Raw genomic sequence first — 288358 nt, forward strand, 5'->3', positions numbered from 1 at the left:
CCTGCGCGAACCTGGCCCGCTCCGCCTGCGTGAACCTGGCCCGCTCCGCCTGCGCGTAACTGGCCCGCTCCGCCTGCGCCAACATGGCCTGCTCTGCCTGTGCATCATCACGCCATGGCGCAGGTTAGCTGGAGGCAGTGGCATAACTAGAAATTTTGCTCCCACACACACACAAAAATTGCGCATCCCTATGGTGTGCCCATTCCAAAAAAGGGTGTGACCTCACTGCAAGGCATTCAGCTACTGTAAGGCCTTTTATACATTATGCCCCACATTGACATGTCCATTACACTTTATACCACACACTGTAATGTCCATTACACGTTATACCACACACTGTAATGTCCATTACACTTTATGCCACACACTGTAATGTCCATTACACATTATACCACACACCATAATGTCCATTACACATTATACCACACACCATAATGTCCATTACACATTATACCACACACCGTAATGTCCATTACACATTATACCACACACCGTAATGTCCATTACACATTATACCACACACCGTAATGTCCATTACACATTATACCACACACCGTAAACCGAGCATCAGGGGCATATAAAATGGGTCCTCAATACACACAGTTTAAAAAGCATTGAGGACCCATTTTTTATGCCCCTAATGCTTGGACCCATCCGACCTGCGGGGATCAGTACAACTGTCCCCTCTGACCAAATATGATCAAGGCCCCTTTCCCTTTGTCTTCTCTACATAATGATGCTAACTGCTCACTGTCATTATGTAGCTATACTATACTTAGAGGGGGTAGGGCCAGTACAGAGCAGGGAGTAAAATAGGACAGAGAATCAAACATAAAAGATTAACCCACACTTAACTGGATCACGCTGTCTCTCTTCCGTCTCGTTCTCCCTTCACCACCTCATGGAATTCACCCCTTCTCTTTTTTCACCTTCACCCTCCTCCAACCAAATATAACCCTCTCTAATGAGACTTAAAAATATACACTTGTATAGATGTAAAATTACATCACTTATGGCATATTCATATTTTTCACCAATCAGATCCTTATTTTACCCCTGATGAAGTCCTAAAGGGACGAAACGCGTAGGGATCTCGCATCATAAGAAGTTACACACATCATGAAGTGGGATCTGATGCTACTTATTTGAACAAAACTGTGATCTGAATTTGAAAAGTGAACCAAACTTTGTATAAGCCTTTTTACTGACACTCTATTATTGTGATGAAATTTATAATAAAAAACTTCTTTTATGTACCAATGCATGACTGCTAATGTACTAAAGTGGTGAAACACAGAGCGCACATCTATCTCTTCTTCTTCTATCTACCCCACCTGGTACCTACATTTAACAGCTAGGTACGGTAGAAGTGCTGCTCACTAACCAGCGCAGAAAAAGGACCACACACCCCCCCATTTTCTATAAAAGATTTTATATTCAGCAAATTCAACAATATATCCATTAATCAATGAAACTATAAACCAGGTCAGTCAAAGTCTCATAACACTTAGGGGCCCATTTACCAGAATCGCATTGTACAATACGATCACACCTATAGAAACCTATGGGGGAGGCTGTCGGCGGTGGTGCAGGGGGGATCGCAGCAGGGATCAGAGATTCCTGCTGCGGTCCCCCTTTGATACATTTGGGGGATACTTAATATTTGCTGCTAAATTCCCGAAAACACCCGTTTTCGGGGATTTAGCCGCAAATATTGTTTGATAAATGGGCCCCTAAAGCACCAGGAGCAAGAGTGTTACCTGACTGTTCACCATGGGTTAAAGGTAGCCCATCTGTTGTATTTCATGGGAGAGATGGTGAGAGGCTGCGGGGAGTGTCACAGAGGCAATGAGGCTGGAGAAACATGAAGGGGGTAAGGCAGGAGAGACTGGGGGGTAATAGACCCACGCCTGCAAGTCAGTGACCAATGCGCAGTTTCACCATGCCAGCACTGTTAAATACCCCCAGCGCACGCTCGCCCAACATTGTAAACAGGGCTATTTTTCAGCAGCCTCCAGCAGGAACTGTGGCCCTTATTCTAGTTCACTCTTTCTGACAAAATATTTCTTAGATGGACAAAACCATGTGCACTGCAGGTGGGGCAGGTGTTACTTGTGCAGAGATAATTCGATTTGGGTGGGGTTTTACACCTCCCTCACCTGCAGTGCACATGGTTTTGTCCATCTAAGAAATATTTTGTCAGAAAGAGTGAACTAGAATAAGGGCCTCAGTTCCTGCTGGAGCCTGCTGAAAAATAGCCATGATTGTAAAACTAATCCCCTCTCACCTCTAATTGCCAGGATCATCATCTTGAGGTGATCAGTCCGAGAGCACCCAAAGTCTGGTTACTGGGAGGGGATCTGGGAGCTCCCGCCATGTGGTGTTGAATCGCAAGCCGATCGGAGCTTGCAGTCTGGCAGCCAATCAGGAGCCCCCGCTGCCTGATTGGCTGACGGACTTCAAGTTCTAATTAGTTTGCAGCCAGCGCCGCAGTTGAAAATACCCGGGGACATGCACAGTGGGAGAGCAGGCAGGGAGCGAGGTCAGGGAGAGGGAGCTGAGCGGGTGTCCGTGTGATAGAGACTCCGCAGCCAGCAGCTGCTGCCATCTCTCTCCCCACACTGAATCCACATTGTTCACACAGTGATGTCACTCGCCTAGCTTCTCCCCGTTCTGTGTCTATCCCTGACCATAGCTCCCGCAGACCCCCGGCGCCCAAATTTACGAAACACCTCCAAGCCACCGCGGGGTCTGCTGAGCTATTGTTATGCCACTGGCTGGAGGGAAGAGAAAAGGGTCTGTGTAACTCTGAGGAAGCTTTCCCATCATGCACTGGGTCTACATCAACTTCTATTGGGAATAGCCTCCCACTTGGGTGGCCAATCACCGGGATTTGGTCCCAAAATTGCCAGGATTTAAATCCTGGGATTAGAGTTACCAATCCTGGGAATTTGGGATTAGATAAGACTGTGTATGTGCAGTCCAATGCCGGGCAGCGTCTGATTACTCACTCACTGCTGCCCGGCTGTTTACGACCCTTCGTGCGGCTCTGCGCAGTGTGACATGATGTCAGAGGTCACGCTGCGCGGCACCTCCACACCACGTGGGCCGCTCATCTGCTGAACTGACCATGGATTGAGCATTTTTCAATCCTGAGTAGTGGGATTGAAGAAATGCCCCGGGATTGGCATCTCTACCAACAGCTGTACTGATTTAGCTGGTACAGTTCTGTTTTTTAACGATCTGCGCTGGCTAAAAACCCCTGTACCGATTGTAATCTTTTCTACCATCTTGAGGAAATCTCTGGTTTCCTAGGAGACCAAAAGCTTGATGTCACTTCCAGAAAACCGTGCCTGTAAAGCCTCATCGCCTGACCCCGTCTGCACCCTGTGCTCGCTTGCCAAACCTTGGAAAGGGAGTGGGGCCGACATTAGGACGCTGTTACTCTGCCGCTGCCACTATGATTCCACTCACCCCTCTTACATGAGCAGGCTCGGCTGCCTGGACACCTGCTCGGTATTCGGGTGACTGGTTTGTAGTCAGCCATTATGTGAATGCTTGTGTCGACCTTAGCCATGTCAACCTATTTCAGGTGTCGACCTTCAGTGGTTGACCCAGTGACAGTATGCCAGCACAGAGATACATAAAGATACTGGGGAATGTGTCTTTACAATGTCCAGAAATAGACCACTACTAGCACTTCCTATTCCCAGGCACTGTATAGTCTGGGACCGCATTGGTAAACGCTCCTGATAGGCTGCCAGACCATGAGCTCCTATTGGCTCACGGTCCAGCGGGACAATTGAAAATAGCGACGGTCACAGACAGCTCCCCCTGCCATTTCTTTAAATTGTGTGCATCCGGCGGCTCCCCCTTGACAATAAACAATCCCCCCCCCTTGCAAAGCGCAATCCCCCCCCCCCCCCCCTTGGTGATGAGCAATTTTACTCCCCCTCTGCAATGAGCACATAACCCTCCCTTGGCAATAAGCAATTCACTCCCCCTTCATTCCCCATTGGCAACAAGCATGTATTCCCCCTTGGCAACAAACATGAAGCCCCTGACATCGAGCATTGTAAAGTCCCTGGCATCAGGCTATGAGCATGTAGATAAGCTGCACTTATGTGTCAAATATGTAATGGGTGTCATGGTGTGTGGAACAATGTGTAATGGGCATTATGGTGTGTGGCCTTATGTGTAATGGGCATTACAGTGTGTGGTATTTGTGATGCCACGCCTTCTTCCCATGAGGTCACGCCCCCTTACTGAATGTTTACCGATTTCTGCCCTTCAGATGTTGGAGCCGGGGTATGATATTATGGGGACATATGAGTGTGATATTATGCAGGACTCCTCTGGGCGCATTGGGAGCATCAGCAGTAAGGGGGAGATGTATCATGCGGATTGCGGAATGATTTAATAACATGGGCCTAACTAAAAAAAACTAGAGATTGGGCATGGTAAAGACCAACGTCCGCCCTCACCTGATGTCACATCCGGGTCCTCTCAATGAAGCGCATAGATTCAAACATTCTTTTACTAGACGCACCAGTAACGGCGGCGGCCATTTTGTTTGGTACATTTGCTATGTTCTGTACTAAGTCACGGTCTTTAGAAAGATGGCCGCCGCCGCATATGTCCCCTTACAGGGCGCTTAGACTCTAGGGTATCTAGTGTTCATTGTACAATATTCTTGTCTCCCGGGTTGCGGCAGGGTGAGGTATGAGCTGCTGTTATTGTTATTATGTAGGGAGCACACAGGGCTGGGCCTCATCCCCTCATCCTGTGCAGGTGCCGGCATTATACCCACTCAGCCTGTGCAGGTACAGGCATTATACCCCTCATCCTGTGCAGGTGCAGGCATTATACCCTTCAGCCTGTGTAGGTGCCGGCATTATACCCCTCATCCTGGGCAGGTGCAGGGCTATACCCCTCATCCTGTGCAGGTACAGGCATTATACCCCTCATCCTGTGCAGGTGCAGGCATTATACCCCTCATCCTGTGCAGGTACAGGCATTATACCCCTCATCCTGTGCAGGTGCCGGCATTATACCCCTCATCCTGTGCAGGTGCCGGCATTATACCCCTCAGCCTGTGTAGGTGCAGGCATTATACCCCTCATCCAGGGCAGGTGCAGGCATTCTACCCCTCATCCTGTGTCACGTGCTGACATTATACCTCCTCATCCTGTGCAGGTGCAGGCATTATACCCCTCATCTTGTGTCACGTGCTGACATTATACCACTCAGCCTGTGCAGGTGCAGGCATTATACCCCTCGTCCTGTGTAGGTTCGGGCATTATACCTCCTCATCCAGTGCACGTGCTGACATTATACCTCCTCATCCAGGGCAGGTGCAGGCATTATACCTCCTCATCCTGTGCACGTGCTGACATTCTACCTCCTCATCCTGTGCACGTGCTGACATTATACCTCCTCATCCTGTGCACGTGCTGACATTATACCTCCTCATCCTGTGCACTTGCTGACATTATACCTCCTCATCCTGTGCACGTGCTGACATTATACCTCCTCATCCTGTGCACGTGCTGACATTATACCTCCTCATCCTGTGCACGTGCTGACATTATACATCCTCACCCTGTGCACGTGCTGACATTATACCTCCTCATCCTGTGCAGGTGCAGGCATTATACCCCTCATTCCATTCAGGTGCAGGCATTATACGCTGCTGGGGGTTATATATAGTGCCAGTGTGGCATGTTATCTATTGGTGTCATTACTGAGTAGGTTATTTAGGGTTACCACCTTTCCCCTTTAATTCCGGACACATATTAATTACACAGGTTCAGTGTAATGGAGTCTTGAAGTCTGCCAGCCACAGAACCTGTGTAATTAATATGTGTCCGGAATTAAAGGGGAAAAGGTGGTAACCCTAAGGTTATTATCTGTAAGCGTTATTACAGTGTGGTGTATTACTAGTTGATGGTATTACAGTGTGGCATGTTCTCTATAGGGGGCATTACGGTGTGGCATGTTATCTATAGGGGGCATTACAATGTGGCATATTATCTATAGGGGGCATAACAGTGTGTCATATTATCTATAAGGGGCATTACAGTGTGGCATGTTATCTATAGGGGGCATTACAGTGTGACATGTTATCTATAGGGGGCACTACAGTGTGCCGTATTATCTATAGGGGGCACTACAGTGTGCCGTATTATCTATAGGGAGGCATTACAGTGTGGCATGTTATCTATAGGGGGCATTACAATGTGGCATATTATCTATAGGAGCATTACAATGTGGTATATTATCTATAGGGGGCATAACAGTGTGGCATATTATCTATAGAGGGCATAACAGTGTGGCATGTTAGTGTTCATTCTAGCACCCGCCATATTTGAAAACTCATGCAGTTCCTCTTGCCTGCCTGGGGTGTCGCTGTCTGCTGTAGTGCTTCTAACACAGTGTGGTCTTTATATCAGCACTGATATGCAAACCAGACCTGTGCTAGAAAAACCACAGCAGACAGCGACACCCCAGGCAGGGAAGAGGAACTGCATTGGTTTTCAAATATGGTGGGTGCTAGAATGAACACTAGCATGTTATCTATAGGGGGCATTAGAGTGTGGCATGTTATCTATAGGGGGCATTAGAGTGTGGCATTTTATTATTGGGGGCATAACAGTGTGGCATGTTATCTATAGGGGGCATTACAGTGTGGCATGTTATCTATAGGGGGCACTACAGTGTGCCATGTTATCTATAGGGGACATAACAGTGTGGCCTATTATCTATAGAGGGATTTACAGTTTGGCATGTTACCTATAGGGGGCATTACAGATGGGTATATTATATTTAGGGGGCATTATGGTGGAATATTATATATAGGGGCATTACAGTGGAATATTATATATAGGGGGCATTACAGTGTGGCATATTATCGATAGGGTGCATTTCGGTGGAATATTATCTATAGGGGGCATTACAGTTGGCATATTCTCTATAGGGCTGCTGGGAAATCCCGTAATTCCCACATCACAGATGGCGTATAGTGCAGTAACTGACTGACACTGATGTCTTCTGTCCCCAGAGTAGATGAGCGATGCGACTTCCTCTATGTGGCAGAGACTATGGCAGCAAATGACCTATATGGAGCTGACATTGTATTCCCTTCCCTCAGGAGACGTCACCTGAAGACCAACCATGGAGGTCCTGGTCCTGGAACATATCCGGCACTCGCTACTGACTGACAGGAACAAAGACCTGATCATAGACAAGCTGCTGAGCCTCACCATGGAGATTATCTGTCTGCTGACCAGAGAGGTGAGAGGCGCTGAGCAGTGGCCGCCAGGAATTGTGGGTATGAGCAGGCAGATGCCCTCTGTGTGTGTCTCCTGCCTCTTTTGGTTACAGCCATATATACAGCACAGCCTTTGTTACACAGAGATGGTGCAGAGCTGCTATCCCGCCTATATACAGCTGGGATTACTGTGTGTGAGGAGATTACTGTATTATATACATAGGGCGGTGTCTTACATATTGGTGCTCTCTTAGGATTTCATTGTTGTGAGAAGGTCAGGAGACCAGGTGACCAACGTCAGCACCCCCGCTATGCCAGACAGAAGCAGCCGCACCCAGAGCCCAAACACAGAGGCTCCGCCTCATGCACCAAAAGAGAAGTGGAACCGTGATGGGAGTGTCCTGACACCTGCTGAGGTATTTCACAGTGAGACAGAAGAACGCTGCTTTTTTGTTGTTAGATAATAAATCTACTGTATAAGGGATTTGTTTGGTCACTGATTTATGTTGAACTATAGTGTAACAATACTGATATCACTGGACCCCTGGTGATTGGTCAGGGCGAACTCTATAATCCCTGACCCATCGTCTCCCATAGTGCCCTGCAGGGGAATGTATTACACAATAATCCTAGGTGTGGGGGTAAGTCATGTAACCAGCTCTCCTATGCTGCAGGTGCCTGGGAAGTGTAAGGATATGGAGGTCTCGTTCTCTGTGACAGAGTGGGACTATTCAGGCGGACACAAGGACGATGTAATGGACCCTCCGCAGCTGCCTGACTCAGTGGGTAAGAGGATGTCTGTCAGGGGGTGTGTCTCCTGCACCATCCAGTCACTTCTCTCCGCCCCTCTCCCGGGTGATTGGCTGTTACTGAATGCGGCAGATTGGCCCTAATTGGCCTCCATCACTTTGCATATGGCTCCAAAGCGACTGCCAATTCCAGCTGACATCTGACCACCGTCTATCGGATGTTGGGGCTGGTGGAAGGTTGGATGACACCTTCTTCCCCCAGTGTCACTGGTCATGATGACCCTCGGGAGGTGACATCCCACCCAGATACACGTAACGGTGCAGGGCTGTTACTCCCGACACCTAGTGACAGGTCCTGTGCAGTGATATGTGCTGCTGTTATTACTAAGCATTGCTATATGGCTGTCATTGTCTGTTCTCCCCGCAGGTGAGTGTAGCTCTGGAAGCCCCCCAGGACGATGTGAGACCCCTCTGTATTCCCGGCATCATATAAAGGAAGAGGACTGTATTCTCATAGAGGATGATCAGGTAGCGGGACTGGCTACATTATCTCTTCTGTATTATGTTACTGTCATATCCTTATCCTGTGTATCCTTCTGGTATAGACGCTCGGTGTAATAATATCTCTGTCCTTGTATGACAGGATGAGCCGGGACACAGGATGTATCACCCGCAGTGTAAGGAAGAGCAGCCGATCCCTGATCCCAGCAGCTCAGGTGAGACAGCAGCGCGATTGGGTCACATGACTGATACATTGCATTACACATTGGATAAGTAAAGGAAAATTGCATGTACAGCTATAGCAGCATTGCGTTATTATGTTACTGATTATGATACTGTGGGGTAGATGTATGAAGCAGTGATACTAGAGGAGAAGTGATAAAGTGCCTGGTACTTTATCACCGGCCAATCAGCTCCTGACTGTTAAGTTACAGGCTGGGTTTAAAAAGGATCAGTCAGGCCGGTTATAAAGTACCAGGCACTTGATCACTTCTCCTCCCTTATCACTGCTTCATACATCTACCCCTGTGTATCATTAACTGCTGCCAGTGTTACAGGTGGTGACTGTGTGCTGGGAAGGGGAAATAGGTGCTGGGCATCACCTCATACTGCCATACACATTCCTCATGCAGTCAGGCCTCCGTTTGGATGACCCGGGCACTGCCATAATGGTGGGCAGCCTTTTGCATGAGATAGCACTCCGCAGCTATGGTGGTTACCTGTCACAGGGCTGGAACACATAAGAGCACAGCCTGCTAAGGTGGCAGGTGATGGGTGACCTCAGTCAGCTTCCTCACTCAGCTCTGACAGGAGACATTGTACCGCTGCAGCCTAATTCCTGTCAGTGTATGTAGTGTAGTCAGTGCTGGGCCTGAGGAGGGGAGGAGCCTAATTCCTGTCAGTGTATGTAGTGTAGTCAGTGCTGGGGAGGGGAGGAGCCTAATTCCTGTCATTGTATGTAGTGTAGTCAGTGCTGGGGAGGGGAGGAGCCTAATTCCTGTCAGTGTATGTAGTGTAGTCAGTGCTGGGGAGGGGAGGAGCCTAATTCCTGTTAGTGTATGTAGTGTAGTTAGTGCTGGGCCTGAGGAGGGGAGGGGCCTAATTCCTGTCACTGTATGTAGTGTAGTCAGTGCTGGGCCTGAGGAGGGGAGGAGCCTAATTCCTGTCAGTGTATGTAGTGTAGTCAGTGCTGGGGAGGGGAGGAGCCTAATTCCTGTCATTGTATGTAGTGTAGTCAGTGCTGGGGAGGGGAGGAGCCTAATTCCTGTCAGTGTATGTAGTGTAGTCAGTGCTGGGGAGGGGAGGAGCCTAATTCCTGTTAGTGTATGTAGTGTAGTTAGTGCTGGGCCTGAGGAGGGGAGGGGCCTAATTCCTGTCACTGTATGTAGTGTAGTCAGTGCTGGGTCTGAGGAGGGGAGGAGCCTAATTCCTGTGAGTGTATGTAGTGTAGTCAGTGCTGGGGAGGGGAGGAGCCTAATTCCTGTCAGTGTATGTAGAGTATTCAGTGCTGGGGAGGGGAGGAGCCTAATTCCTGCCAGTGTATGTAGTGTAGTCAGTGCTGGGCCTGAGGAGGGGAGGAGCCTAATTCCTGTGAGTGTATGTAGTGTAGTCAGTGCTGGGGAAGGGAGGAGCCTAATTCCTGTGAGTGTATGTAGTGTAGTCAGTGCTGGGGAAGGGAGGAGCCTAATTCCTGTGAGTGTATGTAGTTTAGTCAGTGCTGGGCCTGAGGAGGGGAGGAGCCTAATTCCTGTGAGTGTATGTAGTGTAGTCAGTGCTGGGGAAGGGAGGAGCCTAATTCCTGTGAGTGTATGTAGTGTAGTCAGTGCTGGGGAAGGGAGGAGCCTAATTCCTGTGAGTGTATGTAGTGTAGTCAGTGCTGGGGAGGGGAGGAGCCTAATTCCTGTCAGTGTATGTAGTGTAGTCAGTGCTGGGGCGGGGAGGAGCCTAATTCCTGTCAGTGTATGCAGTGTAGTCAGTGCTGGGGAGGGGAGGAGCCTTATTCCTGTCAGTGTATGTAGTGTCAGTGCTGGGCCTGAGGAGGGGAGGAGCCTAATTCCTGTCAGGGTATGTAGTGTCATCAGTGCCGGGGAAGGGAGGATCCTAATTCCTGTCAGTGTATGTAGTGTAGTCAGTGCTAGGGAGGGGAGGAGCCTAATTCCTGCCTGTGTATGTATTGTAGTCAGTGCTGGGGAGGGGAGGAGCCTAATTCCTGTCTGTGTATGTATTGTAGTCAGTGCTGGGGAGGAGCCTAATTCCTGTCAGTGTATGTAGTGTAGTCAGTGCTGGGGAGGGGAGGAGCCTAATTTCTGTCAGTGTATGTAGTGTAGTCAGTGCTGGGGAGGGGAGGAGCCTAATTCCTGTTAGTGTATGTAGTGTAGTTAGTGCTGGGCCTGAGGAGGGGAGGGGCCTAATTCCTGTCACTGTATGTAGTGTAGTCAGTGCTGGGCCTGAGGAGGGGAGGAGCCTAATTCCTGTGAGTGTATGTAGTGTAGTCAGTGCTGGGGAGGGGAGGAGCCTAATTCCTGTCAGTGTATGTAGAGTATTCAGTGCTGGGGAGGGGAGGAGCCTAATTCCTGCCAGTGTATGTAGTGTAGTCAGTGCTGGGCCTGAGGAGGGGAGGAGCCTAATTCCTGTGAGTGTATGTAGTGTAGTCAGTGCTGGGGAAGGGAGGAGCCTAATTCCTGTGAGTGTATGTAGTGTAGTCAGTGCTGGGGAAGGGAGGAGCCTAATTCCTGTGAGTGTATGTAGTTTAGTCAGTGCTGGGCCTGAGGAGGGGAGGAGCCTAATTCCTGTGAGTGTATGTAGTGTAGTCAGTGCTGGGGAAGGGAGGAGCCTATTTCCTGTGAGTGTATGTAGTGTAGTCAGTGCTGGGGAAGGGAGGAGCCTAATTCCTGTGAGTGTATGTAGTGTAGTCAGTGCTGGGGAGGGGAGGAGCCTAATTCCTGTCAGTGTATGTAGTGTAGTCAGTGCTGGGGAGGGGAGGAGCCTAATTCCTGTCAGTGTATGTAGTGTAGTCAGTGCTGGGCCTGAGGAGGGGAGGAGCCTAATTCCTGTCAGTGTATGTAGTGTAGTCAGTGCTGGGGCGGGGAGGAGCCTAATTCCTGTCAGTGAATGCAGTGTAGTCAGTGCTGGGGAGGGGAGGAGCCTTATTCCTGTCAGTGTATGTAGTGTCAGTGCTGGGCCTGAGGAGGGGAGGAGCCTAATTCCTGTCAGTGTATGTAGTGTAGTCAGTGCTAGGGAGGGGAGGAGCCTAATTCCTGCCTGTGTATGTATTGTAGTCAGTGCTGGGGAGGGGAGGAGCCTAATTCCTGTCTGTGTATGTATTGTAGTCAGTGCTGGGGAGGAGCCTAATTCCTGTCAGTGTATGTAGTGTAGTCAGTGCTGGGGAGGGGAGGAGCCTAATTCCTGCCAGTGTATGTAGTGTAGTCAGTGCTGGGTAGGGGAGGAGCTGAATTCCTGTCAGTGTATGTAGTATCGTCAGTGCTGGACCTGAGAAGGGGAGGAGCCTAATTCCTGTCAGTGTATGTAGTATAGTCAGTGCTGGGCCTGAGGAGGGGGAGGAGCCTAATTCCTGTCAGTGTATGTATTGTAGTCAGTGCTGGGCCTGAGAAGGGGAGGAGCCTAATTCTTGTCAGTGTATGTATTGTAGTCAGTGCTGGGCCTGAGAAGGGGAGGAGCCTAATTCCTGTCAGTGTATGTAGTATAGTCAGTGCTGGGCCTGAGGAGGGGGAGGAGCCTAATTCCTGTCAGTGTATGTATTGTAGTAAGTGCTGGGCCTGGGAAGGGGAGGAGCCTAATTCCTGTCAGTGTATGTAGTATAGTCAGTGCTGGGCCTGAGAAGGGGAGGAGCCTAATTCCTGTCAGTGAATGTGGTGCAGTTAGTGCTGGGCCTGATGGTAAGGGGATATATAACCCTGTATAGTTTGGGTTAGGGGCCATGTCCTTATAGCACGTGATTGTTGCATGATACATGTACATGTTTGGGGCTATCTTGCATGGCAGCACCAGCTATAGAATAACTATACCTACTGTAATGTAATGCTCTGTACCCATTCCCCGCAGGTGGGCGCAGCGCTAGAAATCCCGCAGACCCCTGTGAGACCCCTCTGTACTCTCCGGGCTGTATATAGAATAACTATACCTACTGTAATGTAATGCTCTGTACCCATTCCCCGCAGGTGGGCGCAGCGCTAGAAATCCCGCAGACCCCTGTGAGACCCCTCTGTACTCTCCGGGCTGTACATAGAATAACTATACCTACTGTAATGTAATGCTCTGTACCCATTCCCTGCAGGTGGGCGCAGTGCTAGAAATCCCGCAGACCCCTGTGAGACCCCTCTGTACTCTCCGGGCTGTATATAGAATAACTATACCTACTGTAATGTAATGCTCTGTACCCATTCCCCGCAGGTGGGCGCAGCGCTAGAAATCCCGCAGACCCCTGTGAGACCCCTCTGTTTTCTCCGAGCTGTATATAGAATAATTATACCTGCTGTAATGTAATGCTCTGTACCCATTCCCCGCAGGTGGGCGCAGTGCTAGAAATCCCGCAGACCCCTGTGAGACCCCTCTGTACTTTCCTGGCTGTACATAGAATAACTATACCTACTGTAATGTAATGCTCTGTACCCATTCCCTGCAGGTGGGCGCAGCGCTAGAAATCCTGCAGACCCCTGTGAGACCCCTCTGTACTCTCCGGGCTGTACATAGAATAACTATACCTACTGTAATGTAATGCTCTGTACCCATTCCCCGCAGGTGGGCGCAGCGCTAGAAATCCCGCAGACCCCTGTGAGACCCCTCTGTACTCTCCGGGCTGTATATAGAATAACTATACCTACTGTAATGTAATGCTCTGTACCCATTCCTCGCAGGTGGGCGCAGCGCTAGAAATCCCGCAGACCCCTGTGAGACCCCTCTGTACTCTCCGGACTGTATATAGAATAACTATACCTACTGTAATGTAATGCTCTGTACCCATTCCCCGCAGGTGGGTGCAGCACTAGAAATCCCGCAGACCCCTGTGAGACCCCTCTGTACTCTCTGGGCTATACATAGAATAACTATACCTACTGTAATGTAATGCTCTGTACCCATTCCCTGCAGGTGGGCGCAGCGCTAGAAATCCCGCAGACCCCTGTGAGACCCCTCTGTACTCTCCGGGCTGTATATAGAATAACTATACCTACTGTAATGTAATGCTCTGTACCCATTCCCTGCAGGTGGGCGCAGCGCTAGAAATCCCGCAGACCCCTGTGAGACCCCTCTGTACTCTCCGGGCTGTATATAGAATAACTATACCTACTGTAATGTAATGCTCTGTACCCATTCCCTGCAGGTGGGTGCAGCGCTAGAAATCCCGCAGACCCCTGTGAGACCCCTCTGTACTCTCCGGGCTGTATATAGAATAACTATACCTACTGTAATGTAATGCTCTGTACCCATTCCCTGCAGGTGGGCGCAGCGCTAGAAATCCCGCAGACCCCTGTGAGACCCCTCTGTACTCTCCGGGCTGTATATAGAATAACTATACCTACTGTAATGTAATGCTCTGTACCCATTCCCCGCAGGTGGACGCAGCAATAGAAATCCCGCAGACCCCTGTGAGACCCCTCTGTACTCTCCGGGCTGTATATAGAATAACTATACCTACTGTAATGTAATGCTCTGTACCCATTCCCCGCAGGTGGGCGCAGCGTTAGAAATCCCGCAGACCCCTGTGAGACCCCTCTGTACTCTCCGGGCTGTATAGAGGAAGAGAACAGGACAGTGACACAGGAATATCAGGTAGAGGAACCTGCTCTGACCTCTCCTCCTTGTACATCGGCTTCTCACAGTGCAGGATATTGTGTTATTCCCATGTCCCCGCCCTGTGTGTGAGTCCTATAGTGATGTCCCGTGTAACGTGTGGGTGGGACACATATGTGACACATGTCCTTGTATGACAGGCTGAGCTGGGACCCGTGATCTATCACCAGCAGTGTAAGGAAGAGGCCGTTCCTGCTGAGATCAGCCCAGGTGAGAGACGCAGACGCTCTGGGGGTACAATATTGCTGTATGGGGGGATATGTATATTACTGGGAATGTGGGGTATATGTTACATTACGTATATGTCATCCCTGACCGTTCCCTGGTCCCATCACAGTAAGTATAACAGTCTGTGTTTCCCGGTCGGTGGTGACTGCGGCGCTGCAGGAGAACGGACCATTAGCCGGGAGTCGGGATACGGTGGTTTTTATTTGCATGACTTTGGTTCTATGTTACTCCGCCATATCCGTCACTATAATGTGTTTGTGTCGGCTGAGTTCTTTTACATTACCATTTATACAGATACATGTGTGTGCCCCTTCCCCACAGGTGGGTGTAATCCTACACATCCCGCAGACCCATATGAGACCCCTCTCTATACTCCGGGGTGTATGGGAGAAGAAAACAGGATGATCAGCCAGGATTATCAGGTAGAGGAACCCGGTCTGACCTCTCCCAGCTCTGCTTCCTCACATGTCTCACAGTGCAGGATATTGTGTTATTCCTGTGTCCCCGCCCTGTGTGTGCCCTATAGACATATCCTAGGTAACGTGTGGATGGTACACGTATGTGACACATGTTCTTGTATGACAGGCTGTACCAGGAGATGGGATATGTTACAAGCAATGTAAAGAAGAGGACGTCCCTGCTGAGATCAGATCAGGTGAGAGAGTCTGACTTACAGACAGTAGTGTCATACAGGTGATACACACAGAGGTCTATGCTGCTGGGATCAGATCAGGTGAGAGAGGCTGACATACAGACAGTAGTGTCATACAGGTGATACGCACAGAGGACTATGTGCTGGGATCAGATCAGGTGAGAGAGGCTGACGTACAGACAGTAGTGTCATACAGGTGATACACACAGAGGTCTATGCTGCTGAGATCAGATCAGGTGAGAGAGGCTGGTGTACAGACGGTAGTGTCATACAGGTGATACGCACAGAGGTCTATGCTGCTGAGATCAGATCAGGTGAGAGAGGCTAACACACAGACGGTAGTGTCATACAGGTGATACGCACAGAGGTCTATGCTGCTGAGATCAGATCAGGTGAGAGAGGCTGACATACAGACGGTAGTGTCATACAGGTGATACGCACAGAGGTCTATGCTGCTGAGATCAGATCAGGTGAGAGAGGCTGACATACAGACAGTAGTGTCATACAGGTGATACGCACAGAGGTCTATGCTGCTGGGATCAGATCAGGTGAGAGAGGCTGACATACAGACAGTAGTATCATACAGGTGATACGCACAGAGGTCTATGCTGCTGGGATCAGGTGAGAGAGGCTGACATACAGACGGTAGTGTCATACAGGTGATACGCACAGAGGTCTATGCTGCTGGGATCAGGTGAGAGAGGCTGACATACAGACGGTAGTGTCATACAGGTGATACGCACAGAGGTCTATGCTGCTGGGATCAGATCAGGTGAGAGAGGCTGACGTACAGACAGTAGTGTCATACAGGTGATACGCACAGAGGTCTATGCTGCTGGGATCAGGTGAGAGAGGCTGACATACAGACGGTAGTGTCATACAGGTGATACGCACAGAGGTTTATGCTGCTGAGATCAGATCAGGTGAGAGAGGCTGACATACAGACGGTAGTGTCATACAGGTGATACGCACAGACATCTATGCTGCTGAGATCAGATCAGGTGAGAGAGGCTGACACACAGACGGTAGTGTCATACAGGTGATACGCACTGAGGTCTATGCTGCTGAGATCAGATCAGGTGAGAGAGGCTGACATACAGACGGTAGTGTCATACAGGTGATACGCACTGAGGTCTATGCTGCTGAGATCAGATCAGGTGAGAGAGGCTGACGTACAGACGGTAGTGTCACACAGGTGATACGCACTGAGGTCTATGCTGCTGGTATCAGATCAGGTGAGAGAGGCTGACATACAGACGGTAGTGTCATACAGGTGATACGCACAGAGGTCTATGCTGCTGACATCAGATCAGGTGAGAGAGGCTGACATACAGACGGTAGTGTCATACAGGTGATACGCACAGAGGTCTATGCTGCAGGGATCAGATCAGGTGAGAGGCTGACGTACAGACGGTAGTGTCACACAGGTGATACGCACAGAGGTCTATGCTGCTGAGATCAGATCAGGTGAGAGAGGCTGACATACAGACAGTAGTGTCATACAGGTGATACGCACAGAGGTTCTGCTACTGGGATTTCCGGCAATGATTACAATATAGACGGCTGTAGCAATATCCCCAATCCACAGGATAAACCCCCCCACTGTGACCCAGCAGGCGCAGGATGTAATATATGGGGATGATTATGTTGCAGTACAGTATATGCCGGGTCTGAGAGACGCTGGGTACCAGAAATGGGCCGCACATAAGTGTGACTGTCGGGGGTCTGATCATATTATGGGATAGTAACTATATAAGGAGTTACCTGAGGGGGGGGGGGGGGGGGGGTGCCGGACAGGGTACCAACAGTAATTTACCCGATGTCTGGATCCCGACTGTCAAAACCCTGACACACGGGGCCCCGACGGCCACCAGCTATTCGACCCCCATAGAGGGAGAATAGAATAGGTGGCAAGCGTAGCCCGCAAGGGGCTTTGTTGCGCTCACTGGGTCTGGCCAGTCAGGATAATGACTGTCGGGATCCCGACTGTCGGAACTCTATACCACACCCCTCCCAGCAAAGGTCACTATTTCCTTCGGGAGAAATCAGGGGCCACAGTTTTACAGTGAGTAGTGAGAGTGGGAGAGAGCACCAGCACCCTAGAGGTTAAACTTGATCTGCCTTCCAGGCAGCCGGGCTCCTCCCCTCCTCCCTAAGCTCAGTTTTTTTTCGGGTGCTGGCAGGAGCCAGATGCACCTACCAGAGGGGCTGCTATTTTTGCAGCCTTACTTCATTTTTATATTACATTTTTTACTTTTCTTTTACACTGACTGCTGTCAGTGACAGAGCAGCAGCGCCGGGCATCTGAGCAGACCCCTGTGCTGCTGGCTCCATCATCCGGGTCCGGAGCTGCATTGCCACTCGTGGGTGGGGACCTGCAGCGCCCCCCGGGCACTGGGGAGCCACAGCCGCCACCGGATGCCGGGGACCTGACAAGGTAACGCGCTCCCCGATGGGAGCGTGCACCATCGCACTTGCGGGGGCATTGCGGCTGCAGAAGTTCGGCGGGGGGGGGGGGGGCGCCGACTAGGCTGACACCCGCTTCCACTGGACCACCAGGGAAACGGTTTGTGGGTAGCGGCGCCAGGTAAGCGGGGCCGCCCAGTGCGCACCGGATCCCCGCCATTTTACCCCATGTGGACACCTCCCTGGGGGCCAATTGTCAGCGGGGGTGAAGGCTCCCCCCACATCATCCTCTCCACCCGGGGACAGTAGGCAGAGTTCCCGCCACTGATATCCCTTCCTGCCTGCCTGCTACATGTGAGAAGGGACACGGGGGAGCTCACAGCCACCCGGAGTTCCACTCCTCCACGGCCAGGTCACTTAGGCAAGTCCCCCCCGTACCCCTCCTGCGGGACACTGTACAGTACCGGGCTCCAGCCAGCCTTTGTTGCTGCAAGAGCCATTGTGCCATTATTGCATTGCATTCTGCTAGCATGCGTCAGCATGTGTGGAGGGACACAGAGCGCTTACTAGCCAGTCTGGTGTTCCACTCTTTCAGTGCCGGACACCTGGTACAGGGGGTACCACTCCTCAAAAACAGGAGTCAGCTACAGACAGAGTTCAAGCCCCAGTCAGCTATTGCTGCTGCTAGCTCAGTGCAAGGTTGCAACTGCCATACATATTCAATGCTCCTATGTCGCCGTAAATAACGGTGAGTGTGCATGTTTTTTGGAGAGTGGTGAACTTTTCTCTCCTATTTTGTGCTTCCCTGTATTCAGCTCTGTTGCTTCTCCAAAAATATTTTGCGAAGCTAACTCAGTTCACCCTGCACTTCTCCCCGGTGTTCGCAATGTCTGTTCAATGGGGATTTTAGTGTCTCTCTCCAAAAGTGTATTCAATGCACAAATTGCGAGTCCTGCTGATTTCTTTTTTTAGAGATGTTCTCCATTTTTCCCTCGGCATCTTTTTTAGGTGAACTGTAGGGCTATCTTTGTTAAAGTTGTTATTTTTTTTGTTTTTTATGGCTTATAAATTAAAATAAATGTACTCTAATGTATTTATTGCAAGTGCCATAATGCTGTACTTCTATATTAATTTATTTGGAATTTAATAAGTTATTTTAATGGTAACCAATAAGAAATCATTTTGGAATGCTCCTAGTAATTTCCCATGCTTCCTCTCTTCTTCCTCACCTAACCCCCAAACAGGCTTTTAAACACGCTAACAATTATAAAATAAATTAAATAAAAACACAGGGCAAAGAAAAAATGCTAAAAGCACAACACAAGGATAAAGGCCAAATACACCCGTCTGCACAAACCCAATTAAAATAGTCACACAGCCATTTGTTGTAAAATAAATACTGAACAAAACATTTACCTTTCTAAACCTTTGTAAAAAAAAATACAAGTCCACAAATGTGAGGAACACGCTGCTGAGAATATCCCAGTCTGACCAGCTCACGTGGAGAGCAGGAGATAACAGATGTCTCCAGTTACAGCTCTCCCATTTCAACTCGCATAATTATGCTAAGTTCGCAAAAGGGGCCGGCGAGCTGGCCACACGTTGAATACTGAGGAAGTCAGAAATGAGGAGATAAGAAAAAGTGGAGAGCACTTTAGCGAGATCACAGGGACACAGAACAGTGAGCGGTGAGCCAGACTCTCAAAAAACATTGAATACTGTTGGAAGTATACTGTGTTAAGGCCCATAGACACTTGACGATTTTCAGCTGAAAATCGGTCAAAACAGAAGTTTTGAGCGATTTTCGGGTGAAAATCACCCAGTGTGTATGCCCCATAGATTGCCGACTAGCGATGATGCGCGCTCCTGCATCATCGCTAGGAAAGTGCTTCATCTGCTGGTTTTACGATGGATGTTTTTTCATCCATCATCGCTATGTGTGTACACTCCAAGGCTGAAAGATTAACCACTTTCAGCCCGGCAGACCGCCCCGCTGCCTCCCCCCCGCTCCCTCCCCCCCGCTCCCTCGCCTGTCATATACTCACCCTGCAGGATTGGTCCGCGCCGCCCCGCTCAGACTGCTGCTGCTGCGGCTGGATGATGCAGTGCAGAGCCCTGCTCCCCCGCCGTCTGCTGCACTTGTCATCCTGGGTCCCAGGCAGCTCTGCCGCCCGGCCACACTGACAGGCTGACGCCCCGCCCCCCCCCCCATGTGCCAGCAATGTATATATATTAATGACACCACTGGGCACCAATGAGATTCTTAAGCCAGTAATATATACAATGCTGGCATGTGCCAGCAATGTATATATTAATGGCACCAATGTTTTCCTTTTTAAGCCAGTAATATATACATTGCTGGCCTGTGCCAGCAATGTATATATTACTGGCACCACTGGGCACCAATGATATTCATAAGCTAGTAATATATACATTGCTGGCACGTGCCAGCAATGTATATATCACTGGCACCACTGCCCACCAATGATTATTTACTGAATTTGTTAGCCAGTAATATATACCCGGCTGTCTCAGAGCAGGTCCATCCGTCTGTGGCACGGCTATTTCAAAAGATGCGCTTGCTCGCGACTCCTGAGCCAATCGGAGTTAGCGGCCCGGCAACCAATCAGGCGCTGCCAGGCCGCGAGCTTCTATTGGCTTGCGAGTCACGAGCTGACACATCATTTCAAATAGCCGCGACACGGACGGAAAGACCTGTTCTCAGACATCTGGGTTTCCCACCGCTATTCCCTGGCTGTCTCCTTTACCACGGAGTGCAGGGCACAGAGTAACTTCCCCTGGCAAAGAGCATGAAGCCCCTGGCAAAGATCAAGAAAACCCTAGCTGGCAGCGTAGGGTGGGTTTTACCTGATCGCTGGGCTTCGAATATACGCAGCCCAGCGTTTAGTTCTGAATCAGGCCCCAAGAACAGAAATGCACTAAATACAATGGCCTCTGCTCCCGCCCTTGGAATTCAAACCCCGCCCATTATGTAAATAGCCTTTTAATGAAAGATTTTCAGCAAAGTATTTCGCCTCCTCAAAATCTTTTGCTCTTTGGGGAAAATAGCTCAGTGTGTATGCACTACTTTGGTGACGGGTATCAAAGATTTTGCCAAAGTCTTTTGAAATGAAAATCTTCTAGTGCAGGGGTTCTCAAACTATTTGCTCTGGGACCCCGTCAGACAAATATTATTACAGGACCCCAGCAAGATACCACAGAATGTGTGGTCAGTGAAGTGAAGTGGCCGCTATTGTGACAGGGAGGCAGTGGGTAAGGAGGGGATGAAAAAGGGGGAGGAGGGAATAGAAGAGGGAAGCAGTGGGTGTTTACTTAATGAGTTATCCCGTCCCCCCTCAACAAACACATTAGTCTGATGGCCAGCAACATGGAGTTGTGACCCCATGCTGAGGTGGTCGGGACCCACAGTTTGAGAACCTCTGTTCTAGTGTGTATGGGCCTTTTGCTGTACCATATAGGCTACCTGTCTATTTCACTGCAATGTATGTCTAATACAAGCTTCCTGTGTACTGTATATAGCTTTAACACTATCACTGCCTGTCAGACGTATACTGTGTTGGCTATAACATATAGGCCGCTGGTCTATATCACTGCATTGTATGACTCTGCTTGTCAGACGTACGCTGTGTTAGCTGTACCATATAGGCTGCCTGCCTATATTGCAATATTTACATAGTACAAGATTACTGTGTGCTGCGTATAGCTTTCACACTATCTCTCCTTGTCTGTATTACCAGTACCATATAGGCTAAATATCTACGTCACTAGTACAAGCAATATTTGCCTAGTACACAGAGGTATGCTGTTATCTGCACCATATACACTGCCTGCCTATGTCATTGCAATATGGGCTTAATACAAGCTTACTGGGTACTGTGCATAGCTTTTACCCATGTTAGCTGCACCATATAGGCGTCCCGCCGAGACAGAAATGAGGACACCTAGGATTAGGATTGTCTAGAGGGGGCCGTCGACGACGGTATTGTTGATTGGGGACCTGTGATAAGGTGAAGCCAGCTCCTCTTCTTGAGGTGCCGGCCTTGGTCTCAGCTGTCTAAGAGGTCCCTTGTGCAAAATTACCCTGCTGAGCTGCCTACACCTTTGGGAAATTCCCTAGGTGTACTCTCGGTTTATTCCGTAAATCAGTAAACTTCACAGGTCACCCGTTGGGAGATGCCTAACTGGAAGTTTAGCTTGCCATAAGCGGTTTCCCTTCCTTTTTACCTCCATCCACAGGAGGACAGAGTCCCCGTGGAGACTGTCCCTAAGGTTGACGCACTCCTGCCCCAGGCATTTGCTTGGGTGGCTACGGCCTTAGTTGCATGAGCAATTCCTCTCACCACTGCATAAGGGGTGTCTGAGGAAACCCTGCTGCCTTGTATTGAGCATCAGGGGACACTTTACCATGGGAGTGGCAGTTCTGGAAATTATGCCACTCAGCTCCAGAGTGTCACCATCGGCATGGCTGCACACGCATACGGGTGTCTGCACTCTTGGAAGGCCCGAACTCAAAAACCCTTTGAGGGTTCCTTCTTATTCGGGCCAGAGCCATTAGATACTGTTTGGCAGCTGGGGGATTGCCATCTGCTCTACAGTCCAGGATCAGTCATCTCTTCTCCCCCTGGCGGGTGTGTCTGCATGCCTGCATGGGGTACCCTGCGGTTTGTGTTGTCGGCCCTTGCATTGGTAGAATAGGCTCAGTTCCATTCCTGCTCTCTACAGGGGAGGATTCTCTACAGGGGGTTGGGACCCTACCACAATATCCGGCCCCAGAAGTTCACCTGCTTTCCAACAGCACCTATATCCCTTTCCGCGTGGCCTCGGGACGGACCTCACTACTGGGATGGCCTTTCGGGATCCACATGTGGACACTCCTTGCCACGGAGGCTAGCCTCACTTGTCAGAAGTCATTCCAGGGTATCTGGACCACTCTGGAGGACCAGCTCTCCGCCTGGTGGAACCCTGACATAGGGGTCGCCCGGTGCAGTTTCAGTCGGACATTGCGACAAGGGTGGCTTAAGTTAACCACCAGGGTGGCACTCGCTGTCAGCCCGCTATGGCGGAAGCATCCCACATCTTTCAGGGATGATCCCTGCTCTTTCAGCGATCTTTATCCTGGGAGTCCTGAATTGGGTGGAGGTCTTCCACGGCTGTCAGACCCTGGATGCCGACGACTTGACCCTCCATCGGGAGGTGTTTCAGATGTGGGTACAAAGGTGGGGCCTAACGGAGGTGGCCTTGATGACCTCTCGCCATACCCACAAACCGCCACTGTGCGGGCCCAGGTCTTGCGACCCAGAGGGGGGCTTGCCTGGTAGATGCCCTGTCCACTCCGTGGCCGTCCACACTGATGGCGCCTTTCCGCAACTTTTATTCCTCTTGCGAATGACTCGCAAGCTGAAGCCGGAGGGCGGCACCTTGATTCTGATTGCTCCACCTTGGCCCAGATGAATCTGGTTTTCGGATCTACAGTCCCTGTCAGAAGCCCCTCCTATTCGGGGGTGGCTGTTGAGTCCTCCCGGTTAAGACCCAGTGGGTTTCACTCAAGAGTGACCTCCACCATGCTCAGGGCGAGGAAACCTTCCTAGACGGGGGTGTACCATCACTTATGGAGGGCTTACTTTTCCTGGTGCGTACTCTGGGCTTTAGATTCCGGGACTTACTGCCTGGCTAGGGTTCTGACCTTCTTGCATAAGGGCCTGGAGGCTGGGATGCTTTAATCATCTTTAAAGGTTCAGATTTTGGCCTTGTACATCTTGTCCTGTCGACGGGTGGCTTTGTCGACGAATGTCTGCACATTCCTGCAGGGTGTATTGCATATCCAGCCTTCCTTTGTTACCACGGTTGCCTCGTGGGATCTCTCTAATCCTGTCGGCTTTGGGGCCCACCTTTTTGTGCCCTTGCGGTCGGTGGACCTGTGTTGACTCGCCTGGAAGATCGTTTTCTTGTTGGCGATAGCTTTGGCCAGGGGAGTCTCTGACACGTCAGCTCTGTCCTGTAAGTCCTTTTTTCTTGGTCTTTCGTTCTAACCGGGTGGTTCTTCGTACCGTCCCTTCTCAACCAGGACGTTATTGTTCCGGCATTTAGACAGTCTGTTGTTACTACGGCTTGGTTCTCTTTGGACGTTGTCCGGCCGTGGTGCATCTATGTGCGCCGTTCTAGGCTGTGGCTCTGGTCAGACTCTCTCTCTCTCTTTGTACTATATGGGTTTCGGATGAGAGGGTGACCTGCCTCTACGCAAACTACTGCTCGCTGGATTCGCTCTGGCAGACATATTTGGGTGCCTTCCTCTCGGTTCCGGTGGGGATTCGGGCACATTCCGTTAGGTCTGTGGGGGTGTCCTGGGCTGTTAGAGGCGGTGCTACAGTTGAGCAAATTTGCAGGACGACGACTTGGTCGTCCGCCAATACTGTCTTGCGTTGTTGCGCTTTTGACACGTTTGCTTCCTAGGACTCGGCCTCCGTCCCCACCCATAGGTGGCTGCTTTAGGACATCCCACTGTGAGATTTATGTCTTACCTGGTAAATCTCTTTCTTTGAGGACATCAGGGGCCACAGGGATCCCCCGCCGCGCCTGCTTTACTTCCGTTACGGTTAAGATACGATTAGGTTATATTGTTCCTCGGTTGAGGGTACTAACATGTGTTCAGAATGTGTTCTGTGCGGTGCTTCTCTTCCTTCTCTCTTGTCTCCTGCCTTGGCTTGTTAAAAAACTGAGCTTCCTGGCCTGGAGGCGGGGTAAAGGAGGGGAGGAGCCTGGCTGCCTGGGAGGCAGTTCAAGTTTAACCTCTAGGGTGCTGGTGCTCTTTCCCACTCTCACTACCCACTCACTGTAACGCTGAGGCCCCTGATGTCTTCGAAGAACGAGATTTACCAGGTAAGACATAAATCTAATTTTTGCACTGTTTTTATGACATCAGACTGAATGGGGTAACATCCTTTTTTGACATGGACTTACACACAGATCAGTCACTGGTGGGGGATGGGGATCGAGAATTAGAGCTGGGAGCAGAAAACAAGGGATGAGGACCCTGCCCGTCACTGCTCACCTAGATTACCATTGTCCTTCTGTCTCTGCACACGTGTGTCTGTGTGTAACACTGGCTGCTTATTGTCATACACAGGAGCTGAGGCCGGTGTAGAGCTGGATGCTGGTGACCATCGGGAGCTGCAGGAATTCCTCCCAGAATCCAGTGCAGGTCAGTGCTGCTCTCTCTCCTATAATGTGACTTATACCAGACTGCCCTATATCGGTATAAAGTCATTAAATCAACACTATTAAAGTGTGGGTTGACCTCTGAATGTCGACTCATGAAAAAAGTCGACAGGTCGATGGGGTCAAAAGGTCGACACACGCATCAGGTTGACAGTCAAAAGTTGACATAGGTGTTTTGCGTGTGTTTTTTTTAGCCGACGTGCTGATATTTCATGCCCAGCGTAGTGAGGCGCTATGCCCGAAGCATGGCAAGGAGACGCGGTGCAATTTCTCGGTGTCCAAAAACCTTGAAAAACACGTCAACCTTTTTTCAGGTATCGACTTAAGGCCAGTCAACCTTCAGTGGTCGACCCATTGTATGTCGACCTTAATAGTGTCGACCCAGCGACCAATACCCCTATATCACATTGCCGCACAGCAATGGTCATGTGACAGTAGTGGTGTTCTATGGCCCTGTGGTCAGCATGAGAGTAGCAGTTATTAGCAGTGAGAGCATGAGCGGGTGTAATGGAGAGGAAGTGTGGGGCTTTCCTATGGTGGAGTGTACCTAAGGGCTGCTGGGTGTCGCCGTTCTCCCTCTCGCCTGGCTGCGCTGTATGATACTGATTCCAGACCTAACCTGGCTTACTCCCAGCGTAGTGTTCATTCTAGCACCTGCCATCTCTGAGTACCCCTGTAGTTCCTGTTTGCTGCCTGGGGAAGCACTACAGCAGACAGCGACACCCCAGGCAGGGAACAGGAACTGCATGGGTTTTCAAAGATGGCGGGTGCTAGAATGAACACTACAGCATGCACTTCCCCCCATCTGCCTGTCCATCATCTGCCTGTATTTGTACCTGTGCTGCTGTTCCACAACAGCTGGAGGGCCCCGAGTTTGACAGCAGTGGTTTAGAGGTTAGTTTGAGGCACCTACCTCAGGCGGTCAGCGTTCCGTGCATCCAAACCGCTTCAAAAAGCTGTAGAACGAAACGCGACGGAGAACTTAGACACGGACACCCACCATTTGGATTACAAATCTGCGGCCACTGCTGCGACCGGACCAGCGTTCCTCTCTCCCTTCAGGCATACTGACACCAGGATATAAACTTCTAACAACAGGACTTCCCTATTCAGGCGTCCCTGTGGCTGGAGAGCGCAGTCTCTCCCCAAAATATCCTCCGATTGGCTCCCAACTATTGGGAATTACAAAGGAAAGCAGCCTAGGAACGGACATTGGGCACCAATTCCATCTGGACCCTTGGGTGACTATAGTCGTGTACTTATTTATGGTACTAAAACACCTTACGGCAATCACACGTATATATTTTTTTAAATCTATATATTTTTTAATTATGTCTTAATAAATTTTCCCAATGTTATTGTTCCACCTGTTGCATGTGTTTAGATACAGCGCGGTTATCTCCTTTTCTTGTATTTATTTTCCTGTTTGGGTCTGACCCCCCAAATTATCTAACCGCAACTACGCACCTCAGCTCCCCCCTAGGCGCCTTCCTAGGACACTTAGTGCCCTATCTCTTCTCAATTGTGAGTACCCCCCACCCCCCTGCTAGAGGGGGTCAGGTCACATTAAAAACCGGCGGTCCTTGGCACTCTTTTTTTTTTTTTAAAGCTTCAGCTGAGTCAGATAGTGGGGTATAGAGGGTGTGGGAACAGTATAGGCTGTATGTAAAATTTTCGTCATAGCACCCTGTGTACAGTATATACAGCATATAGCGCTGTTGTCAACCTGTGGCAGCTCCTTTTCTATACTGTCTCCTAACCAGTGATTCTGTCTCTGGCTATCTACACATACGTGTGTGTGTGTGTGTGTGTGTGTGTGTGTGTGTGTGTGTGTGTGTGTGTGTGTAGTGTATAAGTATTAATAATGGCAGGTGGAAGTTTAAAAGCTCTGCAAAAAGTGGTTTGCACAAAATGTAATACTAAGTTAGCTCCCTCTGCTGAGGGATCTCTGCTCTGTGACAAATGTGCAGCTGATGCTCCAAAGGGATTCCCCTGCCTGCGCCTCGCAGCTCACAGAGGTCATGTCTAAGTTGTCTGCTGAGTTATCTCAAAAGGACAGAGATGCCTCTAGGACACCGCAAGCTAGTTTAGCTTCGGCGGTCGAGGGCCTCACAAGAGGCCTAGCCCCTGAACCTACAGCCCAGGCGCCCCTTCCTCTTTTACAAAAACAGAGGTTGTTTTCTCAGAGAGTAGAATCGGATGACTCCGATGGGGATATGCCTGCCTTAGAGGAAGGCAAGTGTGATGAGACTGAGGTGGAGGTTGTACAAGAGGAACCAGAACCGTTTTCTCAGGGTTTGGAAGATCTCATTGACATGGTCAAGCAGGCCTCGAATGTTGAGGATGGAGAGCAGGCACCTCCTCGTTTTTCGTTATTAGGTAAACGCCAGAAGCAGTCATCCTCTTTTTTCCTCTGTCTGAGGAATTAGACGATCATTTGTGAAAAGCCTGGCTCCACCCAGATAAAAAATATCAAGTTTTTTATCTACCTGCGGAGGGTAGGAAATGTTGTGAGACTCCACCCATGGTGGACCTATCCGCCTTGTGTCTTTCTAAAAAGACAGTGCTTCCTGTCCCTGGGGCATCTTCTCTAAGAGACCCCTCTGACAGAAACGACCCATAAGTCCATCTATACGGCTGTTGGTGTATTGCAGCATCCTGTCAAGGAGGATGTTGGGTAAAAAAAGTAAAGAGAGTTTGGTCTGCCTGTATCACTACCGACACTACACTAACCCTGATGCAGATAGCCTAACAATATTGGTGGAACATATCCGCAAAGCCTCGGCTTCCTCTGAGGTCTGCATCTTGGCGGCCCAAATTTCGGTTCTCTCTGTGTTGGCCCACAGGGCCTTATGGCTCCGGCAATGGCATGCGGACACAGATTCCAAAGGGGCGTGGAAGCACTCCCCTTTAATGGAGTAGTCTTGTTCGGGCCCAAACTTGACAAATGGATCTCCCAAGCTATGGGGGTAAAATCACATTTTCTACCAATGACAGCTCGTTCTCCTCCTCCTCCTCCTCCCCCCTCGTCAGACCTTTCAGGCACCCTCCTTTCAGTCCTTTCCCCCGACCAGTAGGTTCCGTGGTCACTCCAAAAGTGGTTCTGCCTCACATCGGGGTTCCCGGGGATGTTGGAGAGGTGCTTCCTCTTCCCACCATGGGGCAAAGCCTCCACCAAGCCCTCTGCATGACAGACTTCTATCCCATCTGGGGGATTCCAGGACGGATGCATGTCTTCGGGTCTTCAAAGACGTGTGGTGGCGGTCTTGTCACGATGCTTGGGTCAGGGATTTGATAGCATTCGGCTACAAAATCTTTTTGTAATACCTCCACCTCAGAGGTTTACACTGCATCACACAGCCCACCACAATCCAGCGCTGTATCACACAGCCCACCACTATCCAGCGCTGTATCACACAGCCCACCACAATCCAGCGCTGTATCACATAGCCCACCACAAGCCAGCGCTGCATCACACAGCCCACCACAATCCAGCGCTGCATCACACAGCACACCATAATCCAGCACTGTATCACACAGCCCATCACAATCCAGCCCTGCATCATACTGCCCCCACAATCCAACACTGCATCACACAGCCCACCACAATCCAGCACTGCATCACACAGCCCCCCACAATCCAGCACTGCATCACACAGCCCCCACAATCCAACACTGCATCACACAGCCCACCATAATCCAGCACTGCATTACACAGCCCCCCACAATCCAGCACTGCATCACACAGCCCCCCACAATCCAGCGCTGCATCACACAGCCCACCACAATTCAGCGCTGCATCACACAGCCCACCACAATCCAGCTCTGCATCACACAGCGCACCACAATCCAGCACTGCATCACACAGCCCACCATAATCCAACGCTGCTTCACACAGCCCAACACAGTCCAGCGCTGCGTCACATAGCCCACCACTATCCAGCACTGCATTACACAGCCCAGCATAATCCAACTGTGCATCACACAGCCTACCACAATCCAGCACTGCATCACACAGCCCACAATAATCCAGCACTGCATCGCACAGCACACCACAATCCAGCACTGCATCGCACAGCCCACCATAATCCAGCGCTGCATCACACAGCCCACCACAGTCCAGCACTGTATCACACAGCCCACCATAATCCAGCACTGCATCACACAGCCCACCACAATCCAGCACTGTATCACATAGCCCACCATAATCCAGCGCTGCATCACACAGCCCACCACAGTCCAGCACTGTATCACACAGCCCACCATAATCCAGCACTGCATCACACAGCCCACCACAATCCAGCACTGTATCACATAGCCCACCATAATCCAGCGCTGTATCACACAGCCCACCACAGTCCAGCACTGTATCACACAGCCCACCACAATCCAACACTGTATCACACAGCCCACCACAATCCAACACTGTATCACATAGCCCACCATAATCCAGCACTGCATTACACAGCCCCCCACAATCCAGCACTGCATCACACAGCCCCCCACAATCCAGCACTGCATCACACAGCCCCCCACAATCCAACACTGCATCACACAGCCCACCACAATCCAACACTGTATCACATAGCCCACCATAATCTAGCACTGCGTCACACAGCCTCCATCACTCTGATTCACAGCCCAAATGCTATAATGGTGCTGGGACTGGCAGTCCTTAATAAAGGGGAGGAGGAGGAGGAGGAACAGTTTCCTGGTGCAGACCAGTCCCCAGACAGGAGGTGATGTAATATAGAGCAGGAAGTGATGTCAGAGGGGTTCCCCTGGATGGGTTACTCGTAAACTAATTATAAAAATCCGTCTATATGTCCCGCTTTTTAATACACCCTAAAATAGACGCCAGTTTCACATGGGAATGACAGGGTTAATATAAACTATTTTCACATGTGATATTGTATAAACCCAATGGCGAGGTGTATATACTCTATGTATACGTATGCATAGTGTATCACACGTGATGACGCGACCCATCCGCTGATGTACAGAGGGTTTATCTCAGTACTTTTGTCCCCAACAGGTCCGCACGCCTCCTCACACTATCCTGAGATGACGCATCAGTGCTCGGAGTGTCAGCAATGTTTCCCTAATCATTCAGCCCTCGTCACCCATCAGCAAACACATAGCGCCAGTAATCTGTATATATGCTCAGACTGCGGAGTGAGTTTCAGCTCGATGTTGGCTCTTACCACCCACCAGCGATGTCACACCGAGGACGACCCCTTTCACTGCAATTACTGTGGGAAATCCTTTCATCAAAGGTCACATCTCCTGACACACAAGTGGACTCACACCGGGGAGAAGCCATTTTCGTGCCAGGAGTGCGGGAAATGTTTTACCAGAAAGTCTGCCCTCACCTCGCACCAGCGGATACATTCTGTGGATAGGCCAATCCAGTGCACAGAATGCAGCAAAACTTTTTTCAGCATAGACGTCTTTATGCAGCATCAGCGCACTCACACCAGGGAGAAGACGTTCCCGTGCCCGGAATGCGGGAAATGTTTTAGAGCCAGAAGAAATCTCGTCCAGCATCAGCGGGTTCACACTGGCGAGAAGCCGTTTAAGTGCTTGGAATGCGGCAAATGTTTTCTCAATGGATCCAACCTTGTGACGCATCGGCGCACTCACACCGGGGAGAAGCCGTATGTGTGTTCTCAGTGCGGCCGCGCCTTTTCTGACAGCTCACATCTTCGTCGACATAGGAAGATTCACGCCAATACAGTGTAGAGACAATAGAAACATCACTCGAATGTCCCACCTACTACCTTGAGGATCTGAAATTGGTTATGGGAACTGCCTCTGTTCTATGTGTTACTGTTACGTGTTTATATGAATTACATTCAGGATTGCAATTTTTGCGAGGACGGGTTTCCAAAAAAACAAAGGATCCTGGACTGAAAGGTGCCGGCTGCCGCAGTTGATCCTGACTGCGAACTGATTACGTGAAGGTGGATCTCTAATAGTTCTTTCACATCGCAAATGCCGGGTCGTATCTGGGGTTTGGAAAAGGGTCCTTCCCGGGAGCGACCGGGCATTTGTGAGGTTTTGCTCTCTGACATCAGGTGGGGCGGACCTGCGGCGTGTCATTGGGGTCCGGGTGTGAGGCAGTGTTTGGAGCTGATGTTGTCTCCAAGCGATACCTCCTCCATAGTGTGAACGGGACCTAAATTACACTGCACAGCAACAACCCGGGTTATTTTTAACGACCTACAAATTACAAGGCTGGATTGAAAAGTAATACCTTCATGGCTATAAGTTTTTTATTTTTTGTACATGATAACTCAGTTTATCCTTATGTAATGCACTATTCACTTGTCAACCTAGTACCCATCCCTTTCCACGCATGTGCGCCAACGCTTGACGAGTCGGGCAAACCCATCCGAGAAGAAAGCTGGTGGTTGTTGTTGACAGCAGGACCGAGCGGCAGCTTTCACCTCGTCGTCAGAGTTGAAATGTTGACCCTTAAGGTGCTCTTTCATCTTTTGGAAGAGGGATGCAGCACCTGCAGTTCAGGGAGGTTCTGACACACCCATCGTACAGCCCCGACTTTGCTCCCTGCGACTTTCACCTCTTCCCAAAGATGAAAGAGCACCGTAAGGGTCAACACTTCAGCTCCGACGACGAGGTGAAAGCTGTCATTGGGTCCTGTGTAGACAACAGCCACCAGCTTTCTTCTCCGACGGGTTTGCCCGACTCGTCAAGCGTTGGCGCACATGCGTGGAAAGGGATGGGGACTACTTTGGAAAGGGATTAGTGCATTACATAGAGGATCAACTGAGTTATCTTGTACAAAACAAAGTGTTCAATTGTGTTCACAAATAACAAACTTTTTGCCATGGAGGCGTTATTTGCAGTCCAGCCTCGTACACAGAAAGAGAAAGTAACAGTAAAAACATTTTGATATACTGTATTGCTCCCCTACGTTAGGAATTTACCAACATTGTTGTTATGTGTAATAGATTATTTAGGCAATAGTGTAGGCTGTCTATCAGAACTATAATAGTCTTAATGAATAATTGTCACTTACAGAGTATCTTGATATTCACCATTATACCTTCATTCATGTCAACGTTACGTCTTTGAAAATAAATGATACTAATAAAGTTTAGTATTTCAAGTAAAATCATTTTTTTTCTTTTATATAATATCTGTTTCCAGACATAAATGGGGGAAGTTAAGCAATACAGAAAAAAAAGGGTTGGGGGGGGGGGGACATAGTGGTACACAAAAATGATAAACAAAAAAAAAAAAGTCACGACGAAGTAATATAACAATAGTTATATAACAATATTATCCATCAACAAACATCTTACATTGAATAAGACACTAAACTTTGCGGTCAGACATCATGAGGTCTAAATGGTACTTGTGTATTTTGGCGGCGCCCATCGCATCGCATACCATAAGGCATACGATGGTATGCGATGCGACGCGATATCGCGCGATACTGTACAATGCCATACAATGCGATGCGATTAAACATTGTATAAGCACCCTAATGGGTGCTTACAATGTGAAATGCACCCCCCCGCCACCCCCACTATAAACGTGAACCCGAATCGCAGCGAGCCCTGCGAGGGGACGCGGATACCTGTGAAGCCCACGAGGGGACGCGGATACCTGTGAAGCCCACGAGGGGACTCCGATACCTGTGAAGGTATCCGCTTCCCCTCGCGGGGCTCGCCACGCTTCGGGCTCGGTGGCTCGCTGCGCTCGCCACACTTTCTATTCTCAACTCCACGCCGACGTGGATAGTGGGGGTATGAAAAGGTCGAAGGACGCATACCGCCGCCCCACGCGGGCTCGCTACGCTTCGGGTTCACACTTATAGTGGGGGGGTGGCGTGGGGGTGCATTTCACATTGTAAGCACCCATTAGGGTGCTTGAAAGCACCCTTTATGGTGCTTATACGATCTTTCATCGCATAGGGGGCAAAAATCGCGTCGCGATGCATGCCATGCGATGCGACGAAAACATTGCACAATGCACATCGGGGGCGCCGCTACAATACACAAGTACCGTCTAAATTGCTATAAATTTGTTGCTGTGTGTCAATCGGCTTGGAAAGAATTGGAGGGTCTTATTTCCTAAAGGTAGACCTTGGCAAGAGAAAATTCGTGAGCGCATTGTATCTCTCATCGTACATATATTTCCATAATAGATCCTCCAAATTGAGTATGGAGGGCGCAAGTTTCATGATCCATGAATTTAACATAACCTTTTTTGCTGAGGTAATTGGGTATTTTTCCATCCTGAAAGAACAATAGAATTAATGTCGGATTTGCTTACTTCTGACTTTATGTTTTAATAAATTTAAAATAATTAGTCCACTGTGAAAATGTCAAGGTGGTGGCTATTATTAAGCCTGTTCTATATACATATATGTATGTATGTATGTGTATATATATATATATATATATATATATATATATATATATATATATATACATTCATTTATTCCTCCACTAACAGGGAGGTATCATAGAGTGCAGCTGTCACATATAGCACAAACAAATGTCTGTTCTATTTCATATATTTAGTTTTGGTTTAAATTTCCCAAGTAAACATTTAATCACCATAGAGTAAAGGAAGGACCAGGCGATAATGTGTGGTATCTACTGGCGAAAGGGAGTTAACAAAATGAGTCAGTTGGGCAATCGAGAAAAGGGTACTGCCCGGGAGACCAAACACGTCTGTAAGAACCTGGGAAGACAGAATTCGGCCTCCAGGATCAAAAACTTGCAAGATCAATTTTAAAACGTTTGACTGTATGCGTTTAGAAATTGGATTCACAATACCTGGGGGGGGGGGGGGGGGGGAGTAGTATAGGAATCCACTCCGGTCCGAGGGAATCAATATCAAATTTTGCATTCACAAATCTCCAAGCAACGTAGGTATCCTTAAAAAAGAGGTTGATATATATGTGTTTGGGAATCCTATTTTTTGGGGTGTGGAGGAGTGGGCCGGGATGATATGGGAAGAACATTGCATAGTCTAAATCATGGAGTGAGTGTCATCTTCCAATAACAACCCAATGCATATCTATATAACAGTGCCAATCAGTCAAGGATTTAACTTTTTAACTTATAACTGGGGAAAAATTGAGTTTATAAAGGTTATCTATGGGTGTAGGAATTTGTATCCTGAGATATTTAATTTTATTTTTGATTTTAATAGTATTAATAGTAGGGATTCCAATTACGAGCAGTTTAGTACTTGGCTGAGCATGAGATGGGAAGACAGAGTTTGTTGGTTTCCTTAGGAGTGCGATCTAGAGGGGGCATAGAAGGTTCGCTGGTGTTTGAGGTGGTTTAGGGAGAACAGCAACTTGTAATATAACTGAGCGTACCATGTCCCAGTAAGGCTGAAGCATTGGGCAAGACCACCATATCTGGTTAAAAAGTACCTTGTTATAATGCCCCAGTGCAGGGCATCACTTTGGAGGAATATACCTCACAGCAAAATCCGGTTACATCCTGGTAATCCTGATCAGCCTTGAGAGGACTCACAAAGATTATCATGTGATGAACATTTGAATTTTTATACACGGTACGCACAATAATGGCTGACAGCATTGTACAGGCATCTTGGCAAAACGAGTCTGACTTTAAAAGCAGTTGGGTCCATTCTTGGGAGAACGGCCGTGGATTGTTGAGCTTTCTCACAGTCGCACCCTTTTTTGGTGTCAAGCGGCCCGGGAACGGGACAGGGTCACTGCTGTCGAGGCATCCCAACAGTCGTGACCCAGTAGGAATATCCCCCTAATACCCCTTTCACATCACATAAATAACCTGGGTCAGACCCAGTTTATTGCTGATTTGACCCGGGGAAGCACCTCAGTCAACCACAGAATAACCCGGTATTTCAACCCGGAAAAAAAGAAGGGTTATACATGGGTCAGACCCAGGTTATTGTGCATTTAAAACTGCAGACCTGGGTTATTTCCTTGCTCTGAGTAAAGAGTGCTGATTGATTTCAGTTTCAGTGGCCTGCAGAGCACACAATAGTTTTGTGCACTGCACAGTGAGGACAAGCATAACAGCTAAAATGTGGCAGCAAGAAGTGTACTGTACTGTACTTTATACAACTATACTGCACTGCACATTCTACCTACTATACTTCACTGTACATTCTACCTACTGTACTGCACTGTACATTCTACCTACTATACTGCACTGTACATTCTACCTACTATACTACACTGTATATTCTACCTACTATACTACACTGTATATTCTACCTACTATACTGTACTGTACATTCTACCTACTATACTGCACTGTATATTCTACCTACTGTACTGCACTGTACTTTCTACCTACTATACTGCACTGTACTGCAATTTCAGTGGCCTGCAGAACACACAATAGTTTTGTGCGCTGCACAGTGAGGACAAGCATAACAGCTAAAATGTGGCAGCAAGAAGTGTACTGTACTGCACTGTACTTTGTACCTACTATACTGCACTGCACATTCTACCTACTATACAGTACTTTATATCTACTATACTGCACTGTACATTCTACCTACTATACTGCACTGTATAGTCTACCTACTATACTGTACTTTATACCTACTATACTGCACTGTACATTCTACCTACTATCCTGCACTGTATATTCTACCTACTATACTGTACTTTCTATCTACTTACTGTACATTTTACCTACTATACTGCACTGAATATTCTACCTACTATACTGTACTGTATATTCTACCTACTATACTGCACTGTACATTCTACCTACTATACTGCACTGTACATTCTACCTACTATACTACACTGTATATTCTACCTACTATACTGTACTGTACATTCTAACTACTATACTGCACTGTACATTCTACCTACTATACTGCACTGTACATTCTACCTACTATACTGCACTGTATATTCTACCTACTATACTGTACTTTATACCTACTATACTGCACTGTACATTCTACCTACTATCCTGCACTGTATATTCTACCTACTATACTGTACTTTCTACCTACTTACTGTACATTTTACCTACTATACTGCACTGTATATTCTACCTACTATACTGCACTGTACATTCTACCTACTGTACTGCACTGTACATTCTACCTACTATACTACACTGTATATTCTACCTACTATACTACACTGTATATTCTAACTACTATACTGCACTGTACATTCTACCTACTATACTGCACTGTACATTCTACCTACTATACTGCACTGTATATTCTACCTACTATACTGTACTTTATACCTACTATCCTGCACTGTATATTCTACCTACTATACAGTACTTTATACCTACTTACTGTACATTAAAACTGCAGACCTGGGTTATTTCCTTGCTCTGAGTAAAGAGTGCTGATTGATTTCAGTTTCAGTGGCCTGCAGAGCACACAATAGTTTTGTGCACTGCACAGTGAGGACAAGCATAACAGCTAAAATGTGGCAGCAAGAAGTGTACTGTACTGTACTTTATACAACTATACTGCACTGCACATTCTACCTACTATACTTCACTGTACATTCTACCTACTGTACTGCACTGTACATTCTACCTACTATACTGCACTGTACATTCTACCTACTATACTACACTGTATATTCTACCTACTATACTACACTGTATATTCTACCTACTATACTGTACTGTACATTCTACCTACTATACTGCACTGTATATTCTACCTACTGTACTGCACTGTACTTTCTACCTACTATACTGCACTGTACTGCAATTTCAGTGGCCTGCAGAACACACAATAGTTTTGTGCGCTGCACAGTGAGGACAAGCATAACAGCTAAAATGTGGCAGCAAGAAGTGTACTGTACTGCACTGTACTTTGTACCTACTATACTGCACTGCACATTCTACCTACTATACTGTACTTTATATCTACTATACTGCACTGTACATTCTACCTACTATACTGCACTGTATATTCTACCTACTATACTGTACTTTATACCTACTATACTGCACTGTACATTCTACCTACTATCCTGCACTGTATATTCTACCTACTATACTGTACTTTCTATCTACTTACTGTACATTTTACCTACTATACTGCACTGAATATTCTACCTACTATACTGTACTGTATATTCTACCTACTATACTGCACTGTACATTCTACCTACTATACTGCACTGTACATTCTACCTACTATACTACACTGTATATTCTACCTACTATACTGTACTGTACATTCTAACTACTATACTGCACTGTACATTCTACCTACTATACTGCACTGTACATTCTACCTACTATACTGCACTATATATTCTACCTACTATACTGTACTTTATACCTACTATACTGCACTGTACATTCTACCTACTATCCTGCACTGTATATTCTACCTACTATACTGTACTTTCTACCTACTTACTGTACATTTTACCTACTATACTGCACTGTATATTCTACCTACTATACTGCACTGTACATTCTACCTACTGTACTGCACTGTACATTCTACCTACTATACTGCACTGTACATTCTACCTACTATACTACACTGTATATTCTACCTACTATACTACACTGTATATTCTACCTACTATACTGTACTGTACATTCTAACTACTATACTGCACTGTATATTCTAACTACTATACTGCACTGTACATTCTACCTACTATACTGCACTGTACATTCTACCTACTATACTGCACTGTATATTCTACCTACTATACTGTACTTTATACCTACTATCCTGCACTGTATATTCTACCTACTATACTGTACTTTATACCTACTTACTGTACATTTTACCTACTATACTGCACTGTATATTCTACCTACTATACTGCACTGTACATTCTACCTACTGTACTGCACTGTACATTCTACCTACTATACTGCACTGTACATTCTACCTACTATACTACACTGTATATTCTACCTACTATACTACACTGTATATTCTACCTACTATACTGTACTGTACATTCTAACTACTATACTGCACTGTATATTCTACCTACTATACTGCACTGTATATTCTACCTACTATACTGCACTGTACATTCTACCTACTATACTGCACTGTACATTCTACCTACTATACTGCACTGTACATTCTACCTACTATACTGCACTGTATATTCTACCTACTATACTGTACTTTATACCTACTATACTGCACTGTACATTCTACCTACTATCCTGCACTGTATATTCTACCTACTATACTGTACTTTATACCTACCTACTGTACATTTTACCTACTATACTGCACTGTATATTCTACCTACTATACTGCACTGTACATTCTACCTACTGTACTGCACTGTACATTCTACCTACTATACTGCACTGTACATTCTACCTACTATACTACACTGTATATTCTACCTACTATACTACACTGTATATTCTACCTACTATACTGTACTGTACATTCTAACTACTATACTGCACTGTATATTCTACCTACTATACTGCACTGTACATTCTACCTACTATACTGCACTGTACATTCTACCTACTATACTGCACTGTATATTCTACCTACTATCCTGCACTGTATATTCTACCTACTATACTGTACTTTATACCTACTATACTGCACTGTACATTCTACCTACTATCCTGCACTGTATATTCTACCTACTATACTGTACTTTATACCTACTTACTGTACATTTTACCTACTATACTGCACTGTATATTCTACCTACTATACTGCACTGTACATTCTACCTACTGTACTGCACTGTACATTCTACCTACTATACTGCACTGTACATTCTACCTACTATACTACACTGTATATTCTACCTACTATACTACACTGTATATTCTACCTACTATACTGTACTGTACATTCTAACTACTATACTGCACTGTATATTCTACCTACTATACTGCACTGTACATTCTACCTACTATACTGCACTCTATAGTCTACCTACTATACTGCACTGTACTTCTACCTACTATACTGCACTGCATTGTACCTGACCCCGGTTGGGATTCCTTCCTTTGGGATGCCAGTGTTGGTATTCTGATCACCAGCATCCTGACTGCCGGTCATCGGTATGTATCCCATCGCTGCTTTCCTCTTTATTGTTAGATCTAACACAAACCGGCAGATAGGGCAGTATCATTTTTAAACTATATAGCGTTACTTAAAATGTACCCTTATTGTCATATAGAGGGGAGGAGACAGATTCAGTAACATTCTAGTAGTGTAAAAAGCCAAAGATAACTACTTTTATGATGATGGAGTGAATATATAATGTCAGTACAACACTGTATATATGTTTTCTGTACACGCGTGAGGGCTGATGTACATAGTGTTTATCTCAGTACTTTTGTCCCCAACAGGTCCGCACGCCTCCTCACACTATCCTGAGATGACGCATCAGTGCTCGGAGTGTCAGCAATGTTTCCCTAATCATTCAGCCCTCGTCACCCACCAGCAAACGCATAGCGCCAGTAATCTATATATATGCTCCGTCTGCGGAGTGAGTGTCAGCTCCAAACTGGCTCTCACAGCCCACCAGCGATGTCACGCCGAGGACAAACTGTTTCACTGCTCTTACTGTGGGAAATCCTTTCATCAGAAGTCACGTCTCTTATACCATAAGAGGACTCACACCGGGGAGCGGCCATATTCATGCCAGGAGTGCGGGAGATCCTTTTCCAGAATTTCTATTCTTATTACGCACCAGCGGATCCACTCGGGGGAGAAACCCTTTAGTTGCGCAGAATGCGGGAAGTGTTTTGCGCAGAGATCCAACCTGGTGACCCATCGGCGCCTCCACACAGGGGAGAGGCCGTATGTGTGTTCCCAGTGCGGCCGCTGCTTTTCTGACGGCTCCAATCTTCGGCAGCATAAGAAGGCTCACACCGATGCAGGGGAATAATCCGCCCCTCAGATACATAATAAAATGTATGACTCGTTTCTCCGCCAAATGCCGGACTTGGAATTGCGCATGTTACGGGACAGACTCATCTTTTATATAAAGGTTACACTGCGATGGTGATGAACATTACTTAGATTACAGTGTCCATGATGCACATTATGCCGTCTTTATTGGTTCATGTCCATCTAGAAAGCTCTTGGCTCACTGGAACCAGTGACCTCACAATGACATAGTTTCAGCCCAGAGACGGCAGCTGTAGTGATTGGTTAGTTTTCTCTATAACCTGAAGCTCCTTTTCCTATTGGTTAGAAAACTCCATGGGGGAAATTGACTAAGATTTTAGTTCTAAGGGCCAGATGTATCAAGCTTCAAAAAGTGATAAAATGGAGAGTGATAAACAGCCAGCCAATCAGCTCCTACCGGTCATGTTACAGGCTGGGTTTGAAAAATAACAGATATGAGCTGATTGGCTGGTTGTTTATCACTCTCTGTTTTATCACTTTTGAAGCTTGATACATCTGGCCCTAAATCAGATGGGATGTTGCTATGGGCAACCAATCAGATTCTATTATCTTCTAGAAGGTGCTAAATAAATAAGTAGATTCTGATTGGTTGCTCTTCGCAACATCCCATGTGAAATAGAAACTCCCATCTTAGTATATTTCCCCCCATGAGTCATCAGAATCCTTCCATGTATCGTCCATGACTGAATATACAGCATAGACCGCGGAGGTCCCTTGTGCTGGACATGGCGGTCTTGGGTCATCTCTAGATCCTCTGCCATTCTATCATATGTGGGTGTTTGCTTTGGGGAATCCTCTAGGAATACAGTAAGATCATTAACCCTTTGAGTGCCAAGTGAATTTGTCAAAATAGGTGTGAAAATTTGCCAAGGAAACATTTTTATTCATCGCAACGACCTGTAACGTTCACCTTCTATAGGAAATATAGGGGGAGATGTAACATAAAGGGTATGGACCATACGATAGACAAGTGTTAGGTCGACATGACTGAAGATCGACATGAATGAAGGTCGAAATGACTGAAGAGCGACATGGGTTACGTCGGCAGTGTCACTTGGTCGACAAGCATTCGGTCCACATGGGGTTTTCACCTTTTTTTTTACCCGAATGTCGACACAGTCGACATGGACTCTAAAATAGTGCACCGCGTCCCCTGGCATGGCTCGCTGCGCTCACCATGCTTCAGGAACACTATGTTATTCTCCCACCGCGCCCTAGTGGATGGTAGGGCATGAAATACCGCCTGTCGGCACACGTCATCTTAAAAAAGTGAAAAACCCCATGTCGACTTAATGTCCCTATTGACATCCAGTCATGTCGACCTTCATGCATGTTGACCTTCAGTGGTCCATCTAATGCTTGTTGACCTTCCCCCTGTGGACCTTGTGACCATATCCTGATGTAATAGGGTGCGATTGTTTTAGACAGATCACATATCGCACATGTCACATTGATGTTACTATAAAATGGTCAGAAATCACTTGCGATTTCTGACCATTTTATAGTAACATCAATGTGCGGGTTGTATAAAAAGTGTCCCCTGGCTGTGGCATGACACCGCTGCCTGTTGGGGCCCAGTGCTGATTAAAAATTACAGAGGAGCCCCAGTCTTTTTGTCCCCCCATATTTTTGGAACCAGGACCGGTCCAGGAGCCCGGGGCTGGTTTAATACAGGGAACCCCCCCCCCCCACACACACTATTTTTGTCTCCAGGATTTGGAGAACCATGGCCCTTATTCGGGTTCACTCGCAAAGGCAAATTCCTTCTCAAATGGACAAAACCATGTGCACTGCAGGTGGGGCAGATGTATCATGTGCAGAGAGTTAGATTTGGGTGGGGTTTTACTTCAAAGTGAGATCTATATTGCAGTGTAGGAATAAAACAGTCAGTATTTACCCTGCACAGAAACAAAATAACTCACCCAAATCTAACTCTCTCTGCACATGTTACATCTGCCCCCCTGCAGTGCACGTGGTTTTGTCCATTTGAGAACGAATTTGCCTTTGCGAGTGAACCAGAAAAAGGGCCAATGTCGTTGAGCTCGACACTCATTTGGTTGATACTTGAAAAAAGGTCAACATGCTTTGTTGTCAGGGTCAAAAGGTCGAAACAAGCAACATGAGATTTAAAAATGTTTGGGGTGTCTATGTCAACATAGGTTGGACACCATATAAGTGTACCGCTTTAATGGCACGGCTCGCTGCGCTGGGTACACTGTTATATTCTCCCTCTATGCCCACTGGGATGGTAAAGTATGAACCAGTCAGTTTTTAGAAAAAAAAATCATGAAAAACTCATGTCGACCATATTGCTTGTTGACATTTTGACCCTGTCCACCTAAAGCATCTCTGCCTTTCTCATGTGTCAACCTTCTGCCTGTCGACCATTAGTGGTCCACTGAATGCTTGAGGACCTGGACATTGTCCATTACACAATATACCACACACCGTAATGCCCATTACATATTATGCCCCACACCATAATTCCTATTACATATTATGCCACATAAGTGCCACTTATCTACATGCTCATTGCTAGGGTTTTGTTGCTCGGTGCCAGGGGTTACAGTCTCTGCGTGACAGAGGTAACATGCACAGTGCCAGGAGTTACAGTCTCCGTGACAGGGGTAACATGCACAGTGCCAGGGGTTACAGTCTCCGTGCCAGAGGTAACATGCACAGTGCCAGGGGTTACAGTCTCCGAGCCAGAGGTAACATGCACAGTGCCAGGAGTTACAGTCTCCGTGACAGGGGTAACATGCACAGTGCCAGGAGTTACAGTCTCCGTGCCAGAGGTAACATGCACAGTGCCAGGAGTTACTGTCTCCGTGCTAGAGGTAACATGCACAGTGCCAGGGGTTACAGTCTCCGTGACAGGGGTAACATGCACAGTGTCAGGAGTTACTGTCTCCGTGCCAGAGGTAACATGCACAGTGCCAGGAGTTACAGTCTCTGTGCCCGAGGTAACATGCACAGTGCCAGGAGTTACAGTCTATGTGCCAGAGGTAACATGCACAGTGCCAGGAGTTACAGTCTATGTGCCAGAGGTAACATGCACAGTGTCAGGAGTTACTGTCTCCGTGCCAGAGGTAACATGCACAGTGCCAGGAGTTACTGTCTCCGTGCTAGAGGTAACATGCACAGTGCCAGGAGTTACAGTCTCTGTGCCAGAGGTAACATACACAGTGCCAGGAGTTACAGTATCTCCGTGCCAGAGGTTACAGGCTCCGTGACAGGGGTAACATGCACAGTGCCAGGAGTTACAGTCTCCGTGACAGGGGTAACATGCACAGTGCCAGGGGTTACAGTCTCCGTGCCAGAGGTAACATGCACAGTGCCAGGGGTTACAGTCTCCGTGCCAGAGGTAACATGCACAGTGCCAGGGGTTACAGTCTCCGTGACAGGGGTAACATGCACAGTGCAAGTTGGAAGTTGCTGTGCGGTAAAGGAGACTGCCGTGCAGAGCGGTGGGAAAACCGCCTGTCTCAGAGCAGGTCCATCCGTCTGTGGCATAGCTATTACAGAGATGTGCCGGCTTGCGACTCGGAACACAGTTCCACCCCATTCCGGCTGACTTTAACCCATAGGCAGTGGTACAATAATATATATACGTTGCTGGCCTGTGCCAGCAATGTATACATTACTGGCTAATAAATTGTCGGGTTGGAGTAATTGGGTCTACAGCAAGTTGGTCGACAAGCGTTAGGTCAACACCGTTAGGTCGTCATGGGTCAAGGTCGACGGGTCAATAGTCGACACAAGCAATTGGTTGACAGTCAAAATGTTGACATGGGGTTTTCCACTGGTTTTTGACCCGCATGTCAACACTGTCAACATCAACACAGTTACCAGTGCTTCGCTTGCGATGCGTCAGGCACGGTGCCTCGCTACGCTCGGCACACTATTTTATTGTCCCACCACGCCCTAGTGGATGGTAGGGCATGAAATACCGCCTGCCAGCACATGTCGGCTCAAAAAACTGTGAAAAACCCCACTTCAAACTTTTGACTGTCGACCTAGACCTTGTCGACATAATGCTTGTGTCGAACTAATGACCTGTTGACCTTGACCCGTGTCTACCTGGGTCTACGCTTGCTGACCAACTTGCTGTAGACCCAATGACCGTATCACAAATTATTATTGGTGCCCAATGGTGTCAATAATATATACATTTCCGGCCTGTTCCAGCAATGCATATATTACTGGCTAATAAATTATCATTTATCAGTGGCTTAAAAATTAAACATTGGTGGCCAGTGTATCTATTCTCCGTGTTGAGCAGGCCGGGAGTGGGGCGAGCAGGCCGGGAGGGGCGGAGCGAACAGCCTGTGTGGAGCCAGGCCGAGCGGTGACAGCGGGGTAGTGCGGTGAGCAGTGTGTAGGCCATGCGTCTGGAGCAGGGGGAAGGGGCCGGGCTTAAAGTCTCTCATTGCGTACCTGGACTGCTCTGCCTGCACGTAACTGCCCTGCTCTGCCTGTACATATCTGGCCTGCGCGTACCTGGCCTGCTCTTCCTGGGCGTACCTGGCCTGCTCCGCCTGCGCGTACCTGGCCTGCTCCGCCTGCGCGTAGGCATGGGAGGGAGGCGGAGCTGCTGCAAAGCCTCTCTCTCCCTGGTCCTACTGGTCCGTGGGGCAAAACACAGGGCGGGTAAATCTTGCTTGTACGGTCATTGCAGATCGACGATCAGTCTTCAGCCTTGTCTCTCCAGCCTCCTTCCCCTTTTCACTACAACCTCCTATACTCCAGCTCCTGCCATCACTCCAGCATTCTGCCCTTTGTCTCTCTTGACTCTTGGACCCTGTATTTCCAACCTCCTGATTCCTCTGCCCTGTCCCCATGTCTTCCCAACCTACTGCCCCATGTAATTATAGCCTGCTGTGCCCCAAGCCTTCTGCCACATTACTCCAGCCTCCTGTCCCTGTAACTTCAATCTTCTGCCCCATGTCTCTCTAGCCGCTTGTTTTTCCAGCCAGAAGGGTAGGAATTATTTAAATTATTGATGGTTTATGGCCGATGTTGAATAATTTTGCCATCGATGGTGAAGAACCAGATGGTTTCCCTACATCGATGGCACAGCAAAGCCGATGTTTTGCTTTTGGACACGGAGAATGCTCCGCCCCCGACACCCGTGTTGCCCCGCTCCCACATTCTGATTGGCCCACAGGCCAGTCAGTCAAAGAAAATGGATGACCATCGATAGGTAAAACTGCCAATGGTCATCCATCACATAGTTTATTAGTATCGATGGCTGCATGGTTCTGGACAGGAAGAAATGTCACTGTGTGGTACACCTATAGAAGATTTATTAAAATGTAACCTTTATTTATATTTGGTTAAAAGTATAGCGAAATAAAATGACACAAAACATAGAAGACATACATATTCTTGTTAAAAAAGGATATAAGTTATCCTTACAACGTGGGGCCCCACACTCCTTATTAACAGTTTCCACTTGGATTTGAGTACATACACTGTCTAGAGGGTATATCTCTTATATATTTGGCTACATCTGTCACTCAAAGTGTGTCTGGAGATATAACGCTGGGTGGAGCCTCTGACTCACATGACTGACTCACATGACAGAGAACCAGCCCAGTGAGCCCACAGACAGTGCCAGACACCCTCTGCCTCTCCATGTTACACAGCAAAGACACAGCTACTCACCAGACACACCAGGTGAGCGCCCCACACCTCCATACCTCCCAACATGACCCTCTCCAGGAGGGACAGAATGCTCTGTTTGTGGACTTCCATCTTAATTTATGATTGTCATCACCTGTCATTTTAAACAGGGTAACTGATAAGAAAGGTGTTTAAGCACAGGTGATGGTAATCCATAAATTAAGAAGAAAGTCCAGAAACAGAGCAATGTGTCCCTCCTTGAGAGGGTCATGTTGGGTATGCACCTCCCCCCCCCCCATTCACGGCATCCCCACGATTAAATGGCACATGCAAAACACTGACATGGCTATGGTCGACAATGAAAAAGGTTGACAAGATTTATTTTTCACTTTTTCAATATTTTCATATTCATTGTCATGTGTCGACATGGACACCAATGAAGTGCCACACTTATGTCAACATTTACATGTGTTGACCTTTCTGTGTTGATTTTTTCTTGTGGCGATTCGCGGCACCCCCCGCGACCCCCCTCCCGCGATTTGCAGCACACCCCCCGCAATTCGCGGCACCCCCGGTGACTCCCGTGATTCGCAGCCCCACCCCGTGACACCCCCCCTCCTGCAATTCGCGGCACCCCGCGACCCCCCCTCCCACGATTTGCGCCAACCCCCCGGGCCCCCCCTCCCGCGGTTCACGGTGCCCCCCACGACCCACCCTCCCGCGATTCACCCCAACCCCCCGTGCCCCCCCCATCCCACGATTCGCGGCACCCACACCCCCCCCGCGACCCCCCCTCCCGCAATTCACGACATCCACCCACGACCCCTCCTCCCGTGATTCGCGGACACCCCTCACCTCCTCCCTCCCCCCCCACCCCCGCACGTGATTCACGGCAACCCAAGGATTAAATGGCACATGCAAAACACTGGCTTGGCTATGGTCGACAATGAATAAGGTTGACATGAGTTTTTAAAGATTTATTTTTCTTTTTTTGAATGTTTTCATATTCATTCTCATGTGTCGACATGTACACCGATGAAGTGCCACACTTATGTCAACATTTACATGTGTTGAACTTTCTGTGTTGATTTTTTCTTGTAGCAATTTTTTTCCAGTGACAACTATGAACTATGTGCACGTCAACCTACACATCATCAACCAATTCTTTGTATAATATATAACACCTGTTCTGTTTTACTGTAGGTGTTTTAAGTCAGACCTTTTACTGCTACTATTACTGTTTATGTAAATGCATTCTGAATTGGGGGCGTGGCCTAGCGGGGCATGGAGTAAGCTGTGATCTTGCCGAGCTCCTGACCCACATCATCCGTTTAGCATCCTGATCGTGAGTGGGGACCCTAAAAGTTGACCCTGTGGAGAGCGGAACGTGCCCTGCACCTGTACCAGCTGCCTTAAAAACCTGAGCTGCTCGGAGGGTGAGCGACAGTACCATCTTCGCTCCCCTCGTGTGTCCTGTGCTGGCCGGCGCCATCTTGGAGGCGCAACCTGATCCGGGCTGCGGACGCTGCTGGAGACAGGCGGCGAGGGAACCCGCTGCCTGTGGAGGGGCTGTGCCTGCGGCGGGCTACGAGGGTGGAGGCGGCTGCTCCCGGTCTGCGGTGGACCCCCGGGAGCGGGACCCGAAGCATCGCGGCTGCGGACTAACCGGCGCCATATTGGAGGAGGCAGCGGCTGCGAACCCCCGGCGCTGGTGAGAACTGGGCGGCAGAGGCTGGGAATCCCTGAGACAGCACGGGGGACAGCCTTGGGGGCAATCTGTGACGGAAGTGTGCAGGGACAGAGACGCCACCTAGGGAGACTGACGCCTGAACTGCCTGCACCTGCACGGATGGGGGACTGAGGCCTCCTGGGGCTGCAGTGCTTGAGGGGCGCGGAGATCTTCTGTGTGAGGGGCCTGGGCAGCGCGGCTGGAGCTTGGGTGGCTGCTTCCTGTGCCCCTCTCATTACTATCCAGTTTCTCCTGCCAATCCCCCCCCCCCCCCCCTGATTTCTCTGGCCTTTGCTAAGCATATTCTGGAAGGACTGTCCTCTATCAGGAGTGCCCTCAGTTACAAAGATCTGGACACTGAGCTCTGTGGTCTGCTGATTTGTGAGTACTCCCCCTCTGTATGTGTGCCTGAGATATATTGCACGGACTGTGGTTGCTCTTTATACGAATCTTGATACCTGCCTTATGGGCCGTAGGTCTGGGCCTGCTGCTGCGGCAAAGTTGGCCAGGTTTGCTAGGACTGAGCGTGATCCTGCGCCGCCTTCCCCCACTCCTGCCTCCCTTCCGGTGCCTGATCGACAGCAGCCCCCCTCCCCAGTCTCTGAGATGGCGGAATCTCCTGAGGTTACACTTGCACAACTTCTGCAAGCCATCACGGATTCTGAAAAACGTCTGGCTGACAGAGTGGGGGAGGTGAAGATTGATATATCCTTTATCCGGCAGGATATGCAGAAGCTGCGGGACCGGGTTGGGGAGGTCGAGCACCGGGTCTCAACGTTGGAGGATACGTGCGCCCCCATACCCGACCGTGTTTCTGCCTTGGAATCACGTATGACAACATGCCAGCAGAAACTGACGGACATGGAGGGGAGACTCAGGAGAAATAATGTCCGTTTTGTGGGACTCCCTGAGAAGGCTGAGGGTACTGATCCGGAAGGGTTCTTAGAGAGATGGCTGATCTCTCTATTTGGAAGAGAGGAATTTACCCCACAATTTGCAGTTGAAAGGGCGCATAGGATCCCCACCCGCCCTCTTCCCCCGGGGGCGCCCCCTCGCACCTTTATTGCAAAATTCCTTCACTATAAGGATCGAGATGCAGTCTTGAGACTGGCCAGGCTTAGGGGCCCGCTGGAGTGTGAGGGGAATAGAGTGGCCGCCTTTCAGGACTTTTCACTGGAAGTTCAGAAAGCCAGATCCCAATATGCCAATGTGAAGCAAAGGCTGAGATCTCTTCAGATAAAATATTCCATGATGTATCCGGCACGGTTGCGGGTGGTTGATGGTAACCGAACCCATTTCTTTGATAGCCCGCAGGCTGCCTCGAAATGGGCGGACCTGCAGCCGGCTCCGAGGGACCTACCTCCCTGAGACTGTGCAGGACTCTAACAACTTCTTTCCCCTCCGTTTTTGCAGGGTACAAGATGCTTTGCGTTAAATGGTATTGAATTTCACTCTAACTTGCTAAATGCTACTTGGACCCTCTCTGTGATACTAATGTATGGGTCAGGAGCTACATGTTCTTTAGGCTATAGTAAGGGTTGCCCCTTAAGGGCTATCAGTTCAGAGTGTTGACTCCTTAGAGGAGGTATAACTGGTTTGCGGTTAGGGACTAAGTGTACCTATGTTGGGGTGGGTATGCCGGGTGGGGGGGGGGGGGGTTATTGCTTTTGTTTGTTTCATGATATTGTGTTCTCTTTTGCTTTACTTTATTTTAAGGTTTTTCAAGTGTGTGGGATTTTACTATTTGTGATCCGGGGACAATATGCGGACAGATGTTTTACAGTGGGGGCTATGATGACTAGAATATCTGCTTACAGTGTTCTCACTAATGCTTTATGGTGAAGATTATTAGCTGGAATGTAAGGGGACTCAATGACAGGGTAAAACGCACATTAGTGCTGAACCAGGTTAAATCGTATTCACCCGATATTGCATGTTTATTTGAGACCCACCTGACAGGTAGCCGGGTACTTGCCCTTAAGAGGCCTTGGGTGGGATGGGTATTTCACTCGTGCTTTCATCCGAACTCTAGAGGGGTTTCAGTCCTTATTCATAAAAATGCGGGCTTTAAATGCCATAAGGTACAGGCAGACCCAATGGGATGTTATGTTTTTCTGGCGGGTACCCTGCACGAGCAGCCCTTCGTTTTACTGGGCATTTATATACCCCCCCCTTATCAGCCCTCTATACTGCACAAGGCCTGTATTTTTGCCCAGGACTTCCCTCTCTCCCCAATTATTTGTGTGGGTGACTTCAATGCAGTGATGGATGAATCCCTGGACAGATGGCGCCCGGCTGGAGATGTGGGGAGGAGCGGGCCCACTGCGTTTGCCCGCTTGGTGTCTGAGCTGGGCCTGGTGGATGTCTGGAGGCTCAGGTTCCCATCCGCTAGGTCCTTCTCCTGCTTTTCGGGCTCCCATGGAGTCTTCTCGCGCATTGATATGGCCTTGACTTCCAGGCGCCTGATACCATCTGTGACGGCTGTTGACTATCTACCACGAGGGGTCTCGGATCACTCGCCGGTGTACATGGGGGTGGAGCTGGACTCCCCCCAGGGAGCTAGATTCTGGAGACTTAATCCATTCTGGCTGTCGCAGATGGGGGCCGCCTGTGAGTTGTTAGCGCTATGGGAGGAGTTCTTTGCAAACAACCCTATAGAGGATAACAGCCCCTTGGTCTGGGATACGTTTAAGGCAGTGCTACGGGGCTCTATGATCTCTCGAGTGGCGCAGCTTAAAATTTTTACACGTAAAAACAGAGGCTGAGTTGGAGAGGCGGTGTGTTGAGCTTGAGCAGAGATACCTGAATTCGGGTGGGGAGACGGACCGGGTGGAGTGGCAGATTGTACACAAAAAATGGACTGAGGCTCTGCTTGAAAAGACTAAGAGACGGCTTCTATTCCGATCACATGACTTTTATACACACGGGGACCGTGCGGGTAAATTCTTGGCCTATTTGGCTAGAGAGGACCTTCCCCCCACAGTTATACATAGCATAAGACATAGTGACGGTACTCTGTATGAGGGCACTCTTCCGATTGCCGCAGTCTTTCATGATCATTACCGTTCGGTGTACCGGACTGGGGCTGATTACACGGCGGAGGAGCTGGGTGACTTTCTGGGTCGGATGGTTGTCCCTAGGCTGGGTGAGGACTCAAGGAGTCTATTGGAGGCCCCCATTACCTTGGAGGAGGTGGAAATCGCAATCAAATCATTCCCTAACTCCAAAGCTCCCGGGGTAGATGGACTTCCGATCGAACTATATAAGACTCACATAGGTTATTTTGCCCCGAAGTTACTTCTGCTTTTTAACTGTCTGCTGCGGCAGGGCTCCCTCCCCCCGTCTATGTCGGAGGCTCTGATAGTTTTAATTCCTAAACCCGGGAAGGACCCGATGTATCCGGACTCTTACCGGCCTATCTCGCTATTGTCCACAGATATCAAGGTGTTGGCTAAGCTCTTAGCCACACGGCTAAATGCGGTGGTGTTGGAGCTTGTACATGCTGACCAAACCGGCTTCATGCCGGGGAGGTCGACGGCTCTTAGCCTGCGCCGCTTATTCACCTATCTGCAGTGGGCCGGTGAGGGAATGGAGGATGCGGTGATTGTCTCCCTGGATGCAGCTCGCGCCTTTAATTCGGTGGAATGGGGTTATCTATGGGCGGTGTTGATTAAGTTTGGGATTGGGACGAATTTTCTAGCCTGAGTTAAACTGTTATATTCCCACCCGGCAGCCAGACTTAGGATCAATGGTTATACAACAGATTCATTTGCCCTGGGCAGGGGTACTAGGCAAGGGTGTCCCCTATCCCCTCTGCTGTTTGCCCTTGCGGTGGAACCACTGGCATGTCACATTAGAGCTTCCCCCCAGGTGGGTGGCCTCTTGATTGAGGGTAGAGAGGAAAAGATTGGGTTATATGCCGATGATATGATACTTTACTTGGCCAACATGACGTCTACACTCCCCTATCTCCTTACTCTAATGTCAGAATTTGCCCGCTTCTCTGGGGTGGGCATTAACTGGGATAAATCTGTGGTGTTTCCCTTGTTGCCCAATGTTCCGAAGCCCTCCACTTATGACTACCCGCTTCGCTGGTGCACTCAATTTAAGTACTTGGGCATCCAGGTCTCCCACTCCCCAACGGAGTTTATGACCCTAAACCTGATGCCGCAGATAGATGCACTGAGACAGCGGACTCGGATCTGGCAGTCGCTCCCCCTATCGGTTACTGGTAGGGTGAATCTAATAAAAATGATCATTCAACCCAAATTCCTGTATATTCTACAGAATTCCCCGATATATATTCCTGCCTCTAGATTTCACCTTATTATGAGCTGTATTGCTACCTTTGTCTGGGGTGGGAGAAGAGCCCGTATTGCAGTCAAAACTCTGTGTAGGTCCCGGTGGGATGGGGGGCTGGCGCTGCCTGATCTGAGACTATATTATCTGGCCACTCAGCTCGCTCAGTTGGTGGAGTGGGTGGAGCCGGCTAACTATGGCTATTTACCTATTGCACTGCTGGCCAAAGCGGGAATGACTTTCTCACCCCTGCACTTCTTATTGGCCAAAACGCCTTTGGCGGCCCTCCCCCCCCTCCTGCAGCAGGCTCGCAGGGTCTGGTTGGCGGCGGGGGTGGTGAGAGGCGGCCAGGTCACGGACTCCAGATCGCCCATATGGCGTAACAGAGATTTCCCTGAACTCTGCAAGTTGGGAACGGGTAGGGAATGGGTGGAATATGGGGTCACTGAAATTGGACACATTTATCGAGAGGGTGTGCTATGCTCTTTTGAACAGATGCAAAACACGCACGGTATCCCAAGACATTTTTTCTATAAATATCTACAGTTAAGGCATGCGGTAAACACGCAGTGGAGGGACACTGCTCCTGACCTAGCTGACAGCCCGGTTCGCACATTGGTCCGTGAACTCCCAGACCGGAAAAGGGTCTCTGCTCTATACTCCGTTCTCCTCACCTTTGCCGGGACTGGGCAGCTGGATGCATTGCGGGGTAGATGGGAGGTAGACCTGGGACCCTTGGATGACGAGGACTGGTCCTATATGTGCGGGTCACCTAGGCGAGCCACGGCGTATGCCAGATTCCAGCAGATCCAAATGTATATTTTGCATCGGGTCTACTGGACTCCACATAGGCTGCTTCAACTTGGGGGTACTGCAAGTGGCGAGTGTCCCAAATGCGGGGAGGAAGGGGCGAATTTTTGGCACCTTCTTTGGAGTTGTCCACAATTACAGATTTACTGGAGTCAGGTACTTGATAAGATCAGAGGTACAGAGGTGCAAATACCTACCCTAGACCCATGTCTGTGTATCTTTGAATTAGGAATGGAGGAGACTTTCTCCAAATTTCAGAGGATTTATCTGAATAATCTCTTCATGCTCGCCCGGGTGTGTATTGCAAGGGCATGGATGAGTCCTAATGCACCCTCTATACATATGTGGATAGCGCTTGCTAACACTACTATTTCACATGAAAAATTCATGTACAAGAAGCGTAAATGTTCAGCTAAATTTGAAAAGGTCTGGCACCCCTGGACGTCTTCTCCGTTATATATTCAAGAATCTAGCACATAGCCTGTCATACTTTATACAGCAGGGTTTATTTACTGTAATAAGGGCTTATTCCAATGCTTGTCTTATTAATGCCTGACATGATGATATTCCCACGGATCATACTATTTATGTTTGTCACTGCTATTATCCACTAATATATATGACATGATGTACTGACATGACTGTAAAGATTCCACACACACTTGAAATTTATTTGTTTTCTTTACTTTATTGTATTGTATTTTTTCTTGTTTTATCTATTATTGTTTAATGAAAAATTCAATAAAAACTCACAATTTAAAAAAAAAAAAATGCATTCTGAATGACAGCAACATCCTACCATCCTTCTACAAGAATATATAACCAACTAGGTGATTCATCGCGCCCCGTGCCCCCCCCTCCTCCCGCAATTCACGGACCCCCGCGCACCCCCCCTTCCGCGATTCGGACCCCCCTCGCGCAATTCACGCCCCCTCCCACGCTTTGTGGACCCCCGCCCTCTCCCACGATTCGCCGACACCTGCGCCCCCTCCCTCCCATGATTCACAGCACCCCCCGCGCCCCTCCCGCAATTCACGGCACCCCTAAGCCCCTCATTAGTCCCCCGTATACTCACACACCCCTATCACTACCCAGCTTCCTGCTCTCCTGAACCGTAACTTCCACCACTGGGGAGTCGCTGACGCTGTTTTGCCCACATGCCCCTATCATGCCTCATAGCCCAGCCTCCTGTTCTCATGCACCCGAACTCCCACCCAGTAGGAGGAGACACTGACTCAGGGCCACCGTCCTGTACTCCTGTACTGCCACGCTGGACCCTCACCCACTGGCAGAAGCTGCACAGTAACTCCCACCCTCCTCTTTAGCCCCCCTTATGCCCACACACCCCTATCACTACCCAGCCTGTGTTTCCTGTGTCGTGACCTCCGCCAGTGGCATACCTCCCAACTTTGGATGTTGAGTAGGCGAGATGCTGCGCGCCGGAGGCGTGTCGAAATTTTCGGGGGCGTGGCCTACACTCGCGGCTCTCCCGCGAGGCCACGCCCCCATTTTGCCGCTATGGGGGCATGACCCAGAGGCTCTGTGAGCCTCTAGCCATGCCCCCAGCCCCCTGGCTGCGGGAATAGACGCTGTGCGCATGCGCACAGCGTTTATTCCCCGCTGCTTAGCAGCTGACAGGGGGGACTCCCAACAGCCCCCCCCCCCACACCGCGGGACACTGCCGCCCGCGGGTAGGACAGCGGGACAGGCCCTGACAATCGGGACTGTCCCGATAAAAGGACTGTTGGGAGGTATGCAGTGGGGAGCCGCTGACTCAGAAACACCCTACTATACTATTGCACACACACACACACCTCAACAACACGCACACCCCCCCACACACACAAATGTCACTGTACCATCCACACCATCAATGTACATCTTTCTCTGTAACCGCTTTTTAATTAAACAAAACAATACACACCCCCTTCCAAATCATATGCTCTCTATTTAACACATTTCACCTATAACTGAAGTTGCAATACAGGCCATCTTTCATACAATTCTAACCATCTTTCTCATATACAAATGTTCACAAATTAAGGGGGCGCAGCCCCTTACGACGGTGTGAAGAGCGCCTGTAGGGCGCGATGAATCACCTAGTTAAATATTCTTTATAAGTATGTGGCGGATAGTGAACTTATAGGTCTCAGCTGAGTTCAAACCGAGTCACCCCAATCATTGGGGAAAGGACGGTGCAACTCCAAACAGTCTGTCAAGGTAGGTGTAACACCCTTCAGTTAGGGTATATAGCGTATTTGGCAGCGTAAAAATATAATTCAAATAACCAGTGCTTGTGTTTGGGGGCACCGGTAGCCGTTCAGTATGCGGTGTTAACACGCTGACTGTGTTTATCAATAATAGCGCTGATCCCACAATCTCTGATATATAACGTATTGGCAGCGTGAAAGTACAATTGAAATAGCCGGTGCTTGTGTATGAAAGCACCGGCAGCTGCTCAATAAGCGGTGCTTACACGCTGACTGTGCGTATCAGTAGCAGCGCTGATCCCACAGTCCTTGGAGTGCGGCGTGCTCTAGTATGACACACCGTCTCACAATCAGCAGGACTGGGTGACAGTTCTGATATGTTAAAGTAGGTAGGAGTGTGCCCTCAGCCAACGGGCTGTATGTTCACACGACCGCTCAATACCACAATTTTAAACTAGACAGATCAAAATTTTTGTACATTTCAATGGGGGTGGGGGTAGCTGACGAAGCTCATTAGCGAAGCGTACGCCGACCGTACACTTCGTGGGTTACCCCCACTCCCCCACCCCCATTGAAATGTACAAAAATTTTGATCTGTCTAGTTTAAAATTGTGGTATTGAGCGGTCGTGTGAACATACAGCCCGTTGGCTGAGGGCGCACTCCTACCTACTTTAACATATCAGAACTGTCACCCAGTCCTGCTGATTGTGAGACGGCGTGTCATACTAGAGCACGCCGCACTCCAGGGACTGTGGGATCAGCGCTGCTACTGATACGCACAGTCAGCGTGTAAGCACCGCTTATTGAGCAGCTGCCGGTGCTTTCATACACAAGCACCGGCTATTTCAATTGTATTTTCACGCTGCCAATACGTTATATATCAGAGATTGTGGGATCAGCGCTATTATTGATAAACACAGTCAGCGTGTTAACACCGCATACTGAACGGCTACCGGTGCCCCCAAATACAAGCACTGGTTATTTGAATTATATTTTTACGCTGCCAAATACGCTATATACCCTAACTGAAGGGTGTTACACCTACCTTGACAGACTGTTTGGAGTTGCACCGTCCTTTCCCCAATGATTGGGGTGACTCGGTTTGAACTCAGCTGAGACCTATAAGTTCACTATCCGCCACATATTTATAAAGAATATTTAATATACCCTCTAGACCAGGGGTGTCAAACTCAAATTCATCGGGGGCCGCATCAGCAGTTTGGTCACCCTCAAAGGGCCGCTGTATAATAATAATGCAATTACACCACAGGCTGCTCCCGCTGTATAATAATAATGCAATGACATCACAGGCTGCTCCCGCTGTATAATAATAATGCAATGACAGCACAGGCTGCTCCCGCTGTATAATATAACAATAGTAATGCCATGACACAAATTATTATACAGGGGGAGCAGCCTGTGGTGTCATTGCATTATTATTATACAGAGGGAGCAGCCTGTGGTGTCATGGCATTACTTTTATATTATACAGGGGGAGCAGCCTGTGGTGTCATCGCATAATGCCATGACACCACAGGCTGCTCCCCCTGTACAATAATAATGACACCAAAGGCTGATCCCCCTGTATAATATAAAAGTAATGCCATGACACCACCACCAGATATATTGTTTTTTTTATGTAACTTACTGTATTTTATCCCTCAGGCTCCTTTACTGCTGCTGCTGCTGCTGCGGCTACAGTAATTTCAATTCCACTCTCTGCGCCGCGGCCTGTCCTGCTGCGGCCCCCCGACTCGGCCTGCCTTCCTTCCTCTCTGCAGGTGCGTGGATGGGAGGCGTCATCGTCATGACGTCCCCACCCAGCGTCTGCCACTGCCTCGATAAGAGGGAACAGGCTGCCGGGCCCTCCTCCACGTAGCCGTGGAGGCCGGCAGCCATGTTCCTGTGGCCGCAGACATCTTAAAAGACCACAGGAACATGGCCGCCGGCAGTGCAAAAAAACCCCTCTCAAAATAGATCTAAAAAAAGAGAATAAAAGGTGAAGGCTGGCGGCGGCGGCTGCGCGGGCCACATGACGAGGTCTGTCGGGCCGGATTTGGCCCGCGGGCCTTGTGTTTGACACCCGTGCTCTAGACAGTGTATGTACTCAAATCCAAGTGGAAACTGTTAATAAGGAGTGTGGGGCCCCACGTTGTAAGGATAACTTATATCCTTTTTTAACAAGAATATGTATGTCTTCTATGTTTTGTGTCATTTTATTTCGCTATACTTTTAACCAAATATAAATAAAGGTTACATTTTAATAAATCTTTTATAGGTGCAGTGGCGTAGCTATCGTGTGGCAGCCCCCGCAGCCACTTGGGGGAGCGGGTCTGTGGTGGGCGCCCAGCACAGGATAGCTATCGCCACTATGTCAGAGTCATGTGTCAGCGGCACCCGTCACTGACATTAGGCTGCCGCAGCCCGCAGGACTCCCCCCTCACTTCTGTGCAGCAGCTAGGATGCGGACAGCTTGTAGCATTGTAGCGCTATGTGCCGTCGGGGCAGGAAGCGCTGCTGATATGAAAAGGCCGGCTGGACACTGACTAGCTTAGAGAATTCAACCAGTCAGTGTCCGCCCGGTCTTTTCATATCAGCAGCGCTTCCTGCCCCGACGGCACATAGCGCTACAATGCTACAAGCTGTCAGCCGCTGACGCTGTCTGCTGTAGTGGCGTGTTTATTTGTGTGAGTGCTGCCGCTGCTACCAAGTACCCAGCAGTCAGCATTTCACAAGCCTGCGCCATTTCACAAGCCTGCGCCGCGGCTGTGGCTCCCCAGGACCAATTTTCCAGCTCCTCCCTCCGGTGAGTGAGGACTTGTTGCAGCTTAATTGCCTGCCAGCTGCTGGATATAAGGTAACTCCACGGCACTGGGAGCAACTGGGGGGGTGCCTAAAAATAGTTTGGCTTGGGGGAGCAAAATTTATAGTTACGCCACTGTATAGGTGCACCACACAGTGACATTTCTTCCTGTCCAGAACCATGTATATAATCAATTGATGTCCCGTGGTAGCACACCCTCATCCGTTACATAAATTTATACCACCAGACATTTATTGAGGGGCCACCTTTTGATTTACTTTACTCTTCCTGTGCGACTACCATTTCTTTCTCTTAAGTATCGATGGCTGGTTGAAGCATCACCATCGATGACAACCATTAATGGTGAGTGAGTGCACCCAATGGCCATCCCTAATTCACGGACTATATGGGGCTGTATCTAGGGTTGCCACCTCTCCCGGATTCCTGGGAATCTCCCGTTTCTGGTGGCAACCCTCCCAGAGGCTTCTCCAGTCTCCCGGATTCCAGGTGTCTTAAAAAGCCTCCGGTCCTACCCCCAGTCCAACCCGTTCGCCACCGCTGCGGAGATGCCCCGGTGCGCTCGCGAGATGATGTCATAATCTCGCGAATGTCAGCTCTGCACTCACTCAGCAGGCCCGCGCCGGCCCGCCGCTGATGTCTCCTGGTGTCGCTGTCGGACCGCGCGCCCAGCAGTGACAGCTAGGTAGCATGCCCAGCCCAGCCCAGCCCAGCCAGCCAGCCTGGAGACTGCCCCAGGTATATTTTCTAAACAGCAAGCCCAACACATATATATGTATACATCTATATATATGTATGTATACATCTATATATAATATATATATATAGCAGGGCCCAGGGAAAGAACCGGCACTACTGAAGGCTGCAAATGTAGACAATTACCGGGGTGCTGTGCATAAAAACAATGTAGACTGGGGTACAGCACTGCACTCACTTGGGTTTCCACAAATGAAGACGCCACACAAATGACCTGACGCTAATTTGTGTGGTGTCTTCATTTGTGGAAACCCGAGTGAGTGCAGTGCTGTACCCCAGTATATAAATATATATATCTATATATATATAGATATATATATCTATATATATATCAGGGGCAAACGCAGGAATTTCAGAAGGGGGTTTCCAGAGGGGCGGAGCAAAGCACGGAGATGGACAGTTAAAGTGTTATAGATAGACCAAATGTATATAACTAATAATAATAATAATAATAAAAAAATAATAATAAAACATACATACATACATACACACACACACACACACACACACACACACACACGGGCGTCAACAGCAGTGTATACCCCTGGGCATAGCAATGTATTGGGGCCCCTACCGATCCTCCAGCGGTAGGGGTGGGAGAAGCTTTGATGTCCCCCGGGTGGTAGGGGGTATTATATCAACCGCTCAGCATGTAGGGCCTGGATCAGTAATTTCCACTAATTACCCCTTTACTGCACAGATGGTGGGAGATGAGGTGGGAGAAGGGGGCATTGGGCTGAATGAAGGGGTCCTGATACATAACTTCCAGGGTGGAAGAGAATGTTTAATATGCAGAAGAGGGGTGTATAGTGGAGTGGGCTTATTATTCATAATTTTCTGGTGGGAGAACAGCTTGCTTGACTGCAGATATCTCCAGTTCCCGGAAATAGATTTCTTAGATTTTAATGGAATTAAAAACTAGAGAATCCCATCTATCAAATGGTACTGGGGACTAGGGGATCAGAGTTCAGGAGGCAGAGCAATCTGCCAACAAGTATATACAACTACATACCAGGTGTGTGGAGCTGGAGCAGTAACCAGCTGCTGGAAGGCTGATATCTCTGGTTGTGAGAACAGTAGAGACAAGCTACTACTGTCCATCAATGGGGGAGAGTCCCAGCTTTTTGAATGTACCCTCAGAAAAACTCTAAGTCAGACAGAACCTGAAATATCTGACTGGGAAGGGCAATTAACAGGCTTGGATGAGGACCACTGCTTTGAAGTCAGATATCTCCGGTTCCCAAGGGCCGATTTTTTAAATTCTTGTACCCATGGAAAGAGGGGACCCTCAGCTTCCAGTCTAGGGCCCTTAGACTCATGGAGGGGGTTTCTGGGTACTCAGAAACCCCCCCTGCGTGCGCTACTGTATATATATATATATCTATAGATATATATATATCTATAGATATATATATATCTATAGATATATAGATATATATATATCTATATATCTATAGATATATATATCTATATATATATATAGATATATATATTTATATATAGATATATAGATATATATTTCTATCTCTCTCTCTCTCTCCATTCGATTTCAGGCATTAGAGACCACGCCCATTCTTGAATTGGCCATGCCCATTTATGTAACCACGCCCACTTTTCCCGGGGCGCACGCATTATGATTGCGGAGGGGGAACTCTCCAGGAATCAATAATGAATAGGGTGGGGACCCTAGCTGCATCTCTGGGATTTTATAGTTCTACAGCTGCCACCATAACATGGTGACATATGAGTAATGCAGGACTCCTCTGGGCGCACTGGGACCATCAGTAGTAAGGAGGAGATGTAATATGCCGATTCAACTTCAGACCATGGGCGTAAATAAAAGAAAACAACCTAGATCGGGCATCAAAAAACTTCCGCCCTCACTTGATGTCACTTTCGGGTCCTCCCAATAAAGTGCACAGCTACAATCCTGCTTTTATTGGACTCACCGTTGTGTCCTAGTAATGGGTTGGGATCATTGATGGCGGCGGCCATTTTGTTTGGTACATTTACTATTTGCTGTACAGAGTCATGGTCTTTATAAAGATGGCCGTCGCTCCATGTGTCTCCATACAGGGAGCTTAGTCTCTAGGGTAGCCAGTGTTCATTGTACACTTCCTGTCTCACGGGCTGCTGCAGGGTGAGGTAACTATGAGCTGCTGTTATTGTTATGTTAATAAATAGGGAGCACACAGCAGGGCTGGGCCTCACCCCCTCATCCTGTGCAGGTGCCGGCATTATACTCCTCATCCTGTGCAGGTGCTGGCATTATACCCCTCAGCCTGTGCAGGTGCCGGCATTATACTCCTCGCTGGTGCAGGCATTATACTCCTCATCCTGTGCAGGTGCCGGCATTATACTCCTCATCCTGTGCAGGTGCCGGCATTATACCCCTCAGCCTGTGCAGTGGCAGGAATTATACCCCTCAGCCTGTGCAGGTGCAGGCATTATACCCCTCATCCTGTGCAGGTGCAGGCATTATACCCCTCGCCCTGTGCAGGTGCAGGCATTATACCCCTCGCCCTGTGCAGGTGCAGGCATTATACCCCTCATCCTGGGCAGGTGCAGGCATTATACCCCTCAGCCTGTGCAGGTGCCAGCATTATACCCCTCAGCCTGTGCAGGTGCCGGCATTATACCCCTCATCCTGTGCAGGTGCAGGCATTATACCCCTCGCCCTGTGCAGGTGCAGGCATTCATTATACACTGCTGGGGGTTGTATACTGTATAGTGCTAGTTTGGCATAGTATCTGTTGGTGACATTACAAAGTAGGTTATTATCTGTAACAGGTATTACAGTGTGGGGTATTAACGTTTATGGTGATAAGGTGCATCATAATTTCTATAGGGTGCATTAAAGTGTGGCATATTATCTATAGGGTGCATTACAGTGTGGCATATTATTTATAGGGTGCATTACAGTGTGGCATATGATATATAGGGTGCATTACAGTGTGGCATATTATCTATAGGGTGTATTACAGTGTGGCATATTATTTATAGGGGACATTACAGTGTGGCATATTATCTATAGGGTGCATTACAGTGTGGCATATGATATATAGGGTGCATTACAGTGTGGCATATGATATATAGGGTGCATTACAGTGTGGCATATGATATATAGGGTGCATTACAGTGTGGCATATGATATATAGGGTGCATTACAGTGTGGCATATTATTTATAGGGTGCATTACAGTGTGGCATATGATATATAGGGTGCATTACAGTGTGGCATATTATCTATAGGGTGCATTACAGTGTGGCATATTATTTATAGGGTGCATTACAGTGTGGCATATGATATATAGGGTGCATTACAGTGTGGCATATTATCTATAGGGTGCATTACAGTGTGGCATATGATATATAGGGTGCATTACAGTGTGGCATATGATATATAGGGTGCATTACAGTGTGGCATATTATTTATAGGATGCATTACAGTGTGGCATATGATATATAGGGTGCATTACAGTGTGGCATATTATCTATAGGGTGCATTACAGTGTGGCATATTATCTATAGGGTGCATTACAGTGTGGCATATTATCTATAGGGTGCATTACAGTGTGGTATATAATCTAATAGCTGAAGTACCCAGCGGTGCTCGGGTTGGTGGTGCAATTAGCTTTTTTTGAACTTCTCTTGTTTTAACCCATTGAGTAACAAAGGAATTTGTCAAATTAGGTTTGAAAATTGCCAAGCAAACAGGGTTTATTTTAACCCTTTTGAGTGCCACCGTTGCTGTGAAAGATCCTGAAAATATCCATTAAAAATGACAGCTACTGTTCTTGTTTTGGGTGCAATATTTAAGTGAACTTCAATTAATTGACTGGGCCTTATTTGTATTTATTTATACTAAAAGGACAGTCGCTGGCATTTTTAGCAGATATTTTGAAGATTGCTCAAAGGGTAAAGCTTGACAGCTCCGCCAACAGACCCAGCAGGCGGCTGCCTGGTGTCATCTGTAGTTCTCATCCAAATCCGTCCGGCGTGAGGCCCTGAACATGCTCCCCATGCCCATGGTATGCCTCTATGGTCGGCTCCTGGATCTGACAACCTTTTTTTTTTTTTTATTATTAAGCCTCATGTCCTCTACCCCCATCTGTGATATGCAACTTTGCCGTACCTTGCTTCCCTGACCCACTTTGTGTTGTGGCCAAACCCTGTTTTGGACCCCTGGGGACGGGATTGGGGGTATTAGTGGCTGTGAACCTAATCTGGACCCAATCAAGCCACCTTGCATTGGTTTCATCCAATTCAGTCCAACAATGTCCAAATGCATACGGGACACCCAACCAAACAAATAGCAGACGACAAATATATAAGAGATCAGGGCATAACAGTCTGGCATATTATCTATAGGGGGCATTACAGTGTGGCATATAATCTATAGGGGGCATTACAGTGTGGCATATAATCTATAGGGGGAATTACAGTGTGGCATATTATCTATAGTGAACATTACAGTGTGGCATATTATCTATAGGGTGCATTACAGTGTGGCATGTTATCTATAGGGGGCATTACATTGTGGCATATTATCTATAGGGGGCATTATGTTGTGGCATATTATCTATAGGGGCATTACAGTGTGGCATATTATCTGTATGGGGCATTACAGTTGGCATATTCTCTATAGGAGCTGCTGGGAAATCCCATAATCCCCACATTACAGATGGCGTATAGTGCAGTAAGTGACTGACACTGATGTCTTCTGTCCCTGGAGTAGATGAGCGATGCGACTTCCTCTATGTGGCAGAGACTATGGCAGCAAATGACCTATATGGAGCTGACATTGTATTCCCTTCCCTCAGGAGACGTCACCTGAAGACCAACCATGGAGGTCCTGGTCCTGGAACATATCCGGCACTCGCTACTGACTGACAGGAACAAAGACCTGATCATAGACAAGCTGCTGAGCCTCACCATGGAGATTATCTGTCTGCTGACCAGAGAGGTGAGAGGCGCTGAGCAGTGGCCGCCAGGAATTGTGGGTAGGAGCAGGCAGATGCTCTCTCTGTGTCTCCTGCCTCTTATGGTTACAGCCATATATACAGCACAGCCTTGTTACACAGAGATGGTGCAGAGCTGCTATCCCGCCTATATACAGCTGGGATTACTGTGTGTGAGGAGATTACTGTATTATATACATAGGGCGGCGTCTTACATATTGGTGCTCTCATAGGATTTCATTGTTGTGAGAAAGTCGGGAGACCAGGTGACAGACATCAGTGGCCGTCCTGTGCCAGACAGAAGCAGCGGCACCCAGAGCCCAAACACAGAGGCTCCACCTCATGCACCAAGAGAGGAGAGGAACCGTATTTGGGCACCTACTGAGGTACATCACAGAGAGACAGAAGAGGTGAGCGCTCTTACTGTACATATAGCTGTATATTTCCAGGGAGAACGCTGAGTTTAATGTTGTTGTATAATAAATACTATAAGGCAGCGGTTCTCAAACTGTGGGTCCTGACCCCAAAGTGGGTCCAAACCTTCTCAGCATGGGGTCGCGACTCCATGTTGCTGACCATCAGGCTGATGAGTTTTCTAATCTCACAGTCAGTGATTCAAGGAGTCTGAATAATCAGTTGAATGGTCTGTTATTCTAGACTCCTCCCATCACTCTGTGCCTCCACAATGCTGCCATGTATGTGCTGCCTGCTGACTACACATGTGATGTAATGGCCTTCTACAGTAACCTGATGGGGTCCTGTCATTAAATTTATTGTCTGATGGGGCCCCAGAGCAAATAGTTTGAGGACCTCTGCTATAAGGGATTTGATCGGTCACTGGTTTATGTGGTGCTAACCAATCTCACTGGACCCCTGGTGATTGGTCAGGGCACACTCGGTAATTGATTCCTGACCCATTGTCTCCCATAGTGCCCTGCAGGGGAATGTATTACACAGTACTCCTAGGTGTGGGTTTATGTCATGTAACCAGTTCTCCTATGCTGCAGGTGCCTGGGAAGTGTAAGGATATGGAGGTCTCGTTCTCCGTGACAGAGTGGGACTATTCAGGCGGACACAAGGACGATGTAATGGACCCTCCGCAGCTGCCTGACTCAGTGGGTAAGAGGACCTCTCTCAGGGGGTGTGGTTGTTTTTTATCTTGTGTGAGACCTGTCCAGCCCCGTTCAGGCTCCTCCCTCCATTCAAAGAGAAAAGAGATATTCGCTGGGAATATTCAGGCGCTTAGACAATGAGCTGTTTCTACAATGTAAGCTGCTGCCTGGGTGTGAGGGTAGTCACTCCTCACTGGTACAAAAAGAAGGAAGTACTCGCACAGGGCGAGTTTAGGCAGCGCTTAGGTCAATGAATGGAAATAAAATTTGTTTATAAAGGTACAAATATATTTTACTGGTTTAAAATTGCATATATACACAATATATATTGATACAGTAATGAACAAAAAACATAATATAACTAATTAAAATCGAGAAGGTGGGGAATAAAAAGTAAACTGGAATTAACGGAAATAAAGTTAATAAAGGAATATCCCGCCTCAAAGGACATGTATTGGTGAGCAAACGGTGTGATCACTTGATTTGTGGAAAAAACAGGTAAGTGCACTTTACCAATTAGGAGTTCTGGATCTTTGTGGAACAAAAGATGGTACGGGGCTGGTTATATCCTCACGATGGATGCGGCTATTTTTGTCGTGCCGCTGGAGGGGTCAGAGATCGCTAGATGGAATCAGTCCTCTGTGATAAGGTGTGAGACAGATGGAATATGTCTCCAACACCAGAGGAATGTTGTTGTGGCGATATGACCAATGCAATGTCCAGGAGTATGGGAGTAGGCTTCCGTGACCCAGGGATGATCTCACCGGTGTAGATGTTGATGACCAGTGGTGTCTGGGAACACGGTGTCCGCCTTGTAGTATAGTCTCCAATCAGCAGCAAAAGATAAGTGTCCACAATGAAGTAGGTCTCACAATGGGTCCTGAGGCTGGGAAGGGAGTACAGGTTCACCTAACGCGTTTCACTGCGTCCTGCAGCTTTATCAAAGGTGACATGAAATACATGTCCTTTATTAACTTTATTTCCGTTAATTCCAGTTTACTTTTTATTCCCCACCTTCTCGATTTTAATTAGTTATATTATGTTTTTTGTTCATTACTGTATCAATATATATTGTGTATATATGCAATTTTAAACCAGTAAAATATATTTGTACCTTTATAAACAAATTTTATTTCCATTCATTGACCTAAGCGCTGCCTAAACTCGCCCTGTGCGAGTACTTCCTTCTTTTCCTCCCTCCATTCCTCTACTGGCTACTTCTGCAAAGGCAAAATAACCAATCAGATTCCAGCGACCATTTCCTAGACCACGCTAGATACAGTGCAGTGCTATTACTTGCCCTCTCTATCCCTTGTTCGTTTGGGAAACTACTACAGAAGTTTCCAAAGATGGCTGCGGGGGGGGGGGTCTGAAGACTTTTGGCGAATAGGCAAATGTATATATCCCATAAATAAATAAAATATTCAACTTTATTATATTATACTGACAGCACTTAAGCGCCTTACACTTTGTTGCTGTCTGGTGAGAAGCCTGGAGACCCCCCTGGACCTCCGGAATGGAGAGCCGACGTGCCGACAGGCGGTATTTCATCCCCTACCACCCATAAAATAGTATGCGGAGCGCAGCGAGCCGTGCCAGGGGACGAGGTACACTTTGACAGTGTCGGTGCCGACTTTGTCGACATTGGGGACACCAAAAATGTAAAAAAACTCATTTCGACCTTTTGGCTGTTGACCTTTCAACTGTCGACCTAGTGCTTGTGTCAACCGTTCAACCCTGTTGACCATTTCGACTTATTTGAGGTTTTGACTAAGCCCTATTGACCTTCAGTGGTCAACCCAATACATGTTGACCTAAATAGGGGGGACGGAATGACCTGTACCCCCGACCATCTGCACCGCTCTCACAGTCTGATCTCCCCGCAGGCGAATGTAGCTCTAGAAACCCCCCCGGACGATGTGAGACCCCTCGGTATTCTCTGGATCGCCTAAAGGAAGAGAACAAGATCATCGCACCAGAGTATCAGGTAAGCTGCTCATTCTCCTCTCTCATTGGCTGCCGGTGTCATGTGATACATAGTTTCACCATCTTTCATTAGACCCTCAGCATACCATCGTTTCCCCGTTACAGATTTGATATGTAGATCGGGAACCTCTGAGCAATAAATGTCATATAAGAATTCAGGGTCATTTATTGTGGCTTATGTTTATGTGTTTAAATGTGTACGACTACGCGTCCGGTCCCTCCTCCTGCTCCCAATATGGGACTACATCTCGCCTGGTGCCTCCTCGTTACTGGTCCGGTGCCCAGGCCGTGGGGAGAATGCCGAGGGCTAGGGCAGTCCCAGAAAAGGCTGCATAAAGGGAGGGTTAAGGTTAGGGGGAAGGTAAGTATACTTACCTGCCCGTCACCTGTATGTATCTCGCTGTGATTTCTGGTTTCTTCCAGACAAGGCTAGGTCTCTTACCGGAGTCCTTTATGCAGGGCGTGACCTGTGCAGTCCGCCTGTAGTCCCTTGGAGCTTGCATCCGTTGGACCATTGTTAGTACAATACTGTAGTCATAGAGGAGGGAGGGCCGCCAAAAGGATTCATTCATCTAAAGTCCTGCTCGAGGCTATATATCCCTATGGTTCTGTGTGTCCCCTGATAGACTCAGAGAAGAGGATGTAACAAGTATGTAATTAATGTTATTCCTATGTCCTGTATCCTGTGTATCCTTCTGGTATAGACGCTCGGTGTAATAATATCTCTGTCCTTGTATGACAGGATGAGCCGGGGCACAGGATGTATCACCCGCAGTGTAAGGAAGAGGAGCCGATCCCTGATCCCAGCCGCTCAGGTGAGACCGCACATGACGGACAAACAGAAAATGTAACATATCAGTGTGTAATGCGCGAGAGCCAATTAGCTAAATGTATACAATCCTGTCGTGTACCAAACATTACAATGTGATCATTCAGAGAAGCTATAGAGTAACTGCATGTACCTACAGCATGTAATGGCCACATTGCAGCAATAAATGACTGTACAGCGCTAAAGATTATTTATCAACGTTTGGAGAGAGAGATAAACTACTAACCAATCAGCTCCTGTCATTTCGTAAACGCGGCCTGTAACATGGCAAGTAGAAGCTGATTGGTTAGTACTTTCTATCCACTTTATCACTGTCCACTCTTTGATAACTATCCCCAATATTGTTTATAGATGTAAAAAAGTCTCATTTACAGAAATTAGGTTCTTATTAATACACAGGAGACCAGTAATATCCTGCAGATGATTTATTTTATTACCTTTAATTCTAATTCCCTCTTCTCCACCTGAGGATCACATGTTTGAAAAAAGGACGACTGAACCGAGATTCCCACCCTGCCGCTATTTCAGTGCATTGACCCTTTTTGATGATGTGAATGTGCCCACTGTAATTGTGGGGTTTATGTTATGATTGTATAGGGCTGACAGTTACCTTATTGGGGACATGACTTCACTGAACAAAATCTAGTTTTGCACATTCAAACATTTGATTAAACACAGTATGTATGTAACTACCTACCATTCCACACAGGTGAAATCCCGCAGACCCCTGTGAGACCCCTCTGTACTCTCCAGGCTGTATATATAATAACTATACTTACTGTAATGTAATGCTCTGTACCCATTCCCCGCAGGTGGGCGCAGCGCTAGAGATCCCGCAGACCCCTGTGAGACCCCTCTGTACTCTCCGTGCTGTATATAGAATAACTATACCTACTGTAATGTAATGCCCTGTACCCATTCCCCGCAGGTGGGCGCAGCGCTAGAAATCCCGCAGACCCCTGTGAGACCCCTCTGTACTCTCCGGGCTGTATATAGAATAACTATACTTACTGTAATGTAATGCTCTGTACCCATTCCCCGCAGGTGGGCGCAGCGCTAGAGATCCCACAGACCCCTCTGTACTCTCCGGGCTGTATATAGAATAACTATACTTACTGTAATGTAATGCTCTGTACCCATTCCCCGCAGGTGGGCGCAGCGCTAGAGATCCCACAGACCCCTGTGAGACCCCTCTGTACTCTCCGGGCTGTATATAGAATAACTATACCTACTGTAATGTAATGCTCTGTACCCATTCCCCGCAGGTGGGCGCAGCGCTAGAAATCCTGCAGACCCCTGTGAGACCCCTCTGTACTCTCCGGGCTGTATATAGAATAACTATACCTACTGTAATGTAATACTCTGTACCCATTCCCTGCAGGTGGGCGCAGCGCTAGAAATCCCGCAGACCCCTGTGAGACCCCTCTGTACTCTCTGGGCTGTATATAGAATAACTATACCTACTGTAATGTAATGCCCTGTACCCATTCCCCGCAGGTGGGCGCAGTGCTAGAAATCCTGCAGACCCCTGTGAGACCCCTCTGTACTCTCCGGGCTGTATATAGAATAACTATACCTACTGTAATGTAATGCTCTGTACCCATTCCCAGCAGGTGGGTGCAGCGCTAGAAATCCCGCAGACCCCTGTGAGACCCCTCTGTACTCTCCAGGCTGTATATATAATAACTATACTTACTGTAATGTAATGCTCTGTACCCATTCCCCGCAGGTGGGCGCAGCGCTAGAGATCCTGCAGACCCCTGTGAGACCCCTCTGTACTCTCCGTGCTGTATATAGAATAACTATACCTACTGTAATGTAATGCTCTGTACCCATTCCCCGCAGGTGGGCGCAGCGCTAGAGATCCCGCAGACCCCTGTGAGACCCCTCTGTACTCTCCGTGCTGTATATAGAATAACTATACCTACTGTAATGTAATGCCCTGTACCCATTCCCCGCAGGTGGGCGCAGCGCTAGAAATCCCACAGACCCCTGTGAGACCCCTCTGTACTCTCCGGGCTGTATATAGAATAACTATACTTACTGTAATGTAATGCTCTGTACCCATTCCCCGCAGGTGGGCGCAGCGCTAGAGATCCCACAGACCCCTGTGAGACCCCTCTGTACTCTCCGGGCTGTATATAGAATAACTATACCTACTGTAATGTAATGCTCTGTACCCATTCCCCGCAGGTGGGCGCAGCGCTAGAAATCCTGCAGACCCCTGTGAGACCCCTCTGTACTCTCCGGGCTGTATATAGAATAACTATACCTACTGTAATGTAATACTCTGTACCCATTCCCTGCAGGTGGGCGCAGCGCTAGAAATCCCGCAGACCCCTGTGAGACCCCTCTGTACTCTCCGGGCTGTATATAGAATAACTATACCTACTGTAATGTAATGCTCTGTACCCATTCCCCGCAGGTGGGCGTAGCGCTAGAAATCCCGCAGACCCCTGTGAGACCCCTCTGTACTCTCCGGGCTGTATATAGAATAACTATACCTACTGTAATGTAATGCTCTGTACCCATTCCTCGCAGGTGGGCGCAGCGCTAGAAATCCCGCAGACCCCTGTGAGACCCCTCTGTACTCTCTGGGCTGTTCATAGAATAACTATACCTACTGTAATGTAATGCTCTGTACCCATTCCCCGCAGGTGGGCGCAGTGCTAGAAATCCCCTCAGACCCCTGTGAGACCCCTCTGTACTCTCCGGGCTGTACATAGAATAACTATACCTACTGTAATGTAATGCTCTGTACCCATTCCCCGCAGGTGGGCGCAGCGCTAGAAATCCTGCAGACCCCTGTGAGACCCCTCTGTACTCTCCGGGCTGTATATAGAATAACTATACCTACTGTAATGTAATGCTCTGTACCCATTCCCAGCAGGTGGGTGCAGCGCTAGAAATCCCGCAGACCCCTGTGAGACCCCTCTGTACTCTCCGGGCTGTATATAGAATAACTATACCTACTGTAATGTAATGCTCTGTACCCATTCCCCGCAGGTGGGCGCAGCGCTAGAAATCCCGCAGACCCCTGTGAGACCCCTCTGTACTCTCCGGGCTGTATATAGAATAACTATACCTACTGTAATGTAATGCTCTGTACCCATTCCCCGCAGGTGGGCGCAGTGCTAGAAATCCCGCAGACCCCTGTGAGACCCCTCTGTACTCTCCGGGCTGTACATAGAATAACTATACCTACTGTAATGTAATGCTCTGTACCCATTCCCCGCATGTGGGCGCAGCGCTAGAAATCCCGCAGACCCCTGTGAGACCCCTCTGTACTCTCCGGGCTGTATATAGAATAACTATACCTACTGTAATGTAATGCTCTGTACCCATTCCCCACAGGTGGGCGCAGCGCTAGAAATGCCGCAGACCCCTGTGAGAACCCTCTGTACTCTCCGGGCTGTACATAGAATAACTATACCTACTGTAATGTAATGCTCTGTACCCATTCCCTGCAGGTGGGCGCAGCGCTAGAAATCCCGCAGACCCCTCTGTACTCTCCGGGCTGTACATATAATAACTATACAAAACAAAAATACTTGAAATTCTGTTGCGCAATCAAAAGTGCTGCTGGTCTCCTCAACCAGTGTTATCAAACTGGTTAAAAACTACCATATATTACAGACAAAATTTTGGGAGTACAGCGCTCTACTGTAATGTAATGCTCTGTACCCATTCCCCGCAGGTGGGCGCAGCGCTAGAAATCCCGCAGACCCCTGTGAGACCCCGCTGTACTCTCCGGGCTGTATATAGAATAACTATATCTACTATAATGTAATGCTCTGTACCCATTCCCCGCAGGTGGGCGCAGCGCTAGAAATCCCGCAGACCCCTGTGAGACCCCTCTGTACTCTCCGGGCTGTATATAGAATAACTATACCTACTGTAATGTAATGCTCTGTACCCATTCCCCGCAGGTGGGCGCAGCGCTAGAAATCCCGCAGACCCCTGTGAGGCCCCTCTGTACTCTCCGGGCTGTACATAGAATAACTATACCTACTGTAATGTAATGCTCTGTACCCATTCCCCGCAGGTGGGCGCAGCGCTAGAAATCCCGCAGACCCCTGTGAGACCCCTCTGTACTCTCCGGGCTGTACATAGAATAACTATACCTACTGTAATGTAATGCTCTGTACCCATTCCTCGCAGGTGGGCGCAGCGCTAGAAATCCCGCAGACCCCTGTGAGACCCCTCTGTACTCTCCGGGCTGTACATAGAATAACTATACCTACTGTAATGTAATGCTCTGTACCCATTCCCTGCAGGTGGGCGCAGTGCTAGAAATCCCGCAGACCCCTGTGAGACCCCTCTGTACTCTCCGGGCTGTACATAGAATAACTATACCTACTGTAATATAATGCTCTGTACCCATTCCCCGCAGGTAGGTGCAGTGCTAGAAATCCCGCAGACCCCTGTGAGACCCCTCTGTACTCTCCGGGCTGTACATAGAATAACTATACCTACTGTAATGTAATGCTCTGTACCCATTCCCTGCAGGTGGGCGCAGTGCTAGAAATCCCGCAGACCCCTGTGAGACCCCTCTGTACTCTCCGGGCTGTACATAGAATAACTATACCTACTGTAATATAATGCTCTGTACCCATTCCCCGCAGGTAGGTGCAGTGCTAGAAATCCCGCAGACCCCTGTGAGACCCCTCTGTACTCTCCGGGCTGTATATAGAATAACTATACCTACTGTAATGTAATGCTCTGTACCCATTCCCTGCAGGTGGGCGCAGCGCTAGAAATCCCGCAGACCCCTGTGAGACCCCTCTGTACTCTCCGGGCTGTATATAGAATAACTATACCTACTGTAATGTAATGCTCTGTACCCATTCCCCGCAGGTGGGCGCAGCGCTAGAAATCCTGCAGACCCCTGTGAGACCCCTCTGTACTCTCCGGGCTGTATATAGAATAACTATACCTACTGTAATGTAATGTTCTGTACCCATTCCCTTCAGGTGGGCGCAGCGCTAGAAATCCCGCAGACCCCTGTGAGACTCCTCTGTACTCTCTGGGCTGTATATAGAATAACTATACCTACTGTAATGTAATGCTCTGTACCCATTCCCCGCAGGTGGGCGCAGCGCTAGAAATCCCGCAGACCCCTGTGAGACCCCTCTGTACTCTCCGGGCTGTATATAGAATAGCTATACCTACTGTAATATAATGCTCTGTACCCATTCCCCGCAGGTGGGCGCAGCGCTAGAAATCCCGCAGACCCCTGTGAGACCCCTCTGTACTCTCCGGGCTGTATATAGAATAACTATACCTACTGTAATGTAATGCTCTGTACCCATTCCCCGCAGGTGGGCGCAGCGCTAGAAATCCTGCAGACCCCTGTGAGACCCCTCTGTACTCTCCGGGCTGTAGACAGAATAACTATACCTACTGTAATGTAATGCTCTGTACCCATTCCCCGCAGGTGGGTTCAGCGCTAGAAATCCCGCAGACCCCTGTGAGACCCCTCTGTACTCTCCGGGCTGTATATAGAATAACTATAGCTACTGTAATGTAATGCTCTGTACCTATTCCCCGCAGGTGGGCGCAGCGCTAGAAATCCCGCAGACCCCTGTGAGACCCCTCTGTACTCTCCGGGCTGTATATAGAATAACTATACTTACTGTAATGTAATGCTCTGTACCCATTCCCTGCAGGTGGGCGCAGCGCTAGTAATCCCGCAGACCCCTGTGAGACCCCTCTGTACTCTCCGGGCTGTACATAGAATAACTATACCTACTGTAATGTAATGCTCTGTACCCATTCCCCGCAGGTGGGCGCAGCGCTAGAAATCCCGCAGACCCCTGTGAGACCCCTCTGTACTCTCCGGGCTGTATATAGAATAACTATACCTACTGTAATGTAATGCTCTGTACCCATTCCCCGCAGGTGGGCGCAGCGCTAGAAATCCCGCAGACCCCTGTGAGACCCCTCTGTACTCTCCGGGCTGTATATAGAATAACTATACCTACTGTAATGTAATGCTCTGTACCCATTCCCCGCAGGTGGGCGCAGCGCTAGAAATCCCGCAGACCCCTGTGAGACCCCTCTGTACTCTCCTGGCTGTATAGAGGAAGAGAACAGGACAGTGACACAGGAATATCAGGTAGAGGAACCTGCTCTGACCTCTCCTCCTTGTACATCCGCTTCTCACAGTGCAGGATATTGTGTTACTCCCATGTCCCCGCCCTGTGTGTGAGTCCTATAGGGACGTCCCGTGTAATGTGTGGGTGGGACACGTATCTGACACATGTCCTTGTATGACAGGCTGAGCCGGGACCCGTTATCTATCACCAGCAGTGTAAGGAAGAGGCCGTTCCTGCTGAGATCAGCCCAGGTGAGAGAGTGTAAACAGGAGACCGTATATTAATTCACAGGAGATCCACATACATGCAAGTTGCTCCCCGCACAGGTTTATGCTGTCACGACGTCGCCTTCACACATTCTTGAGAATAGCAGAGTTCGCTGCCACAATGAGAATATGTAAAAGTTCAGAAAAATAACGTAAACCTTTTGCAAGATGAATCCTCACAACACTGTGCAGACCAGTGGCGTGTAGTATGTAATATACGTGTATGACTGCTGGGTCTCCCAGCCTCTGGGTGACTGTGCTGTGTCTGCACACGTGTGTCTATGGGGGTTATTCTAGTTCACTCTTTCTGACAAAATCCTTCTTAGATGGACAAAACCATGTGCACTGCAGGTGGGGCAGATGTAACATGTGTAGATAGAATTAGATTTGGGTGGGGTTTTACTTCAAAGTGAGATCTATATTGCAGTGTAAAAATAAAGCATCCAGTATTTACCCTGCACAGAAACAAAATAACTCACCCAAATCTAATTCTCTCTGTACATGTTACATCTGCCCCCCTGCAGTGCACATGGTTTTTTCCGTCTAAGAAGGATTTTGTCAGAAAGAATGAACTAGAAGAAGGCCCTATGTGTAACACTGGCTGCGGACAACACGTACAGTATGTCCGTATATTCCTCCTGTCACATATGAGAGTAATTACTACTACACACAGACACCGTCCCTTCTGTCTCTGCACACGTGTGTCTGTGTAACACTGGCTGCGGGTAACACGTATGTCCGGGTATCCCTCCTGTCACATATGATAGTAATTACTACTACACACAGACACCGGCCCCTTCTATCTCTGCACACGTGTGTCTATGTGTAACACTGGCTGCGGGTAACACGTATGTCCAGACATTCCTCCTGTCACATATGATAGTAAATACTACTACAGACAGACACCGTCCCCTTCTGTCTCTGCACACGTGTGTCTATGTGTAACACTGGCTGCGGGTAACACGTATGTCCAGACATTCCTCCTGTCACATATGATAGTAAATACTACTACAGACAGACACCGTCCCCTTCTGTCTCTGCACACGTGTGTCTATGTGTAACACTGGCTGCGGGTAACACGTATGTCCGGATATTCCTCCTGTCACATATGATAGTAATTACTACTACACACAGACACCGGCCCCTTCTGTCTCTGCACACGTGTGTCTATGTGTAACACTGGCTGCGGGTAACACGTATGTCCGGATATTCCTCCTGTCACATATGATAGTAATTACTACTACACACAGACACCGGCCCCTTCTGTCTCTGCACACGTGTGTCTATGTGTAACACTGGCTGCGGGTAACACGTATGTCCGGATATTCCTCCTGTCACATATGATAGTAAATACTACTACACACAGACACCGGCCCCTTCTGTCTCTGCACACGTGTGTCTATGTGTAACACTGGCTGCGGGTAACACGTATGTCCGGATATTCCTCCTGTCACATATGATAGTAAATACTACTACACACAGACACCGGCCCCTTCTGTCTCTGCACACGTGTGTCTATGTGCAGTATTCAATGTGAATACTGGCGACGTGCAGCGAATCCTGTTTAGGATTCGCTGCACATTCGCCACTGCTCGCTGTGTTCCGGAGGCTCGCCGCAGGGAGCCTGAGGACGGTGGCAGGCAGGGAGATGGAAGTCTCCCTGCCTGCCCCAGAATGTTTGTGGGGGGGAGGTGGGCTCCCCGGGAGCCAGGCAGCACAGGCTGCCCCCCGGGGGTGCCAGCAAGGGACCGGGTATATTCACTACACCCGATCATGCAAATGTAATGATCGGGTGAAGTGAATATATGAATATCTAATGAGCGGCTCGGCTCCGGGCCCCCTGCTGGCTGGTCTGTGTAAAAAAAAAAAAAAAATATTTAAATTAAATATATATTCATGTGCTTACAGCACATGAATAAAAATAGCATGCCCCTCCTCAGAATAAAATTCCAGATTTTTTTACACCAATTGTAAAAAACAAAACACTTTATTTTAAAAGTTTACATTCCACTTCACCATAAAAAGATAGCGATTGCTACTCGGTGAATCATGGCAAAAAAAACCTTGAAATGTATTCGCCATCTGGTCATTGAATAGGGTGATTCACCGTTTTAGTCAGAAATTCGCCTTACAGCACAAAATCGCCATAAAAACCTGGCGAATCAGCCTCATTGAATACCGCCCTATGTGTAACACTGGCTGCTTATTGTCATACACAGGAGCTGAGGCCGGTGTAGAGCTGGATGCTGGTGACCATCGGGAGCTGCAGGACTTCCTCCCAGAATCCAGTGCAGGTCAGTGCTGCTCGCTCTCCTATCATGTGACTTATACCAGACTGCCCTATATCAAACTGCCCTATATCTTCTATCACGTTCTGCTGGTTGGAAAAGGAGTAAAGAATTCTGAGTGGTTGTATCAGGGTTTAAGCCCCTTTTATTACAAGCGAACATGATAGCATTCGGTGACTTTCACACCCCCTACTGTGCCCCTTCTCCATCTATTACACCCGTTACTGTTACCTACTTTATGGTGTATGAGTCTCTCTGTTGCCAGTGAAGCCCCGGGTAAGCAGCTGTGTATATTACGCCTCTCGCATTAATCGGTGCTGAGTTCTGCTGCTGCCGCGATCACTGTGATTCTGAACAATATTGGTAGTGTCTCCTTATTGTTAGTCCCCTATCTATGCCGACTTGGAAGACAGATTCAGTAACATTCTGGTTGTGCATAAAGAGAGCTGGCTGCTTCCAGTTTGCAGTTGTAGATAGAACCACAATGTCATTGCACCATCCCCTTATGTTAGTAATACCACCTGAGCTAGGGAATGATCCCCGCAGAATTATCACCTATAATAATCCCTCACGTGAATGTCTCTCTTGTGTCGCCAACAGGTCCGCACGCCTCCTCGCGCTATCCTGAGGGAACGCACCAATGCCCGGAGTGCCAGAGAATGTATGCCAGTCATTCCGACCTCGTCGCCCATCAGAGCACCCACAGCGCCAGTCACCTGTTCTCCTGTTCCTTGTGCGGACTATATTTTGATTCTGAACTGGTTTTTATTGCGCACCAACAATTGCACACGGAGGGGAAATTCTTCTGCTGCTCTCACTGCGGTAAATCATTCAACCGGAAATCGCGCCTACTGTCCCATAAGAGAACTCACACCCGGGAGAAACCCTACCGTTGCCAGGAATGCGGGAGGTGTTTCGCGGAACGATCTGCCCTGATTCCACATAAGCGGATACACTCCGGCGAGAAGCCTTATAGCTGCGCAGAGTGTGGCAAGAGTTTCGTCCAGGGATCCAGCCTTATGAAGCACCAGCGCATTCACACCGGGGAGAAGCCGTTTGTGTGTTTCCAGTGCGGCCGCTGCTTTTCCGACAGCTCCAACCTCTTCCGACATCAGAGGATTCACTCCCGGGAAAAAACATTTGTAATCTAGATGCAGAAACGTTCCGATACACTGCGGTGTAACATCACATACTGAGGAAACGTTCCGATACAGTGCGGTGTAAAATTGCATACTGAGGAATCGTTCTGATACAGTGTGGTGTAATAATACATACTGGAGAAACGTTCCGATACAGTGCGGTGGAACATCACATACTGGGAAAACGTTCCTTTACAGTGCGGTGGAACATTGCATACTTGGGAAACCTTCCGATACAATGTGGTGCAACATCACATACTGAGGAAACGTTCCGATACAGTACGGTGTAATATTACATACTGAGGAAACGTTCCAATACAGTGCGGTGGAACATCACATACTGGAGAAACGTTCGGATACAGTGCGGTGTAACATCACATACTGAGGAAACGTTCCGATACAATGCGGTGTAATATTGCATACTGAGGAAACGTTCCAATACAGTGTGGTGGAACATCACATACTGGAGAAACGTTCGGATACAGTGAGGTGTAATATTACATACTGAGTAAACATTCCGATACAGTGCAGTGGAACATCACATACTGACGAAATGTTCCGATACAGTGCGGTGTAATATTATATACTGAGGAAACGTTCGGATACAGTGCGGTGGAACATTACATACTGAGGAAACGTTCCGATACAGTGCGGTGTAACATCACATACTGAGGAAACGTTCCGATACAGTGCGGTGGAACATCACATGCCGGAGAAACGTTCCGATACAGTGCGGTGGAACATCACATACTGAGGAAACGTTCCGATACAGTGCGGTGGAACATCACATACTGAGGAAACGTTCCGATAGTGTGCGGTGGAACACCACATACTGGAGAAACGTTCCGATACAGTGTGGTGGAACATCACATACTGAGGAAACGTTCCGAAACAGTGCGGTGGAACATCAAATACTGAGGAAACAAATATTAAATAAATAAGTTCATTTATTTTGGTTTTAACCAAATCTTATTGTATTATTTTCCAACACTTTATTTAATTACCTGAGGGTTTGTAGTTGTTTTTTGCCCTTTTCGAGGCCAGACCAATTACACCGATCAAAACTTTGGGGTAAGGTTGTGGTACTGATTTCAATATGATAAGAGTTTTCCTAGATTAGCGCTAATGTTTCAGATACACAGATGAGAAACAGGAAAGACACATACCAGCGCCAACCTTTCTTCCTGTAGCAGACCCCCACCCCCTCCCCCTCAGAAGTGACTTCAAACTCATCTCCACCCTCTCTAAGGCTGTGTACACACGGGGGCGATTTTGTCTAATATCGCGGGATATATGGTCGCTGATATATCACCGGGTGCGCGCTCCTGTTTTCTCCCCCGTAGTGATCGCTGGTCGCAGGAACATGCTCCTGCGACCAGCTGATTTCCACTGTCGGGCTTCCCCGGCGGTTTCTTTTGCATCAGTGACCATCTCTGGTCGCTGATGCAAACGGGACACTGAGCGATATATCGCTCAGCGATGTATCCCCCCGTGTGTACGGGGCTTAAAGCTATCAGCAACACTACCCTCCTGGGAAGCTGAGAATGGGAAGGTGGGTACTGATTTACCCACACCCTGTCGGGGGGAACGCACCAGCTACCAAGGGTTACAATTGTCCACGCCACCAGCTCACTGGTCGAGCACATTGTATTTTCCATTTGTTATCTACCACAGAGGAGGCGTGACCACGCATCCAGAATTTCCATAGCCCCTTCTGTACCTGGGCCCCACAGATATCCTCTGAAAACTACAACCATGTCCCCCGTCCCCATTTCCTCATAGATCTGCTGCTGACCCGTGCATATACTCTTCTTACATAATCGCATCTCGCTCCGATCGCCAAGATTTCTTAACCTGAAGTCTCTTTACCATATCCTGCTAAACTCTGACACCACTCACACTGGGACGCCGATCTGAGGATGGAGCTAGATTGTCGGTACGCATGCTGAACGTTTTGCCATCGCCGCCTGGACTTCCCTGGTAATGTAGGATTGCCATCACCTGTGGTGACCCCTTTCTTATCAGTTACCTAGTTCCCCACAGGTGCTGGCAATCAAACAATATCCATACCTCCCAGCATGCCCCTCTCCAGGAGGACACAGTGCTCTGTTCCTGGGCTTCCCTGGTAATGTATGATTGCCAGCACCTGTGGTGACACCTTTCTTATCAGTTACTTAGCTCCCCGCAGGTGCTGGTAATCATACATTATCCATACCTCCCAGCATGCCACTCTCCAGGAGGACACCATGCTCTGCTCCTGGACTTCCCTGGTAATGTAGGATTGCCAGCACCTGTGGTGACACCTTTCTTATCAGTTACCTAGCTCCCCACAGGTGCTGGCAATCATACATTATCCATACCTCCCAGCATGCCCCTCTCCAGGAGGACACAATGCTCTATTCCTGGACTTCCCTGGTAATGTATGATTGGCAGCACCTGTGGTGATACCTTTCTTATCAGTTACCTAGCTCCCCACAGGTGCTGGCAATCATACATTATCCATACCTCCCAGCATGCCCCTCTCCAGGAGGACACCATGCTCTGCTCCTGGACTTCCCTGGTAATGTAGGATTGCCAGCACCTGTGGTGACACCTTTCTTATCAGTTACCTAGCTCCCCACAGGTGCTGGCAATCATTCATTATCCATACCTCCCAGCATGCCCCTCTCCAGGAGGACACAGTGCTCTGTTCCTGGGCTTCCCTGGTAATGTATTATTGCCAGCACCTGTGGTGACACCTTTCTTATCAGTTACCTACCTCCCCACAGGTGCTGGCAATCATACATTAGCCATACCTCCCAGCATGCCCCTCTCCAGGAGGACACAATGCTCTGTTCCTGGGCTCCCTGGTAATGTATGATTGCTAGCACCTGTGGTGACCCCTTTCTTATCAGTTACCCAGCTCCCCACAGGTGCTGGCAATCATACATTATCCATACCTCCGAGCATGCCCCTCTCCAGGATGGACACAATGCTCTGTTCCTGGGCTTCCCTGGTAATGTATGATTGCCAGCACCTGTGGTGACACCTTTCTTATCAGTTACCTAGCTCCCCACAGGTGCTGGCAATCCTACATTATCCATACCTCCCAGCATGCCCCTCTCCAGGAGGACACAATGCTCTGCTCCTGGGCTTCCCTGGTAATGTATGATTGCCAGCACCTGTGGTGACACCTTTCTTATCAGTTACCTAGCTCCCCACAGGTGCTGGCAATCATACATTATCCATACCTCCCAGCATGCCCCTCTCCAGGATGGACACAATGCTCTGCTCCTGGGCTTCCCTGGTAATGTATGATTGCAAGCACCTGTGGTGAAACCATTCTTATCAGTTACCTAGCTCCCCACAGGTGCTGGCAATCATACATTATCCATACCTCCCAGCATGCCCCTCTCCAGGAGGACACAATGCTCTGCTCCTGGGCTTCCCTGGTAATGTATGATTGCCAGCACCTGTGGTGACACCTTTCTTATCAGTTACCTAGCTCCCCACAGGTGCTGGCAATCATACATTATCCATACCTCCCAGCATGCCCCTCTCCAGGATGGACACAATGCTCTGCTCCTGGGCTTCCCTGGTAATGTATGATTGCCAGCACCTGTGGTGACACCTTTCTTATCAGTTACCCAGCTCCCCACAGGTGCTGGCAATCATACATTATCCATACCTCCCAGCATGCCCCTCTCCAGGAGGACACAATGCTCTGTTCCTGGGCTTCCCTGGTAATGTAGGATTGCCAGCATCTGCGGTGACACCTTTCTTATCAGTTACCTAGCTCCCCACAGGTGCTGGCAATCCTACATTATCCATACCTCCCAGCATGCCCCTCTCCAGGATGGACACAATGCTCTGTTCCTGGGCTTCCCTGGTAATGTAGGATTGCCAGCACCTGTGGTGACCCCTTTCTTGTCAGTTACCTGGCTCCCCACAGGTGATGGCAATCATACATTATCCATACCTCCCAGCATGCCCCTCTCCAGGAGGACACAATGCTCTGTTCCTGGGCTTCCCTGGTAATGTATGATTGCCAGCACCTGTGGTGACACCTTTCTTATCAGTTACCTAGCTCCCCACAGGTGCTGGCAATCATACATTATCCATACCTCCCAGCATGCCCCTCTCCAGGAGGACACAATGCTCTGCTCCCGGGCTTCCCTGGTAATGTAGGATTGCCAGCACCTGTGGTGACACCTTTCTTATCTATTACCTAGCTCCCCACAGGTGCTGGCAATCATACATTATCCATACCTCCCAGCATGCCCCTCTCCAGGAGGACACAATGCTCTGCTCCCGGGCTTCCCTGGTAATGTAGGATTGCCAGCACCTGTGGTGACACCTTTCTTATCAGTTACCTAGCTCCCCACGGGTGCTGGCAATCCTACATTATCCATACCTCCCAGCATGCCCCTCTCCAGGAGGACACAATGCTCTGTTCCTGGGCTTCCCTGGTAATGTATGATTGCCAGCACCTGTGGTGACACCTTTCTTATCAGTTACCTAGCTCCCCACAGGTGCTGGCAATCATACATTATCCATACCTCCCAGCATGCCCCTCTCCAGGAGGACACAATGCTCTGCTCCTGGGCTTCCCTGGTAATGTAGGATTGCCAGCACCTGTGGTGACACCTTTCTTATCAGTTACCTAGCTCCCCACAGGTGCTGGCAAGCATACATTACCAGGGAAGTCCAGGTACAGAGCATTTTCTCCCTGAAGGAGAGGGTCAGGTGGGCAAGTATGGGTAAGGGTGCGGGCTCATGTCCTGAACCCTTGGTTTAGTCGCTGCAGGGGCCCGGAGATGTTGGGTTGCGCCTCGTGAGCAGTCAGTCTGCAGTAGCAGCACCCAATTCTGTGTGCATTGTCGCACACACAGCTCGGCTCCTGTCACTACAGAGGAGCCTGCACTTTTATGTCGCCCCTCGCCAGGTTACACCCCGGCGTGGCTTGCACCTCTCTTAGTGGCGCTACCGGAATGGGGTGGTCAATGGCATAGCATTTAAATTGCATTATGTGTCAGGACAGGGACTGTAATAAGGGTACAATGAGCCCAGCAGCAGTGTCCCTGCAAATGGGGTATACAAAGTGTTTCCAAACAGTTTATAGTCTGGTAACACGCAGCAGTCCCAGCAGGTATGGATCATTGGGTAGACAGCATGATGGTCGACATGGGTTAGGTCAGTGATGGCTAACCTTGACACTCCAGCTGTTGGACTACACATCCCAGCATGCCCTGCTACAGTTTTATTATTTGGCCATGCTAAAACTGAGGCAGGGCATGTTGGGATGTGTAGTTCAACAACAGCTGGAGTGTCAAGGTTAACCATCACTGGGTTAGGTCGACAGGGTCATTAGGTCGACATGGGGAAGATTGACAGTCAAAAGGTTGAAATGGGGTTTTTACAAAAATAACATTCTGTCCCAAATTTCGACACAGTCGACATGGACACTGAAATGTAGCACCGCATGCGCTAGCCATGCTTTGGGCTAAAGAAATGTGAAAACCCCAAGTTGACCTTTTGACTGTTGACCTTCATGCATGTCGACCCAATGCTTGTAGACCTAGTGACCGTATCCCGTCCCAGAATGGTACCCTCCACACACAAGTGCAAAACCACAAATCCCGGCATGCCCTGATAGCCATAGGCTTGACTGTATGGTATCACGTGGTAGAATAGCGTTGCACTTATGTATTGCTGCCGCCACCTTGTGGCAATAATGGGAACAGCAGCTCAGACACCGTACCGGCGCAGAGCACGTCGGGATTGGTAGTTCCACCCGCTGCGGTCTCCATGGCGACGGGTTGTTGTCGCTCCCATAGTGCTCGGCGTCCCTAGCAACGCCACAGTGCGACCCTAGCAACGCAGCGGCGCGGCCCGGAGACCGGCATGGGGCAGGATTACTACTCGGTGCTGGAGATCACCCCCAGCGCCGGCCAGGCCGACATAAAGCGGGCGTAAGTATCCCCATTACCGGCCACAGAGGGGGAGGTCACCGGCGCTGTGTCACTGCAGAGACCGGGCATGCTAAGGCTTGTAGTCCAACAGCAGTAGCTGGCAGGGCATGCTGAGTCTTGTAGTCCAACAGCAGTAGCTGTCAGGGCATGCTGAGTCTTGTAGTCCAACAGCAGTAGCTGGCAGGGCATGCTGAGACTTGTAGTCCAACAGCAGTAGCTGGCTGGGCATGCTGAGTCTTATCCCACAGCAAAGGCTGACTGGGCATGCTGAGGTTTGTAGTCCCATATGGGAATTCTGTGTATCTGTATTTTCCCGTTTATGTTCTGGTTGTTTTCCCAGCAATTGTCATTATTTTACTCTGATTTAGATACCGGAAGTTGGCGCTGAAATATCATCCTTTGAAAAACAAAGAGCCCTCTGCCCCCCACCGCTTCAGGCAGATTGCGGAGGCGTACGACGTCCTGAGTGACCGTAAGTCCCACCGGTGCCACTTTCCTTATGTGTTCTGCTGTAATGCCCAGTTATTCCAAGATATGTCCCTCTTCCTGCTGTACTTCTCAGATATACCCCCTGTTATACCCCTCTTCCTGCTGTACTGCCAGATATACCCCCTGTTATACCCCTCTTCCTGCTGTACTGCCAGATATACCCCCTGTTATACCCCTCTTCCTGCTGTACTGCCAGATATACCCCCTGTTATACCCCTCTTCCTGCTGTACTCCCAGATATACCCCCTGTTATACCCATCTTCCTGCTGTACTTCTCAGATATACCCCTCTTCCTGCTGTACTGCCAGATATACCCCCTGTTATACCCATCTTCCTGCTGTACTTCTCAGATATACCCCCTGTTATACCCCTCTTCCTGCTGTACTGCCAGATATACCCCCTGTTATACCCATCTTCCTGCTGTACTTCTCAGATATACCCCCTGTTATACCCCTCTTCCTGCTGTACTGCCAGATATACCCCCTGTTATACCCATCTTCCTGCTGTACTTCTCAGATATACCCCTCTTCCTGCTGTACTGCCAGATATACCCCCTGTTATACCCATCTTCCTGCTGTACTTCTCAGATATACCCCCTGTTATACCCCTCTTCCTGCTGTACTGCCAGATATACCCCCTGTTATACCCATCTTCCTGCTGTACTTCTCAGATATACCCCCTGTTATACCCATCTTCCTGCTGTACTGCCAGATATACCCCCTGTTATACCCATCTTCCTGCTGTACTTCTCAGATATACCCCCTGTTATACCCATCTTCCTGCTGTACTGCCAGATATACCCCGTGTTATACCCCTTTTCCTGCTGTACTGCCAGATATACCCCCTGTGTTATACCCATCTTCCTGCTGTACTGCCAGATATACCCCCTGTTATACCCATCTTCCTGCTGTACTTCTCAGATTTCTCCCTGTTATACCCATCTTCTTGCTGTACTGCCAGATATACCCCGTGTTATACCCATCTTCCTGCTGTACTGCCAGATATACCCCGTGTTATACCCATCTTCCTGCTGTACTGCCAGATATACCCCCTGTTATACCCATCTTCCTGCTGTACTTCTCAGATAGACCCCCTGTTATACCCATCTTCCTGCTGTACTGCCAGATATACCCCCTGTTATACCCCTCTTCCTGCTGTACTGCCAGATATACCCCCTATTATACCCATCTTCCTGCTGTACTGCCAGATATACCCCCTGTTATACCCATCTTCCTGCTGTACTTCTCAGATATACCCCTCTTCCTGCTGTACTGCCAGATATACCCCCTGTTATACTCATCTTCCTGCTGTACTTCTCAGATATACCCCCTGTTATACCCCTCTTCCTGCTGTACTGCCAGATATACCCCCTGTTATACCCATCTTCCTGCTGTACTTCTCAGATATACCCCCTGTTATACCCCTCTTCCTGCTGTACTGCCAGATATACCCCCTGTTATACCCATCTTCCTGCTGTACTTCTCAGATATACCCCTCTTCCTGCTGTACTGCCAGATATACCCCCTGTTATACCCATCTTCCTGCTGTACTTCTCAGATATACCCCCTGTTATACCCCTCTTCCTGCTGTACTGCCAGATATACCCCCTGTTATACCCATCTTCCTGCTGTACTTCTCAGATATACCCCCTGTTATACCCCTCTTCCTGCTGTACTGCCAGATATACCCCCTGTTATACCCATCTTCCTGCTGTACTTCTCAGATATACCCCCTGTTATACCCATCTTCCTGCTGTACTGCCAGATATACCCCCTGTTATACCCATCTTCCTGCTGTACTTCTCAGATATACCCCCTGTTATACCCATCTTCCTGCTGTACTGCCAGATATACCCCCTGTTATACCCATTTTCCTGCTGTACTGCCAGATATACCCCCTGTTATACCCATCTTCCTGCTGTACTGCCAGATATACCCCCTGTTATACCCATCTTCCTGCTGTACTTCTCAGATATACCCCCTGTTATACCCATCTTCTTGCTGTACTGCCAGATATACCCCCTGTTATACCCATCTTCCTGCTGTACTGCCAGATATACCCCCTGTTATACCCATCTTCCTGCTGTACTGCCAGATATACCCCCTGTTATACCCATCTTCCTGCTGTACTTCTCAGATAGACCCCCTGTTATACCCATCTTCCTGCTGTACTGCCAGATATACCCCCTGTTATACCCCTCTTCCTGCTGTACTGCCAGATATACCCCCTGTTATACCCATCTTCCTGCTGTACTGCCAGATATACCCCCTGTTATACCCATCTTCCTGCTGTACTTCTCAGATATACCCCCTGTTATACCCCTCTTCCTGCTGTACTGCCAGATATACCCCCTGTTATACCCCTCTTCCTGCTGTACTGCCAGATATACCCCCTGTTATACCCATCTTCCTGCTGTACTTCTCAGATATACCCCCTGTTATACCCATCTTCCTGCTGTACTGCCAGATATAACCCCTGTTATACCCATCTTCCTGCTGTACTGCCAGATATACCCCCTGTTATACCCCTCTTCCTGCTGTACTGCCAGATATACCCCCTGTTATACACATCTTCCTGCTGTACTGCCAGATATACCCCCTGTTATACCCATCTTCCTGCTGTACTTCTCAGATATACCCCCTGTTATACCCATCTTCCTGCTGTACTGCCAGATATACCCCCTGTTATACCCATCTTCCTGCTGTACTGCCAGATATACCCCCTGTTATACCCATCTTCCTGCTGTACTGCCAGATATACCCCCTGTTATACCCCTCTTCCTGCTGTACTGCCAGATATACCCCCTGTTATACCCATCTTCCTGCTGTACTTCTCAGATATACCCCCTGTTATACCCATCTTCCTGCTGTACTGCCAGATATACCCCCTGTTATACCCATCTTCCTGCTGTACTGCCAGATATACCCCCTGTTATACCCCTCTTCCTGCTGTACTGCCAGATATACCCCCTGTTATACACATCTTCTTGCTGTACTGCCAGATATACCCCCTGTTATACACATCTTCTTGCTGTACTGCCAGATATACCCTTTGTTATACCCATCTTCCTGCTGTACTGCCAGATATACCCCCTGTTATACCCATCTTCCTGCTGTACTGCCAGATATACTCCCTGTTATACCCATCTTCCTGCTGTACTGCCAGATATACCCCCTGTTATACCCATTTTCCTGCTGTACTGCCAGATATACCCCCTGTTATACCCATCTTCCTGCTGTACTTCTCAGATATACCCCCTGTTATACCCCTCTTCCTGCTGTACTGCCAGATATACCCCCTGTTATACCCCTCTTCCTGCTGTACTGCCAGATATACCCCCTGTTATACCCATCTTCCTGCTGTACTTCTCAGATATACCCCCTGTTATACCCATCTTCCTGCTGTACTGCCAGATATAACCCCTGTTATACCCATCTTCCTGCTGTACTGCCAGATATACCCCCTGTTATACCCCTCTTCCTGCTGTACTGCCAGATATACCCCCTGTTATACACATCTTCCTGCTGTACTGCCAGATATACCCCCTGTTATACCCATCTTCCTGCTGTACTTCTCAGATATACCCCCTGTTATACCCATCTTCCTGCTGTACTGCCAGATATACCCCCTGTTATACCCATCTTCCTGCTGTTCTGCCAGATATACCCCCTGTTATACCCATCTTCCTGCTGTACTGCCAGATATACCCCCTGTTATACCCCTCTTCCTGCTATACTGCCAGATATACCCCCTGTTATACCCATCTTCCTGCTGTACTTCTCAGATATACCCCCTGTTATACCCATCTTCCTGCTGTACTGCCAGATATACCCCCTGTTATACCCATCTTCCTGCTGAACTGCCAGATATACCCCCTGTTATACCCCTCTTCCTGCTGTACTGCCAGATATACCCCCTGTTATACACATCTTCCTGCTGTACTGCCAGATATACCCCCTGTTATACCCATCTTCCTGCTGTACTTCTCAGATATACCCCCTGTTATACCCATCTTCCTGCTGTACTGCCAGATATACCCCCTGTTATACCCATCTTCCTGCTGTACTGCCAGATATACCCCCTGTTATACCCATCTTCCTGCTGTACTGCCAGATATACCCCCTGTTATACCCCTCTTCCTGCTGTACTGCCAGATATACCCCCTGTTATACCCATCTTCCTGCTGTACTGCCAGATATACACCCTGTTATACCCATCTTCCTGCTGTACTTCTCAGATATACCCCTGTTATACCCCTCTTCCTGCTGTACTGCCAGATATACCCCCTGTTATACCCCTCTTCCTGCTGTACTGCCAGATATACCCCCTGTTATACCCATCTTCCTGCTGTACTTCTCAGATATACCCCCTGTTATACCCATCTTCCTGCTGTACTGCCAGATATACCCCCTGTTATACCCATCTTCCTGCTGTACTGCCAGATATACCCCCTGTTATACCCCTCTTCCTGCTGTACTGCCAGATATACCCCCTGTTATACCCATCTTCCTGCTGTACTGCCAGATATACCCCCTGTTATACCCATCTTCCTGCTGTACTTCTCAGATATACCCCCTGTTATACCCATCTTCCTGCTGTACTGCCAGATATACCCCCTGTTATACCCATCTTCCTGCTGTACTGCCAGATATACCCCCTGTTATACCCATCTTCCTGCTGTACTGCCAGATATACCCCCCTGTTATACCCATCTTCCTGCTGTACTTCTCAGATATACCCCCTGTTATACCCATCTTTCTGCTGTACTGCCAGATATACCCCCTGCTATACCCATCTTCCTGCTGTACTGCCCAGTTATACCCCCCTTACTGCTGTACTGCCCAGTTATACCCCCTGCTATACCCATCTTCCTGCTGTACTGCCCATATATACCCCCTGCTATACCCATCTTCCTGCTGTACTGCCCACATATACCCCCTGTTATACCTCTCTTCCTGCTGTACTGCCTATATATACCCCCTGTTATACCCATCTTCCTGCTGTACTGCCCCGATATACCCCCTGTTATACCCATCTTCCTGCTGTGCTGCCCAGTTATACCCCTCTTCCTGCTGTACTGCCAGTTGTACCCCTGTTATACCCCTCTTCCTGCTGTACTGCCCAGTTAAACTCCCCTGTTTTACCCCTCTTCCTGCTGTACTGCCAGTTATACCCCATTATACCCCTCTTCCTGCTGTACTGCCAGTTATACCCCTCTTCCTGCTGTACTGCCAGTTATACCCCTGTTATACCCCTCTTCCTGCTGTACTGCCAGTTATACCCCCCTGTTTTACCCCTCTTCCTGCTGTACTGCCAGTTATACCCCGTTATACCCCTCTTCCTGCTGTTCTGCCAGTTATACCCCCTGTTATTCCCCTCTTCCTCCTTTACTGCCAGTTATACCCATGTTATACCCCTCTTCCTGCTGTACTGCCAGTTATACCCCCTGTTATACCCCTCTTCTTGCTGTACTGCCAGTTATACCCCTCTTCCTGCTGTACTGCCCAGTTATACCCCTGTTATACCCCTCTTCCTGCTGTACTGCCAGCTGTACTGCCAGTTATACCCATGTTATACCCCTCTTCCTGCTGTACTGCCAGTTGTACCTGTTATACCCCTCTTCCTGCTGTACTGCCAGTTATACCCCGTTATACCCCTCTTCCTGCTGTACTGCCAGTTATACCCTGTTATACCCCGTTATACCCCTCTTCCTGCTGTACTGCCCAGTTATACCCCTCTTCCTGCTGTACTGCCAGTTATACCCCGTTATACCCCTCTTCTTGCTGTATTGCCAGTTATACCCCGTTATACCCCTCTTCCTGCTGTACTGCCAGTTATACCCCGTTATACCCCTCTTCCTGCTGTACTGCCAGTTTTACCCCGTTATACCCCTCTTCCTGCTTTACTGCCAGTTATACCCCGTTATACCCCTCTTCCTGCTGTACTGCCCAGTTATACCCCGGTATACCCCTCTTCCTGCTGTACTGCCAGTTATACCCTGTTATACCCCGTTATACCCCTCTTCCTGCTGTACTGCCCAGTTATACCCCTCTTCCTGCTGTACTGCCAGTTATACCCCGTTATACCCCTCTTCCTGCTGTATTGGCAGTTATACCCCGTTATACCCCTCTTCCTGCTGTACTGCCAGTTATACCCCGTTATACCCCTCTTCCTGCTGTACTGCCAGTTATACCCCGTTATACCCCTCTTCCTGCTGTACTGCCCAGTTATACCCCGTTATACCCCTCTTCCTGCTGTACTGCCAGTTATACCCCTCTTCCTGCTGTACTGCCCAGTTATACCCCTCTTCCTGCTGTACTGCCAGTTATACCCCGTTATACCCCTCTTCCTGCTGTACTGCCCAGTTATACCCCGTTATACCCCTCTTCCTGCTGTACTGCCCAGTTATACCCCTCTTCCTGCTGTACTGCCCAGTTATACCCCGTTATACCCCTCTTCCTGCTGTACTGCCAGTTATACCCCTCTTTCTGCTGCAAGTCTAATGATTTTATTTCCGTTACCAAATTTCCAAGCAGTTTTTATTGTCTAGCAATGTTCTCTCCCAGTCCCTGTACTCCGCATGTAACCGTGGATAAGGATACACTTACAGGAACAGGACAGGGAGTAATAGGGAACAATGGGTCCGTCCCAGATGCTGTCACCACATATGATAAACTGAAAGAAACAAGCACAGAATGTACATAACTAAGGAGTAACATAATGCTACGTTCCCAACAGATAGGAACAGTAATTATATAACACTGATTGTTACATAACAGTCAGATCATACATTTATCTCACATCGGAGGCCATACCCTTATGGAGAATTACCCTTCGCATGGGGCTGTGTAAGGTTTCCATGGTGCGACCGATGGTTGTGTAAGACTAAAAAACAGCAGTTCAGCTTGTAAAGAGTCACACAATGCTGTGGTTACATATGTGATCCCGGCAGAATAGCACCCACTGAGGCTGCAGCGTCCCCCTCAGGCCCTTTATGTGTATGTGATACACGGCTGCTGTTTCTGGTAACCCTGCACCTTACTAACCATCTAGGCGGTACGCCCGGAATATTCCTGGCTGAGCTGCGTGCCAGGAGCGGCCTCTTCCGGGCATACCACCGATGAGCAAGTGTGCGCCAGAGGTCCCTCCAGTGATGCACCACTGGCACACCACCATTTGGCAGCACCAGCCGCCCCCCCAACTCACACACTTGTCACTGCACCTTTCACACCAGCCAGTAACCCTGGAAGGACCCGGGAGAAACCCTGCTACCTAGCAGGGTTGAATTGCCGGCAATTTTATCCGGGAATTTGACCCTAGAACCTTTCACACCAGCTTTAGTCCCGGGTTGTTCCCGGACCCAACCGGGGAATTTAGGCTGGTGTGAAAGGGGTATCAGTCTACAAGTATTAGGTCGACATGACTGATGTGAGTGTTCACGTACTCTCTGTAAAGCGCTGCAGAATATGTATGCGCTATATAAGAAATAAATAATGACGGTCGACATGCAGGAAGGTCGACATGGGTTAGGTCGACAGTCAAATGGTCGACATGGGGTTTTTCGCATTTTTTGGGAACCGACAGGCGGTATATCATGCCCTACCGTCCACTACGGCATTGTGGGAGAATAAAATAGAGTAGCGAGCCATGCGAGGGGACACGGGGCTACGTTTCAGTGTCCATGTCGACATTCGGGATAAAAAAAAATTGAAAAACCCCATGTCGACATTTTGACTGTCAACCTTCGCCAGTGTCGACCTAATGACCCTGTCGGCCTTCCTGCATGTTGACCTTCAATCATGTCGACCTTCATGCATGTCGACCTAGTGTTGTTGACCTAATGATTGTTGACCTAGTTGCTGTCTATCCTATGATCCATACCCCCAATGGTCCACACAGCCGATCCTCCCCGTCGCCACTTGTGGAAGCTCGGGGCCGCTCAGGGGTGCTCGGTCGTTCGTATGTTCATGTATTCGGATGCCCAAGCACCCAATCAACCGAGCGCTCTCCAGCACCTCCGTGCAGCCCTGAACTTCCCTGAGCTGCCGCAAACAGCCGAAGCCAGAAGCAGCAGCGCCAGGGAAGCAGGGGATGCTGCAGGAGACAGCGGCTGCCACTTCTGTGGTGACTATTTCTGGGGCCACAAAGCACAGCACTACTTTTGTAAACTAGTTACAGAGAGATTGTAGTCTGCATTAGAATGCGGTGCAGGAAGTGTGGTGCACCATAGAGGGGGCGTGTCATGCACCACCCAAAGGGAGTGTCTAGTACCAAATACGGACTGATCTACGCTTAAATGTTTGCTGCAAGATATTTCTATATAAAATCAGTAGCAATATATTTTGGGAAGTTTTGCAAACATGGATACCAACGTTTCTGCCTGCAATACTGGATTTCTCGTTTGCATCTATTGACTGCTAGATTTATTTTCTTCTCACTCAGCAAAGTAAACGTAATAAATGTGAGCAGTAAATGTCAACTGCAATTTGACCTTTTGTGAATTTTTACTTGAATAATCATCTCTTAGGGTAAAACAATGGTTTTAAAAACTTTTTTTGTATTGTTCCTTGTGTGTGTTTCACTAAAGATTACTAAACATTCCACAGTTATATATGGGGTTTGATGTAATAAGCAGGCATGATGTACTTTCTCTGTTGGGAACATGGCATTATTTCAGTTGTTACATCTTTCGGTCCCCCCCGCACTGATCACTGTGTGCCCCCTACAGTCAGGAAGAAGGCCACCTATGACAAATTTGGAGAAGAGGGTCTGAAAGGTGGAATCCCTGCTGAGTTTGGTGGCGAGGACGCCTGGACATCTGCCTACGTGTACCATGGGAATCCCGACAAGACCTTTAAAGAGTTTTTCGGTGGGGATAACCCATTTGCAGGTAAGAGATCGAAGCCAAACACGTTTTATAAGACCGTTGCGGTGACACGGAATAGAGGTGAGGATGACGCGCATTGATGGGGTCACATATAGGTCTAGAAACATACTTTCACCATACAGAAGATTTCTAACAAAAACAGCGATAATGAGTTCATCCACATACTTCCTGCTGGTTATAGTGCGGAACCTTCTACCGCTGAGTCGGCACCAGCTCAAATGCTGATATTTGTTTTAAATTGTTGATTATTCATAGGGACGTCTCTATCATAGTCTCACTGTTACTCCACCATGCTGACTTATAGCTCTTGTATTGTCCTTTCTGTCTCCTGCCCGTATCACGTCTCTTCATTCAGGTTATTGCATCTTTATTCAAACAATTCTATTGACACAGTGACGCAACGGGGGCGGTAAATGCAGGGACACAACGGGGACGGTAAATGCAGGGACACAACGGGGACGGTAAATGCAGGGACACAACGGGGGCGGTAAATGCAGGGACACAACGGGGGCGGTAAATGCAGTGACACAACGGGGACGGTAAATGCAGGGACGCAACGGGGACGGTAAATGCAGGGACACATCGAGGACGGTAAATGCAGGGACACAACGGGGGCGGTAAATGCAGGGACACAACAGGGACGGTAAATGCAGGGACACAACGGGGACGGTAAATGCAGTGACACAACGGGGACGGTAAATGCAGGGACGCAACGGGGACGGTAAATGCAGGGACACATCGAGGACGGTAAATGCAGGGACCCAACGGGGGGCGGTAAATGCAGGGACACAACGGGGGGCGGTAAATGCAGGGACACAACGGGGGCGGTAAATGCAGGGACACAACGGGGGCGGTAAATGCAGGGACACAACGGGGGGCGGTAAATGCAGGGACACAACGGGGGCGGTAAATGCAGGGACACAACGGGGGCGGTAAATGCAGGGACACAACGGGGGGCGGTAAATGCAGGGACACAACGGGGACGGTAAATGCAGGGACACAACGGGGCCGGTAAATGCAGGGACACAACGGGGGACGGTAAATGCAGGGACACAACGGGGGCGGTAAATGCAGTGACACAACGGGGGCGGTAAATGCAGTGACACAACGGGGGCGGTAAATGCAGGGACGCAACGGGGACGGTAAATGCAGGGACGCAACGGGGACGGTAAATGCAGGGACGCAACGGGGACGGTAAATGCAGTGACGCAACGGGGGCGGTAAATGCAGTGACGCAACGGGGGCGGTAAATGCAGGGACACAACGGGGACGGTAAATGCAGGGACACAACGGGGACGGTAAATGCAGGGACACAACGGGGACGGTAAATGCAGGGACACAACGGGGGCGGTAAATGCAGGGACACAACGGGGGCGGTAAATGCAGGGACACAACGGGGACGGTAAATGCAGGGACACAACGGGGGCGGTAAATGCAGGGACACAACGGGGACGGTAAATGCAGGGACACAACGAGGACGGTAAATGCAGGGACACAACGGGGGCGGTAAATGCAGGGACACAACGGGGACGGTAAATGCAGGGACACAACGAGGACGGTAAATGCAGGGACACAACGGGGGGCGGTAAATGCAGGGACACAACGGGGGGCGGTAAATGCAGGGACACAACGGGGGGCGGTAAATGCAGGGACACAACGGGGGCGGTAAATGCAGGGACACAACGGGGGCGGTAAATGCAGGGACACAACGGGGGGCGGTAAATGCAGGGACACAACGGGGGCGGTAAATGCAGGGACACAACGGGGGGCGGTAAATGCAGGGACACAACGGGGGGCGGTAATTTCAGGGACACAACGGGGGCGGTAAATGCAGGGACACAACGGGGGCGGTAAATGGAGGGACACAACGGGGGCGGTAAATGGAGGGACACAACGGGGACGGTAAATGCAGGGACACAACGGGGGCGGTAAATGCAGGGACGCAACGGGGACGGTAAATGCAGGGACACAACGGGGGCGGTAAATGCAGGGACGCAACGGGGGCGGTAAATGCAGGGACACAACGGGGACGGTAAATGCAGGGACACAACGGGGACGGTAAATGCAGGGACGCAACGGGGACGGTAAATACAGTGACACAACGGGGACGGTAAATGCAGGGACACAACGGGGACGGTAAATGCAGGGATACAACGGGGGCGGTATATGCAGGGACACATCGAGGACGGTAAATGCAGGGACCCAACGGGGGGCGGTAAATGCAGGGACACAACGGGGGGCGGTAAATGCAGGGACACAACGGGGACGGTAAATGCAGGGACACAACGGGGGCGGTAAATGCAGGGACACATCGAGGACGGTAAATGCAGGGACCCAACGGGGGGTGGTAAATGCAGGGACACAACGGGGGGCGGTAAATGCAGGGACACAACGGGGGCGGTAAATGCAGGGACACAACGGGGGCGGTAAATGCAGGAACACAACGGGGACGGTAAATGCAGGAACACAACGGGGGCGGTAAATGCAGGGACACAACGGGGGACGGTAAATGCAGGGACACAACGGGGGCGGTAAATGCAGGGACACAACGGGGGACGGTAAATGCAGGGACACAACGGGGACGGTAAATGCAGGGTCACAACGGGGGCGGTAAATGCAGGGACACAACGGGGGACGGTAAATGCAGGGACACAACGGGGGGCGGTAAATGCAGGGACACAACGGGGGGCGGTAAATGCAGGGACACAACGGGGACGGTAAATGCAGTGACACAACGGGGACGGTAAATGCAGTGACACAACGGGGGGCGGTAAATGCAGTGACCCAACGGGGACGGTAAATGCAGGGACACAACGGGGGGCGGTAAATGCAGTGACACAACGGGGACGGTAAATGCAGGGACACAACGGGGGCGGTAAATGCAGGGACACAACGGGGGACGGTAAATGCAGGGACACAACGGGGGCGGTAAATGCAGGGACACAACGGGGACGGTAAATGCAGGGACACAACGGGGGCGGTAAATGCAGGGACACAACGGGGGACGGTAAATGCAGGGACGCAACGGGGGCGGTAAATGCAGGGACACAACGGGGACGGTAAATGCAGGGACACAACGGGGACGGTAAATGCAGGGACACAACGGGGGCGGTAAATGCAGGGACAATGAGGACGGGATATGATTGGTGCAGGGACACTGAGGACGGGATATGATTGGTGCAGGGACACTGAGGACGGGATATGATTGGTGCAGGGACACAACGAGGACGGGATATGATTGGTGCAGGGACACATGGAGGACGGGATATGATTGGTGCAGGGACACTGAGGACGGGATATGATTGGTGCAGGGACACTGAGGACGGGATATGATTGGTGCAGGGACACTGAGGACGGGATATGATTGGTGCAGGGACACAACGAGGACGGGATATGATTGGTGCAGGGACACATGGAGGACGGGATATGATTGGTGCAGGGACACTGAGGACGGGATATGATTGGTGCAGGGACACTGAGGACGGGATATGATTGGTGCAGGGACACATGGAGGACGGGATATGATTGGTGCAGGGACACATGGAGGACGGGATATGATTGGTGCAGGCAGCTGGTAACACCCGGGGGCTGACGGACAGATCTGATATATTTGTGGACATGGGACATTTATACCGAATGTTGCCAACAGGATTTTCTGTCTTATTCTATCCCTAAACCGAACCCTGAAATTAGTTGTTGACATTCTGGCAATGTCAACACCATGTCGATGTTCTGAATGTCAGCAATGTGACTGCATACCACCAGTGCAAAGGGCCTGATTCAGACCTGTTTGCTAAGCTGCGTATACCTGCGACCTAGCGAACAGGTCAGTGCTGCCCCCCACCGCCATCGATAGCATGTGGGGGATGTGTTCCCTAACATCGGTCGCACACCATCGAATGATTTCTCTCCCCTTCGGTAATAAAAGTCCATCTAAATTAACTTTTATTCCAGCGGCAGATCGCAGAAAAGGGGGCGGGCACTGGCGCCATGTGATGTCAGCATCCCGCCCACCCCATATAACGCTGGGTGTTACCCTGCAGCCACCCCCTGCCTGTCCTCGGACCTCCCGATCGGGGTTTGCACATGTACAAACCCCCCACCATTGGACAAGGGGATGAATTCGGCCCTGAATCGGCCCCAGTGAGGATAGTCCAGTACTGCACAGTGCAGTACTGCTTAGCGGGTTGTCACCAGTGGGAATTGTGCAGCAGTTACTGAACTGTAACCTCTTTATATTTATTATTATTTTTCCCCACTTAAGACTTTTTCACGCCGGATGGCTCTGAGGTGAACACAGGGTTTGGAGGTCTGCGGGGGAGAGGGGAGAAGAAACAGGACCCACCAATTGCCAGAGATCTCTACCTCTCATTGGAGGACTTATATTTTGGTTGCACAAAGAAGATCAAGATTTCACGCAGGGTAAGAGAGAATCTATAGGTGACTTAGTGACACCCAGGGCGAATGTTGGGCTGAGGTGCTGTAATTAGAGCTCAGAGCTGCACGATCTGTGGCCACGCCTCCTATGTAAGCCCCACCCTGTTCCTACAGTACCCAGGTACCTCTAAATACACACATACAGACATCATGTAATTATGCCGTAGAACATGGGCGGTCCCACAAGTCCAATCCCCATATATATATAGATCACATATTATGGGGGGGGGGGGCTGAATCCAGGCTACTAATCCAGGCTACTAATCTCTGTGACCCTTCAGGTGATGAACGAGGACGGACACACATCCAGCATACGAGATAAGATCCTGTCTATAGATGTAAGCGCTGGCTGGAAGCCGGGGACCAGAATCACCTTCCCTAATGAGGGCGACCAGGTGAGAACAATATAAGGACATTGAGCATTTCATCTGCCAGGTGCAAGTTGTAGCTTCCCTCCGTATATCCACATTGTTGTGGGGAGTCCCGGGGGCCCCTTTCTTACTCACTAGTCTCCCCCCCGTCATTGTCTCTCTGACCTCTTCCTTCCCCCAGGCCCTGGTCTCACCCATCATCACATGACCCAGACTCTCCGCCCTGTCTCTCTCCTCCGCCACTATGCCTACAAGCATATAAAAGGATTGCCTGTCTCCACCACACGTCCTTCCTTTCTACCCGCTAACATTTACTCTCATCTCTCCCCCAATTCCACTTCCTCTGTGTCATCCTCCACTCCGCTCTCCCCTCACTCCCCACATTCAGGCCATCTCTCAATTCTGCTGCTTCCACCCCAGAGAACATCACTAGATTCTGTACAGTACACAACCAACTCCTCAGCCTCATGCAGCCCGTGTGTAGGGGACCGTTCACGTCATTATGTTATGTTCCATGCTCCTGACCTTATGTACGGACACTGAGGTGTCCTTGTGTGTGTCTTGCACCAGTCTTGCTTCTATGACTTTATGTAAGTTCCGTATCTGCAGACGCTTATATACCGTTTGGTATCCTTACACATACCATCGAATCTTCAACCAGTATGGCCTCCAGTTTGCAACCGCCCGCAACGCATCCAAAACACAAACCATCTCTGTGCGGACTCTTGGATCCCTATCTGTCTCTGGCCCAGGGCCAGCAAGAGAAATCCTGGGCCCCGGTACAACAACTTCCTGGGGCCCCCACGAACGGCGCTCCCCTCTGCGGACCCTTGTTACGCCACTGCTTCCAAGATGGATACAGGGACAAAAATGTACACCGTAATGCCTATTACACATGTCACACACCCATTACATATTATACCACATGCCATAATGCTCACTACACGTTATGCCACACACCAGAGTGGGAAGTACACATTATGCCATACACAATAATATCTATTACATATTATACTACATGCCATAATGCCCATTACACATTATTCCACACACCGTAATGCTCATTGCATATTAGGCGGTCAACATGCTCGTTGCCATGGGATTACCCTGCTCTGCCAGGGGTTACATGCTCTGCCAGGGGATAACATGCTCTGCCAGGGGTTAACATGCTCATTGCCATGGGATTAACCTGCTCTGCCAGGGGTTACATGCTCTGCCAGGGGATAACATGCTCTGCCAGGGGTTAACATGCTCATTGCCATGGAGTAACATTCTCTGCCTGGGGTTACTTGCTCTGCCAGGGATTAACATGCTTGTTGCCATGGGGTTACATGCTCTGACATGGGTTACATGCTCTGCCAGGGGTTACATACTCTGCCATAGGTTACATGCTTTGCCAGGTGTTAACATGCTTGTTGCCATGGAGTTACAGTACATGCTCTGCCAGGGGTTACATGCTGACTTCCAGAGTTGTATCTCAGCCACAGCAGCATGTAGGGAGGCAGCAGACACAGAGTAACGAGCCACCCACCTCCACCTTGGAACACAGTGACCTGGGCATGGCTGGGGAACCAGGTCTGGGACTGCTGGGCTGGAGACATGGCACTGGCACCTGCTGTAGCTGGTGGCGGCTGGGATGGGAATGTGGGCAGCGGGGTGGGCTGGATTCTGCAGAGTGGGTGGTACTCCCACTGGAGGTGGCCTCTCTCTGACCCAGTTCCTCCCGGCACCCAGGGACTACCTACCCTAAGTATCCTCCTGTCGCCGAGCCACGGTAAACTCCCAAGTCACATGGCTGGCTCTCAGCAGGCCCTGGAGTCAGAGAGAGTGGAACGACACAAAAGGACCTCTGTGATGCTGCTGCCCCCACACTGGCCACATCCGCACTCCCTATGCTGCCGCTGAACATCTGACTCCGGCGCACTCAGACGCGCCACCAAACAAAAAAAAAACCTGTGTGTCCAAACCAGGGCCCCCCTGACAGGCTCGGGCCCGGGTAAACTGTACCTGTTCCCCCCCCCCCCCCCCTCCCTCTCAGCACCCCTGCTCTGGCCCAAGACATCTCCAAGGCTGTGCGTCTAAATCGCAGCTGCGACTCTGTGTTCACCGGATCTGGGCCCCATGTACAATAGAATAAAAACTGTGCACGACTCGAGCGCGTAGCATAACCGCATTTTACTTACGAACCCTTAATGAATACAGCGATATACAGTATGGAAGTGATATGTGTTATTGTAATCATGAACCAGTTCTTTTTGTAGGGTCCGAACATCATCCCAGCAGACATAGTATTCATAGTGAAGGAGAAACCCCACCCGCGCTTTGTACGACAAGGGGACGACCTGATCTTCACGGCCAACATCGAGCTCGGGAAGGTAAAAGTGTTATATAGGGGTGTAATCCAGACTTGTGGTGGACTGATCCAGCATTGATAAGACCGCAGCCCTTCTTTACTTGGAACCAATCACTCCTACATCTCGTGATGTCACTAGTTCCTGGTGAATTGATTGGCTGCCTGGAGATATGAGTGGAAGCATAAATGAGCCTACAGTCATCAGGCTGGAAGTGATTGACAGCTCCTGTAGAAATCTTCACCTGTCAGATAGGAGCTTAACCGTAATGATCTGTTTGTATGCTGCGACTGTTTACTTTCCAATGTAATTTCACAAAGCAGCCAATAGGAGGCAACAGCTGACAGATGAGCTTCCTACTGAGGTGTCTCCAATGTTTTTCAGGCTCTGATTGGCTGCACTGTGGAAGTTGAAACCTTAGACGACAGAATATTGACTATCCCAATTAATGACATTGTACAGTAAGTATTTACTGTCAGTCTGTACTAGGGGAAGGACCTTCTATTTAAAGAACTAAAGTCAACAGTTTAAAAACACATTTCTCTGCTCTTAGACAATGACCGGAGCATACTGGCAAAAAGCTCAAATAGCAAAGCATAGCATGCCAGTTACAACATTTGCACGTATTAAGACATTACTATCATAGTGTAGTCCGTTATGAAGGAAATAAGCAGAATGTTATTTATAGTCCCGATATATTGGCGGCCAGGATTGATGCAAGGTAGAGAAGCGATGCGTTACCGGCGCAGGTTATTAGCTCCTCCCTCTAGGATCTGTTGTGCAGCCATTTCTCAAACATATTTGTGGTCCGCGAGGTGAAGGACCAGTCAGATGCAGCAATCACAGGCACCCCACCTTTTGATTGGACCCGATCAAAAGGCAATTAGGGCCATCACCCAGGCAGCCCGATTGGAGGACACTACAGTATGTGTAATATTTGGGGTTCTGATAGTATTTATACGTTTTAATAACCTCACCAGCATACGGTATTAACCGCTTATTGGGGTACCCCACAAGTTAGGTCAGCTTCATCCAGCCCTGATTGGACTGCCGGTATACAGCTTTCTACCAGTGCCAGTTTAACCAGTTTAAAGTTCCTATAAAATTGATGACCTGCTATGGAAACGCAGCTTTAGTGATAGAAACAACCCCCCCCCCCCTCCTTCCTCGTCACCTAATACAGTGGTGGTTCTGAAACTCCATCCTCAAGGACCCCCGACAGTTCGTGTTTTCTGGGTCAAATTAGGAACAATATATGAAAACACCCTGGGCGCATATAACGGACTAAAACAGGTCCGAATCTATATCATACACAATTTACTGCATTTAAAAAATTTTAAGTAACTATGTTTGCCGTGTATTGATGGGCGGTTTCCACCTGCTCTCACCTAGGGCGGGATGTACTAACATCCGCAACCCTTCTTTGTCCCACATAGCCGGCTACCACAGGACAGCTCTTCCGATAACAGTTGTCCTTTGCGATGCAGCGATGTCCCTGGACTTCTGGGGTCTGAGACCCTGGATTCCCTCTGCACATGTGCACAGGTGTACTCATTACGCATGGACACATTTATCTGGTCACCAGCAGGAGCGCAGATGTACTCACTACTCACTGACACATTTCTAGGTCACCCAGCAGGTGCACAGGTGTACTCATCACTCACTGACACATTTACCAGATCGCCCGGCAGGTGCACAGGTGTACTCATTACTCACTAACACATTTACCAGGTCACCCGGCAGGTGCACAGGTGCACTCATTACTCACTAACACATTTCCCAGGTCACCCAGCAGGTGCACAGGAGTAATCATTACTCACTGACACATTACCCAGGTCACCCAGCAGGAGCACAGGTGCACTCATTACTCACTGACATTTCCCAGGTCACTCGGCAGGCGCACAGGTGTACTCATTACTCACTAACACATTTCCCAGGTCACCCAGCAGGTGCACAGGAGTAATCATTACTCACTGACACATTACCCAGGTCACCCAGCAGGTGCACAGGTGTACTCATTACTCACTGACACATTACCCAGGTCACCCGGCAGGTGCACAGGTGTACTCATTACTCACTCACGCATTTCCCAGGCCACCCAGCAGGAGCACAGATGTACTCATTACTCGCTGACACATTTCCCAGGTCACCTGGCAGGTGCACAGGTGTACTCATTACTCACTGACACATTTTCCAGGTCACCTGGCAGGTGCACAGGTGTACTCATTACTCACTGACACATTTTCCAGGTCACCTGGCAGGTGCACAGGTGTACTCATTACTCACTGACACATTTTCCAGGTCACCTGGCAGGTGCACAGGTGTACTCATTACTCACTGACACATTTACCAGGTCACACAGCAGGTGCACAGGTGTACTTATTACACACTGACATTTCCCAGGTCACAGGTGCACTCATTACACCCCTGAAAGCCTGCAAAGGCCCACCCTCCTTCTCTCCCTTTACCCCTCTCCCTAAATACCTCATCTTCGTGGGCTTTAAAAAGGCCATTTTCAATGATATTCTCATAGAAATGCAGGGTCATCCCGGGTTCAGTGTGAAAGGGTCCCAAGCATGTGTGAATGGGTCCCAACCCGGGAATGTCCCTGGAATTTTATTCCCGGTTGGTCTCTGCATAGTATGAGCACACAGGGCTCTATCTATGCCAGTGATGGCTAACCTTGACACTGCAGCTGTTGTTGAACTACACATCCCAGCATGCCCTGCATCAGTTTTAGCATGGCCAAATAGCGAAACTGTAGCAGGGCATGCTGGGATGTGTAGTTCAACAACATCTGGAGTGTCAAGGTTAGCCGTCGCTGATCTACGCCAAAGCTAGGTTGCATTTTGCAAGCTCGGTTGGACATTGCCCCTGTCCCTGTTTATACCAGCTATAAAACACTCTGATATAATCTTACAGCCACAATAAATATTATTCCAGATGTAATCTCCAGTACAGACGGAGCTCATTGATTTGTTTCTGCCAACAGCCCCAAGTACAGTAAAGTGGTCCCTGGGGAGGGCATGCGGCTGTCCAAAGACCCCAATCGGAAGGGGGACCTCATCATCCAGTTCGACATTCAGTTCCCGGAGCACCTGACGCCCCAGAAGAAGCAGCTGCTGCAGAAAGCGCTCCTGTCCTAACAACGCGACACCGATCCTTATCAGGACACTACCGATATATCATTACACTACAGGAGACTTATCAGTAAAGTGGTGTTTACTGACGGGTACCAGATGTCTGTCAACCGAACTCCAACCAACCGCCGGTCATATTCTAGGGAGTTTATACCAAGTATCCTGCTTGCAGTCAGGTTAGACCTGGGGTAGCCAACCCTAGTCCTCGAGAGCTACCAACAGTACATGTTTTGCAGGTCTCCTCACAGAATCACGTGAGCTAATTAGCTCCATCTGTGGATCTTTTAAAATGTGTCAGTGATTAATGAGTGCAGCTGTGCAGCAGCTAGGTTGTCTGGAAAATGTGACCTGTTGGTAGCTCTCGAGGGCTAGGGTTGGCTACCACTGGGTTAGACCCTACTTGTATATTTTCATAATCTAGTTCAATAAACAAGTGTATTACAATCATCCCGCACTTCTACTTATAATTACAGGGGTCCTGTAATAACCATTCCCAACCTCGGTCCTCAGGGCACACTTATGCTGGGTACACACTGGCAGATATATTGGCCGATCAATTGACTGGCTGATATACACTGCTCAAAAAAATAAAGGGAACACTAACATAACACATCCTAGATCTGAATGAATGAAATATTCTTAATAAATACTTTGTTCTTTACATAGTTGAATTTGAGGACATCAAAATCACATAAAAACGATCAATGGAAATCAAATTTATTAACCCATGGAGGTCTGGATTTGGAGTCACCCTCAAAATTAAAGTGGATAAACACACTACAGGCTGATCCAACTTTGATGTAATGTCCTTAAAACAAGTCAGAATGAGGCTCAGTAGTGTGTGTGGCCTCCACGTGCCTCCCTACAATGCCTGAGCATGCTCCTGATGAGGTGACGGATGGTCTCCTGAAGGATCTCCTCCCAGACCAAAGCATCCGCCAACTCCTGGACAGTCTGTGGTGCAACGTGGCGTTAGTGGATGGAGCGAGATATGATGTCCCAGATGTGCTCAATTGGATTCAGGGCTGGGGAACGGGCGGGCCAGTCCATAGCATCAATGCCTTCGTCTTGCAGGAACTGCTGACACACTCCAGCCACATGAGGTCTAGCATTGTCTTACTTTAGGAGGAACCCAGGGCCAACCGCACCAGCATATGGTCTCACACGGGGTCTGAGGATCTCATCTCGGTACCTAATGGCAGTCAGGCTACCTCTGGCGAGCACATGGAGGGCTGTGCGCCCACCCCAAAGAAATGCCATCCCACACCATTACTGACCCACTGCCAAACCAGTCATGCTGGAGGATGTTGCAGGGAGCAGAACTTTCGGTACCTATGTATTATCTGGACTCCCATGTTAAATGCACCCCATTTTTTCATACCCCTACTATCCAACTACGCATGGAGTTGACTTTATATAGTGTGGCGAGCGCAGCGAGCCACCGTGCCCGAACCGTGGCGAGGGGACGCGGTCTCATAAGAAAAACGGGAGCCCAGATATTACATAAGTACCAAACTTTCTCCTTGGTGTCTCCAGACTCTGTCACGTGCTCAGTGTGAACCTGCTTTCATCTGTGACGAGCACAGGGCACCAGTGGCGAATTTGACAATCTTGGTGTTGTCTGGCAAATGCCAAACGTCCTGCATGGAGTTGGGCTGTAAGCACAACCCCCACCTGTGGACGTCGGGCCCTCATACCACCCTCATGGAGTCTGTTTCTGACCGTTTGAGTAGACACATGCACATTTGTGACCTGCTGGAGGTCATTTTGCAGGGCTCTGGCAGTGCTCCTCCTGTTCCTCCTTGCACAAAGGCGGAGGTAGCGGTCCTGCTGCTGGGTTGTTGCCCTACTACGGCCTCCTCCACGTCTCCTGAAGTACTGACCGGTCTCCTGGTAGTGCCTCCATGCTCTGGACACTACACTGACAGACACAGCAAACCTTCTTGCCACAGCTCGCATTGATGTGCCATCCTGGATGAGCTGCACTACCTGAGCCACTTGTGTGGGTTGTAGACTCCGTCTCATGCTACCACTACAGTGACAGCACCGCCAGCTTTCAAAAGTGACCAAAACCATAGCTCCCAACATGAGCCCCTCCAGGAGGGACACAATGCTCTTCTCCTGGACTTTCCTCTTAATGTATGATTACAATCACTTGTGTTTAGCAGGGTAATTGATAAGAAAGGTGCTTCAACACAGGTGATGGTAATCATACATTAAGAGGAAGTGCAGGAGCAGAGCGATGTGTCCCTCCTGGAGAGGGTCATGCTGGGAGGTATGCCGAAACATCAGCCAGAAAGCATAGGAGCGGAGAAGTGGTCTGTGGTCACCACCTTTATTGGGGGGTCTTGCGAATTGCCTATAATAGCCACCTGTTGTCTATTCCATTTGCACAACAGCATGTGAAATTGATTGTCAGTGTTGCTTCCTAAGTGGACAGTTGGATTACACAGAAGTGTGATTGACTTACATTGTGTTGCTGAAGTGTTCCCTTTATTTTTTTGAGCAGTGTATGGGCTATTTCACACGCTCCGGCTCCTCCCGGGTGGCGGAAAGCCGTGCCGCACACCGTAGTTAATGGACACAATTGTGTCCATTCACACGGGACGGGCCCGGCCGCCCGTTTGCAGCCGGATCCCACCACTGGAAGGAAGGGCTGTGGCCATCCCCACCATTCTTGGCCGTGCGGGGTGCCCGGCAGGAGCGAGAGTGTGAAATAGCCCTATATTGTTTAGGGATCGGCGTTGTCTGAACAACACTGTCCACAGACGTATCGCTCTGAGTGTGCAACACAGCCGATGGGCAATATATCTTAAAGATCCCGTGACTTCCTGTTCCAGGAGCAGTCATGATTGGCTGAGTTGCGCAGCTGACACAGTGGTCGACAGGTGTCTAGGTTGACACTGTTTTTTTCACCCATACATCACATTAAGTGCACTGCGTACCCTCGCATAGCTCGCTGCACTCAGCACACTTTTATTCTCCCCCCACACCCTAGTGGATGGTAGTGCAGCTCAAAAAAAAAAATTGAAAAACCCCAAGTTGCCCTTGGTTCAAGGTCGACCGGTGTCTAGGTTGACATGACACATGTCAACCTTGTAGTATGTTAACCTAATTACTGTCTACCATCATTAGGTTGACCAACCAATCATATCCCCTCTGACCCTACTGCTCCCAGCGCAGAAGAGGGGCCTGGCTACAGAGTCTGTATACAGGAATCAGTCTCTAACCGCCCCTGGCCTTCCTACTTCACACCAACAATCGCTCTTCAGTTTCAGACCGCTGCTGCCCCCTCACCATCGTGTACAAGAACTCATGAGACCATCATTGTATGTGATCCGTGCACTATAAAAAGGTAGTGACAGGGCTTTGATGAACCTGAGGCAGGAACATCTAATAAACCATTAGGCCGCTGATAAGTGGCGAGAACCGGGGACTTTGACACATTCAGGCTGTAAACGGATTAACACTTCTGGGAAGTACAATAAAGGCAGACGGATGTTCGCCTGGGTACAAAGTGTGTTCTTGTTGTGGCAAAGCGCAGTCCCAGCCGTCGCATAATACCCCTCACGCCAGGTTCTGATTAAGAATGTGCAATTAGTGTTTAACATGTACTATGGACCCAATATGCTGCAGTTTTTTATATTCAGGTCTAAATTACACCCCCCCCCCCCCCAAAGGCGAAATCCTACAGTAGCCAATAATCTGCACGAAGCCCGGCAGCAATTAATTCCCGCTACTTTTGTATGCACGCAAGCAAAAGGAAAAAAAAAAAAAAAAAAAAGCTTGTGACTGGTTTTGTACATAGTCACACAGCTGCGAATAGCTTTGCAGCCTTACACAGCTTCAGCTATTACTGGACTACACATCCCAGCATGCCCTGCTACAGTATGCCATTTGGCCATAATTAAACTGTTGCAAAGCATGCTGGGATGTATAGTTCAACAGCTGGAGGGCTGAAGGTTTCCCATCCCTGGTATAGCGTGTACAAGGCACATTACACAAGTTGTTCTACTGTTGCAATTTTATGGTTACATTTAAAAGTAACATTTTTACCAAACATTGAGATTTAATAATGGGCTATTTGTGGCTTCTTAATCTGGTTTAATTGTTAAAGTTTCAACAAAAACTGCACCTTTTGAATGGTAAGAGGGTGTTTGTATCTGAGAACTTGGACTTTTCCCAAGTTAAAGTCATTTTACCTGTACATATGCTCCCTGGGTTAGCAACACTAATTGTTATCTACAAAAGGTGCGTAATACATGAAGTCTCAGAGAAGATCATCCCATTTTACCGTTCCCACCAGCCCACAGCAGGGTCTGACCACCGACGGAAACAAGCCACAGAGATGTATTTTGATGTATTGACTTTATTTGAATTTCTGCAGAGTCATCCACACAGAAGACAAACAAGATAAAATAACCAGTAAACAACTGCTCGCTTGGTCATATTACAGGAAAGAAGGGAGTGGTACTGGGTGAGCAGAGTGATGCCCGGGGGAGACGAGTTACCGGTCTCCCTCTGTACACCTACAGGGCAGGAAGCTGAGCAATGATCACGTCAGGGCAAGGTATGAGTCACTGCACATGGAACGGTGAAAAAGCAGAAGCTGCCGATTGCTGACACCATGCAGAGATCCAAGCCGGGAGCACAGAGGAGACAAGAGGATGGGGGTTTACAGAACACAAGTTTTAAATAACAGATGTGAAACAAATAGTAATCATTTGTTAAACTTAACCAGCTGTGTGCTTTCCTCAGTCTGCTGGATAGGGTTATTGACAAATAAGGAATGCTGAATCATGGTAGTCTAATACATTAAATTAGTTTAATACCCAGCAGTCAGTTCACTAGGAACCGGTAATGTTACCAAGGCACTGCCATGGGTCAAGTTCCCAGTGAGACAAGCTGGTCACGTCTGAGATCAGACTTCTTAGGATACGGGGGCTATTAAAAAACAAAATAGGAGGGTTGCTTTAAAATAAGGCAGAAAGACTGCGCTTAAAGCCAGTGCAATAGTTTAATATATAAAATCTAGGGAAACCCTTTTGTCAGCTTCATTTTAGTAGAAAAACATTTTAAAAACTGAAGTTGGTGATGTCATCACCACAGCGGTTAAAATATCCTGATGCAGATGCCACCCAATAGCCCTGCCGGATTGTTACCTCTGGGGTGGTCCAGCGGCACAATCCGCACTTATCACCGAGCGGGGAAGGGAGTTCAGAATAACAGACAGATCGGTACTTTGGTTTACAGGACTACACGGGGAGGTAAAACCTGGTGCAAGCAATACAAGAGGTAGAGACACAGCTAATCCTAAACACACAAAGCCCACTGGACGGGCACTTCATCAGGGTCAGACAGGAGCCTCCCAGGAGGTACGGGCCGACATCATGCCTCTCTTCAGCTGTTCATAGGTCACAAACATGACCACGTTCCAGGATCCCAGCCTCAAGAAAGAGGGCATGAATCTGTATATAGAGAAGAGAGCAGTCAGGGCAGAGAATTACCCACAATTCCCATTCTTCCTCCCCCAGCAGGAAGAGACTACGTTACGCGGTGCCTGCCGACAGTTCTATAGAGCAGCAGACTCGCCCCCATTTGACCCATGTAGTCCCTTCTATGCGCCACTTACCCTTTGTAGAAAGCCTTGGGCCCCTCCTTCCGGAACATGGAGACGGCACACTTCAGGGCACTTGGGTACTGGCCCTTGGCAGAGTTCATGTATCTTGTCTTCACTACATCGACGGGGGACGCGATCACAGTGGTGCAGAAACCAGCTCCGAACGCTGAGGTGAAGTGACAGGGGAGGGTGTCTGCAAGACAAGTCATCAATTACGGCCATGCGGTTTCTGCATTATGCGCGGCGACCTGGTAATACCAGACCGGGGGACAGATGTATGATAGGAAAGAGGAGACTCACCACTCATAAGGTTGGATTTCAGGAGAGTGTCCTTGATGAGGTCATAGGTCACCAGCTCTGTGCAGTTGACGATGGCGTTACGGGTGATGTTGGGGGCAGTACCTGGGTACATAGAGATGGGGGATTAAACATTTTACCACAAGTAACCCTATAGCGCTGCCTCATACCTTTGGGAAAGTTCTATCCTACAAGGAACTGGACCCAGCAGCCATATATAGGCCGGAGCATTCTAAAAAGGCCAGATTCTAGCTAACTTTACAATATGTACAACGACTAACTATTTCTCCACAGGACTAAATAGCTTCCCTCATCTCCTTCCCTGAGCTCCTGTGGGGACAGATTTATCTGTAGCACATGCGATGACCCCACTTTCCGTCAACAAACCTTTCCAGAGGCCACGCATGCCTTCCTCTCTGGCGATCGTTTTGTAGGCGTCCATGGTCCCCTTGTACCTTCGGGAGCTGGAGACGTTGGCCTGAGCCTGGAAACGCACCTTCACCACGTCTGTAGGCTGGGCTATCGCCACAGCCATGGCTCCCGTGGTACAGCCAGCAAGAAGCCTGCTGCCAATTCCCACATCTGTGAGGAACAACAAATAAGAGTCATTGTAAGCAGCCAGATGAACCCTACATAGACCTGCTCTACCACACATCATCCCATTACCGGGAATAATACAGACACCAGTTTGTCATGATGTTCTACCAGCCACGGAGCCCGTGGTCAGCCATTGCTGGCAACAATGCAAACACTTCCTGTTTAGGTCACGGTAACCATGGCACCCTGCAGACCAGGGTCACACATGGGAGAGAACGAGTCGATCCTTCCAGACAGGACATTATCTCATCTGTTAGATCATTCCCAGAAACAGTTGTGTAAACCTGTCCCTGAAAAACTGGTTCCTAATTAGACTGACTTAGGAAGTGGTTACATCCACCTAAAAAGATTAGTTCCCCCCCCCCCCCACTGGCAACACCCTAAGGGGGGTATTTCCTTACGCTCAGATCCTTTGGTGTAGAATTGCTTGACAGAGTCATACAGTCCGATGCGGACGGACGCAAAGCTCATCTGTCTCTGGAGACCGGCCGCCAGCCCGTTGTAGAGGCTTCTTGGCCCTTCGGTTTTGACCATGGTGGAGATGGTCCCGAATACGCCTCTGTACTGGGCGGCCTGCTTGCTGACAGGCATCTTGGTCTCTCCTTGGATCTGCAGGGAGCAGGTCAAGAAGAGTCATAAATAATAGTATACAAAGAAAATAAGAGTTCTAGATAAAGAACCAATTCTAGAAACGGCCCTCAGATAACAAAAGGGCCAGTTTGAGGTCCCAGCGATAGTGCTGCTTGTATGCTGGACCCATTCCATGTATGTGCATTAATCAAGCCCTATATTCACAGTTTAAAGTTCTAATGTATTCCATCTCACTACTGTTAAAGAACAGTCACCGGATCTACAAAAAGGGCGTTTTGAACCCACCTGAAGCCTGACTTTGGCGGTGTCCAGAGGGAAGGTGAACAGGTCCGCTATACAAGCGGCTGTACCGGCGCCAATGAACTTCACTGTAGCAGTAGGGGGCACATCTGTGGGTTTGAATCCAACCATCTTGAGGCTTTGAGTGGTGTAAAGACCACAAGATAAGAACTTGAGTGTCCGGGGAAGTGTTGTAGTGATAAGACAAGGCAAATAAACTCTGCCGGCGTCTAAACAGCAAAAACACACACATTAGAGTACCCATCTATAACCAACACTGCTAGAACGACACAGGGGGGAGGTGGTGCCCGCTGAGCACACTGCTAGAACTACGCAGGGGGGAGGTGGTGCCTGCTGAGCACACTGCTAGAACTACGCAGGGGGGAGGTGGTGCCCGCTGAGCACACTGCTAGAACTACGCAGGGGGGAGGTGGTGCCCGCTGAGCACACTGCTAGAACTACGCAGGGGGGAGGTGGTGCCCGCTGAGCACACGGCTAGAACTACGCAGGGGGGAGGTGGTGCCCGCTGAGCACACGGCTAGAACTACGCAGGGGGGAGGTGGTGCCCGCTGAGCACACGGCTAGAACTACGCAGGGGGGAGGTGGTGCCCGCTGAGCACACGGCTAGAACTACGCAGGGGGGAGGTGGTGCCCGCTGAGCACACGGCTAGAACTACGCAGGGGGGAGGTGGTGCCCGCTGAGCACACGGCTAGAACCACGCAGGGGGGAGGTGGTGCCCGCTGAGCACACGGCTAGAACCACGCAGGGGGGAGGTGGTGCCCGCTGAGCACACGGCTAGAACCACGCAGGGGGAAGGTGGTGCCCGCTGAGCACACTGCGGACATAGCACCAAGATGGACTGAATTAGGGATCCGATGGGGTCTAACAGACTAAGATATTAGGGGGCAGACGAGAGCGCAGTCCGTTCTATAGAATCCGGTGCAACCAATGTTATAGCACCATGACTGTACTATAATATAGTCTGTGGGTACATTCCTCTCCCAGAAATCCAGTGGAAGCTTCCCATAGGGCACTCAGGCTGTAGACCTGTACAAACACTAGGCCGGATGTGATTGGCATAGCAACAGAAAGTGACAATATGGGTACTGGTGAGTGTCATTGTGCAAATAAGATTGACACCAACATTCCTATACAGTGACATTCTGCTACTCCCCAGCGGCAGCAGACAGGAGACTATGGGGAATCCTGCACTGAGTGATTTATGGCCAGGCTCCCTCAGATATACCACCCCCTCCCTCCTCCGGGACCTTTCCCCTACATAGTGAATGAGCGCAGGGAAAACAAGGGGTGTACTTCAGACAGGCAAGGATCAGGTTACAATGTCATGGCCATTGTATCGTCTTTTATACCAGTATCTGCTGCTCAGTATTATCCATACACTGGACTCACCTTATTCAAGTAATCCAGCGGGCGCAGTGGTGATCAGGATTCCCTGAAAGCGTCCCGACCATCACATTTACCACTGCCCATGGACATACGGTGCCCTTTACTTTCCATAGAAAATTGTTGGTAATGAAGATGCTGTATAATCATAATACTTATCCTGTAAGGAGGAGAGACATCATCAGTAACATGACCATAGCAACACGCAAGCTGCAGGAGAACTACAACTCCCAGCAGCTCAGACATTCACACAGGGATTTGTCAGTTATAGGACAGAACTGCGATGTCCCGGCACAGCCTACATATAGGACACAGCCTGGGAACGCAGCCCCTGGGTGACTGATAATATACAGTAGCTGGTATAATAAGCCATCCCATTATCTTACACACTGGGGTTAGGGTATTAGGAGAACGTACAACACAGGGGGTGCCGCCAGCTGACACTTCATAGGAACAATCCATTATTAACGTTTGCAGGTCCTGAAGCACTACAACACCCAGCATTCACCAAGTTAAACGTTTTACATGTATATTCTCTAATAAAGCAGAAGATAAGTTGGACATTTGGCAGGGGGGAGGGAGACTCATACTCCTGAATTTCCTGGGACATTCCCCAACAGCAGAGGGTCCCGGCAGATGTGCAATCACCATAAACATAAAGGACTCAGCTCCTTCCCCCTCCCCCAATACAGGGCTCTATAGCTGCATAAACATCACAGCAGGGTCCTGACTGACAAAGGACACTACAAATGGTATATACACACACACTCACACACACACACACACACACACACACACACACCAGAAGCCAGACAGGCAGGTTGTGGGGTATCCATGCACCCCCACTTGTACCAAGGGTCCCTAATGCAGCCACCCAGCAGGGACAGGAGACAAAGGAGATGAATGGGAGAGATCAGATGTCAGTAACACAATAGTCACCCTGCACAGCAGCCACCTGTTACTGAGAAAGCAGAATGACCCCACATCCCTACTGCAACCCCCCATTACACACTGCACCCCATCCCTACTGTTCACACACACACACACCACCTCCATACACTGCACCCCATCCCTACATCACACACACACTGCATCCCATCCCTACTGCAACCCCCTATTACACCCCATCCCTACCACACACACGCACTACAACCCCCCCCCTCCCCATTACACACTGCACTCCATCCCTAATGCTCACACTGCAACCCCCCCATTACACCCCATCCCTAACACACACACACTACAACCCCCCCCCCCTCCCCATTACACACTGCACCCCATCCCTAATGCTCACACTGCAACCCCCCATTACACCCCATTCCTACACCACACACACTACAACCCCCCCATTACACACTGCACCCCATCCCTACTGCTCACACACACACACTGCACCCAGCCGATCACTGGCCATCCCGGGACACGGGAACAGGAGCCAGCAGCAGCAGTAACCGGGCAGCGGATGCCGGAACCACCGGACCGGTAGCGCACAGGCACCGGGTACACGTGCGGCACTTACCGGTGGGGGGAGAAGACGAATCAGTCCGGCAGGAAGGGGTGAGAAGCTGTGAGGGGTCAGCAGTGCGGGGACCGGGAGGAGGCGGGGCCGGCGATGGGCTGCAGGATGCGGGTGAAGCGGGCGAGCAGGAGACAAGGAACCGGCTCAGACGCTATATATACACTGCGCGCCGGCGTGGGGGCGGGGTCAGGTGACCGACCCTCCCACAGGCCACGCCCAGACCCCCATCCAGTACAGTGCAAGGATGAGCCGAGCCGAGCCGAGCCCAGCCAGTGCCGGCAGCGATATACATCGCGGTGATGGGGCTGCTGCCAAACGTTATCTCCTGCTTGGTAAATAGGGCCTTATTCTAGTTCACTCTTTCTGACAAAATCTTTCTTAGATGGACAAAACCATGTGCACTGCAGGGGGGCAGATGTAACATGTGCAGAGAGAATTAGATTTGGGTGAGTTATTTTGTTTCTGTGCAGAGAAAATACTGACTGCTTTATTTTTACACTGCAATATAGATCTCACTTTGAAGTAAAACCCCACCCAAATCCAGGGGCGTAGGGAGGGAGGAGCCGGTGGTGAACCTGCTCCAGGTGCTGAGAGGTCAAATGGCGCCAGAGCTGAGCAGCAGCAGCTGGCCACTGGCAGAGCGAATATTAGCTTCCCGCCCCAACCCCCCCCCCCCGCCTGCGACACCGTCGGCGTGGAGCGGGACTCACTTGGAGATTTTGCGCCTTTTGCTACAGGTGCTGCTCATCGTGGTCGTCCGGACTGCTGGACCACAGTCATCTACCTGGGCCTCCCGACAGCTATACCCAGCTCGCATCTGGTACTGGCTGTGTGTGTGATCCCCGCTGGCTGTGTATGTGATCCCCGCTGGCTGTGTGTGTGATCCCCGCTGGCTGTGTGTGTGATCCCCGCTGGCTGTGTGTGTGATCCCCGCTGGCTGTGTGTGTGGTTATGGATCACACTTATATTATGGTTCACACTCACACTTATATTATGGATCACACATATTATGGTTCACACTCACACTTATATTATGGATCACAATTATATTATGGACCACACTTATGATTCACACTTATATTATGATCACAGTCATCTACCTGGGCCTCCCGACACCTATACCCAGCTCGCATCTGGTACTGGCTGTGTGTGTGATCCCCGCTGGCTGTGTATGTGATCCCCGCTGGCTGTGTATGTGATCCCCGCTGGCTGTGTGTGTGATTATGGATCACACTTATATTATGGTTCACACTCACACTTATATTATGGACCACACTTATGATTCACACTTATATTATGATCACACTCATAATTATATTAACTATCACACTTATGGATCACACTCACATATTATGATCACTTTCAAACTTAATAAGTTTGTCATAGTCGTCTGTAGGCAACATTAATGTTGGTGCCCCACACTATATAGATGTCTCCCTCCAAGTGCGGCACATGATCAGGCCTGTAGAGGGGATGCAGGATCCCTGGTTGTACCTGTTCAGGGAGAGCACTGACACAGAATCAGGCCTGTAGAGGGGACGCAGGATCTAAGGTCGCACCTGCTCAGGGAGAGCGCTGACACAGAATCAGGCCTGTAGTGGGGATGCAGGATCTAAGGTTGCACCTGCTCAGGGAGAGCGCTGGCACATAATCAGGCCTATAGTGTGGACGTGGGATCTAAGGTCGCACCTGCTCAGGGAGAGCGCCGTCACAGAACCAGGCCTGTAGTGGGGACGTGGGAAGTAAGGTCACACCTGCTTAGGGAAAGCGCTGGCATAGAATAAGGTCTGTAGTGGGGACGCGGGATCTAAGGTCGCACCTGCTCAGGGAGAGCGCCGGCACAGAACCAGGCCTGTAGTGGGGACGTGGGAAGTAAGGTCACACCTGCTTAGGGAAAGCGCTGGCATAGAATAAGGTCTGTAGTGGGGACGCGGGATCTAAGGTCGCACCTGCTCAGGGAGAGCGCCGGCACAGAATCAGGCCTATAGTGGGCACGCAGGATCTAAGGTCGCACCTGCTCAGGGAGAGCACCGGCACAGAATCAGGCCTGTAGTGGGGACGCAGGATCTAAGGTCGCACCTGCTCAGGGAGAGTGCCGGCACAGAATCAGGCCTGTAGTGGGGACACGGGATTTAAGGTCGCACCTGCTCAGGGAGAGCGCTGGCACAGAATCAGGCCTATAGTGGGCAAGCAGGATCTAAGGTCGCACCTGCTCAGGGAGAGCATCGGCACAGAATCAGGCCTGTAGAGGGGACGCAGGATCTAAGGTCGCACCTGCTCAGGGAGAGCGCCGGCACAGAATCAGGACTGTAGTGGGGACGCAGGATCTAAGGTCGCACCTGCGCAGGGAGAGAGACGGCACAGAATCAGGCCTGTAGTGGGGACACGGGATCTAAGGTCGCACCTCCTCAGGGAGAGCGCCGGCACAGAATCAGGCCTATAGTGGGCACGCAGGATCTAAGGTCGCATCTACTCAGGGAGAGCACCGGCACAGAATCAGGCCTGTAGTGGGGACACAGGAGCTAAGGTCTCACCTGCTCAGGGAGAGCGCCGGCACAGAATCAGGCCTGTAGTGGGAAGGCGGGATCTAAGGTCACACCTGCTCAGGGAGAGAGCTGGCACAAAACCAGGCCTGTAGTGGGAACGTGGGAAGTAAGGTCACACCTGCTTAGGGAAAGCGCTGGCATAGAATCAGGTCTGTAGTCGGGACGCGGGATCTAAGGTCGTACCTGCTCAGGGAGAGCCCCGGCACAGAATCAGGACTGTAGTGGGGACGCAGGATCTAAGGTCGCACCTGCGCAGGGAGAGAGACGGCACAGAATCAGGCCTGTAGTGGGGACACGGGATCTAAGGTCGCACCTCCTGAGGGAGAGCGCTGGCACAGAATCAGGTCTATAGTGGGCATGCAGGATCTAAGGTCGCATCTGCTCAGGGAGAGCCCCGGCACAGAATCAGGCCTGTAGAGGGGACGCAGGATCTAAGGTCACACCTGCGCAGGGAGAGAGCCGGCACAGAATCAGGCCTGTAGTGGGGACACGGGATCTAAGGTCGCACCTCCTCAGGGAGAGTGCCGGCACAGAATCAGGCCTGTAATGGGCACGCAGGATCTAAGGTCGCACCTGCACAGGGAGAGAGCCGTCACAAAATCAGGCCTGTAGTGGGGATGCAGGATCTAAGGTCGCACCTGCTCAGGGAGAGCGCCGGCACAGAATCATGCCTGTAGTGTGGGATCTAAGGTTGCACCTGCTCAGGGAGAGCGCCGGCACAGAATCATGCCTGTAGTGTGGGATCTAAGGTTGCACCTGCTCAGGGAGAGCGCCGGCACAGAATCAGGACTGTAGTGGGGATGTGGGAATTAAGGTCACACCTGCTCAGGGAGAGCACTGGCACAGAATCAGGCCTGTAGTGGGGACACAGTATCTAAGGTTGCACCTGCTCAGGGAAAGCACCGGCATAGGATCAGGCCTGTAGTGGGGACGCGGGATCTAAGGTCGCACCTGCTCAGGGAGAGTGCCGGCACAGAATCAGGCCTGTAGTGGGGATGTGGGATCTAAAGTCGCACCTGTGCAGGGAGAGCGCCGTCACAGAATCAGGACTGTAGTGGGGACGCGGGATCTAAGTTCGCACCTGCTCAGGGAGAGCGCCGGTACAGAATCAGGACTGTAGTGGGGATGCGGGATCTAAGGTCGCACGTGCACAGGGAGAGAGCCGGCACAAAATCAGGCCTGTAGTGGGGATGCAGGATCTAAGGTCGCACCTGCTCAGGGAGAGCGCCAGCACAGAATCAGGACTGTAGTGGGGACGTGGGAATTAAGGTCACACCTGCTCTGGGAGAGAGCCGACACAGAATCAGGCCTGTAGTGGGGACACAGTATCTAAGGTTGCACCTGCTCAGGGAGAGAGCCGGCACAGAATCAGGCCTGTAGTGGGGACGCGGGATCTAAGGTCACACCTACTTAGGGAAAGTGCTGGCATAGAATCAGGCCTGTAGTGGGGACGCGGGATCTAAGGTCGCACCTTCTCAGGGAGAGCACCGGCACAGAATCAGGCCTGTAGTGGAGACGTGGGATCTAAAGTCGCACCTGAGCAGGGAGAGTGCCGGCATAGAATCAGGACTGTAGTGGGGACGCGGGATCTAAGTTCGCACCGGCTCAGGGAGAGAGCCGGCACAAAATCAGGACTGTAGTGGGGACGCGTGATCTAAAGTCGCACCTGCGCAGGGAGAGCGCCGGCACAGAATCAGTACTGTAGTGGGGATGCAGGATCTAAGGTCGCACCTGCTCAGGGAGAGCGCCGGAACAGAATCAGGCCTGTAGTGTGGACATGGGATCTAAGGTTGCACCTGCTCAGGGAGAGCGCCAGCACAGAATCAGGATTGTAGTGGGGACGTGGGATATAAAGTCGCACCTGCGCAGGGAGAGCACCGGCACAGAATCAGGATGGTAGTGGGGACGCGGGATCTAAGTTCGCACCTGCTCAGGGAGAGCGCTGGCACAGAATCAGGACTGTAGTGGGGATGCGGGATCTAAGGTCGCACCTGCACAGGGAGAGAGCCGGCACAAAATCAGGCTTGTAGTGCGGATGCAGGATCTAAGGTCGCACCTGCTCATGGAGAGCGCCGGCACAGAATAAGGCCTAAAGTGTGGACGTGGGATCTAAGGTTGCACCTGCTCAGTGAGAGCGCCAACACAGAATCAGGACTGTAGTGGGGACGTGGGAATTAAGGTCACACCTGCTCAGGGAGAGAGCCGGCACAGAATCAGGCCTGTAGGGGGGACACAGTATCTAAAGTTGCACCTGCTCAGGGAGAGAGCCGGCACAGAATCAGGCCTGTAGTGGGGACGCGGGATCTAAGGTCACACCTGCTCAGGGAGAGAGCCGGCACAGAATCAGGCCTGTAGTGGGGACACAGTATCTAAGGTTGCACCTGCTCAGGGAGAGAGCCGGCACAGAATCAGGCCTGTAGTGTGGTACGCGGGATCTAAGGTCACACCTGCTTAGGGAAAGCGCCGGCATAGAATCAGGCCTGTAGTGGGGACGTGGGATCTAAAGTCGCACCTGCGCAGGGAGAGCGCCGGCACAGAATCAGGACTGTAGTGGGGACGTTTGATCTAAGTTTGCACCTGCTCAGGGAGAGCGCCGGCACAGAATCAGGCCTGTAGTGGGGACGCGGAATCTAAGGTCGCACCTGCTCAGGGAGAGTGCCGGCACAGAATCAGGCCTGTAGTGGGGACGCGGAATATAAGGTCGCACCTGCTCAGGGAGAGTGCCGGCACAGAATCAGGCCTGTAGTGGGGACGTGGGATCTAAAGTCGCACCTGCGCAGGGAGAGTGCCGGCACAGAATCAGGACTGTAGTGGGGACGTTTGATCTAAGTTTGCACCTGCTCAGGGAGAGCGCCGGCACAGAATCAGGCCTGTAGTGGGGACGCGGAATCTAAGGTCGCACCTGCTCAGGGAGAGTGCCGGCACAGAATCAGGCCTGTAGTGGGGACGCGGAATATAAGGTCGCACCTGCTCAGGGAGAGTGCCGGCACAGAATCAGGCCTGTAGTGGGGACGTGGGATCTAAAGTCGCACCTGCGCAGGGAGAGTGCCGGCACAGAATCAGGCCTGTAGTGGGGACGCGGAATCTAAGGTCGCACCTGCGCAGGGAGAGCGCCGGCACAGAATCAGGCCTGTAGTGGGGACGTGGGATCTAAAGTCGCACCTGCTCAGGGAGAGTGCCGGCACAGAATCAGGCCTGTAGTGGGGACGTGGGATCTAAAGTCGCACCTGCTCAGGGAGAGTGCCGGCACAGAATCAGGCCTGTAGTGGGGACGTGGTATCTAAAGTCTCACCTGCGCAGGGAGAGCACTGGCACAGAATCAGGACTGTAGTGGGGACGCAGGACCTAAGGTCACACCTGCGCAGGGAGAGAGACGGCACAGAATCAGGCCTGTAGTGGGGACGCGGGATATAAGGTCACACCTGCTCAGGGAGAGCGCCGGCACAGAATCAGGACTGTAGTGGGGACGCGGGATATAAGGTCACACCTGCTCAGGGAGAGCGCCGGCACAGAATCAGGACTGTAGTGGGGACGTTTGATCTAAGTTTGCACCTGCTCAGGGAGAGCGCCGGCACAGAATCAGGACTGTAGTGGGGACGCAGGATCTAAGGTCACACCTGCTCAGGGAGAGCCGGCACAGAATCAGGACTGTAGTTGGGACGTTTGATCTAAGTTTGCACCTGCTCAGGGAGAGAGACGGCACAGAATCAGGACTGTAGTGGGGACGCAGGATCTAAGGTCACACCTGCTCAGGGAGAGTGCCGGCACAGAATCAGGCCTGTAGTGGGGACGCGGAATCTAAGGTCGCACCTGCGCAGGGAGAGCGCTGGCACAGAATCAGGCCTGTAGTGGGGACGTGGGATCTAAAGTCGCACCTGCTCAGGGAGAGTGCCGGCACAGAATCAGGACTGTAGTGGGGACGCGGGATCTAAGTTCTCACCTGCTCAGGGAGAGCGCCGGCACAGAATCAGGCCTGTAGTGGGGACGTGGGATCTAAAGTCGCACCTGCTCAGGGAGAGTGCCGGCACAGAATCAGGCCTGTAGTGGGGACGTGGGATCTAAAGTCTCACCTGCTCAGGGAGAGCGCCGGCACAGAATCAGGCCTGTAGTGGGGACGCGGGATCTAAGGTCACACCTGCGCAGGGAGAGTTCCGGCACAGAATCAGGCCTGTAGTGGGGACGCGGAATCTAAGGTCGCACCTGCGCAGGGAGAGCGCTGGCACAGAATCAGGCCTGTAGTGGGGACGCGGGATCTAAGGTCACACCTGCTCAGGGAGAGCGCTGGCACAGAATCAGGCCTGTAGTGGGGACGTGGGATCTAAAGTCGCACCTGCTCAGGGAGAGTGCCGGCACAGAATCAGGACTGTAGTGGGGACGCGGGATCTAAGTTCTCACCTGCTCAGGGAGAGCGCCGGCAATGAATCAGGCCTGTAGTGGGGACGTGGGATCTAAAGTCGCACCTGCTCAGGGAGAGTGCCGGCACAGAATCAGGCCTGTAGTGGAGACGCGGGATCTAAGGTCACACCTGCTCAGGGAGAGCGCTGGCACAGAATCAGGCCTGTAGTGGGGACGTGGGATCTAAAGTCGCACCTGCTCAGGGAGATAGCCGGCACAGAATCAGGCCTGTAGTGGGGACGCGGGATCTAAGGTCACACCTGCTCAGGGAGAGCGCTGGCACAGAATCAGGCCTGTAGTGGGCACGTGGGATCTAAAGTCGCACCTGCTCAGGGAGAGTGCCGGCACAGAATCAGGCCTGTAGTGGGGACGCGGGATCTAAGTTCTCACCTGCTCAGGGAGAGAGCCGGCACAGAATCAGGCCTGTAGTGGGGATGTGGGATCTAAGGTCGCACCTGTGCAGGGAGAGCGCCGGCACAGAATCAGGACTGTAGTGGGGACGTGGGATCTAAGTTTGCACCTGCGCAGGGAGAGCGCCGGCACAGAATCAGGACTGTAGTGGGGACGTGGGATCTAAGGTCGCGCAGTTACAGTAAATCACTGTTCTTGCAAAGAAACTCCTTAGTGGCACCCCTGGCAGAATCTGAATAATCCAGAAGATAAGGACAGGAGCCTCCAGCAGGAACCTCCGTTCTCTCTTTTAATACTGTGTTAAATCTGGGCCTTACTCAGAAACGACTGGTTATATTCTAAGATACAGAATCTACACCCAGTGTGAGAATTACTATGGGATCAGTCGTGTTGGTGAAAGCTGTGAATAGATGTACACGTCCATTCTAACAGCGAGCGCATTCATTCACAAGGCGGGAGTTCGAGGCCGTGCAATCAGGTCTGAATCGGGTCCTTTGTTTGCAAACCATGCTGCACTGCAGGTGGGGCAGATGTTACGTGCAGAGAGTTAGGGAGTTGTGCTGTTTCTGTGCAGGGTAAATACTGGCTTCTTTACTGCAATTTAGATTTCAGTTCAACACACTCTACATAAATCCCTTCCCCTTTTTTATCTGCCCCACCTGCAGTGCAGCATGGTTTTGTCCATTTGCAAACAAAATGTGCCCTGCGATCAGGTCTGAATTAGTCCCTTTTGTGTATGAGCATCTCTTGAGATGACAAACAGGCCCCAGTGGCAAGTGTAGGGTTGGGATTGGCATAACTATACATCCAATATATCGGTATTTAGGTTCTGATCCTTATTCAATACCTAATCAATGCAGTATTCACAGACTCTATGGACAAAAGTACTTGGACTAGGGATGATAATCCCGGGGCATTTATTCAATCCTAGGATTTGGGATTGAAAAATGCTCAATCCCGGGATTGGCGGGTTCCCGGGATTGTCATCCCTGGTGGGGAGAGGTGAACAGACATTAGGGAGGTGGGGGTGGAAAAGGGGGATAGGCTCGCAAAGCTGAGGTGGGATAATGAACAGGTGGAGGGAGAACAACCCTGCCGTCCATGCAAGCCGACCACCGTGCAGAATTACCAGCGGCTGGGGAGCGGGCAGTCGATGTAGGCAGGGAGCGGGCAGTCGATGTAGGCAGGGAGCGGTGCAGTTGATGTAGCCGTGGGGGCTTTACAGAGGTGCCACACTGAGCGCAAGGCAGGCAGTAGCGGAGCGGGCAAGGTGGGCGGTGCGGGGTTGCGGCCTGCGCAGTGTGACCACTGACATCACGTCATGCTTTGAGCCGGTGCTGGTTCCAGAAATACATAGCAACAAAAACTGGGGTCCCCCTGTATTTCTATAACCAGCACCGGGCTGCCAGCGGTGTCATGTCAGATGGCGGGAGACTTTTAAAACAAGTTCCCCCGGCCAAAACATGGCCGGCGTGGTCTTATTCTTTTTTGGCCCCCGTATTTTTGGAACCAGGACCGGTCCAAAAGCCTGGTGCTGGTTATAGAATTAAGAGGGGGACCCCAGGTTTTTGTTTCCCTGTATTTCTGGACAACACTGGCTCACAGACCCCGGGGCTGGTTATACTTGTGGGGGGGGGGGGGGGGGGGGACAACACCCCACGCCGCTTTTTAAATTATTTCTTTTTTCTGTTTTCTATACAGAGAATCAGTCAGATCCGTGCGATGCTTCAGCCAAATTCGCATGACATCAACGAATCCTGAGAACTCGAAGCTTAGTAAATGAGCCGAGTTCTCAGTCCACATTTCCCAGCCGATCCGGTTCGCTCACGGGATTGGTCACGATCGCTGGTCCCCTCTATTGAGCTATAACAGGTTCCACTCTTCGTGAAATCTTTCCACGAGATGCTGTGGTGTCTGTAGGAGTTTGGGCCCATTCATTCTGTAGAGTGTACGTATATGGGGGTCAGGCCCCGTCGAGAAGGGGCTCACAATGTCCATTCCAGTTCATCCCAAAGGTATTAGATGAGGCTGAGGTCAGGGCTCTGTGTGGGCCAGTTACGTTCTTCCACATCGGACTCATTCCACCATGATGTTATATCCGTCCGTCCGAATCATTCCCAGAGGAGCATTGTGTAACTGTCATGTCACGCTATGACATCACATGGCCCCGCCCACACTCCCAGTCCATTTAATGTTCTCCGATAGGATAATAAAATGTCTGGACACACAGAATGGTCTCATCCCGGGTATGTGGGCAGTCAGGTTAGTATATATATATATATATATATATATATATATATATATATACATACATACATACACACACACATCCTGGTCACTTTCCTAGTAGTCTCTGGCAGTTACAGGGTTAATGTCACAGCGTGATGCAATGATGTTGGACTATTACTGTGCATCCAGTAAACATGACTCTGCTCCCTGTCCTACTGCTGGATCAGCAGGACGTCTCCCATTGCAGGAGAGGGACAGCGCCCCCGCCCAGACAGCCAATAGCAGAGCAGGAGACGTCACCTGTCCCCACAAGGAGGGGTGGGTGTTATACTGTAATATTTGCATCACTTCTCCTGCGGTCGGTCCATAGGTGATATGTATACAGTGTCATCACCTCACATCTGCGCTGGGTGCATAAGTACAGAGTGCACTGCTCCACAGACAGACAGATAGATAGACAGACAGACAGACAGACAGACAGACAGACAGACAGACAGACAGATAGATAGATAGATAGATAGATAGATAGGTAAGAGTGATGATGATAGATAGATAGATAGATAGATAGATAGATAGATAGATAGATAGATAGATAGATAGGTAAGAGTGATGATGATAGATAGATAGATAGATAGATAGATAGATATATAGATAGATAGATAGATAGGTAAGAGTGATGATGATAGATAGATAGATAGATAGATAGATAGATAGGTAAGAGTGATGATGATAGATAGATAGATAGATAGACAGACAGATAGATAGATAGATAGATAGATAGATAGGTAAGAGTGATGATGATAGATAGATAGATAGATAGATAGGTAAGAGTGATGATAGATAGATAGATAGATAGATAGATAGATATCCCTGTAGAATTGCAGACTATAGTCCCCTCATTGTACGACCGCACACTTCATTCTGGTTGACTCACAAAGCACCAGATATAAGCGGTCAGATATAAATATCATTATTATTATTATCACACCCTGTGTGACTATAATAACTGTATATATGGCAGTACTGTATATATGTATGTATATCAGTACACACTATACCCCTGGAATGATATACATGACACCTGTAGGCTATTTCTGTGTCTCTTGCGTACAACATAAGACTTGTTATTGTCTCTTCCTCCCAACATTACCATCTCCGCAGGGTATCTCTGTCCTGCATCCACTACACTGGGGGCTGATGCAATCAGATAAAGACCCATCAGCACCTGTGATAGAGCACAGCAGGACTAGTGTCAGGATTCTCACCTGTAACAGGATTATTAGCACAACAATGTCTGTGCTGTTATACACAACTCACACCAACCATAACAAATGCCTTTACCTTTAGATTGCCATTAACACATCTGGCTTGTGTACTCTCGCCTTCTCCTGTGTGTTAATTCCAGGACACTGCCCGGAATGATTACTGTACTTGTCATTTGTTATTCTGGTACATGTGTATTAGCAGGGCTATGTGCTTAGTGGGCTATTCTGCGTAGTGAAATTGCATCGCATGCAATTTTTCTGTGCAATGCGATGCGATGTGATTCGATGCGATTTTTCATTGTATAAGCACCCATACCATGAGATGTGATGGTACTTCATTTTAAATGCACCCATGCACTCTGTTACGCGTCCTCCCGTCCTTTTCATACCCCCACTATCCTCGCCGGCGTGGAGCTGATTTTATAAAGTGTGGCGAGCGCAGTGAGCCACCGAGCCCGAAGCGAGGCGAGCGGACGCGTAATACATGTAAAGTAATCCGTGTCCCCTCACTTTGGGCTCGGTGCGCTCGCCATGCTTCAGGGTGACGTGGGTAGTGAGGGTGTGCATGGGTGCTTTTAAAATGAAGTACCATCACATCTCATCGCATGGGTGCTTATACAATGAAACATTGCATCGCTTCGCATTGCACAGAAAAATTGCATGCGATGCGATACGATTTTCGCATGGATGTAAATTGGGCGCCCTGCAAATGCACAGACCCGTACTGCGCATGTGCAGGTCCTGCGTTGTCGGACGTAGTATGGCTGCAGATATCAGACAATTTGCTGACGTTTGGTGGTGGCGATGGCCAGGGTCCCCTTGTTCACAGCCAGCCGATGGTGTTGCAGAGTGATGCGAGGCTGTGTACTCACGGCCTGATTCAGACCTGGTAGCAAGGCTGCAATGTTTGCAGATGGACAAAACTATGCTGCGCTGCAGGTAGGGCAGATGTAACGTGCAGAGAGAGTTATGGGGCAATATCAGGGCATTTTCTAAGCGATGTAACTAGAAAATGCCTCTATATCACTCTGTGTGTAGGTGCCATAGTCATACTCCCAACTGTCCCGCTAAACGCGGGAACGTCCCGGTTTTTGGGGACGTTAAACGTCCCTCCCGTGGCCGGCAGTGTCCCTCTGCGAGAGGGAGGGGGGGGCGTTGGGAGTCCCCCCAATCTGACAGAATAGACGCATGCGCACATCGTCTATTCAGAGGCATAGTGGACGAATAATAATCCATGAATAGAATATGCAAGTAGGATGCAGCATTAATATCCCAGTGAGCGGATAGGCCTTGTGGATCTTGGCCAACAAAATGGCCGCCTCCACAGCGTACGTGAGCTCTGAGAACACAAGTATGTACCGTGTAGCACAGCGTCACTAGTTCCTGGGAAGGCCGCTATATTTAGCTGTGCGACTAACGAAGCTCTAATAACTAGACTTAGCCATGGGCCGCCTCAGGAGTGCCGTGTCAGAGGCCCCATCCAGTTATGTTCTCAGTAACTCTATCATTACACCGGCTGTAAGTGCCGGGCGTCACAGGGACCTGACAGACATTTGGGCCTGATTCAGGGCCCGGGGCTGCTGTGGCAGTAGGCACACAAGTACCGATGTTCGGACCGCACTGTTACCTCCCCCCAAGTGGTCTCGTCCTGTCAATCATTCTGCAAACAGAGCCTAAAGGGCAACTTTACACAATCGCTCAGTTGTGAAAATATTGTACAAGTCTAAGATGACGGGGGAAGGAAGAGAGCCACAGAGACAATGGGCCCGATTCAGACCTCATCGCTGCTGCACGAATCAGTGACTGATTATCAATACACTGCGCGTGCAAGGCGTCTATCAGATCACTGGCAGCAGCAGAGTCATAGTAATAATGATGTATTGTAAAGATGGCGGTATACAGCCTGGTGAAGAGATAAAGTGGAGATAATATAGAAGGTGATAAGGCACCAGCCAATCTGCTATGTTTGAAAAATGGCAGTTAGGAGTGATTGGCTGTTGGGTTATCACCTTCCATTTTATCTCTTCGCCAGGCTTAATGCATCTGCCCCACAGTGTCTAGTTAGACCAGTGGTGGTCAACTCATGGCCCTCCAGCTGTTGTGGAACTACACGTCCCAGCATGCCCTGTCACGGTTTTAGAAATCCATTATATAAAATCTGTGGCAGGGCATGCTGGGACGTGTAGTTCCACAACAGCTGGAGGGCCTTGAGTTTGACACCACTGAGTTAGACAGTCAATAGTTCAACAACAAAAGGTTGACGTGTAATAGGTCGACACATGAAACAGAACGACACAGACAAAAGGTCAAAATGCAATAAGTCGACATTGTCAAAATGTCGACACAAGCAAAAATTTGACATATGGGGCCAGATGCACCAAGCTTGAACAGTGATAACATGGAGAGTGATAAACCACTAGGCAATCAGCTCACAACTGTCACATCACAGACTGGGTTTGGGAAATGACAGTTGGGAGCTGATTGTATGGTCGTTTGTCACTCTCACTTGTATCACTTTTCAAGGCTTAGTACATCTTGCCCATGAAAGGCTGACATGAGTTTTTCACTTTTGCCAACGTCGACATGAACCCCCAGTTAGTGCCAGGCATACCCTCGCATGACTCGCTGCGCTCCGCACAATTTACCGTTACCAACTGTTGTCCACGTGGGTAGTAAAGTATGACATTTTTTGTTCAATTGTGAAAACGTCGACCTTTTCATGTCAATATTTTGCTTTTGTCAGCCGTTTGACCACGTCGACCTTTTGTCAATGTCGATCTATTGACGGTCTACCTAGTCACTGCAGACCTATAGTATGGCAGCATTGTTTACACACTCGCAGGGCCTGATAGTATTGTCTGTACAGCACAGCAATATGGGCTCTGTACAGGGGAGCTGTATAAGGGAGCTGTATAAGGGAGCTGTATACGGGAGCTGTATAGGGGAGCTATATAAGGGAGCTGTATAGGGGAGCTGTATAGGGCAGCTGTATAAGGGAGCTGTATCGGGGAGCTGTATAGGGGAGCTGTATAAGGGAGCTGTATAGGGGAGCTGTATAGGGGAGCTATATAGGGGAGCTGTATAAGGGAGCTGTATAGGGGATCTGTATAAGGGAGCTGTATAGGGGAGCTGTATAGGGGAGCTGTATAAGGGAGCTATATAGGGGAGCTGTATAAGGGAGCTGTATAAGGGAGCTGTATAAGGGAGCTGTATAAGGGAGCTGTATAGGGGAGCTGTATAAGGGAGCTGTATAGGGGAGCTGTATAGGGGAGCTGTATAAGAGAGCTGTATAGGGGAGCTGTATAAGGGAGCTGTTTAGGGGAGCTGTATAAGGGAGCTGTATAATGGAGCTGTATAGGGGAGCCGTATAAGAGAGCTGTATAGGGGAGCTGTAAAGGGGAGCTGTATAGGGGACCTGTATGGGTGTACATGTGGTAGGGAATATAGATTCTAAGCTCCATTGGCGCAGCACGCTGATAAGGATGGCGAACATTCTCTGTACTGTGCAGCGGAATATGTGTGCGCTATAAAAAGAACTGGTAATGTATAAATAGTGCATATAGTGGGTGATACACAGACAATGATACCGGCCATAACTGCAGGAGATATATCTTTATTGGTTTATTTGTGAACGATCAGCTTCAATAAATAAACAAGTGAAGACATTTTAAGTGAAAGCACAGAATGGTCCCTGAGTACCAGCCCTCAAACCAATAGTAACTATTCCTGGGTGCTGGTCATTGCTGTGACACCAATCCTCCATCAGATGATACACTGCTGAGTCTCTGGGCCTGCACTCACTGTCACTCTGACGAGCAGTGCAACCCTCCCAACGGTGCAACCCTCCCAGTGTGTGTGCTGACATCCAATGGCCAGATTCAAGCATTCATCCAGAGTCACGCCACTGAGCCGTCTTCTCCCTGACATATATTAGGCCAATTTGACAAAATTTATTACAGCAAAAAGTTCAAAGCTGAATTTATTAACTTTCCCTGCATTTATAATCCGCAGTTCGGTATAACTCTGTAACTCTTTATGATGTTCAGTTCACAAGTTCAGCGATAACGGTATATCAAATACATTGCAGTTGTGTATTCTGTTATCCCTGTCTGGAGCTGATAAGGCTGCCCCTATCCTGCAATGATTTACAAAAAGTCCTTATTACCAAAAGTCAGAGTCCAGCAGCTACTCTCTGTATCACATCCATGATTCTCTATTACCCCTTGCTATTGGTTGTCTTCCTGCCTCGTACACACGTCAAGTTTAGCACCTGAAAAAGCATAGGCATATCTATCGTAACTTTGGCAGGAGAAGTAGTGCCCGCAGACTGAGCACCGCCAGGAGAAGTAGTGCCCTTTGGCTGAGCAATGGAAGGTGGTGGTGGTTCCTGATGAGGTGGTGCCTTGGTTGAGCACTGGTTGGAGAAGGAGGTAGAGCTCTAGGGCTGAGCCTCGGCAGCCAGATGTAGTGCCTATGGGCTAAGCACTGGTTGGAGGAGGTAGTGCCCTTGGGCTGAGTACTGGTTTGAAGGTGGTAGAGCTCTTGGGATGAGTCTTGGCAGGTAGATGTAGTGCCCTTGGGCTAAGCACTGGTTGGAGGAGGTAGAGCTCTTGGGATGAGCCTTGGCAGGAGGAGGTAGTGCCCTTGGGTTTAGTACTGGCAGGAGAAAGTAGTGCCCTTGGGCTGACCATTGGTTGGAGGAGGCAGTGCCCTTGGGATAAGCACTGGTTAGAGGAGGCAGAGCTCTTGGGATGAGCCTAGGCAGGTGTATGTAATGTCCTTGGGTTTCATACTGGCAGGAGAAGGTAGCGCCCTTGGGCTGAGCACTGGTTGGAGGAGGCAGTGTAGGATGTAGAGTCGGAGACTTTGCAGTGTAAACAAAAGTCATTGTCACCATGCTCTCTATTGGTCCTCAAGGTACGAAGAACAACCAATATCCACCTATTGTGTCTTGAGGACTTGTCCATAGGCATCTCTTTGTGTCCATCATGAAATAAGATGTTGGATAGAGACAGCCATTGGTCCTGAGGCTTCTCCCCCTGGAAGCAGGGGTGTCTCGCCATAGGTCAGCATCTTATGATGCCTGTGTCAGCAAAACTTTGGAGCTTGAGGTCCTCTCTAGCGGGGGCTCCCTCAGGATCCATGAGCCATCATCATCGCCCTCTTCAGCTGCTCGTAGCTGACAAACATAACAATGTTCCAGGAGCCCAGCCTGAGGAACGCCGGCACGAACCTATGGGGAAGAGTCAATGAATTATCACTCCGGGCACAGGGGTAGATGATGCACCTGGGTCACCTACTCAATAAGGCCAGTATAGAAGACCAACAGTCCTGGGAGAGGAGGGTGTAAGTCCAGGTCGTCCAGGACATGAAGGTCATCCCATACAATTATTTTTTTTATGTCCCATTCAACATTTCTATTGTACTACAAGGAATAATGTAAGTGGTTCTGTCAAATAAAACAGATCAGAGCAATCGCAAACACGTTTTGTGGCCTGTATGAAAGTATGAGGTCTAGGACCGATGTCTTTATATTTCCATGGAACCACCCCATAACATTTAGGGGGAAATTTACTAAGGGAAATTTGTAAAAAAAAAATAGGTGTATTTGTATCCAGAAATACACTTATTTTTGACATTTACTATCCCGAAAATACGGCAATTCGTAGTCGTATTGATGTGCTATCAGTACGAATACGAATTGCCGTATTTTTGGGATAGTAAATGTCAAAAATAAGGGTATTTCTGGATACAAATACACCTATTTATTACAAATTTCCTTTAGTAAATTTCCCCCTTATTGTCTTTATGTTTTAGAGTTGGCTGTGCATTACTGTCATGATAATACACTGTTCCCCTGTATTCTGTAGTTCTAAACACTATGGTCCTCATCCTGCATCTAGGTGGCCGCATCTAGGGGGTTCTTTCAGTCGATCACTGATGTGCGAATTCGCAATCCTATCAGTTATCCAATGTTCCCACGGCTATTCCTCCCACCGGCCAGGGAACACCAGTGTTTTCCGGGACACTCACAGAAAATGCCGGCGTTACACCCCCAAACGCCCAGCGCCTGTCCGTCACCTTGCGAGAAGGTTAGCCTATGCATGGTCCACTTGCGAGGGGACCCCGTACCATGTGCATGTGTGAATTAGCAGTCCTGCGTATGTGTCTGAATCAGGCTCATTGGCAAAATCACGTGCATTACTGAATGAGGCTCTACTGTATGTGATAAGATTATGTTTCCGTTTGGGATTGAAGACGTACCCTTTGTAGAACGCTGTGCTGCCTTCCTTGATCACCATGGTCAATGCGCAGTTCAATGCGTTCTTGTACTGGCCAGCTGTAGAGTTCATGTACCGGGTCTTCACCACGTCCACCGGAGATGCCACCACTGTGGTACAGAATCCAGCACCAAAGGCAGCCACGAAATGACACGGCAGATTATCTGGAACAGCAATGTAATTGGAATTATCCTACCTGTGTCCGTACTTTGGGTGCCACATTGCAAATCAGGGTCTATGAAATGATAAACGTTATACCGTTTACCATGGGAAATCTACCAGGTGTACCTCCTTAACTGATTTTTTTTTTTTTATTTAAGGGGGTCCGGAACATCCCAATTGTGGAAGAGTCCTCCAAAATGAAGACCACTCCAACAAAAGCAGAAATCCTGGGGGGAATGTGTCTAGTGTATTCACGCTGTTATCTCAAAGGTTTCTCCTAGAAACATCATTGAGATGTCATCAAGAGTTCCCATCATGTGCCTATAATGTTTTGGCCGTCAGACCCAGAGGACTTGGAACGTTCTCCTGCCTGCACAGCGATGGTTACCTGTCATTAGATGATGGTTGATTATGGCTTCCTTGATGAGGTCATAGGTGACCAGTTCTGCGCAGTTTACGATGGCATTGCGAGTGATGTTGGGCAGGGTACCTACGGAGGAGAGAAGGAATGGGTTATTCACTAATTAGTTACCATGTCAAGACCAATAAAACACTGCGGGTCAGCGCTCAAATGAATATGAAATAGGTGATAACTGGCCCTACTCATTATTCAAGACCATTTAGGAGATAATGGCAATTTATTGGCAATAAAAAATACTGTATCGATAAAGCAATTTGTAAAATAATTTTTGTTCAGTTATCGCCATCCTGAGATAAAGGAACAGGTACAATCGCAATGCTCAAATAAATAGGCTTCCGCGGGTGATTGTGTGCCGTAGCCACAATAAAGTGTAGGTCGGAATGAAAGCCATCGCTATCACCGGCCAATATTCCCATTATCGCCAGCAGTAGGGATTCTCAGCCTTGGATAAAATGCCCGTTCATTTACTATCCTTCATTCCACCACAGTACATGTCCTATATTCTGTGTGACCATACATGGAATTATTATGTGTTTCTCTACCTTTCCACAGTCCTCGGACTCCCTCCTCCTTGGCAATGGTCTTGTAGGCGTCTACCGTCCCGTTATACCTCTGGTGACCATCGATGAATTTCACATGAGCCTGGAATCTAACTTTCACCACGTCCGTTGGCTGAGCAAAGACCACGGCCAAGGCCCCTGTGGTGGAACCGGCCAGCAGCCGGCAGGTGACTCCAGAATCTACGAGACCAGAAAGGGGGATTCTGTTCATAGAGTGTTCCACCCAAATCTATTTAACACAGATTACTAGAATTGGCCTTAAAAGCCCTTTAATCCAATAAGAAAGGGTATTTTGTGACATTTACTCACTTTCTGACTGGCGGCAGTAGAACTGTTTGACCGAGTCGTACAGGCCAATGCGTATGGACGCAAAAGTCATCTGTCGCTGCAGACCGGCCACCAGCCCGTTGTATAGACTGGCTGCTCCCTCCATCTTCACCATGGTGGAAATGGTCCCCATCACTCCCTTGTAGTGGACAATTCTGATGTTGGGCTCCGCCAAACACTCCCCTTGGATCTACAGAAGGGACGAGGCCCAAAGATAAATACAAGACTTGGACTTCTTTCCTACTTCTTAGACAGATCCTTTATATCAGTGGTTCCCAACCTCAGTCATCAAGCACCTCCAACAATGCACGTCGCCCAGGTCTCCACGCAGAACGACAAGTGAAATAATTAACTCGGCCTGTGGATCTTCTAAAATGTGTCAGTGAATGAGTGCACCTGTGCACCTGCAGGGTGACCTGGAAAACCTGAACTGTTGGGGGTACTTGAGGACCAAGGTTGGGAACTTGTGTAGTTTCACGGCGCCACTGCGCGCACAGTCTCTCATGAAACTTGGCAGCTTGCCAGACTCTGTGTTTACTGAGCGTGTGCCGCTCTAGATGTAATGTACATTATCAGCATAGCGCTGGCAGCAGCAGCACACGTCCGACCGAACTTTTCATACCCCCACTATGCACGTCGGCGTGGAGTTGATTTTATAAAGTGTGGCGAGCGGATACGTATACCTGTGAAGTTATGCGCGTCCGCTCGCCACGCTTCGGGCTCAACTCCACGCCGACGTGGATAGTGGAGGTATGAAAAGGTCGGTTGGACGCGTACCGCCGCCGCTCGCCACGCTTCGGGGTGGCGTGGATAGTGGAATTAACAAGGTCGACAGCTGTTACATCGACTAGTGTCATTGTGAACAGGTTTAAGAGTGTTTTGCACAGTGCACCCCTTTGTACCCCTACACCCTACTAAATCTAGACGCTTCAGCGTCTAAATTTTAGCGTCTGCATTTGGGACACCCTGTTCATTAGCGGTGTGCCGGGGTGTCCACTGTGGAACTACAAGTACCACAATGACCTGTCAGCGCTGGGCAGCGCACGCTGCTGCCAGCGCTATGCTGATAACATACATTACATCTAGAGCGGCACGTGCTCAGTAAACACAGAGTCTGGCAAGCTGCCAAGTTTCATGAGAGATTGTGCGCACAGTGGCGCCGTGAAACTACATAAGTACCAACCTCTGATATATATCCTTTGTGTCTATTAACTAAGTATTGGAGAGAGATAAAGTGGAGATAATTTACACACCGACCAGCTCACACACAGCCTGTAACCTTGCATCTCGGAGCTGATTGGTATCTCTCTCTGAAGGCTTAGTAAATAGCCCCCTTTATCTGGTATTTAGATATCACCGGTAAATGTACCTGCAGTCGGACTTTGGCCGTGTCCAGCGGGAAGGTGACTAGGTCCGCTATACAGGCTGCTGCCCCAGCTCCCACAAATTTCACCATGAATGTGGGAGGAACGTCTAAGGGCTTCAGTCCAACCATCTTCGGTCAATGCCAGACAGGGTCGCGGGTCAGTGACGAGTTACCAGTTACCTAGAAGAGAGCACACGACATCATGGCGGTCATACTAGGGTACACAGCAGCTGCAAAATTCATCTTCCCCAAACTTGTCTGCCCTTATTATAGGGGTCTATGACAGAGATAAAGTACAAGCCAATCAGCTCCTAACTGGCTGTGTTTGAAAAAGACAGTTAAGAGCTGATTGGCTGGTACATTATCTCCGTCCACTTTATCTCTCTCCAAGTCTTAGTACATGGACCTGTAAGTTCTTTCACCTCCAAGTATGTTCGCTTACTCCAACACCACAAACGATTGAGCATAACACCCCAAAATAATCCAACCAAAATCAGAGGGCTCATTACCAAGATACTTGCCTAACGTTACACCTCATTTCTGGGTGAGGTGGTGCTTATGTGTAAAATGAAGAGGTGGGTGTGATTTTGTGAGGCAATGGCCAACACCCAGTGGGCGGGGCAATTATATGATGTCACTCATTGTGTCATTACGCCCCTAACCTCTACAGTGGGCAGGATGTGGTGAGACCAGCTGCACCATTGCTGAGTGCCTCTCTGATAACCCTAACGGAGATAAGCTCTGTCCTAGGAGAACTGCTGTCTGTCCCAGGAGTCCAGGGGACCTCCCCGTAATCCGGGAGAGTACGAACCTTTAACTATTATCAGCGTTATTGGTAAATGTGGGTGAAAGATCGACAGCCATGAGCCTGATTCCTAACTCAGTCACCCAGCTGGACACCCATGGGTGCTACCAACACAATCCTGTTGCCCTGGTGGGATCGGACACCCAACGTCAGCGTAAGACGCCCATTGACCTCTGGAACCTTTATAATTTACACTGACCATGTCTATAAATCAACCAATCTGCATTCTTCCATTGTGTTACCTATGAGACTGTAAGCCATTCACGCAGGTTCAACTCCACCCAAGCTTAACCCATAAGGTGCACGTGTCTTGGCTGAGGAGACGATATTCATCAGAATACAACCTATTACTGTACATAGCAAAGCAGTGACATCACTGAGGCATGCCGGAGCCTCACACCTCAGTTGCTATGAAATATCCCTGGCAACCAATATTTTATTGGTCGGTGTAAGACAGTGTAATACCGTATAAGGTTGTATGGCCGGTGCCCGCAGCCTGCTGGGAGGTGATCTGGGTACACGCCGGCAGAAATATGGGGCAAGGGTGAGACTTGTTGACGTATATAACCACCAGGTGCTACAAGGAGTGACCTCTCCCTGGTATGCTGACCACCGGGGAACGTTGTGAGGAGACGTAGATATCACAAGGCCCAAGCCAGTAACGGGATACGCCACCTTCCGTCCTGCCAAGTCCTGCGCTGACCCGGTGTGTCCCTTGGGGGCACGGTGACACTGATACTGCCATAACGTTATATTAGTACTCATTAATTATTACCAACAGTTATCATTTATCATTCATAACTCTCACCATTCTATTAATATTATTATTATTATAAGTATCCGGGATACGCCGGGTCAGCCCTGCCACCCCTCTATACTGTGTTTGTGCTTCTCCCCTGCTGGTCTGTCACGTCTAGCCTGCGGCACTTGTCCCTACTCCCTCTGCGTATGACGGAGATGGGGTAGCCCATTGTTGGGCATTATATAGACGTTTGCCATTAATTCCCACAATTCCTCATATGGGGCGAGATGCACTAAGCTTCAAAAGTAATAAAATGGAGAGTGACAAACAGCCAGCCAATCAGCTGCTACCTGCCATGTCACAGACTGTGTTTGAAAAATGTCAGGCAGGAGCTGATTGGCTGGCTGTTTATCACTCTCCATTTTATCACTTTTGAAGCATAGCGCATCTGGCCCCCTGGCTGATATGCTTACATCTGAGGAAATGTTGGCATTTAAGGCCTACCTCATGTCTGTGCACCATGGCCTATGTTCTCGCTCATGAGTGAGTATGTGCAGACTGCATGATTGCACCGCGATCAAAGTTCCGCTGCAACGGGGTGTAATGGGGAATAGGTGCAAAAGCGCAGGTTTTTGGTTCATGTATCTGCCGACCGCTGCAAGCTATTAGGTACAAAAACATGGCACCAGCGTCGCTACTGCCTTGTCCGGTCTGCATAGCAATAGGTCACCCCTAGCAGTCAATGTTCCCCCTTATTGCATATATATATATATATATAATGTAGATCAGGAATGTCCAACCTTGGCCCTCCAGCTGTTGTGAAACTACAAGTCCCATCATGCCTTGCCACAGTTTTGCTATTAGGGGATGCTAAAACTATTGCAGGGCATGCTGGGATGTGTAGTTTCACAACAGCTGGAGGGCCAAGGTTGGACATGCCCGCTGTAGATGCAATACAGGGGTTGATGTATCAAGCAGTGAAGGTGTTGCCCAGAGCAACCAATCAGAGTTGACGTAGCATTAAAGAAGTATAAAATGATAATCAGAAGCTGATTGGTCACTATGGGAACTTCAGCACTCTGAGTGTTTATCCGGTGTCACATGTACTGGAGACTATTGTCACTCTCCCGCGGTGCAGGCTGTAATTACCTCATGGCTGTAATGTGGTAACAGATCCTTCCTGCCTGGTGCACGTTCATCTTACAGTACAATGGCGCCGGGCAGCTACACCCAGTGCGGCAGACATTATCTACAAGCCAATATTGTGCAGCTTGCAGCCACAGGCGCCACCCATCACAGCGATGTCCGAATGCTTCCACCTGTTATGGCGGCTCAGCATTGCTTATGTTGCTATACACCCCTCAGGGGCGTGAGGAAAATACTAGCAACACAGCGGGCCGCTATTCTGGTGCAGCACTGAGGGGTAGTATATGTATCAAGGCTGGGAGAGAGATAAAGTACCAGCCAAACAGCTACTAACTGCTGTGTTACAGGCTGTGGGGCAGATGTACTAAGTCGTGGAGAGAGATAAAGTACCAACCAATCAGCTCCTGGCTGTTTGAAAAATGACTATTAGGAGCTGACTGGTTTGTACTTTATCGAGGGTTTGACACACCTCCCCCATAATAATCCCCCGTGGCCCCTGCGGAATTTTACTGGTAAACTGCAGCGACAGAAAATCCCCCTCATCTGCGCTTTTCACAGTGATTCGGCTCCGCCCCCTTAATGACATCACACAAATAATCCTTTCCTCACAAGATGAAGTCACCAGACTACTACAGAATGAATGCCATAACGTCATTATACCAACAGAAGATGGAATATTCCTAAGCGGCCACAGATCGTGGTCCAGCAGCTGCCGGGGGGTCAGATCACATGGGGCCAGCAGCAGCCGGGGGGTCAGATCACATGGGGCCAGCAGCTGCTGGGACCCTGGGGATCAGATCACTTAGGGCCAGCAGCAGCCGGGGGGTCATCACCCATAGCAACCAATCAGCACAGTTTGAGAAATGACAGGAGCAGATTGATTACTTAGGGCATCTTTTCCTCCCCTTTATCTGCCTCCATGGCTGGATACATTTCCCCCATTGGATGACAGTGCTCGCGCACATATCCTGTTTTATGGGCAGTCACACTCATTACTCCATAGGAAATAATCTCTTTCATTTCTGTCTGAGAGGACAAAACATATAAAAACATCACAGTCATCTCCTCCATTGAACTCCTAATCCCGCAGCGGGTGTGACTGAAACGTCATGTGGTCTGGTGCGTAACAACCATTGTTATATATATCTTGTTGGTACGTAATAAGCCATGATGTATTATAGGACAGACGTACAGATCACCGTTCTCACGGATGCATATTTCTCAGGACCGTACGGAAAAACATTCACAACCGTTCTATTCAACTTTGCTGCAGACATCCCATTAATATCTGACGTATATCTCACAGGAATTCCCTGTCTCACCCGGGTTACACGGTGCATAGAGGACACCTGGGGATTGTCCCCCAGCAAATCCAAATCACACACCTGAGCATTGGGCAGTAGCGGAGAGGCCCAAAGCTGGGGAAGTCAGGTACACAGAAAAGTGTGGAGAGCTCGGATGTGTTCTGGGGTGACAGGTGGAGTAGATGGAACCGTGCAGGTGGGATAGGTGGAACCGCACAGGTGGGATAGGTGGAACCATGCATGAGGTATAAGTGAAACCGCACAGGTGGGATAGGTGGAACCACGCAGGTGGGATAGGTGGAACCGCAAAGGTGGGATAGGTGGAACCACGCAGGTGGGATAGGTGGAGCCGCAAAAGTGGGAGAGGTGGAACCATGCAGGTGGGATAGGTGGAACCGCACAGGTGGGATAGGTGGAACCGCATAGGAGGGATAGGTGGAACCGCGCAAGTGGGAGAGGTGGAACCGCGCAAGTGGGAGAGGTGGAACCGCGCAAGTGGGAGAGGTGGAACCGTGCAGGTGGGATAGGTAGAACCGCGCAAGTGGGATAGGTAAACCGCACAAGTGGAACTGCGCAGGTGGGATAGGTGGAACCGCGCAGGTGGAATGGTGCAGCAGGTGGGATAGGTGGGACCACACAGGTGGGATGGTGCAGGTGGGACCACACAGGTGGGATGGTGCTGGTGGGAGCACACAGGTGGGATGGTGCTGGTGGAATAGGTTGGACCACACAGGAGGGATTGGTGGGACCACACAGGTGGGATGGTGCAGGTGGGATAGGTGGGACCACACAGGTGGGATAGGTGGGACCACACAGTTGGGATAGGCGGGACCACACAGGTGGGATAGGTGGGACCACACAGGTGGGATAGGTGGGACCACACAGGTGGGATAGGTGGGACCACACAGGTGGGATAGGTGGGACCACACAGGGCAACCAGTGTAAAACATGTTAGTAAGAAACATAATATTTTAACTGTCAAAAAGTCACCAAAGAATTGTCTGTGAATGACGGAGCTAAACAGGAGAAATAATCCACAAAATTCCCATTTCTGCAATAGATCATTCTGTGCCAAGAGTAAACAATGACCCCGAAAGTGGTATTATGGACGTTGTGCCCCCCTACCTGTGTGCGCCAGTAATCCTGGGTGTCTCTCTATGAATCCAGGAGCAGAGATCAGTGATGTGGGAGGATGCAGGACCCTCTGTATTTATACCATGGTCACAGGACCCTCATCTTGTTACCAGTCTCCTGGAACAGGGACAGGACACTGGGATCACTGACAGCAGCAGCAGGGGGTGTAAATCACCCGGCGGAGGCCCTGCCACCCAAATATGACATAAAGACGTCATTGTTGTTTACACAGCAGCATGGTTGCATTGCAGTTAGTATCGCCATTCACGTATGTAAACTATGCAGCCATGCAGTGTACAGTATGTAGCTCATGGGGGAGAACACGCCAAATAAATCTTACTGACACCCTGACTAAAAAAATAGATGGATGGGGCCGTAGATGTCACATATCTATAATATATATATATACACTATAGTCACATATAGTCACATATCCAGACTGTAGTCAGGCGTCTGACACTTTCCCACATCTCAGGCTGCTCATTAACCTGGAAAACCTGGAGACCGGATCCTAGGACAGGTGACTGGGTAAGACAGAGTTGTGGTAAATGGAGGGAAATCGTAGTGTAACTATAGGGTCATTGGGTTGACCCAATTTATGTCGACATGCATTAGGTTGATCACTGAAGGTCGACGGGGCTTACGTTGACAACTGAAATAGGTCGACGTGGCTAAGGTCGACGGGGCTGGAAGGTTGACAACCATTAGGTCAACAATGGCATAGTCCACAGTCAAATGGTCAACATGATTTTTTTTCACAGGTTTTCTTGTCCCGAATGTCAACATAGTCGACAAGGACACCGTCAAAGTGTACCACGTCGCTACACTCGCCATGATTCGGGCACGGTGCCTCGCTGCGTTCGGCACACTATTTTATTCTGCCACCACGCTGTTATGGATGCTAAGGTATGAAATCCTGCCTGTCGGCAAATGTCGGCTCAAGAAAAGTGGGAAAAACTAACGTCGACCTCATAATCTATCTTTATGGCTACGATCGTTAATGTCAACCTGAAGCCTGTCGACCTTTTTTCATGTGTTGATCTAGTGACCTTTGACCTAATTATTGTCGACCAATCGACCGGTTCTCGGAGGGAGACATTCTTCCCAGGAAGAGAAGTATTGGAACACGAGGACATGGGTAGAACTACAAGCACCAGACTCCCATGGTACATATCAGTGCACCATGCCAGCCTCTGCCCCAGTATACCCGCACATATGTCCTACAAGATGCATCTATAATAAGACTCATTGTTCTTCTAGCTGCTGTGCAGGGAACGCGGCCTTCCAGCTCTGACGGGGTTAATGGCAGCGCTGCGTCACGGAGGCTGCGTTCCTAGAATATCCCGTCGTACAGTACTAGGTATCAGGAATGGCTCCGCTCTGATTGGCCGCTGGGATCCAGAGGCTGGTACTGGGCTTGGTAACACAGTGTCCAGATAGTGTTTACTGGGAGGGAATCCGATCCCAGGAGATAACTCCGGTTTTCCCTTCCACCAGGAAGAACACGATATTCCCCAGCGCGGTGTCCTGCGTATAAGTCCCAGCACCAGGTTATTGGAACATGAGATGCTGGGACACTATACGCAGGTACCTGGCTGCTGACGTGGCACTGTGCTGATAACAGGACCGGGGGTGGCCTGCTGTATATAGACCCGGCCACCGCTTAGTACTGGTCTGTATTATCAGCCAGTTACCCATTTACTAGTACTATATATATCTATGGGTAAACATGACATCGCTGGGGTATAGGTGATAGATGCTCTGTTACTGGGAACACTGACAGGTAAACAGGAAGTGCTACACCCTGCGGCCTGACTGACGGATCTCTACAATACAGGACTGACTAGGACATGCCCTTATTCAGATCTGATCGCAGTCATATTTGTTCTCAAAATGGGCAAAACCATGTGCACTGCAGGTGGGGCAGATGTAACATGTGCAGAGTTAGATTCGGGTGAGTTATTATGTTTCTGTGCAGGGTAAATACTGGCTGCATTATTTTTACACTGCAATTTAGATTTCAGTTTCAACACACCCCACCCAAATGTAACTCTCTCTGCACATGTTACATCTGCCCCACCTGCAGTGCACATAAACAAACAAATTTGTACTGCGATCAGATCTGAATAAGGCTCAATGTCTATGTCGACAATCACTATTGGTCGACAGTGAGTAGATCGACACCTAAAAATGGACAATATACTCCTGGTTGACAGTGGCAGAAAGTCGTCCTGAGCCAAAGGTCGACATCAGTGTTTCAGAGTTTTTTGCGTGTCTATGTCGACGTAGTCACTCTGTAAGTGTCCCGCTGCGCTCGCCATGCTTTGGGCACGGTGCCTCCCCGTGCTGGGTACACTATTATATTCCCCCTATATGTCCACTGGGATCAGAAAGTATGAACAAGTCGGTTTAAAAGGGAAAAAAAAGGGAAAAACTCCATGTTCACGTCGTCATTTTTTTGTCAACCAAGATTATGTTGACAATTTGTATGTATCCACCTACTCACTGTTTACCAAGAGTGGTTGATCTAGACATTGTCCACTAAATACCCTAGGACAGTGGTTCTCTAACTCGTTCCTCAGGACCCCACACAGTTCCCGTTTTCCAGGTCACCCGGAAGGAGCACAGGTGCACTCACTACTCTTTGTCACATTTTAAAAGATCCACAGGTGGTGCTTATTATTTCACTTGTGACTCTGGGGGGTTATTCTGGTTGAATCGGACAGGCATGTGACCGTCCTTACGCCCCGCGCATTCGTTCAGTGAGCGTGAGTACGCCCACAAAACATCTGCACACGGTCGTTTGGACGGTCAAACAAGCAAAGGGGAGCGGCGTGCATATGAATGTACCCTACCGTGCTCGGACGGATCTCATCCTTTTCACTCGGAGACTGAGCGTGTTCCTCCAAGCGTAAGCGTCCGTCCGAGCAGGCAGCCTCATATGGCACAGCAATTATTATTATATATTATTATTATACGGCACAGCAATTATTATTATTATATATTATTATACGGCACAGCAATTATTATTATATATTATTATTATACGGTACAGCAATTATTATTATATATTATTATTATACGGCACAGCAATTATTATTATATATTATTATTATACGGCACAGCAATTATTATTATATATTATTATTATACGGCACAGCAATTATTATTATATATTATTATTATACGGCACAGCAATTATTATTATTATATATTATTATTATACGGCACAGCAATTATTATTATATATTATTATTATACGGCACAGCAATTATTATTATATATTATTATTATACGGCACAGCAATTATTATTATTATATATTATTATTATACGGCACAGCAATTATTATTATTATATATTATTATTATACGGCACAGCAATTATTATTATTATATATTATTATACGGCACAGCAATTATTATTATATATTATTATTATACGGTACAGCAATTATTATTATATATTATTATTATACGGCACAGCAATTATTATTATATATTATTATTATACGGCACAGCAATTATTATTATTATATATTATTATACGGCACAGCAATTATTATTATATATTATTATTATACGGTACAGCAATTATTATTATATATTATTATTATACGGCACAGCAATTATTATTATATATTATTATTATACGGCACAGCAATTATTATTATATATTATTATTATACGGCACAGCAATTATTATTATATATTATTATTATACGGCACAGCAATTATTATTATTATATATTATTATTATACGGCACAGCAATTATTATTATTATATATTATTATTATACGGCACAGCAATTATTATTATATATTATTATTATTATTATACGGCACAGCAATTATTATTATATATTATTATTATACGGCACAGCAATTATTATTATATATTATTATTATACGGCACAGCAATTATTATTATATATTATTATTATACGGTACAGCAATTATTATTATTATATATTATTATTATACGGCACAGCAATTATTATTATATATTATTATTATACGGCACAGCAATTATTATTATATATTATTATTATACGGCACAGCAATTATTATTATTATATATTATTATACGGCACAGCAATTATTATTATATATTATTATTATACGGCACAGCAATTATTATTATATATTATTATACGGCACAGCAATTATTATTATATATTATTATACGGCACAGCAATTATTAATATATATTATTATACGGCACAGCAATTATTATTATATATTATTATACGGCACAGCAATTATTATTATATATTATTATACTGCACAGCAATTATTATTATATATTATTATACGGCACAGCAATTATTATTATATATTATTATTATACGGCACAGCAATTATTCGCTCTGAAGTGATCCTGAAACAACGAGCCAATTATCCTGAGTGCCTCTTTACATGTTTATTTATTGTGTTCCTAATGAGCCACTTTCCTCACAATCTATGTGGTGGCCCCAATGTTTTTGTATTTATTTTGGTGTTTGTCTGCATGCTGTTATTAATGTTGTTCTAATGATGATGTCCCTATTTATTTACATGTCTCGCTACCCTAATGATATGTGAGATGTTCTCCTCCAACAGCAACTAACATTCATACATTTTCAATATGTGTTAAGTAACCCTACAATTCCCACATGTACAGAGGCAGAACTGTGGGAGGCAATGGAGTCATCTGCCGCCGGGCTCCTGCTCTCAAGGGGGCTGCAGTTCACTTCCAACTATGTCCATGTCGCCTGTGTCGCATTCGGGTAAAAAAAAAAAGTGAAGAACCCATGTCGACCTCGCGACCTGTAGACCGAAAGTAATGTTGACTGTTTCACCTGTCTACATTCCATATGTCGGTATTTTGACCTTGTCGGGATTTTGTCCTTGTCTGTATTTTGACCGGCGGGATTTCATACCCAATCCATATATATACCTATATATATATTTTTTTTTTTTCAGTTCTTGCTCACCTAAACTTTTAGGTTTATATCTCCTCTAGCAGTTTACCGTTTACCTTTGAACCACGTCAGGTTATTCACTGGACAAATGGGCTTTTGAGCGGTAATGTAGTCCCGGGCCTGCGGCGGAAGGATCACACTTTGTGGGCGGCGAGTTCAGATCTTACAGAACAGTTCTCACCAGTGCTCACAAAGGCGTAAAGCGCAATGTCGTAGCAAAGTTACTATACCGGAAAATGTGCAGAAGTCACTGGGGACTATATGACCGCTCTCGGATCTATAATAATGCGCAGTATGGGACTCAGCAGGTGTATTAATCCTTGTGAAGTGATAAAGTACCGGCCCATCAGCTCCAACTGTCATTTTTCAAACCCAGCCTGTAACTTAACAATTAGGAGCTGATTGGCCGGTGCATTATCACTTCTCCAAGCTTAGTACATAGGCCCCAATGGATTATTCCTTACTGTACGTACAAAAATTCTCCCCATGTGCACCACACTGGTATTATAGTACCAGGACACTGGCGCAGTGTAAGTTCCGGAAGCTCCATCACATATTACTCATTACTGTGCTGATGTAATGTGTCATTGTCACTTACACCGTGACATTTCCACCCCCAGTAAAATGAAACGCTCCATAAATAAAGCACTGTTTACCCCAAGTGCCGCAATTTTCCAGGAAAATGACTGAAGTTGGTTGTATGAAGCTTGTTCCGCATAGAGGAGGATTTCACACCCGATTCTCCGATTCCCCGCACCAATCACTCGTTCTGCCCCCTCCAGCGACAGCTCTTCTACAGGCACCGGGCTCGAAAAATGAGTACAAGCAGAGCCAGATTAATGTCTAAATGGGCCTGGAGCTGAAAATGATCAAGGACCTTTTATGCACAATAATAGGGGTTGTGGCCAGCACCTAATAATGTGTGTGTGTGTGGGGGGGGGGGGGGGGGGGGGGCAGTGTTCTGGTTGGGTGGTCTGCTCATGGGTGTGTCTCTATTTGTGTAAATACTTTCAACTAATTATATAGGTACTTGTGTAGTTTCACGGCGCCAGCGCGCGCCACTCTGTTTGAATCTTGGCAGCTTGCCAGACTGCCTTACTTTACTAAGCTACATTATCAGCGTAGCGCCTGTTTGAAAGCTGGCATCTCGCCAGCTGCCTTACTTCTGTAATCTACGTTATCAGTGTAGGCTGGCGCCGTGAAACGACACAAATAACTACCGTACTGTTGACGGGAACAGCATCTCTGTCCCCGGCGCCCCTGGCAAGCCTAGTCAGCGCCTCTCTCACACCACCGGCGCCAGCATGATCCCCTGTCTTTGGCGGAGAGGGGATCATGCTGGCACGGGCGGGGAGGCGCTCCATTTGTTTGAGCTGCAGGAGCGACTCCGACGCTCCATCAATGGTACGCTCCTGCGTCTGAGTAGCTATTGCTGACATGTATGATATGGCAGGTGTAAATGTGTTCCTGAAAAACCCCACCACACCCCCACTATCCACACCTAACCCTCCCGCCCCACCCTAACCCAAACCTTCACTACTTGTAGTCTGAGCCCCCTCTTCTTAGTGCCTAACCCTAATTCTCCTACCCCGCAGACTAGCCATAACCACCCCATCTTAGTGCCTAAAGGTGCCCATACACTATGTGACTTCTCCCCTCAGAGAAGTCGCTGGTGATCCCCAGTTGAGCCACCCAGGAGAATCCCATGCAATCCCAGCCAAGCCTGCCCAGCTCAGAAGCAATCCAAGAGATTGTGCAGCAGCTCACAGGCGCCGATGCGCTGCGCACAGGACCGTGCATCGCATTGGACCTGCTGTCAGTCACCTGCAATTTTTGCGCTTTTACTGCGATTGATTGCTGCAACCGCAGGAAGAGAGCCCAAGTTTCAAGTGAATTGCCCTGTCAGTGTATGGGGCTTTAACCCTGACCTTCCCTCCGCAACCTAACCCTGACCTTCCCTCCGCAACCTAAACCTGACCTTCCCTCCGCAACCTAACCCTGACCTTCCCTCCGCAACCTAACCCTGACCTCCCCTCCGCAACCTAACCCTGACCTCCCCTCCGCAACCTAACCCTGACCTTCCCTCCACAAACTAACCCTGACCTTCCTTCCAGGGCCGGATTAAAGCAGGGGCAAAAGGGGTCAGTACCCCTGGGCCCCCCTCTAGCTAGGGGCCCCCTGTGGTTGGCATGTATTTTTTTTTTTTTTTTTTAGCTAAAGCTTTTGTGCATGGGAGTGGGGTAGTGCTGCAGCTTCATCTATCTGCCAATGTGACAATGATTTATGGTGCTGAGCATAGGGTGCCAAGGCACACTGACTGTGGAATGCATTACTGGGAGTTTACTAAGCCCCATGACACTTGAGGGCAGAGGCTGAGAGGTTTGTGCTGAGCTCTGATTGGTGGAGCTCATTACATGCTTCTCAGGCCCATGGAGGACAGCTGCAGCCTAGTCATGGGAGGGTTTTAATCAGAGGCAGCACTGGGACTGTGAGATCTCCTACAGTTCTACAGAGTAAGGTGCAGAGGGACAAACACAGGCTTTTTATGTGGTATGTACTGTATGTATGTATATATATATATATATATATATATATATATATATATATATACCCCCCCTGCAGTTACCTATTGACCAAGTTTATATTGCCTTTACTCTATGTTTTGACAGTGTAATATTCTCTCCTGCAGTTTGCAGCCAGTAATGACAAGTGCAAGGGGGTCCCCCTGTCTAAAGTGCTCCGGGCCCCCCGAAGGCTTAATCTGGCACTGCTTCCTTCCACAACCTAACCCTGACCTTCCCTCAGCAACCTAAAGCTAGCCATTCATCTACAGATAGATTGTCAGCTTGGGCTGGTTAGAACAAAATCCTGGTAATATCTGAATGACAGTTTTTGGCAGTCTTCCAGCATTTCAAAGCAAATGGTCAACTGTCATTTGCTCTCATCCATTACCAGGATTTTGTTCCAACCAGCCCAATCTGACAATCGATCTGTAGATGTATGGCCAGCTTTACCCTGACATTCCCTCCACAACCTAACCCTGACCTTCCCTCCGCAACCTAACCCTGACCTTCCCTCAGCAACCTAACCCTGACCTTCCCTCTGCAACCTAACCCTGACCTTCCCTCCGCAATATAGTCAGATTTCCAGCGTCGGCATCTCCAGCAATGGCGGTATTTGGACTGCTGGCATCTTGAGCACACCAGAGAATAATAATAATTATTACACACTGTAATGGTGGCACCAGCACAGCGGAACACACGACAACAAAGTGACAGATAAATATTACCCTGATTATTCTGGGAACCAGCAGATTCATACAATATATATATATATATATATATATATATATATATATATATATATATATATATATATATACAGGTTGAGTATCCCTTATCCAAAATGCTCGGGACCAGGAGAATTTTGGATAACGGATTATTCCGTATTTCGGAATATTTTAATATTTCAATGATGTATTTTGAAGTATCTTGCATTTATGCTGTATAAACACATAATATACACACAAATATATTTTATTACCACATAAAATACACACAAATATATTTTAATTGTTCAAAAAACAAGGTTTCAAAATGTGAAACAAAATGTGTGTACTATCTCAGTACTGATTTTGAATGCCAAGCAATCATTGTCTTGTACATATATAGTGCCAGTTACATATCATGTCCCCAGTGATGCTGTTTCAAATGTCCCCAGTGAGTTTTTAGCAAAAAAAAAATTTTTTTTCACTTTCTGGAATGTCCGTATTTCGGAATAATTCGGATAACGGATATTCGGATACGGGATACTCGACCTGTATATACATACACACACACACACACGTACGTAATCCTGCACCTGGTGGGAACCGCAGCTCTTATCTCTGCAGTAACAAAACTCCCTAGATTTTCTCATAACATCTAGCAGGAGAAATCTCCCGTCTCACCCACATCTCGCCCGCAGCTGTCTGGGCACAGTTACGTTATGGACCGTTATCAAAGACACAAGCAGCAACTGTGCTCCGTGTATTGCCCATGTTACACTTATTCCTAATAGCCGCACATGCGCTTCCAGCTACGGCCCATGTCACTGTGGGGTAGATGGATGAAGCAGTGATAAGGCAGGAGAAGTGATAAAGTGTCTGGTACTTTATCACCGGCCAATCAGCTCCTGACTGTTAAGATACAGGCTGGGTTTAAAAAGGGACAGTCAGGAGCTGATTGGCCGGTGATGATGTACCAGGAACTTTATCACTTCTCCTCCCTTATCACTGCTTCATACATCTACCCATGAGCGCGGTATGCCGTCCTGTAGCGCAGGAATGACACAAGAAGTCTTGTACCAAAGAAAGAAAAATACTCGTCACGTTTAAACTCCGTTACTGTTGAATATTAAACACGTATTATATTTGTATGTCAGCCATTTTGTATATTTGTATTTTCATTTGGTCACTGGCTGGTATAATGGCATTGAGGGATTATAGCCCCACAGATACCAATTGCAGGGACCGACTCAGAGATGTACGCATTGCTGATATCTAGAGTTCTGTGATTATTTCCGGTGGGTGTCTCGTACATTTCCAGGATTTAGAATATCTGCGCTGATCTGCAGTGTACAGAGCCGCAGCTGTGAGGCAGGTGTGAGACAGGTGGGTGAGGTGGGGTGACTGCGTCCAGCCTGTGGACACAGAGAAGAACGTGCCTTGTGCACCTAGCGTGTTCTATGTCACTGATCACATTCTACACTCAAGGCCTTACTCTAGTTCACTCTTTCTGACAAAATCCTTCTTAGATGGACAAAACCATGTGCACTGCAGGGGGGAAGATGTAATATGTGCAGAGATAATTCGATTTGTGTGAGTTTTTTTGTTTCTGTGCAGGGTAAATACTGGCTGCTTTATTTTTAGAGGGAAGGGAACATTCACAATAATTATTTGAATAAGACAAATCTATATTCATGTATATATATATAAGTGAAAAAGAGAGACGCTTCTAGTAGCCCAGAGGCAGCGGACGCTGCGGGGGACACAGGCGGCAGTAACGTAGAGGCAGGCAGGGGGAGCCGGGAGCTGTCAGCGCTGGAGAAAAAAAAAGCCCATGCAATGAATGGGCGGCCTGTGATTGGCTGAGCACTCTCTCCAGCTTCTCCAGCGCTGACAGCTCCCGGCTCCCCCTGCCTGCCTCTACGTTACTGCCGCCTGTGTCCCCCGCAGCGTCCGCTGCCTCTGGGCTACTAGCAGCGCCCCCCAGCCACCTCGCAGCGTCCTCCACCTGCCACCAGGATGTCCCTTGCCCCCCTGCTCCCTCCACCTTGTAGCTCCCCGGGAGTTGCAAATGATACATCGCATGTGATGTATCATTTGCAAAACTTGGCACATCAGTGCCTAATCGTGTGTCCCCCTCCCGGGGAGCTGCAGGGGGAAATCAGGTCCGACTTGTCCTTAGGACAAGTCGGACTAATGTATGGGGGCCTTAACACTCTCTGCACATGTTACATCTGCCCCACCTGCAGTGCACATGGTTTTGTCCATCTAAGAAGGATTTTGTCAGAAAGAGTGAACTAGAATAAGGCCCTCAGAGAGGTGTTTTCTCGATACAGAGAAGCATTTTCTATTAGGGCTAAATTTCCTAAGATGGGCTTTCTACTGAAGATGGGATGTTGCCAGAGGCACTGTAAGAGAGGAGGCCCGTGGGCAGTCTCCTCCGCTCGGGCCCCCTCCTCTCTCCCGGCCTCTGCAGCGCCGCTCTAGTGCTCAGTGCAGTACAGTGTGAGCACTAGAGGGCTCAGACTCTGAAAAAATTGCACCATGGCCATTTTTTTGGTGATTCCGCCAGTGCTGCTGCCTTCATCGTGGGACTCCAGAGGGGTATAGGCAATGGATGCACCCATTATAAATACGCCACAGGATGTTGCTCACACCAACCAATCACATTCTATTATCTTCTAGAAGGTGCTAAATAAATAAGTAGGATGTGATTGGTTGCTATGGGAGACATCCCATCTTCAATAGAACTCCCACCCTAGTAAATTTATCCCATTGTGTAAAACAAAATAGATTGAAGCCGACGTGAGGTCACAGCCCAGCGCCACAACCCCAGTATGAAGGGTGGTGCCACCCAGTGCCCGCGCTGGTCCAGCCGAGGCATCCTGGTTCATTATAATGGTATTACAGCTATTGCGGAACTACAAGTTCCAGCACCTGGGTGTGGTATATTAGGTCGACAGCAAAAGGTGCTTGTGTGGACCTTCCGACCACGCAGCCTGTAACATGGCAGTTAGGGGCAGATTGGCTGCAAACTTTATTCCTCTCCAAGGCTTAAGGCCCCCTTACACTGCACCGATATATATATCGGATGCTGAAATTGGACGCAATTTCCCTTGAACTACCCCTGGACCTTCCCGGGAGTGATTCCAGCCAATTTGTACTTTGGTGTCATTTTTTGCATAAGATATATCTCATGCAATGGATCAAGCTGAGATAAATCCCATAAGATATATGGTCTCCCTTATGGCATACCATTGTACCATACGATATAGCTGATGGGCTGGATTAGGGGCTAGAGGGACTGGAAACTGCCAGGCAAACTTTCTGCAATATATCACATGCGCAAAAAGCAGGGCCAGTGCCACCACTAGGCATTTGCCTAGGGTGCCGGCTACTGGAGGGAGCGGTACTGAGCCGCCGAGGAGAGGTACCATAGCAGGGAGCATTCCTTCCCCCCTCCCAGATCCAGCAAGTTAATCAATGCTGCCCCCTGCAGTATCGCCCGCACCCCCCCCTCCCCTGCTGGTCAGCGGGAGTCAAGCGGTGTATAGTGCCCGCTGAAACCCCCCCCCCCCCAGAGTGGAGAGGGGGAACGGGCGGTGAGGGGGGGGATTGCCTGGGGCCAGGGCAGCCGAGAGGAATACCGGGCCCCGGTAAAATTTTGGGGGTGTGGCCTAAGTGTGTGTGGTGTGGGCACCTCCCACACTTAGGCCACGCCCCCAAAATGTTTAGAGGAGGGTGAAAGAAAACTCTAAAAACTGTAATCTCAGAGGCAGCACACACCTACAGCATGTGCTGTGCTGACAGCAGGCTCAGCATGACTTCTCACGCTGTCAGTGAGGCACTCATGCTGAGCCTGCTGTCAGAACAGCACATGCTGTAGAAGTGTGTGCTACTGTTGCTACCCGGGAGGGACAGAGGGGGAAGGGAGGGGTCGGACCAGGGCCCCTCCAGCAAGCCTGGGCCCGGGTAATTAGTACCTGCTCCCCCCCTCTCTCGGCTCCCCTGCCTGGGGCATAGAAAGGCTTTGTACCGGCCCTGGCAAAAAGCACTCCGTTTTCCATCCGATTCTGATATTTCACAGGTGCGGTCTGACCAACCTAGAGGCTCCTATCCGACTGTCACGGGACCGCGCATCGCATCAGATCGGATGGTAAACACAAACGATGTGGCTCTTTTCAGAAAATATATCGACCCGAATGGTTGGAATCGGCCAAAATCATGCAAAACTGTTCTAACGTAAGGTGGTCTTAAGTATTAGTACTTAGACCCCAGGAGGGTAATTAAATTTCAGGCGAATACACCTGCCTGGCTGAATAGTCACACTTTACGGCAGCTCGATCTCGCACAGAAGTGTCATCTGCTGTGGTATCCAATCACTGAATGTACAGCTGGGTACTGAAGGGGGCCAGACGGAATCCGGGAGGCATGGAAGCCACAGCGATAGGACGCGCATGGTAATGCAGCAGGAGGCGTAGATAGTAGTGTTCTAAAACGCAGCATCGGATCATGAAGTCCCGCAGTCTCCGCAGCTCCTCACTGTCATTGTTACCGCACAGTACTGCAATCTTGTAAAGCCAGTTTCAGCAGACACACGTTACACCGCATTGAGGTCTGACCTCGCGGTGAGTGATTTGGCTCCATTGGGACTAATAAAACAAACAAAAAGAAATAAAAGGGCCCAGATTTTCCCCTGAATGGCTTTGGCCTGACTTTCACTATTGCTGCACGATTATAGTAGTGGAAGTGACGGTGACCGCTGCACTTTGGCACAGACTGCCGGTTAGACTTCCCCATCTATTATGTAACGCTGCACAAAGCAGTTCTGCCATCACCCTTGTCCCCTTTCACCGCGACGACGCTGTTTCCGCAGCTACACATTAACCGCCAGTTCCGGCCTAGCAGCATAATGCTGGCTCACTGTACACTGACTTCTTCTTCCTGTACAATAAAACCCCCAAACAATGCATTATACTCAGACAGTACACGGGGGAGGAATCAAACTGTGACATTTCTATACACCTCTGCAGCTTTTAATGGCCCAGTGCCTGGGAGGGCAGACATTCCGGACTAGAGAAGCTGATCGAGTGGGAAAGGTCACCACTGGAGACCAGGATAGTGCAAGATGAGAGTCAGGAGGGTGGAGGGCCCTGCCCCCGGGATCTTACATTCTACAGGAGTGGGAGTAGTGAGGTGAAGCCCTGCAGGGTGATGCAAAGGAGATTAGGGGGGGGGTTGGAGATGTAGGAGGGTGAAGACCTTAATCTGGATTCTGTAAGGGGACAAGAAAGGAGAGGACAAGTGGATGAGCAGCAGGAAGGATAGATATAAGGGGAGAGAAGGTGATAGGTTAGGTAGAAGGTGGCTGCAGTCCAGGTGGGAGAGGATGAGGGCACGAATAACACCACTTTTACACCGCAAAGCCGGGTCACACCGTGATTTTAGACTCTGCAACCCGGCTTGTGACCCCTTTTAGACCGGCACCCCGACACGGCATAATGCCGGGCAGGTGAGAGAAGAGCATCTCCCAGCACCGGATTTTCCATTGCAGTTAACGTGTCGCAAGGATCCGAGTTACCCAATTACACTGCACAGGGATCCGGGGTGAACTCTGTTTAATGGGCCCGGCTCCGGCCACCTGCCCACCCCCTTCCCTCCACTCACAATCCAAAGCCTCAGCGAGTGAGATACTCGCACATGCGCAGACCACCACCATTGGCCAGGGGATCAGATTCGTCCCAATCCGATTTGCGCCTGACGGATCTTCTTCCTCCTAGTGCTCTCGCTGTCAACCAACGCATTTCACATCAACCAGGATACTCGGGAGAATGCTGCAAGTAATTCAGTGGTAGGAAAAACATACTAATCCCAGTGTACACACACACACACACACACATACACATACATACGGTCTGATTCAGGTGTGTAAGTAAAGCAGAAAAAAAGAAACTGGACAACACCATGCTGCGCTGCAGGGGGCAGATGTAACATGTGCAGAGGTTTAGGGGTACATTTACTTATGCTTCTAAATATAAAAAGCGGGCAACCAATCCGATTCAGTCTATACGTCCACTGTTGCATCCTAGAAAATGTTAGATCATATCTTATTGGTTGCCTTGGGCAACAGCACCCTATTTCATTTTTAGAAAATGTACTAAATGTGCCCATTAGATTAGGGTGGGGGTCTAAGTCCCATTTATCATATAACACTTGTGGCTAATTCCCCCAATAAACCCGTTTTCAGGGATTAACCACAAAAATGAAGTTACCCCTGAATGTGTCACGGAGGGACCACGTGGCCCGCTGCACCATTATATTCTCCCACCACGCCCTAGTGGATGGTAGGGTATGAAATACCGCCTGTCGGCACATGTCGGCTCAAAAGAACCTGTGAAAAACCCCATGTCGATCTTCCCATTGTTGTGTCAACTGAATGATATCCTGAATCTCCGATCCCTGCTATGATCCCCCATAGATGTTTATGGGGCATGCGATGTTGGCCGATGTATCAGTATCAGGAGGAGGCCTGGGGCTACCAGCTTTCTGAGATGGCCCATTGTGGCCTATGGGCTACAGACCGGCGGGGCAGTGCGGTCAGCACGGGGGCAGTGCTGACGGCGCATTTGCGGACCCCCGATAAAGCAGATCACAGGGATGGGCTCCATATGGATCTCGTATTGCAATGTGATCCTGGGCGGTAGATCCCTTCACATGTCGCATTGCTAATGCGTTCCAATAATAAATGTGCCCCATGCAAAAGCAGCCAGTATTTACCCTGCACATAACAATATAACTATCTGTACCTGTTGCACGGCAACATGGCTTGTTCCAGACACAATGTAACTGACAAACAAGAATCAGGCCCAGAGTACGTCAGCGGCTCTGTAATCCAATGCCGCTACAATGGCCGCCTGCCCGCCGTATTATGTTGGGACAGATAACGAGGGAGCGTTGGGGAACTAGACGTCCACATCTATTACTGGGAGAAAGGTCATCGCTGGTGTGTTCCCAGGACATGGCAGTGGTTCAGCTTTTCCTGGCACCACTCACGTTCTCTGTCCACTTATTTACCAACCGGATACAAAAAGCCAGTTTCCCATAGCAACCAAGGCTCTACGACACATCTAGCACAAGTCGGGTAAACAGTAAAATATCCAGGACTTTGATGCACAGGTGCCGCTCAGTAAAATAGCGAATTTCGGTACCAGCATCGGAAGCAGAATTAGTTCCTATATCTATAATATATCTGTCTATATGGTTTATGGATGTTGGTGTTTGTGACAATCATCGTGAAGTCGCACCAACTAATGTATGCCACCCTTGCCCCAGTTCTGCCCGCTTGGCAAACCGCAGCTTTTCAGGGTTGTGTTTTTGCACTTCGAATCCTGTTCATGTAGGCACAAGCCCCAGCCCAGTACTATGGAAATCCTATTCCCCCAGTGACGGTCTGGTCATTACCGCCACACACGTCTCACCCCTGCTAAGCGGTGCTGGATGACCCCACGCCGACAGGATAACACAGGAATTTGCCATAAATATATATATTTTTTTTATTTAAAATTTTCTGCAAAAAATAAATAAGACAGAATAGATTTGTGGTAACAAAAGTACAAATGTGACCAAATAATTTAAAGATCGAAAAATAATAATTATTACAATAAAATAGTTCTATAATACACACATATGTATCATACATGTTACACGGGATCACAGTGCCTGCCAGAAGAACTCATGAAGCTGAAAATGAGTGGCCCCGGGGCCAGCACACATCTGAGGAGATTATTAATAGCGGCTGCGATCTGTGCTTGGTCTCTTATACGATAAGGGGAACCAAATGCAACTTGGGCTCAGGCAGCCCGGCGTTGTGGATCTACAAGTCCCAGCATGCCCTGCCAGCCGAGGTGTCTTCTCCTAGCGCTACCCACACGGGCGGCTGATATGTGACCCCAGTTTGGGGGGGAATGAATCACTGTTTGTTGGAAAACTTTGCTGCAAATATTCTTGCAATGCGATTGGCCTCTTCTTTTGGTAATTCAGCCGCGGTCATCCTGGGCACTGGCCGGGCTCGCCGTCGGAAAGGGATTCCTTTACCTCGCTCCTCGCTTCCAGCCTAGAAAAGGGGAAACCTGGTGAGTTATTCATATATTTTGAAAAATAACGGCTGACTGAAGCATATATTATATACTGTATATATATATCTTGTGTGCTCCACAGCGTGCGCGCACACACACCTACCTCTCCTCAGCCTGCACACCTACCTCCCCCTCTGTGCGCCACAGCAGGCACCTACCTCCCCCTTCTGTGCGCCACAGCAGGCACCTACCTCCCCCTCTGTGCGCCACAGCAGGCACCTACCTCCCCCTCTGTGCGCCACAGCAGGCACCTACCTCCCCCTCTGTGCGCCACAGCAGGCACCTACCTCCCCCTCTGTGCGCCACAGCAGGCACCTACCTCCCCCTCTGTGCGCCACAGCAGGCACCTACCTCCCCCTCTGTGCGCCACAGCAGGCACCTACCTCCCCCTCTGTGCGCCACAACAGGCACCTACCTCCCCCTCTGTGCGCCACAGCACGCACCTAACACACCCCTCTTTGCGCCACAGCATGCACCTAACACACCCCTCTGTGCGCCACAGCACGCACCTAACTCCCCCTTTCCTGTGCCACGGCAAAGAAGATTTATATATAGTTTTTTTCCCATTCTGTGCACTTGCAGCCGCACCTACCCCTGTGTGATGTGTTGACCGGAGAGGATGGCAGTCCCCAGTCACCTGCTGTTTTCCCCAGTGTAATATATACAGCCTCCCTCCTGTTACGCAGACACTTTTAGAACATAGATTTGCAGCATCACAAGTCGTGGTATTAAGACACAGGGAAGTGTTTACCCAGCAAGCCCCCTAATGTCATCACCATACAAAGGCGGTGCTCTTACCCACTGAGCAGCACCTGAGACACAGGATGCTACATATATACAGCTGGCACCAACAGACTGGACGGCTGGAAGGTTCTCCCTGCACTGACAGAGGTGACACCATGCTCATGAATTGGGGAGGACTAAGATCATTTCTCGGGGCTACCAGTACATTCGCAGGTGGCATAAGGTGGATCTACCCGAGTGCTGGGCACTGGGACTCCCAAACAGAAGCTGAAGAAGCACCTCGTGGCTCGCACCTCCCTAACGAGGCATGAAGATGGATTACACGCACAGGGTTACATATGGCATTCTGCACATAGAAATGATTGTGGAATGTATTTGTATGGGTCTGATTCTGAGCAAAGCATAGTAACTGTGCCTGCGGATGTTTGCATGCAGGGTAAATACTGTCTGCTCCTGCATGCAGCATTCTTGCACTGCAGTTTAGATCTGAGCTAGGACAGGAGCTGTGTGACAGGATGGTCCTGCTCAGCAGAGCTTTACCTGACAGCTCTGGGGACCCAGCAAGGAGGAGGTTATGTGACAGTACGCTGGGGATGACGGGGTTACTGGGCACAGCCGACACCGCGGCCACTGAGTAACATCAGATCCCAGGGCTGCTAATATCAGCAACGGCGGATTGTGCAGCGTCAGCCAGAGCCAGCCGGATCCAGATTATCACTGCCTGACCTTTGTACACAGTAACAGCACACGCCAACGTCATGTAACCTCCCCTGCCAGGACACGCAGATAACATGGCACTACGGAGACCGCGCTGAGCCCATCATATGGTGTCTATCACCTGTACACCCCTCAGCACACGCCAACGTCATGTAACCTCCCCTGCCAGGACACACAGATAACATGGCACTACGGAGACCGCGCTGAGCCCATCACATGGTGTCTATTATCTGTACATCCCACAGCACACGCCAACGTCATGTAACCCTCCCACAGCACACGCCAACATCATGTAACCTCCCCTGCCAGGACACACAGATAACATGGCACTACGGAGACCGCGCTGAGCCCATCACATGGTGTCTATTACCTGTACACCCCACAGCACACGCCAACGTCTTGTAACCCTCCCACAGCACACGCCAACGTCATGTAACCTCCCCTGCCAGGACACACAGATAACATGGCACTACAGAGACCGTTCTGAGCCCATCACCTGTACACCCCTCAGCACACGCCAACGTCATGTAACCCTCCCACAGCACACGCCAACGTCATGTAACCTCCCCTGCCAGGACACACAGATTACATGGCACTACAGAGACCGGGCTGAACCCATCACATGGTGTCTATTACCTGTACATCCCACAGCACACGCCAACGTCATGTAACCCTCCCACAGCACATGCCAACGTCATGTAACCTCCCCTGCCAGGACACAAAGATTACATGGCACTACAGAGACCGCGCTGAGCCCATCACATGGTGTCTATTACCTGTACATCCCACAGCACACGCCAACGTCATGTAACCCTCCCACAGCACATGTCAACGTTATGTAACCTCCCCTGCCAGGACACACAGATAACATGGCACTACAGAGACCGGGCTGAGCCCATCACATGGTGTCTATTACCTGTACATCCCACAGCATATGCCAACGTCATGTAACCCTCCCACAGCACACGCCAACGTCATGTAACCTCCCCTGCCAGGACAAACAGATAACATGGCACTACAGAGACCGGGCTGAGCCCATCACATGGTGTCTATTACCTGTACATCCCACAGCACACACCAACGTCATGTAACCTCCCCTGCCAGGACACAAAGATTACATGGCACTACAGAGACCGCGCTGAGCCCATCACATGGTGTATATTACCTGTACATCCCACAGCACACGCCAACGTCATGTAACCCTCCCACAGCACATGCCAATGTTATGTAACCTCCCCTGCCTCCCCTGCCAGGACACAGATTACATGGCACTACAGAGACCGTGCTGAGACCATCACATAGGGTCTATAACATGTACATCCCACAGCACAAAGGAGCGTGGGGGACGGACAGAAGGAGCTGTGATGTCACCGCAGGGCGGCACTATGGGGAGATGCACACAGCTGTGATGTCACCGCAGGGCGGCACTATGGGGAGATGCACACAGCTGTGATGTCACCGCTGGGTGGCACTATGAGGAGATGCACACAGCTGTGATGTCACCGCAGGGCGGCACTATGAGGAGATGCACACAGCTGTGATGTCACCGCAGGACGGCACTATGGGGAGATGCACACAGCTGTGATGTCACCGCAGGGCGGCACTATGGGGAGATGCACACAGCTGTGATGTCACCGCAGGACGGCACTATGGGGAGATGCACACAGCTGTGATGTCACCGCAGGGCGGCACTATGGGGAGATGCACACAGCTGTGATGTCACCGCTGGGTGGCACTATGAGGAGATGCACACAGCTGCGATGTCACAGCAGGGCGGCACTATGGGGAGATGCACACAGCTGCGATGTCACCGCAGGGCGGCACTATGAGGAGATGCACACAGCTGTGATGTCACCGCAGGGCGGCACTATGAGGAGATGCACACAGCTGTGATGTCACCGCAGGGCGGCACTATGAGGAGATGCACACAGCTGTGATGTCACCGCAGGGCGGCACTATGAGGAGATGCACACAGCTGTGATGTCACCGCTGGGCGGCACTATGAGGAGATGCACACAGCTGTGATGTCACCGCAGGGCGGCACTATGAGGAGCACACACACAGCTAGCACCCTGACCCAGCCATAGAAAAGCAAAAATATCCTGTCAGTAACTGGAGAAAGCTTTCTAGGTTAGCCTATATTAGTGACACCAAAATGTTGACATCTTAACACGTGGACTTCCAAATAGTCCATGTGGTTTGCTGGTCAGACTGTAACCAAAGTAGGAAACAAAGTCCAAAAAGAAAATTATTCCCCCCCAAAATGCATGCATCAACCATGGCCACGCTGCATTTGTGTCGACCATTGTCTATGTCGACCTGATACAAAGTAGGTTGACTGTTATTGTCCTACTGAGCACACACAGCCCTCTGCAGCACAGTGCATGCAGTGAGCGCAGTGCATGCAGTGTCCGGGCAGCTGCAGTCGGCAATGCATGTAGCCTCCATGAAAGGGCTAAGCTGATTTTACAGCAAAGAGGAAATATCAGATCTTATTCCACGTCTTGTTTGTCTCGGTGTAAAACCGGTTCTCACCAACAAAGGGAGAAGAGGAGGAAAACATGTTTATGATACAAGACGGCAGGAACCACCTCCCCGAGACGTCTGTCCCTGACCTGTGGGGTTCACTGTCATTGCTCCTCACTCGCACTGTACCTCCCACACCAGCTCCCAGAGAGTCACGTCTGTTTACTGCATTCCCGGGGGAATAGGAGCACCTGCCAGGCAGGGGAGGGTGGGAACGGATGGGGTCCTTGTAACACTTTGCCTTGTGAACATAATGCGACCTATTGTCACACGGTTCTGTACACATGTGCAGAAGCCTCAAACATACATGATGACATGTGGGGGATCGGACAACATGCAGCAAATGAGGTAGAACATAAGTCAGGGATGAGACAGAGGGCCCGATTCAGATTCGAATTTGCAGACCTGCCATTTATCGAAAGATCGCACATGCGCAAAGCCATCCTACGATGAAAACCAGCGACTGCTTTTCATCGCTGGCCATACGGCTTTGGGGGCGGCACCCGGCCATTTAATGTAAGGGTCAGGAGGGGGGTGCAGGATGATCGCACCTCCGAGTAAGTCCATCGCTACTCAGGCCACTGCACACCGATATGGAAAAAATGTAATTTAGGTACTAGTGTAGTTTCACGGCGCCACTGCCCCCGGTGCATGCGATGCGATTTAGCACACACCCACTATCCACGTCAGCCTGAAGCGTGGCGAGCATACGCGGTACTCGTCCTCCCAACCTGTACATACCCGCACTATCCATGTTGGCGTGGAGTTGATTTTATAAAGCCCGAAGCGTGGCGAGCGCAGTGTGCCCCGCGAGGGGAAGCGGAAAACGAGCCCAGCGAGGGGACACTGAATACACGTCAAAAAATCCGCGTTCGCTTGCCACACTTAGGGCTTGTTTTCCGCGTCTGCTCGCCACACTTTATAATGTCGACTCCACACCGACGTGGATAGTGGGGGTATGAACAGGTTGGGAGGACGCGTACTGTGTGCGCTCGCCACGCTTCGGGCTGATGTGAATAGTGGCGGTGTGCTAAATCATATTGCATGCAAATTGCATAAAAATGCAATCCGGGGGCAGTGGTGCCGTGAAATTACACAAGTACCAACATTTTTACTATCGGTGATGGGAAACCATTTGGCTCTCCACCATCGATGCGAAAAGTACTCAACAGCGACCATAAACCATTCATTTGAAATCCTCATTTTTTTTCCTTTTAAAAATCGCTTCACTGCATCCGACATCGACACTGCATCCGACTTAGAATTGGGCCCATAATGAAGAAGCGGTATATAGGCAGATACTTAAAAATAAATTACATATTTTCCATTTTCTCCGCCCCCCACTGAAGACCTAGGAAAATAATAAATGTATTGTACAATCAATATCCGGACGTCTAATATTAGTACATTCTGGTACGCGTGCCGTGTGATCGCATTTACTGCAGAATCCCAGCAATGTCACTTTCCCTGCTCGTCCCATCTACAGATGAATCATCGCAGAGCTCCCTCTAGTGGTGCTCACACTCATTGCTCCTGCTCGCAGGGATGAAATCCGCCAACATTTATTAGCAATTTCGTATATGTGGGCTACAACTAAATGGCTACATGAGTGTTACATGAGTGCGTGCCCAAGGGTACAAACAATACAAAGATAAAAGTAAAGGACTATGGGGCAAATGTAATAAAGCATGGATAGAGATAAATGCCTTCATTCCGGTCTGGTTGGTCCTGCACCCCTTGCCACACAGTACCAATGTTCAGCGCTTTGCGTGTGCGGAGAACGGGTCCTGCGACACACGGTATCAGACCGCCAGTGATTGATAATGTGATGCTGTATGGGACTGGCGACTGCCTCGGTTGTGAACGCGGAAGTGTCGCCACAGTAGAGAGAGACTTAAGGGGCCGGGATCTCCATTGATGGATGGAGATTTCCTGGCCTATTACAAGTATCTGCGACGGGCAACTTGCCCGAACCCATGGGTGCCGCAAGTCACCTGACTGTCTCAGTGATCAGAGGCCGGTGTCCTAGGACGCATCCCAAGATCTCTCCTGAAGCAGGGAGTGTCCTGGAAAACGCAGGTGTTGAGGGAGTGGGCCGCTGAAGTCAGCACTTCTCCCTATTCCCTTCGTAGTGCCAAGTCAGTCAGTCAGCGCTGTGGGCAGGGGAAAATCATTAGATGGTGGATTATATTGCCGCGTGTGCACAGGGGCAGGGGAGGGGGATGATGTGCGTTCAGTGGTGTTCACCTGCTCGTGAGTGAGCAGATCTGTATTGGGCCTTATGTCCCTAGCACAGCTGCCATACAGGGAAAACTAACAGCAGGGTTTAGTGATCACAGTCACACAATGTTAGTGGGGCCCCGTCACCCCCCTCCGGGATCCGCCAATGTTTTGGGGGCACTGTGAGAGATATCGCAGGAATGGATTTACACATCTGGGAAAGAAAAGTAATAAATCATCCAAACGCGGAAAATAAAAACAAAATCGGTTCAGCGTCCACCCTCTGACTCCGCCTCTAACTCCGCCAACCGTTTCGCAGCTCTAAGTGAAGGGAGGCATAAGTGCGAAACACGTCCCAATGCACAAATAAATGTCAAATTGTAACGTTCTGCGCACAGACACAGTATTGGAAATAGACAAATGCCGTTTCCACCAAAGTCGCGCAGTACCAGCTGTATTGGGGAAAGTGCTCACATGAGTATATAGATATTAATCAAAGTATAATGCGATATAAAACACAGACAGAAGCTCACAGAGAATATACAAGTACCAGTAAGCCAGCTCGAAGCAAAAGCTTCGAAAGCTAGTCTGCTACCTTCTGTGTTTGTGCATGTTTGAGAAAGAGATGTAGTTTCACTCTCTGCCAGCAGATGGCAGTGTTTCAGAGACTCCCGGACAGATGATACCACAGAATACAGTATGACTACACCTTGCCCGCAATGCCACACATATATAGTACCATGGATTACACGTACCCTCTGAGCTGCGGATGACGGGAGAGCAGGCGACAGGCTCAGGGCCCTCATGGAAGCCTCTAAGTGCTGCGGTGGGAGGAAGAAGTTTGGAAGCAGGATGGGGTCACAGCTGGACAGGAGGATTATGGGAAAATAACTGCTGCTCTAATGACAACATGTATATAACACAGATTATACTCGGTGAGCAGCCTTTATTCCTGTGCGGTCACTTACACACGCCGGTAACTCTGCACCATGCAATAATTATTCCTCCTATGGGGGACACTGGGCACACTGGGGTATAACACACGGCGGTAGGACCTCAGGATAACTCAGCTCCAGCCCTATTGGCTACCTGGGAATCACAGCAGTGGTACGGACCCTCCCCTAGCATTTACATCTCATTGATCAACAACCCTTGGACACAACACACTCTCAGCTTGGAAACCCAATAAGGGGATTGGTCAGGCTGATAGATCGACAGTGTCTATATAGACAGTCAATAGGTCGACATCAAAAGGTCAACAGGGTGAAAATTTTGAAAGGGTCGATATGCAACAGATCACAAAGTCGACAGGCAATAGGTCGACATGAAAAAGGTAGACAGAATTTTTCATGATTTTTTAAAATTTTAAACTGGCCTGTTCTTACTTCACCATCCATGTCGGCATGGAGGGAGAATAGAATAGCCCAAAGCACAGCGAGGGTACGCGTTACACTAATTGGGGATCCATGTTGACATTGACGCCAATTTTTTTTTTAAACTCATGTCTACCTTGTTCATGTCGACATTTAGTCCCCATTGACATTCCCCATGTCAACCATTGCCATGTTGACCCTTTGAACCTGTCCAACCTTCTGGGGTAGACCTATTAACTGTCTAGCTGATAATCCGCACCCAAAAGGGGATTGGGCGGGGGGGGGGGGGGGGGTTTGCTGTTGGTTACTACTGCCACAGGTAGTTTGGAGAACATTCCAAAAAAGCAGCATCTTCTGAGCGTTCTCCAGAGTTGACTTTTCCCCCGTAGGAGGGAGCTAAGGTGGCAGAGAGTTAGAGTTGGGTGGGTTATATTGTTTCTGTGCAGAGAGTTAGATTTCGGTGGGTTATATTGTTTCTGTGCAGAGAGTTAGATTTGGGTGGATTATATTGTTTCTGTGCAGAGAGAGTTAGATTTGGGTGAGATATATTGTTTCTGTGCAGAGAGCGTTAGATTTGGGTGGGTTATATTGTTTCTGTGCAGAGAGCGTTAGATTTGTGTGGATTATATTGTTTCTGTGCAAAGAGAGTTAGATTTGGGTGGATTATATTGTTTCTGTGCAGAGAGAGTTAGATTTGTGTGGATTATATTGTTTCTGTGCAGAGAGAGTTAGATTTGGGTGAGATATATTGTTTCTGTGCAGAGAGCGTTAGATTTGGGTGGGTTATATTGTTTCTGTGCAGAGAGAGTTAGATTTGGGTGGGTTATATTGTTTCTGTGCAAAGAGTTAGATTTGGGTGGGTTATAGTGTTTCTGTGCAGAGAGTTAGATTTGGGTGGGTTATATTGTTTCTGTGCAGAGAGAGTTAGATGTGTGGATTATATTGTTTCTGTGCAAAGAGAGTTAGATTTGGGTGGGTTATATTGTTTCTGTGCAGAGAGAGTTAGATTTGGGTGGGTTATATTGTTTCTGTGCAGAGAGTTAGATTTGGGTGGGTTATATTGTTTCTGTGCAGAGAGTTAGATTTGGGTGGGTTATATTTTTTCTGTACAGAGAGTTAGATTTGGGTGGGTTATATTGTTTCTGTGCAGAGAGTTAGATTTGGGTGGATTATATTGTTTTTGTGCAGAGAGGTAGATTTGGGTGGGTAATATTGTTTCTGTGCAGAGAGTTAGATTTGGGTGGGTTATATTTTTTCTGTACAGAGAGTTAGATTTGGGTGGGTTATATTGTTTCTGTGCAGAGAGTTAGATTTGGGTGGGTTATATTGTTTCTGTGCAGAGAGTTAGATTTGGGTGGATTATATTGTTTTTGTGCAGAGAGGTAGATTTGGGTGGATTATATTGTTTCTGTGCAGAGAGAGTTAGATTTGGGAGAGCTATATTGTTTCTGTGCAGAGTAAATACTGGCTGCTTTATTCTTACACTGCAATTTAGATTTCAGTTTGATCACAACCCACCCAAATCTAACTCTCTGCACATCTGCCCCCCCTGCAGCAGCATGGTTTTGTCCATCTGCAAAAATTGCAGCCTTGCCAACAGGATGGAATGGGTTCTATTGGGGATAGTGACATTGCTTCTTGTACACAGTCACCCTGTTAGGATCCTTGCTCTTATTGGAGAACACTATTCCCTACATTATAGTACTCCTCGGTCTGTCCACGTGGGCCTTGCTGGTAAAAGGTGACTTTCCCAGGCAGCCAATGACAGCATATAGAGGGTGGAGCTTGCAGGTGGTTTTTTTTGGACCAGACAACAGGATTTTTATACTTAAATTTATATGTGATGATATATGATCCATCCCCTGTGGTAATATGGTATTCATAATTATTTCCTTACTTTGTTATAGTATAAGGTAGGATACAATTCAGCATTACCACCTAATTACTAAAGTTACATGGATCCCCCGGGGCAAATCAATGCAGCCAATTTTACCTTGGGGGTGGGGGGGGGGGGGGGTCTCGGTCTCTGCAAAATGCAACCAACAAAATTCAATTTTTTTTTAAAATGGCTGCAAAAGATCCACCGATCAGTATTCAATCATGGGCAGTTTCGCAGGAGTGAAAACGGACGCAAATTCGCTAATCCGCACGGTTTTCAATGTTGCTGGATTTTTTTGCACTTGAATTGCATGAGGCGAGTCAAATTCGCTCTAAAAACGGGCAAAAATCACCAATTTATCGCCTGGTAAAAAATCTGCCTGGGATTGAACAACCCCCTGAGTGATAATGCAGCGCCCCCCACCACCTTTCTCATCAGCCACCAGCATTAAGGTGACAGCGCCACCTACTGACGGAACAGGATATTATTTGGATTTCCTTGGCCTGAGGCTATAGAACTTGATACGATAAGTTCAATGAAGTATACTGCAGCCTCTCTTCCAGAACGGAGGCAATATAATATGCAGTATAGTAATAGTTAACAACATAAAGGATAATTACTGGCATAATAGGGTTGGGATCAGTAACAGCTCTTTACAGTACCACTCCCAGACCACGGACATGACAACGACATCCTCTAACAACCAAAGCAAAGGATACAGTAGATTTGTGCTCTGCTCATCGGTACTCTCAGCCGTCTCTGGCTGTTCCCCGGAGCTCTCCAGTGAAGGACTGGTGTTGGGCTGCGTGGAATCACAGTGCGACGACGTATAACCAGACTTACAGCCTTCTGTCTGTTGGCTTCCGGAGGGATCAGCTTTCCCATCGTCATCCATATCAAGTACAGGAGACGTGTCGGGCTCGCGGCTGCTTACTCTCTCCGCAGGCATAGTCTGTACGTCTCTTGGTACTTCTGTATCCCCAGTTATTTTATCTGTCCCATCGTTATCAGAGTCTTCGGAGAATGCTGGCGCAATGCTCTGCACAGGTTGGGTACCCCGATAGGTTCCCAAGGTCTCTTGCAATGGCAGGTCATCCCCCTGGACGCAGTGGAGAGTCCTGGGCTCCTCTTCTGAACTCTCTGACACAGAAGATCTGGCAGGGCTGGGGGTGCTGGGCTGGTCGCAGTCGTGGAGAGAGGATATCACATCAAGTCCACCGGTCAGGGCATATCGGGCTGTCCCCTGATTCGTCCACGGACTCTGTCCTATGAAATCCGGCTCCATGTCCGACAACATACTGGACCAGGGGCTGGTTCTATCGGTAATAGTGCTAAACTCATTAAGAGTCCTTGGCTCGATTAGGTTCTCCTCATACTCCTCATCACTGCCGGCATGGTGGTCTTGTTCTTCATAATCACACTCTGAAATCGGGCTTCCTTCCCTAACCAGTGGTTCCGGCAAGTCATCCATGTTGTGCGCTTTACGAGGTGGTGATCCAGCTGGTGAGAACGGGGGAGTATCTGCGCATAGGCCCTCGCGCTCGTCATCGGACAATTCCTGGTGATCTCTGAGCCGCCCGTTGTCCTCCTGCTGGGTGGTAGGGGTCTCCATCCTTCCGGCATCCAGATTCTGAGCATGGCGTGTAACATCGGGGGTGCTGGGGGGCGCTTCTCTGCATTCAGAGGTTTCCTGAAGACCTGGGAGACAAACTGATGGTGAGTAATTATTCCTATGGCATATTAATAGGATTGAAATAAAAGGGACTTTGCTTTTGAGTTCACAATGGATTATACACTGGGTAACGAGTAAATGACCCACGTACCATAATATAAGGCGGCTAATAACAAGTTCTATACTGGGCTCAGTAATCATTAAACAGTCATTATACAGATATGTGCAGGACATTACCGGTAAGGAGGCTGCTGACTTGGGAGACCAACAGATTCGATTTCCTCAGCAGTATGTGAGCATCGGTGTCCTCTTCTGGGTGAGCCGATGTCTGGGGCGGCACAGAGGATGCCGGGGGCGGCTCAGTGTTAGACAGGTTCCTGTACAGCTTCTGCTGGAAATACTTCTGAATATCATCCAGCTCACTTATATTCTTCCTGTAGGAGCAACAGCATTACATCATTCTCCTGCGACAGAGTATGGCCGAACCCGGGTGACACTGACACAGCTGCACAGTCACCGCGACGCGGCCGCTAGCGGGCACAGTCACCCCCCTGCACAGTCACCCCCCGGAACGCCCGCTAGCGGGCACAGCCACCCCCGACACGCCCGCTAGCGGGCAGTCACCCCCCGGCACAGCCGCTGGCGGGCAGGGTATAGCTACCTGAGTGCAGATAGCAGAGAAGTGCGAGAGGACTGCGGCAGAGCGTCCAGGTGTTCTGCGCTCCGAGTGTTCCGTTCTGCCTGCTGTACCGATTCCTGGAAGCGACGCATGTTCTCCAGGTGTCCGTCATCCCTGCAGATCATGTACAGACATACATGGAATGTGTAACACAATGTGGCATTGTTAATGCAGCTGGTCCAGGTAACACACAGGAACACCTGGCGGATGGACAGCTGCGCTGGGTAGACGTACAGCTCATGGTCACATAGAACAGACATACATGGAATGTGAAACACAATGTGACATTATTAATGCAGCTGGTCCAGGAACACCTGGCGGATGGACAGCTGCGCTGGGTAGAAGTACAGCTCCTGGTCACATAGAACAGACATACATGGAACGTGTAACACAATGTGGCATTGTTAATGCAGCTGGTCATTACAGGTAACACACAGGAACACCTGGCCGATGGACAGCTGCACTGGGTCACATAGAACAGACAACATACAGCTCAGACTCACCTGTCGCAGGGTCCTGTGTAGACATCACGCATGGAAGCTGTGCTGGGAATGGTGTAGCTGCTGAATGAGCCACAGGAAGGGGGGATGGGATGATAGAGGAAAGCTGTACCCGGGGTGACCTGGAAATAAGGGGAGATATAGGGGATCTACTATTAAACACCCACAGAGACATCAATAAAAGAGGGACAGACAAGAAAACGCAACAAGAGGCGCAACCCAAATACACACACCATGAGAGGCAGGGCTGACACACACACCATGAGAGGCGGGGCTGACACACACACCATGAGAGGCGGGGCTGACACACACACCATGAGAGGCGGGGCTGACACACACACCATGAGAGGCGGGGCTGACACACCCACATGCACATAACATGAGAGCACTGATTTTGGCGATTGCACAGGGTGTGGATAGTACATGTTGTCTCTGTGTGTAGATGAGTATTACGCACCTCAGATCGTGTAGTCGCGGTATCGCTCCTCGCCCGTCTCTCCTCCTTTAGTTTGGAAATATTTTCAAGAGGTGTGACGGAAACTTTAATCTGCCCCTGGCACTGCCCGGCAAAGTCACCGATATTGTACCATCCGCAGACAGACTGGAAGCCGGAGAGTAACGGGGAGAGATCGACGGAGGCGAAACCCAGTACTCGCTCCACATCTACCGGAGACCAGAGAGGAGTCAGGGTACACGGGTACAGATACACGGAGAGCAACACTAACATGTAACCCGGACACGTGTGCAGGAGACCAGAGAGGAGTCAGGGCACATATGTACAGACACATGGATAGCAACACTAACGTGTGACCAGGACACGTGCAGGAGACCACGGAGGAGTCAGGGTACACGGGTACAGATACACGGAGAGCAACACTAACGTGTAACACATACACATGTGCAGGAGACCAGAGAGCAGTCAGGGTACACACACACACGGATAGCAACACTAACGTGTAACACGGACACGTGTGCAGGAGACCAGAGAGGAGTCAGGGTACACGGGTACAGACACACGGATAGCAACACTAACGTGTAACATGGGCACGTGCAGGAGACCAGAGAGGAGTCAGGGTACAGGCACACGGATAGCAACACTAACGTGTAACACGGACACGTGTGCAGGAGACCAGAGAGGAGTCAGGGCACACGGGTACAGACACACGGATAGCAACACTAACGTGTAACATGGACACGTGCAAGAGACCAGAGAGGAGTCAGGGTACAGACAGGGGGATAGCAACACTAATGTGTAACACGGACACGTGTGCAGGAGACTAGGGAGGAGTCAGGGTACACGGGTACAGACACAGAGATAGCAACACTAACGTGTAACATGGACACGTGCAAGAGACCAGAGAGGAGTCAGGGTACACGGGTACAGACACACGGAGAGCAACACTAACGTGTAACACATACACATGTGCAGGAGACCAGAGAGGAGTCAGGGCACACGGGTACAGACACACGGATAGCAACACTAACGTGTAACAAGGACACGTGCAAGAGACCAGAGAGGAGTCAGGGTACAGACAGGGGGATAGCAACACTAATGTGTAACACGGACACGTGTGCAGGAGACTAGGGAGGAGTCAGGGTACACGGGTACAGACACAGAGATAGCAACACTAACGTGTAACATGGACACGTGCAAGAGACCAGAGAGGAGTCAGGGTACACGGGTACAGACACACGGAGAGCAACACTAACGTGTAACACATACACATGTGCAGGAGACCAGAGAGGAGTCAGGGCACACGGGTACAGACACACGGATAGCAACACTAACGTGTAACAAGGACACGTGCAGGAGACCAGAGAGGAGTCAGGGTACACGGGTACAGACACACGGATAGCAACACTAACGTGTGACCAGGACACGTGCAGGAGACCACGGAGGAGTCAGGGTACAGACACACGGATAGCAACACTAACGTGTAACAAGGACACGTGCAGGAGACCAGAGCCTCTGGCTAGTTTCCCAGGAGTCTGCAGCAGGCTTACACCCATCTACTTCCCACCAAGGGCCCTATATACTACATGTGTATATATTACCTGCTTTATGCCACACCTTGAACACCAAGGTCTGCTGCGGGTCCAGGAGAAGCTCTTTGCTCAACCTACAGTAACACAAACAAGAATAACAGCCATTTATTCTCTTCGGTCATCTAGGGGACCTCTGGGACGGGAGATAAGGAGATGAGAGGACTCAGTCGTCCTAACAGAGAGAGGGAATCACTGTCCAGGGGATTATACAGCGGTGGCTGGACGAGAGCAGCAGGCCCCATACATAAACCATGAATTATAGGATTGGATTACTACTGGGTCTGGGGCTTGCTTCGGACCAACTGCTCAGTATCGTCATCAATAGCACAGTCTGCGGCCAGCCACACACGTGACACTCCGTGTACTATAACGCCATCATCTCACACGCATGGGAACAGGTGTGACACTCTGTGTACTATAACGCCATCATCTCACGCGCATGGGAACAGGTGTGACACTCAGTGCACTACAACGCCATCATCTCACGCGCATGGGAACAGGTGTGACACTCCGTGCACTACAACGCCATCATCTCACACGCATGGGAACAGGTGTGACACTCCGTGCACTACAACGCCATCATCTCACACGCATGGGAACAGGTGTGACACTCCGTGCACTACAACGCCATCATCTCACGCGCATGGGAACAGGTGTGACACTCAGTGCACTACAACGCCATCATCTCACACGCATGGGAACAGGTGTGACACTCCGTGCACTACAACGCCATCATCTCACGCGCATGGGAACAGGTGTGACACTCCGTGCACTACAACGCCATCATCTCACGCGCATGGGAACAGGTGTGACACTCAGTGCACTATAATGCCATCATCTCACACGCATGGGAACAGATGTGACACTCCGTGTACTATAACGCCATCATCTCACACGCATGGGAACAGGTGTGACACTCCGTGCACTAGAACGCCATCATCTCACACGCATGAGAACAGGTGTGACACTCAGTGCACTAGAACACCATCATCTCACACGCATGGGAACAGATGTGACACTCCGTGTACTATAACGCCATCATCTCACACGCATGGGAATAGATGTGACACTCCGTTTACTATAACGCCATCATCTCACACGCATGGGAACAGGTGTGACACTCCGTTTACTATAACGCCATCATCTCACACGCATGGGAACAGGTGTGACACTCAGTGCACTAGAACACCATCATCTCACACGCATGGGAACAGGTGTGACACTCCATGCACTAGAACGCCATCATCTCACGCGCATGGGAACAGGTGTGACACTCAGTGCACTATAATGCCATCATCTCACACGCATGGGAACAGGTGTGACACTCCGTGCACTAGAACGCCATCATCTCACACGCATGGGAACAGGTGTGACACTCCATGCACTAGAACGCCATCATCTCACGCGCATGGGAACAGGTGTGACACTCAGTGCACTATAACGCCATCATCTCACACGCATGGGAACAGATGTGACACTCCGTGTACTATAACGCCATCATCTCACACGCATGGGAACAGGTGTGACACTCAGTGCACTAGAACGCCATCATCTCACACGCATGGGAACAGGTGTGACACTCCGTGTGCTATAATGTTATCATCTCACACGCATGGGAACAGATGTGACACTCAGTGCACTAGAACGCCATCATCTCACACGCATGGGAACAGATGTGACACTCAGTGCACTAGAACGCCATCATCTCACACGCATGGGAACAGGTGTGACACTCAGTGCACTAGAACGCCATCATCTCACACGCATGGGAATAGATGTGACACTCGGTGCACTATAACGCCATCATCTCACACGCATGGGAACAGATGTGACACTCCGTGTACTATAACGCCACCATCTCACACGCATGGGAATAGATGTGACACTCCGTGTACTATAACGCCATCATCTCACACGCATGGGAACAGGTGTGACACTCAGTGCACTAGAACGCCATCATCTCACACGCATGAGAACAGATGTGACACTCGGTGCACTATAACGCCATCATCTCACACGCATGGGAACAGGTGTGACACTCGGTGCACTAGAACACCATCATCTCACACGCATGGGAACAGAGGTGACACTCCGTGTACTATAACGCCATCATCTCACACGCATGGGAATAGATGTGACACTCCGTTTACTATAACGCCATCATCTCACACGCATGGGAATAGATGTGACACTCCGTTTACTATAACGCCATCATCTCACACGCATGGGAATAGATGTGACACTCCGTGTACTATAACGCCATCATCTCACATGCATGGGAACAGGTGTGACACTCAGTGCACTAGAACACCATCATCTCACACGCATGGGAACAGGTGTGACACTCAGTGCACTAGAACGCCATCATCTCACACGCATGGGAACAGGTGTGACACTCCGTGCACTAGAACAACATCATCTCACACGCATGGGAACAGGTGTGACACTCAGTGCACTATAACGCCATCATCTCACACGCATGGGAAAGGGTATACTATAATGCCATCATCTCACGCGCATGGGAACAGATGTGACACTCAGTGCACTAGAACGCCATCATCTCACACGCATGGGAACAGGTGTGACACTCAGTGCACTAGAACGCCATCATCTCACACGCATGGGAATAGATGTGACACTCGGTGCACTATAACGCCATCATCTCACACGCATGGGAACAGATGTGACACTCCGTGTACTATAACGCCACCATCTCACACGCATGGGAATAGATGTGACACTCCGTGTACTATAACGCCATCATCTCACACGCATGGGAACAGGTGTGACACTCAGTGCACTAGAACGCCATCATCTCACACGCATGAGAACAGATGTGACACTCGGTGCACTATAACGCCATCATCTCACACGCATGGGAACAGGTGTGACACTCGGTGCACTAGAACACCATCATCTCACACGCATGGGAACAGAGGTGACACTCCGTGTACTATAACGCCATCATCTCACACGCATGGGAATAGATGTGACACTCCGTTTACTATAACGCCATCATCTCACACGCATGGGAATAGATGTGACACTCCGTTTACTATAACGCCATCATCTCACACGCATGGGAATAGATGTGACACTCCGTGTACTATAACGCCATCATCTCACATGCATGGGAACAGGTGTGACACTCAGTGCACTAGAACACCATCATCTCACACGCATGGGAACAGGTGTGACACTCAGTGCACTAGAACGCCATCATCTCACACGCATGGGAACAGGTGTGACACTCCGTGCACTAGAACAACATCATCTCACACGCATGGGAACAGGTGTGACACTCAGTGCACTATAACGCCATCATCTCACACGCATGGGAAAGGGTATACTATAATGCCATCATCTCACGCGCATGGGAACAGGTGTGACACTCAGTGCACTAGAACGCAATCATCTCACGCACATGGGAACAGGTGTGACACTCAGTGCACTAGAACGCCATCATCTCACACGCATGGGAACAGGTGTGACACTTGGACCAGGGGAACGGTACCTTGCTTGATGCTGAAAGTTCCACGTCGGGGAGTCTGTGTTGTCCACTATCGGGGTAGCTACAGGGGTTGCGTTACCAGCTACAGGAAATGACACACAGCAGCTGGGTGCGGACACGGCTCTCTCGGTCAGAGGGCTCCCTGTATCGGGAAGTTATAGAGAACACAACAGTAGTGACTTGTTTGCAGTTGGCATCACCTGGAACTCATGTATTACACAGAAGTAACCTATGTCTGCATGGTGTGGCATGGTGGCGTACCTTTCAGGCTGAGGTGCATCGCCCGTTCTACAACTATATTCACAGCAAACGTGTTCTCCGGATCGATATCAGCTGGCTGACTGCTGGAGATCTTCTGAGGACCATCGGGCTGTTCGGACTCATTACTCCCATCGTGATCATCTTGTCCCCCATCAGAAGCCTGCCCGGAGACATCCTGTGCCTCGTCATCCTCACCCAGGCTCTGCTCCTCTGCGGAGCTTGTGCAGTGGGCGGTTACTGAAGGGTGATAGGCGGAGCCCAGGGATAGGTGAGCCCTCACTGCGGCCCCCCACAGATTGGGGGAGTTACGTTTGAACAGGGGATAAACGCCTGTAACATAAGCAGAATGTGTTATCACCCAACACCGAGCAGCTGTCCCCGAGAGGAAACCCCATTGCCCCAGTGCTTTACTAGCATTATCTCCCTAGTTCAGGAGACCACCTCCACCAATGGTGCCTGAACATGATGCATTTTCAGGCTACTGACAACCCTCTGACAGCCTTACAATGTGCCGGGTCTACTTTCAAACGTCCCTTGAATGGTTCCGTTTAGACGCATCATGTTTGAGCACCAATAGGATGCAGGATCTCCAGGAATTCAAGGTTCCAAGTTATGGGATCTCCCTTGGTCTGCTAGTAAAGGATCAGACAAACGCCTCTGACACTGACAAAGTGGCCAAATCAGTAGACGTACCGCTAACCGATAGAGTCCGGGAAGTGTTTTCTGACAGAGCTGTAAGGTCCACATAGGCACATCCGATAAGACGGTCAGTCTCTTGAGGTCTCGGTCCACCGGTGTCCTTGCCGTAGGAGCGCCAGACTTGAATTTCTAACTTCTCCTCCCTCAGGTACCACATTAGAGGCTGGTGCCTCATTAGTTCCATGCTCCTCGACTGCTCAAACACGACGGTCGCCTGCTGGCCATCTTCAGAGAGCGTTGGCCTCTTCAGGGAGGAGCAGACGGCTTCTTTATCGTACAGCTTGTACCTTAGGTAGCAGTAAGTGTTCTTCTGGACGTGTCGGTGCCCTGCCATCAGAAGACAGTGGAGCGGAAGCCAGATCTTGGGAATAGTAACGGACAGGTTGACCAAGTCTTCCCTCTGCCACTCATCCCCAGAATGAGCCCCGACGTCATCCTGGCCTTCACTCCAGCCGAGACCCCGAGCAACCTCCAGCACGCGTTCTCTGTCTGAATGATGAGCGAAGCCAACTGAAAGCTCCAGGCCGCCTACAACATTCTCCAAGATGCCCGGGGAACTGGGCAGCTTGGTGTCCTCCGGTATCATTACTGGGTACCAGCCGGAAATTCCTAAGAGAGAGACAGTCGCTGTAAAACGTTGGTGATGTGGTGCTTCATGTAGGAGTACGCTGACATAGAAGCACACACACACACACACACACACACTTGGGAGAGGCATATAGATATCCTTACAAAGGGGGTGGTTGGGATTAGTTTGGACAAAATCATGCTGCACTGCAGGTGGGGCAGATGTAACATGTGCAATTCTATGTAACGCGCACTGCTGAAAACGTGACATTCCTTCTATGTGACATCAGTTCCCAAGTCCTATACATTGTGGACTATTATGTATTACTTAGTGTATAGACTTACACCCTTTTCACATCACCGCTTCCTCCCAGGGTTTCCAGGGTCTCAGCTCAATGTATGAGGGTCCCCTGAAGAACAGAGGCAATGTCCCATTCACAGTATAAGAAGAGCCGGTCCCCCGGCCCAAGGAGCCGATATCATCTCCAAGCTCCGGCAGAAGACTAATGTGCAGTGCAAACTGTTCCGACACGGGAATAACCCAGGTGGAAGATGTGTAATGAACAGGGTCTGTACCAGGTCTATGAGGGTTTCTAGGGCATCTTATCCTGGAACAGCGCTGTGCCACCTGCCAATCAGGGTCCAAGATCAATGAAGTACTGATGAAGGGAGGGTAATCAATCACCTGATCTCTTGGTGAGAAGATCTCGAGCCGGGATCCTCACCACACCCAGCTGATGGTCACGCGATGGTAGAAGTTTGCTCGCACCGACTGCGGATAAAATCAGACCACGAGTTACTGTAGGTGCAGATAGAACGAGCGATACCTCTGTTATCACCTTACAAATGTTATAGTGCTTCAGCCAATCAGCTGCTGTCATTTTTCAAACACGACAGTTAGGAGCTGATTGGCTGGAGCACCGTTTTTGATTTTTAAGTGATAATTGTATGTATTTAAGACCTGGGGGACAAAAACAAGAGAGATCATTAATGATGATCAGCACACGATGGACAATGGGGGTTATTCTGGTTCACTCGCAAAGGCAAATTCTCTCTCTAATGGACAAAACCACACGCACTGCAATTGGGGCAGATGTAACATGTGCAGAGAGAGTTAGATTTGGGAGGGGGTGTACTTAAAAACTGATCTCTATATTGCAGTGTAAAAATAAAGCAGCCAGTATTTACCCTGCACAGAAACATAACAACTCAATCAAATCTAACTCTCTGCACATATTACATCTGCCTCCCTGCAGTGCATATGGATTTGTCCATTAGAAACTGAATTTGTCTTTGCGTGTGAACCAGAATAACCCCCAATGTGCAGGCACTGGAGAGGAGGCCACATGTATAGAGGAGTCGTCGGTGCACTCTTACCTTGCGTCATGCTCTGGTGCTGAACGGACAGAAGGATCTCAGAGAAGTGAAGGATCTCGGCCAGGCTGCAGGCTTCCCCGCTGCTCCTCTGCGTCACAAGGCTACACGGAAACTCCGAGTGATGGTCAAACTCAGGGCAGAAGCTGCGAGCAACCGTGCGTGTGCTGCGACTCTCCGCCTCCGGCAGGAAAGGCGGGCGGATGGTGATGAAGGCGTTGACGCCGACGTCGGCGCTGTACTGAAAGGAAGGGTCCTGCTGGGCCAGAACTCTGATAGAACATGAGAGAAGAACAAGTCTTTCACCTCTCCATTTATATGGCAGAACATAAAGCAAGAAACGTGATAACCGGAGGCAGGACAGGAGGGGAACAAGGGGAAGATATTCTGGGGGAGCTGCCCAGGTTCTTCCTTAGAGGGCAGGAATTGTTCTAGATCACATACTAGACAGAGAAGGCGGAACCGATGCTGTACCTGGCAGCAGCCTGGAGACCCGCCGCCCGGTGGATCTGGATGGATAGAGAGACCATGCGAGTGGCCAACATTCCCACCGGGTTCCTGACGGAGTGCCGATAGCTCACGTTTACACTCAGGAGACCTGGAAATATTACAGAGCGGTCAGTACAATTTGCACCACACACACACACACGCACACATGCATGCACGGTGGCTTTATGGGAACAGGGTTACCGGAGGATGGAGGGCGAGTCTCTGCCGGGATCTCACTGGTTGGGGTAAGCGGCAAACAGAACGCCTGGATTCCCACCTCCTCCCGGTGGTGCATGGTCACCATGGCGCAGAGACGGGACAGCGGCAGGACCCCTTTGGCCACCATCTGGTCCCGGACATTGGGGTAGTAGTACCTGCATGGGATTAGAACATAAACCACCTGTGTCTTTAGGGGGATACATTGTGGCATTATTATAGCGCCTGTAGTATTTACATCCATTATAATATAGATGTAGATATGTTATCAGTAGCACACGCCGACAAATACTCCCGATGTCGGCTGTCAACTCACATGGGGAGGGGCATTTCCTCAGCCTGGGCCATGAAGAGTCCTCTCTGTAATGTATTCTCTTGTAGGGATTAGCCCACAATACAGAGATAGGCCGCTAATCCCTACACGAGAATACAATATAGAGACCACAGGTGCAGGTGTAAGCATAGAAGGTGTATAACATGGCGCACAGAACCCAGCGCAGTGTAACACCCAGATCAGTCCTATCGCTGCCACATAGAACCCAGTGCAGTTTAATACTCAGATCAGTCCTATCGCTGCCCCATAGAACGCAGCGCAGTGTAACACCCAGATCAGTCCTATCGCTGCCGCATAGAACCCAGTGCAGTGTAATACTCAGATCAGTCCTATCGCTGCCACATAGAACCCAGCGCAGTGTAATGCTCAGATCAGTCCTATCGCTGCCGCATAGAACCCTAGCGCAGTGTAACAGCCAGATCAGTCCTATCGCTGCCACATAGAACCCAGTGCAGTGTAATACTCAGATCAGTCCTATCGCTGCCACATAGAACCCAGCGCAGTGTAATGCTCAGATCAGTCCTATCGCTGCCCCATAGAACGCAGCGCAGTGTAATAGCCAGATCAGTCCTATCGAGGCCGCACAGAACGCAGCGCAGTGTAATAGCCAGATCAGTCCTATCGCTGCCCCACAGAACGCAGCGCAGTGTAACACTCAGATCAGTCCTATCGCTGCCACATAGAACCCAGTGCAGTGTAATGCTCAGATCAGTCCTATCGCTGCCCCACAGAACCCAGCGCAGTGTAATACTCAGACCAGTCCTATCGCTGCCCCATAGAACCCAGCGCAGTGTAACACCCAGATAAGTCCTATCGCTGCCCCATAGAACGCAGCGCAGTGTAACACCCAGATCAGTCCTATCGCTGCCCCATAGAACGCAGCGCAGTGTAACACCCAGATCAGTCCTATCGCTGCCCCATAGAACGCAGCGCAGTGTAACACCCAGATCAGTCCTATCGCTGCCGCACAGAACCCAGCGCAGTGTAACACCCAGGATCAGTCCTATCGCTGCCCCATAGAACTCAGCGCAGTGTAACACCCAGATCAGTCCTATGGCTGCTGCACAGAACCCAGCGCAGTGTAACAGCCAGATCAGTCCTATCGCTAGTGCACAGAACCCAGCGCAGTGTAATAGCCAGATCAGTCCTATCGCTGTCCCATAGAACCCAGCGCAGTGTAATAGCCAGATCAGTCCTATCGCTGCCCCATAGAACGCAGCGAAGTGTAACACCCAGATCAGTCCTATCGCTGCCCCATAGAACGCAGCGCAGTGTAACACCCAGATCAGTCCTATCGCTGCCACATAGAACGCATCGCAGTGTAATAGCCAGATCAGTCCTATCGCTGCCCCACAGAACGCAGCGCAGTGTAACACCCAGATCAGTCCTATCGCTGCCCCATAGAACGCAGCGCAGTGTAACAGCCAGATCAGTCCTATCGCTGCCACATAGAACCCTAGAGCAGTGTAATACTCAGATCAGTCCTATCGCTGCCGCAGAGAACCCAGCGCAGTGTAACAGCCAGATCAGTCCTATCGCTGCCACATAGAACCCAGCGCAGTGTAACACCCAGTTCAGTCCTATCGCTGCCCCATAGAACTCAGCGCAGTGTAATACTCAGATCAGTCCTATCGCTGTCCCATAGAACCCAGCGCAGATCAGTCCTATCGCCGCCGCACAGAACCCAGCGCAGTGCAACAGCCAGATCAGTCCTATCGCTGCCGCACAGAACCCAGCGCAGTGTAATACTCAGACCAGTCCTATCGCTGCCCCATAGAACCCAGCGCAGTGTAACACCCAGATCAGTCCTATCGCTGCCCCATAGAACGCAGCGCAGTGTAACACCCAGATCAGTCCTATCGCTGCCCCATAGAACGCAGCGCAGTGTAACACCCAGATCAGTCCTATCGCTGCCCCATAGAACGCAGCGCAGTGTAACACCCAGATCAGTCCTATCGCTGCCCCATAGAACGCAGCGCAGTGTAACACCCAGATCAGTCCTATCGCTGCCGCACAGAACCCAGCGCAGTGTAACACCCAGGATCAGTCCTATCGCTGCCCCATAGAACTCAGCGCAGTGTAACACCCAGATCAGTCCTATGGCTGCTGCACAGAACCCAGCGCAGTGTAACAGCCAGATCAGTCCTATCGCTAGTGCACAGAACCCAGCGCAGTGTAATAGCCAGATCAGTCCTATCGCTGTCCCATAGAACCCAGCGCAGTGTAATAGCCAGATCAGTCCTATCGCTGCCCCATAGAACGCAGCGAAGTGTAACACCCAGATCAGTCCTATCGCTGCCCCATAGAACGCAGCGCAGTGTAACACCCAGATCAGTCCTATCGCTGCCCCATAGAACGCATCGCAGTGTAATAGCCAGATCAGTCCTATCGCTGCCCCACAGAACGCAGCGCAGTGTAACACCCAGATCAGTCCTATCGCTGCCCCATAGAACGCAGCGCAGTGTAACAGCCAGATCAGTCCTATCGCTGCCACATAGAACCCAGCGCAGTGTAACACCCAGATCAGTCCTATCGCTGCCCCATAGAACGCAGCGCAGTGTAACACCCAGATCAGTCCTATCGCTGCCCCATAGAACGCAGCGCAGTGTAACACCCAGATCAGTCCTATCGCTGCCCCATAGAACGCAGCGCAGTGTAACACCCAGATCAGTCCTATCGCTGCCCCATAGAACGCAGCGCAGTGTAACACCCAGATCAGTCCTATCGCTGCCGCACAGAACCCAGCGCAGTGTAACACCCAGGATCAGTCCTATCGCTGCCCCATAGAACTCAGCGCAGTGTAACACCCAGATCAGTCCTATGGCTGCTGCACAGAACCCAGCGCAGTGTAACAGCCAGATCAGTCCTATCGCTAGTGCACAGAACCCAGCGCAGTGTAACAGCCAGATCAGTCCTATCGCTGCTGCACAGAACCCAGCGCAGTGTAATAGCCAGATCAGTCCTATCGCTGTCCCATAGAACCCAGCGCAGTGTAATAGCCAGATCAGTCCTATCGCTGCCCCATAGAACGCAGCGAAGTGTAACACCCAGATCAGTCCTATCGCTGCCCCATAGAACGCAGCGCAGTGTAACACCCAGATCAGTCCTATCGCTGCCCCATAGAACGCATCGCAGTGTAATAGCCAGATCAGTCCTATCGCTGCCCCACAGAACGCAGCGCAGTGTAACACCCAGATCAGTCCTATCGCTGCCCCATAGAACGCAGCGCAGTGTAACAGCCAGATCAGTCCTATCGCTGCCACATAGAACCCTAGAGCAGTGTAATACTCAGATCAGTCCTATCGCTGCCGCAGAGAACCCAGCGCAGTGTAACAGCCAGATCAGTCCTATCGCTGCCGCACAGAACCCAGCGCAGTGTAATAGCCAGATCAGTCCTATCGCTGCCGCACAGAACTTAGCGCAGTGTAACACCCAGATCAGTCCTATCGCTGCCACATAGAACCCTAGAGCAGTGTAATACTCAGATCAGTCCTATCGCTGCCACATAGAACCCAGCGCAGATCAGTCCTATCGCCGCCGCACATAACCCAGCGCAGTGCAACAGCCAGATCAGTCCTATCGCTGCCGCACAGAACCCAGCGCAGTGTAATAGCCAGATCAGTCCTATCGCTGCCGCAGAGAACCCAGCGCAGTGTAACAGCCAGATCAGTCCTATCGCTGCCACATAGAACCCAGCGCAGTGTAACACCCAGTTCAGTCCTATCGCTGCCCCATAGAACTCAGCGCAGTGTAATACTCAGATCAGTCCTATCGCTGTCCCATAGAACCCAGCGCAGATCAGTCCTATCGCCGCCGCACAGAACCCAGCGCAGTGCAACAGCCAGATCAGTCCTATCGCTGCCGCACAGAACCCAGCGCAGTGTAATAGCCAGATCAGTCCTATCGCTGCCACATAGAACCCAGTGCAGATCAGTCCTATCGCTGCCACATAGAACCCAGCGCAGTGTAACACCCAGATCAGTCCTATCGCTGCCCCATAGAACTCAGCGCAGTGTAATACTCAGATCAGTCCTATCGCTGTCCCATAGAACCCAGCGCAGATCAGTCCTATCGCCGCCGCACAGAACCCAGCGCAGTGCAACAGCCAGATCAGTCCTATCGCTGCCGCACAGAACCCAGCGCAGTGTAATAGCCAGATCAGTCCTATCGCTGCCGCACAGAACCCAGCGCAGTGTAACACCCAGATCAGTCCTATCGCTGCCACATAGAACCCTAGAGCAGTGTAATACTCAGATCAGTCCTATCGCTGCCACATAGAACCCAGCGCAGATCAGTCCTATCGCAGCCGCACATAACCCAGCGCAGTGCAACAGCCAGATCAGTCCTATCGCTGCCGCACAGAACCCAGCGCAGTGTAACAGCCAGATCAGTCCCATCGCTGCCGCACAGAACCCAGCGCAGTGTAATACTCAGATCAGTCCTATCGCTGTCCCATAGAACCCAGCGCAGTGTAATAGCCAGATCAGTCCTATCGCTGCCCCACAGAACGCAGCGCAGTGTAACACCCAGATCAGTCCTATCGCTGCCCCATAGAACGCAGCGCAGTGTAACACCCAGATCAGTCCTATCGCTGCCGCAGAGAACCCAGCGCAGTGTAACAGCCAGATCAGTCCTATCGCTGCCACATAGAACCCAGCGCAGTGTAACACCCAGTTCAGTCCTATCGCTGCCCCATAGAACTCAGCGCAGTGTAATACTCAGATCAGTCCTATCGCTGCCGCAGAGAACCCAGTGCAGTGTAATACTCAGATCAGTCCTATCGCTGTCCCATAGAACCCAGCGCAGATCAGTCCTATCGCCGCCGCACAGAACCCAGCGCAGTGCAACAGCCAGATCAGTCCTATCGCTGCCGCACAGAACCCAGCGCAGTGTAATAGCCAGATCAGTCCTATCGCTGCCGCACAGAACTTAGCGCAGTGTAACACCCAGATCAGTCCTATCGCTGCCACATAGAACCCTAGAGCAGTGTAATACTCAGATCAGTCCTATCGCTGCCACATAGAACCCAGCGCAGATCAGTCCTATCGCCGCCGCACATAACCCAGCGCAGTGCAACAGCCAGATCAGTCCTATCGCTGCCGCACAGAACCCAGCGCAGTGTAATAGCCAGATCAGTCCTATCGCTGCCGCACAGAACCCAGCGCAGTGTAACAGCCAGATCAGTCCTATCGCTGCCGCACAGAACCCAGCGCAGTGTAATACTCAGATCAGTCCTATCGCTGCCGCACAGAACCCAGCGCAGTGTAACAGCCAGATCAGTCCTATCGCTGCCGCACAGAACCCAGCGCAGTGTAATAGCCAGATCAGTCCTATCGCTGCCGCACAGAACCCAGCGCAGTGCAATAGCCAGATCAGTCCTATCGCTGCCCCATAGAACCCAGCACAGTGTAACACCCAGATCAGTCCTATCGCTGCTGCACATAAACACAGAGCAAGTCCCATCAGCTGCATGAGCACCACTTACCGGCACCAGACTTCGAATGTCATCCCCCCTCCCCCGGACAGGCCCTGCGTGGAGAAAGCACCGAGCAGCAACCTCTGTAACGGAGTGTCAGACGGAGCAGCCAAGGAATGGCTCTGCCGATCATTAAACACGGGATCCGGTACACAGAGAGTGGTGGCGGTGCGCACCGGCTTCAGACTGATACCTGGAACACAGAGATATAACAGTAACACTCAGTGCAGATGTCAGCATGTCAATAATGTGTTTCTATGGAGCAATAACCGCTGTCAGCACAACAATAGGGGAAAATGCACTAGAAATAGGACACACTAACTTGTTACTATTAGCAACAGCTAATTTTGCCTTAGCACTAGTTTTATAAATATACTGCAACTATGTACAGAAAGACCGGCACAAATAACGGGTGGTCCACATACCTCTCTCGGGCAGCTCTGGTCCCAGGCCGGGGGCTGTAGACTGTACAGGGAAGTAATACTGTATAAAGCAGTCCGCTTCCCCCCACACCGTTGACTGCAGAGGAGTGAGACCCTTCACGTTCTCCACGTGTATCTCAAAGACGTGATCGGTTGTGCTCTCCGAAGCTCTAATAACCTGAGAAGAGAGAACACAAGACAGGGGGCGGTCAGCCTCGGCAACCACGACAGGGGGCGGTCAGCCTCGGCAACCACGACAGGGGGCGGTCAGCCTCGGCAACCACGACAGGGGGCGGTCAGCCTCGGCAACCACGACAGGGGGCGGTCAGCCTCGGCAACCACGACAGGGGGCGGTCAGCCTCGGCAACCACGACAGGGGGCGGTCAGCCTCGGCAACCACGACAGGGGGCGGTCAGCCTCGGCAACCACGACAGGGGGCGGTCAGCCTCGGCAACCACGACAGGGGGCGGTCAGCCTCGGCAACCACGACAGGGGGGGGCCCGTCAGCCTCGGCAACCAAGACAGAGGGCGTCAGCCTAGGCAACCAAGACAGAGGGTGTCAGCCTAGGGCAAACAAGGCAGAGGGCGTCAGTCTAGGGCAAACAAGGCAGAGGGCGTCAGTCTAGGGCAAACAAGGCAGAGGGCGTCAGTCTAGGGCAAACAAGGCAGAGGGCGTCAGTCTAGGGCAAACAAGGCAGAGGGCATCAGTCTAGGGCAGGGACGGGGAACCTTCAGCCCTCCAGCTGTTGTGGAACTACACATCCCAGCATGCCTTGTTACAGTTTTTGCTATGTGGCCATGTTACAACTGTTGCAGGGCATGCTGGGATGTGTAGTTCAACAACAGCTGGAGAGCCGAAGGTTCCCCATCCCTGGTCTAGGGCAAACAAGGCAGAGGGCGTCAGTCTAGACACCAACGACTCAGGAAAACAAAATGTGTCTTTATCTCAATGACAGTCATGTCTGTACCTCCAGCGATGGCTGTGGTGGATCCAGAAAATGTGCCGGCCTCGGAGGCTGAACAGACGAAGCCCCCACCTCACTCTGTAATCTCTGCAGCGCCATCACTTGGTCACCCGATCCCATGGCAAGCAAAACCTTCAGCCGGCCCCGCTCCTCGCCACTAAGCATGTCGGCGACCGGTACAAAGCTGTCCACCGCAACCACCGGATACTGCGCTTGGAGCAAGAGCCGGCAGACCTTCTGATCACTGCACAAAGACAAGCAAATCATCAGCACAACCGCTGCCACAATACACACTTACTCCACATTTACCACAGAGGTCACAAAGGAAAACGATCGCTGTTCTGCATAAGAAGGCTCGGTACTTGTGTAGTTTCATGGCGCCGTGCGTCTGAGTCCCCTTGCGGGGCTCGCTTCGCTCGCCCACGCTGCGGGCTCAGTGGCTCGCTACGCTATTTAAAATCAACTCCATGCCAACATGCTGGCGCCGTGAAACTACACAAGTACCGAAGGTTCCATGTAACATACATTAATGTGGGGACCTGTGGTACAGTGTGGGGACTGTAGTGAATGTACGTTCAATGCTGCCCTCTAGTGGACGGATGTAGATGATACCAGTTCCAGCAGAATGACAACACTACTAAGCAGTCACCTGAAAGACATGTAGAACTGGTGCAGCGGGAGCTTTGCCAATCCCAACAGCTGGTCTGTCCCGGAGGTGGGAGCTTTATTCCAGACCTCAATGACCATGACGTTGTTCTTCATTCTCTCAAGGAGCCGGCGGGTCAGAGACACAGGAGCCACCTGGCAGGAGGAAAACAGCCTTATACAGTGAGACGGAAGACACGGGACACCTGATCATATCTGCATATATGTGCGTCAGTGATTGGGGGTAAGAAGAAGACACGGGACACCTGATCATATCCGCATATATGTGCGTCAGTGATTGGGGGTAATAAGAAGACATGGATCTGGTCATTAGTGGTGGTCTAATATGCAGCAATTACATGCCAGGAATCAGGAGATGACGGAGGCAGGACTGTATACGTAATATAAGCGCTGATTCAGAGACACACTCGCAGCTGCGTTACCGTACTCAGAGGATGTAGCACTGACGCTGGGAATGTACTGAGATGTCCACAGGCCGTATGGCAAAGCCAAGCATCTGAATAGAAATACGCAGCGGTGGTCGCAGGTACTCCGATAAGGATATGGTTACGCAGAATGGCTGCAGGAATTCCGCCACGTGTTCAGCACATGGGATCGCAGTTGTAGGCTGAGACCGTCCCGAAAACGGTTACATTGCATCTGCGTTTTTGCTGCCACTACCTGTTACCGACCCCAAACGGTCCGACGGTCAATCATTTTACCTATACATCCTCATCAAGCGACACTGTTACCTTGGTGCTTGCGCAGTATTGCCGACTGCGGGACGATAAATCGCTCAACTCTGTATAGAACGGAATCGTGCACATCTCTGAATAAGGCCCACTTAACATCAAAATCAAATGGTGAAATGAACTGCATCTGTTTCTTTGGAGACAGCACAGAAACTGGCGGCGAAAGGCAGCTCCCCTCACAGACAGCACAGAAGCCATCAGCTCCCCTCACAGACAGCAAAGAAGCCATTAGCTCCGCTGGCAGACTTGCACAGAAGCAGGCAGGACGGACAGCGCACCTGGGAACACTACAGAGACTGGCAGAGAGGGCATCTCACCTGAGAGAAGTTGAACACAGGCTGGGTACTGCCCCACACCACGGCCGAGCGAGTGGCTTCCTGGCAAGAGAGAAGCTTGAAGTTCAGGTACGGATTACAGGAGTCTGTGCCACAGGTTAACCCCTTCCCTTCAGGCACCAGGAGGACAACATGGAGTAATAAGCTGCTCTCCTCGGATGTCTCACGTGACCCTTCTGCTGGGGTCTGATGAAGGACATTCTGCATAGCTGGCATGTGGAACGGCTCTGTCCGATTCTCAGGCGGAGGCCCGGTGTCTGGCTGGTCTGCAGGGGCTGCGATGCTCAGGCTGTGCCCGGCAGGAGAGGGTGAGCTTTCCCGCAATCTCTCTGGGTTACCTGTCACGTCTCTGCTCTCCCCAGCAATGGCCACAGAGACCTGTCAGAGGCAAAAAACATGGCAGGAAATCTACTTGTCTTGTGCCAAGGGGCAGTAATGTGACCTACCCTTGTGCCTGGCTTTCTCTACTCAATATTATTGCCCCTTTAAATCTTGCGGCCAAAACTGCCAATTACATGGTGCCTTCGAATGTGGCCTCTCGGTAAATTTACCCCAAACTGACCATCAAAAATAACAATGATTATGGTGAGAACCCCAATCAGCTTCATCCAGCGCCCAGGGTGTGTGGGGTAATCACTGCCAGGAAAACCCCCAAACTGCATGTACTCACCTATTGCCAGGGGGAGTGATAAAGTACCAAACAGCTCCTAACTGCCATGTTACAGGAGGTGGGGTAGATGCATTAAGCCTGGTAAAGAGATAAAGTGGAAGGTGGTACCACACCAGCCAATCAACTCCTGTCCTTTCTCAAACACAGCTGATTGGCTGGTGCGTTACCACCTTCCACTATCTTCACAAGGCTTAATGCATCCACTCCTCTGAATAGGAAATGATTGACTGGTATCTACTTACTTTATCTCTCGCCAAGGCTTCGTACAGAGGCCTCATCATAGAGGCAATAGATCAGACACCTGCTATGATATATGCAGCTTGTGGGTTCTCCTTGCTGTGATTACATACACTCTGGGTGATAAATGAAGCGTAAAAAAATGCCAGTCAGGAGCTGAATGGATGATACTTTATCTCTCTCCAAATGTTGATCCTGCTGGGCTTACATAATATTTAGAGAGTTATGGCTGCAGGCCTAACAATACCTTCAGCGGCCCAACACCTGCCACTGCCCGCTGGGTCTCCGAGCAGCGCACTGGAAGTGAGAGTGAGACGGAGAGATCTTCAGAGCGCAGAACATCTCGCAGAGGCAGGACGGCAGAACCCAGTAACTCAGCCTGGGGGCGGCACAGAGAAACATGGAAGAAATGAGACGGGAAATAGGAGAACACACACATGGCATTTATAGACATTGCTACACTGAGTAATGACAGTAATAAATAGATGCTAACAGCACCAGGGGGAGGAGTCTGCATGAGCGAGGGTTGTATTACTGGCAGAAGTACATAGATGCTAATAGCAGCAGGGGGAGGAGTCTGCAGGAGTGAGGGTTGTACTAATGACAGCAGTACATAGATGCTAATAGCAGCAGGGGGAGGAGTCTGCAGGAGTGAGGGTTGTACTAATGACAGCAGTACATAGATGCTAATAGCACCAGGGGGAAGAGTCTGCATGAGCGAGGGTTGCATTGCTCACAGCAGTACATAGATGCTAATAGCACCAGGGGGAGGAGTTTGCATGAGCGAGGGTTGTATTACTAGCAGCAGTACATAGATGCTAATAGCACCAGGGAGAGGAGTCTGCATGAGCGAGGGTTGTATTAATGACAGCAGTACATAGATACTAATAGCACCAGAGGGAGGAGTCTGCATGAGCGAGGGTTGTATTACTAACAGCAGTACATAGATGCTAATAGCACAAGGGGGAGGAGTCTGCATGAGCGAGGGTTGTATTACTGGCAGCAGTACATAGATGCTAATAGCAGCAGGGGGAAGAGTCTGCAGGAGTGAGGGTTGTACTAATGACAGCAGTACATAGATGCTAATAGCAGCAGGGGGAGGAGTCTGCAGGAGTGAGGGTTGTACTAATGACAGCAGTACATAGATGCTAATAGCACCAGGGGGAGGAATCTGCATGAGCGAGGGTTGTATTAATGACAGCAGTACATAGATACTAATAGCACCAGAGGGAGGAGTCTGCATGAGCGAGGGTTGTATTACTGACAGCAGTACATAGATGCTAACAGCACCAGGGGGAGGAGTCTGCATGAGCGAGAGTTGTATTGCTGGCAGCAGGGGGAGGAGTCTGCATGAGCAAGGGTTGTATTACTGACAGCAGTACATAGATGCTAACAGCACCAGGGGGAGGTGTCTGCATGAGCGAGGGTTGTATTGCTGGCAGCAGGGGGAGGAGTCTGCATGAGCAAGGGTTGTATTACTGACAGCAGTACATAGATGCTAATAGCACCAGGGGGAGGAGTCTGTATGAGCGAGGGTTGTATTACTGACCACAGTACATAGATGCTAATAGCACCAGGGGGAAGAGTCTGTATGAGCAAGGGTTGTATTACTGACCACAGTACATAGATGCCAATAGCACCAGGGGGAGGAGTCTGTATGAGCGAGGGTCGTATTACTGACAGCAGTACATAGATGCTAATAGCACATGGGGGAGGAGTCTGCATGAGCGAGGGTTGTATTACTGACCACAGTACATAGATGCTAATAGCAGCAGGGGGAGGAGTCTGCATGAGCGAGGGTTGTATTACTGACAGCAGTACATAGATGCTAATAGCACCAGGGGGAGGAGTCTGCATGAGCGAGGGTTGTACCTTTTTCTGGGTCCCCTTTCTCAGGTAGATGGTGAAGGTCAGGTCGGCGTTCCACCAGTTTTGGATCATGTGTCCGCTGAAGAAGACCGGAAACACAAATCTCTGCTGGAACGTCACAACTGCAGAGGAGACAGATTACAGGGCTGCAATGCTGCGGCTACAGTACAGTGCTGCGGCTACAGTGCAGTGCAGCGGCTACAGTGCAATGCAGCGGCTACAGTGCAGTGCTGCGGCTACAGTGCAGGGTAAATAATAAAGTAGCTCTATTGTAACCGTCAGACCATATACAGTCATCAGGAGGGCAGAACAGGGTCTATGATCAGCACCAATCACAAACATCCTGGTCTCTTAACAAGGATGCGCAGAGGTGTCTGAGGTGTTCCCTGACGTTTCTTCAGGTGACACCCAGCGGCCAGACTCCCCATTACCCATTTAAACATCCATGTTCTTCATCCCATTCCCGACTGCAGGACTTTCTTCGGGCTGCACCCACTCTGTGGAATGCCCTCCCAAGCACAATAAGACTCCTCCAGTCTCCAAAACCTATAAGCGTTCCCTAAAATCTCATCTCTTCAGGCAAGCTTCTCAAATTCCAGAACCAGTCACAGAACCTTGCGTTCTGGTTTAATCGATGCAATAAAGAATACAGTATCTATCCTTATGTATCAATGCCTATTTCCCTATAGATTGTAAGCTTGCGAGCAGGGCCCTCCTACATTTTGACTGTCTGTAAATACCATGTTTGTTGTATCACTGTCTCCTTTGTAAAGCGCAACGGAATATGCTGTGCTATATAAGAAACTGTTAATAAATAAATAAATAAATAAATACCTCCTCTCACTAGGGAGAACTGAGGGAACACTGGCCGCAGCTGGCAGTCCAATAGAAATAGACTCAAGAACAGGGAAATGGAATCGTTCCACAGAAGGGAACCAGGAGTTGTCCCGTGACTAGAGAATAATCCTCATATTATATTATTTAATAATGTACAATAGAGTCGATGACCCCTTACCTCCGCCGGCGATCTTGTTTGACACCAGCCGGGTGATCTCATTGGCCGCAGTCACCTGTCCGGCTTTGTTTTTGGAGGACACAGGAAAACGGAATTCGAGGAAGAAGGTTCTGCCGGCGGGAGAGAGAGCGGAGGAATTAGTGTCTGCGCTATAATGGCGATCTCAGAAACCGCTTCTCACTGCTCATGGGCCGGAGTCAGGTGCACCGGTTAATGTGGGCGGAGCTGTGCCATAATTACAGGTATGCGGGTTCGGTTTTACCCGGATCTCAAAGCGGGACCTTATTGGCTATCCAAAACACATGACAGGCGGTAGCCAATCCCCTTGTTATGGTGCGAGCTGATAACATTTACACATACGCTCGCAAGCGCCTGCACACAGGAAAAACGATTTGGGCATAGGTGCGGTCTGCACCTTTACCCGTGTACAGACCCCCACCATCAATAGAGGGGCTGAATTAGCTGCTCTAAGAGCGGGTCTGAATCGCCCCGAAGTGCAGACCTATTGCAGAGAGGGCACTCCTTCTGGCAAATGGGGGGTTTCTGGGCGATGACCGAACAATTGCACGGATCAGTGCAGTGGGAGGGTCATGGGCATTTAAGGGGGCTTCTGTAGCGTGCGGAGGGAGATGGAGCTTCTGTGCGGGTACACTGCAAATCCCACTACTAGATGGCTGCAGAGAACAGCGAGTGGCGCAGTCTCCGGCCAGCACAGAGGCAGACGCACAGATGCATTAGCACAAGGCAGTAACTCGGCAGCTGCAGATACCCCGGATATATAGATAGGTGATAGGGGGCTGTAACGGTTACACACAATATAGAGACAGGTGGAGATCACTCTCTGTACAAGTCTCATATCCAAGGAATGATTCAATTCTAATTTACAACAGAAATACCGTTTTATGGAGGGTGCAGGCCGCGGGGGTCTCCCCGTGCTGCTTCGCTTGTTGGGTGTGACCGGTGCGCTCTCTTGCTGGACCTTTAAAGACTCCACGATGACCCGTGCCACGTGCATCCGACCCAGAAGCGCCAGGCGGTCAACCGTCAGCTCTATGGCTTCAGACCTCGCTGGTACTTCATCGGGAAGCTCGGCAGACCTGTGCGATATGAATGGCAATATGTACATTTACTGGGGTTACCGAAACACTTGGCACACCATTATATTCACCCTCTCTGCCAACATGGATGGGGAAGTAAAATCAAGTCGGTTTAAAGAAAAAGAAAAAATAGCAAAACTATGGCAATGCATGCTGGAGAGCCACAGGTTGCCTAAAGAACCAGCAGGAAGAAGACGCAGCAGCTCTCAGTGGACCAGGAGGACTGGTGGTACGGATAGTGCAAGGGGAAGAACAAAAGGGAAGACGGCCCGGTCAGAGAGCTAACACTCTAAAGGCCAATAGCTAGAAAGGAGAGACAACACAAATCCGGTATTAGATCTGTTGGTCTTGCAGCAGGAGCTGTACAACTTCCAAACCTAATAGATGTTGGGTGAAGCGGACTTTCTGCTCTCCAGCATGACCTCAGGCTCATGGTCTTATGGACAATGGCATCACCCAGCAGCCTCGCAGTTAAAGCCAGCTGAACTTAACCCTGATGAGGAAAAGGTCCCGGACTCAGCTGGACCTGCCATAGAGGAGGAGTCCATGACCGGTCTCTGGTCACCTTGTGAATGTCCATGTACCAGGTCCTTCTAGACATCCCTGTAACCAGAATCACCTGAACGATTTCTCATTTGGCATTCCTTAGTACAAGCTGGAATGATGCCATCAGTGGGAACAGATAGATCAGAATACACCTACAAAACTGCCTGGGGAATCTTTTACCGAGGAGCAGAACTGCGCCACCTAGTGGTGCAGCGGAGATGTCACTATGATATTGACACCTGTGTGTCTGCCTGCTTACATCCTTCTGGGTGCAGAGATCATCGTCCGGCACGGCGGCTGTAGCTGATGCATGATCTTGCTGGTTTCCAGCATTGCTGGGAAACTTCCATCACTGCATGTTAACAGCATACTGATCCCACCAGCATACATAGGGCAGACATCTGTATATATAGAGACCACTCTCATGTCTGCTCCCTGGATCCCCACTACTGACGATTGCTGCTATATGAACTTCCGGCCATCCCGGGACTTTCACTACATTCTGCGGAGCTTGCAGCCTCTATGTAACCAATCTGATTTGGCATCTAGGTTATGAGAAGTCTCCCCTCTCCTCCCCTCATTTACTTCCATTCTCTCCCTTCCTTCCTCTCTGGTACAGAAAGCTTTCTACTCTCCCACGTTCCCTTTATCCTGTATTATAATAGTTATCTAGCAGATCCTTGTTACCCTGGTTCAAGTCTTTGCATGGGGATTCTGATTACAATATGACGGCTTCTGCAATGTACTTTCCCTTTGAGCTGTGACCATTTTTACTTTCACTTTGAGCTGTGACAGTTTAGCCCCCAAACTCTCCACCCCACCCCTAGCCCCTATCTGCTCCTACTGCCCTTCTGTATCTTCACAGCTCCCTCTCTCCATGTCCAGCGAGTTTGAAACAGATCAGTGTCCCTGCAAAAACTGCTTTCACTTTCTGTTATGACATGTTTTAGCAGACAAAGGAGTAATTTAGTCTGTCGAGTGGCCTCTACTGGGCAGTGGCGGTACTTCACCTCATACAGGTGAGGAGTAGTTAGACAGATATATATACATTTTATATCCCGATGTTGCCGAACCAGTTCTCTCACGTTTAAAATTCCAACGTTTCACACAAGTAATTCTATATGACTTGAGCGGCTCATGTTTGTAGAACAGGGGTGGGCAACCGCTTTGTGTACTCTGGGCTTCCCCTAGGGGTCTGCAATGGGATACGTGACCTTCCTGGAACTAAGGGGGTGATTCAGGTTGGTTTGCAAAAGAAAACTCTCTCTGCATCTGTTACATCAGCCCCACCTGCAGTGCAGCATGGTTTTGTCCATTACAGAAGGAGTTTGCTTTTGCAAACAAACCAGAATCACCCCCTAAATCTGCAGGGTCTTGGCAGTTGTGTTGTGACGGCAAGATACATCCCGGTAACCGTAGGATTCCCCCATAGCGCCCAACCTCAGCTCACCGCCGCCAGTCTCTTCCTACCAGCTGTCTCATGTGTAATACCAGTACTTACCCAGAGATTGGCAGCGACGCCCCAGAGGCAGCCGTTTTACGCGGTGACTCCCCCGTTTGCCGACCTTCAATCCGGACGGTTTTACTTTTGTTCTTATTCCTTTGAGATTTAGACAGGTCGTCATCACTGATATAATCGCTGTTGCTGCCGTCCGATTTCTTCACCCAAATAAATGAAAGATAGAGAAATGTGATAAATGCGGTTCTAGGTTGTGTTCTATGACAGCATAATGTAAGTCTGATGGTGACAGAGTGGGTTCCGGCCTTACAGGTGCCGCGTAGAAGAGGTTCTCCAGCAGGCTCTGGTCATAGTGTGGGTCATTCAGTTCGCTCTCGTTGTAGAAGTCGCTTCCTGCGATGGATTCTGGTGGTGACCCGGTCCCATCCCAGTAATGGGCAGGAGACAGAGGAGAGCTGAGAGAGACAACCGAAGCAGCTGCATTGGTGGGTGTATAATATATAAGAGGCAGGGTGCTCAGCAAAGGGAGACCACATATACTGATGTACTCCTACACTACAGAGAAATAATATGGAGAATATACACAAGACCTGCAGACACCCACCTGCCCAGTAGCAGCTCTATAGCCCTGTCCTCCCGTGAGAGATCTAACTCAGCGAGCGCGTGGTCTGCCGGATTCAGAATCACATCTCTGCCGAACATGGAATTATGGACATTTAGGAGGTTTTGGTGATGACGAGATGGAAGGATCTCTGCAGGAGCTCTGAAATAAACAAGATAGTATATAATAACAGGGTAACGGAGGCAGCTATATAATAGGATACCGGAGCCCGCTATATAATAACAGGGTAACGGAGCCCGCTATATAATAACAGGATACCGGAGCCCGCTATATAAGAACAGGATAACGGATCCCGCTATATAATAACAAGATACCGGAGCCCGCTATATAATAACAGGATACCGGAGCCCACTGTATAATAACAGAGCACACTATATAATAACAGGATACCGGAGCCCACTATATAATAACAGGATAACGGAGCCCGCTATATAACAACAGGGTAACGGAGCCCGCTATATAATAACAGGATAACGGAGCCCGCTATATAATAACAGGATAACGGAGCCCGCTATATAATAACAAGATACCGGAGCCCGCTATATAATAACAGGATACCGGAGCCCACTGTATAATAACAGAGCACACTATATAATAACAGGATACCGGAGCCCACTATATAATAACAGGATACCAGAGCACGCTATATAACAACAGGGTAACGGAGCCCGCTATATAACAACAGGGTAACGGAGCCCGCTATATAACAACAGGATAACGGAGCCCGCTATATAATAACAGGGTACCGGAGCCCGCTATATAATAACAGGGTACCGGAGCCCGCTATATAATAACAGGGTACCGGAGCCCGCTATATAATAACAGGGTACCGGAGCACACTATATAATAACAGGATAACGGAGCCCGCTATATAATAACAGGGTACCGGAGCCCGCTATATAATAACAAGATACCGGAGCCCGCTATATAATAACAGGATACCGGAGCCCGCTATATAATAACAGGATACCGGAGCCCGCTATATAATAACAGGATACCGGAGCCCGCTATATAATAACAGGATACCGGAGCCCGCTATATAATAACAGGATACCGGAGCCCGCTATATAATAACAGGGTACCGGAGCCCGCTATATAATAACAGGATACCGGAGCCCGCTATATAATAACAGGATACCGGAGCCCGCTATATAATAACAGGATACCGGAGCCCGCTATATAATAACAGGGTACCGGAGCCCGCTATATAATAACAGGATAACGGAGCCCGCTATATAATAACAGGATAACAGAGCACACTATATAATAACAGGATACCGGAGCCCACTATATAATAACAGGATACCGGAGCACACTATATAATAACAGGATACCGGAGCACACTATATAATAACAGGATACCGGAGCACACTGTATAATAACAGGATACCGGAGCACACTATATAATAACAAGATACCAGAGCACACTATATAATAACAGGGTACCGGAGCACACTATATAATAACAGGGTACCGGAGCACACTATATAATAACAGGGTACCGGAGAATACTACTGGAGTGGAATGTTTATCTGAGCACTTATAATGCAGTCACCTGACAGCCTGCGACGTGTATTCTCTATTACCCAATACAGGGGGTAGTACTGGCTCTCGGTCCACGTCAGGATCCAGCCGCAGAGCAGATTCGGCTATGGCGTCTCTTAGTCTGTTTCCTTGATGTAAGAGAGCTGAAAAACACAAAATCACCTGGTAATGTGCTGTAAGCTCAGAGCTGTACACAGGCAAACAGCATGCAGGATGATTACATGGGGAAGCAGTGGAGACGATCAGCACAGAATGAACAAAAAAAAATACATCATTACATAACAAAATATGGGCCCTTATTCTGATTGAGTCGGGTGGCTCCGAATGCGGACGGACGGCCGATGGTTGGTGTTTGCACATGTGCAGAGGCGTATCTGCGCATGTGCGAATGCCGCGCACGTCCGAATACGGATAACAGCTGCCCGCCCATATCCCTGCTTTTGCACAGAGAAATGCCAGAGTGGTCTGGAGCACTCGGTGCTGTCTGACCACTCGGTTCAGCATTCGATGGTCGGCGATGAACGGTCCTTTCGGTCGGCGTCTTACAGCATTCGGACGGTGTGAGCGATACGTACGGAAGGCGGGGCTAAGAACACTCGATTCCTGTCCGAAAATAAGCATCCGACCGATTCAACTAGAATAAGGGCCATTAGGAGAGTGTCTTCTGCTTGCAAAACCTTACATCCTAAAAAGCAGGAGGACACAGCAGGTGCATGGGCATAGTGGGGTTCATAATCTGGGGTAAAGGAGAAGGTGTGCTAGGATTGAGTGGAAAGGGGAATTTTTTTGAGAATATTTTGGAGATGTAGATGGTGGGAGAGTGGCTGAAGGCCTTGCGAGTGGTTGAGTGGAGTTTGATTTGGTGACAGTGAGTGCGGCAGCCGGGAGATGGATCGGTGAGTGAGGAAAATGAGGCGGGCACCGAAGCTGAGAAAGGTGAAATAGGCCTGATAGGCGAAGATTACAGATAAAAATGGCAGAGGGTAAAGGGGCGGAGTGATCGCTTTGAATGAGAAGGGGACCAATCCTGGTGGAATTTTTAGAATTAAGTGAACAAGTGGTGGGGGAGAGTTGGAGTGAATAAGAGGGTGGACGGCCAGGCAGCAGGCTTTGGAGAAGAAGGAGGTGTGGTCAACAGTAAAAGAGATTGGTGGGTGAAAATGGGTCTCTGGAGAAAGCAAAGACGATGAGTTTGGTTTTATACAGTAGATGTAGCGTTTCAGGTAACGTTGTGACATCAAAGAGGTGGCGATGGCCAGTAAGATATACCGGCAAGGAATGAGGACGTGAGGTCAGGGGTGGAGATGAAAGATTGTGTGTCCTTAGCGTATATAAAAGGGAAAAGGCAAAAAGGAGCTGTACAAAGTCAAGAATAGGTGGTTGTGTTCCCAGCCCCCAAAGGCTGAGTTTCCTAGGGAAGGCAAGAAGTTTGTAGTGGTACAACCCAAGAGCCCTGATAAAGCCCTACAGATACAGCAGCAGCCTGGTTGCTCCTCCCTGCCCAGGCGTGGGCACTGCAGAAGAGTCTCTGGGAAACTCAGAGCTGAAGACATCAATATTCCCAAGCGTTGACCATGAACACCAATGAGATGGAGCCCCAGCCATCTCCCAGCCCCTCACAGGAAGGCAGGTGGGTCTTCCCATGGTCACCAGCTTTGGGGTTTTTACACGTAGGACTCCTTTCTCTGCTGTATGATCGCACTCCCTGGCATTACGTTTAATATCGTACAGCACAGGGTCAGTACATCCCGAGCGCTGTCACAGCTGCGATCCCCTCACCTGTAAGCAGGTCCTTAGCAGCACTGGGGTCATCCCTGGCCATGTCTGATCTCCCCTGTGTTATACCAGGGGACGGAGGAGCATCTTCTTGCTTCAAGTCATCCTGCGATCCCGTAAACGGCTCCTTATTCGGCTCGGTGTTTTCTTTGAAGTACAAGTGATCTTTGCCCCTACAAGACAATGCAGACAATTACAGAACATTCAGGGGGGAAGTTACTAAGATAGGAGATTTGTTTTAGATGGTATGTTGCTATGGGCAACCCCCATCCTAGTAAATTTCCCTCAATGCATTGTCTAGAACATCCTGCCCCCAGTGCACCCCAACAGTACATGTAGAGGGGGAAGAATGTAGTGGAGTTGAGGGGTATACGTACGGAACAATCCCCCATCCCCCCCCCCCCCTGCAGAATACACCAATGTATTAGCTCTTGTCTCTTCCAGCTGCCACGTTCCAATAGGACCAAGACTACAATTTGGAGGTTATTCTGGTTCACCCGCAAAGGCACAATCACTCTCTAATGGACAAAAAAAACCATGTGCACTGCAGGTGGGGCAAATGTAACATGTGCAGAGAGTTAGATTTGGGTGTTATGTTTCTGTGCAGGGTAAATACTGCCTGCTTTATTTTTACACAGCAATTTAGAGATCAGTTTGAAGTACAAACCTCACCCAAATTTTAAGGCCCATACACACTTAACGATTTTCAGCTGAAAATCGCTCAAAACAGCCGTTTTGAGCGATTTTCAGATGAAAATCTTTCAGTGTGTATGGGCCACCGACTGAAGATCAGCGATGTTGCGCGCTCCCGCATCATCGCTGAAAAGATCCCACGTCGGCTGGTATGACCAGCATATCTAGCGATGATGGCTGGTATCTGAGCCATCATCGCTTTGTGTGTGTGCTCACCTCTGCCTCCGGGCTGAAAGATAATAGACTTTCAGCCCGGCTTCTGTCATCTCCACGCCCCCGGATCTAGCAGCAGCAGCAGGTCTCCGTGCACTGCAGCAGCAGAGACAGTCTGTGTGTGCTCCCTCCCCCTGCTTGTTTTTTTACTACACGGAGCAGGGAGGAGGAAAAGTTCTGCAGCACAGCAGTGAGTACTGCTGATAGTAATGTTTATATATACTTTAGATGCCCACTGCCACCAATGTGTATATGCTGTATATGTACAGCATATGCCCACTGCCACCAATGTTTATGTGCAGTATACCCACTGCCACCAATGTTTATATATACATTGCCCACTGCCACCAATGCTTATATATGTGCATTATATGCCAACTGCCACCAATGTTTACTTATAAAAACATTGGTGGCAGTGGGCATATACTGTACATATATACAGTATATGCCACTGCCACCAATGCTTATATATGTACAGTATATGCCCATGCCCACTGCCACCAATGTTTATATTTTTATATGCATACTGACACCAATTTATTTATTTAAATGGCGATTATATATACTGCTGTCAACACTGGTATCGCTGACACTGTCCACCAATGTTTATTAACCCCTTGAGTGGTAGGTTTTGCTGGGGCAGGACAAACCTGCCAGGGCAGGTTTGTCCTGCGCTAGCAAAACCCACCACAGTTGGAAGCCCCCATCTCTCACCTCTGCTCCGGCATTAGTACGTCGGAGCTTCCCTGCCGCCACTGTCCCCCGCTGCCTTAGCCGCCGGCCTGTCACATTCAGCAGTGACGTCAGCGGTAGGCTGGGGGATGTTCGGGAGGACTCGGGTTCCTGAGCGATCCCGAGTCCTCCCGAGCCGCCCGAACATCCCCGAGCCTGCCGCCGACGTCACTGCTACTAAAAGTATGGCGGCAGGCGGCTGGGGGAGCGGGGTTAGAAGAGCTCCGGCGTGCGATCGCCGGAGCACATTTGATGGGAGGGTTGGGGGAATGAGTGGGGGGCTCTAGAGGTGCTGCGCCAGTGGTGCACACCTGGACACCACTGGCGCGCACCTATTTCATATTTGTAGTATGCCCGGAAATTTTCCGGCACAGCCTGCTGCGGCAGCGCAGCTGAGCCCGATAAATTTCCAGGCATACCATTCAAAGGGTTAATATTGGCAGCCTGCGCCAGCAATATACTGTAGATATATAATAGACATTTAAATAAATACATTGGTGGTCACTGAGTATATATGTGTATGTGTATCTGTACTTCCACCCCTATGGTCAGGGTGTAGCATGTTCTAGGCAGCCGTTTGGCACTAAAAAGGACAGTGAGAAATATTTAGGGCTCCTGAAATCCCCGGACCCTCCACCAGTGTAACGTTACTTATCCTTTTATTATCCCTCTGCTAAAACTCACACTGACAAGTGCACCAACACTATGGGCCTTATTCTAGTTCACTCTTTCTGACAAAATCCTTCTTAGATGGACAAAACCATGTGCACTGCAGGTGGGGCAGATGTTACTTGTGCAGAGAGAGTTAGATTTGGGTGGGGTTTTTACTTCAAAGTGAGATCTATATTGCAGTGTAAAAATAAAGCAGCCAGTATTTACCCTGCACAGAAACAAAATAACTCACCCAAATCTAATTCTCTCTGCACATTTTACATCTGCCCCCCTGCAGTGCACATGGTTTTGTCCATCTAAGAAGGATTTTGTCAGAAAGAGTGAACTAGAATAAGGCCCTATGTACATAGAAGCGACGGTACGGGAAGGAGTATACAGCTACAGGAGTGACACAACCACTCCAGCTCACACTAAGGGGTACATTTACTAAGATGGGAGTTCTAGTGAAGATGGGATGTCACCCATAGCAACCAGATTCTACTTATTTATTTAGTACCTTCTAGAACAGGGATGGGGAAACTTTGACCCTCCAGCTGTTTTTGAACTACACATCCCAGCATGCCCTGCAACAGTTTTGCTATTTGACCATGCTAAAACTGTAGCAGGGTATGCTGGGATGTGTAGTTTAACAGCAGCTGGAGGATCCAAAGTTTCCCCGTCCTTGAGAATAAACGTTAGAATCTTATTGGTTGCCATGAGCAACTTCTAAAACAGACTTTAGTACAGTTATCTTTAAGAATCCCCATTACCTGGGGGTGGATAACTTGCTGCTGCCTGAAGACACCGCAGATAGTTTTCTGGGCTGTGACTGGTCCGGCTTAGTCAGGTGACCCGACACCGCCGTGTCCAGGCTGATATCCGTGTTGCTGTCATACGTCTCGCACAGAGGTTCCAGGGCCACCGACACCTTTGGCAAAGCAAACACAGCGATTCATTAGCGTCTCTATAACCGAACTACAAGTACCAGTATATCCACAGAGCCCGGTGACGTAGGAGATACCATATCCTCACCTGCAGTTCTCCCATTTTCTCTGATGTTGGGGAAACGACCGTGAAGAATCCGTTGAGAGGGTGTGTCGGGGAGAGACGTGAAATCTGACTGATTTGTGCCCGGCCAATGGGAAGGTGGTCGAGTCTGGTCATGACCTCTAGCACAAGAGCACCCATGTCTGCAGGAGGCGAGGGGACGTTAGTTAGGAATCAGAAACTGCACATAGCAAGTACTATCATGATATATACTGCAGCACTGAGACAAGCAGGAGAAGACAATGTAACCCTACAGCAATCTCATACGTAACGTAATAGGACCAGGAACTGGGATTGCTGTCAGACTGATCACTGAAGACCAGGCCATGTGCGCCAGCGGAAGTCTAAGGGCCCATACACATTATGCAATATTGTGCACGATTGTTACGATTTAGTTCCGCTAAGTACAATGTGTACACACGATGCGTCGTAAGATGCGCACTCCCGTACGTTGGGGCATTCAATTGCCGATTTCTTCGCCAGGTGGAAAATCAGAAATTTCCACACATTTTTAGGGAGAAAAAGATTCACCCTACTCGATCTCTGCGCCGATTTTTCACCTCTGCAAAAAATCCACCATTGCCGTAAACCGCACGGATCGGAGTGTTTGCCATGAATATCCATGGTTTAGGTGAATTCGTGGTCATTTTCATCCATGCCGATTTGCATAATGTGTCTGTGCCCTTAGGATAAAGCCTGCGGGGCTCACCTGTAAGATAGGACGTTAGCTGCTTAGGTCCACAGCGCACAGTATATCGGGTCGTTGTTTTAACCCCCTTCTGGTCAGTCTGTGAAGTGTCCCTTGGGTGGAAGATGGTGCCATCAGACGTCTCACCCCACCAACGTAACCTTACAACAACATACTGAGGGGGTTTAGGTACAGTCCAGAGAATCTTGCTGACTGTTACCCTCAGGAAACACCGGAGCTGACCATCTACGAGAGGCGGGAGACTGGTTGATGGGCAGACGTCTGTAGCTCCTGCAAACACAAGTACAGGCGCCAGGCATTAACAAACAGGACACCCGGCTGACACTCACACACTTTAACCAAACCCTAGATGTGTAAATCAAGCTGCCAGGAGAACTGCGCTGTACGTCGGCTGTTTATGCTACATGAAGCCTGGTGCAATATTTAGTAATTGGGAGGCTACATGCTAACCAATTGCTGCAAGTTTTGCAATATAAAGGGGTCCAGCATAGAGCAACCACCCATCGCTCTCCTTAGCACAGGCTTCCATGTGAAACTTCCCTTCACTGCTAAGGAAATAGTGGAGACCGAGAAGACATTCTGCCCCATCGGGGCACTAACTTCCCCCCAATATATCCAGATACTGCCCCATCCCTTATCAACCACACACCTATTCCATGCCTCTTGTAAAAGACTCCAGGCTTTAATATTATAACTGGCCCAGACCCTGTCCAGTCTCTTGCTGCCTCCTGCATTATACCCCCACACTGTCCAACCCCAGACCATGACCAGTCACTAGCTGGCCCGTGCATTATACCCAAATACTGTCCCACCCCAGGGTATAAATGCCCCAGACCCTGCCCGGCCACTAGAGACCCCCATGCATGGGTTAGATAACACCGGTACCTTTCTTCCGCCTGTTCGCCGCCTTTCCGGTCTTACTTCCCCGGCTCTTCATCCTATCTCCCGGCTGTCATGTCCCTCTCTCCCGCCGGGCCGCCTTCATACGGAAGCTTCATTCGCTTCTCCTGGCTACCATGGATACACTTCCGCTTCCGGCCACTATCGCCAATCAGGAGCAGACGCGCAGAGGCTGCTGGGAGTGACAGTTGTGCTGATGACGCCACCAGCTTCCAATCCGAATCCAGCTGAGTGTCATGTGATCAGATTCAACGTGAGCTGCCATGTCGGCATCATTAAGAAGTGTCTGCAGGGGACGGTGTCGCCATGGGTGTGTGTATTTCCCCCTCGAAGTATAAGTACACCCCGTAAATGTGTACCTACCTACCTGATATCACCGGCACATGGTGCTCCTGCAGCTGGGAAACTTCTCTGGTCGCATCAGGATGACGTCATCAAAGGTCATTCCGACGAAGGGGAACTAGCATCCACTACCTACAGTAGCAGGTCTCCAATACAGACTTATCAGTGATGTCACCAGAAGACCTTGCATTGGAACTTCCATCTGAAAGTACTGAAAAGCTAAAATGGTGGGGACTAGTTGCCACTGGTGTGGTGGGGGGCACCTTGCTGGCCCTTCATGCTGTTGTTACCCCATTTGTAGCCCCAGCTCTGAGAAAAATCTGCCTGCCTTATGTACCTGCAACCACTACCCAGGTGCACAATGTCATGAAAATGCTGGAGTCTAGAAAAGGACTTGTCGTGGACATCGGAAGCGGCGATGGGCGTATTGTAATCGCCGCTGCAAAGAAAGGCTTCCAAGCTGTGGGCTATGAATTAAATCCTTGGCTGGTCTGGTATTCCCGGTACAGAGCATGGAGAGAGGGTGTGCATCATAAGGCCCAATTCCATATATGTGACTTATGGAAGGTCAGCTTTTCCCAGTATACAAACATTGTTATTTTCGGAGTGCCGCAGATGATGTCTCAGCTGGAACAGAAGCTGCAGAAGGAACTAGATGTCACTTCCAGAGTTATCGCCTGTCGTTTTCCATTTCCCCATTGGATCCCAGATCATGTATCTGGAGAAGGAGCGGACACTGTTTGGGTATATGACTGGGAGACTTTGAAGACATTGAATATTTCTGGATCAGATTAACATGATGATATACATATTACATGTTGTGAGAGACTATAACAGAACAATTCTCATTCTTACGTTAATGCTCAAACAGCAGAGAACAGAATTTGGGTTTCTGCTTTGTTTCATTATTGTGTTCTCAGCATAGTTTTTCCATATCAATAAAACAATGTTTTATAGGAAACCTCTATGATCATAATCGCATATGCCTAACAATAATCTTCTCTTTATGATCTATAATCACCAGACATTTTGTGCAATGAAAGTGACTTGCTCATGAAATACATCTCTGCAAAGTCAGTAAAGGTCCATACACACTGGGTGTTTTTGCCCAGCGTGTATAGATAATGATTATGGGGAAAATCGCTGGTCCGTTTTAGTGATTTTTCATGGGGGTGGATGACGTTCTAGAGCAGGACACTGGAAAACCATCCACTTTGTCACTCATCTGCTGGTAATACCAGCATGTGAGCAGCCAGACCAGCGATGATGCGGGAGCATGCATCTGTGCTCACCGCTCACTGCTGCCCCATACACATTGGGTGGCTTTGGAGCTGAAAGCAGCTCTAACAAGTAAGCTGCTTTATATACCTTCCTGGCTTATTTGTAAACATTGGTGGGCAGTGGTGCTGGGAATTTATACATTGCTAGCCCACGGCAACAATGATGTGCTGGTAACATAAACATTTGTGGCAGTGTGGTTACTCACTCACAGAGGTTATTTACTGTGTGCTGGGGCGATGCTACTGCTCTGTGTGGTCTGAAAAAATGGAGCAGTGCGGGCGGCATGTGTATGTGCTCCATGTGGAGCAGGGGCAGGGAGCGGGGTGGGCTGACTGTCTCATCTTTCAGCCATCATTGCTCGTGTGCCGTACACACTGAGCGATGGTTGAAAAATGAACCATCATTAGAAAACATGCTGGTAAAATCAACCGACGACTCACCTCGCTATCGATGATGCGGGAGCGTGTATCATCGATAGCAGCCCATCGCTGGGGCATACACACTCAGCGACTTTCAGCACAAAATCACTGAAAACGGACAAAATTAGCGATTTTTAGCTGAAATGTGTGTATGTGCCTATACACCTAAGCTAAATCTTTATAGACTGGATTACTTCAATGGGCTGTCAGGGATTTCTATAACCAGAAATGATTAACGTACGTCCTTGCAAGCAGCCGCACAATAAGCATGTGCTATTCATTAATACCCCTTTCACACTTGCAAGCCGGGTTCTAAGTTCCGGGTGCGACCCGGCTTGCAAGTGCTTTCACACTGGCCACCCGACCCGGAATGAAGTCGGGCGGATGGCGTCATCTGGAGGCTTGGCCGGGTGGCGCTGGGAGATGTCAGCACCTTATGTGTAGATGGGGCGTGGGTTGGCACAGGCTAAGGAGATAATGTGTTTACATAGAGAATCAGAAATAATTAGTACTGACCAACATAGAAATCAGCTATCCAGGAAAAACCTGATCAGCAATCATTGGTTGGTGGTGCTCCCAAAATTAGTTCAGAACATACACTGAAAAGGATAGTCAAAGAAATGACTCAAGGGAACCAATAAGGTTTTTTGGGGCACACTTACAAGAAAAATTATTGATTAATAATTTTTCTTGTAAGTGTGCCCCAAAAAACCTTATTGGTTCCCTTGAGTCATTTCTTTGACTATCCTTTTCAGTAGATGTCAGCACCTCCCAGCGGCGCATTTTCACTGCAGTGTCACGCTGACCCGGAATACCCGTTCACACTCACCGCATCCCGTGTCGATTCCGGAATCTACCCAGGTCAGGACCTGGGTAGAAATCCTGGAATGCTGAACACCGGATGCAGTGACCAGACCCTTTCACACTGAGCTAAATCCCGGGTTGATGCGCATTAATGTGCAAAAACCCAGGATATTTTTGAAAGTGTGAAAGGGGTATAATTTAGCTTGATAGCCTGACCAAAGGATGCAAACTAAAAACTCTTTCAAGCATAGCCTTTACATTACTCGTCACACTATTATGGCAAAAATCATAATGAAAAGAACATTTTTACAAAATGCTGTAATAACCTTTAGCTAAGGAAAAACATTCTTTATAAAAGAGAATGTCCTTTGCAGTCTAAAGGTGTTTTCCCCAATTGTATATACGGTAATAAGAGATATAGAAGAGCCTCAGCTGGTCCTATTGTAGGTTAGCATCACTGCCTCACAGTGCTGAGGTCATGGGTTCGATTCCCACCATGGCCCAACTGTGCGGAGTTTGTATATTCTCCCCGTGCTTGATTCTTCTGAGTACTGCGGTTTCCTAACACAATCCAAAAATATACTGGTTGGTTAACTGGCTCAGGACATCCAGTCAGGGCAGTAGGGGAAAGGTCTGGATGGAAAGGCTTAAAAGGCAGGAGTAGGGATGAACATGGACCATCGATGATTCAAAATCATTGATGTTTTATGGCCGATGTAGACAAGTTTTGAAATGGATGGTTTCTCTCCATTGATGGCAAGAATAACCCAATAATTTTGTTTTTCAAACCATCGGTGGTTATCTATTGCATAGTATACCACCATCGATAAGGTGTCATCTAGTGGCCGTCCGCATGCACAAGGCTTGAATTCCGCCTAGAGGTGAGGTGCATTGTTTGCCTTTTATTATATAGGAAGGCACAATTGCCCTGAATGACAATGCGTTCTGCAATCACACTGTGCGGTTGGACTGGTCTCGCCTATGATTATACACACCGTTAGAGTAAATACTAATGCACATTTTGAGGGAAGGAGGACAGGTCATGCTGAAACTTGTAGTACCAATGCAGTGGGGCAAAGACCTGGCTCAACCGCACATTTTACTTAGTACATCAGTTTGAATATACCACCTGTGCACAAGCAGGGGTATCTCTTAAAACCTGCACTGTGTTGGGGTACCAATAGATGAGGGCAAAGCCTAAACCAAAACCACCTGTTTTTTTTTTCACATTGGTTATTATGACTGAGAATATGTCACTGTTCTCTTTTGCGAGGACTGATAAAGTTATTAAAAAAAAAAAAAAAAAAAAGGAAAACGAAATCCCTGGCTCGGTGCGGCTCCCAGATTCCTGCGCGGCATGACGTGAGTTCTGGAGAGGGGGCTCGCGGGGCGGGTCCGGCTGTCTCCACGGAAACCACTCTGGCTGGTGGGCTGCGGCCTGGAGGGGCTGACACTGGGGGTGCGTGAGACCGGGGGTCGGGGCCTGGGGACGGGGGATGTCTGTGTGTCTGTGAAGCGTTAAATGGATATAATTTGTCAGAGGGGTGTAGGGGGATTAGCTGTGTATGGGGGAGGTATAATGTGTAATGGGGGGGGGAGGGGGTAGATGTGAATGGGAGAGGCAGAATGTGTATGGGGAGATAGAATGTGTAATGGGGGTGGAAGATGTGTATGGGGGAGGTACTGTAGAATGTGTATGGGGGAGGTAGAATGTGTAATGGGGGTGGTGGCTGTGTATGGGGGAGGTAGAATGTGTAATGGGGGTGGTGGCTGTGTATGGGGAGGTAGAATGTGTAATGGGGGTGGTGGCTGTGTAATGGGGGGTAGCTGTGTATGGGGAGGTAGAATGTGTAATGGGGGGTAGCTGTGTATGGGAGAGGTAGAATGTATCGGAGGGGTGTCAGGAGGGGATGGTTATGTATGGGGGAGGTGGTATGTGTAAGGGGGGGGGGGATAGCTGTGTATGGGCGAGGTATTATCAGAGGGGTGTCAGGAGGTGATTGCTAGGTATAGGGAGGTAGAATGTGTAAGGGGGTGTACTGGGTATGGGGAGGTAGAGTTAGAATGCATCCGGGGGAGAAAGTTGTGTATGTATTGGGGAGGTAGATTGTGTAAGGGGGTGATAGCTGTGTATGGGGGGAGAATAATGTTTCAGAGGGTTGTAAGGGGGGGGGGCGGGGGCGCTGTGAATGGAGAAGGTAGAATGTATCAGAGTGATGTAAGGGGTTATAGCTGTGTATGGGGAGGTAGAATTTGTCAGAGGGATGTAAGAGGTTATAGCTGTGTATGAGGGAGGTAGAATGTGTCGGGGATACTGTATTGGGTGGAGGGGGGTATAATGTATCAGAGGGATGTAAAAGGGGCAGCTGTGTTAGGGGCAGACACCTGTGTATTAGGGTTTCCCATTAAATAGATATAATATTTCATTATATGTGTGTGCCCAAATGAGAAGGAGACTTTAGCTGTTGCATGTAATCGCGCAGTGTTTTTCCCAGTTGCGCATGCTTAGTGGGCGGCTTCGCCTCAGTTTCCTCATTTCTGGAAAGTTGTTCCACGTCTGTCAGCCTTCTGTAGCCCCTTTCCTGTCTTCCCATTTCAGAGAACATGTCTGCACTGGAGAAACACTTCCATCTGGGGCGGCTGCCCCCTCGGCCTCCCATGCCTGGAGGTCTGCAGTCTGGATCCAAGATTAGAATGGGGTACGTGCTTCTCTTACATGGTACCCAGACATGCACCACGTCCAGTGCGTGATTTGCTGGTTTATCTGTTTGTGCTGCTGCCACGAGACCCGTACAGCCGCGTTCTAGTGGTCCATATTTTTTATGTCGCCCATCTGTGTATTTGCTTGTTTTATAATGCACTGTTACTGCGGGACTCGCTTTCGGGGCCTGATAAATGAAAATAAACTTCAGCAACATCCACAATTATGCGTGTTCATGCTACCGGCTGCGGTAACAATTGTGATACTTAATTAGTAACATCATGAAGATATATGAATTTAAAATGAGTAACATCTGCAAAAAAAGCAGAAAACCATGCTGCACTGCAGGTGGGGCAGATGTAACAGGTGCAGAGTCAAATTTTGGTGCGGTGTGTTCAAACTGAAATCTTGTGTAGGAAGCAGCCAGTATTTACCCTGCACAGAAACAATGTAACTCCCCCAAATGTAACTCTCTGCACATGTTACATCTGCCCCACCTGCGGTGCAGCATGGCTTTGCCCAGTTGTGTGCTTTTTCTTACTTTGCTAACCCAGTAATGTGCCGTGAGATAGCGTTTGTACATACATTAGTGTTACTGTATAGTATAGTAGATTGTGGGTGTTAAAACATGTTTGTTTTCGAAGTATTGTATTTTAGGTTTAGGCTCTTAAATGAGAAGCAGGCACAGGGCTGATTCACGACTGGAAACATAGTTGAGCAATCTTTTACAGCTGCGCATGCGCACAAATGTGGCGGGCGTTCCTGGTCAATGATTGGGCTGTTATTGAGTGGGTGTGTAAGAGTGTTGTGGGCGTGTCACTGCAAATGGCGGTGTTCCCAGACCCAAGGGGCCATGGTCAGGCGGGGTGAGGTGCAGTCTATGGGGGTGAACAAGGAAACAACGATGATTACCACGACTACGGAGGCTGGCAGTTGGCATCTCTGTTGTTGCGTATTCATCCATACGGATGTATACAGCGGAAGGAGTTGATATAAGCGTTTGCAGAGGCATGATGGCCAATAATCATAGCAATTAGCAGGTACGGATGCTGGCTTCTTATGACTCGGATTCTCTCTCTTACAGGCCTGGAAGAAAGCGGGACTTTTCCCCCGTTCCCTGGAGCCAGTATTTTGAGTCCATGGAAGATGTGGTGGTTGAATGTGAAACTGGCAAAGACATATCCTTCTGCGGTGCAGTGTAATCCTCATTACCTCCTGGTGTAAGATGAGGCTGTAAGGCGCCGCGCTGTTTATCTCTCCATAGGTATATAAGTCATCTGCAAAGTTGCAGATGACTGATAGCCGGCTTCCTGACGGTTAAATCGCGAGGGGATAGCGATTCGATCCAAATGCTATTTGTGTCGCTATTTGGGCTTGCGCATTTGTGCTGTGATCTGTACGCAAAAGCAGTCAGTTGATAATGAATGGATTGCGAATTGAGTCAGGCCCTAGGCTTTATAAAGGTTCCCGCTAGTAATACTTTATAGAGGAGAAAACAACTTGGTACGGTCATTGGGTCGACACCTAAAATAGGTAAATATAATAGCTGGTGAGATTTGGCAATTGCTGAGATTTCGGTACCTTCGCTGTGAAATTCGTTCTTTCTTTGTTTTATTGCAAAACAAGACCGGGTTTTACTGGTAAAAAATTGCTGCCTTAAACATCGATTTACTGATTTCTCGTCACTTCCCGTGCACAGGCCAAACGTAACGGCCTGTAATTTGCAGCAGCTCCGGTGTGAAGACCTAGGAGCCAGGGTGGCTTTGCCTTAAACAAATTGCTGCGTTAAATCCAGTGACTACCTTGCCAGAAATACTCCGGCTCCATTAAATTACATTTGGCCATTCCAGTTTGGTTACTCAGCCGGCAGCAATAACTGATCCCTGTTACTCTGTCCTCTACTTTCTAGTAAAGTAAATCTGTCCGTATGGAAAGGAGGTGCTGGGGGGTTATTGATACCCACTTGTTTGGAAATAAGTCACTGGTTGGTCAATAAAGAATAACATTGCCAATTGTAGGTGGACACCCCATGTAATAGGTGTTTGGCCAGTCCCTCCCGTTGGTAAGCGGGTGCATATGGCAGTCTCATAGTCACACACAAGCAGCAGAACGATGGCCTACTGAGGACTTATTGGCTTTAGCGGGACAATGACGCAGGACATAGGATGCCACATTATCAAACAAGTCAGTCAAATTTATACCCTATACTTAAGGTGCCCATACACTAGTAAGATGTATCTTCAGATCTGGCTGGTTGGAACAAAAACATGGTAATGGATGAGTGACAGTTTGTCAGTTTTCCAGCATTTCCAAGCAAATGGTCAACTGTCATTTGCTCTCATCCATTACCATGTTTTTGTTCCAACCAGCCAGATCTGAAGATAAATCTGCGTGTGTATGGCCACCTTTACTGCTGAGTTCCTTCTGCCAGAATCTAGTGGCAAGACTTGCCAGGAGAGTGGAAGCTGTTCCATCAGCAACTACTTACTAACAACCGTGTATTTTGCTGACATGTTGAATGGAACGTATGCGTGCTATATTCTGGTGTTCACATGCTTCTGGTCATGCAGTGCATAGTCCCACGGGAACTCTTTAACAATGGGGAAAGGTACCTCTGCCTCAGACCAGGATCTGTGTATGACTCCGTTCTCGGACTGTGTCCCGGGAGAAGGTGTTTGTGAGTCCACTGAGTAAATGATGGTGAAGTATTATCCCATGAGCCATGTGGGATAAGGCGGATTCATTGTTTTCATGACAAATACTTTCACCTCCTGGATTTTCTTAACGTTATCACACAGCTTCCGTATTTACAAGAGTGGATCGGAGGGGCCTGTCCTTCTGTTGCTGCATGGAGGGGGGCACTCGGCTCTGTCCTGGGCCGTGTTTACTGTGAGTTACCAGAACATGACTGCTGCTCTGATTGGCCGGGGCCAGCTCGGTCCGTTGCTCTGATTGGCTGGGGCCGCCAAGGTGTTTGTAATCCCTATGGGGAGTTTCCGTTGCACGTAGGTCTAGGAGAGCCGGTTCTGTGTACAGAAACTCTGACCTCAGAAAGTTCCGCCACTATTCCCTGTGCCAGACAGTCTGGTGTTCAGCTGGGTACAGCCTGGAGCTATGTCGGCATGATATGCCGTTTCATCTCCTATATATTTGGCTACATCTGTCACTCAAAGTGGGTGTCTGTGTCTATAACGCTCTGTTCCTGGACTTTCCTCTTAATGTGTGATTGCCTTCATCTGTGCTGAACACCTTTCTGAGAAATTAACCTGTTTAAAACAGGTGATGGCAATCATACATTAAGGGGAAGTCTAGAAACAGAGCATTGTGTCCCTCCTGGAGAGGGTCATGTTGGGAGGTATGTGACAGAGAACCAGCCCAGTGAGCCCACAGACAGTGCCAGACACCCACTGCCTTCCCATGTTGCCCAGCACTGCTACTCCACAGCCACCAGGTGAGCGCCCCCCTCCCGCGATTTGCGGCAAAACCTCCACCCCCGCGCCCCCCCCCCCTCCCGCGATTCGCGGCAAAAACACCCCCGCGACCCCCCCTCCCGCGATTCGCTGCAAAAAGAAACCCCCCACGACCCCTCCCGCAATTCGCGGCATAACCACCACCCCGCGACCCCCCCCTCCCGCGAATCGCGGCAAACCCTCCCCCGTGACCCCCCCCCCCCCGATTCGCGGAAAAAACACCCCCCGCGACCTCCCTCCCGCGATTCGCGGCAAAAAGAACCCCCCCGCGACCCCCCCTTGCACGATTGGCGGCACCCCCCCTGCGACCCCCCTCCCGCGATTGTCGGCACACCCCCCCCCCCCCCCCCCGCAATTCGCAGCAGCCCCAGGATTAAATGGCACATGCAAAACACTGACATGGCTATGGACGACAATGAAAAAGGTTGACATGAGTTTTTGAAGATTTATTTTTAATTTTTTTAATTTTTTCATATTCATTGTCATGTGTCGACATGGACACCAATGAAGTGGCACACTTATGTCAACATTTACATGTGTTGACCTTTCTGTGTTGATTTTTTCTTGTGGCGATTCGCGTCACACCCCCCCGCAACCCCCCCTCCCGCGATTCGCGGCACCCCCCGTGACCCCCCACCTCCCGCAATTCGCGGCAACCCCCCACCGGAACCCCTGTGAACCCCGCCCTCCCGCGATTCGCGGCACCCACCCCCGCGACCCCCCCTCCCGCAATTCGCGGCACCCCCCCGTGATTTGCGGCAGCTGCAGAATTAAATTGCACATGGAAAACACTGACATGGCTATGGTCGACAATGAAAAAGGTTGACATGAGTTTTTGAAGTTTTTTTGTCATTTTTTTAATATTTTCATATTCATTCTCATGTGTCGACATGGACACCAATGAAGTGCCACACTTATGTCAACATTTACATGTGTTGACCTTTCTGTGTTGATTTTTTCTTGTGGCGATTCGCGTCACACCCCCCGCAACCCCCCCTCCGGCGATTCGCGGCACCCCGGCACCCCCCTGCGACCCCCCCCTCCCGCAATTCGCGGCAACCCCCCACCGGAACCCCCATGAACCCCGCTCTCCCGCGATTTGCGGCACCCACCCCCCGTGACCCCCCCCCTCCCGCAAATCGCGGCACCCCCCGCGATTCGCGGCAGCCCCAGGATTAATGGGCACATGCAAAACACTGGCACGGCTATGGTCGACAATGAAAAAGGTTGACATGAGTTTTTGAAGATTTATTTCATTTTTTGAATCTTTTCATATTCATTGTCATGTGTCAACATGGACACCAATGAAGTGGCACACTTATGTCAACATTTACATGTGTTGACCTTTCTGTGTTGATTTTTTCTTGTGGCGATTCGCGTCACACCCCCCCGCAACCCCCCCCACGATTCGCGGCACCCCCCGTGACCCCCCACCTCCCGCAATTCGCGGCAACCCCCCACCGGAACCCCTGTGAACCCCGCCCTCCCGCGATTCGCGGCACCCAATCCCGCGACCCCCCCCTCCCGCAATTCGCGGCACCCCCCGTGATTCGCGGCAGCTCCAGAATTAAATTGCACATGGAAAACACTGACATGGCTATGGTCGACAATGAAAAAGGTTGACATGAGTTTTTGAATTTTTGTTTTTCATTTTTTGAATATTTTCATATTCATTCTCATGTGTCGACATGGACACCAATGAAGTGCCACACTTATGTCAACATTTACATGTGTTGACCTTTCTGTGTTGATTTTTTCTTGTGGCGATTTGCGTCACACCCCCCCCCCACCCACAACCCCCACTCCCGCGATTCACGGCACACACACACACACCTCCCCCGCGATTCTCGGCACCCCACCCCGTGACCCCCCCTCCCGTGATTCACGGCACACCCCCGCGACCCCCCCTCCCATGATTCGCCGCAACCCCCGCCCCGTAACCCCCCCCTCCCGCGATTCGCGGCACCCACCCCCGCGACCCCCCCTCCCGCAATTCGCGGCACCCCCCCGCGATTCGCGGCAGCTCCAGAATTAAATTGCACTTGGAAAACACTGACATGGCTATGGTCGACAATGAAAAAGGTTGACATGAGTTTTTGAATTTTTTTTTTCATTTTTTGAATGTTTTCATATTCATTCTCATGTGTCGACATGGACACCAATGAAGTGCCACACTTATGTCAACATTTACATGTGTTGACCTTTCTGTGTTGATTTTTTCTTGTGGCGATTCGCGTCACACCCCCCCCACCCCCACCCCCCCCGCAACCCCCACTCCCGCGATTCACGGCACACACACACACACCTCCCCCGCGATTCTCGGCACCCCACCCCGTGACCCCCCCTCCCGTGATTCACGGCACACCCCCGCGACCCCCCCTCCCATGATTCGCCGCAACCCCCGCCCCGTAACCCCCCCTCCCGCGATTCGCGGCACCCACCCCCGCGACCCCCCCTCCCGCAATTCGCGGCACCCCCCCGCGATTCGCGGCAGCTCCAGAATTAAATTGCACTTGGAAAACACTGACATGGCTATGGTCGACAATGAAAAAGGTTGACATGAGTTTTTGAATTTTTTTTTTTCATTTTTTGAATGTTTTCATATTCATTCTCATGTGTCGACATGGACACCAATGAAGTGCCACACTTATGTCAACATTTACATGTGTTGACCTTTCTGTGTTGATTTTTTCTTGTGGCGATTCGCGTCACACCCCCCCCACCCCCCCCCGCAACCCCCACTCCCGCGATTCACGGCACACACACACCCCCCCGCGATTCTCGGCACCCCACCCCGTGACCCCCCCTCCCGTGATTCACGGCACACCCCCCGCGACCCCCCCTACCATGATTCGCTGCAACCCCCGCCCCCGTAACCCCCCTCCCGCGATTTGCGGCAACCCACCCCGCGACCCCCCTCCCGCGATTCTCTGCAATCCCTCCCCTCCCGCGATTCGCAGCATCCACCCCCCACAACCCCCCCTCCTGCAATTCACGGCACCCCCCGCGACCCCCCTCCTGCAATTCGCGGCACCCTCCGCGACCCCCCCTCCCGCGATTCGCGGACACCTAAGTTGCAATACAGGGCATCTTTCATACAATTCTAACCATATTTCTCATATACAAACATTCACAAATTAAGGGGGCGCAGCCCCTTACGACGGTGTGAAGAGCGCCCGTAGGGCGCGATGAATCACCTAGTATAGAATAATTGTCTAGATTGCTGAGGGTATAGGGTGATTGTGCTTTCTCATGGGTGTACTGATGGAGGGTGCAGAGATCAGGGATAAAATCTTTGCAGAGAGTATTTGGTCTTCCAGCCCCATCCCCATCTCCACCACCATAATCAGGATGACAAAATGAGAGAGGGACATCCTCTCTGTACAGCCAGGAGTCACCTGGTCATGGTGTTAGTATCGAAGTCATGGTGTTAGTATCGAAGTCATGGTGTTAGTATCGAAGTCATGGTGTTAGTATCGAAGTCATGGTGTTAGTATCGAAGTCATGGTGTTAGTATCGAAGCCAGGGTGTTATGGGCCCTACACACATAGCGATGTGTGCAGGGCTACCTAGCTATGCTAGGTCGGGCTGTGCTGCGCCGCTATCGCATAGCACACAGAGCTGACAGCCCGCTCTGTGTGCTAAGCAAGCAGACTGCGCCAGTGTTCTTCGGTGGGAGAACCCTGCCGATGCCGAGATTGATGGACACTGTCCATCAATCTCGGCCAGCGATAAAAACGCGTGGGGCCGCGCACTGCTGCCGATATAGCCCCCACACATACACCGATGTGAGGGTATTTGCTAAGCGACTTTGCCAAACTAAGCAAAATCGCTTAGAAAATGCCTTAACCCCTTCACGACATATGACGTATATATACGTCATATGTCGGTTGCGGGGGAATCAAGCCAGCTCACGGAGTGAGCTGGCTTGAAAGAGAGCAGGTAATGGCTGTATATTACAGCCAGGTCCCTGCTCTCACGGCCACGAGCGGCGAGTTCGCCGATCGTGGCCGTTTAACCCTTTAAGCACCGCGGGCAAAGCGCCCGCAATGCTTAAATAGCTGATCGGAGGGGGGGCGCCCCCCTCCGGCGCCGATCGGGGCCCCCCGCAGCGAGATCGGAGGGTGCCGATCGGTTGCCATGGTAGCCAGGGGTCTAATGTAGACCCCTGTGCTGGCCGTGTATGCATACCTATTACATCCTGCCTCAGGCAGGATGTAATAGGAAGTGCATAAAATCACTACGTTCAGCCATAGAGCTCTATGGCTGAACCTAGTACAGGCGATCGCGCCCCCTAGTGGTCAAGTACACTAGGGGGCCTTGTAGTAAAAGTAAAAAAAAAAAAAAAAAGTTTAAAAATAAAAAAAAAAATAAAAAAATATTAAAAGTTCAAATCACCCCCCTTTCCCCATTTCCCAAATAAAAATAAATAAAAAATAAAAAAAATAAACATATTTGGTATCGCCGCGTTCCTAAAAGTCCGATCTATTAAAATATAACATTAGTTATCCCGCACGGTTAAAGGCGTAAACGGAAAATAATCCCCAACGCCAAAACTACGTTTTTTGGTCGCATCGCGTACCCAAAAAAAAATAACTAAAAGAGATCAGAAAGTCGCCCATATCCCATAATGGTATTAATTAAAAAGTACACTTCAGCCCGCAAAAAATGAGCCCTCACCCAGGTCCGTAGGTGGAAAAATAAAAAAGTTATAAGCCGCAGAACATGGCGACGCAACGCAAATTAGAAAAACCGTAAAAGTTGCGATTTTTTTTTTAGTGGTAAAACATAACGAAAACTATATAAGTTTGGTATCACCAGAATCGTAACGACCCATAGAATAAAGATAACCCATCATTTTAAACGAACTATGAACTCCAAAAAAACCGTAACCAGCGCAAAATTGTGCAATGGCGTTTTTTTTTTTTTTTACCCCACATTGAATTATTTCCTGATTCCCCAGAATATTATACGGTATAGTAAATGGTACCATTACAAAGTACAACTTGTCCCACAAAAAAAAAAGCCCTCATGTGTCTATATAGCCGGAAAATTAAAAAAGTTACGCTTATTTGAACGCAAGGAGGAAAAAAAAAAAAAAAAATTACCTTAAAAGGCAATGTCGTGAAGGGGTTAATATCGGCATGTGTGTAGGCCGTATTAGTCTGGAAGCCAGGGTGTTAGTCTGGAAGCCAGGGTGTTAGGTCTAGAAGCCAGGGTGTTAGGTCTAGAAGCCAGGGTGTTAGGTCTAGAAGCCAGGGTGTTAGCCCTAGAAGGCAGGGTGTTAGGTCTAGAAGGCAGGGTGTTGGGTCTAGAAGGCAGGGTGTTGGGTCTAGAAGGCAGGGTGTTTGGCCTAGAAGGCAGGGTGTTAGGCCTAGAAGGCAGGGTGTTAGGTCTAGAAGCCAGGTTGTTAGATCTAGAAGCCAGGTTGTTAGGCCTAGAAGGCAGGTTGTTAGGCCTAGAAGGCAGGGTGTTAGGTCTAGAAGGCAGGGTGTTAGGCCTAGAAGCCAGGGTGTTAGTCTAGAAGCCAGGGTGTTAGGTCTAGAAGCCAGGGTGTTAGGCCTAGAAGCCAGGGTGTTAGGCCTAGAAGCCAGGTTGTTAGGCCTAGAAGCCAGGGTGTTAGGCCTAGAAGCCAGGGTGTTAGGCCTAGAAGGCAGGGTGTTAGGCCTAGAAGGCAGGGTGTTAGGCCTAGAAGCCAGGGTGTTAGGCCTAGAAGCCAGGGTGTTAGGCCTAGAAGCCAGGGTGTTAGGCCTAGAAGCCAGGGTGTTAGGTCTAGAAGCCAGGGTGTTAGGTCTAGAAGCCAGGGTGTTAGGTCTAGAAGCCAGGTTGTTAGGCCTAGAAGGCAGAGTGTTAGGCCTAGAAGCCAGGGTGTTAGGTCTAGAAGCCAGGGTGTTAGGTCTAGAAGCCAGGGTGTTAGGTCTAGAAGCCAGGGTGTTAGGCCTAGAAGCCAGGGTGTTAGGTCTAGAAGCCAGGGTGTTAGGTCTAGAAGCCAGGGTGTTAGGTCTAGAAGCCAGGGTGTTAGGTCTAGAAGCCAGGGTGTTAGGTCTAGAAGCAAGGGTGTTAGGTCTAGAAGCCAGGGTGTTAGGTCTAGAAGGCAGGGTGTTAGGTCTAGAAGGCAGGGTGTTAGGTCTAGAAGGCAGGGTGTTAGTCTAGAAGCCAGGGTGTTAGTCTAGAAGCCAGGGTGTTAGTCTCATGTGTCCTGTGTCTGCTACATTACGTGTTGTGTTTTGTTTCCCTGCAGACTGCGATTATTAGCCGCATTCAGTGCAGAGTTGTGGCGATAGATCAGCGAGGCCACGGTATGTATCAGCGCCTCAGGCAACAGCCTGACCAGGCGCCTCACCATTCTTTTATTGCAGGATAGAGATTTAGCAGGTTACTTGTCTGTAGGTGGCACGACTTGCATGTATTAGCTGTGCCCACTTACAGGTGTGTATGCCTGGCACAGATGTAGGCAGCGATGGATCATACCATTCATTTGAAACCATTCTACATCCTTAAGATGTTCCACTATGCTCGTCCTCCCGGTTATTAGTATGTACCTGCTGTGACACTATATAGTGATGTTCCACTATGCTCGTCCTCCCGGTTATTAGTATGTACCTGCTGTGAGTGACACTATATAGTAATGTTCCACTATGCTCGTCCTCCCGGTTATTAGTATGTACCTGCTGTGAGTGACACTATATAGTGATGTTCCACTATGCTCGTCCTCCCGGTTATTAGTATATATCTGCTGTGAGTGACACTATATAGTGATGTTCCACTATGCTCGTCCTCCCGGTTATTAGTATGTACCTGCTGTGAGTGACACTATATAGTGATGTTCCACTATGCTGGTCCTCCCGGTTATTAGTATGTACCTGCTGTGACACTATATAGTGATGTTCCACTATGCTCGTCCTCCCGGTTATTAGTATGTATCTGCTGTGAGTGACACTATATAGTGATGTTCCACTATGCTCGTCCTCCCGGTTATTAGTATGTACCTGCTGTGAGTGACACTATATAGTGATGTTCCACTATGCTCGTCCTCTCGGTTATTAGTATGTACCTGCTGTGAGACTATATAGTGATGTTCCACTATGCTCGTCCTCCCGGTTATTAGTATGTACCTGCTGTGAGTGACACTATATAGTGATGTTCCACTATGCCCGTCCTCCCGGTTATTAGTATGTACCTGCTGTGAGTGACACTATATAGTGATGTTCCACTATGCTCGTCCTCCCGGTTATTCGTATTTACCTGCTGTGAGTGACACTATATAGTGATGTTCCACTATGCTGGTCCTCCCGGTTATTAGTATGTATCTGCTGTTAGTGACACTATATAGTGATGTCCCATTACGCTCGTCCTCCCGGTTATTAGTATGTATCTGCTGTGAGTGACACTATATAGTGATGTTCCACTATGCTCGTCCTCCCGGTTATTAGTATGTACCTGCTGTGACACTATATAGTGATGTTCCACTATGCTCGTCCTCCCGGTTATTCGCATTAGTATGTACCTGCTGTGAAACTATATAGTGATGTTCCACTATGCTGGTCCTCCCGGTTATTAGTATGTACCCGCTGTGAGTGACACTATATAGTGATGTTCCACTATGCTCGTCCTCCCGGTTATTAGTATGTACCTGCTGTGACACTATATAGTGATGTTCCACTATGCTCTTCCTCCCGGTTATTAGTATGTACCCGCTGTGAGTGACACTATATAGTGATGTTCCACTATGCTCGTCCTCCCGGTTATTAGTATGTATCTGCTGTGAGTGACACTATATAGTGATGTTCCACTATGCTCGTCCTCCCGGTTATTAGTATGTACCTGCTGTGAGTGACACTATATAGTGATGTTCCACTATGCTCGTCCTCCCGGTTATTAGTATGTACCTGCTGTGACACTATATAGTGATGTTCCACTATGCTCTTCCTCCCGGTTATTAGTATGTATCTGCTGTGAGTGACACTATATAGTGATGTTCCACTATGCGTCCTCCCGGTTATTAGTATGTACCTGCTGTGACACTATATAGTGATGTTCCACTATGCTCGTCCTCCCGGTTATTAGTATGTACCTGCTGTGAGTGACACTATATAGTGATGTTCCACTATGCTCTTCCTCCCGGTTATTAGTATGTATCTGCTGTGAGTGACACTATATAGTGATGTTCCACTATGCTCGTCCTCCCGGTTATTAGTATGTACCTGCTGTGACACTATATAGTGATGTTCCACTATGCTCGTCCTCCCGGTTATTAGTATGTATCTGCTGTGAGTGACACTATATAGTGATGTTCCACTATGCTCGTCCTCCCGGTTATTAGTATGTACCTGCTGTGACACTATATAGTGATGTTCCACTATGCTCGTCCTCCCGGTTATTAGTATGTACCTGCTGTGAGTGACACTATATAGTGATGTTCCACTATGCTCGTCCTCCCGGTTATTCGCATTAGTATGTACCTGCTGTGAAACTATATAGTGATGTTCCACTATGCTGGTCCTCCCGGTTATTAGTATGTACCTGCTGTGAGTGACACTATATAGTGATGTTTCACTATGCTCGTCCTCCCGGTTATTAGTATGTACCTGCTGTGAGTGACACTATATAGTGATGTTCCACTATGCTCGTCCTCCCGGTTATTAGTATGTACCTGCTGTGAGTGACACTATATAGTGATGTTCCACTATGCTGGTCCTCCCGGTTATTAGTATGTACCTGCTGTGAGTGACACTATATAGTGTTGTTCCACTATGCTCGTCCTCCCGGTTATTAGTATGTATCTGCTGTGAGTGACACTATATAGTGATGTTCCACTATGCTCGTCCTCCCGGTTATTAGTATGTATCTGCTGTGAGTGACACTATATAGTGATGTTCCACTATGCTTGTCCTCCCGGTTATTAGTATGTACCTGCTGTGAGTGACACTATATAGTGATGTTCCACTATGCTCGTCCTCCCGGTTATTAGTATGTACCTGCTGTGACACTATATAGTGATGTTCCACTATGCTCTTCCTCCCGGTTATTAGTATGTATCTGCTGTGAGTGACACTATATAGTGATGTTCCACTATGCTCGTCCTCCCGGTTATTAGTATGTACCTGCTGTGAGTGACACTATATCGTGATGTTCCACTATGTTTGTCCTCCCGGTTATTAGTATTTACCTGCTGTGAGTGACACTATATAGTGATGTTCTACTATGCTCGTCCTCCCAGTTATTAGTATGTACCTGCTGTGACACTATATAGTGATGTTCCACTATGCTCTTCCTCCCGGTTATTAGTATGTATCTGCTGTGAGTGACACTATATAGTGATGTTCCACTATGCTCGTCCTCCCGGTTATTAGTATGTACCTGCTGTGACACTATATAGTGATGTTCCACTATGCTCGTCCTCCCGGTTATTAGTATGTACCTGCTGTGAGTGACACTATATAGTGATGTTCCACTATGCTCGTCCTCCCGGTTATTCGCATTAGTATGTACCTGCTGTGAAACTATATAGTGATGTTCCACTATGCTGGTCCTCCCGGTTATTAGTATGTACCTGCTGTGAGTGACACTATATAGTGATGTTCCACTATGCTCGTCCTCCCGGTTATTAGTATGTACCTGCTGTGAGTGACACTATATAGTGATGTTCCACTATGCTCGTCCTCCCGGTTATTAGTATGTACCTGCTGTGAGTGACACTATATAGTGATGTTCCACTATGCTGGTCCTCCCGGTTATTAGTATGTACCTGCTGTGAGTGACACTATATAGTGTTGTTCCACTATGCTCGTCCTCCCGGTTATTAGTATGTATCTGCTGTGAGTGACACTATATAGTGATGTTCCACTATGCTCGTCCTCCCGGTTATTAGTATGTATCTGCTGTGAGTGACACTATATAGTGATGTTCCACTATGCTCGTCCTCCCGGTTATTAGTATGTACCTGCTGTGAGTGACACTATATAGTGATGTTCCACTATGCTCGTCCTCCCGGTTATTAGTATGTACCTGCTGTGACACTATATAGTGATGTTCCACTATGCTCTTCCTCCCGGTTATTAGTATGTATCTGCTGTGAGTGACACTATATAGTGATGTTCCACTATGCTCGTCCTCCCGGTTATTAGTATGTACCTGCTGTGAGTGACACTATATCGTGATGTTCCACTATGCTCGTCCTCCCGGTTATTAGTATTTACCTGCTGTGAGTGACACTATATAGTGATGTCCCATTACGCTCGTCCTCCCGGTTATTAGTATGTATCTGCTGTGAGTGACACTATATAGTGATGTTCTACTATGCTCGTCCTCCCAGTTATTAGTATGTACCTGCTGTGACACTATATAGTGATGTTCCACTATGCTGGTCCTCCCGGTTATTAGTATGTACCTGCTGTGAGTGACACTTTATAGTGATGTCCCATTACGCTCGTCCTCCCGGTTATTAGTATGTATCTACTGTGACACTATATAGTGATGTTCCTCTATGCTCGTCCTCCCGGTTATTAGTATGTACCTGCTGTGAGTGACACTATATAGTGATGTCCCACTATGCTCGTCCTCCCGGTTATTCGCATTAGTATGTATCTGCTGTGAAACTATATAGTGAGGTTCATTTTGTAACCTCTGGTTTGCTCTCTAGGTGAAACTAAAGTTAGGAACACAGAGGACCTGTCTGCGGAGACCATGGCCAAGTAAGATACTGCATCTCCTTCTATTTAGCCTTCCATTGCAGTCATCAGGGACAAGAACTTCCAATGGGATAAATAGTACAGTCCTCCCAACTCCTCTGCGAGAGCATGGCCGTACAACTACATAGTGGGTGATAGGAGGAAGCAAAGGATGGCAGAAAAAGGCAGTGGGAGACTGGGTTGGTAGTAGGTGGCAGAGGGGAGGCAGTGAGTGACTAGGGAGAGGCGGATGATTATTAGGCATAGGATGATGGGGAGGCAGAGGGTGGCATGGGGAAACAGTGTGCAATGAGGCTGGCAGTAGGTGGCAAGGGTGGACGGGAGATGCAGAGCGTGGTAGTGGCTGCATGGAGATGACAAGGTGACCAGGATGGCAGAGGATGACAATTTAGAGGCAAAGGGTGGCAGTGGAGGCATAGGTTGGTTGGGGATGGCAGAGGGTGACGGGGATGGAAGCGGGAAGCAGTGGGTGGCAGATGGTGACTAGGAAGAGGCAGTAGTTGACTAAGTAATGAAAGAGTTTACACTATCCCCAACCACATCCTACACTATATGCTAGCCCCATCCCCTCTTCATGCGGACCGCTGCTCTAGCCCCATCCCCTCTCCATGAGGACCGCTGCTCTAGCCCCATCCCCTATTCATGAGGACCGCTGCTCTAGCCCCATCCCCTCTTCATGAGGATCGCTGCTCTAGCCCCATCCCCTCTTCATGAGGATCGCTGCTCTAGCCCCATCCCCTCTTCATGAGGACCGCTGCTCTAGCCCCGTCCCCTCTTCATAAGGACCGCTGCTCTAGCCCCATCCCCTCTTCATGAGAACCGCTGCTCTAGCCCCACCCCCCTCTTCATGAGGACCGCTGCTCTAGCCCCATCCCCTCTTCATGAGGACCGCTGCTCTAGCCCCATCCCCTCTTCATGAGAACCGCTGCTCTAGCCCCACCCCCTCTTCATGAGGACCGCTGCTCTAGCCCCATCCCCTCTTCATGAGGACCGCTGCTCTAGCCCCATCCCCTCCTGATGAGGACCGCTGCTCTAGCCCCATCCCCTCTTCATGAGGATCGCTGCTCTAGCCCCATCCTCTCTTCATGAGGACCGCTGCTCTAGCCCCGTCCCCTCTTCATAAGGACCGCTGCTCTATCCCCATCCCCTCTTCATGAGAACCGCTGCTCTAGCCCCATCCCATCTTCATGAGGACCGCTGCTCTAGCCCCATCCCCTCTTCATGAGGACCGCTGCTCTAGCCCCATCCCCTCCTGATGAGGACCGCTGCTCTAGCCCCATCCCCTCTTCATGAGGATCGCTGCTCTAGCCCCATCCTCTCTTCATGAGGACCGCTGCTCTAGCCCCATCCCCTCTTCATGAGGACCGCTGCTCTATCCCCATCCCCTCTTCATGAGGATCGCTGCTTTAGCCCCGTCCCCTCTTTATGAGAACCGCTGCTCTAGCCCCATCCCCCCTTCATGAGGACCGCTGCTCTAGCCCCATCCCCCCTTCATGAGGACCTCTGCTCTAGCCCCATCCCCTGTTCACCGACCTACCAATAGCTACAAAATGCAATGAGGGGGTGGAGCCTAACGTTGAGAGAAGCCTGGTCCTGCCCCCTCTGGGAGCTCTTCCGAAGGGTTGTCCCATGTGACACTTGGCTCGGCTGGGGTAGTTCTCCCTAATGGTGGCACCTGTGGTACAGTCCTACATTGAGATGCTCATGTTGCCTCCCTTGTCCTGTGAGCGATGCATGCCTGATTTACTTCCAGTTCCTCAGGCTCTGGTTACGTTTAGCTGATATTACTGTCTTCCTCCGCAGGGATATTGGGAATGTGGTGGATGCCTTGTACGGGGATCTGCCTCCTCCCATCATGCTCATTGGTCACAGCATGGGCGGAGCCATCGCTGTCCATACCGCCGCTGCTAACCTTGTGCCAAGTCTGCTGGGCCTCTGCATGATTGACGTTGTGGAAGGTAAGTGCCCCTACTCTGCAGTACACTTAGACGGTGTCCATGTCGGCCTATGTCTCTGCCTATGAGATCGCACACACCAAGGCGTCAGTAACTCTCACTCTCCGGCTCTCAGGAACGGCGATGGACGCATTGAACAGCATGCAGAACTTCCTACGCGGCCGTCCCAAAACATTTATATCGCTGGAGAACGCTATTGAATGGAGGTCAGTGATGGGAGCGGGTGTTGTTGCTACCGGCGATAGAGAAGATATGGTAAAATGCACACTCTAATAGGTCTGTACTGTGCTTCTCCCAGTGTGAAGAGCGGGCAGATCAGGAATCTGGAATCCGCCAGGGTATCTATGGCTGGGCAGGTCAGGCAGTGAGTATCTCAGTCAAAGGAGTAGGGACTAAGTGGCTGGTAACACTGTACTGAGTATGAGTGCTCTTTTTTCCCCCATAGATGCGAGGAAGCCATGACTCCCGAAGGACCAAAAGCTATAGTAGAAGGAATAATTGAGGAGGAAGAGGAAGATGTAGAAGAGAACGGAGGGCAGTCCATTAACAAGAGGAAGAAGGAGGATGATACAGAGGTAATGTACATGTGCTCCTTTTATGATTTATAGACTCTACACCTGCGTGCAGGGCCCTCCATCCTCCGTCTATCTGTGACAGCCCAGGTTGTCCTATCACTGTTAATCCAATTGTAAAGCGCAACGGAATCTGCTGCTCTATACTATATAATACACTGTAAATACTCTATCAGTATATATGGACTCCTTATGTTACTGTGGCTTCTGTATGTTCTCCTTGGTTACTATGTGGAATTATGACTCCACTAACACGTGGGCTGTATATAGTATTATACAATCAATCCTTTCTCGTGGCCTCTGTATGTGACTATAGCAACCGCGTTCCTGCTGTAGCTGGCCAGGCACTAGCAGAGACTTCTGGGAGCATTCCTGCTGTAGCTGCCACGCGCTAGCAGTGACTTCTAGGAGCCTTCCTACTGTAGCTGGCCAGGCGCTAGCAGTGACTTCTAGGAGCCTTCCTGCAGTAGCTGGCCATGCGCTAGCAGAGACTTCTAGGAGCCTTCCTGCTGTAGCTGGCCATGCGCTAGCAGTGACTTCTAGGAGCCTTCCTGCTGTAGCTGGCCATGCGCTAGCAGAGACTTCTAGGAGCCTTCCTGCTGTAGCTGGCCATGCGCTAGCAGAGACTTCTAGGAGCCTTACTGCTGTAGCTGGCCATGCGCTAGCAGAGACTTCTAGGAGCCTTCCTGCTGTAGCTGGCCATGCGCTAGCAGTGACTTCTAGGAGCCTTCCTGCTGTAGCTGGCCATGCACTAGCAGAGACTTTTAGGAGCCTTCCTGCTGTAGCTGGCCATGCGCTAGCGGAGACTTCTAGGAGCCTTCCTGCTGTAGCTGGCCATGCGGTATCAGGGACTTCTGGGAGCGTTCCTGCTGTAGCGTAGCTGGCCAGGCGCTAGCATAGACTTCTAGGAGCCTTCCTACTGTAGCTGGCCAGGCGCTAGCAGTGACTTCTAGGAGCCTTCCTGCAGTAGCTGGCCATGCGCTAGCAGAGACTTCTAGGAGCCTTCCTGCTGTAGCTGGCCATGCGCTAGCAGTGACTTCTAGGAGCCTTCCTGCTGTAGCTGGCCATGCGCTAGCAGAGACTTCTAGGAGCCTTCCTGCTGTAGCTGGCCATGCGCTAGCAGAGACTTCTAGGAGCCTTACTGCTGTAGCTGGCCATGCGCTAGCAGAGACTTCTAGGAGCCTTCCTGCTGTAGCTGGCCATGCGCTAGCAGTGACTTCTAGGAGCCTTCCTGCTGTAGCTGGCCATGCACTAGCAGAGACTTTTAGGAGCCTTCCTGCTGTAGCTGGCCATGCGCTAGCGGAGACTTCTAGGAGCCTTCCTGCTGTAGCTGGCCATGCGGTATCAGGGACTTCTGGGAGCGTTCCTGCTGTAGCGTAGCTGGCCAGGCGCTAGCATAGACTTCTGGGAGCGTTCCTGCTGTAGCTGCTACGCGCTAGCAGTGACTTGTGGGAGCATTCCTGCTGTAGCTGGCCAGACGCTAGCAGAGACTTCTGGGAGCCTTCCTGCTGTAGCTGGCCAGGCACTTTCTCTGCATTTTTTTTGTTAGGAAAAAAAATTGGTACTTGTTTCTTAGCAGGGCGCCCAGTACGCTGTAAGCGTACAGGGATATTCTCCGTAGCAAAATCGCATTGCATTGCATCTCATGGGCCATTATAGTGCCATGCCATGCCATGTGATTTTTTAATGTAATTTATTCACTGCTCTTTTGGCCCTAGGGGATTGCATTGCATCGCACCTCTCGAAAAATTGCATGAGATTTTATAGGGTGCGACGCCATGCCATTAGCTATACACTTGTATGACATACAATGAGGTTTCACTGACCCCCCCACTATCCACGCCACCCCGAAGCGTGGCGAGCGCAGCGGAACGCAGCCTCCCGACCTTTTCATACCCCCACTATCCACGTCGGTGTGGAGTTGATTTTATATAGTGTGGTGAGCCCGAAGCGTGGCGAGTGGACGCGGATTACTTTACATGTGCGGGGCTCGCCACACTATATAAAATCAACTCCACACCGACGTGGATAGTGGGGGTATGAAAAGGGCGGGAGGATGCGTTCTGCTGCGCTCGCCACGCTTCGGGGTGGCGTGGATAGTGGGGGGGTCAGTGAAACCTCATTGTATGTCAAACAAGTGTATAGCTAATGGCATGGCGTCGCACCCTATAAAATCTCATGCAATTTTTCGGGAGGAGCAATGCAATGCAATCCCCTAGGGCCAACAGAGCAGTGAATAAATGACATTAAAAAAATCGTATCGCATCGCACTATAATGGACCATGAGATGCAATGCAATGCAATGCAATTTTGCTTCGGTAGCATACTTAAGAAAACTGGACGCCCTGCTAGGAAACAAGTACCAAAAAAATCTCTTACTCTACATTATATTCTGAAAAAAAAATATATTTTTTTCTTAGGTGAAGAAAGAGCGGCCGTATACCTGGAGGATCGAGCTGTCCAAAACCGAGAAGTACTGGGACGGGTGGTTCAGGGGCCTCTCCAACCTATTCCTCAGCTGCTCTATACCGAAGCAGCTTCTCCTGGCCGGTGAGTCACGTCCGCTGCTCTGCGCAGTCTCTGTAACCCAGGTCCATCTGTGTTCTTTGTTATACAGATGTGTCCACATACATCTATGTCGCATGCGATACAAGACACATTATACATAACGCATGAGCTCCGAGGGACTCCGTACCGTCGAGAGTAATTTTTTCCGACTTTTTACAATAAATAGCCTCTTATTTGCAAAACAGAGAGTAAGGAGCGGCCAAATCACCAGTTTGGTACATTGTGAGAGTCACACGGTTCATGCGTTATGTATAACTTGGAGATACATCTGTAGAAATAGAAACGTTACAGGAAGATATACAAAATCCTAACACTGGCCTCTCATTGGTCCCTACAAAATGTCCATCAAATGGGATAATGCATCACACTGTTACTTAGCAACGATATCAACAAAGGTTTTCATTGGTTTGCCTTTCCATCAATCAGATGAGAATCTACAACAACCTCCTTCCCAAGTCCGTCCTGTTGTGCTATGGACAAGCTGTGTCTATTGGGCTGTAAACACGGGGCACTAGCTGAGCGATGTCCCTCCCGGAGATAAGCCGGTGGCCATCCCCAGCAGCAGCCCATGTGTGCATAGACACTGCAGACACTTAAAAGTCTATTTGGCCAGCCGATGGCGATGGTGGGCCCCACCAGCTGGGTGCTCATGACAATGTAGTCAAAATCACTTAGAAGACTCGCCCCGTGTGCACACCCCTTTAGATGAGTAGTATTGGGGACGCCAGTCATGGTGGTATACACCTTCCATGCCTCAGTACATGGAGCATTGTTTGATACTTTCTAGTCGATGAAGCAGCCGCAAATTCCCTTTAACCAGAATTTCTAATTCATGTCCCCCTGTGTGGTCCTGGCCCAAAGCAGGCATGTCCAACCTTGGCCCTCCAGCTGTTGTGAAACTACAAGTCCCATCATGCCTTGCCACAGTTTTGCTATTAGGGGATGCTAAAACTATTGCAGGGCATGCTGGGATGTGTAGTATCACAACAGCTGCAGGGAGCATCAATCATGGGATCCATATTCTTATTATAAAGGTTCCACAACTTTACCTTCAAGAAAAAAGACTTTCACAACCTGACGTCAGTAGTTCCCAAACTGTGCGCCGTGGCACCCTGGGGGCCTCGGGACAATTGCAGGGGTGCCCTGGGTTGGTGGTCCAGGACCAATTACATTCATTGTTTGTGGCTTTCAGTCGTAATCTATATGGACAAACAGAAGCGATCCTGTCCCTCACCACATAGCCGACCCTGGGGGTGACATAGAAGCACAACTTCATTTAATATTTTTTTCTAAATTTCTCAATACAAAACTTTTGACCTGGGGGTGCCACGAATACAATTCTGATACTCATGGGAGCCCTGCCTTAAGTAAAAGCAAATATTGTGTCAAATGTCCCATCTCCCCCCTCTCCTCCCCCCCATCTCTTCTTTTTTGTCTTAATATATTTTCCTTTTCTGATTTTTTTTTCTTCCAGGGGTGGACAGACTGGACAAAGACCTGACAATAGGACAGATGCAGGGTGAGCCTCATACATGTGACCTCTAACAACTGCTTGTGATTGGCTAAACTGGAGCATATATCCAGCCATATGTCCCCCTTTTACCTGCTGTTTATTGTATTTGTTTATTCCAATGCAGGGAAGTTCCAGATGCAGGTTCTCCCACAGTGCGGTCATGCTGTACACGAAGATGCTCCGGATAAAGTAAGAGATTCCCCTCCCTTAGCCTGGGGCGTAATGTAAAACACAGACACCCACACACCACTATAGGACAATAAACAAAAGTGGGGGATGATTGTGTCTGCGGAAATGTAAGAGCACCGCGCTGCACATATGGACAGCGCGCTGCACCCAGAGTGTTCTGTTCTTCATCAATAACAGATTTGACCGCATTGCCCTTATATATACCTCTCTCAATAGTGTGGCACTAAGTAACACTCTAGCTGTGGTTGGCTTTTCTATCATCACTTCATCTGAGGAAAGGACCAATGGTGCGAAGCCATTGATAGATTATCGGAGTTATTATTATCCAGTAGTGCATCAAATCTATAGATGGTGGTTAGCGTAGTGGACACAGAAGTGGGATTAGCGAGTGCAGCCACATTGGCTACTGGTCACAGCAACTTTTACTTGGCTTGTTGGTTTTCTTCCTACTTTGCATTTCAGGTACTTGTTTCCTAGCACAGCGCCCGTCGGATCCATCGCATACCATTAAGTTAAGATGGGACGCGATCTGACCCGATATTAGGGTGAGGATGCGATGAGACTTTTTAATTGTAAAGGCACCCTGATGGCCCATTACTATGTTAAATGGACCCCCAGATCCGATTTTTAATTGTACACCCACCCTGATGGGTGATTTAATATGTGAAATGCACCCCCATTGTTAACGCCACCCCCACTATCAACGCCAACCCGAAGCGTGGCTAACGCAGCAAGCCCGCGAGGGGCGGCAGTACACTTCCTCTGACCTTTTCATACCCATACTATCCACGTCGGCTTGGAGTTGATTTTAGATGTGGCGAGCGCAGCGAGCCACCGAGCCCGAAGCGTGGCAAGCGCAGCGAGGGGACGCGGAATACATGTGAAGTCATCCGCGTCCCCTCGCCACGCTTTGGGCTCGGTGGCTCGCTGCGCACGCCACACTATATAAAATCAACTCCGCGACGACGTGGATAGTGGGGGTATGAAAAGGTCGGAAGACGCGTACCGCCGCCCCTCGCGGGCTCGCTGCGCTCACCAAGCTTCGGGTTGGCGTTAATAGTGGGGGTGACGTTAACAATGGGGGTGCATTTAACATACTAATCAGCCATCAGGGTGACTGTACAATTAAAAATCGGGTCGCATCGCATACGATCGGGTTGCATGCGATGCGACCCGATCAGATAGACCCGATGCCATAAGATTAATATCGTGGGCGCCGTGCTAGGAAACAAGTACCGCATTTCATTTTTGTATTCTTTTATATTATACACCCATCAGCCATAAGGTTAAAACCACCTGCCTAGTGTTATGTCAGTCCCCGAAATCCCCACCACGCCCCATAAAACTGCTTTAAGCCATCAATGTGTTTTATTAATGTGTCCACCACTACTTGCGGGCCGATATTGAATCCGCGCAGAACCTGGGTGTTCGCATGATGTACAGAGAGAGGCCTTACATACAGTACGCAGTCTAGTGAGCATGGCAGTAACACAAAGCCCCTGCAGGGATCTCACTAACTGGTGCTCAGACCAGAGGGTACAGGGCTGAGACCGACCTAAAAACTGCAGTTACTGTCATTTCTGAAAAAGGAGGCGGCGTTCCACGGAAACCAGTGTGGAACGCCGCCGTCTCCCTCACCGGACAGCTCCTCTTTATATCTATATTTATCAGTAACTGAACTCTCCCGCCCCTTACACCGCGCTGGTTTTGCCTCATCCGGGGATTTGCCGCAGCTCTAGGTTGAGCGGACATTGTAGAATTTCTGCCTGGTCTTTAGGACCTTATTCTGGTCCACACGCAATGCTGCGAATTTCACAGCGTTGCACGTGTATCAAACCACAGTGCTGGCCGCCCCCCTCCTTGCAGCGGCGATTCCCCCCCCCCCCCCCCACAGGGCTGCCAATGTTTGATTTGCATAATCATCCATTCACAGCCTTGTGTGCGGGGGAGAAATCATCTGATGGGTGACGACCATTGAATGATTTCTCCAGCGCACGGAGATCAGAGACGACCTCTATGGTGTCTCTGGTCTGCGAGCGCCCTGTGCGGGTAGCGGGCGGGCAGCTGACATCCGCTGACGTTTGCTTCTCGTCAACGCGTCATCTCGGTTTTCATGGAAACGCTCATGTAAGACTGGGCATTACAATGGGCGGTACCCACGTCGCAGCCCCACGCCCAAAGCATGGTGAATGCAGCGAGGCACGGTGCCCAAAGCATGGCGAGTGCGGCACGGTGCCCAAAGCATGGCGAGCTCAGCGAGGCACGGTGCCCAAAGCATGGCGAGCGCAGCAAGGCACGGTGACCAAGGCATGGCGAATGAAGCGAGGCACGGTGCCCAAAGCATGGTGAACGCAGCAAGGCACCGTGCCCAAAGCATGGCGAATGTAGCATTTCTCTTGTATGGTGTCCATGTTGACATAGATAACAAAAAGCTGAAAATCTTATGTCGACCTTTCGCTTGTGTAGACCATTGTAGAGTGTTGACCATATATATATATATATACCGCAGTGTACGGATATCAGGTGCCGCAGTCGTAGGCCTGCACTGCTGCCTCTGACCCAGAAGAACACCTCTGCAATGCTGCGAGCCCGTGTGTCTCACTGACATATTCTAGAAGCCGGTTAGGAAACAGAGCAATGCCACGCTGTGCCAGGCTAATAAAGGGCACAGCAGCGGCTCCAGATAATACCGTCTGATAGACTTCACTCTGTGGCCTAATCTGACAGAGAAACCCCTACGTGCATCCCTTCATAAAAGGGCTGTGCCTGCATTACACCCTGGGAGTCAGCAGAGGGCAGTGACGATCCCCCGTATAAATGAAGCTATAGTCTGTGTGAGAGGACAGATACATTTTGCAGTTACCTCTTTGTTGCAGCGATGTTGAGGAGTTTGTGGCCTGTGATAGCCAGGTCACCCCTCTACCAAACCAATAACCGTGCCACGGTAAGGACATAGTCATTTGGTGATTAACCATTTGAGTGCCAAGTGAATTTGTCAAAATCGTTGTGGAAATTGGCAAGCAAACCTTTGTATTCATCACAATGACCGGTAATGTTACCTTCTGTAGGAAATATAATGTATTTTTACACAACATTTTTTTTATTTGAATTTATATAACAAATGTGATCAACGTCAGCATTTGTAGCCCATATTTTGCACATCTCTGGCAGAGACGCTGGCGCTGAAAGGGTTAATATAATTTCTTGTTAACAGTATAAGGAGCAGATAGAAATGAAGCTACAATATCTCCCTCAGCTCTTCTATACTGCGCCTAACAGCAAAGGCTGGGACAGGGACAGTGGCCACGCCCCTCGGGGAGGGTCTGACATGCTTGCTGGCACGCCCACCTGATTACATCACTTTTTATCAGCACGCAACTTTATTATATAGATAATGTGTAAACTGAAAATGTAGATGTTCGTCATTGGAAGTGTTAGATGTTTTGTCATTTAGCAAAATCTTAAAACTGCATTGTACTGTCGTTTTCTGTGTTTGTATGAGATTGTAAAGCACCTTGTGCCTTAGTAATGGTAGCGTAATTCAGATGTATTAACGTGCGTCCAGATTGATGACTGCCCGTATAAGCAAACCCCAGAAGTTTAGTACATTTCAGCTCCACAACTCAGGGGACTGCGAGCTGAAAGGTCCCCACTGCTGCATGCACAGTAGAACAGAGCAACAATTGAAGGGCGCCACCTAGGGGCAGCCAGGGGGAAGAACAATCTATTTATCCCTGACAGATCAGATCACCATGTGCAGTGATAATGCTATATGTGGCAGTGTGTATGGTCAGTCCTCCTGTCAGACGCTGATGGAATCCCTTCTCCTGTGCAGGTCGCTGAAGCAGTTGCCACATTCTTGGTGCGTCACCGATTTGCGGAACCAGTTGGCGGCTTTCAATGGTAAGAACATAATAGAAGTCCTGATGCCCTCTATATATTTATTTATATATATATATATATATAGATGTATGTAGGAGCAGGGTCCCCAGCAGCACAGAGTATAACAGGAGATGGGTGATGTGTCAGTGAGGACAAGGCTGCATGTGACAGGGGCAGTGACATGATGTGAGGAGGGGAATGGAGGCAGCAGGAAGCCACAGACTGAGAGTTATATAGTGGGAGGAGCAGGGTCCCCAGCAGCACAGAGTATATCAGGAGATGAGGGATGTGTCAGTGAGGACAGGGCTGCATGTGACAGGGGCAGTGACATGATGTGAGGAGGGGAATGGAGGCAGCAGGAAGCCACAGACTGAGAGTTATATAGTGGGAGGAGCAGGGTCCCCAGCAGCACAGAGTATATCAGGAGATGAGGGATGTGTCAGTGAGGACAGGGCTGCATGTGACAGGGCCAGTGACATGATGTGAGGAGGGGAATGGGGGCAGCAGGAAGCCACAGACTGAGAGTTATATAGTGGGAGCAGCAGGGTCCCCAGCAGCACAGAGTATATCAGGAGATGAGGGATGTGTCAGTGAGGACAGGGCTGCATGTGACAGGGCCGGTGACATGATGTGAGGAGGGGAATGGAGGCAGCAGGAAGCCACAGACTGATTGTTATATAGTAGGAGGAGCAGGGTCCCCAGCAGCACATAATAACATGAGGCTGTAATCTTACGGATGCAGTACTACAGTGGTGTCAGACACAATTGTATATGAAATGTCATTTATAAACCTCACTTGCTCTCTTTCTAGTGTGTTCCCGTCCTGTTAGTAACCTGCAGTCTGTGGCCACAGAGTCATCCTGTAAATATTCTGCTCCAGAGGCTGCCCTGATGTTGCTGGTTTGCTGCATCAACCCTGGCACAGCGGAGAGATGCCGGAGTCCTCTGTCCGTACACGCAAACCAATACTAGCAGCCACGTGTCCATGTTTAGTTTTTATTTTATGACAGGGTTTCCACCCGCGCTTGATGTGAACACACAGGCGTCATGCAGCTGGAGCTCGGAGAGCTGCCGACCCGCTCCCTCCTAAATCATTAACCGAAGAGAAGAAGAACCGCACCGGATACTCATCCAGCACCAGCTTCCGGCCAGTATTCCTTCCGCTGGAGACGTACCGGAGGGCAGCCCCGCCGTCTGGCTACAACCGCGGTGGGTGAGAGAGGAGGTGAGAGCCGTATATGATCCTTACCCGCTCCAGGCCAGCTTTAGCCTCCAGATCTGCATTGGGCGGCGAGCGGAGCATTTCCCAGCAGGCTTCTGGACCAAGGGAGTCGCAGGCTTCTCCAGCACAGCAATACTATGTGGTGTTCAACATTTTTTTTTTTAATGTACTGTAATATTTAAAAAATAAAAAAAAATAAAAGTGAGCGTCATTGGCACCGATTATCTGTAGGGCCCTATACTTATGAAAAGCTAGTGAGCGCCGCCCTGCTGGAGGATGTGGTCCAACTCTCCACCTGTGCCAGGAATGTAGACGGCTACATACGTTTAGTCCCATGGCTAATGACCCGGAAGTAGCTGCTGGTGTGACCTGAGACTGCATTGTAGCACATTGGTAGGTGTGCATCTAACTACTACAGGCTGCCTATGGCGGACAGCAGGTTTGTGGGAGGGGTTACAGTATAGCGTTTTACAGCATCTGTCCAATCAGGAGCAGCTGGTGTCAACGTGCTCAGGTTTTAGATATCTCTGAAGTTCTAGAACCAAATAAACATGAATTAATCTCCCCAACTGGCCACCTCCAGTCATTATAAGTAACGCATGCATAAAATGTGCTCCTCTGCCCGCGGATAATGACAGACACAGAAAACATCACCAGGCCATAGCCAGCCCCATTCATAAGGCCTGACTGTTTCTCTGATGTACCCGTTAATAATATATAATAGTCTCATAACTTTTAGTTCAGCTTCGACCAGACCTCCTTTACAGAATGTACACCTGCATTGTAGATGGCGTACGTACGTGCAGCGGTGAGCCCCTGGATGCTGGAGACATCAGTGCATATACCAAGCACCTTTGTGTCCCACCATGTACACCTAGCTTCTGCTCTCCAGAGACCCCACACCTGCTAAGTGCACGGACGGTGTAATGGTTACATTACTGCCTCACAGCACTGAGGTCATGGGTTCTATCCCCACCATGTGTTATATATACGGGCAGTACGGATGGTGTAATGGTTAGCATTACTGCCTCACAGCGCTGAGGTCATGGGTTCTATCCCCACCATGTGTTATATATACGGGCAGTACGGACGGTGTAATGGTAGCATTACTGCCTCACAGCACTGAGGTCATGGGTTCTATCCCCACCGTGTGTTATATATACGGGCAGTACGGATGGTGTAATGGTTAGCATTACTGCCTCACAGCGCTGAGGTCATGGGTTCTATTCCCACCATGTGTTATATATACGGGGCAGTACGGACGGTGTAATGGTTACATTACTGCCTCACAGCGCTGAGGTCATGGGTTCTATTCCCACCATGTGTTATATATACAGGCAGTTCGGACGGTGTAATGGTTACATTACTGCCTCACAGCACTGAGGTCATGGGTTCTATCCCCACCATGTGTTATATATACGGGGCAGTACGGATGGTGTAATGGTTAGCATTACTGCCTCACAGCACTGAGGTCATGGGTTCTATCCCCACCATGTGTTATATATACAGGCAGTTCGGACGGTGTAATGGTTAGCATTACTGCCTCACAGCGCTGAGGTCATGGGTTCTATCCCCACCATGTGTTATATAGACGGGGCAGTACGGACGGTGTAATGGTTACATTACTGCCTCACAGCGCTGAGGTCATGGGTTCTATCCCCACCATGTGTTATATATACGAGGCAGTACGGATGGTGTAATGGTTAGCATTACTGCCTCACAGCACTGAGGTCATGGGTTCTATTCCCACCATGTGTTATATATACGGGGCAGTACGGATGGTGTAATGGTTACATTACTGCCTCACAGCGCTGAGGTCATGGGTTCTATTCCCACCATGTGTTATATATACGGGGCAGTACGGATGGTGTAATGGTTAGCATTACTGCCTCACAGCACTGAGGTCATTGGTTCGATCCCCTCCATGTGTTATATATACGAGGCAGTACGGATGGTGTAATGGTTACATTACTGCCTCACAGCGATGAGGTCATGGGTTCTATCCCCACCATGTGTTATATATACGGGGCAGTACGGACGGTGTAATGGTTAGCATTATTGCCTCACAGCGCTGAGGTTATGGGTTCTATCCCTACCATGTGTTATATATACGGGGCAGTACGGATGGTGTAATGGTTAGCATTACTTCCTCACAGCACTGAGGTCATGGGTTCTATCCCCACCATCTGTTATGTATACGGGGCAGTACGGACGGTGTAATGGTTAGCATTACTGCCTCACAGCACTGAGGTCATGGGTTCTATCCCCACCATGTGTTATATATACGGGGCAGTACGGATGGTGTAATGGTTAGCATTACTGCCTCACAGCACTGAGGTCATGGGTTCTATTACCACAATGTGTTATATATACGGGGCAGTACGGATGTTGTAATGGTTATCATTACTGCCTCACAGCGCTGAGGACATGGGTTCTATCCCCACCATGTGTTCTATATACGGGGCAGTACGGATGGTGTAATGGTTAGCATTACTGCCTCACAGCACTGAGGTCATTGGTTCGATCCCCACCATGTGTTATATATACGGGGCAGTACGGACGGTGTAATGGTTAGCATTACAGCCTCACAGCACTGAGGTCATGGGTTCTATCCCCATCATGTGTTATATATACGGGGCAGTACGGACGGTGTAATGGTTAGCATTACTGCCTCACAGCACTGAGGTCATGGGTTCTATTCCCAATGGTTACATTACTGCCTCACAGAACTGAGGTCATGGGTTCTATTCCCACCATGGCCCTAACTGTGCAGAGTTTGTATATTCTCCCCATACTTGGGTGGGTTTCCTCCGGGTACTCAGGTTTCCTCCCACAATCCAAAAATATACTGGTAGGATAATTGGCTCCCAACAAATGAACCCTAGAATGTCTATGTTCGCGTGTACATGTGGTAGGAATGCTTAACCACTTAAGTGGTATGCCCGGAGATTTTCCTGGCTCAGCTGCGCTGCCACAGCGGGTTGTCCCGGAAAATTTCCCGGCATACCACTATGTAGGTGCGCGCCAGTGGTGTCGCCAGCTTTCTGTGTTGGGTTTTGCTGGAGCAGGATAAACCTGCCCTGGTAGGTTTGTCCTGCCCCAGCAAAACCCACCACTCCAGGGGTTAAGGACATGGTCGAACTGAGTTTTTTCACATTTTCTTTTTAAAAAAGGTGGTTTTTCATACTTTACTATCCAAGCGGACATAGCATGAGAATATAATCGTACGTGAGTAACGCGGTGCCCGAAGCATGAAGAGCGTATCGGCACACTTATACGGTCGATATAGACACCCAAAAAAATTGTGAAAAACTCATGTCGGCCATAAGCTTGTGTCGACCTTCTGCCAATGTGGACCAAGGGTCTGTCAACAATTCGAAGGTGTTGACCATTAGTGGTCAACAGTGACTGACAACACAGACATTGTGGACCCAGGCCCCTTGTAATGGCATAGGCCCCCCAAATCTGCTCTGCCCCCAGTGGTTAAAGTGAGCAACACAACGTTACTGAGGCCACCTGGAGCTCTGGTCCAACTGACAGCTGTTACTCTGTATGGTGATAAGTGTACGATCAGACCGAGACTACTGCGTGATTGTCAGTCCGTGATTGGCCAATACGCTACACTGGAGGTTACGGTGGGAATTTCCTTTCAGTCTAGTGTTCTAACCACTGGGGCACTGGTGCGGTTCTAACCACTGGGGCACTGGTGCGGTTCTAACCACTGGGGCACTGGTGCGGTTCTTACCACTGGGGCACTGGTGCGGTTCTTACCACTGGGGCATTGGTGCGGTTCTAACCACTGGGGCACTGCTGCGGTTCTAACCACTGGGGCACTGCTGCGGTTCTCCCGAGCTCATGTCTCCGTCATTTTTCCGGAACAGAACTACTTTATGGACGGAGGTGATTAGTGAATGTGAACATTATTTATGGACTGATATGACCGGACATTACACGTGCAACAAACCAGACCACAATCGTAATGAAGAAATAAACCCAATTAAACGTGAAAGATTGAGAACTGAATTAGTAAATGGTGTATTTGATTCTGTTGTTGCTTTGATTTTTGTTTTTCTTCTTTAGGGAGCACATGGGACCAAGGGCCTATAGAAACTTCGAAGCTTTAATTCAGTGGTTCTCAACCTTGGTCCCCACATTTCACATGTCACTTGGCAGGTGCACAGGTGCATTCATTACTCACAGACACATTTTAAAAGATCCACAGGTGGAGCTAATTATTTCACTTGCGATTCTGTGAGGAGACCGGCAAAGCGTGAACTGTGCGGGGTCCTGATCCCCGAGTTTAAGAACCTGTGCTCTAAATATATACAAATATTTGAAGCTCCTCCCACTTCTGAATCCTCATTGGTCGCGGATTTGAAGTGCCCATAGATAGAGGTGCAGCCTGGAGCTATGACCTCCCAAAGCACATTCTACTTCTAAAGACTTTGGGGGAAATTTACTAAGATGTGTATTCTACTTCACATGTGATGTTGCTATGGGCAACCAATCAGATCCTGTCTACTATCTTCTAGAACAGGCATGTCCAACGTTGGCCCTCCAGATGTTGTGAAACTACACATCCCAGCATGCTTTGCAATACTTTTAGCATTCTCTAATAGCAAAACTGTGGCAAAGCATGCTGGGATGTGTAGTTTCACAACATCTGGAAATAAAATGGAGATAAATAAATAGTAGCTTCTGATTGGTTGCCCATAGCATCACATGTGAAGTAGAATACACTTCTCAGTAAATTTGCCCCTTTGTGTGAGCAATTCCAGTATCTCTGGAAGAGGATCATAAATATCATATGCTTCCTGCTCTGCCATCATCATCCTCCCTAGATAATCGGCCCTTCCTCCAATTTCACTTATGCTGCCCATACACATATGCGATCAGATGCGATGTGACATCGCAATGCTATGTCCCATCGCATCTGATCGCGTCAAGTGGTGCCCAGTGCAGCACCCAATGTCACATGCCATCCTGCGATGGACATCGGGTGCTGGAAGAGGGGTGGTGTGGGGCTGTGTAAGCGGGACCGGAGCTGGGGACCATAGCGGTGGAGCTTTCAGGCGGCGGGACTTGTCAGCAGCAGCAGTGACTTTGAAACACTGGACGGCCCTCTGATTGGCTGAGAGAGCTCTCTCTCAGCAGCCTCAGCCAATCAGAGTTCCGTCCAGTGTTTCAAAGTCATCTGCTGCTGCTGCCGAGTCCTGCTGCCTGAAAGCTCCACCCCTCCGGTCCCCAGCATTAAAGTACCGGCTCCCCGCTAGTGCTCCGCTCCCCATCCCGGCCCCGCTCCCCAAACCCGCCACTGATTGCATTCGAGCAATCGCATTTGGTTAAAAAGCAAATGCGATTGCTCATGCAATTCAATAAATATTATGTGCAGCTCATAATATCTATCGATGCGACATTCTACGGTGTGCCTGCACATAGCGTTGAATGTCAGCTTAAAAATGCATGCAATCATTCAATTTATCGGGCAGATGTGGCCGAAATCGAATGATTGCATGCGATATCTGACATATGTATGGGCAGCATTACAGTTAGTTGGAAACACAGAGAGTACGCAGCGTAGTATGTACAGGATCGCGCACATGTCAGTGCAGTCAGCTAAGATGTAGGAGCCCCATTAATCCCACATTCAGGTCACAGGTAGAAAATGAATATTCTACTATTGGCGTGCGGCAACTGGAACATTGAGGAAAGCAAAGTGCTGGGATGGAATTGTGGGGTTACAGTCATGGCTGCTGGGGAGGATGTGCACTTTACTGGAGACCAAGTGACCGTATTCCTTGCAAATAGGTCGACATACATGAAGGTTGACAGGTCATTAGGTCGACACAAGCATTATGTTGACATGGGAAAGGTCGACAGTCACCTTTCTTTTTTCTTTGAGCCGATGTGCTGACAGGCAGTATTTCATGCCCTACCATCCACTAGGGCGTGTTCATGCGAGGGGGCGCGCTGCAACATTTCAGTGTCCATGTCGACTGTTAAAATTCAGGACCAAAAAGTGAAAAACCCCATGTCCACCTAATGTCCTGTTGACCTAACCCATGTCAACCTTCAGTTATGTCGACATTTATGCAGTCGATGATCCCATTCCCTTTGTACTGCAGCATAGTAGACAGCTACTAGACGAGCGCACAGCTTGCATATAATTGCTGTGACATAACCTGCCATTAGGAAACAAGTAACAAGTGCTTCAGAAACCTATAATCTGCGGTTAGTGAGGTCACCGGGCGGGGCCAACCTCAGGGGAGACGGTGTGTACGGGCTGTGCCTCTAGGCTTGTTCTATACATCATGGTCTCCACCGTGGGGCAGGTGCATTCAGCCTTAAACAGGTGAGAATGGGGCCCATTTACTAACATTTTTACTAAAACAATGTAAAAAAGTTTTTACCACGGGTGTGGATCGTTTTATCGACCACACTAAGGTCGACAGTCATTAGGTCGACACCATTTGGTCGACGTGTGTTGGTCGACATAGGTGAAGGTCGACAGGTGTCTAGGTCGACATATGACAAGGTCGACATGGGTTAGGTCGGAAAGTCGGCATGGGTTTTTAACTTTTTTTGACCCGAATGTCGACACAGTCGACATGGACACAGTTGGAAGGCAACCGCAGCCCCTCGCATCGCTCGCAATGCTTCGGGCACACTATTTTATTCTCCCACCACACCCTAGTGGATGGTAGGGCATGAAATACCGCCTGTCGGCACATGTCGGCTCAAAAAAACAGTAAAAAAAAAAAAACATGTCGACCTAACGCTATGTCGACCTAAACCCATGTCGACCTAGACACCTGTCAACCCAACAGTGTCGACCTAATGACTGTTGACCTTTACCACACCCTCTTCACATGGTTTCACCTGAATGTACTGAAGGGCTTTTGTGAAAAACTGCTCCAAACCCTTCAATTCACATTTTTTTAGTAAGCAGATCACATTTCCCATTCTAATAATGGGAAATGTGATCTGGCCAAAATGACAAAAAAAAAAAAACGCATTTGGCCCTGTGTTAATAACGGCGAACAGGGTTCAGATCCGAATTCTGGCCTTCTGCGCAGCTTTTTCTGCTCCTAGGCAGAACGCAGACACTCCAGCCTGTCCTCACAGATCATTCCCATCTGTAATAACGAGCAGCACAGCTGGGGCTGAGGGGATGTAAAGCCCAATCTCTTATATATTTGGCTACATCTGTCACTCAAAGTGTGCCTGAAGCTGTAACGCTGGGTGGAGCCTCTGACTCACATGACTGACTCACACGACAGAGAACCAGCCCAGTGAGCCCACAGTGCCAGACTGCCAGGGTCTGCCTCTCCATGTTACACAGCAAAGACACAGCTACTCACCAGACACACCAGGTGAGCGCCCCACACCTCCATACCTCCCAACATGACCCTCTCCAGGAGGGACAGAATTCTCTGTTTGTGGACTTCCATCTTAATTTATGATTGTCATCACCTGTTTTAAACAGGGTAATTGATAAGAAAGGTGTTTAAGCACAGGCGATGGTAATCCATAAATTAAGAAGAACGTCCAGAAACAGATCAATGTGTCCCCCCCCCATTCACGGCAACCCCACGATTAAATGGCACATGCAAAACACTGACATGGCTATGGTCGACAATGAAAAAGGTTGACATGAGTTTTTGAAGATTTATTTTTCACTTTTTCAATGTTTTCATACTCATTCTCATGTGTCGACATGGACACCAATGAAGTGCCACACTTATGTCAACATTTACATGTGTTGACCTTTCTGTGTTGATTTTTTCTTGTGGCGATTCGCGGCACCCCCCGGCGACCCCCCTCCCGCGATTCACAGCACACCCCCCCCCCAATTTGCGGCGACTCCCGCGATTTGCGGCCCCACCCCGTGACACACCCCCTCCTGCGATTCGTGGCACCCTGCGACCCCCCCTCCCACGATGCCAGGGCGGGCAGCGCACCAGGATCGAGGTGGGCTGTGAGGCGTGACCTCTGACCTCGTCACGTTGCGCAGAATGTGCAGTCTAATCCCGAAGTCCTGGGATTGGAAACTCCAATCCCGGGATTGAAAACCCATCGTTTTGGGGGCCAAATCCCAGGATCCCACCGATCTCGGGATTGGCCACCCTAGTCGACACATGAAATAGGTTGACATGGCTACAGTCGACACAATCATTAGGTCGACAGTCAAAAAGTCGACATGAGTTTTTCTATTTTTTTGTCACGGATTTAGACGGAAATCGACATGGACACCATTCTGGTGTACCATGTCCCCTCACCTGATCGATGTAGGGTTTTTAACTTTTTTTTTTGTCCCTAATTTCAACACAGTCGACATGGACACTAAAAGGTAGAACCGCGTCCCCTTGTATGTCTCGCTGCGGTCACTATACGGCACAGCGCCTCACTACGCTCAGCACACTATTTTATTCTCCCACCGTGCCCTAGTGGATGGTAGGGCATGTCGGCTCAAAAATAGGTGAAAAACCCCATGTCGATCCTTTTGAAGGCCGACCTTTCCCATGTCGACCTAATGATCCCATTAACCTAATGTCCCTGTCGACCTAACCCCACGTCAACCTTCAGTAATTCATACCTCCCAACTTTGTGGTCGCCGGACCCGGGACACCACTGATGCGCGCCTAAGGCGCGCCGAAATTTTCGAGGACGTGGCCTAATTTGGGGGGCGTGGCCTATACTTGCTCACGCCCCCATTTTGCCGCTATGGGGGCATGACCCAGAGGCTCTGTGAGCCTCTAGCCATGTCCCCAGCCCCCTGACTGCGGGAATAGACGCTGTGCTTAGCAGCCGACAGGGGGGACTCCCAACAGCCCCCTCTCACCGCGGGACACTGCCGCCCGCGGGTGGGACAGCGGGATAGGCCTAATAATCGGGACTGTCCCGCTAAAATAGGGACTGTTGGGAGGTATGGTCATTTAGTGGTGTCGACCTAAAGCTTCTCTGTCTAGTTGCTGTATACCTTATAAACCTTAATTCCACGTGGTAATCTCACGGTGAGGTCTCCTGGGCTCCTGAGATATTTCCCTATGCATACAGTACATCAGCCTTTCCTGCTGTACTGCCCGGGCACCAGGGGCTGCTGGGGAACCTGGGAGAGAGGGGCTTCATGCTGTCTGCAGAGATCAGATCAGACAGAAGGTCTGTGTGTGAGGAAGGGGCCACATTCACTGCAGATCCCAGGAGCGCACATGTGGACGGAGGCCAGACAACTGCCGGGAGCTGTCACAGTCTATCAGACGCTTCCATAGTGTTATAATACACATCCTGATATATATACACATAACCTGTGTCTACACTGCGCGGGCTGCCTGCCAGGAACCCCAGCTAGCACTTCTCTGTGTGGCTGGCAAGGTCTCAGCTTGTGGGAAGAAGCTGGAAATAACCCAGATAGCTGAAGGTAAAACCTCTGCCAGTCCTGGGCTGCAGATGATATAACACACAGACCCTTATATGTAGTTATTAGTGTAACATAGGGGCCTGTTGTAGGATGCACCATGGCTGGGTCACAGCAGATATATCCGATATGCGCCTCACGCCTTTCTAGCCGAGGTGAGGCTGGGGGCGTGGCTGCGCAGACAGCGCAGAACATGCAATCGCAGCAGCTGCGCCGCTAAAAGGCTCCCAACCGCGAAATGAATCAGTCTTTGGGTGACATTTAATAGGATGCGATTTTAATAAGGTTCGGAAATCGCACCTTATCGCATTTTTTTGGCCGAGAATTTGACTATTTAATAAGATGCGAATTCGTAGCAAAAAATATGCGATATGGTGCGATATTTAGTCATGAAAATGTGCGAATACGGCCGTTTTTTGCGAAAAAATTCAAAAGTCTAAAAACCGCACTGTATTAAATCTCGCCCTTTATTTTTGAAGATTGATTATTGAACTCTCCCAATGGCGGGTGAACCTCGCATGCGCGGCAGGACCCATTCTGCCCGTGTGCTGGGCGGGCCTCATGTTTGTTGTCGCTCCCAGTGGCCCAAGCCTCAGTATTATCACGACAGTGCGACGTCGGCGAAGGGGACCTTTTTGTAGTGTGCTGACACCAGGGAAGCAGATTTCGAGGCCCCAGCAGAGAAGTCCTGGCAGTCAGTCATGATGGCGATGGTTGTCCGATGCCGAGACTTTAAATGCTGCTCTCGGATCTTCGATGCTCGCAGGACGTATACATTTTCTCATTGGCCCATTCACACTAAGGGATGTATCATTAATGGTATGAGCGATAACGATATGGTTACCGAAATAGATTGTTTGTATCTTCTATTGTGTAAATGCACTATTGTTAATGATGCGTGCTCCCGCGCACTGTTACCGATCAGTCAAAGGGGGTCATTCAGACCTGACTGCACTGCTGAGAAATCGCAGCAACCAGTGATCACTTAGCTCCGCCCTGCTCCAGTGAAATCCCGCCTTGCGAATTAGTGCTCGCTGTGCGAATGTCTGTGTACGGGTGCACCTCTGATCGCACCCATGCGGATATATCCGATATCCTTTGTAGCAGGGGCACCATCCAATGATTATTCCATAGGGCACAAGTCACTGCAGGCGCCTCGTAGCCGGAGACTTACTCAGCGCTGCGATGAAGAACAGGCACATCCGGGCTGACGTCAGGCACATCCGGGCTGACGGCTTGGTGCGCCTGCGTTTTCCACGACACTCCAAAACTCCCTACGTTTTTCTTGTCCCACCCAATAAACGCCCGGTGACCACCCCACACGCCCACTCCCCGTCACTCACCGTGCGAATGACCAGCGAACTGAACTAGTAGCGGGATTTCATCGCAGGACGGCTTCTCGCATATGTACTGTGACCCGTACACATGCGCAGGGTATCGATAATCGCCAGGTCTGATCGGACCCAAAGACTGAGACCAGTAATTCTGGGCCTTAGTCTGATCGGATCGGTGAAACGGACCTAAGGTCCGTTTCACCGTACGTTTCCCGTACGCGGACGGTGAGCGTAAGTCCGCCCACAAAACAGCTGCACACGGACGGTCACAAACACCGACAATGGGAAGTGGCGTTCAATTGAGCATACGCCACCGTATACGGATGGGTCTCGTCCGTTTCCCCACCGACACCTTGCATATATCTGAGCGTACGCCACCGTATACGGACGGGTCTCGTCCGTTTCCCCACCGACACCTTCCGTATATCTGAGCGTACGCCACCGTGCAAGTAGAAATTGAGTCCAAAAACATCCTTGTTGCTCTTAGATGTGGTTTATGTGTCTTTTTCCTATTTAAAAACTGGTATGTTTGTGTTACAGTGAAAAAGTTGACACATGTCGACTTCTGTGAATTGAGTGTCCTGGTTTTTAAAGTATACAAAAACACTTTCTGAATGGGTGAGATGGTTATTGCAGCATTGCTTATTGCATTCAGGTGTATGTAATTTACTTGTATTCGGCGTTAATTAGCAGACCCAGGCGTCCGCTCTCATGCGGTATCTCTAGGGGTGGTCTGGAGCAATCTTTGGCTTCCGCTTGTTTTTGGTCCAAAATGCACGGTGCGTTCGCCGATCGAGGCGGTTGTGGCACCGTGCATTTTGTGTGCACACCCCCGTGTACGCCCATGTTTACGCCCAGTTTTCCTTATTATTCCGGCCACTCCCATAAAAATGCCCACATGCCGCCCACAATGACCGTACTCTTGCGGACAGGTTTTTCGCACAGAGAAATCCGTCCCTGAGCGGTGTGAGGTCGCCGCACATGCACATAGCAAAAGCTACGCATGCGCAGTTGAAAGAAAAAACCCGAACCGACCGCGTATGGTCCCACCGCACCAACCAGAATAACCCCCTCTATGTGAGCAAATCAATCAATTCACACATTTTATTATTGGTTGAATAGAAAAAAAAAAGGAAATGAAAAGAGTCCTTAGGAACACTTCTCTGCACATCGTCCCTCCAGCCCGACCACAAATGACTATGTTCCTGACAGATTAGAAATACCTAGATCAGACGTTACTAGGCCCTTCTCCAGTTACCCTCTGGCTGCTACATGGTTAATGCTGCTCAGCGTTACCCCCTGGGGGAACAATCTGTTGTGATTGGCAGCGAGGCTCCGCTACCTCTTCCTATAGACACCTGATCTGCCAGGACCCCCGGGCTGGGCTGGAGAGGGTCTGTCAGCAGCCGGGTCCATCCTGATCCAATGAGAGTGAGAATCACATTATTCTGCTGCTGGCAGATGAACTTTCCCAGCAGCGCTGACAGGTCGGGAACAGAGAGAGGGAGACAGAGCTGCTGTATGGGGGATCTGTCTGCTGGACAGAGCTGCTGTGTGGGGGATCTGTCTGCTGGACAGAGCTGCTGTGTGGGGGATCTGTCTGCTGGGCAGTCATAGGGCCTTATTTTGGTTCATTCTTTCTGACAAAATCCTTCTTAGATGGACAAAACCATGTGCACTGCAGGGGGGCAGATGTAACATGTGCAGAGAGAATTAGATTTGGGTGAGTAATTTTGTTTCTGTGCAGGGAAAACACTGACTGCTTTATTTTTACACTGCAATATAGATCTCACTTTGAAGTAAAACCCCATCCAAATCTAATTATCTCTGCACATGTTACATCTGCCCCACCTGCAGTGCACATGGTTTTGCCCATCTAAGAAGGATTTTGTCAGAAAGAATGAACCAAAATAAGGCCCATAGAGCGGTAATATTGTGGGAGGGAGGAGAGTTTCCTGCTCAGTAACAATGTCAGGTTACACCAGTTACATTATATATTATACAGTATCGTATTCAACCAAGCCCATAACTCTTCATCTATAGTATGCTGAATGATACCTGGGGTCCCAGCACAATGACACACTGACACCGGGGTCCCAGCACAATGACACACTGACACCGGGGTCCCAGCACAATGACACACTGACACTCTGGGTCCCAGCACAATGACACACTGACACTCTGGGTCCCAGCACAATGACACACTGACACTCTGGGTCCCAGCACAATGACACACTGACACTCTGGGTCCCAGCACAATGACACACTGACACTCTGGGTCCCAGCACAATGACACACTGACACTCGGGGTCCCAGCACAATGACACACTGACACTCGGGGTCCCAGCACAATGACACACTGACACCCGGGGTCCCAGCACAATGACACACTGACACCCGGGGTCCCAGCACAATGACACACTGACACCGGGGTCCCAGCACAATGACACACTGACACCCGGGGTCCCAGCACAATGACACACTGACACTCTGGGTCCCAGCACAATGACACACTGACACTCTGGGTCCCAGCACAATGACACACTGACACTCTGGGTCCCAGCACAATGACACACTGACACTCTGGGTCCCAGCACAATGACACACTGACACTCTGGGTCCCAGCACAATGACACACTGACACTCGGGGTCCCAGCACAATGACACACTGACACTCGGGGTCCCAGCACAATGACACACTGACACCCGGGGTCCCAGCACAATGACACACTGACACCCGGGGTCCCAGCACAATGACACACTGACACCCGGGGTCCCAGCACAATGACACACTGACACTCGGGGTCCCAGCACAATGACACACTGACACTCGGGGTCCCAGCACAATGACACACTGACACTCGGGGTCCCAGCACAATGACACAATGACACTCGGGGTCCCAGCACAATGACACACTGACACCTGGGGTCCCAGAACAATGACACACTGACACCTGGGGTCCCAGAACAATGACACACTGACACCTGGGGTCACAGAACAATGACACACTGACACTCGGGGTCCCAGAACAATGACACACTGACACCCGGGGTCCCAGAACAATGACACACTTGACACCCGGGGTCCCAGAACAATGACACACTTGACACCCGGGGTCCCAGAACAATGACACACTGACACTCGGGGTCACAGAACAATGACACACTGACACCCGGGGTTCCAGAACAATGACACACTGACACTCAGGGTCACAGAACAATGACACACTGACACCTGGAGTCACAGAACAATGACACACTGACACTCGGGGTCCCAGCACAATGACACACTGACACTCGGGGTCACAGAACAATGACACACTGACACTCGGGGTCACATAGCAATGACACACTGATACCTGGGGTCCCAGAACAATGACACAGTGGCGTAACAATTAGGCCGCAGCCCCCGCGGTGGCGGGGAGGCGCCGGGGGGCTGCGGGCGCTGGTGGATCTCCGCCAGCTCCCCACTGCATGTGGGTGCAGCGGGAGCTGGCAGGGGGGTCTGTGCGGCGCGGAGGTACCTGTTTAAGGGAGAGCCAGGAGGTCCCTGTGCCTGCGGCGCTGAGTATGATGCTGCCGGGGTCCCTGCAGTGAAGCTGGAGATAGCGCGTTATTTCCACTTCACTGCAGGGACCCCGGCAGCATCATACTCAGCGCCGCAGGCGCAGGGACCCCGGCAGCATCATACTAGGCGGCGCAGGGACCTCCAGGCTCTCCTTTAATACAGGTACCTCCGCGCCGCACGGACCCCCCTGCCAGCTCCCGGGGGGTCTTTTAACGGGGGGGGGGGGCAGCTGCAAAATTGTCCCGGGGGGGGGGGGGGTGTGTGTGTGTGGGGGGGGGGGCGGTGAAATTGTCCCGGCGGGGGGGCGCAAAAGTTTTAGTTACGCCACTGCAATGACACACTGACACTCGGGGTCCCAGCACAATGACACACTGACACCTGGAGTCACAGAACAATGACACACTGACACCTGTAGTCACATAACAATGACACACTGACACTCGGGGTCACATAGCAATGACACACTGATACCTGGGGTCCCAGAACAATGACACACTGACACTCGGGGTCCCAGCACAATGACACACTGACACCTGGAGTCACAGAACAATGACATACTGACACTCGGGGTCCCAGCACAATGACACACTGACACTCAGGGTCACATAACAATGACACACTGACACCTGGGGTCCCAGAACAATGACACACTGACACCTGGGGTCCCAGAACAATGACACACTGACACCTGGGGTCCCAGTACAATGATACAGTACAATAACTCTTGGGGCAATTATTATTATTAATATTATTATTGGCAACCCCCCTCTACCACCCAAAAAGACCATTTGTTGCATTATTTTCTGTGGAAATTGGATCTTGTAGAGAGTAATATGGGATGTGTACAAAATCCCGGCAGTCACAATCCAGCTTGTCAGGATAACGACAGCGGCATCACAACGGTCACCTACGGATCCTGGTCAGTATTATAACCTTTACACATTCCTGCCAAAGACATCCCTAACGACTCAGCCCTGCAGCCTATTTGTACTGTATTTTTGTTATTTATTCAATTTTATGCCAAGCTTTGTCTCCCTGTATTGTTCCTTTGTACGGCGCTGCGAAACACTTGTGGCGCCTTATAAATAAAATTATAATAATAATAATAATAATAATAATACCCTCCCCCTAGTGCCTACCCTAACCCCAGTACTTACCACTGAGATTCTCACCGCTGGGATCCCAACGGGGTAAATTCGCCTCAATACAACAATAAGAATAGAAACATGATCCAATAATCGGTATCACATTTATTTCAGAGAATTTTTTCTGAGTTGATATCCATATTGGTGCCTTGTTATCACAGGGGTTGTCCTGCTGGTGACCCAGCTTTCTGAGCATGCCCGCCCGTCCTATCGCCCATCCACAGGTACAAGCCAAGATCCAGCCCGAGCTGCTCATGTGTGGATGGGTCCCAGTGGTTACTGCCCATGTTAGTGGTCCTTGTACCCCGATTAGTGCAGGACTCCATGCAGTACCAGTAATCAATCATTGCTAAATGCAGCTGGAGATAATGGTTCGTATGAAGATCATTCCTATTTCCAGCAGGATAAGGGATCAGAGTGGGTGATCCTGATATAAAAGCATCGTATATGTGCTTCAGTATCACTATGCAGCAACAGTGGGGTCCCGCCATGTGCAGGTGGTGAGGGCTAAAGGGATCGGTGCAGTTCTGCGTCTGTTCAGGGTGACCTTGTCCCACCATGGACTACAGTAGTCACCGGTCACCTTGTGATGTCACACTACAAAGCCCAAGTAACCTGGATCCTTCTCTGTCTAATAGCTGCCCCTGGATGATGATTACCCAGGCCCAAGTGACAGGTGAGGCCCTGCATTAATTACTCTATGTCCGTCTACCTCTTGTAGAGCAAACTCTACCCATGGAAAATAATTGGCTTCTCCGTTAATTGCATCTCCGTCCTTCACGCTCCAAGGAACATAGAGCAACCCTACGAACCACTCATATTTCTATCTCCAATGTGGCCGTAAGGACAGCAAATGTTAGTGGATGTTCTCTCCATTCAGTAGAAGCAAGGAGGGAGGGTCTTCTCTTGAAGGGTCCAGGCCTGGCTGGCGGTTATGGTCCCTCTCACATCTGACCACCAGTGACTGAGCGTGGTCTGTTTTCACAATCCACCTCCAAGTCCTCAGCTTCTCCATCAGCTCTTCACGTTGTATGACATCTTCCCATCTACTCTGAAGGGCTTAGTTATTGGGGTCCAGGGCGCAGGGCCTGTTGAACTCCTGACCGTACTCGTGAATCCATTTATTGGCCACTGGAATAAGAGAAAAATAAACTCAGTAAGAACATGAAAAAAATAATTAAAATAAGTGACCTGCCTTACCCCAGTCGTTTATCAGGGCAGGTGCCTAACGGACCCACGTTGTTTATGGATAGTACTTTGGAGTCAGGATAGGAAGGCTAAGGAGGCTTTACTCACCCCATTTGTTCCCGATCAATACTGGACAGCCGGCGTGCAGCGTATTCTCATTGCCATCACCATTTCGGTGGAGGTTCCACCAGAAGACGGCCGCATTCTGAAGACAAGAGGGGGAGAGTGTGAGTCCAGTAAGAGTCCAATCACAAGAGTCATGTCAATCTCCATCCCCAGACATCATAACTTATCAACCAGAAGCCTGGTCAGGCTGCAGCTGGGGCGCAGGGATTTTGTGGGTGTGGAGACAAGATCTTAATGGCACCAAGGGCAATGATGGACTGTCTGGAACTGTGCTAAGTGTGGTGGGGGTATAGATGGATGGTAAAGTGCTTTATCCTTTTTTTAATGTGTGAGACCTTTCAGCTTATTGCCACAGCGCCTGTTCCTGCCTACTTTCACTGGCCCATCCTCCTTTGGCGTCAGAAGTGGGCCCACTTCTGACACCAAAGTGTACATTTATTTTAGTAATTATTAGTTTACCCCATGTTCTGGATTTTACCCTGACGTTTAGCCCAGGTTTGTAATAGTTATTGACATTTACCAAGGGGTGTAATATAAGGTTATATTTGTTATAGATGTGCGATATTGACTAACCTTTACCACAGGTGTGTCATAAATACAGATTTTTTAATATTGTTCTGCATTATAAGCTTACCTTTACTGGGTCTGCAATGATCTTTACCCCATGTGAAATACTGACCTTTACCACAGGTGTATAATATAAGGTTCCCTTTACCACAGGTGTATAATATAAGGTTCCCTTTACCACAGGTGTATAATATAAGGTTCCCTTTACCACAGGTGAATAATATACGTTTAACGTTACCCCAGGTATTTAATATTAACTGACCTACTGGAGTGTAATAGGATCTGACCTTTACCAGTGGTGTGTAATAAGACCTTACCTTTAGCAAAGGTGTGTGATATGAACAGATAGGTCACGAGAGCTTACCTTTACCACAGGTGTGCTGAAATTGGCATAGATAAACGCTGTGGCTCCTCCCACATCCACAGAGCTCAGCTGCAATAAGTCAGGAGGAACAATGGTCAGAAAGGGGGCGGAGAATACTGTATATTAGGCCTGCAACTGGCAAATCACCAGTGACTGCCTCAGATGTGACGGCGGCATAGTGACATCAGCTGTATTTTTACAGTGTGTCATTCACAGTACGTCACCTGGTAACGGTCTATTCCGTAAAGCAAGAAAGTAGCCATTTTATGTCTGGAACAAACCATGTTGCAATGCGAGGGGAGCAAATACAGTTATATGGTTTCTGCGCAGGTTGAATACTGGCTGCTTTTGCATGTAGCCTACAGATGTTAGACCATTTTTTGTTTACACTGCAACTTAGATTTTAGTTTGAATACACCCCACCCAAATCTAATGCTCTCTGCACGTTACATCTGCCCCCCTGCAGTGCAGCATGGTTTTGCCCAGTTGCGTGCTTTTTTTTGCTAACAGAGCGGTATAGGAATCTTACAGCGGCATAGCCAATGACGGGCAGAGACTTACGTAGATCATGAATGTGGCCATTCGGTTCCCGGTGTTGATACGATACAGAGGACTTTTTCTGGACTGGAATAGAGAACCGCGGATTACAACAGGTTACAGCACCCAGGGGCGTTGGCTAGAGGTGAAATTACATTGCATTTGTCCCGGTTTCCCTAGCATTGTAAGACGTCACGTGACCAGGGGCGGGGCTTAAAGTGGTCCTGTAGAGGTGGCGGCAGAAGTGTTATACCAGAGGTGTATGAGGTGAGATGGTTCTGACACTCTGTATACACAGGTCTACGGGAACATGGCGCCTGCTCCATACTCCTGGTGATTTATCTAATGCCTATGTGCAAATCCCCAGTGTGAGACATGGGCTATATTATAGATACTGGAAAGTGTAACCGCTACCCTAACGTTGCCCATACACGTATGCGATCGGATTCGATGCGACATCGGAGATTGCATCTTGTGGTGCAACAAAGTGCCCTCTTACAGCACCCGATGTTGCATGCCATCCTGAGATGTCACATTGGGTGCTGGAGGAGGGCAGGCTGAGGGCAGCATTGTAGCATAGTGCTAGAAGTAGCGCTAGTGGGCTGTGGGGGGGAAGCGGTGGCGGCAGAAGTGTTTAAAACACTGGGCAGCCCACTGATTGGCTGAGGTCTCTCAGCCAATCAGAGGGCTGCCCAGTGTTTTAAACACTTCTGCCGCCACCGCTGACCCCCGCCACCCACAATGCCACCCTCTCCCATGCCGCCAGCAGTCCCCTCTCCCCAAACCCCATGCCGCTGGAAGCATTCCCTCCTCCCCCCACCCGCGGATTGCATTGGAGAGTTGCAGGTGGTTAAAAACCACCTGCGACTGCTCCTGCAATTCGGTAGATATTATGTGCAGCACATAAGATCTATAGTCGTGACATTTGATGGCGTCGCATCGAAACGTCCCTTAAAAATGCATACAATCATTCGATTTATCGGCCAGATGTGGTCGAAATTGAATGATTGCATGCGATATCTCACAAGTGTATGGGCAGCATAACGCTAAACCTAATGGTAATCCTAATCTCTTCATCCTAACCCATGCCAAAACCGAACGGTCATGTCAACATTTTCACTGCATCAATATTTTATCTGTAAGCATTCTGCCCATGTCAACATTTTCCGGATGTCAACATTTCAAACATGTTGACATCATTAATGTCGTCTTTCTGCTTTCAACAATAGGACTACATACCCAGATTTAGCCTTTACCCCAGGTATGTCCTTAATACAGTCCCAGACAGCATTAGTCACTATAAGCAGAGGCCCCACCCCCTGTACATTCGCACATCAGACATTGGTGGTCTGTAGATGTAGAGGGCGTGTCATTGGCTGCTGTCAGGGTGATACTGTAGAGGCGAGGCTGAAAGCAGTAGCACTGGTGCTGTATTATGTGGGTGGCGGTTACTTACTGTGGCATGATCAAAGTGCGGCTCGTAGTGTCCCCCGATACCGTAATTCACCACCTGCAGGTGCTCAGCGTAGGGAACGCGGACGTTCAGCCCGGTCGCTGCAGCGATGCGAATATCCAGCCTCCCGATGACCGGGTCGGCCGTGTCCTTTAGCCAGGCGCTGAAATGCATCGTATTCACAGATTTATCACACGTATCGGACAGGATACTACAGGAATTAAATGGGGAAAACCATGCTGCACTGCAGGAGGGCGGATGTAACATGTGCAGAGAGAGTTACATTTGGGTTGAGGGTGTACAATCTGTGGGCTACATGCAAAAGCATTATGTCGACAGTGTCTAGGTTGCCAGTCAAAAGGTTGACATGGGTGTTTCACTTTTTTTTGTCCCGAATGTCGACCTTCAGAGGTCCAACCAAGGCATGTTGACCTTTGGTTTGTCGACCCAATGACCGTATACTGACTGTATACTGACTGTACATGGGACGAGCTCCTTGGTGGCCGCCGTTCAACAGTTGAGCTGCCGGCTGGAGACTCCTCTGTTTTAAAACACCATGTGAGGCGTCCCTGGGACAGCTGCCACTGTCTCCCCTCCCTTAATCCGCCAATGTATCTCACTGCATTGTATGCAAGCAGCAGGAATGCAGTCAGTAAAGCTGCTGGTTATTGGGTAATACAGGAATGTGCTTCCTTATAGCCACTGCAGCCAGAGCTGGGACAACGCCCTGATGATGCTGTAGCCAGGCTGAAAGGGAAAGCCGCTGCTAGTTACTTACCTCTTGCTTATTCTATATTCCACCTGCGACTGCTTCTCTCCGGAGGCCACCACAGACCGCTGCAGCTGGGAAACAGAGAGCACTGATATTACAGAAGTGGTACTGTGCATCGGTCAATGTATGGAGACTTGGAGGCCTATATAGCACTGCCAGGTCCGGAGTAAGGGCAACACTGGCCCTGGGCTCAGAATGAGGAGGGGTCTTTTGTGGAAATCAGAGGAGGTGTGGCTAGTGATATGTGGGTGTGACCAGTGTTGTGTGGGTGTGGCCAGTGACATGTGCCCTGGTCCACTCCCCTTCCTGATCTGTCCCAATGTTTCTCTGAATAGGTAAATAGAAAATTAGCTTCATTTTGTGGGAGAGTCTTGGAGAGAGATAAAGTACCAGACAAAATCTCAACGTTTAGCAGGATGATAGATCTACAGTGTCTATGTCAACAGGTCAACATGTACTCGGTAGATATTGACAAAAGTTTGACACGGCAATAAGTTTTTCGCGATTTTTGGGTCTTTTCCATACTTTCACATCCACGTGGTCTCCGAATGGGAACGGTAAAGTGTGCCGAGGTGAGGTAGAGTGCCGGATGCGCGGTTACGCACTACTCTAATCGGGGTTTCCATGCCGACATGTGTCGACATTAACTTAAAAACTGTGAAAAGCCATCTCCACCTCATCATGACTACTTTTTGCATGTCAACCTTTCGTCAAGGACGACCTAGTACATGTCAATCTTTAGGTGTCTACCTATTAATAGTGATTATGACAGAATGATGCAGCTGCCTGTGTCGGCTGCTCGGACTGCTGACACCACTGCTGGATGAGGGATAATTCTGGACGTCGGCCATTGCTGTGATGGAATTCCGTCTCCTCCCTACACCGGGGCCTCAGCCAGATATTATATTGGAAGGGAAAAGCGGAGTCATCACACTGGGCGGCTTCTCGCCAACCCGACTTCTAAGAATGTAATAAAGAGGTTTATGATATAAGCCCGGAGAACGCTGTTTATTGTGTATCCAGGGTTATAATGTCCCCAGTGACCGCTGTGTTGTACAACTGGCAGCGGAGTCCCATTATAATGATATAATACAGGCCAATGTTCCCACACGCGGCTCGCTGGTGATAGGGCAGGGCACATTACATACGGAGCACGCCCAGATATTATTATCACCCCACCAGGAGGCACAGCAGTGTGTAACCAACAGCGACCAATCACATTGCCCCTCACCAAGCATCTAAGCCTTGCCGTGCTTATGTTTCCCTGTAATACACACACAGGGCCAGATGCACTAAGCTTCAAAAGTGATAAAATGGAGAGTGATAAACAGCCAGCCAATCAGCTCCTTCCTGCCATGTCACAGACTGTGTTTGAAAAATGACAGGCAGGATCATCGTTGGTCACCCCTACTTCATTCATCTACCCCTAAATATGGGTGCAGGATGTATGGTGTGGACCCCACATGGACCCCCCGGAATGGTTATACAAAAGCCTATGATGGAAATACCGCCTAGACTTTGGGCAGGTGTGTGGGGGGGTTTACTGGAGTGGGTGTAGCTACACTCATGTATGTATCTATGGTATGACATCGTGGGGTGGATGGTTTGGCTGGGGCTACGTCTCCTCTCACTGACCCATCTCTCTGTTCCACTGTGCCATGGTGGCTACCGTTGCAATCCCAGCATGGAAAGTATCTCCATCGGAACTGGATGAAATGTTGGTTGCCAAACATCCGTTTCCGATAGCTATCCTTCGCCTTCACTCATAAAAGGATTATACAGGTGTAAATGTGTAATGCTAGTCACTGGAACAAATGAATTGGCTGTTATGGTTGGCACTGGGCTGTTACGCTATAAAAGTAGGGATAGGTTCTAGGGTTAGGGGATTACACCCACTGATGTAACAGTGAGTGATGACATCACATGACACAATAGCACAGTGGTCAGTAGAGAATAGGGTTAGCGGATTACACACTGATGTAACAGTGAGAGATGACATCACATGACACAATAGCACAGTGGTCAGTACAGCATAGGGTTAGCGGATGACACACACTGATGTAACAGTGAGGGATGACATCACATGACACAATAGCACAGTGGTCAGTAGAGCATAGGGTTAGCGGATTACCATCACTGATGTAACAGTGAGGGATGACATCACATGACACAATAGCACAGTGGTCAGTAGAGAATAGGGTTAGCGGATTACACACTGATGTAACAGTGAGAGATGACATCACATGACACAATAGCACAGTGGTCAGTACAGCATAGGGTTAGCGGATGACACACACTGATGTAACAGTGAGGGATGACATCACATGACACAATAGCACAGTGGTCAGTAGAGCATAGGGTTAGCGGATTACCATCACTGATGTAACAGTGAGGGATGACATCACATGACACAATAGCACAGTGGTCAGTAGAGAATAGGGTTAGCGGATTACACACACCGATGTAACAGTGAGGGATGACATCACATGACACAATAGCACAGTGGTCAGTAGAGAATAGGGTTAGCGGATTACACAAACTGATGTAACAGTGAGGGATGACATCACATGACACAAGAGCACAGTGGTCAGTAAAGCATAGGGTTAGCGGATTACACACACTGATGTAACAGTGAGGGATGACATCACATGACACAATAGCACAGTGGTCAGTAGAGAATAGGGTTAGCGGATGACACTCACTGATGTAACAGTGAGTGATAACATCACATGACACAATAGCACAGTGGTCAGTAGAGCATAGGGTTAGCGGATGACACACAATGATGTAACAGTGAGGGATGACATCACATGACACAATAGCACAGTGGTCAGTAGAGAATAGGGTTAGCGGATGACACACACTGATGTAACAGTGAGGGATGACATCACATGACACAAGAGCACAGTGGTCAGTAAAGCATAGGGTTAGCGGATGACACTCACTGATGTAACAGTGAGTGATAACATCACATGACACAATAGCACAGTGGTCAGTAGAGCACAGGGTTAGCGGATTACACACTGATGTAACAGTGAGAGATGACATCACATGACACAATAGCACAGTGGTCAGTACAGCATAGGGTTAGCGGATTACCATCACTGATGTAACAGTGAGGGATGACATCACATGACACAATAGCACAGTGGTCAGTAGAGCACAGGGTTAGCGGATGACACACACCGATGTAACAGTGAGGGATAACATCACATGACACATTAGCACAGTGGTCAGTACAGCATAGGGTTAGCGGATGTACAAAGAGGTTTATGTCCAAGAGGGACATAAAAAGGCAGAACCAGAAAGGTTTTTTTGGGGCACGCTTTAATGAATAATTTTCACAATGAATGGAATAATGATAAGATTAAAATATAACTTTTATTACACTTGTTAAGATAAAGGCGTCAAAAAGAATTATTTCGTCACTAAGGATTGAAACTAACAATTCTGAGTATCAAAGGAATTAGTGATACTTTTAAATGTGATAATTATACAAACATACATGTGAAATCACAAGCATAATAACTGTAAATACCTAGCGAAAATGTTTGGTTATCCGTGGACCAACCCCGACACACCCTGGTCAATTGTATTACATATACCTATTGACTCTTCATGTCTTGGGTGAGTTTAGATAAGGCGTCATTAATTAAGAAAGAGGTGCAGGAGATGCTGAAAGAGAAAATAGTAAGGGGAAAATGCCCTCATGAAAACCAGATGCAGCTGTAGCCAATTAACTATACAGCACCGAATATTCCCTACTGGTCCCCCAGTAGGTACTGATCCGGCCTTTCACTGCTTAGCTGCTGAGATCGGACGGGATCAGGCGGCACAGTGAGGTATGATCGTATCCGTAATGGGTTTTGAAGCAGGTGGCTGACCTGTAGGACTGCAGGGCACTTCTGCTTTCCAGAGGGTCAAACAGGTCACCTCCCTGTTGACATAGGTGACATTGCAGGGGGGGACTGGTGGCCCAGATGGATGAGAGAGTGACAGATATATGAAGTTGTAGTTCAAGTGGTTTATGCGATACACAGACCCTTCTGCTATCCTACCATCATAATGTACATAGGATGGAGGTTGAGAGTGATAATCTGTGTATGCTCCCCACAGAGAGATAGTCAAAAGGCAAAAAGATAATAAAAAATGGATGTACCCCGTATTGATGTCACACTTGTGTCAGTATTAATGGAAACTGACCAACTGTATAGACAGGGGGTTAAAGTATTGCTTTATATAGACAAAAGGAAACAAAGTTTAAATGAAATCAATGTAACCTTGTCATCTCCCTGATAGTAATTGACAGAACACTGATCTTAGAAAATGTTTACAGCATGTAAGATAACTAATAGCTCAAATATACACATGTAGCAGGACCATATAGAAGATTTAGACACAAGTATTTAATGTGCAGAATCGCAGGCTGCCACCTTTAGAAGAAAGATTATACTGCCTTCTTTTACAAGTTATAAGAAAAACTGACAACAGGCTTCTGATCACAATTGTCGGAAGTCAAAGTAACAATGTTGTATGTAATGAAGCTCAAGATACTTCTTGTGCAAAGCCAGATTAGCACAAAACTTAAACTTCATACAGGTGACAAGATAATTGGTGCGAACTACAAGAACAGCAGACAGGTAATGCACACTATTGATTCTTGGTGCAGAAAGAAATGATCGCAAACTCTCACATAAATATGCCAGATTTGTCAGTACAATACTGGGTATGGATACAGAGTTACCTGCTAGCGCTGTCGGAGCGCTGGTGATCAGTGTAATTGCTCGGCAGGGATTGGGGGTGACGCTGAGACAGAATCTGTAAGAGACTCCGGCGCCTGTGTCCGTTGGACGGAAGCGGGGAAGCCGGCTCGCTCCGTGCGGCCAGCTAAGTGTGAAGCCGCTGCAAGGAGGGAAGTTTCGCGCCGGCACCAGTTTCCGTTGGGCGTCGGTCGGGAGACCGTCTTCACGCCGTGCGGACAGCTAGTGAGTGCCGGTAATTGCAGTGTAGTGAAGAAATGACGTCAGGGGGGTTGTCCCGGATAGGAAGACACGTGTTTCGCACTTAGGCTTGTTCACGAGTGACGCACTGGTGTGGGATTCACCTGGGCGTTAAATACTGGAGGTGACCAATGGGAAGGGTATGGGATTGTGGGCGGGGGTCCCGTGCATATACGGGAATTGAGCTGTATGCCTGGGCTGTATAATTGAATTGAAAAGCCCTATAGTGAGATTACGTAGGGCACTTGATGCTCATTTATGGTGGATACAAAGTGGTATATGGATGACTCATCTACTGGGATGAGTAATAAGCAAGTTTATTATGCTGATGAGAGAAATGATGTGAAAAGTAATAATGATAGTCCCAAGGAAATTTGGGTTTGGGCTATCAGTCGCAAATGGGGTAAAATGGAATGGTCTGAAGGTTAATGTTATAGTGTGAGTTTAGACAAGGCGTACATTAGTTAAAAAAGAGGTGCAAAAAGATGCCGACAGGGATAGATTAGAGGGAAAATGCCCTCATGAAAACCAGATGCAGCTGTAACCTAATTAACTATACAACACCGAATATTCTCTACTGGTCCCCCAGTAGGTACTGATCCGGCCTTTCACTGCTTAGCTGCTGAGATCGGACGGGATCAGGCGGCACAGTGAGGTATGATCGTATCCGTAACGGGTTCTGAAGCAGGTGGCTGACATACAGGACTGTAGGGCACTTCTGCTTTCCAGAGGGTCAAACAAGTCACCTCCCTGTTGACAAAGGTGACATTGCAGGGGGGGACTGGTGGCCCACATGGATGAGAGAGTGACAGATATATGAGATTAAAGTTCAAGAGGTTTATGCAATACACAGACCCTTCTGCTATCCTACCATCATGATGTACATTGGATGGAGGTTGAGAGTGATAATCCGTGTCTGCACCCCACAGAGAGATAGTCAAAAGGCAAAGGATAATAATGATAATAATAATGATAAAGTGGATGTGTCCCGTATTGGTGTCACACATCTGTAACAAAATATAAATGGAAACTGACCAACAGTTTAGTCGGGTGTTAACGTATTGCTTTGTATACCTCCCTGATAGTAGTTGACACAACACTGATGTTAAAAATGTAGCAGCGTATAGAATAACTAGTAGCTTAAATATACATATGTAACAGGACCATATAGATGATTTAGGCACAAATATCTAGATATGGTAGCCGGGTTAATATAGAGGTCGGCATATTAGAGGATAATTTCTGGACCCAAGGTGAGTGAAACCTAATGGGGTTTACACAATGTGGCTCCAAGCCGTGTCCCTGTGTTGTAAGTGGTAAAGAGGGTATGAACCCTGTATATGTCATGTCTTTTAGGTGGTAACCTATTCAGGAGATGATGACAGTACCAAATAATTTTTTATTGGATAGAGGAATAAGACACAGTACAAACTGAAATATATATAAATAAATGATTGAATAATTATTGAGGAAATAAGAACAAGAGGTAATTAGGATAGACATGAATTAATGTATAGATACTGAGACAGTTAGTTAGGTGGAAACGCAAGGATGAAGCCGGGAGGGTCAATGCCCCACACAGTAAAGGCAATCTACAGAAAAGCACTGTATTTTATTTCTTCATTCAGGCCTCTGGGTGACATGGAGTCTAGATGAAATATCCACCAGCTCTCTCGCTGTAAGAGAGCCTGGTTGATATCCCCACCCCTTCTGCCAAGGTGTATTTGTTCCAAACCGAAGAATCTTAAGCCAGATGTGTCGCAGTTGTGATGTTGCATGTAGTGCCTGGCAACGGAGGTCAGTTGTTTCATTCTAGCTTTGTCCCTCGGGGCGTTCCTGATTGAACCCATGTGTTCTAGTATTCTTAGCTTTAAAGGGCGGGAAGTCATCCCTATGTACTTCTTTTCACACGGACAGACGAGACAGTAGATCATGTTTTGATTTTTGCAATTGAAAAAGCCTTGAATTTTGACTGGTTCATTAAATTTGTTGATGAGGGTGGTTACGTTAGTCGTGTGTGTACAGGCTTTGCAACTACCACAAGGATGGGTGCCCATGACTTGTGGTATCTTTGGCTGATTGCGCACGAAGTGACTTCGTACCAGGTTGTCCTTTAAATTTGGTGCTCTCCGCCAACTAAGATCCACTTTTGGTTTCAGTTTGGTAGCAAGATCAGTGTCTGTAAGAAGGATATGCCAATGCTCCTGAATGATCTTTTTCACTTCTTTCCATTGGTGGCAGAAAGTTCCCACCATCCTGATTGTCTGAGTAGATTCTTTCTTGTCATCAGCTTTAAAGAGGATGGTTTCCCGCGGGGTATGTTCAACAGATCTCCTGGCTTTTTTGATGAGTCGTTTGGAATAACCCCTCTCATGGAGTCTGGTCTCTAAATCACTACATTTATCATGGAAGATCTTGTCTTCTGAGCAATTGCGGCGTAGCCGCAGGAATTCTCCTTTGGGCAGATTGGAGACCGTGGGTGGGAAGTGTGAACTAGTACTGTGGAGCAGGCTGTTGGTTGAGGTGGATTTTCTATAGAGCTCTGTGCTGAGTTTATTATTAGAGTCTCGATATAGCCGAAGATCAAGAAAAGTGATGCTGTTGGAGCTGAATTCATAAGTGAACTTCAAGTTGAGGTTGTTAATGTTAAGTCTGGAGATGAAGTCCGTCAGTTGTGCCTCGGTGCCCTTCCAGATGATGAAAATATCATCGATGTAGCGCATCCAACTGTGGATGCGTTCTACATCGACGTCATTCTGGAAGACAAACTCCCTTTCCCACCACCCAAGGAAGAGGTTGGCGTAAGTGGGGGCGCATGCTGCCCCCATCGCTGTCCCCCTTCCCTGGATGTAGTAGTGGGAATCAAAAACAAAGAAGTTTCGATGTAGGACAAATCTCAATAGTTCCAGGAGGAATTCATGGAAGGGGTTAAGGCCTTCCATTTCAAGGAAGTATTTGGTCGCATTGATTCCAAGTTCATGTCCGATACAATTATAAAGTGATTCAACATCCAAGGAGACCAATAAGTGGTCGTCATCCAGTTGAATGTCATGTACTTTTCTTAGTACCTCAGTAGTATCCTTGGTGTAGGAGGGTAAGCTGGTGACATGGTGACGTAAGTGGATATCGAGAAAAATACAAGCTGTTTCTATGAGTGACCCATTGCCCGAGACGATAGGTCTTCCTGGTGGTTCATGGAGAGATTTATGCACTTTAGGGAGAAGATAGAAGGTTGCCACTCTTGGGTTGGGAGCCTGTAAATACTGGAACTCGGATTTTGTAATTGTGCCATTTGCAAAAGCTCTTCCAATGATTCGTTCATACTCCGTCTTGAAATTATCTGAGGGATCAAACAGGGTTTTATGATAACAGGACTGGTCATTAAGTTGTTTATTGACCTCTTTCAAATACAGTTCTGTGGGCCAGAGGACAATGTTGCCCCCCTTGTCGGAAGGCTTGATGACGATATCGTCCCATTCGCGGATTTCATTCAGGGCCGCTGACTCACGTTTGGTCATATTCCCGTATCTATGATTGTGTTTGTTTATTAGATGTAATTTATCAAAATCTCGGGAGACCAATTTAGTGAAGATCCTAACCTCTGGACATATAGATTCTGCAGGAAAGAAAGAGGATTTCTTTTTGCAGATAAATCTGCTGTGTTGTGTTGGTTCAGGGTTGTTTAGATCCTCCAAGTCTTGTATGGCCTGTAGTTCTTGTGTGGTCCAATTCAAAACTTGTTCCACATCTGTGTCAGTTTTATGCATGGAGTGGAACTTGGTGAGTAGAAGTTTGCGACCGAACAATTGCAAGCTGGTCTCCCACTTGAATCTGTTAAAGTGGTTAGTAGGGGAAAACGAGAGTCCCTTCTGTAGAACTTTGGTTTGATCTTCTGACAGGGTATGTTGTGATAGGTTGATAATTTGTAGGTTGATAATTTGTAGTCCCGATGATGTTTGGCCTACTGTGGTCTCTTCCTCTGGGATTGTCGACTCGATGGTCGGGGCTCCCATCTGGACCAGTCCCTTCTTCGATTTTTTGAGGCTTCGTCTCGTCCGCCTCTTCCCCTTTCCTGTCTGGGGCCTCTGCCCCTTCCAAAGTCTAAAAAATGGCGATGGTCACTTTGATTGTATGAATTGGAATTATCGCTGTTATCGTCCGTGCTAGAATAGTCCGATTCTGACGGAGAGGAGGCAGTTCCTCTTGGTTCCCTTTGGGGGTGTCCTCTGTATTGCTGCTGAGTCCTGGTCCAGTTGAAAATTCGACCTGTACTAAAGTCCCGTTGGTCTCGTATGAATTTGGATTTTTTTCTCTCTATTATCATAGTTTCATACGTCTCCAAATCTTTTTTGTTTTTTTCAAAACTTTGCTGGAATTGGGTATTTTGTTCCCATTTTTCCAATGTTTTACCCAGGGTCTCAATTTTTTGAGAGCAGTCTTCTAATACAAGGTGATTGTGTTTGATTAATATGGCAATCAGTTCTTGGGAACACTTGAGGAGGCTTGTCTCCCACTCCTTCTTTAGATTATCTGTGTGAAGATCAAAGGCTGGGAAAGTCTTGGGTCTGAGACCCCTTGGGGTTATTCTTTGTTTTTGGTAATTCTCCAAGCTTGAGAGATCCCAGTTGGTCCTTATTTGCTTTTGAAGAATCTTTTTTAGGTTACTCAGTTCTTCCTCCCAGTTGGGGTCTATAGTAGTCTGAGTGGAGTGTGAAGGGAAGATGGTATCAAAGTCATTAGCCCTATGTCGACTTGTTAGCTCATTTCTAAGGTTGAACGTAGACATCCCAAGTCTACAGGTTATCTGTGATTGGTTGCTTAGCCCGATCTGTCTACCTGTGATGACAGGTGGTAGTCCCTTATTGGTCTGTGTAATAGCAGGAAAAGTACACAATCAGGAGCATTTGCTCCTTATAGGGGTGCCGTGCTCAAACCCTAGAAACTGAGAAAGCCCTCAGCGAAGATACGTATTTTTTTGGAAGGAGGGGGTTTGTCACAGGCTATTAATGGTGGTAGAGAATCACTATGGCATATAAGAAACCAACATAAAGCTAATCAGGGTATGATATAGCCCGTATTTCAAGTTGGTGGTGCTCCCAAATGAGTTCAGCAGGATAAGCTGTACAAAGAGGTTTATGTCCAAGAGGGACATAAAAAGGCAGAACCAGAAAGGTTTTTTTGGGGCACGCTTTAATGAATAATTTTCACAATGAATGGAATAATGATAAGATTAAAATATAACTTTTATTACACTTGTTAAGATAAAGGCGTCAAAAAGAATTATTTCGTCACTAAGGATTGAAACTAACAATTCTGAGTATCAAAGGAATTAGTGATACTTTTAAATGTGATAATTATACAAACATACATGTGAAATCACAAGCATAATAACTGTAAATACCTAGCGAAAATGTTTGGTTATCCGTGGACCAACCCCGACACACCCTGGTCAATTGTATTACATATACCTATTGACTCTTCATGTCTTGGGTGAGTTTAGATAAGGCGTCATTAATTAAGAAAGAGGTGCAGGAGATGCTGAAAGAGAAAATAGTAAGGGGAAAATGCCCTCATGAAAACCAGATGCAGCTGTAGCCAATTAACTATACAGCACCGAATATTCCCTACTGGTCCCCCAGTAGGTACTGATCCGGCCTTTCACTGCTTAGCTGCTGAGATCGGACGGGATCAGGCGGCACAGTGAGGTATGATCGTATCCGTAATGGGTTTTGAAGCAGGTGGCTGACCTGTAGGACTGCAGGGCACTTCTGCTTTCCAGAGGGTCAAACAGGTCACCTCCCTGTTGACATAGGTGACATTGCAGGGGGGGACTGGTGGCCCAGATGGATGAGAGAGTGACAGATATATGAAGTTGTAGTTCAAGTGGTTTATGCGATACACAGACCCTTCTGCTATCCTACCATCATAATGTACATAGGATGGAGGTTGAGAGTGATAATCTGTGTATGCTCCCCACAGAGAGATAGTCAAAAGGCAAAAAGATAATAAAAAATGGATGTACCCCGTATTGATGTCACACTTGTGTCAGTATTAATGGAAACTGACCAACTGTATAGACAGGGGGTTAAAGTATTGCTTTATATAGACAAAAGGAAACAAAGTTTAAATGAAATCAATGTAACCTTGTCATCTCCCTGATAGTAATTGACAGAACACTGATCTTAGAAAATGTTTACAGCATGTAAGATAACTAATAGCTCAAATATACACATGTAGCAGGACCATATAGAAGATTTAGACACAAGTATTTAATGTGCAGAATCGCAGGCTGCCACCTTTAGAAGAAAGATTATACTGCCTTCTTTTACAAGTTATAAGAAAAACTGACAACAGGCTTCTGATCACAATTGTCGGAAGTCAAAGTAACAATGTTGTATGTAATGAAGCTCAAGATACTTCTTGTGCAAAGCCAGATTAGCACAAAACTTAAACTTCATACAGGTGACAAGATAATTGGTGCGAACTACAAGAACAGCAGACAGGTAATGCACACTATTGATTCTTGGTGCAGAAAGAAATGATCGCAAACTCTCACATAAATATGCCAGATTTGTCAGTACAATACTGGGTATGGATACAGAGTTACCTGCTAGCGCTGTCGGAGCGCTGGTGATCAGTGTAATTGCTCGGCAGGGATTGGGGGTGACGCTGAGACAGAATCTGTAAGAGACTCCGGCGCCTGTGTCCGTTGGACGGAAGCGGGGAAGCCGGCTCGCTCCGTGCGGCCAGCTAAGTGTGAAGCCGCTGCAAGGAGGGAAGTTTCGCGCCGGCACCAGTTTCCGTTGGGCGTCGGTCGGGAGACCGTCTTCACGCCGTGCGGACAGCTAGTGAGTGCCGGTAATTGCAGTGTAGTGAAGAAATGACGTCAGGGGGGTTGTCCCGGATAGGAAGACACGTGTTTCGCACTTAGGGGCCGATTTATCAATATTATTTTTACTAAAATAATGTGATAACGGGTGTTTTCGCACCCTTTTCGCATTATTTTAGTATCACCTAAATGTATTAACTATGAATTGTTGGTCTTTTCGCAAAACTTTAGACTTAAAATATATTTTCGCAATTTTTAAGTAAGTAATTCGCAGTTCACATACTTGCAATGGGAAATGTGAACAACTCATATTTATCAAACTTCAATTGTAAAATTAATTGCTTAGGCTGCTTAGTGATAATATCGCCACTTCTTAGTGGCGTTATCCCTGTGTGTGTGTGTGTCTACATTTGTGATGAAGCTGCTCTAACAGCCTGTTATATAGCAGCCCCCTCCTCCTCTCTCCCCTATTTGTGTGTTTAACACTCAGGGGAATATAGAGACCTTTTATTAATGTAATCAGTCTGCCTGCCTCCGTTCTGCTGCTGAAGCTTCTGTTCACTGTATGGGGGGAGAGATCCCTGGCCTGCAGCTCCATCTTATTCTCTCCTGTCCCCCCTCCTCACTGCTGCTGGGGACTGCTTTATAGCAGGACTTGGAGCACAGGCACTGCAGAGTGATACTAAATTAAACAGGGAATTATATATATATATGTCTGCAGTGAGACCTGCTGTATATTGACATGTACAGCAGATCAGCAGCGCAGGGTAAAGAAGGGGATGGGGATGGTGAAGAGACGGAGCTTACCTACTCCAAATGTATGTAGCGCTGTCCCACACATGCTTCCTTCCCTTCCTGCTGTGGATCAGAGTCCCACACAGGCTGCCCTGTGTAAGCTCACTTGCTGGCCGAGGAAGAGTTCATTAAAGCGCTGCCCCCCTCTCTCCCCCATGCTGCCGTACTTCACTGACAGGCAGCAAAGGAGAGAGATCACCATTAGCTCCGTCAGTGACCCGCTCTCCCCCACTCCTGCTCTCGGAACAAGAGTCCTCCTGTGACTCACTGTGCACACAGACACTACTTTAAAAATCATCTGTGAGTGTGGCATTTTAATAGCGTTTTACTGCATGCAGGCCAGGTCCCTTCCAGCCAGGCTTGCTTCTTCTGGAGACCCCGCCCCCTTCTCCTTCCGTCCTGCAGCTGTGTGGCTGTGCTAAACAGTGTCTCAGATGCGAAAAGACCTGCGATACAGCCGCGAACGGGATTCGCAGGGACAGGGCATTAACGGAAGCTCTGTCTCGGCTGCCGAATGTTGTTACATTTGTACGATAAACGGATTTATCGCAATGCGAGTTTAATCGATATTTTCACTTTATAAACGCCAATAATTTCACAATTTTAATAAATGGGCCCCTTAGGCTTGTTCACGAGTGACGCACTGGTGTGGGATTCACCTGGGCGTTAAATACTGGAGGTGACCAATGGGAAGGGTATGGGATTGTGGGCGGGGGTCCCGTGCATATACGGGAATTGAGCTGTATGCCTGGGCTGTATAATTGAATTGAAAAGCCCTATAGTGAGATTACGTAGGGCACTTGATGCTCATTTATGGTGGATACAAAGTGGTATATGGATGACTCATCTACTGGGATGAGTAATAAGCAAGTTTATTATGCTGATGAGAGAAATGATGTGAAAAGTAATAATGATAGTCCCAAGGAAATTTGGGTTTGGGCTATCAGTCGCAAATGGGGTAAAATGGAATGGTCTGAAGGTTAATGTTATAGTGTGAGTTTAGACAAGGCGTACATTAGTTAAAAAAGAGGTGCAAAAAGATGCCGACAGGGATAGATTAGAGGGAAAATGCCCTCATGAAAACCAGATGCAGCTGTAACCTAATTAACTATACAACACCGAATATTCTCTACTGGTCCCCCAGTAGGTACTGATCCGGCCTTTCACTGCTTAGCTGCTGAGATCGGACGGGATCAGGCGGCACAGTGAGGTATGATCGTATCCGTAACGGGTTCTGAAGCAGGTGGCTGACATACAGGACTGTAGGGCACTTCTGCTTTCCAGAGGGTCAAACAAGTCACCTCCCTGTTGACAAAGGTGACATTGCAGGGGGGGACTGGTGGCCCACATGGATGAGAGAGTGACAGATATATGAGATTAAAGTTCAAGAGGTTTATGCAATACACAGACCCTTCTGCTATCCTACCATCATGATGTACATTGGATGGAGGTTGAGAGTGATAATCCGTGTCTGCACCCCACAGAGAGATAGTCAAAAGGCAAAGGATAATAATGATAATAATAATGATAAAGTGGATGTGTCCCGTATTGGTGTCACACATCTGTAACAAAATATAAATGGAAACTGACCAACAGTTTAGTCGGGTGTTAACGTATTGCTTTGTATACCTCCCTGATAGTAGTTGACACAACACTGATGTTAAAAATGTAGCAGCGTATAGAATAACTAGTAGCTTAAATATACATATGTAACAGGACCATATAGATGATTTAGGCACAAATATCTAGATATGGTAGCCGGGTTAATATAGAGGTCGGCATATTAGAGGATAATTTCTGGACCCAAGGTGAGTGAAACCTAATGGGGTTTACACAATGTGGCTCCAAGCCGTGTCCCTGTGTTGTAAGTGGTAAAGAGGGTATGAACCCTGTATATGTCATGTCTTTTAGGTGGTAACCTATTCAGGAGATGATGACAGTACCAAATAATTTTTTATTGGATAGAGGAATAAGACACAGTACAAACTGAAATATATATAAATAAATGATTGAATAATTATTGAGGAAATAAGAACAAGAGGTAATTAGGATAGACATGAATTAATGTATAGATACTGAGACAGTTAGTTAGGTGGAAACGCAAGGATGAAGCCGGGAGGGTCAATGCCCCACACAGTAAAGGCAATCTACAGAAAAGCACTGTATTTTATTTCTTCATTCAGGCCTCTGGGTGACATGGAGTCTAGATGAAATATCCACCAGCTCTCTCGCTGTAAGAGAGCCTGGTTGATATCCCCACCCCTTCTGCCAAGGTGTATTTGTTCCAAACCGAAGAATCTTAAGCCAGATGTGTCGCAGTTGTGATGTTGCATGTAGTGCCTGGCAACGGAGGTCAGTTGTTTCATTCTAGCTTTGTCCCTCGGGGCGTTCCTGATTGAACCCATGTGTTCTAGTATTCTTAGCTTTAAAGGGCGGGAAGTCATCCCTATGTACTTCTTTTCACACGGACAGACGAGACAGTAGATCATGTTTTGATTTTTGCAATTGAAAAAGCCTTGAATTTTGACTGGTTCATTAAATTTGTTGATGAGGGTGGTTACGTTAGTCGTGTGTGTACAGGCTTTGCAACTACCACAAGGATGGGTGCCCATGACTTGTGGTATCTTTGGCTGATTGCGCACGAAGTGACTTCGTACCAGGTTGTCCTTTAAATTTGGTGCTCTCCGCCAACTAAGATCCACTTTTGGTTTCAGTTTGGTAGCAAGATCAGTGTCTGTAAGAAGGATATGCCAATGCTCCTGAATGATCTTTTTCACTTCTTTCCATTGGTGGCAGAAAGTTCCCACCATCCTGATTGTCTGAGTAGATTCTTTCTTGTCATCAGCTTTAAAGAGGATGGTTTCCCGCGGGGTATGTTCAACAGATCTCCTGGCTTTTTTGATGAGTCGTTTGGAATAACCCCTCTCATGGAGTCTGGTCTCTAAATCACTACATTTATCATGGAAGATCTTGTCTTCTGAGCAATTGCGGCGTAGCCGCAGGAATTCTCCTTTGGGCAGATTGGAGACCGTGGGTGGGAAGTGTGAACTAGTACTGTGGAGCAGGCTGTTGGTTGAGGTGGATTTTCTATAGAGCTCTGTGCTGAGTTTATTATTAGAGTCTCGATATAGCCGAAGATCAAGAAAAGTGATGCTGTTGGAGCTGAATTCATAAGTGAACTTCAAGTTGAGGTTGTTAATGTTAAGTCTGGAGATGAAGTCCGTCAGTTGTGCCTCGGTGCCCTTCCAGATGATGAAAATATCATCGATGTAGCGCATCCAACTGTGGATGCGTTCTACATCGACGTCATTCTGGAAGACAAACTCCCTTTCCCACCACCCAAGGAAGAGGTTGGCGTAAGTGGGGGCGCAAGCCTCAAAAAATCGAAGAAGGGACTGGTCCAGATGGGAGCCCCGACCATCGAGTCGACAATCCCAGAGGAAGAGACCACAGTAGGCCAAACATCATCGGGACTACAAATTATCAACCTATCACAACATACCCTGTCAGAAGATCAAACCAAAGTTCTACAGAAGGGACTCTCGTTTTCCCCTACTAACCACTTTAACAGATTCAAGTGGGAGACCAGCTTGCAATTGTTCGGTCGCAAACTTCTACTCACCAAGTTCCACTCCATGCATAAAACTGACACAGATGTGGAACAAGTTTTGAATTGGACCACACAAGAACTACAGGCCATACAAGACTTGGAGGATCTAAACAACCCTGAACCAACACAACACAGCAGATTTATCTGCAAAAAGAAATCCTCTTTCTTTCCTGCAGAATCTATATGTCCAGAGGTTAGGATCTTCACTAAATTGGTCTCCCGAGATTTTGATAAATTACATCTAATAAACAAACACAATCATAGATACGGGAATATGACCAAACGTGAGTCAGCGGCCCTGAATGAAATCCGCGAATGGGACGATATCGTCATCAAGCCTTCCGACAAGGGGGGCAACATTGTCCTCTGGCCCACAGAACTGTATTTGAAAGAGGTCAATAAACAACTTAATGACCAGTCCTGTTATCATAAAACCCTGTTTGATCCCTCAGATAATTTCAAGACGGAGTATGAACGAATCATTGGAAGAGCTTTTGCAAATGGCACAATTACAAAATCCGAGTTCCAGTATTTACAGGCTCCCAACCCAAGAGTGGCAACCTTCTATCTTCTCCCTAAAGTGCATAAATCTCTCCATGAACCACCAGGAAGACCTATCGTCTCGGGCAATGGGTCACTCATAGAAACAGCTTGTATTTTTCTCGATATCCACTTACGTCACCATGTCACCAGCTTACCCTCCTACACCAAGGATACTACTGAGGTACTAAGAAAAGTACATGACATTCAACTGGATGACGACCACTTATTGGTCTCCTTGGATGTTGAATCACTTTATAATTGTATCGGACATGAACTTGGAATCAATGCGACCAAATACTTCCTTGAAATGGAAGGCCTTAACCCCTTCCATGAATTCCTCCTGGAACTATTGAGATTTGTCCTACATCGAAACTTCTTTGTTTTTGATTCCCACTACTACATCCAGGGAAGGGGGACAGCGATGGGGGCAGCATGCGCCCCCACTTACGCCAACCTCTTCCTTGGGTGGTGGGAAAGGGAGTTTGTCTTCCAGAATGACGTCGATGTAGAACGCATCCACAGTTGGATGCGCTACATCGATGATATTTTCATCATCTGGAAGGGCACCGAGGCACAACTGACGGACTTCATCTCCAGACTTAACATTAACAACCTCAACTTGAAGTTCACTTATGAATTCAGCTCCAACAGCATCACTTTTCTTGATCTTCGGCTATATCAAGACTCTAATAATAAACTCAGCACAGAGCTCTATAGAAAATCCACCTCAACCAACAGCCTGCTCCACAGTACTAGTTCACACTTCCCACCCACGGTCTCCAATCTGCCCAAAGGAGAATTCCTGCGGCTACGCCGCAATTGCTCAGAAGACAAGATCTTCCATGATAAATGTAGTGATTTAGAGACCAGACTCCATGAGAGGGGTTATTCCAAACGACTCATCAAAAAAGCCAGGAGATCTGTTGAACATACCCCGCGGGAAACCATCCTCTTTAAAGCTGATGACAAGAAAGAATCTACTCAGACAATCAGGATGGTGGGAACTTTCTGCCACCAATGGAAAGAAGTGAAAAAGATCATTCAGGAGCATTGGCATATCCTTCTTACAGACACTGATCTTGCTACCAAACTGAAACCAAAAGTGGATCTTAGTTGGCGGAGAGCACCAAATTTAAAGGACAACCTGGTACGAAGTCACTTCGTGCGCAATCAGCCAAAGATACCACAAGTCATGGGCACCCATCCTTGTGGTAGTTGCAAAGCCTGTACACACACGACTAACGTAACCACCCTCATCAACAAATTTAATGAACCAGTCAAAATTCAAGGCTTTTTCAATTGCAAAAATCAAAACATGATCTACTGTCTCGTCTGTCCGTGTGAAAAGAAGTACATAGGGATGACTTCCCGCCCTTTAAAGCTAAGAATACTAGAACACATGGGTTCAATCAGGAACGCCCCGAGGGACAAAGCTAGAATGAAACAACTGACCTCCGTTGCCAGGCACTACATGCAACATCACAACTGCGACACATCTGGCTTAAGATTCTTCGGTTTGGAACAAATACACCTTGGCAGAAGGGGTGGGGATATCAACCAGGCTCTCTTACAGCGAGAGAGCTGGTGGATATTTCATCTAGACTCCATGTCACCCAGAGGCCTGAATGAAGAAATAAAATACAGTGCTTTTCTGTAGATTGCCTTTACTGTGTGGGGCATTGACCCTCCCGGCTTCATCCTTGCGTTTCCACCTAACTAACTGTCTCAGTATCTATACATTAATTCATGTCTATCCTAATTACCTCTTGTTCTTATTTCCTCAATAATTATTCAATCATTTATTTATATATATTTCAGTTTGTACTGTGTCTTATTCCTCTATCCAATAAAAAATTATTTGGTACTGTCATCATCTCCTGAATAGGTTACCACCTAAAAGACATGACATATACAGGGTTCATACCCTCTTTACCACTTACAACACAGGGACACGGCTTGGAGCCACATTGTGTAAACCCCATTAGGTTTCACTCACCTTGGGTCCAGAAATTATCCTCTAATATGCCGACCTCTATATTAACCCGGCTACCATATCTAGATATTTGTGCCTAAATCATCTATATGGTCCTGTTACATATGTATATTTAAGCTACTAGTTATTCTATACGCTGCTACATTTTTAACATCAGTGTTGTGTCAACTACTATCAGGGAGGTATACAAAGCAATACGTTAACACCCGACTAAACTGTTGGTCAGTTTCCATTTATATTTTGTTACAGATGTGTGACACCAATACGGGACACATCCACTTTATCATTATTATTATCATTATTATCCTTTGCCTTTTGACTATCTCTCTGTGGGGTGCAGACACGGATTATCACTCTCAACCTCCATCCAATGTACATCATGATGGTAGGATAGCAGAAGGGTCTGTGTATTGCATAAACCTCTTGAACTTTAATCTCATATATCTGTCACTCTCTCATCCATGTGGGCCACCAGTCCCCCCCTGCAATGTCACCTTTGTCAACAGGGAGGTGACTTGTTTGACCCTCTGGAAAGCAGAAGTGCCCTACAGTCCTGTATGTCAGCCACCTGCTTCAGAACCCGTTACGGATACGATCATACCTCACTGTGCCGCCTGATCCCGTCCGATCTCAGCAGCTAAGCAGTGAAAGGCCGGATCAGTACCTACTGGGGGACCAGTAGAGAATATTCGGTGTTGTATAGTTAATTAGGTTACAGCTGCATCTGGTTTTCATGAGGGCATTTTCCCTCTAATCTATCCCTGTCGGCATCTTTTTGCACCTCTTTTTTAACTAATGTACGCCTTGTCTAAACTCACACTATAACATTAACCTTCAGACCATTCCATTTTACCCCATTTGCGACTGATAGCCCAAACCCAAATTTCCTTGGGACTATCATTATTACTTTTCACATCATTTCTCTCATCAGCATAATAAACTTGCTTATTACTCATCCCAGTAGATGAGTCATCCATATACCACTTTGTATCCACCATAAATGAGCATCAAGTGCCCTACGTAATCTCACTATAGGGCTTTTCAATTCAATTATACAGCCCAGGCATACAGCTCAATTCCCGTATATGCACGGGACCCCCGCCCACAATCCCATACCCTTCCCATTGGTCACCTCCAGTATTTAACGCCCAGGTGAATCCCACACCAGTGCGTCACTCGTGAACAAGCCTAAGTGCGAAACACGTGTCTTCCTATCCGGGACAACCCCCCTGACGTCATTTCTTCACTACACTGCAATTACCGGCACTCACTAGCTGTCCGCACGGCGTGAAGACGGTCTCCCGACCGACGCCCAACGGAAACTGGTGCCGGCGCGAAACTTCCCTCCTTGCAGCGGCTTCACACTTAGCTGGCCGCACGGAGCGAGCCGGCTTCCCCGCTTCCGTCCAACGGACACAGGCGCCGGAGTCTCTTACAGATTCTGTCTCAGCGTCACCCCCAATCCCTGCCGAGCAATTACACTGATCACCAGCGCTCCGACAGCGCTAGCAGGTAACTCTGTATCCATACCCAGTATTGTACTGACAAATCTGGCATATTTATGTGAGAGTTTGCGATCATTTCTTTCTGCACCAAGAATCAATAGTGTGCATTACCTGTCTGCTGTTCTTGTAGTTCGCACCAATTATCTTGTCACCTGTATGAAGTTTAAGTTTTGTGCTAATCTGGCTTTGCACAAGAAGTATCTTGAGCTTCATTACATACAACATTGTTACTTTGACTTCCGACAATTGTGATCAGAAGCCTGTTGTCAGTTTTTCTTATAACTTGTAAAAGAAGGCAGTATAATCTTTCTTCTAAAGGTGGCAGCCTGCGATTCTGCACATTAAATACTTGTGTCTAAATCTTCTATATGGTCCTGCTACATGTGTATATTTGAGCTATTAGTTATCTTACATGCTGTAAACATTTTCTAAGATCAGTGTTCTGTCAATTACTATCAGGGAGATGACAAGGTTACATTGATTTCATTTAAACTTTGTTTCCTTTTGTCTATATAAAGCAATACTTTAACCCCCTGTCTATACAGTTGGTCAGTTTCCATTAATACTGACACAAGTGTGACATCAATACGGGGTACATCCATTTTTTATTATCTTTTTGCCTTTTGACTATCTCTCTGTGGGGAGCATACACAGATTATCACTCTCAACCTCCATCCTATGTACATTATGATGGTAGGATAGCAGAAGGGTCTGTGTATCGCATAAACCACTTGAACTACAACTTCATATATCTGTCACTCTCTCATCCATCTGGGCCACCAGTCCCCCCCTGCAATGTCACCTATGTCAACAGGGAGGTGACCTGTTTGACCCTCTGGAAAGCAGAAGTGCCCTGCAGTCCTACAGGTCAGCCACCTGCTTCAAAACCCATTACGGATACGATCATACCTCACTGTGCCGCCTGATCCCGTCCGATCTCAGCAGCTAAGCAGTGAAAGGCCGGATCAGTACCTACTGGGGGACCAGTAGGGAATATTCGGTGCTGTATAGTTAATTGGCTACAGCTGCATCTGGTTTTCATGAGGGCATTTTCCCCTTACTATTTTCTCTTTCAGCATCTCCTGCACCTCTTTCTTAATTAATGACGCCTTATCTAAACTCACCCAAGACATGAAGAGTCAATAGGTATATGTAATACAATTGACCAGGGTGTGTCGGGGTTGGTCCACGGATAACCAAACATTTTCGCTAGGTATTTACAGTTATTATGCTTGTGATTTCACATGTATGTTTGTATAATTATCACATTTAAAAGTATCACTAATTCCTTTGATACTCAGAATTGTTAGTTTCAATCCTTAGTGACGAAATAATTCTTTTTGACGCCTTTATCTTAACAAGTGTAATAAAAGTTATATTTTAATCTTATCATTATTCCATTCATTGTGAAAATTATTCATTAAAGCGTGCCCCAAAAAAACCTTTCTGGTTCTGCCTTTTTATGTCCCTCTTGGACATAAACCTCTTTGTACAGCTTATCCTGCTGAACTCATTTGGGAGCACCACCAACTTGAAATACGGGCTATATCATACCCTGATTAGCTTTATGTTGGTTTCTTATATGCCATAGTGATTCTCTACCACCATTAATAGCCTGTGACAAACCCCCTCCTTCCAAAAAAATACGTATCTTCGCTGAGGGCTTTCTCAGTTTCTAGGGTTTGAGCACGGCACCCCTATAAGGAGCAAATGCTCCTGATTGTGTACTTTTCCTGCTATTACACAGACCAATAAGGGACTACCACCTGTCATCACAGGTAGACAGATCGGGCTAAGCAACCAATCACAGATAACCTGTAGACTTGGGATGTCTACGTTCAACCTTAGAAATGAGCTAACAAGTCGACATAGGGCTAATGACTTTGATACCATCTTCCCTTCACACTCCACTCAGACTACTATAGACCCCAACTGGGAGGAAGAACTGAGTAACCTAAAAAAGATTCTTCAAAAGCAAATAAGGACCAACTGGGATCTCTCAAGCTTGGAGAATTACCAAAAACAAAGAATAACCCCAAGGGGTCTCAGACCCAAGACTTTCCCAGCCTTTGATCTTCACACAGATAATCTAAAGAAGGAGTGGGAGACAAGCCTCCTCAAGTGTTCCCAAGAACTGATTGCCATATTAATCAAACACAATCACCTTGTATTAGAAGACTGCTCTCAAAAAATTGAGACCCTGGGTAAAACATTGGAAAAATGGGAACAAAATACCCAATTCCAGCAAAGTTTTGAAAAAAACAAAAAAGATTTGGAGACGTATGAAACTATGATAATAGAGAGAAAAAAATCCAAATTCATACGAGACCAACGGGACTTTAGTACAGGTCGAATTTTCAACTGGACCAGGACTCAGCAGCAATACAGAGGACACCCCCAAAGGGAACCAAGAGGAACTGCCTCCTCTCCGTCAGAATCGGACTATTCTAGCACGGACGATAACAGCGATAATTCCAATTCATACAATCAAAGTGACCATCGCCATTTTTTAGACTTTGGAAGGGGCAGAGGCCCCAGACAGGAAAGGGGAAGAGGCGGACGAGACGAAGCCTCAAAAAATCGAAGAAGGGACTGGTCCAGATGGGAGCCCCGACCATCGAGTCGACAATCCCAGAGGAAGAGACCACAGTAGGCCAAACATCATCGGGACTACAAATTATCAACCTACAAATTATCAACCTATCACAACATACCCTGTCAGAAGATCAAACCAAAGTTCTACAGAAGGGACTCTCGTTTTCCCCTACTAACCACTTTAACAGATTCAAGTGGGAGACCAGCTTGCAATTGTTCGGTCGCAAACTTCTACTCACCAAGTTCCACTCCATGCATAAAACTGACACAGATGTGGAACAAGTTTTGAATTGGACCACACAAGAACTACAGGCCATACAAGACTTGGAGGATCTAAACAACCCTGAACCAACACAACACAGCAGATTTATCTGCAAAAAGAAATCCTCTTTCTTTCCTGCAGAATCTATATGTCCAGAGGTTAGGATCTTCACTAAATTGGTCTCCCGAGATTTTGATAAATTACATCTAATAAACAAACACAATCATAGATACGGGAATATGACCAAACGTGAGTCAGCGGCCCTGAATGAAATCCGCGAATGGGACGATATCGTCATCAAGCCTTCCGACAAGGGGGGCAACATTGTCCTCTGGCCCACAGAACTGTATTTGAAAGAGGTCAATAAACAACTTAATGACCAGTCCTGTTATCATAAAACCCTGTTTGATCCCTCAGATAATTTCAAGACGGAGTATGAACGAATCATTGGAAGAGCTTTTGCAAATGGCACAATTACAAAATCCGAGTTCCAGTATTTACAGGCTCCCAACCCAAGAGTGGCAACCTTCTATCTTCTCCCTAAAGTGCATAAATCTCTCCATGAACCACCAGGAAGACCTATCGTCTCGGGCAATGGGTCACTCATAGAAACAGCTTGTATTTTTCTCGATATCCACTTACGTCACCATGTCACCAGCTTACCCTCCTACACCAAGGATACTACTGAGGTACTAAGAAAAGTACATGACATTCAACTGGATGACGACCACTTATTGGTCTCCTTGGATGTTGAATCACTTTATAATTGTATCGGACATGAACTTGGAATCAATGCGACCAAATACTTCCTTGAAATGGAAGGCCTTAACCCCTTCCATGAATTCCTCCTGGAACTATTGAGATTTGTCCTACATCGAAACTTCTTTGTTTTTGATTCCCACTACTACATCCAGGGAAGGGGGACAGCGATGGGGGCAGCATGCGCCCCCACTTACGCCAACCTCTTCCTTGGGTGGTGGGAAAGGGAGTTTGTCTTCCAGAATGACGTCGATGTAGAACGCATCCACAGTTGGATGCGCTACATCGATGATATTTTCATCATCTGGAAGGGCACCGAGGCACAACTGACGGACTTCATCTCCAGACTTAACATTAACAACCTCAACTTGAAGTTCACTTATGAATTCAGCTCCAACAGCATCACTTTTCTTGATCTTCGGCTATATCGAGACTCTAATAATAAACTCAGCACAGAGCTCTATAGAAAATCCACCTCAACCAACAGCCTGCTCCACAGTACTAGTTCACACTTCCCACCCACGGTCTCCAATCTGCCCAAAGGAGAATTCCTGCGGCTACGCCGCAATTGCTCAGAAGACAAGATCTTCCATGATAAATGTAGTGATTTAGAGACCAGACTCCATGAGAGGGGTTATTCCAAACGACTCATCAAAAAAGCCAGGAGATCTGTTGAACATACCCCGCGGGAAACCATCCTCTTTAAAGCTGATGACAAGAAAGAATCTACTCAGACAATCAGGATGGTGGGAACTTTCTGCCACCAATGGAAAGAAGTGAAAAAGATCATTCAGGAGCATTGGCATATCCTTCTTACAGACACTGATCTTGCTACCAAACTGAAACCAAAAGTGGATCTTAGTTGGCGGAGAGCACCAAATTTAAAGGACAACCTGGTACGAAGTCACTTCGTGCGCAATCAGCCAAAGATACCACAAGTCATGGGCACCCATCCTTGTGGTAGTTGCAAAGCCTGTACACACACGACTAACGTAACCACCCTCATCAACAAATTTAATGAACCAGTCAAAATTCAAGGCTTTTTCAATTGCAAAAATCAAAACATGATCTACTGTCTCGTCTGTCCGTGTGAAAAGAAGTACATAGGGATGACTTCCCGCCCTTTAAAGCTAAGAATACTAGAACACATGGGTTCAATCAGGAACGCCCCGAGGGACAAAGCTAGAATGAAACAACTGACCTCCGTTGCCAGGCACTACATGCAACATCACAACTGCGACACATCTGGCTTAAGATTCTTCGGTTTGGAACAAATACACCTTGGCAGAAGGGGTGGGGATATCAACCAGGCTCTCTTACAGCGAGAGAGCTGGTGGATATTTCATCTAGACTCCATGTCACCCAGAGGCCTGAATGAAGAAATAAAATACAGTGCTTTTCTGTAGATTGCCTTTACTGTGTGGGGCATTGACCCTCCCGGCTTCATCCTTGCGTTTCCACCTAACTAACTGTCTCAGTATCTATACATTAATTCATGTCTATCCTAATTACCTCTTGTTCTTATTTCCTCAATAATTATTCAATCATTTATTTATATATATTTCAGTTTGTACTGTGTCTTATTCCTCTATCCAATAAAAAATTATTTGGTACTGTCATCATCTCCTGAATAGGTTACCACCTAAAAGACATGACATATACAGGGTTCATACCCTCTTTACCACTTACAACACAGGGACACGGCTTGGAGCCACATTGTGTAAACCCCATTAGGTTTCACTCACCTTGGGTCCAGAAATTATCCTCTAATATGCCGACCTCTATATTAACCCGGCTACCATATCTAGATATTTGTGCCTAAATCATCTATATGGTCCTGTTACATATGTATATTTAAGCTACTAGTTATTCTATACGCTGCTACATTTTTAACATCAGTGTTGTGTCAACTACTATCAGGGAGGTATACAAAGCAATACGTTAACACCCGACTAAACTGTTGGTCAGTTTCCATTTATATTTTGTTACAGATGTGTGACACCAATACGGGACACATCCACTTTATCATTATTATTATCATTATTATCCTTTGCCTTTTGACTATCTCTCTGTGGGGTGCAGACACGGATTATCACTCTCAACCTCCATCCAATGTACATCATGATGGTAGGATAGCAGAAGGGTCTGTGTATTGCATAAACCTCTTGAACTTTAATCTCATATATCTGTCACTCTCTCATCCATGTGGGCCACCAGTCCCCCCCTGCAATGTCACCTTTGTCAACAGGGAGGTGACTTGTTTGACCCTCTGGAAAGCAGAAGTGCCCTACAGTCCTGTATGTCAGCCACCTGCTTCAGAACCCGTTACGGATACGATCATACCTCACTGTGCCGCCTGATCCCGTCCGATCTCAGCAGCTAAGCAGTGAAAGGCCGGATCAGTACCTACTGGGGGACCAGTAGAGAATATTCGGTGTTGTATAGTTAATTAGGTTACAGCTGCATCTGGTTTTCATGAGGGCATTTTCCCTCTAATCTATCCCTGTCGGCATCTTTTTGCACCTCTTTTTTAACTAATGTACGCCTTGTCTAAACTCACACTATAACATTAACCTTCAGACCATTCCATTTTACCCCATTTGCGACTGATAGCCCAAACCCAAATTTCCTTGGGACTATCATTATTACTTTTCACATCATTTCTCTCATCAGCATAATAAACTTGCTTATTACTCATCCCAGTAGATGAGTCATCCATATACCACTTTGTATCCACCATAAATGAGCATCAAGTGCCCTACGTAATCTCACTATAGGGCTTTTCAATTCAATTATACAGCCCAGGCATACAGCTCAATTCCCGTATATGCACGGGACCCCCGCCCACAATCCCATACCCTTCCCATTGGTCACCTCCAGTATTTAACGCCCAGGTGAATCCCACACCAGTGCGTCACTCGTGAACAAGCCTAAGTGCGAAACACGTGTCTTCCTATCCGGGACAACCCCCCTGACGTCATTTCTTCACTACACTGCAATTACCGGCACTCACTAGCTGTCCGCACGGCGTGAAGACGGTCTCCCGACCGACGCCCAACGGAAACTGGTGCCGGCGCGAAACTTCCCTCCTTGCAGCGGCTTCACACTTAGCTGGCCGCACGGAGCGAGCCGGCTTCCCCGCTTCCGTCCAACGGACACAGGCGCCGGAGTCTCTTACAGATTCTGTCTCAGCGTCACCCCCAATCCCTGCCGAGCAATTACACTGATCACCAGCGCTCCGACAGCGCTAGCAGGTAACTCTGTATCCATACCCAGTATTGTACTGACAAATCTGGCATATTTATGTGAGAGTTTGCGATCATTTCTTTCTGCACCAAGAATCAATAGTGTGCATTACCTGTCTGCTGTTCTTGTAGTTCGCACCAATTATCTTGTCACCTGTATGAAGTTTAAGTTTTGTGCTAATCTGGCTTTGCACAAGAAGTATCTTGAGCTTCATTACATACAACATTGTTACTTTGACTTCCGACAATTGTGATCAGAAGCCTGTTGTCAGTTTTTCTTATAACTTGTAAAAGAAGGCAGTATAATCTTTCTTCTAAAGGTGGCAGCCTGCGATTCTGCACATTAAATACTTGTGTCTAAATCTTCTATATGGTCCTGCTACATGTGTATATTTGAGCTATTAGTTATCTTACATGCTGTAAACATTTTCTAAGATCAGTGTTCTGTCAATTACTATCAGGGAGATGACAAGGTTACATTGATTTCATTTAAACTTTGTTTCCTTTTGTCTATATAAAGCAATACTTTAACCCCCTGTCTATACAGTTGGTCAGTTTCCATTAATACTGACACAAGTGTGACATCAATACGGGGTACATCCATTTTTTATTATCTTTTTGCCTTTTGACTATCTCTCTGTGGGGAGCATACACAGATTATCACTCTCAACCTCCATCCTATGTACATTATGATGGTAGGATAGCAGAAGGGTCTGTGTATCGCATAAACCACTTGAACTACAACTTCATATATCTGTCACTCTCTCATCCATCTGGGCCACCAGTCCCCCCCTGCAATGTCACCTATGTCAACAGGGAGGTGACCTGTTTGACCCTCTGGAAAGCAGAAGTGCCCTGCAGTCCTACAGGTCAGCCACCTGCTTCAAAACCCATTACGGATACGATCATACCTCACTGTGCCGCCTGATCCCGTCCGATCTCAGCAGCTAAGCAGTGAAAGGCCGGATCAGTACCTACTGGGGGACCAGTAGGGAATATTCGGTGCTGTATAGTTAATTGGCTACAGCTGCATCTGGTTTTCATGAGGGCATTTTCCCCTTACTATTTTCTCTTTCAGCATCTCCTGCACCTCTTTCTTAATTAATGACGCCTTATCTAAACTCACCCAAGACATGAAGAGTCAATAGGTATATGTAATACAATTGACCAGGGTGTGTCGGGGTTGGTCCACGGATAACCAAACATTTTCGCTAGGTATTTACAGTTATTATGCTTGTGATTTCACATGTATGTTTGTATAATTATCACATTTAAAAGTATCACTAATTCCTTTGATACTCAGAATTGTTAGTTTCAATCCTTAGTGACGAAATAATTCTTTTTGACGCCTTTATCTTAACAAGTGTAATAAAAGTTATATTTTAATCTTATCATTATTCCATTCATTGTGAAAATTATTCATTAAAGCGTGCCCCAAAAAAACCTTTCTGGTTCTGCCTTTTTATGTCCCTCTTGGACATAAACCTCTTTGTACAGCTTATCCTGCTGAACTCATTTGGGAGCACCACCAACTTGAAATACGGGCTATATCATACCCTGATTAGCTTTATGTTGGTTTCTTATATGCCATAGTGATTCTCTACCACCATTAATAGCCTGTGACAAACCCCCTCCTTCCAAAAAAATAGGGTTAGCGGATGTCACACACTGATGTAACAGTGAGGGATGACATCACATGACACAAGAGCACAGTGGTCAGTACAGCATAGGGTTAGCGGATGACACACACTTATGTAACAGTGAGGGATGACATCACATGACACAATAGCACAGTGGTCAGTACAGCATAGGGTTAGCGGATTACCATCACTGATGTAACAGTGAGGGATGACATCACATGACACAATAGCACAGTGGTCAGTACAGCATAGGGTTAGCGGATTACCATCACTGATGTAACAGTGAGGGATAACATCACATGACACATTAGCACAGTGGTCAGTACAGCATAGGGTTAGCGGATTACCATCACTGATGTAACAGTGAGGGATGACATCACATGACACAATAGCACAGTGGTCAGTACAGCATAGGGTTAGCGGATTACCATCACTGATGTAACAGTGAGGGATAACATCACATGACACATTAGCACAGTGGTCAGTACAGCATAGGGTTAGCGGATTACCATCACTGATGTAACAGTGAGGGATGACATCACATGACACAATAGCACAGTGGTCAGTAGAGCACAGGGTTAGCAGATGACACACACCAATGTAACAGTGTGGGATGACATCACATGACACAATAGCACAGTTTTCAGTAGAACACAGGATTAGCGGATTACACCCACTGATGTAACAGTGAGGGATAACATCACATGACACATTAGCACAGTGGTCAGTACAGCATAGGGTTAGCGGATGTCACACACTGATGTTACAGTGAGGGATGACATCACATGACAGAATAGCACAGTGGTCAGTACAGCATAGGGTTAGCGGATGACACACACTGATGTAACAGTGAGGGATGACATCACATGATACAATAGCACAGTGGTCAGTAGAGCATAGGGTTAGCGGATGACACACACGGATGTAACAGTGAGGGATGACATCACATGACAGAATATCACAGTGGTCAGTACAGCATAGGGTTAGCGGATTACACCCACTGATGTAAAAGTGAGGAATGACATCACATGACACAATAGCACAGTGGTCAGTAGAGCATATACCTCTCCCCAGCTGTGATACATGGGTGGTTGGGACAGTCCTCTAACACTCACCCCGGGGGCAGCCAGTCCCTTTATCCTCGCTGCCTCCTGGTCGCTGACAAAATCATGGTAGAGGACCACGTATGGTTCCAGACTGATGACCTCCTTCTTCAGAGGCTGGAGAGTGAGGTAGGGGCTGTTGTTGGTGTCCAAGGAGCACAGGATTGTGGGGTCCTCGTACAGCTTTGGCTAAAAGGAGATAGGCCAATTAGTACAAATACGAGGGTCCATGATCTCCCGGTATATACATGGCTACAGTGACACCTGAAGAGAGGGTCCATTATCTCCCGGTATATACATGGCCACAGGGACACCTGAAGAGAGGGTCCATGATCTCCCGGTATAAACATGGCCACAGTGACACCTGAAGAGAGGGTCCATGATCTCCCGGTATATACAGGGCCACAGGGACACCTGAAGAGAGGGTCCATGATCTCCCGGTATATACATGGCCACAGTGACACCTGAAGAGAGGGCCCATGATCTCCCGGTATATACATGGCCACAGTGACACCTGAAGAGAGGGTCCATGATCTCCCAGTATATACATGGCCACAGGGTCACCTGAAGAGAGGGTCCATGATCTCCCAGTATACACATGGCCACAGTGACACCTGAAGAGAGGGCCCATGATCTCCCGGTATATACATGGCCACAGTGGCACCTGAAGAGAGGGTCCATGATCTCCCGGTATACACATGGCCACAGTGACACCTGAAGAGAGGGCCCATGATCTCCCGGTATATACATGGCCACAGTGACACCTGAAGAGAGGGTCCATGATCTCCCGGTATATACATGGCCACAGTGACACCTGAAGAGAGGGCCCATGATCTCCCGGTATATACATGGCCACAGTGACACCTGAAGAGAGGGTCCATGATCTCCCGGTATATACATGGCCACAGTGACACCTGAAGAGAGGGCCCATGATCTCCCGGTATATACATGGTCACAGGGACACCTGAAGAGAGGGTCCATGATCTCCCGGTATATACATGGCCACAGTGGCACCTGAAGAGAGGGTCCATGATCTCCCGGTATATACATGGCCACAGTGACACCTGAAGAGAGGGTCCATGATCTCCCGGTATATACATGGCCACAGTGACACCTGAAGAGAGGGCCCATGATCTCCCGGTATATACATGGTCACAGGGTCACCTGAAGAGAGGGTCCATGATCTCCCAGTATATACATGGCAACAGGGCCACCTGAAGAGAGGGTCCATGATCTCCCGGTATATACATGGTCACAGGGTCACCTGAAGAGAAGATCCATGATCTCCCGGTATATACATGGCCACAGTGGCACCTGAAGAGAGGGTCCATGATCTCCCGGTATATACATGGTCACAGGGTCACCTGAAGAGAGGGTCCATGATCTCCCAGTATATACATGGCAACAGGGCCACCTGAAGAGAGGGTCCATGATCTCCCGGTATATACATGGCCACAGAGACACCTGAAGAGAGGGTCCATGATCTACCGGTATATACATGGCCACAGTGACACCTGAAGAGAGGGTCCATGATCTTACATACATAGTTACATAGTAGGTAAGGCTGAAAAAAGACTTGCGTCCATCTAGTTCAACCTGGTATAGATATCCATTGCTGATTTGGTAGGTTCTGGTATTTTGCAGACAAATTATATTTCTTATTTGTACCCATGGATGTTTTTCTCCAGTAAATGTTTGTCCAACTTTGCCTTGAACGCATTTAATGAGCCAGCCGTTACCACCTCTCTGGGAAGAGAGTTCCAGAGTTTGACTGTTCTGACCGTAAAGAAATTCTTTCTACTAGCTGAATGGAATCTTTTTTCTTCTAATCTATACTCATGCCCTCGTGTCCTAGATTCCTTTCTAGTAGAAAATAGGGTGTGTGACAGTTCCTTATATTGGCCCTTGATATACTTGTACATGTTGAGCATGTCCCCCCTTAAACGTCTCTTTTCCAATGTAAATAGTCCCAAATTGCTTAATCTCTCCCCGTAGCTTAAATTCTCCAATCCCCTAATAAGCTTTGTTGCTCGCCTTTGGACTTTTTCTAATTCTATGATGTCCTTTTTATAGTGTGGGGCCCAGAACTGTACTCCGTACTCTAGGTGAGGTCTCACCAATGCTTTATATAGTGACATAATTACCCTTGAGTCCCTAGTTTCCATTCCCCTCTTAATACATGCCAGAATTTTGTTGGCCTTTTTTGTAGCTACATTACAATGGGCACTACATCCTAGATTGCTGTCTATTTGGACTCCTAGATCCTTTTCAAGTATGGAATTACCCAGTTCCTCTCCGCTAAGGTTGTAACTTGCACACTGGTTGTGTCTCCCAAGGTGCATAACCTTACATTTATCTACATTGAACCTCATCTTCCAACATTGAACCTCATCTTCCAGTATATACAGGACCACAGAGACACCTGAAGAGAGGGTCCATGATCTCCCGGTATATACATGGCCACAGTGACACCTGCAGAAAGGGCCCATGATCTCCCGGTATATACATGGCCACAGAGACACCTGATGAGAGGGTCCATGATCTCCCAGTATATACATGGCCACAGGGTCACCTGAAGAGAAGGTCCATGATCTCCCGGTATATACATGGCCACAGTGACACCTGCAGAAAGGGCCCATGATCTCCCGGTATATACATGGCCACAGAGACACCTGATGAGAAGGTCCATGATCTCCCGGTATATACATGGCCACAGGGTCACCTGAAGAGAAGGTCCATGATCTCCCGGTATATACATGGCCACAGGGCCACCTGAAGAGAGGGTCCATGATCTCCCGGTATATACATGGCCACAGGGCCACCTGAAGAGAGGGTCCATGATCTCCCAGTATATACATGGCCACAGGGTCACCTGAAGAGAAGGTCCATGATCTCCCGGTATATACATGGCCACAGTGACACCTGCAGAGAGGGTCCATGATCTCCCAGTATATACATGGTCACAGTGACACCATTTATGGAACAGCAGATGCTATAATGCAGAATGAGGTTATTATACAGTCCCTGCAGAACCCGTGTCTATGGTTACCACCTCATCCTTTTAATTACACAGGTTCTGCGGCTGGCTGACTTAAGACTCCATTTCACCTGGTTTTAAACTGCCACAGAACCTGTGTAATTAATATGTGTCTGGAATTAAAGGGATGAGGTGGTCACCCTACCCGTGTCCCTGGCATCTTCCCTCAATACCTGGGAGCCCAGAGCCTGGCACAGCCCCTCATACAGGTCTCTTGTCCGGAGATGGGTGACGTTGGGTCTCTGCAGCCAGGTCTCCTCTGTGTCCACGCTTGGCGCGTTCTCATGTAGGATCTTCTCATACTTGGCCACGTTTTGTGCCAGTCTCGTGTTCTCCGGATCTGTGCAGGGTCGGGGAGAGAGGTAAGTGGCAGGAGACTCCCTCTCTACACTCTGGGTGTATTTACTAAAGTGTGGGATTATGTGGAGATGGTTCCCATAGCAACCAGCTAGATTCTAGCTCTTATCTCCTAGAGGGTGCTAGATCAATGATAAGTAGGGGGACATTTACTAAGACGGGAGTTCTATGTCACATGGGATGTTGCTATAGGCAACCAATCAGAATCTACTTATTTATTTAGCACCTTCTAGAAGATAAGAGATAGTATCTGATTGGTTGCCCATAGCAACATCCCATCTGAAATAGATCTCCCATCTTACTAAATTAACTGAGTACGCCCCCCAGCCCAGTGCCTGATTAGGCTGCAGTCTAGGGTACCAGGACTTGGGGGCGCCACTCAGACAGCAGCCAGGCAGTGACATTCGGTGCCTGGATGTCTGACAGACAAAAGGTCCCCATGTACAATGTTGACGCAAGCAAAATGTCAACAAGGAAAAAGTCGACACATGACAAGATTGAGTTTTGGGGAGTTTTCTATTTGGTTTGACTGTTTTCCTGCTTTCCGATCCACATGGATTCTGGTTGGGAACAGTAAAGTGTGGCGGGCACCGCGCGCCTCCTGACCCGAAACATGGCGAGCAAAGTGAGGGGACGGGGTACAATAAGTGGGGCGGCTACGTGCCCTGGTGTCGACAATGACAGCAAGCAATTTTGAAAAACTCATGTCGATCTGGTGCATGTTGACCTCTTTCTGCTGACGTAGACATTGGGTATTTGTTTCCTAGCACGGCGCCCACGATTTTAATCTTATTACATCGTTTTGATCATATCGATGCGATCGATGCAATCAAAACTATGATTTAATTGTACAGGCACCCTGATGGGCGATTACTATGTTATATGCACCCCAATTGTTAACGCCACTGCCACTATTAACGGCAACCCGAAGCGTGGTGAGCGAGGGGCGGCGGTACGCATCCTCCGACCTTTTGATACCCCCACTATCAACGTTGGCGTTGATTTTATATAGTGTGGCGAGCGCAGCGAGCCCGCGAGGGGTGGCGGTACGCATCCTCCGACCTTTTCATACCCCCACTATCCACGTCGGCGTGGAGTTGATTTTATATAGTGTGGCGATTTTAGTGAGTTGATTTTATATAGAGCGTCCGCTCGCCACGCTTCGGGCTCGGTGGCTCGCTGCGCTCGCCACACTATATAAAATGAACTCCACGCCGACGTGGATAGTGGGGGTATGAAAAGGTCGGAGGACGCGTACCTCCGCCCCTCGCCACGCTTCGGGTTGGCGTTGATAGTGGGGGTGGCGTTAACAATGGGGGGTGCATTTAACATAGTAATCGCCCATTAGGGTGCCTGTACAATTAGAAATCGCATCGCATGCCATTGTAATGGCATGCGATGCGATATTAAAATTGTACAGTGCAGCTCTTAGGACACGAAAATTGGGTCCCATCGCATCCCGTTGCATACCACTAATTAAGGTATGCGATGGGCGTTGTGCTAGAAAACAAGTACCGGACATTGTGTTTGATCTATAGCACACCTGTAAAATTCAGACTGTAATACACTACAGGGCTATAACTACATTAATGTCAAGATCCTCAGATGACTGCGGAGCTTCTGGCTAATTCAGTAATCTGGGAATAGGACACCGGACCCGCATCAGAGTCGATCGCTGTAGTGCGAATTCACAATCCTAATGATTATCGAATGACTGCCCCTGTGTACTGACTCTGTGCCCCTACACTGAGCAGAAGAAGGAGACCCCCACAGCTGGAGGAGGTACAAGCGCCGCTTGCATTGGTGGGGGGAGTCAAACCCTTTCATACCCCTGGTCTCACGCTCCTCCTCCTCTACCCCTCCCTTCCTCTACTCCCCCTCTCTACTGACCCTCTCATCCTATACACCCCTCTCCTCCTTTACCTCTGCCCTCTCCTCCTCTACCCCTCTCTCCCCCTCTGCCACCCCTCCGTCCTCCTCTACCCTTCCCTCTCCCCCTCTGCCGCCCCTCTGTCCTCCTCAACCCCTCTGCTGCCCCTCTGTCCTCCTCCCTCTCCCCCCTCTCCCCCTCTGCCGCCCCTCTGTCCTCCTCCCTCTCCCCCCTCTCCCCCTCTGCCGCCCCTCTGTCCTCCTCTACTCCTCCCTCTCCCCCTCTGCCGCCCCTCTGTCCTCCTCTACCCCTCCCTCTCCCCCTCTGCCGCCCCTATGTCCCCCTCTGCCACCCCTCTGTCCTTCTCTACCCCTCCCTCTCCCCCTCTGCCGCCCCTCTTTCCTCCTCTACCCCTGGTGTGTGACTGTATCTGTACATCTGTGGTGTGTGACTGTATCTGCACATCTGTGGTGTGTGACTGTGTATCTGCACATTTGTGAACTGTTATTACTATGGATTCCGGATGTACTAATGGTTAAAACCATGTGCCATATACATTAATAATAATCATTTCTTATTAAACAGCGGAATACAGCAGCAGCCTGTCCGTCACACAGTACATACCACATACCATAGAGCAGACACTCCCGGGACAGGTACAGCGCCTGGGAGACATTCCCTGCCTGTAAGACACAATAGTACAGGGTACACAGTGATAATATCCCAGGATACACCGGGCGTCGTGAGCAATGGAAATGTTGGACAGATATTTAGGACAAGCACTCCATGAGGAGGTGAGCTCTGTGCTGCAGCGACAACTGTAAGCTCATAGGACAAGGTTTATTCTCTCTCTGGTAAAGTCAATGTGCAATCTC

The 288358-nt window shown here is 48.8% G+C and overlaps 9 protein-coding genes across 14 annotated transcripts in view; 5 read left to right on the plus strand and 4 right to left on the minus strand.

The window, feature by feature from the left end:
• Window positions 1-4196: 4196 nt before the first annotated feature.
• LOC146058250 (uncharacterized) lies at window positions 4197-31505 on the plus strand. Of its 2 annotated transcripts, none has more exons than XM_083170460.1 (12): window positions 4197-4720; window positions 7151-7293; window positions 7525-7686; window positions 7945-8056; window positions 8447-8547; window positions 8663-8735; window positions 14207-14307; window positions 14469-14538; window positions 14878-14978; window positions 15142-15211; window positions 24759-24833; window positions 29886-31505. In XM_083170460.1, exons 2-12 carry the CDS (start codon window positions 7174-7176, stop codon window positions 30590-30592), a joined length of 1692 nt encoding a protein of 563 aa, XP_083026586.1. In that variant the 5' UTR covers window positions 4197-4720; window positions 7151-7173; the 3' UTR covers window positions 30593-31505. The 2 variants fall into 2 exon arrangements, with proteins under 2 accessions (XP_083026586.1, XP_083026587.1); XM_083170461.1 differs by lacking the exon at window positions 4197-4720 and adding an exon at window positions 4745-4823.
• Window positions 31506-59995: 28490 nt separating this feature from the next.
• Window positions 59996-78696, plus strand: LOC146058251 (uncharacterized). Of its 4 annotated transcripts, none has more exons than XM_083170462.1 (10): window positions 59996-60156; window positions 62834-62976; window positions 63205-63381; window positions 63979-64090; window positions 65970-66070; window positions 66812-66884; window positions 72916-73016; window positions 73178-73247; window positions 75482-75556; window positions 76151-78695. In XM_083170462.1, exons 2-10 carry the CDS (start codon window positions 62857-62859, stop codon window positions 76699-76701), a joined length of 1380 nt encoding a protein of 459 aa, XP_083026588.1. In that variant the 5' UTR covers window positions 59996-60156; window positions 62834-62856; the 3' UTR covers window positions 76702-78695. The 4 variants fall into 4 exon arrangements, with proteins under 4 accessions (XP_083026588.1, XP_083026589.1, XP_083026591.1 ...); XM_083170463.1 differs by having other exon boundaries at window positions 59996-60151; XM_083170465.1 differs by lacking the exon at window positions 59996-60156 and adding an exon at window positions 60215-60239 and having other exon boundaries at window positions 76151-78696.
• A 3739-nt stretch (window positions 78697-82435) lies between these two features.
• Window positions 82436-102762, plus strand: DNAJB13 (DnaJ heat shock protein family (Hsp40) member B13). Its single transcript, XM_083170468.1, has 8 exons — window positions 82436-82640; window positions 83009-83112; window positions 91858-92019; window positions 96281-96438; window positions 96735-96848; window positions 99086-99199; window positions 99560-99636; window positions 102168-102762. Exons 1-8 carry the CDS (start codon window positions 82573-82575, stop codon window positions 102319-102321), a joined length of 951 nt encoding a protein of 316 aa, XP_083026594.1. The 5' UTR covers window positions 82436-82572; the 3' UTR covers window positions 102322-102762.
• Window positions 102763-106666: 3904 nt separating this feature from the next.
• Window positions 106667-112782, minus strand: UCP2 (uncoupling protein 2). The gene is made up of 8 exons (XM_083170469.1): window positions 112624-112782; window positions 111111-111264; window positions 109706-109929; window positions 109231-109438; window positions 108620-108814; window positions 108236-108337; window positions 107948-108128; window positions 106667-107783 (listed from the first exon to the last, which is right to left on the minus strand). Exons 3-8 carry the CDS (start codon window positions 109829-109831, stop codon window positions 107669-107671), a joined length of 927 nt encoding a protein of 308 aa, XP_083026595.1. The 5' UTR covers window positions 109832-109929; window positions 111111-111264; window positions 112624-112782; the 3' UTR covers window positions 106667-107668.
• A 14332-nt stretch (window positions 112783-127114) lies between these two features.
• Window positions 127115-139225, minus strand: LOC146058255 (dicarboxylate carrier UCP2-like). Its single transcript, XM_083170470.1, has 7 exons — window positions 137709-139225; window positions 132590-132766; window positions 131203-131410; window positions 130876-131073; window positions 130301-130402; window positions 129734-129914; window positions 127115-128702 (listed from the first exon to the last, which is right to left on the minus strand). Exons 2-7 carry the CDS (start codon window positions 132713-132715, stop codon window positions 128603-128605), a joined length of 915 nt encoding a protein of 304 aa, XP_083026596.1. The 5' UTR covers window positions 132716-132766; window positions 137709-139225; the 3' UTR covers window positions 127115-128602.
• Window positions 139226-153484: 14259 nt separating this feature from the next.
• C2CD3 (C2 domain containing 3 centriole elongation regulator) lies at window positions 153485-200444 on the minus strand. The gene is made up of 33 exons (XM_083170471.1): window positions 200248-200444; window positions 199363-199632; window positions 198639-198796; window positions 198377-198534; window positions 195321-195490; window positions 193552-193684; window positions 191979-192137; window positions 191685-191829; window positions 191417-191574; window positions 189169-189369; window positions 188273-188382; window positions 187261-187379; window positions 185636-185767; window positions 184464-184859; window positions 183399-183550; window positions 182753-182993; window positions 181788-181962; window positions 181372-181555; window positions 175538-175710; window positions 175322-175445; window positions 174851-175119; window positions 174159-174245; window positions 172901-173515; window positions 172208-172537; window positions 171950-172088; window positions 168445-168509; window positions 166847-167052; window positions 166393-166511; window positions 165872-166003; window positions 165448-165644; window positions 164258-165236; window positions 161042-161150; window positions 153485-154057 (listed from the first exon to the last, which is right to left on the minus strand). Exons 1-33 carry the CDS (start codon window positions 200297-200299, stop codon window positions 153914-153916), a joined length of 6801 nt encoding a protein of 2266 aa, XP_083026597.1. The 5' UTR covers window positions 200300-200444; the 3' UTR covers window positions 153485-153913.
• A 64-nt stretch (window positions 200445-200508) lies between these two features.
• ATPSCKMT (ATP synthase c subunit lysine N-methyltransferase) lies at window positions 200509-201569 on the plus strand. The gene has a single exon (XM_083170472.1). It carries the CDS (start codon window positions 200773-200775, stop codon window positions 201397-201399), a length of 627 nt encoding a protein of 208 aa, XP_083026598.1. The 5' UTR covers window positions 200509-200772; the 3' UTR covers window positions 201400-201569.
• A 2803-nt stretch (window positions 201570-204372) lies between these two features.
• Window positions 204373-232076, plus strand: PPME1 (protein phosphatase methylesterase 1). Of its 2 annotated transcripts, none has more exons than XM_083170473.1 (15): window positions 204373-204470; window positions 205708-205807; window positions 206894-206985; window positions 208604-208698; window positions 215521-215578; window positions 219922-219973; window positions 221774-221928; window positions 222041-222131; window positions 222224-222289; window positions 222371-222500; window positions 224918-225047; window positions 226540-226584; window positions 226703-226767; window positions 230603-230670; window positions 231461-232076. In XM_083170473.1, exons 2-15 carry the CDS (start codon window positions 205713-205715, stop codon window positions 231477-231479), a joined length of 1161 nt encoding a protein of 386 aa, XP_083026599.1. In that variant the 5' UTR covers window positions 204373-204470; window positions 205708-205712; the 3' UTR covers window positions 231480-232076. The 2 variants fall into 2 exon arrangements, with proteins under 2 accessions (XP_083026599.1, XP_083026600.1); XM_083170474.1 differs by lacking the exon at window positions 204373-204470 and adding an exon at window positions 204506-204567.
• Window positions 232077-247423: 15347 nt separating this feature from the next.
• P4HA3 (prolyl 4-hydroxylase subunit alpha 3) overlaps window positions 247424-288358 on the minus strand; it is a 63737-nt gene continuing 22802 nt past the window's right edge. The window contains exons 5-13 of the mRNA XM_083171356.1: window positions 288115-288166; window positions 285430-285596; window positions 282232-282408; window positions 252347-252411; window positions 251572-251731; window positions 250140-250202; window positions 249579-249647; window positions 248630-248726; window positions 247424-248464 (exon numbers count right to left, since the gene is read on the minus strand). Coding sequence (XP_083027482.1) covers window positions 248394-248464; window positions 248630-248726; window positions 249579-249647; window positions 250140-250202; window positions 251572-251731; window positions 252347-252411; window positions 282232-282408; window positions 285430-285596; window positions 288115-288166 — 921 coding nt within the window. The 3' untranslated portion in view covers window positions 247424-248393. The remainder of the gene's footprint in view (window positions 248465-248629; window positions 248727-249578; window positions 249648-250139; window positions 250203-251571; window positions 251732-252346; window positions 252412-282231; window positions 282409-285429; window positions 285597-288114; window positions 288167-288358) is intronic.

The sequence above is a fragment of the Crinia signifera genome, chromosome 2 (genome assembly GCF_055691185.1).
Source record: "Crinia signifera chromosome 2, ASM5569118v1, whole genome shotgun sequence".
In the NCBI taxonomy this organism is placed as follows: domain Eukaryota; kingdom Metazoa; phylum Chordata; class Amphibia; order Anura; family Myobatrachidae; genus Crinia; species Crinia signifera.

Bases quoted from the DNA above. Each gene is read 5' to 3' on its own strand.
- PPME1 (XM_083170473.1), top strand. From the start codon at position 205,713: ATGTCTGCACTGGAGAAACACTTCCATCTGGGGCGGCTGCCCCCTCGG. The intron at 206,986-208,603 runs ACATATCCTTCT...TAACGTTATCAC, and splicing joins TGAATGTGAAACTGGCAAAG to ACAGCTTCCGTATTTACAAG. The intron at 208,699-215,520 runs GTGAGTTACCAG...GTTTCCCTGCAG, and splicing joins TGTCCTGGGCCGTGTTTACT to ACTGCGATTATTAGCCGCAT.
- LOC146058251 (XM_083170462.1), top strand. From the start codon at position 62,857: ATGGAGGTCCTGGTCCTGGAACATATCCGGCACTCGCTACTGACTGAC. The intron at 62,977-63,204 runs GTGAGAGGCGCT...GTGCTCTCATAG, and splicing joins TCTGTCTGCTGACCAGAGAG to GATTTCATTGTTGTGAGAAA. The intron at 73,017-73,177 runs GTAGAGGAACCT...CTTGTATGACAG, and splicing joins CAGTGACACAGGAATATCAG to GCTGAGCCGGGACCCGTTAT.
- LOC146058250 (XM_083170460.1), top strand. From the start codon at position 7,174: ATGGAGGTCCTGGTCCTGGAACATATCCGGCACTCGCTACTGACTGAC. The intron at 14,979-15,141 runs GTAGAGGAACCC...CTTGTATGACAG, and splicing joins TGATCAGCCAGGATTATCAG to GCTGTACCAGGAGATGGGAT. The intron at 15,212-24,758 runs GTGAGAGAGTCT...TGTCATACACAG, and splicing joins CCCTGCTGAGATCAGATCAG to GAGCTGAGGCCGGTGTAGAG.
- LOC146058255 (XM_083170470.1), bottom strand. From the start codon at position 132,715: ATGGTTGGACTGAAGCCCTTAGACGTTCCTCCCACATTCATGGTGAAA. The intron at 130,403-130,875 runs GTAGAGAAACAC...TCTCCTCCGTAG, and splicing joins AGTCCGAGGACTGTGGAAAG to GTACCCTGCCCAACATCACT. The intron at 129,915-130,300 runs GTAACCATCGCT...TTGCTGTTCCAG, and splicing joins CAACCATCATCTAATGACAG to ATAATCTGCCGTGTCATTTC.
- C2CD3 (XM_083170471.1), bottom strand. From the start codon at position 200,299: ATGAAGAGCCGGGGAAGTAAGACCGGAAAGGCGGCGAACAGGCGGAAG. The intron at 182,994-183,398 runs GTGACTGCTTAG...GTCTTTGTGCAG, and splicing joins CAGTTCTACATGTCTTTCAG to TGATCAGAAGGTCTGCCGGC. The intron at 166,512-166,846 runs GTGCGTAATACT...CCTTATTTCCAG, and splicing joins CCGCGACTACACGATCTGAG to GTCACCCCGGGTACAGCTTT.
- ATPSCKMT (XM_083170472.1), top strand. From the start codon at position 200,773: ATGTCACCAGAAGACCTTGCATTGGAACTTCCATCTGAAAGTACTGAA.
- DNAJB13 (XM_083170468.1), top strand. From the start codon at position 82,573: ATGGGGCAGGATTACTACTCGGTGCTGGAGATCACCCCCAGCGCCGGC. The intron at 92,020-96,280 runs GTAAGAGATCGA...TCCCCACTTAAG, and splicing joins TGGGGATAACCCATTTGCAG to ACTTTTTCACGCCGGATGGC. The intron at 96,849-99,085 runs GTGAGAACAATA...TTCTTTTTGTAG, and splicing joins TCCCTAATGAGGGCGACCAG to GGTCCGAACATCATCCCAGC.
- UCP2 (XM_083170469.1), bottom strand. From the start codon at position 109,831: ATGGTTGGATTCAAACCCACAGATGTGCCCCCTACTGCTACAGTGAAG. The intron at 108,338-108,619 runs GTTTGTTGACGG...CTATGTACCCAG, and splicing joins CATGCGTGGCCTCTGGAAAG to GTACTGCCCCCAACATCACC. The intron at 107,784-107,947 runs GTAAGTGGCGCA...CTCTATATACAG, and splicing joins CCCAAGGCTTTCTACAAAGG to ATTCATGCCCTCTTTCTTGA.